Source organism: Oppia nitens, unplaced genomic scaffold (assembly GCF_028296485.1).
Source record: "Oppia nitens isolate AA-2021 unplaced genomic scaffold, nextdenovo-longstitch-racon4-pilon3 scaffold10_pilon_pilon_pilon, whole genome shotgun sequence".
In the NCBI taxonomy this organism is placed as follows: Eukaryota; Metazoa; Arthropoda; class Arachnida; order Sarcoptiformes; family Oppiidae; genus Oppia; species Oppia nitens.
Genome location: NW_026533189.1, coordinates 1950995 through 2239352, shown reverse-complemented (window position 1 = coordinate 2239352; position 288358 = coordinate 1950995). Strand labels below are relative to the sequence as shown.

The 288358-nt window shown below is 25.0% G+C and overlaps 27 protein-coding genes across 29 annotated transcripts; 20 read left to right on the top strand and 7 right to left on the bottom strand.

Annotated features, from left to right (window-relative positions):
* Nucleotides 1–2259: 2259 nt before the first annotated feature.
* Nucleotides 2260–3240, bottom strand: LOC128962578 (ORM1-like protein 3). Its single transcript, XM_054309329.1, has 3 exons — nt 2776–3240; nt 2533–2684; nt 2260–2425 (listed from the first exon to the last, which is right to left on the bottom strand). Exons 1-3 carry the CDS (start codon nt 3097–3099, stop codon nt 2290–2292), a joined length of 612 nt encoding a protein of 203 aa, XP_054165304.1. The 5' UTR covers nt 3100–3240; the 3' UTR covers nt 2260–2289.
* A 983-nt stretch (nt 3241–4223) lies between these two features.
* On the top strand, nt 4224–19863 carry LOC128960542 (E3 ubiquitin-protein ligase MYCBP2-like). 2 transcript variants are annotated; one of them, XM_054306769.1, is made up of 13 exons: nt 4224–5071; nt 5125–5266; nt 5344–8511; nt 8588–8689; nt 8754–9926; nt 10020–10687; nt 10736–10888; nt 10955–13326; nt 13393–17263; nt 17345–17524; nt 17601–18452; nt 18514–18642; nt 18709–19863. In XM_054306769.1, the coding sequence occupies exons 1-13, from the start codon at nt 4622–4624 to the stop codon at nt 19861–19863; spliced, it is 14415 nt and encodes a 4804-aa protein (XP_054162744.1). In that variant the 5' UTR covers nt 4224–4621. The 2 variants fall into 2 exon arrangements, with proteins under 2 accessions (XP_054162744.1, XP_054162667.1); XM_054306692.1 differs by having other exon boundaries at nt 10955–17263.
* Nucleotides 19864–24211: 4348 nt separating this feature from the next.
* LOC128965459 (protein DBF4 homolog A-like) lies at nt 24212–25772 on the bottom strand. The gene is made up of 4 exons (XM_054312166.1): nt 25508–25772; nt 24802–25415; nt 24715–24724; nt 24212–24526 (listed from the first exon to the last, which is right to left on the bottom strand). The coding sequence occupies exons 1-4, from the start codon at nt 25601–25603 to the stop codon at nt 24212–24214; spliced, it is 1035 nt and encodes a 344-aa protein (XP_054168141.1). The 5' UTR covers nt 25604–25772.
* A 172-nt stretch (nt 25773–25944) lies between these two features.
* On the top strand, nt 25945–45057 carry LOC128959971 (putative polypeptide N-acetylgalactosaminyltransferase 9). The gene is made up of 11 exons (XM_054306057.1): nt 25945–26779; nt 26879–26965; nt 27337–27455; nt 33571–33737; nt 35719–36100; nt 36678–36795; nt 40652–40732; nt 41090–41194; nt 41663–41791; nt 42715–42831; nt 44403–45057. The coding sequence occupies exons 1-11, from the start codon at nt 26402–26404 to the stop codon at nt 44709–44711; spliced, it is 1992 nt and encodes a 663-aa protein (XP_054162032.1). The 5' UTR covers nt 25945–26401; the 3' UTR covers nt 44712–45057.
* Nucleotides 45058–52328: 7271 nt separating this feature from the next.
* Nucleotides 52329–57262, bottom strand: LOC128965853 (protein cramped-like). The gene is made up of 8 exons (XM_054312634.1): nt 56980–57262; nt 56341–56726; nt 56079–56248; nt 55862–56015; nt 55618–55738; nt 55442–55527; nt 52581–55369; nt 52329–52494 (listed from the first exon to the last, which is right to left on the bottom strand). Exons 1-8 carry the CDS (start codon nt 57030–57032, stop codon nt 52384–52386), a joined length of 3870 nt encoding a protein of 1289 aa, XP_054168609.1. The 5' UTR covers nt 57033–57262; the 3' UTR covers nt 52329–52383.
* A 4136-nt stretch (nt 57263–61398) lies between these two features.
* On the bottom strand, nt 61399–71780 carry LOC128965443 (D(2) dopamine receptor-like). Its single transcript, XM_054312143.1, has 3 exons — nt 71335–71780; nt 63097–63212; nt 61399–62318 (listed from the first exon to the last, which is right to left on the bottom strand). Exons 1-3 carry the CDS (start codon nt 71778–71780, stop codon nt 61399–61401), a joined length of 1482 nt encoding a protein of 493 aa, XP_054168118.1.
* Nucleotides 71781–74866: 3086 nt separating this feature from the next.
* On the bottom strand, nt 74867–76245 carry LOC128953722 (F-box only protein 8-like). Its single transcript, XM_054299279.1, has 3 exons — nt 75844–76245; nt 75518–75774; nt 74867–75451 (listed from the first exon to the last, which is right to left on the bottom strand). Exons 1-3 carry the CDS (start codon nt 76067–76069, stop codon nt 74948–74950), a joined length of 987 nt encoding a protein of 328 aa, XP_054155254.1. The 5' UTR covers nt 76070–76245; the 3' UTR covers nt 74867–74947.
* A 746-nt stretch (nt 76246–76991) lies between these two features.
* On the top strand, nt 76992–79654 carry LOC128966100 (conserved oligomeric Golgi complex subunit 6-like). The gene is made up of 8 exons (XM_054312948.1): nt 76992–77192; nt 77350–77565; nt 77645–77703; nt 77762–77953; nt 78020–78456; nt 78518–79242; nt 79304–79383; nt 79456–79654. The coding sequence occupies exons 1-8, from the start codon at nt 77118–77120 to the stop codon at nt 79601–79603; spliced, it is 1932 nt and encodes a 643-aa protein (XP_054168923.1). The 5' UTR covers nt 76992–77117; the 3' UTR covers nt 79604–79654.
* Nucleotides 79655–82296: 2642 nt separating this feature from the next.
* On the top strand, nt 82297–83482 carry LOC128961016 (uncharacterized). The gene is made up of 3 exons (XM_054307254.1): nt 82297–82334; nt 82516–83112; nt 83185–83482. Exons 1-2 carry the CDS (start codon nt 82301–82303, stop codon nt 83109–83111), a joined length of 630 nt encoding a protein of 209 aa, XP_054163229.1. The 5' UTR covers nt 82297–82300; the 3' UTR covers nt 83112; nt 83185–83482.
* On the top strand, nt 83239–84733 carry LOC128965432 (E3 ubiquitin-protein ligase MYCBP2-like). Its single transcript, XM_054312132.1, has 4 exons — nt 83239–83243; nt 83362–84464; nt 84541–84642; nt 84723–84733. The coding sequence occupies exons 1-4, from the start codon at nt 83239–83241 to the stop codon at nt 84731–84733; spliced, it is 1221 nt and encodes a 406-aa protein (XP_054168107.1).
* Nucleotides 84578–87637, top strand: LOC128960701 (E3 ubiquitin-protein ligase MYCBP2-like). Of its 2 annotated transcripts, XR_008484605.1 has the most exons (7): nt 84578–84642; nt 84707–85013; nt 85107–85774; nt 85823–85975; nt 86042–87271; nt 87335–87396; nt 87479–87637. XR_008484605.1 is itself a non-coding variant. In XM_054306867.1 (6 exons), exons 2-6 carry the CDS (start codon nt 84755–84757, stop codon nt 87341–87343), a joined length of 2319 nt encoding a protein of 772 aa, XP_054162842.1. In that variant the 5' UTR covers nt 84578–84642; nt 84707–84754; the 3' UTR covers nt 87344–87637. The 2 variants fall into 2 exon arrangements, 1 of the variants encoding a protein (XP_054162842.1); XM_054306867.1 differs by having other exon boundaries at nt 87335–87637.
* Nucleotides 87638–89173: 1536 nt separating this feature from the next.
* Nucleotides 89174–91750, top strand: LOC128965421 (uncharacterized). The gene is made up of 3 exons (XM_054312120.1): nt 89174–89626; nt 89685–89831; nt 91032–91750. The coding sequence occupies exons 1-3, from the start codon at nt 89467–89469 to the stop codon at nt 91748–91750; spliced, it is 1026 nt and encodes a 341-aa protein (XP_054168095.1). The 5' UTR covers nt 89174–89466.
* Nucleotides 91751–92186: 436 nt separating this feature from the next.
* Nucleotides 92187–94228, top strand: LOC128961116 (E3 ubiquitin-protein ligase MYCBP2-like). Its single transcript, XM_054307357.1, has 5 exons — nt 92187–92712; nt 92777–92905; nt 92972–93225; nt 93290–94010; nt 94101–94228. Exons 1-3 carry the CDS (start codon nt 92462–92464, stop codon nt 93003–93005), a joined length of 414 nt encoding a protein of 137 aa, XP_054163332.1. The 5' UTR covers nt 92187–92461; the 3' UTR covers nt 93006–93225; nt 93290–94010; nt 94101–94228.
* A 3915-nt stretch (nt 94229–98143) lies between these two features.
* Nucleotides 98144–101385, bottom strand: LOC128965412 (E3 ubiquitin-protein ligase MYCBP2-like). Its single transcript, XM_054312108.1, has 6 exons — nt 101362–101385; nt 101150–101306; nt 100090–101085; nt 99329–99996; nt 99128–99280; nt 98144–99061 (listed from the first exon to the last, which is right to left on the bottom strand). Exons 1-6 carry the CDS (start codon nt 101383–101385, stop codon nt 98144–98146), a joined length of 2916 nt encoding a protein of 971 aa, XP_054168083.1.
* A 2465-nt stretch (nt 101386–103850) lies between these two features.
* LOC128960835 (E3 ubiquitin-protein ligase MYCBP2-like) lies at nt 103851–106848 on the top strand. Its single transcript, XM_054307012.1, has 6 exons — nt 103851–104279; nt 104356–104457; nt 104522–105694; nt 105788–106455; nt 106504–106656; nt 106723–106848. Exons 3-6 carry the CDS (start codon nt 104563–104565, stop codon nt 106834–106836), a joined length of 2067 nt encoding a protein of 688 aa, XP_054162987.1. The 5' UTR covers nt 103851–104279; nt 104356–104457; nt 104522–104562; the 3' UTR covers nt 106837–106848.
* On the top strand, nt 106848–108076 carry LOC128960924 (E3 ubiquitin-protein ligase MYCBP2-like). The gene is made up of 2 exons (XM_054307133.1): nt 106848–107951; nt 108015–108076. The coding sequence occupies exons 1-2, from the start codon at nt 107196–107198 to the stop codon at nt 108021–108023; spliced, it is 765 nt and encodes a 254-aa protein (XP_054163108.1). The 5' UTR covers nt 106848–107195; the 3' UTR covers nt 108024–108076.
* Nucleotides 108077–108879: 803 nt separating this feature from the next.
* Nucleotides 108880–110301, top strand: LOC128965401 (E3 ubiquitin-protein ligase MYCBP2-like). Its single transcript, XM_054312097.1, has 3 exons — nt 108880–109875; nt 109957–110136; nt 110224–110301. The coding sequence occupies exons 1-3, from the start codon at nt 109129–109131 to the stop codon at nt 110299–110301; spliced, it is 1005 nt and encodes a 334-aa protein (XP_054168072.1). The 5' UTR covers nt 108880–109128.
* Nucleotides 110240–110836, top strand: LOC128954021 (E3 ubiquitin-protein ligase MYCBP2-like). The gene is given in 2 exon segments (XM_054299620.1): nt 110240–110475; nt 110478–110836. Coding segments are annotated over 2 exon segments (462 nt in total). The 5' UTR covers nt 110240–110372.
* A 1088-nt stretch (nt 110837–111924) lies between these two features.
* On the top strand, nt 111925–114190 carry LOC128965394 (uncharacterized). Its single transcript, XM_054312085.1, has 3 exons — nt 111925–112075; nt 112134–112280; nt 113472–114190. The coding sequence occupies exons 1-3, from the start codon at nt 111925–111927 to the stop codon at nt 114188–114190; spliced, it is 1017 nt and encodes a 338-aa protein (XP_054168060.1).
* Nucleotides 114191–114297: 107 nt separating this feature from the next.
* Nucleotides 114298–116617, top strand: LOC128965447 (E3 ubiquitin-protein ligase MYCBP2-like). Its single transcript, XM_054312184.1, has 5 exons — nt 114298–115157; nt 115222–115350; nt 115417–115670; nt 115735–116401; nt 116491–116617. The coding sequence occupies exons 1-3, from the start codon at nt 114445–114447 to the stop codon at nt 115448–115450; spliced, it is 876 nt and encodes a 291-aa protein (XP_054168159.1). The 5' UTR covers nt 114298–114444; the 3' UTR covers nt 115451–115670; nt 115735–116401; nt 116491–116617.
* Nucleotides 116618–117261: 644 nt separating this feature from the next.
* Nucleotides 117262–142271, top strand: LOC128965384 (guanylate cyclase soluble subunit beta-1-like). Its single transcript, XM_054312073.1, has 6 exons — nt 117262–117306; nt 118074–118136; nt 119133–119206; nt 138891–138994; nt 140751–142171; nt 142248–142271. The coding sequence occupies exons 1-6, from the start codon at nt 117262–117264 to the stop codon at nt 142269–142271; spliced, it is 1731 nt and encodes a 576-aa protein (XP_054168048.1).
* A 15681-nt stretch (nt 142272–157952) lies between these two features.
* LOC128965376 (guanylate cyclase soluble subunit alpha-1-like) lies at nt 157953–182903 on the bottom strand. The gene is made up of 11 exons (XM_054312061.1): nt 182607–182903; nt 169405–169475; nt 168038–168189; nt 167317–167946; nt 164901–165070; nt 162309–162451; nt 159382–159724; nt 159109–159258; nt 158813–158874; nt 158493–158585; nt 157953–158138 (listed from the first exon to the last, which is right to left on the bottom strand). The coding sequence occupies exons 1-11, from the start codon at nt 182901–182903 to the stop codon at nt 157955–157957; spliced, it is 2295 nt and encodes a 764-aa protein (XP_054168036.1). The 3' UTR covers nt 157953–157954.
* Nucleotides 182904–208252: 25349 nt separating this feature from the next.
* On the top strand, nt 208253–217315 carry LOC128965366 (guanylate cyclase soluble subunit beta-1-like). The gene is made up of 9 exons (XM_054312048.1): nt 208253–208319; nt 208412–208512; nt 209195–209469; nt 210511–210765; nt 213784–213992; nt 214545–214811; nt 215868–216105; nt 216787–216927; nt 217025–217315. Exons 2-9 carry the CDS (start codon nt 208431–208433, stop codon nt 217313–217315), a joined length of 1758 nt encoding a protein of 585 aa, XP_054168023.1. The 5' UTR covers nt 208253–208319; nt 208412–208430.
* An 8689-nt stretch (nt 217316–226004) lies between these two features.
* LOC128966246 (aspartate dehydrogenase domain-containing protein-like) lies at nt 226005–241474 on the top strand. The gene is made up of 9 exons (XM_054313098.1): nt 226005–226112; nt 226559–226619; nt 227025–227260; nt 227487–227592; nt 227895–227938; nt 228131–228236; nt 228665–228785; nt 229654–229814; nt 241400–241474. Exons 2-9 carry the CDS (start codon nt 226574–226576, stop codon nt 241438–241440), a joined length of 861 nt encoding a protein of 286 aa, XP_054169073.1. The 5' UTR covers nt 226005–226112; nt 226559–226573; the 3' UTR covers nt 241441–241474.
* Nucleotides 241475–242710: 1236 nt separating this feature from the next.
* LOC128965358 (uncharacterized) lies at nt 242711–252611 on the top strand. The gene is made up of 4 exons (XM_054312036.1): nt 242711–242762; nt 251372–251582; nt 252319–252359; nt 252442–252611. Exons 1-4 carry the CDS (start codon nt 242711–242713, stop codon nt 252537–252539), a joined length of 402 nt encoding a protein of 133 aa, XP_054168011.1. The 3' UTR covers nt 252540–252611.
* A 3490-nt stretch (nt 252612–256101) lies between these two features.
* LOC128965346 (uncharacterized) lies at nt 256102–260137 on the top strand. The gene is made up of 6 exons (XM_054312025.1): nt 256102–256205; nt 256694–256733; nt 257226–257614; nt 258007–258217; nt 258843–259243; nt 259678–260137. Exons 1-6 carry the CDS (start codon nt 256102–256104, stop codon nt 260129–260131), a joined length of 1599 nt encoding a protein of 532 aa, XP_054168000.1. The 3' UTR covers nt 260132–260137.
* Nucleotides 260138–261107: 970 nt separating this feature from the next.
* LOC128953456 (microtubule-associated protein Jupiter-like) lies at nt 261108–272226 on the top strand. The gene is made up of 2 exons (XM_054298974.1): nt 261108–261244; nt 271257–272226. Exons 1-2 carry the CDS (start codon nt 261186–261188, stop codon nt 271828–271830), a joined length of 633 nt encoding a protein of 210 aa, XP_054154949.1. The 5' UTR covers nt 261108–261185; the 3' UTR covers nt 271831–272226.
* The last annotated feature ends 16132 nt before the right edge of the window (nt 272227–288358 follow it).

The following is a 288358-nucleotide window of genomic DNA, read 5'->3' as shown; positions in this document are numbered from 1 at the left end:
TGTCATAAAAGTAAATAATTTATAATAGAAATATAATATATTGGTTTTAATTTAATTTCTAAAATGATAGATAAAAGTGATGATAATTATCAAAGTCAGTGCTGTAAAATGAAACTCTACTGAAACAGAAACCAAAAACTGATTTGATATCCAATACAAAAAAAATTGTAAACATTTTTGTTGATTTTGATTTATCGGATATAGGATTTAATACAAAATCAGTTAATACATTTAAGTCATATCAACTGATCTCAAGTTCTAAGCATTACTTGCCTTTAAATTTACTATCAATGTCAAGTCTGTTGTTTTCAGATATTAATCTCAGATTTAGGAATTTATGGCAAACCAAATACCAATCAAACAGACACTAAAGTTTTGACAACTAATAAGAAAACAACACAATTTTCAAGTGATTTTTCGGAGACATTTTTTCTGATCTTATTGCCAAAGAAAATGCTTACCAAAAATCAAATGATTCGACAATTGATTTCAACAATTTATCAAAAGAAATGGCATTAGACGACGAGTTATTTAACGATAATATTTAAACTAACTATAAATTTGATTGATTTGAAATCGCTTAGAGAAAATATAACTAATAAGTAGTTAAATCCGATAAAATTAAATATTAAAATTTATGTATTAAAATTAAAAAAAGTGCTAAGAAAAATTAATTCATTTAATTATATAATATTACATTTAATTAATTAATATGAAATTTTTTGTTTAAATTTAATTTCATTGTTCAACAAAAATACAACAATAAAATACGATTAATATATCATTTAATTATTTTATTTGAGTACTCTTAAGTTATATAATAATTAGTTTATTAACTATCAATTAAAATCATATTTGATTCTATTGTAATATAGATACTATTTTTCTAACTAACTAACAGTATAGTTATATAGTTATATAGTTAAAAAATGTACCATAATATTTAGTACGTACTAAACATTTTAGTACGTACTAAATATTTCAGTACGTACTAAATATTTCAGTACGTACTAAAGTATACTCTATTTTAAGAGACATTTTAGTACGTACTAAAATGTTTAGTACGTACTAAATATTATACTGCATTAGCCATTCATATACAACATTACGATTTATTTTTGACTACACTAATGCCACCTGGATAAGGCACATGGGAGCATCTATTCTAATGATAATAAATTTTTTATTTAAAACTTACAATAATTGATGACAGATTGTCATTGAAAACTGTCTACAATTATTGCAAGTTTAAAATTTATTAGTTTTATTATAATAAGGGTTCGGGCAATTTGTCTCCCTTGTTTTATTTTCCAACAAAAATTCCATATTTTCCACACATTACTGGACTTAATTGTCCAGTAAAGTGTGGAAAATATGGATTTTTTTAGAGATTTTATTAGTGAACTTGCCTTCATTGGAAATCTCTAATTATAATATATTTAGATTATTAGAATTTTCCTAGATAAAAATAGACAAGATCATATTTCAAAATTGTTAATCCTACAAAAACAAAAAAAAMTAAAAATGAATCCTGATTATTGTTAATACAATAAAATTGTCATAAATCAATGATTATAATCAATTTTATTTCTAAAAAATTAATAAAAATATTTCTACCTTACAATGTAAACAATTATAATATGATTTTTTTGTTGTCGAAAACTTTAAATTTAGTACAGCATATAATTCACTAGAAAATGATATATAAATACAATATATATAAATATATTATACAACATAAATTATACTGTACTACAGGTATAACAAACATTTAAAAAAATTGCAATAATTGCATGATTAAATATTGCAATTTTATGTTTAAAAATGACATATAAAAACTGTGTTTAATTAGTGTTAAATTAAGCATATTGTACTATATTTATATTATTTAATTTATATCATATTTGTTGTGTTAGCATATATATATATATATATACAGGTATATATAGTAATCGGATATAATATGAATCATAATTTATGATACAGTAATAAATAATAATTAGAAATTATTTTATTATAATTAAAAAATAACATTTTATTGCCGGTAGTAATAATAATATAAAATTTACATCAAATATATACTAATAATAATAATAATAAATGAAACAATTTACAAAATATTATTTATATATATAAATAAATATATATATATATATAATATATTTAGTTAACAAATTATTTGGATACCATTGGATTAAAAATGGGACAACAAAATTAACCCATAATTTCCGGGCACATCCTAAAAAAACATATACACCCACACACACACACACACACATTCACTCACTCTTAGTATTTATTGATACCGAAGAGTCGGACGCCATGAAAATGCGGTAATTTTGGCACCAAAACCAACACCAATGCGGCAAAATTGACCACAAAATGTATTGAATCGTATTTCGTATAAAACGATGTCAGAAAAAACCTGTCAATCAAAATAAAATACAGACATTTCAGTAATAATATTAAAATATTTAATATTTAAGATATAAACAAAAGTATGGTTTTTATAGGTATAGGCGCCACACATACAATATTATGGGAACAATGGTCAAGAATTTGCGGGTCTGTGTAAACTGTATGCCGTCGTCAATCTGTTCCCAGTGAGTGAGCTTTCGTTGTCGTCCCTGATCACCACTTTCCCAGGGCGTACCCTTTATTACGTGAAGCAATACAAACATCACCTAACAATAGGRGGSGAAGAAACGGGAGGACAAACCAGAGAGATATTAGATTATTTGATTGTTTTAATTAAAAAAAAAAATTATAATTTACCAAATTGTGTAAAACATTGGTCAATGTCCAGACCATTGCTACCGTAATGAACGGATAGGACAGTAGTATGAGATGAAGGGCCAGTACGGCCACCACATAGGACAGCCACATACCGCGCGAGTTGAGCCACGAAGCGTTCGGATTAAGTTCGGCCGGTGTCCCGCCGAGCATTATCAATGCGGCCATCATTGCCATTACCGGCGATGGTTTTGTCGACCGCACCGATAAGCTGTCCTTATTATTATGGCCGCCGGAATCGGTTGTTGTTTGCGACATATTATGCGGACAATAGTTGTTGGTCACAATAGGCAACTGATTGTTCATTTAAATAACAGCACCGATAGGTATACACAGAGAGAGAGAGAGAGAGAAAAACTATAATATATTTGTTAAACAAATTACTTGCGATTATTATTACTACTAAACAGTGTCTRCTTTTTATATATACATTATATATATTGTTGTTTACATTTAACACTCAATACAGTAATGCAATACAAAACATATTTACAAAACGAGTCGTTCATAAATAACATTTAAATCAATATTTTTAAAATGAAAAAAAAGTTTTAACTACTTTTTAAGTACAAAATAAATTGTAWAAATAAAAATCAGATTTTTAAACTTTTCAATCGTTTAATTTTTGTTATATAAAAATATATATTTACTTCAAAATAATTTAATTTAATTTATTTGTTTATTACATGATATAAAACACTGATATAAAAAATTTGCTATTAATTTAGGAGCTAAATTGATTATAAATTTGATGATACAATAAATTTRTAATCAGTCTATAATCTACCGGGGTATAAATTATTAGATATAATAATTAAAAAAATTTAATTTTTAAAATAAACTATTGCTTGTGTGAATAGTATGGTTAAAGCTAATGGGATCACGACTTTACAATAATTACAATAATTATTATTATTATTAAAACACCTTGGTTACATTTTAGTTTTGTGTTTAGTTTTAGTTTCTTTTGTGTGTACTTAATAATATTGATAAACTTGTAAACACACAAATTTAATAGTTTTGATTACTGTATTTTATCTAATAATTATTTTACAAATTTTTCATATTTTGATTACTCAAACTATTAACTAATATTACTATATATTTTCATATTTTTCATATTACTCTAATTTTTATAGTTTTATTTTTTTTAAATATCTTTAAAATTGTTAAATTAATACTATTTACAACAAAAATATAATTAAATAATTATAGTTATAAATAATAGTTACAATATTATATGATAATTATATTAATAAATATATTTTAATTTTTTTAAAGTTTAAATTTTTTTTATTACTTCTTAATGAGTAATAACTTATACGTGTTATAAAAGTCATTGACTGGCAATACATTATATAACACATTACATAACAGATACTACAGTAATAATTATACACACATTGTATGAATATATCACTAATACATATAATAGATAGCAGTGATGATGATATCACGTGATATATCATTGAATACATTCAATGTTTACATTGATTGAAGAATCACTACAAACAACACAAGCAATCGATACACCGATAAAGTGATTGCATTGTTATTATTGCTGTTGTCTTCAGCACCTGTTTGTGGTGATCATCACTGACACCAACACACACACACCCAGAGTGTTCACTGACAAAGACATCAAATCATTTATTATTATTATTTAATTAGTAAATTAGTTGACAACAAATCAGTTGACAAACAAAAAATATGAGTACAAATCACTAATGAATTTCATCACCGATTGATTTGCATCTCTTGAGAAAATCATTTGGTAGAGACCATCGGTGGTCAACATTTATGGTGGTGTCTATAGACGCCAAACAAAATGTTGGACATCGATTTTTACGAGTTGTTTCGACCGACGGCCACAGGCGATGCCGGTCAATTGGYAGCAACCGGCGGCAATGGCAAGAAATCRCCCGAAAAAACGGCCAAAGGACCGAAAGGTAAACACCAGAAGAAACAGTCGATGTCAGAGATACGCGATATGGCGTCCGGTATATTGAGAAAAATGCTCGACAAGAAGTGTTGGCCGCCGACTGTGTCCCCATTGCTTACCGATTTGCCGCTYAAATGCAMTGAGTCGCCCATCATCGACATCAAGACAAGCGCCTCCGAGTTTGCWGTATTTGCTGCCATTCGTCAGGAAGTGATTCGCAAACAACTGAAACACTCGGCACTTGTCTATAGTTCAACCATTGGCCGCAATTTAGGAACTGATAATGATAGCGAAGAGGATGTCAATGATAACAAACAAAAGGATGTTTTAATGAAGGTTTGGTTTAAGAAAATTGTCGGACAAATTGTGATTAAATGATTAATTTATAGGTACCTAAAGTAGTAACATTGGGTCTTAGTGTGGCCTTCGAGTTGATCCGTGAGTCGAGACAATGTTTGCCAACTTTATGTATTCGCGCTCTTCAGGCTCTACTCAATGCACTTCAAGGACAACAACCTGAAGCACTGAAAAGTATGAAATGACAAATCAATTTACTTTTTAAACTATACTTTAAATTACAAATTACCGGTAATTTTATTTTTTCTCAGACGAACCGTCAGATGTGATAAATCCATTGTTTGATCTATTATTGGATTTGTCGTCAATTGAAACTACATATCACGATACTACCGGTACAACAGCTTCGTCATCAACATCTGTGTCCAATAATCAGACATTTGTTGAGCTTCGGTCGTACGCCTGTTCGGCGTTACTTAGTTTAGTTACGGCCAGAGGTGACACCGATAAGACTTTGAAAGCTATTACAGCTTTGCTAACGACTCCACATTTAGGCGGCGATAGCGATATCATCGAAACGCCAAATATATTGATATCACTTCAACGTTCAGTGCATTGTGTTTTGTTAGGCAAAACCAGACTTCCYGATTGGCTGAGTCACGGATTCAGTGCTAACTCTTTGTGCGACACATTTAATGTAGGAATTCCTCAGCAAACGAGTAAACATTTTAAAGAGTCATCGCTTGCTTTTGATGGCAAATATCTGTATTTATATAGTGGTAATCAAATACATAAAGTAGGTTCGGGTTATTGCGGTACAGTTAAGGGTCAACTGGTTCACAGCAATAGTATTGGARCSCATAAAAGTCAAAGTGGACTAATCGGTTGGATTGGATATATTGGTAACAGTCTATACATGCAGACTAACAACTGGACAAATAACGAACTGATCCGTTTGGATAAGAATACTCTGAAAGAATTAGGAAAAGTAGCACTCGGTGTATCACAATTAGGTCCCAGTGCTTGTGCTTCTGATAGTGAAAGTCTTATTTTAATAACGGCAACAAAAGATGATTGTTTTGCCATTAGAACTCTTAAACCATCGCTTGACATGACATCTAATCTGATGAATATCACTCAAGAGATAACTATAAAGTTGTCGCATAAGTGTCTGAGTACTTGTGGTGGCATTGGTTCTGCTATTTTTGATCAACCGGTAGTTGCAAATGAACCACAAGTTAATCAACAAATGTTGAGACCTATTGAAAGTATTGATTGCGAAGATATTGTTCAGATTTGTTGCGGAAAAGATTTTTCACTGATTCGCACGCTTTCGGGTAAAGTGTTTTTCATGGGTAAAGCTCAGAGTTTAGGTATTAAACAAAGTGCCGCAACTTTCGGTAAATGGACAGAATTGCCGATTAGTAAGTCGCCGAAGATTTCACATATCAGTGTCGGTCACGAAGGCTCACATGCACTGTTGGTCTCTGATGACGGATCAGTTTATTTCGTTGGTTTAGCCAAACGTGGAGAAGATGGAGAACAGACTAAAAGTCGTCGTCAACCGAAAGCGGGAAAACCAAAGAAAATATTGAAAATGGAAGGAAAGTCTATAGATTATAGTGCCTGTAATCACGGGTCGAGTGCTATGGTCACCAAAAATGGGGAATTATATCTGTTTGGCAAAGATGCACATTATGTGGACAGAAATACAGGTTTAGTGACACCATTGAAGAATGTGTTTATATCACAGGTTGCCATTGGAAAGGCACATATTCTGGCCCTTTCAACAAAAGGAACGGTCTATACGTTCGGAATATCCAATAAGGGTCAGTGCGGTCTCGATTTGATGCAAACGTCATCGACAAATAAGGAAGTCCTGTGTGAAGACGTTGACGAACGAATCAATGATCAACAAATCGATGTCACAGAAGATATAACAGAACCGTTGTGTGCGTTAGGACAACACCGATGGAGATATGATCAGTGCATGATTTGTACGCTTTGTGGTGAATGTACCGGTTATGGGACGGCATGTATAGCCAGTGGAAAGAGTGAACGTAATCCGGGAATGTCATGTGGTTGCGGTGCCGGTGACGCCGGTTGTATAGACTGTGGCTGTTGTCGCGCGTGTGAAGCCGTATCCCGTGAATCATTCGGTGCCAATGAGAATAACGAGTCGCCGCTAATGCCGTTAAATGAGATGGCATTCAATGCGGCACATCTTAACTATGAATTACAACCGCTTAGAGATGAGGTTCAGAAATTTGCGGCCGCTTTTGCTATGATTGATCCGGGAATTAACGAAGCAATGCCCGGGGCTTATATGCCGGCCAATGAACCGGTTTATGATGAGCCACACTTGAATCGGGCAGCTTTCAGGGCTGCTATCAATCCACGAAGTGAACGACGAAAAATAGCCATCGATGTACTCGGAAGACGGTTTCGTCATACAGTCAAAGTCTTCAAGAAAGGTGTACCGGTTGGCGGTCGAGGACAGGAAGTAATGGGCGAACAATCAGAAGCTCCGCATTTGGATGTAATTGATAAGCATGTGTCAAATATTATTAGTTTGGATATGAGTGACGCCGGCAGCGATGGCGAGGCTTCAAAACTGACACAATTGCCGCCAACTAAGCTAAACCTACCGAATCGGGTCATTCAAATAGCTTGTGGTTTACATCATTCAGTGCTATTGACTTCATCGGGTGATGTGTTAACATTTGGTAGCAACCAATACGGCCAACTCGGACACAACGATTTTATTATTAGAGAAGTGCCCACAAAAATATTTATCAAATCAAATATCATACAAATAGCCGCCGGAAGCAATCATACCGTTTTGTTAAGCTCTACGGGACAGGTATACACATTTGGCAACAATCAAAAGGGACAGTTGGGACGCAATCCGTCCAATGAATACGGATGGAATGCTATGCCGGGTACTATACCCAACATTGGCCAACAATTTGGTCGCAGAGCGACATATATAACAGCTTCTGGTGATCACACGTTTATCAAATACGATGAATCTCTTATAAATCCATTATCATTGTCATCGTCTCGAGTCATAGCCAACAGGCGTTGTATTGCAATCATTCCGTCGAGCGCTGAGATGATGGCCTCGACTAAAGATAACAGATATGAACGTCAATTCAATTCACTAGTCATTAATCGATTGGACGGCACGTGTAAAACCTTTAGTTCATCGGATCAGTTGGAATTGTTTAACTTTTCCGCCGTTTGTTTAGACAACTATTACGATGTCCTTTGGACCTATGATTCCAAGAATCATTCGTTCAATAGATATAATCTAATCTATTCTGAAACAAAAATACCGAACCAATCGCAGTCAATGACAGCCATTTTATTACCCGAATTAGCACTTCCACAGAAGGCGTCAACACTTATCGATAGGAGTACCGCTGCTCTCAACCTATTATGCACTTTGGATACATTGACGACAGCACATCAATTGGGTAATCATTTTTGTTTTGTTTATCATAATTTTGGTGTAATATTTTAATTATATTATTTCGATCGCATCCCTAAAAGGTTGTACCATTGAAGAGGTGGATCAAAGTAAGAACAAAGTTTGCAAACCGTTAACTAAAGATGACTATTCATCAGTTTGTCGTTTTGAGAGTCACGGAGGAGGTAAGCATTGTATTAATAATATCTAATTATTTTAATATTGATTTGTATTTTACTGTTTAAAAAGGTTGGGGTTTTTCTAGTCATTCGATAGAAGCGATTAGATTTATGGCCGACACAGACATATTGTTAGGAGGGTTTGGTTTGTTTGGTGGTCGCGGCGAATATACGGCAAAATTAAAACTGTTTGATATCGGACCGGATGGCGGGGAACAAGAGGGTGACGGAGAGATATTAACCGAAACCGATGAGATATCATTCGAGTGCGCCGCCAGACAAAAGTATCCGATACTATTTGAAGAGCCGCTACCACTTCAAGCAAATAAATGGTATGTCGCGTGGGCTCGCATTTCTGGTCCAAGTAGTGATTGTGGATCAAGTGGTCAGTCAGTAGTGAATACAGAAGATCAGGTTGTCTTCTATTTCAAGAGCTCTAAAAAGTCTAACAATGGAACCGATGTAAATGCGGGACAAATACCACAACTGCTCTATAAAGTGATGTCAACAGGAATTGAATCGTCGAGTCGTTTCTCAAACCGCAATGAAACCAACGACTTATACGAAGAATCCATTTGTATAGTTAGTAAAGATTTTTCATTAACCGTTAAAACGGAATGCTTTCAATCGCTTCTGAAACTATTGCGATGGAGTTGGAAGTCATTTAAATCAATTGTTTGTGATATGAGTCGCACCGGTAGTACGGAATATAGCGATTCAATGGGTGATAATGTGATACAATTGAAGCACTTGACGTACATTTGTTGTTCGGCACTTCATTTGCTTAATGTCTATATTAACGAAATCTATCCAAACCGTCACAATCCGGGCAAAAGTATTACCCAAATGAACGACTGGTTACGACTGGCCGAATGCATATACGAAGTGAGGACACAGTTGAAGCACATACTGTCGTCACCACCCGAACCACCGCCACGTAATCATTCGTTTACCGGTGAAGTGAATGCTTTTGTATCGCAAATTATGGACGAAAGTCACGAAACATTCCTCTCGTGTTACCATTCCTTCTATCCGAACGGTTCGCTCAGATGGCGAGCGCTTTGCGATCTTTTGCTTAACGACGACAATAGGTTATCGCAAAAGTTTTGTTCCTATTTATTGTCTGCAATGTTAGCCGCTTTGTGTCGACCGTGTGTTCGCTTAACCCAAACGTTTCCCATTATGAATGGTTTGGATGTCTATAATCTTCAGAGTCCTTCTGAACTTCAGAGTCCTATTTCTGGTAATTTATTTTAATTATATTTTTTGTCTAAATTAATATTATACGATAATTACTGATTAACCGATAAATACTTAAATATATATTTAAATTTAGATTTAGGCATAAGTTATGAGAATTCTGTATTAAACGAAAAAATTCAGGAAAAGACTGACGAAGAAGGGTGTCATTCGGGAACTGAGTGTTCATTTCGTGATATTTTCAATAATTTGCTTAAAATAATCGGTCAACCGATTAGGTATAGTCTACAACAAGAGAGCAATACATTGGACATGGATTTAGAATCAGAAATAGAGTCCGACAACAGTTATACACAATTAGTCGAGAATTCGTGTAATCTTATCATAACAATTATGTCTGAATTGGTGGCTCAGGTGACTGGAATCGGGTTTGACTCACACGTGATGAGTGGCCAACAATTACATTTAACTCCGTCCAGATTTTCGCGTATTTCACAGAACAGGACGTGGAATACAGGCAATGGATCTCCCGATGCTATTTGTTTTTCAGTAGACAGAGCAGGCATTTCTATTGCTGGTATTACAGTTTATGGAGGTATTGGTAATGAATGGCACTATGAACTGGAATTACTTGATTATAATGGAGTTGCCGTTCACGACGATAAGTCATTATCACGCGATGGACAGTCACACTCATGGCGTACCATAGAGTTAGTGAAAGGCACCTATAGTTTTGAAGATAAATCCAGTGATGTCTGTGAAATGAAATTCGACAGATCAGTATTGATTGCACCAAATGTTAAGGTTTGTAGATATCATAATAAAATAGGTTATTAAAAGTCTCATTCATAGTATGCCATACGTCTCAAAAATCACGGCCCGCGCACTAACAACGGTGACGCCGGACTCACACATATCAGAGGAGTCGACGGAACAACCTTTACGTTCAGTGACTGTTCGCTAAGTTTTAACGGAACTAATCATACGAGAGGACAAATACCACAGGTTTTTATAGCTTAAGACTAATTTATACGATTGAGTTATTAATTTTTAAATATATTTTATATACAGATTCTATACTATAGTACCCCTCAGTCTAGTAAAAGTGATTCAAAACATTTTGTTATTAATGAAGAAATTCCCCGCAAAAATGCCATCGCTATCACCGAAAGTGTTATCTCATTAACTGTAGATCTGTTACTTCAGGCCCAGGAGTGTCCATCAGTTGATCTCATTTGGAAGATCTCTTCATCGCTTTTGATTAAAAAGTTGTTGCCATCACTTCTCAACTATTTATCTCCAGTTGTTTCAACTGACACCAAGAGTGCAATACAAATATTATCAACAATCAGACAATTAGTGCCATTAGTTGTGTTTCTAAACAAATCTAACGACTTCTGTGCAATCAATCAATCATCTCCTTTACCGCCATCGAGTCCACCGATAACAACATCCAGACATTATGTGACTGTAGAGAGTGATCATCCGTATAAATCAGCGACTGTTTGCAATTATTTGGTTAAGTTTGCGCCGACAGTAAAGTGGATGTGCATAGAATTTGACAGCCGATGCGCGACCGCTCAACCGGAAGATATACTTCAGATGTATATTCCTGAATATCGACTGACAAAGTGTTGGGAGTCATCAAAAACTACAAAATATTACGATAATAACAAAAGCTTATGGCCTGTGCTTAAAAAGTTTTCAGGAAAGTCTAGTAATTGGCCGACAAATTCAGTGGTAATTCCAGGCAATGAAATGATATTTTCATTGGAAACGGCATCCGATTACGTGAAAGAAGATAAAAGTCTTTACTATGGATTTAGAGCTCAAGTGATTGGTTACGAAAATCCGTTAACTGAAGGCTTATATTTAGGTCTACAGTATTTGGAACAGGAGTTGACTTATTTGTCCGGTATTTGTATTAAAACACTTTTGAAGAAAAATCTCATTTTCCCACAAAATCCGATTGAATCGGAAGTCAAATACGAATCAATTCTACAGACATTTGAAGCGCATTCAAGTTTGTTAAGCAAAGGTTTAGCACTTTCACGAACTATGACCGCCACCGAAGCTATCGATGATGTCATACCTGTCGCTAATGAACATCCGTTTCTCAAAGATTTTATTTGTTTAACTCCCGGTACGTCCGGCGCCCGACTCGCCAAATGGTTTCAAAGCGAATCGTTTGTTGATCCAAATCAATGTGAAGTGCACTGTAGTTGTGGTACAGATCAGGAACTGCAATGCGGTTGGCCTACTGTTATCACTGTCATCACTCGTGACCAATACGGACATATAGTTAGTGTACCGAATCTTAAGGTTGAAGTTAGCGCTCAGCCGTTTAAGAATAACTCGGAAACGGAATCCAATACGGAATCGACAACCGATTTGTCTAATGGACCACCCGTTCAATCAGTGAATTATAGTATTACAGTTAAAGATAAGGTGTTTTATCACGCAATAACAATGATGAGACAATTTGAAAACTACTCGTTCGAAGAGCTCCGATATGTGACACCTGTTAAGCGACCCATAATTGAGACAATGCTTGTCCGAAGCAATAACGATGGCACTTATACAGCCAATTGGTCGCCCGCTTCGAGCGGTTGGTATCAATTGAAGATTACAGTGGACGGCGTCAATGTGAATACAACCCAATCGGTACACGTCGGCAAACCGCCGAAAGGTGCAACACTGCCACAAACCGATCAATTGTCAGACAAATTGAACAAAAAGTTTATGCCGTCGCGAACCCGAAAGTTCGTTGTCCGCAATAGTTCCGGATTACGTGTTCGATCGTTGCCGTCACTACAGGCCGAACAGATCGGATTAATTGAAGTCAATGGTATCATAACAATCAATGATGAACTACATAATGATGACGGTGTTTGGGTTCGGCTTAGTAGCGAAAGTGTTCAAAAGTATTGCAATACATCTACTGCTGACCATAACATAGAAGGCTGGTCATTGCAATACAATCAACATTTGGCCAAAACATTATTGGTRCCCATCGGCGAACCCAAACCTATTGTTGYCAACGGTGGCAGTAGTTTAAGTGATATACAAAATACTCGAAAATTATCTATCGATTTGATTTCAAAAAAGAGGAAAAAGAAGTCTCGAGAGGCGACAAATAAGCGAATTGATTATCCGGGATATTATCATGTCGTCAAATGCGGTGTCTCCGGTCATAACATTAGGAGTTCTCCTTACTTGCGGGCGCCGCCTATTGGTATGGTTGTATTGGGCAATGTTGTGGGAGTCATAGCTCATACGTGCAACTCATCGGGAACTTGGCTCAGACTTGACGAGGAAAGTCTGAGACGATTTTGTTTTAATACCGACGGTGAGGGCTGGACATTGGCGCGCACTGTCAATGACGTGACTTATTTGCAACACGAATCCGAAGTGATGCACATAACCGATGAGGAAGACTATGAGTACAAAGGCTATCATTATTTAGGCCATAAATCTACTGATACTAATGTCAAATCTATTACAAGTAGTTATCAACCGCCTCCGCCATATGTAAGTCCTTCCAATGAGGACCGATCTTCACCAACAAATGCCTGCTCACTATCACAGTCACAACATATTGATAAATCATTGTCATCACTGAAAGACCAAACAAGTATTAGTCAATCGTTGGCCACTGAGTCTGAAGTAGAATCAATTCCAGTGGACTCTTCAATAAATTCGCCATCAATTTTATCCAACACCGTATCCGATGGTATGGAATCTTATATTGAAAGTATGAAAACGTCAATTTCGAGTGGCATTAGTTCGACCGGTACTCGAGTGGCAGCCATTCAGAAAAAATTTCTAACAGACTCGCAGTCTTCGACAACAGTTAGTCCAAAAAGAGTTGCATCCGAGAGTCCAATTCGCGAACCGCCGCCTGAATTGCAAGGAATCAATGTTAAAGAGTTGGTTCGCGCCATCAGTTGCGACAAAAGTCCTACACCTCCGTCGAGTCCTTTACGTCGGACGCCTATTAGCTCAAGAAGTTCATCGCCTAACGTATCAGTTAGAGCTAACAGACGACATACGACAACTGCCGTTCTAACTAAAAGCGGTGAATCAAACCTTCAAACATATCCAATAGATATCCGAGAAAAGTCTTGCGCACAGAAAGCCACTCAAACGAGTCCTCCACCCAATGAGGGACTCCTAATTCCACCGCATTTTCTTCAATTCAAAATAAACGATGAAATTCATGTGTCGCACAACAAACAAACAAATAATCCAATGAAAGATCAGTCATTACCCACAACGTCGACAAAATCGACGAATCCGTTCAAGAATTCGATTAATTCTCGTGAATTGAAACTGAAGAAAGAGAAAATACATTTGAATGGTATTGGTTTAGATGATCAACAACATCATCATCATCAACAACAACAACAACAACAAAACTACCAACAAAATGGACACCAATCGACGGCAAAAGAGGCCATTTCTAATAGTGTGGCCGAATGTCTGCGATCGGTATTCGCTGCCTTCATATGGCACGAGGGTATACTTCACGACACTCTGGCCGCTGCTTCGTATCTGAAATTTAATCCGGAAGTTACCAAAGAAACAGTGAAATCAATGGAAAACAACATATCTTTTGATAGTCCCATAAGATTGCGATCACACAACAGATCCGATAGTAAAGGCGGTGTCAGTCGTGAACAGAAGGCTCGGTTCAGACATTCTGTAGAGGTTTCACAGTTGAGTGCTTTGCAATACAATGAATGTTATCTTAATGCTAACATTGAGAGCAATAAAAACAAAATTATTTCTGAAACTGATTTATCTCAACAAGAAGTAAACGATAGTTACGAATCAAATATCAGTTGCGAACAGTTGATGACCCAATCGGAAGAGTCGGCCAATGATAAGCCTATGATTCCCGAAACGCTCGTAAATTTGCTTAAGTTATGGGATATTGTATCGAAAGGATGTCTAAATGTCATATCAAAGCCACCATCAACTATGACTCCATCAAACCCGACGGCACCGACAACTCCAGTACAGATGTTTAACAGAATTCAAAACAATCAAAGAGTTGTTCAATTAGTTTCCGATGAAATTAGTAAATCACGAAACAAAACGCGACAACAATATAATGATTTCATTGCAAACTTTGCGCCAAAAGGCTATCCTATGGTACGATTCATGGGAGCCGTTGCACAACAAGGAAACCTATTTGGAGAGGCGGCTGCTATGATGGCTAATGGAGGACCAAATTTTGATGGACACGACCAGAATCATACATCAATGTGTGAGTTATGCGGCAAAAGTTACTCATATCCAGTGACACATCATATGAGAAAATCTCATCCGGGATGTGGAGAACACGCCGGAGGTAAGGGATATAACAGTTCCGGATCTTATTGTGGCGGTTGGGCCGGTCATTGTGGCGATGGAGGTATCGGTAGTTCCAATTGGTATCTGATTTGCGATAAATGTCGCGAAAAATACGTATCGCAAAAGCGTCATCACAACAGTAAAGCAGAGCAGTCGTCAAAATCGAGTAAACTTTTAGCCGCAGAACTGAAAGAACTTCCCTTAAGCTCTCCATCCAAAGCCAATATATCTTCGCCGACAATACATATAGAAAGTCATCAAATAATGAGAGAAAACTCAATGTTTTTGTTGCGAATGTCTGCTAATAACGATGTCAGCCCAATGACCAATGTATTGATGGCTAATCGCAAAAGACAATCACTCGAGTTTGGTGTCCAAAGTTCAGGCTTTCAATGTTTAGAAAATTTAGGTATTCATCACTCGATATACGATCAAAGACTGGCCGAAGAACATCTATCGGAAGACGATATTATTGCCATTCAATCGGGAAGAGAGTCTAATCTGATTGCAAACAGCGATCTTTTGACTGCTAATGAGGACTTACAAGAGATGACATCAAAAGGCGAAAACAAGTCAACAGCAAACAACTCCAGACATAACTTTTGTCGATCAGTTTCTGTTGGTATACATGACTGGAATCAGGAAAAGGCTGTCTCGTCAACGGCTTCTCCCCGTAAACGTGCCGTCAGTAATGAGAACTCCTGTACAACATTTCTTTGTCAGCCGTCGGCGAATCTGATAAATTTAGTTCATTTGTGTTTTACTGACAATCAATCGTCTACTTTGGACACCAACTCAATTGATGCCAATGTTATGGCAGTATTGAGTCGACCGATAATGGCATTCATATTACAAACTCACGATTTAAATGGACTGATGATTGCTATGAGAAGTGCACTCCGCAAGTCTTCGTGTCGGACATTAGGTCTTCAGGCACTCAATTGGTTGCTAAGAAATGTGAGCCAACCGGTGGCCATACATGACTTGATGTGGTTTTTCATTGATGCGTTGACAACGAATGATACGATACATAAAGTGCAGAACAAAGAGGAGACCGAAGAAAATATAGCCAACGGTGACGCTGTTGGAGACAATGCTATCAATGCGGCCAACAATAGAATATCTGTTGAGAAACGTAACGAATCTGAAGTGAGTCAACACAAGAGTCAAACAGATGTCTGTCACCACCCGTTGGCTGATCTCACGATTGCTGGCGAAGCGACTCAAGTGCTGAGACAGTCTTTTCATTCATTTCTTAGTACAGTTTCTGAGTTAATGCCACTTTTGCCGATGGGATCACCACTTCAGCAAATAGCAGTTCGCTGTTTTTGTCTTCAATTCAATGGTGAAGACCATTCATTTCTACACCAGTGTCACGTATTTTCTAATATCAGTAAAATTTTCGGTCGAAATGATGAGGAACAGAGTCCGACTATTTTGGATGAATCGCATCAATCAATGTTTATACATCCGGCTCTTGAATCATATCAGGATTTGACGTCTCAGATGGAGATCAAGGCTTCATCCCGTCAGGCAATGATTGCCAGTTTGAATGATAACTCAACCGAAACATTCTGGGAGTCGGGAGATGAGGACAGGAATAAAGCAAAAGTCATAACAATTATTAATAATAACGACTTAATGGATGTGGCGATCAAATCGATTTATATACACATTGACAACGTTAGGGATTTGGGGGCAAAGATATCTCAGGTGTCATTCAAATCGGGCGATTCCAATGCATCCGAACCACAGATGATTAAACTCAAAGTGACAGAAGTGGACAATCGGTTTGCCGGTTGGCTGTATTGTGTTATACCATACATGGAATCGCGTTTAAAATGTATTCGCATTGAACTCAAAGGACCCGACAATACATTGCGTTTGAGACAAATCAAGATTCTCGGCGCGAGTGTCGACATATCGCAAGAGAGACTCAAACCACCGATAAGTTATATTCAGATACAACAAACCAATTGCGAGGCGGAAACACTTAAAGTGTTTCGTTTGCTTACATCTCAGGTAATTATTTCATCGAATGATAATTTAGATAATTACCGGAATATATGATTTACCGTACTTTAAAAATATTGATAATTTCAGGTTTTCGGTAAACTCATCACTGGTGAGGCAGATTCGGACAGCGCTAAGAATGAATCTAATATTGGTTCGGGAGAACAGATCGCCGAAAATGGAATCAATGGTGCGGCTAATGATTTACGGGAGCATATGGTCGGCATATTATTTAGTCAATCGGGAAAATTAACTCATCTCCAGAAACAGGTATATATATAAGTCTATTAATATACAATATATTAAGATATCTTACATTAATTGATTTTTTTCATTGTTTCTATAGGTGTGCGCACACATAGTTCAGGCCATTCGTGTGGAAGCTATCCGACAGCGCGAGGAATGGGAGACACTTCTCTGTTCAAAATCAATGTCGGTGTCAATTGGCGGCGAAATCCCATCCGATGCCTATTGTTTTGAAATGCTGTCAATGGTGTTGGCATTGAGCGGATCCACAGTCGGTCGCCAATACTTAGCGATTCAAAATGATTTACTTCTCGATCTCTTCTGTCTTCTTCATACTGCTTCCGCTCGAGTCCAGCGACAAGTCATAGCACTATTGCGTCGAGTTTTGCCTGAAATAAAACCAACAGATTTTGGCAAAATGTTTGGCGTTTCATCGCTTCCTCCGAGAGATATCATTATATCCAATGATAAAAACGATTTTGATATTCATTCCGTAGGAATTCTAGACGTATTCTTGGCCTGTATTGCAAAGGCTCTAACCGTTCAGACAAAGTTTAAGGGATCAGTTGGCGGAGCAAACAGTAAAAGTGTTACAACCATAACGTTGGCCACTGCTATACATCCACGCGATCTATTAGGTGATCGCTGGTGGCTTAGAGGCTGTCTGTCTCGCAAACTATCGGAATGTATTATAACACTACTTAAAGACATGAGTGGCGGCAAACTGTCTGAAGCGTGGGCTGTCGTCACAAAGTCGGCCATCGCTCAGAATATACTCAATTTGACACTAATTAATGAACGCTTAAGAGCACCGACAGAATGTATAAAAACTCCTACTCTATGGTTAGCATTGGCCTCACTTTGTGTGTTAGATGAAGAACAAGCGGAACGACTGTCTTCTAGTCATTGGGTGACCACTGGAGACCAGGAGAATGGGAACCAACAATCAAGAGTATGTTTTTAAGAGTTTGATTACTGAGTTATATATAATCTCTTATTTGTTAATTCAATAGCCATTCTGTGACAATCACGACGACGGCGAAACTGCGGCTATTATTTTGTGTAACTCTTGCGGTAATTTGTGCGCCGAATGTGATCGATATCTACATCTTCACAGCAAAACTCGTTGCCATCAAAGACAGGTATAAAATATATGACATAATAATACAAACAAATTGTTTTAATATCTTTAATCAACAAATACTTAGATATTCAAAGAGGAAGAGGAGGCCATTCGTGTAGATCTTCATGAAGGTTGTGGTCGAACCAAACTGTTTTGGGCGATGGCTTTGGCCGACTCTAAGACACTTAAAGCAATGGTTGAGTTTAAAGGAGACTCAAGTCGCACGAAATCTTTGTCGACGTTGAGTAACGAGAAATCAATGTCAACACCAATCACAGGTGTTTGTCGTTTTTGTGGAACCACTAGTAATACTGGACTTCTGGCCATTGGAAATGTTTGCGGCGAAGCCGAGTGTCAAGAATATGCTAAGAATGCGTGCTCTAAGATGTTATCGTGTGGTCATCAGTGCGGAGGTGTTGCTAATGAAGTTAAATGTTTGCCGTGTCTTCAGGGTTGCGGCGCTCGACTAAAACAAGACGGCGACGATATGTGTATGATATGCTTTTGTGAGGCCCTTTCGTGCGCTCCGGCCATTCAACTAAACTGTGGACACCTGTTCCACTCGCACTGTACTAAAGCCGTACTCGAGAACGGTTGGTCGGGTCCACGAATCATATTTTCCTTTTCGTTGTGTCCGATCTGTAAGAGCCCTATAGATCACCCGTCACTGGAAGACCTGTTGGCACCGATTCGTGTTCTGTACGACGACGTGCGTCGCAAAGCACTGATGCGTCTCGAGTACGAAGGTCTGCACCGATGCGAAGCCATTACCGTAAGCGGTGGTCGTTTCTATAAAGACGCGGCCAGTTATGCGATGGAACGATACGCGTACTACGTGTGCCACAAGTGCAAGAAGGCCTACTACGGTGGCGAAGCCCGATGTGATGCCGAACTGGGCGTCGGCGACAACTACGACCCGACAGAGCTGGTGTGCGGCGGCTGTTCAGACGTATCGCGCGCACAGATGTGTCCCAAACACGGAACCGATTTCCTGGAGTATAAGTGTCGCTATTGTTGTTCTGTTGCCGTATTCTTCTGTTTCGGAACCACACACTTCTGCAATCAATGTCACGACGACTTTCAAAAGCTAACAAATTTGCGTGAATTTCCCAAATGTCCGGCCGGTCCCAGAGGTAAACAACTGGAAGGCGACGAGTGTCCGCTTCATGTGAAACATCCGCCAACGGGTGAGGAGTTTGCACTCGGATGTGGTGTCTGTAGGAATGCCCATACGTTTTGAAAAAGTTTATTTCAAATTAAATTCATTATACAATTTCTATTTAAAAAAAACAATTTAAGTCAACTTTTTCATATTGTTTTTTATTTGTTTAGTATCATATATTATATAAAATATTGTACATTATTTGTATAATTAACTGCTAAGTATATACCTGTATATATAAAATAAACTAATTGATAACCTATTATTATTTTTATCCAATTGTTACCTAATTCACTAATTAATTATTAATTAATTTTAATGATAATTAGACAAATATTATTAGTCGTAAATATTTAATGATTTAACTATAGGTATCCACTGGTTGTATAACTAAACATTATATATGATATATGTTTGTACAGTGTATTTATTATTAAAATTTTTATTAAAAATTTAAAAAACAATTACCGTATATGAAATAATAGTAGATATAAATAAATTGTAATTATAAAAAAATAAACCAATAAATAAATATCATTTTTTTAAATTAGCTAAAATTTATATAAAATATTAAATTAAAAGATGAATTAAAAGAGATTTATTTAATATATCAACAAATGTATGAATCGGTTAACAATAGTAACAACTGTTTTGTCGATTCAAACCAATTGATGACATATTAATATAAATTAATTGCAAATAAATCTAACTAAATGTTGTATTGATGTATAATTATTGAACGGTCCCTAACTTTTTAATGCATTACGTAATCAACTTTTGTTTTGATTTGTATTTTGAAAACAATTTAAACAACAAATCAATTGATTCKACAATTGGTTTACAACTAAATCAACAAAAAGTTAATTACATTTCAATAATACAATCATTTTATATCATTATTAGTGACAACACATGTATTTTGTATGAAAAACATGTATTATTTGTTTTCAATTAAAACAACAAWCAATTTGATGTTTGATATGACTTATTGTGAGACCAATTRAGTGATAATAGTATCRTATATTTGGACACAAAATCAATTGACAATCTTTTAACTCAAAACACAGGGCGGAAGTTCGGTATATGGGGGKTACCCGAGCGATGCGAGGGAAGCATTTATAGATACCTTGGGTTATAAGGATTATATATATATACATGTCAATGGCCGGAGGTGAAGGGTCAAGAAGCTGGAGAGGTCATTACATATATATGACATATATATATATATATAGTAATATACACTACATTTTTGTAGTGTTTCTTTATAAATAGGTTTAGGTTGCGAGGCCTACACCAGGTTAGGTAAAAGGGGTATTACCCGAGCGTAGAGAGGGGGTATACCCAGGATTAATGTATACCCAGGATATACATATTATCAGGGTTTTAAATGTGGCAGGAATAAACAATAGATGCAAATTTTGCCAAATATAAACCCTTTATAAAACATTGTTTTTTTGCGGTCAAACATATAAAAGTTGTAAAATAAAAAGATAGGAACTAGGGTCCTGCATATGATATAGGCATCAAACTTGTCTACCAAACATATAAAAGATGTGAAGAATAAAAAGTTTAAAACAATGGTTTAATTTAAAAAAATTTAAGTTCCAAATAACAATTTTTAATGTAAAAATTGAATAAAATTAATTGAATAAAAAATTTAAAAAAAAAAATAAAAATTATATTTTTTAGTTCTTTAACAAAAAAAATAAAACATTTTTATTTGGCCATTGATATTTGGTGTAGTGAAAATAAAAAGATAGAAACCACTTATAAAAATTCCCAACTAAGGGATTCACAAAAAAATAACTTTTTATTAAACCCATAGTTCTCGAGATAATTACCCCCCTTTTTTAATTCCGCCCCCCAAATTCCGAACCCCCGCCAGAAATATTTAAACATTACTGGTATATGAATTTTAGATGTATATATTAGTAATAAAATTTTATATATGTATATAATAGTTTGATATTTTAAAACCCATACTCTAAACCCCCCAATTCCGCCCCCCAAATTCAGAACCCCCGCATGTGATAAGCATATATTAGTATTTTATATTTGTTGACTAAAAAATAGTTTTATCAAACATTTGAAATTTATTGTTAAAACTTTTAATAATTATTCATTAGAAATATTGTTATTTTAGTAGATTTTATTGAAGTTTAATAATTATTTAAAATTTATTTTTAATTTCAATGTTTTTATTTAATCGATTTAAATTGATTACAAGAAACAACTCATTGGAATAAATCTATGAATATATCAGTTAATAAATATAAATTGAATAAATTTAAAAATAATTATTATATCGATGTTATTAATGTTAAAATTGATGACGAATTTAAAAATTTGCCTAAAATAGATTTAATTTAATTTTAGTATAATTATTATTATTATAAAATTATTATTATAAAATTATTATTTGTTTTATTAATTTTATTTTAGTAACGTTGACATCACATGTCTATACCATTCTTAATGATCATAAGCCCAAAGTAATGAGTGATATCAGTCCTAATGAGGCACAAGTAGATGAATTCGTCCACATATTAGTATATCATTTGATGCAATCGCATGGATTCAATCAAAAGTTTAATATTATACCGAAACCTACTCTTGAGTGGAATTCCATGAATAAGAAAAAACGAAATATTACTTACAATGAGAAAAATCGTGGATTCATTACAAGACCCGATAGAGTAGTGGCAGAAATTGGAGAAAATACTAACAGAATCTTCATGACTGTTAAAGTCAAGAAAGTTGACAACAAATTTCTGATCGAAACATTAGACGAAAAAACATTTCGTAAATCAAAACATTTAGAAGAATTGCAACAAATCGATAGCTGTGATCATAATTGCCAACTATTTACCAATAATATGGCCCAATGTTTAGCACAATTAGTTTGGTTAGCAGACTATAACACCACTCACGGCACTAATTGTGGACACATTTATGCACTATTTGTKAGAAATAATTTTTATCATTTTTTTGCCGCYAATATTACTGACACTTATATACATCGATTGCGTTCAAAACAGTTGACACCAACTGATACACTAATCATTAAACATATCAATGATGGCATCGGTCTAAACATTGACAACAAAAACGATTTTCATTTGATATTAAAGATTTTGTTTTCAATAATGAATTCCGAAAGTCTTCGAAATAGACAATAATTTCTCATATTTTTTTCATCGCAAAAATCGCATTAATTGTTGATTTTATAATTAATTTATTATTTATAAAAGTAATTCGTGTCTTAAATATATSCATATCTWAAAACTTTTAGTTAAAATTTGATACATTTATTGCTCGACCACTGGAACTATCACTAACACAGACATCACATATGATTGATTTAAACGCAAAGTGAGTGAAAATTTTTTAATTATATTTTTAAAATTCAAATTTTGTTTAATTATTTTTTGTTTGATTTTATAGAGACTTAGTTTGGAAGCGATCTCTTGAAGCGATTTGTTTAATATATCAACAAATGTATGAATCGGTTAACAATAGTAACAACTGTTTTGTCGATTCAAACCAATTGAATGGAATCAATGATTAACGRCATCAATGGTCGGCATATTATTTARTTATAWTATTACCAAAAAAAAATCAGTTTATTATTTTATTTTATAAAAAGTTAAACTTTATTTTTGTTTGGTTTTTATAAAAACTTAGATTTTTAGGAATCTATCGAAATATTTATCATATTTTTTAGTTTTACTATTGATTGACTTAATTTTCTACTCATCTGTATTAATGCCCATACGTTTGTATTTTTTAAATTTAATTATTAATAAATAGAAGAATTCTTTATTTGTAAAGAAAAACAATTTTCAAATAAACTATTTTTAAAGTAAACATTTTTTTTTTTAAAAATGATAATTACACTGTATAAAAAACAATTGTTTTTATTTGTTTACTATATTTATATATACATAAAAGTATTGTACATTATTTGTAAAATTAACTATTAACTACTAAAAGTATATATCATACAAATGTATAGATCAAATTGATAACCTATTATTATTATTATTATTGACCAATTGGTTACCTAATTCACTAATCAATCATTATAACTGTTGCTATTTATATAATAAAAAAAATTTGATGATAATTAGACACATAAATATTATTATTGTATTTTCATGATTAGTGAAATAGGTATACCCAGTGGTTGTATAAAGTTTATACTACAGTATAAACTGTTGTTATATATGTGTGTATGTGTACTGTATTATACAGTCTGTATATTAATTCAATTAAAAGACAATTAGATATCAATATAATAATAATAGTATTAGATATAAATAAATTGTAATTATCAAAAACAAACAAACAATCCAATAAATAAATTACATTTTTTTTATAATTAAATACATAAAAATAAACTAAAATTTATTATTTTTAAAAAATGTTAAATTAAAAGATCATGAATACGAAGGAAATGAGACTTATGTTTGGAGCCCTGGAGCTGAATGGTCGACATATTCGGTGTTGACTGAAACGGACTGCACGGCAGCTCCTCATCGTCGCTACTGTGCTGGCGGTCATTGACATCATTATTATCATCACTGGCATCGCTGTCCTGGCCGTCAAACTGTAAACATTTGCCAGACCCGGAGGTAGTGCTGCTGTCGACAAACGGCGGCAACGATTGTATAACGCCTTTAAGCTCTTTATAGTTGTCCTCATTTATGGTAAACGATTCGTGCAATTCTGACTTCAAGTGCTATTAAATAAGGGACAAGTGTTTGGATACAAACAAACAAACAATTAATTATTTAATTTTTAAAAATCAATTTTATATGTTATTGTCTTTGAATGACACAAACCTCATACAAATCATCATAATCTGTGGCACAGATCTCGCAAAAGGCTGGCGTCCGACGCTTTTTAATCAATTTGCTCTTTAAATACTGCGTCCCGTCTTTTGGAGTATTATTATTGATATTATTATTAATTGTTTCATTAAAATTATAATTAAAATTATTAACTTTTACATTATTATTATTATTATTATTATAACTACTAGTAATACTATGACCGRCAATATTAGTATTATTATTATTAATCCGTTTGACGGCTGCGAGTCCTTCGAGCGATTCTTTTGGTTCATCATTTGTCGTCTCTTTTTGTACTTTTTTCTTCACAAATGGACACAAACTATCATTCAATTCGTAGTTAATGTTCGGCCAATCGGCAAACTCCTTATAGACTGGTCGGTGCTGTAGCCGATTGTCTTCGACTTTAATGTGCGGTCCTTTCAGCCGTTTTACGTGTGCCGTAGAGACGTCTGAATCGGCGATCACTTGTGGACTGACATGTTGTTTGCAAAACTCGAGTACTTCCAGTGCTTTCAGTATCTTTTTGTTCCAAAGACGACCTCTTTCGAGTACATCGGTTGGTAGCGCCGGCTGTTTCATCTCATTGGTCCTCAATTTAGACAATAGTAACGATCCGCGCGAATTTTTATTAAGATTTATCGGCGACTGGACAGCCGTCGGCTCGCGTGACACCTCTCGATGGTGTGACTTATCGGTGACTTTTGGTGGCCATAGAGCTTCGGGTCGCGTTGTAATTATGTAATGGACTCGTTGGTGAAGAAAATCGCTTATCGCCTAAAAAAACAAAACAAAAACTATTAACACAACTGACAAACAAATAATTAGCGACAGAGCCGTAGCCGTTGGTTTGGCCACTAAATACATACGCCGCCCAACTGAGTGATCAATTGGTCCAATTGTTTGGCCAATTGCGGCGAATTTTCTGTGTCCAAGTAAAATCGCTTCCCTTGAAACCCGGCCATTGTTTTCGGCACCGTTTGATTATTCGCTTGTTGTGCGCGCCGTTATCTCTCAACTTACAAATGTATAATGTATTGGACTGTTTGACTGAGACTGGTGTTGGCGCGCATACGCATACACTGTGTGTATAATATTTTACACACAAACACATACCTACTGTCCAAAACTACTACTACTGTCCCGCATGTGTGTGTGTATGTATATRTGTGTATATATGTGTGTGTGTGTGTGTGTGTGTGTGTGTGTGTGTGTGTGTGTGTGTGTGTGTATGTATGTATGTGTGTGTGTGTGTGTGTGTRTGTGTGTGTGTGTTATGCGCATCCCAATCCTATGCCACATAACAAACACAACACACAATCCAACAACACTTGCCTTACAGTGTAATCACAACTACTGTACTCTAATGTGTTGATAGTGTGGACTGTCTGTAGTGTTGAAGGCATTGAAACAAACTTTGGGAGAGAAGTGCCAACAAAACCAAACACAACATACAGTCAGTCATACAGTGTGTATAGCATTGAATGTATTGAATATCTAATAAAAAACTTTTCGGTCATCACTTGTTTGTTGTGTTGTTATTGTTGTTGTAGTTGTAGTTATAGTTGATTATTGTTGTTGTTGTCCTCCAACTAACCCAAAACCAAACACACAATGACTGTCCCATCAATACGTATATTATTATTATTATTATTATTATTATAGTGATTGTCATCAATAGATAATTATAATAAAACCTCATTCAGTGTCTCTGTGTGTTTGTCTGTCCCAAACAACTCTCAACCCAACCAACTGATCCAAACATGTTTTTTCCAAGACGTCGCGGACTATACATTAGGATAATATTGTTGATACCGTTTACGTGGCTATTGATAACATTAATATTTTCATTGAACCAACGCATACCTTCATCAAAGTCGGCACCCGATAGTAGTGGTGGCAGTGGTGCTGGTGGTGGAGGACAACCAGCACACGCACAACCATTGGTAGCCAATGATCAACAACAACAACCACAACTACCTGTCCGATTGGACAGTGGTGTAGATAATAGCAATATTAACAGTAATGATAATAATAATAATGTAAATAATGATAAAAATAGTATTAATAATATTGAAAGTAATGTAAATATGAATAAAAGGCCAAAAATGAATAAAAAGTCTCAATTAGTGAGAGAAAAGGTATTTCCCATACATTTTAATAAACGATTTTTTTTATGAACACGTCATTTGATTTTTAATATTTTATTGTTTTGTTTCTCTGAATTGATAATCAATTAGAAAGAAGAGATGGAAAGAGAAGCTGTGATACCGGCGCCCAAAGACTCGTCCAGTTTTGGCGAAATGGGTAAACCAGTGCTGTTGACGGTAAGCACCAGTAATCTCTCTTTTGTATTGACTGTCCCTTTAAATGTAGATATCGATAGAGAGAGAGAGAGAGAGAGAGAGAAATACAACTTTGTTGTCAAAAACTTTTGTTTTATGTGTTGTTTTGTTTTTTTTTCGTTTAATTTTTTTGTTTGTTATTTTTTTTTTGTTTTGTTGTTTCRTTTCATTTGTTATCTAATTTGGTTTGAATGTTGTTTAACGTCTCTAAATTGGACGCAAATTTGATTGAAAATTTTTATTTATTTCACACAAACTTTTATTGTCACCCAAAAAGCATTGATTATCTCGATATATAACTTATATAACCCAAACATATATATATATATTTAATGGTATAATTGAATGTACAGAACGTATCGCAAGAAATCCAGCGAAAGATAGACAAAGGATGGGAAAGCAATGCATTCAATCAATACATCAGTGATTTGATATCAATTGATCGCAAATTGCCTGACGTTAGAGATCCACAGTATGTATATAACTGTTTTCACTCATTTACTCTATATATATATACCAATATAAACCATAACTGCACAGAGATTTATATAAACTATGTTTTTGGATAACTTTAATAGTATTTATTGGTTTTATGGCTAACAAACCGTTAAATTGAATATCCATTTAATATAGTTTTTTTGTTTGTGTGTTCACATTTTCACTGTACACTAACACACATACAACCATTACATAACAATTTTGTTGTTATATTAGTTTACTATACTATTTTTAGGGATATATGTTGATCATATTTGATGTTTTATCGCATTTAGTTAAACTCACAATCCTTAATAGTCTAACCGTTAGTTTCCATTAAACAGACAGTAAAAAGACATCAAAAAAAGTTTATTTTTATGCCAAACATTGTATGTGTATGTAATGTATTAAACTTTTTCATTAGTATTTTTGTTTCTTTCTCTTTTTATTTTCATTATTATTATTATTTCTCAGTCTTTGTCGATAGCCTTTAGGCTTCTCATTATTTTCTACTTATATGTATTAGAATATATATACTGTTGTATATATATATATGGTTTCAACGCACGGATATATCACAGACTACACATATATAACTGTATATTATATAACACACGCTATAAAAGAGTTATCAAAACATTTGCTAAAATATTATTTTCCATTAAAATAATTGCATTTTTATGTCTTTGTCTTTGCCCTATAGGTTATGAAAATTGTATTATTTTTGTTTTGTTGTTAAAGAGAAAATTTTTATTAACAATAATTATTATTTGTTTTAATGCACATTTGCTTTTAGTGAGAGAGAGAAAAATTTACTGATAACTTGTGCGTAAAATTAATTTTAATATTTTTAAATATTTAATATTATTTAAACAAATATTTAGTTTCACTATTTTATCCCATCTCTCACTCTCTTTCTCTCTCTCTCTCTCTCTCTCTCTCTCTCTCTCTCTCTCTCTCTCTCTCTCTCTCTCTATTGTTATTGTTTTTATTAATTGCATTTTATACTGTATAATATAATATAGTTATAATAATATTAATTTTATATTCTCATTGTAAAATTTATAATGCAATAATAATAATAATGCTTATCTAAGCTAACATTGCTATAAGCGACACAAATAAATACAATTTTCAATGAAATGACTTATTATTTAAAACTATAAATAAAACGTGATTCTCAAGGAATGCGTATAAAATWATTGAATAAATTTTATGTTTGCATTGAATTTTACAACAATTGCTTTAATGTTTACAATACAATAATGATATTACAGTACATATATAATAATTTACTGTATATTATTAAATATATTGTATGTAATATAAATAAGTTTATAGTTAGTTATATGATATAGCTAAGCGTGTTTAATAGACCTGGATCAATTACATGCAAATGTATTGGGCGTTTTCCGATTGGATTTTTTATTATTATCAAAATATCTAATATAATTTATTATTATACTAATAATAAAAATAAATGAATATATTGTACATATATTTAATACATCAACATTAGTGAGGAACTCATATAATAAATGGATTTACAGAATATCATTGAAGTATAGGTATAGACCGATAATGAACACGAATATTAGTGTAAATGTTTTTTTACGAAATATTGGATTTTTTATAGTTTTACTTTAAATATTTATATAAATTTTATTATATTATCAATAATATTGTGAAAAATAAAATTGTATAGGATTTTGCTTTATGGATCACGTATTATATATATTACACAAGTGTACACATTTATCTCAATAAATGTATTACCATTGCATTGCACACAAATACAAAAAAAATGTGATATATTTTTAAAAAGTCCATGAATTGGCTTCAATWTGATTAGATGTCCAAATCTTATCTTATTTCGGACTAACCGAACCAAACCGTTTTTAGGAAAATAATACTTTATTTTTTTWAAAAATTAAACTAATTATTTAAATTACATTATTATTGTAATTATATTATTTTGAACAAAAGCAAATATGTTTTTTATAAAATTTTTTGTTTAAACTWCTATTAAATAATTAACTTTAATTATTTATATATATAGTTTAATAAAAATTAAAGTACGAATCTAACTAAACCTAAAGCAGAGTTTTTGAGCAAATATTGTTTAGCCATTAAATTTGATTATTATATTTTGATTTTTAGTCTTAATAAAGTTTAATTAAGTAGTCTTCTACTATAATATACATTTTATATTTATATAAAATAAATTTTCTTATATAAATAAAAATTTGTTTGTTGTCACTCACATTTGTTTAGTATAGTTGACAAACAATTTATATGTATTTATATTATCAACAAAATTTATATATATATATATACCGGTATACAAATATATCATACATTTGAATGATGAACTGTGTATTTTTAAAAATAGATTATATTTACAAAATAATAATAATAGACTAATGCATCCCATTTATTACACGGCTTTTAAGTCCAGGCAATGCCTCAAAATTTTTTTTGTTGATGTTTACTAACTCTTGTGACTATTGAATTCACTTAGCATTCAGTGACCGATGGATTTGTAGTGAAATCATAAGTTAACTCCAAATATATGTGTATATAATATATAAATATAAAAAATAAGGTTTCAAATGTACAATACTATATATATATATATACCCATTCTGTATATAATTTATACCCGGCTATTGGCGGGCAATCAATCATAAGACTACCGAAAAAGTATATAAAAAGATATAGATATTTTTGAGACAAAAAAATGAATATAAAAATATATATATATATATATCACTCAATAACTCAAATTTTTTAAGATTTCGGTGACTTTTTGTTGTTGCTCTCATTGTATTGTGTTTTCTCTCTATCACACACTCGATGGTGTTATGTAAGGCATATCCCGAACCCAACACAACAACAACACAAATCGATAAGTAATCAATTTTCAGTTAGTTTTATGTCATTTTATTATTGTGTGTGCAATATATATATATATATTGAAAAATTTTATTTTATATATATATATATATATATGATATAAAATTTTTACAACCATATTAAGTGCTAATATTCTTAGCATTTATTATTGATTTGACTCTGTTCACTGATGTTTATTATGATATGATATTTGTTTTATTTGATTTTTTTATATATATTTATTTTATTGTATTGTGTAATTTATATTTAATTAACTTTTAAAATTAACTTTTTTGTTTGATTTTTTTATTTGATATTCAATCCGTGTCATAATCTAATAAAAAATTTATATATAGTATATTGTATTATTGCATGATATGATGTTATGATCAGTCGATTATGACTATACTTTACTTTTTTTTAGTAGAAATGATAGATATATTTTTAATATTATATATATATATTGTATTTATTTTGTGATTTTCACACAAATACTTTGAAGACACGATTTGATTTTTCATAGACTGTGTTTCATATGTTATTTTGTGTGCGATTTATCCATTGCTAAGATTTTTATTTATCAACAATTTTCTTTAGCTCACATAAACTTATTTTCTACATTACTTTTTTCAACGAGTTATATATATATATATATTTTCAGTACTTTTTTTWWAAAAAAAACTATTTTTATTTTCCATTGAACTGAAGCCTATCTATCGTTGATTTTTGAGTGAGAAATTTTCATCCAAAATCAGTGTAGAAATTATTTTCACTGTTGACTAGATTTTCACTTTGATTTTATTTTTGATTTTATTTTTTGTATTATATATATATACTATATTTTCTTTTATTCTCAACTTTTATTACGTTAGATCTCGTGTTTCCCTAAATGAAATAAAGTGTTATCAATTAGATTTGGTCATCAATTTATCTCTGACTGTGTTTTTTATTATTATTTTTAGTTGAATTACTATTTCTTGAGATTTTCAAATGATAGAGAATTTCATTTTTAATATATATATTGTATTTTTTTAGTTGAAAATAATTTGATCCACAAAACAAAATTTTTTGATGAAAAATTATCAGTTTRTTTGCTTTGAAATCTAATATAGTTTGCATACCATATTTGTTATAAATTATTTATCAAAAAATTTATATATAATATATATATACAACAACAACAACAGCTACTAACGCAAGGAATATATTTTATTATTAGAAAAATATTCTGTTAATAAAAGGCATGTTATGATAGATATTGAGTTGAAAATTAATGATTGGCTTAAAAATGCTATTCATATCCATATAAATATATGTATGTACTATATGTTCAGTATATATAATATTGAATAAATATATATATATATATATATATATATATATATATATATATATATATAATAAATGAATATCTGTTTTTTATAGTTTTYAACAAAACGTTATGCAATTTTATTGTTAAAGCAATCAAACTACTCAAGATTTATGACTATATATATATATATAATTTTTTTAAAAAAATTTCTATATTTTATTCATGCATACTATTTAACTATTGATATGATAAAAATTTACTGGTCTTTAGTATCACTTTTTATAGTATTTCTTGAGTGTGTGTGTGTGTTGTCTCTTATGAATACACGATATATGTTTGAGTTATAAAACTACTCAATACATATGACAAAGATTTTTATTGGCAAATGACAATTGTTTTACTATTTTAATGTTWTATATATATATATTGTATATCTATATCTATATATTTATATAAAAAAATTACTATTGAGATCAATAATGCGCTCGTTATTATTAAGTTAACTGAAAATAAATTACATAATAAAATGTCACACAAATAGTCGACATATAAATAACATTATGACAAAAATTTTGTCATTTAGTAAGAGAGAGAGTTTAACAATTGTATAGAGATTACACACAATTACTATAGATTTGAATAACTAAAAGAGGGTACACTACTATTAAAAATAGTGAATAACTTATATTTTGAGTGTAGAGTACTATACTATTTCTATTCATCCCTTTTTATCATCAAATGTCATGAAGAAAAATGCCATATATTTGTTACGAACAGCCCTTTCATTATGAAATATTTTTTTGCCTCCCATTCCTCCCTCYTCTGTGTCTCTAACATTGGTATTCGTACTCAAAAAAAACTTTATTCTTGTTGTTAACATTTTTGTCTGTTTCTAACAGAGAGAATATTATAGAGAATAATACAGAATATTATTATATTTAGAGAAATACAGAATATGTCACAAGAATTGAATAAAAATTATAGCGATCTGTCATTGTTGTCGACGCTATTATATATCATTTTAATTCAAACTTTATTTTTTGTGGTTTAAGTTTAGACACACACACACACAAACTTGTGGGTTAAACTATATATGTAATCAAAAATTATAATAGATATGAGAARTGTATATATATATTTTTAAAAGGCTATAGATATCTAATACAGAATAATATCTAACTTTGTGTTGTTTAGGTTCTGAAAAAAATCTTAAAATAATCTATTTTTAAAGTTTTTAAAAAATAGTAGAAAAGTTATTAAATTGAATTAGAAATTTTATTTAATAAAGTAATAAATTTCTATTTATATAATTATTTAGAAATACGAATTTTGTAAATAATATTTATWTATATATWWATATATTTTAATTATAGGCATTAAATTTTTATTACATTGTAACTTTGTATTGTGATTTATTTATTAAATTAAATGTTCATTGAATTGATATAAATTTAATTATTAAAACTAGAAACTTATGTGGCTTCTTAAGCATTTACTTGACCTTAAATTTAGTAAAATAGTTTACAAAAATAAATAGTAAAATATTTAACAAAATTTATTTTTAGTTATTTATCATAAAATATTAATTGATTTTAATTAATTAATTAGCAGTTTTTTAATGTAATAAAATTAATAATAATAATTTGTATGATGTAGTGAATACTGAATCAATAGGAATAATAGTTATTTGGATTTAGATATCTATTATACTACATATACATTACATGCACACAATATTACCAAATTACATGAATATTATAGCTGTTAGTTATAAATTTATTGGTTACAAACAACTTGAATATATAATTGCCAATACTATTGATATATACAGTACAGGTATATATATATATATATATTTATAATTGATGTCAACAATGTTTTATCTATCTATTAATCAATATAGATGTAAGAAAATTGATTACTTACCTAAATTGCCGGACACGTCGGTCATCATATGCTTTCACAACGAGGCCTGGAGTGTATTGTTACGGACTGTTCACAGTGTGTTCAACCGATCGCCAAAACATTTAATTAAAGAAATCATTTTAGTCGATGACTTCTCCGATCAACGTAAGTCTAATAACATATATATATTGATATAACTATTTCTCTCTACTGTATCCATGGTATGCCATATATCTATATATTTAATGTATATATATCATGCCATACACAATGCATTGTAGATAACAATAGATCGGGTAGTCTTCCTATTCATTCACTAGTCTTTTATATCCATCCACACACACACACACACACACACACACACACTGCTATATACAGTGTATATGCCGATACCATACAATGTATCACTCATTGCTTATTTACTACTGAAGTACTACTAGTCTTTAGTTATACAATTAATTTATTCACTCAAATATAGTCTAATTACAGAAAAAGTATTTAAAAAATATATAGCTATGTTGATAGATTTAAATATAAAATTTAGATACAGTACTGTATAGCTTAATATAAAAATTAGTTGCAATCAGCAGTCAGAGTAAACATTTAAAATGGATAATTAAATTTTTGACATACATCTATTCAATTATTTACTATATTTTATATGTATATACTGTATATATACATACTATATATATATATATACATGAACCAATATATCAGTATATACTATAGTTTGATATACAATGTATTAGACCATATACAGTATATACTGTAGATATAAAAATAAAATATATTGATATCACAAACACACACACAATACTCATATATTTTATATGCCAAAAACATACATAATTTTTGCCTACAAGTCCTCCTGGAATGTATGTTTATTTTATGTTATATAGAATATAAAAGTACTTAAATGGATGTGAATAAAAACTACTGATGTTTGCATTTTCAACACAAAACATTCCTAACTTTCCATTTGCTGTTTCCTGACTCCCGGTTCTCATCCCAACTATGCAATTGTAAACGAGTAGACAATTCATTAATTAATTGTTACGAGTTTTTTAAGCATATATTGACATTAGTTGTAGAATATTCTTGTTGTTAGTGTTATCACAGAATTTATTGTCAGAAAACATGCATTAAATGCAAACTTTAATTACATAAAACATGTCATTAGTTATTGCGTGTAAGAGGAGTACTACTTCAACGCTAATGTAATGACTTTTTTTCAGTAATAATTTGCTAAATATTTTTCTACGATATGTTTTTCGCTAATTATTTCTACATTAAAAACATTTTATCTCACTTTTTATGATTTGTCTGATTTTGTGTTTTTTAAACATGTAATACAAAAAGCTTGTAGTCTTTAATATATATATATATATTTCTTATTATCCATAAGGAAGGCTCAGTCCTACAATACATACATATATATAGTGAAAAAAGTTTGATTGATTAATAAAACAGTAACTGTAGTTTTTTCTCTTTATCATACATAATATCCACCAGTTTTTCATTTATATACTACAAGTGCTTTATATTAATAGCCTTTTCCTCTAATATCTCAATATAATACCACACTCTTAGAATATATATTATATTAACTGTTTAAATGCCCTTATTTTATGGTGACTTACCTGAATGTCTATCTCTTAACTGTCCCTTTACTTTTGGTGATGGATTGTATATGTAATGTGCGTATGTCTTACCAGTGCATCAACTGATGTATTACTACTACTATTACTACAGTTACTAAAGGTTTTAGTCCCTCTAAATCCCACTCAAACTATCTTTTCAATTAATTGTCCAAAACTTTTTGGGATTGTTTTTGTTTATCTATTTATAACTACTATATAATATATTTACTACTAATTAATTATTTTCCTGCACTTGTGCTAAACCAGTGATTGTGTCACTCATACGCTTCAACAATGATATTACGAAATAAGTGGAAAACTTTGATTAGATTTTATATATATTTCCCTTTTATTTTTCTTGTATTGCATTCATATAATTAATTTTAGGGAAAATTTTGTTTGTAAAGAAAGAAAGAAAAAAAAGTTCATAAAAATTCAATTAAGTCTTACGGAAAAATAAAGTTTAATGTAATTTTGTTTTTATTTTTTATTCAAATTGATAGCTCATTTAGCACAACAATTAGAGGATTATATGACAAAACTGGGAAAAGTAAAGATAGTTCGCGCCAAACGACGAGAGGGCCTAATCAGGGCCCGACTATTGGGTGCTTCAGCGGCTACCGGTCAGGTACTTACATATCTGGACTCGCATTGCGAATGCACTGAGGGATGGCTCGAACCGTTACTTAATAGGATAGCTATAAATCCGACAACCGTTGTCTGTCCAGTGATTGATGTGATCAACGACAAGACATTTGAGTATCACTACAGAGGTGAGGCCACTGCCGTCAATGTCGGCGGTTTTGATTGGAATCTCCAATTCAATTGGCATTCAGTACCCGAACGGGAAAAGAAAAGAAGGAAATACCCGACCGATCCCGTCTGGTATGCAAAAACACAATATTGTCTTTAAGCATATTGTTTTGTTTTGTTTTTACTTTACAAAGTAGTTATACTCACTATAACCCTAAAGCCGGTAAAAACTATTTTTTTTGCATAACTATGCCGTCAAAAAGCGTGAATATTTTATATCCATATATGCGGAGAGAAAAATGCATTTTCTCTCTCATCTAAAATGCATTTTCCATACTATAAAAAACACAATTGATTGGCACACACATCAAAAAATATGGCACAAGACTTATTTGCAATTATAATATTTATATATTATTATAGAAAAATATATATATAAATGTTGTTTTGTGTTGAATTAATTTTAGCTGTTATTCTCCGGTGAAATCCTTTTAGTATATTTAATACATAGAGATAAATCCCCTGTAGTTTTATAGATATTATTATACTGAAAAAAATTGTCTTTATATATCATATATATATATATATATAACTTATATACCACTCTTTATTGTAAAAAACTATTCATACATATAAATTAGATATAAATTTATATATATTTATATATTTATTTATTTTTCATCTTTTTTCTGTATGTTTGGTCGGTTAGGTCGCCAACAATGGCCGGCGGTTTGTTTTCCATAGATAAGGCCTTCTTCGAGAAGTTAGGCACTTATGATAATGGCTTTGACATATGGGGCGGTGAGAACCTGGAGCTATCGTTTAAGGTTAGATCATATATATTGATATATACTCTCTCTCTTTTATATCTCTCACAGACAAATGGTTTTTGTCCGTATATCTTATATATAAAAAAGTCTATATATTAAGCACATGGGGTGTCTCGGAGTTATGGGTATTATCACACTTATAAATCACTATAAGTTGTGGTTAAGCGATACATTGTGTGTGTTTATATATATACTGTATATATTGTACATTTTATATCAAATATATTATATACTATATTGAATATACAGTACTGTATACTACATATTATATACATTGTGGTATTGGTGGCAAAAAAGGTGGCAAAAATGACATTAAAATCATATATAATTTCTTTATAACTGACACTTATATCGGTTGGTGTGATCTTTCAATTAATTTTGTTATGAGATTAAGTCTTTATGAGATATTAATCCTATTATTAAAACCCCTATTTTAATGGTTTATATAAATCATTGTTTAAAGATATATATATTTATATAGAGAAATCTGAAATTATTTTTATGTCTTTTGCAGTATTTTATTTTCATTACTATTTTTACGAATATTATTATGACTTTTGTTGTAATAATAATAATAAGAATATATTAGCAAAATATTATGATTATTATATTCATTTAATGGTATTAATAAAATTATTATTATTATTATTATTATTATTATTATTATTATTATTATTATTATTATTATAATAGTATTATTATTATTTTTACTATATATTCTAACACTTTTCTAGATTTAATTACATTTTTTGCTGACACTACTTACTTACAGCCCATAAAATATGCAAATTTAAATGCAATCAATATTTTTGGTGCATTGTATAGTAATATTGCATAATTTATAATAAAATTATGAACATATATATAATATTTAATACCATATTGTACTGTTTAACACAAATTAGTTTTTCATGTTTTATTTGATTTATTGACGATTGACAATTGTAGCGATAAAATTGATATACAATTGATTAATAATAAATTTAATATTTTGTTTTATGAGACATTTTATTACTGATTTTATTTGTGTCATTGTAATACAGTTTTTTTCTGTACACATAAATATGTTGACAGTTTTATTATATTAATAACAGTGGATATTTATCTCATTTTTAATAATTTATGCTAAAATATTACTTTATATATATATATACGGTATATATATTATATGCGAAAATATTTTACGTTTATTGTTGTCGACGACTTTTATATTGTTTTTAGACTATAGTTAGTAGTTATGGTTTTAAGCACATAAATTCAGCATTTTTTCTCGCTTTGCTAGAAATAATAGCTTAACATTTATAGTTTTTATACTATTATTTTCAATGTTTTCTTTTTTGAATTTTTTTTCTTAAAAAATCAAATTTTTTTTTGTATATTATACTATAAAATGCTTTTATTTTTGTTTTAAAAGGAGAAAAATAGTGTGAAATTTATTTTTCTCGCATAATATATTCAAATTAGCTGTGAATTCAATATATGATCGATGATTGCATTGTGTGTTTGAGAGCACAAAAGTTTTCTCTCATTTTCTCTCTCTTTAAAAATATATCCTAATGTTTGTCATAAATAAAAATACTGTACTTTAATGTTCTAATGTTTCAGTGATATATCAATTCAGTGATTCTCTAATGCATTATATTATATAATATCATATAATATATATATATATATATATATATATATAAGGAATCAAAAAATTTCTTTTGTAACAAAAGTCAAGTCATTTACCATATGTTTTGTGTTTTATTATTATTATTATGAGATGTCAACTGTTTTATCATTTATTGTATATATATATATTGATATTTTTATGAGACTATTATTTTTATTTTATGTTATAATTAAATTTACTAATTGTGTTTGATTAAAATAAAGTTTTGCAATATAATTATTATTATTAGTTTTATTATAACTTATTATGTGACTTTTACATTGTTTGAAAAAACATAAAAATATCTAAAAATTATATAATTATATGTCATTTTGTAATATTATTATTTATAATAATAATAATAATAACACATTAATTGATAACTTTAATGCATCATTGAGTTGACACATAAAAAGAGATTAATTAGTTTTCTAATGCTATTTAAAGTTTGTACTAATATTAAATCAATCTTTTTTTTATAAATATTACATATTATTATTATTTTATATTTTTTTAACATTTTATTTGTTTTGCTAAAAGATGTTGTTATATATATTAAGATAGTAATTATGATTTATTTTTGTTATAAAAACTAATTATATATACATTTTTATGGAGTTGAACATCAAATTAGTTTTTTTTTTTTAATAATTACATGTAATTATAGTTTTTTATAATAGATTATTTTTGTTGTAGTTTTTTTTGTTGAAAAAAATATATTTACATTTTATTAATTTTTGTTTTTTCATAAATATAATTGAAAAAATATTTTTTAGAGCAAAAAATGAAATTTTGTTTTTTTAAAAAAGACTATTTTTTAATATTATATAGTCTACTGTAAATAAAGACTATTATAGAGGCTATTTAAAACATTAAAAATTATTACATTTTACAATATTAAAATTTAGTTTATTGCTTTGAAAGTTTAAATATATTTACCCCTATCACTAGAGAGGCATACATTAATTTTTTATAACTAAATTTTTTACATTTTTATGTTTTATCCACTCGTCTGCCATATATATATATATATATATATATATATATATATATATATATATATATATATATATATATATATATATATAATATAGAGCGCAAACATTAAAAAAAAAAATTTAAAAATTGCAAAAACCATATTAAGTTAATTGAATTAAATTCAATGTATATTTGGTAAGCTATTATATTGGTACTGTACTGTATATGCTTATATGCAGTATATATTGATTAAAAATTAAAAAWTTTTATTTTTTTTGTCAAGAGTTTTATATTTAAAAAAAATTAAAATTCATTTATAATATATTAAAAAACATATTTTTATTCGTACACTATGTTTATCTTAGTATCAAATGTATTAATAATATTATATTTTTATTGTTGACTTTGTTAAACATATTTTATTGATTTCTTTATTTTTTTATCTATAGTTTTAAATATTGTTTAAGTAATCTCCAGTTTTTTTCATACTTTCATCTCATTTCTAATTTATTATTCAAAGCTTTTCTCTATCACTTAATTCTCTCTCTCTCTCTCTCTCTCTYTCTTTCTTTCTYTCTCTCTCTCTCTCACCCACTCATTCATTCACTCACTCTTTCACTCACTAATTTACTCACTCACTCATTCATTTTCCCTTTTTATATGTATATAAGGGTTTAAATACTAAACACCAGTATTTTTACACACAATATTTTTTTGGGTAAATTCATTATTCATTAGCTATGCATTACTTTTTATGAAAGTGATGAACATTTTTTGTTTTGAAGCTATGGTTTCTCACTGAAACCCAGCATAAAGTGTAACAACACTTATACTAAAACTACTAATCAATGCATTTAATCTTTAAGCTAATGTCTCTGTCCTTTTCTCTCTATTGTTTTATACAAAAGCGTATACTTATATAACAACAACAATAATAATGAATGACTTGTTTTATCGTTTGATTATAATTAGCGATAATATTCATTGTCGCTAACGATTCACTTTACCATTATTTCAATGATGAGAGTGTATTAGCCATTTTCGATACCAATATAGACATCGTTATCTTTTGATGAGCTCCATGTGCTTTATATATATCCACAAAAAAATCATTTTATTAGACCTAACTTTACTAAAATGACTATTTATTATAATGACATTTAATATTTGATGATCTCTATGAAGTGATCTAATCTGATATATATTACTATTATTGTCTAGACCTGGATGTGTGGCGGAACTCTAGAGATAGTTCCCTGTTCTCATGTGGGCCATGTCTTCCGGTCCCGATCTCCATACAAGGTATGTCCACTATTACAGAGATTTTTTCGCAAAATTTAATTCAATTTTCCAATCGTTTGATTGCTTTCATCTCTCTCTCTCTCTCTCTCTCTCTCTCTCTCTCTATCTATCTMTCTMTCTCTCTCTCTCTCTTTCACTTTCTCTCTACTATTTGTGTGCTAATGGTTTATCACATTTAAGTTAAATATTTCTATATATGACAGTGAATATTAAACAGATGTTTCAATTGTCACACAAATGAATAGTTTACTATTATTTTATAGTGTTTGTATGTTTGTGTCTGTCTATCCTCTTATAAAAGTAAAATAACAATAATAATTATAATTATAAAATTTGATGTCTGTTTGTGTATTCCAGTGGCGATCCGGAGTTAATGTACTGAAACGTAACTCAATTCGTTTGGCAGAAGTTTGGTTAGACGACTACAAAAAGTATTACTACCAACGCATCGGTGACGACCTCGTGAGTTGCACTCGACTTATGTTTTGACATTTTATGACTTTCCAAAAAAATAACACAACTACAGTATAGTATATATATATATATTATGTGCGTGCGGTATGTGTGTGTGTGTGTGTGTGTGAATGTATGTGTATTAGCTTTAGGAATCGATATATGTTTTAACATTTAAATTGCACGCACAGAATATTCTGTATACCATATAATACATGGGATTTCAATTAACGAGAATTAGATTTTTTTCGTTTGTTATTTCAATGCATCGGTAGCTTAAAATAYAGTATATTACAAACAAATGATTTTAACAATAATAGTAATTATTTAATTTATTTTGTGGTTTAATTGTTTCGGTAATTAATAATTATATAATTTAGTCTTTTTTTAAATAATTAACATTATATTCAATAGTTGACTGTCACACAATATTAATTATTTTAAATCTAATTTAATTTTGTCTTTAACTAATTATAGGGTGATTTTGGTGATGTTAGTTCACGCAAGGAGTTACGCAAACAGTTGAGCTGTAAATCGTTTGACTGGTATATCAAGACTGTATATCCCGAACTGTTTGTTCCCGGAGAGGCTGTTGCATCGGGAGAGGTATGTCTTAGCAAATACTTAACACTTGTAGTTATAGATAGATATATAGATATATACAGTACAGATGTATATCATTTGCTGATACTGTATGTGTGTATAATACACAATATAATAAACTATATATGCATTTGTTGTTTTGGGTTATATAATATCAATTCATGTCACGTATGGCCAAATTCATACACACATATTATTTATATCATCAGACAATAACTTATTTAATTGTATTGATATAACTTAACACATAGTGTCTATAATATTATTGCTGTATATTTTCTCTTTCTGTATGTTATATATAAATATATACAATATATTTACGATATGATTATTGATTTCTTATATATATTTCCTTTTTTTCTGTCTATGCATTGAATTCCATTATATTTCTCTTATATATATATATATATATTTCATACATATATTTTGGCAAAAATTTCTTTCTCTCTATAGATTAACAGTAAGGCTCTCCATATCTAATGTATAGCTTCTGGTCTTTATTTAAGCTCTTATATAGACGACAGTCATATCCATCATTAATATACTTGAGATACCATTATATCTATAAGTTTATAGATTCAATATATATATACCAGTATATATATATTTATTTATGACTAATATATTATTGTTATTTTCTTTATTTAATTTACGTTATGTAACATATCTTGTTTTATGATATCGCTTTCCTTTCATATATTAGTTTTGCTAAGATATCTCAATATATATATATATATATATGTGGCATATACTCTATAAGCTATTATTAGTGTATCTAAACTAATATAAAGTAATAGACAATAGTTGAAATATTATTATTGGTATCATTATTATTGTTATGATGACGGCAGCAGTAGACTAATGTCTAATATATATATATTTTCTGGTAAACCATTTATATCTTTTTTATTTTCATATAATATCAGATCCGAAACCTCGGCGGCGATTCGCCCTCCAAGATGTGTGTCGACAGTCCGGCACGAAAAAGTGAATTTCATAAACCTATTGGTCTCTATCCGTGCCATAATCAGGGAGGAAATCAGGTAAGGCCTACAAACAATTTTATTTAAATTATATACATATTTTATGTTATTTGTTCAATTTTATGAGTTATTTTTTTTGCAAAAAATATCATTAAAAACATCGGAAAACAGATTTCGCAAATGTTTTTATAATTGTTTTTTAGTTTTTCTAAAATATATATGTTTTGTGTGCTGTTTTAGCTGATGTATGGATTTTTTTAGTTATATTTTAGATCATATTTCTTGATATATTACCGACAAATGTTTGCTTATCTCACTTATTCTCTCTCTCACTCTCTCTCACATACACACACACACTCACTCACTCAGTCACTCACATATAAATTCACTTTTTTAATGTTTTGTTTGTTTTATCATAAATTTATGTCTCATTTTATTATTATTATTTTAAATGTGATCTAAAATATTTTTTTTGTTATATTTTACAACATAAATGCTAATGAACTCATCGCTATAATCTCCACACTATTACCTCAATTGCCTTTTATTAAAACGAGTTTATTGTTGACAATTATATTTAGTATACACTAAATAAGTTGTACTTTTTTTTAGTACTCATTTGCCAGTTTTGCTAGTAATTTATATAATGACATAATTAAATAACATAAATATAATAATTTTTATTTATATTTACATTTGCATTTAATATATTTAAATTATAGCTTATAAATAGAAAATTATTTATATATGTTTCATATTATGTTTTATTTTATTATTATCATTTTTATGAATTTTTGTTATAGATTTTAATGGCAATGTTTTGCGCTTCAAAAATATTTTTTATTATATTTAATATATTATACTGTATATAAATATAAATATATATATATACTATATATATATATATATATTTGTTTTATATTTATTTGTAAAACAATGAAAAAAATCAAACGTAAGATTACAGTTAGCTATCTATCTATCATTTTTTTGATTTACTGTTGCGGCAAATATTTTTCAGACAATTTACTTTACAACACAAAAATTTTTAAGATATTATTTGTTATGATTTAATATTATTATTATTACTATTATTTGAGAAAAAATTACATTTCAAAACATTATGATAAATCTAACGTATTGTCTAATTTAATATTTTATTTGAGTTTGCTTTTTAAAAATAAGTTATTTATAAAACATCTAATCTAATAATCTTAAAACTTTATGCAATTATTCAAAATTATATTATAAACATTAAAAATAATATTAAATTATAATTTATAAAATTTATTTTTGCGCATATATTATAAAATTATTATTTATTTTAATCCAAATGATATATTATTCAGATTGTTAATTATATAAATTTTCATATTATTTATATATATTTTTTTGAAAACTTGATTAATGCAAATTATTATTTAAATATAGACTATATTGTGTTCATTTAAACAATTATATAACTTAATTATTTTATTTGCTAATAGTGTATAAATATATATATGTGAATCCGTTTTAATTAGTTTATAATTTTAATATTAAATTTAAATATTGTTTTATTTTAACTAATTATAATATTTAATATCAACTAATTAAATGTTTTATTTTTTACTAATTTTTTATTTTCAATACAGTATTGGCTTTTCAGTAAAGAAGGAGAGATTAGACGAGACGAGGCGTGTCTCGACTTTGCCGGCAAAGATGTTATACTATATCCATGCCATGGATCCAAAGGCAATCAGCACTGGATCTATAATAATGATTTGCATCAAATAAAACATGTGGTCAGCGGAAAGTGTCTGCAAATGTCTAACAATAGAGAAAAGCTACTCATGAAGGAGTGTTCACAACAGGAGTCGAACCAGAAGTGGAAGTTCTCGACCTATGATCCGTCCAAAGCTGCCAAAGATGGTGAAGACGATGACAACAATAACTTGAAATAATCATAATTTTGAAAGAAACACGTCTTTAACATACATTTTCTTTAGTGATTTTTTATTATTATTTAATTAATTGATTTTTTTATTTGTTTAAAAAAACTCCTATTTTATGAAATATATGTTATATAGTGTTGTTTGCAATTTTAATGTTTGTGTGAAGACATCGGAAAAATTTGTTTATTGTTATCCATTCAGACACACAAATACTGAATATCCGACAAAACAAACATCTATTCATCAAAAAAATTTTGTTACTGTATTTGCTTAGTAAACGAAAAATTATCATAACATCTAAGGTTTTTTTTATCTACACGAATGACTTTATTATTATTATTAACATTATATTTATTATTATTTTAAATCAAATTTTTATTTGTTTTTGAAGTCTATTCACTAAAGTTTTTTAATGCTAAAAGGTCTATACAAACATACAAATAGTTTATATGTATAGACATCTTTGTTAATGTTGTTTTAGGGAAAACAAACACTTAAATAATTGTATAATTTACTAAACAAAACAGTATTATTAGTATAATTGATCGCAAAAACTATGGGCCAAAAGATATTGATCGGTCAAAAAAACTCTTTCAAATAAGTGCCACTAAATGTTGTTTATTATTATTATTTGTATTTAATTTTTATTAATTAGTTTAATTAACTAATTTTTTCACTATTAGTATTATTAGTATTTTTAAACTACATTTAAATATTATTTTTACAGTATTTAAAAAGACAGCCATCATTTATTATAGCTATAAAAATAAGTTGAATGTTTTTTTTTGTTGTTTGATAACATCATCAACCATTTGTCAGTACTATTTTCCAGTATTTTATTTTAATTAAATTTGTTTTTTTGTTTGTTTGTTGAGTGACATTCATATTAAAGTGATAGACATATTTAAAAAAAGAGTTTTATATGTTTTGCAAACCATATTATCGATTTAGTTAGTTATACTGTATATATATATATATATTGACCTATCAGTACTAACTTATATGTTTATCATTAATTAGACAATTATTGGGCGTCTATTTAACCACGATATGTGCCTTTTTTTATTTAAAAAAACAATATATATATATATATATATATATTTTTAAATATAAATTACAATTTAAGTGACCTTTGATTTGGTTTTATGAATCACAATGTTTTTTTTTTTGTTTGTTTATTTGTGAATTGTCAAACATTTTCATTAACTAATTAATTTAATAATACGTATTTCTGTAATAATAAATTAAAAAATGAATTATTAGTCGATTTTATGAAATATATTTTTATATTAGAAAACATCGAATTTATTATTGTTTTTTTTAATTAACAATAATAGTTTTTAAAAAAACATATAATTATTAATATTTCAATTTACCTAAACATACAATTTTCCTATTTTTCTATTATATAATATTATATAATATTATTTATTATATTTATTTATAAATTAATTATTTGTTTAATATATAAGATTATTACAAATTTTTTAAAGATGTTTTTTATTTGATTTTTTAAAAATAATCACATTATAGGGTATAATTTAAATATAATATAATTGAAATTTAAACTAATTTGTTGCAATACATTTAATTATATGTGATTTTTGTATCTATTTTATTGAATTCATTGAGCTTTCATTTAATTATATAAAATATCTGTTTTAAAAAGCTATAAAACAATTGTTAAACAATTTTATTTATTATATTTTTGGTAAAATTTTTATAACAATAAAAAAGTGTAATAAAAGTGTATAAATAAAAGTATTTTAAAAAGTAATTTTTATTGATTAATTTAAAAGCATATTTAAATATTAATTTTTAGATTATTATTTATTATATTTTGTTTAATACGATATAAAAATTTTTAAATTAATATTAAATATATTATTTTCAACATTAAAATAATTACTATTTATTTTAAACAAACGTATTCTGCAAAAAATGGTCTGAATTTGTTTAAATAAATTATAATAAAAATTTTATATATATGTCGTAAGTCTTAACATAAGCTGATTATACAAATAAAATTTGGTCAAAATATGTTGTTATTATTATTACTATAAATATTTGTTCAATCAATAAGTTTTAGTATTATAAACATTTCTATATATATATATAAAATATTCTGTATATTTATTTTGAGTGGATTTATATATATTTTTTGAATTATTGAATCGTAATGTCATAATATTTAGATGGCTTATATCATATGATGCCTAAAATTTTTTATTTATATTATATTATTGAAAATGTGAGCCCAGAGTCCAATTTATAGCTCGACACACACACACACACACACACATACATACAGTCACTCACTCACTCACTGTGCATACATTTAGCGCAAACACCAATACTTTAATACTAGAATTAGTTTTCATAACTTTAACAAAAAATATATAACATTTTTTTATACAGAATAAGACATCTTTTTGAATAAATCTTTTATATAAAATCCGATTTTATATAACTATTATTATAAATGATTGGCGTTTTCATTGAATATGTTTTGACTTTTTTTCAGACGATTTTTAATGTGTAAAATTTCATAAATTATAAAAGATTTACATTTTTATTTATAAGCATAGATTAAAATTATATGATTTTTACAATATTTTACAAACAAATTAATTTTTAATGTTATTTTTTATATAATTCAAATATATAGTCGTATATATATATATAGTTTATACGATATAGTATATATAATATATATACCTATATTTAGTATATTTAGAAAAAATACTATTTTAAGATTAAATCTAATTTTAAGCATTTTCATAGTAATTATAAATATAAAAAATTATTTGTATAATAATAAATTTAATAGCAATTTTACTAATCGAAAATAAAATATTAACCTATGTTTAAATTAATTTTAAGAATTAATTATTTTTTAATAAATAATAATAATAATAATTTCTATTCTTTAATATAAATTATGAAATTGTATTTAAGGGTTGTACCTATATTTTGATCAATAAATTATTATATCCAAAAAAAATGACAATAACGCTATAAATAATTAATATATAATGTATAATTATTAAAATCACAGTTTAGCTATATATATCACAGCTCTGGGATATAGAAATCATGGATGAGCTGTATTTTAAACATTATAAAAAAATATATTGAAATATTTGTTTGAAAATTTTATTAAACTAAAAAACACATTAAATCTTTTTTTTAATTCTACAATTGTTTTTTTAACAATAGATTTATGAAAGTTTAATTATATTATAATTTAATTTTCAAAATGTTTTCAATTTATTTATAATTATGTAATAACTGAGAAACATTATATTTTAATTTTATATTATATACTAATATACTGTATATACATATAATGAATTTTTAGGAATAAAATATTGTAATTTGTTTAATAATATAAATGCCAACTATTAAATAATATTGTTATGACGACAATTGAATCGAAATTGCAATAAACAAAATACATTTCATTGATATAATATAAATATAACCATTTATTAAATCATAAACTAAAATATTCTAGCAAACTAATAGTTATATTGTTTCTATACTATTATTATTATTATTTTATTTTGTTACATCAAATATACAGTATTAATAAATTAATTAAATTGATTGGATCGTTAAAAAAGCATTTTTGTCAATGTCATTTTTGCTATTTTTTTGAATTAATATCTACACAAATGAGTTTTATATATATATAAATAATGCTTTTTTGTAATAATGAATAATTTAATATTGAAAATTAAATGTAGTATTCATTCAAATAAAAATTGACAATGAGTTGTACTGTATTGTATTATATTGTACAGTACTATCAATAGATATTGTATTTGTATGTTAATTATGTGTATTGTTATATTTTCTAAAAATTAATTTAATTTATTATATACTAAATTTTTATGTGTCTAAAATCTTAATTAAAAATACTAACTTTATGCACATTTTTTTTAGTTTATTTTATTTTTGATCAATTTATAAATTATTTAAGAAAACAACACTATTATTGTTTAATAAATTCAATCATATATTAATAAATAAAATTATTTATTATAACATATTATTAATATTTTATAATAAATATATTAGTTGATATAATATATAAGTAAGTCTAATCTTAAGGTACAGTATATTTAAGACTATATTAAATATACTTATTTTACAGATTAATATTGAATAATATTAATAATAGATAATAATAACTAATGTATTTACAGTACTGTTTTTCATTTATTAAACAGTATATATACAGTATATAAGGTATAATATACACTATTTATTCTTAAATTAATAAAAGATTAACTGAATGAATAATAAACTAAACATGGTAATTTTATTTAATTTTTAATAATAATTATTAAATATAACATATAATGATATTAATAGACATGTTATAGCACCGGTATGTTTCAGTCTTGACATTCACATTTGAAATGTAAAAATCCGATGCATTTACCCGATTTGTAGCCGTCTTTTCTACAGTGATCGTCACATATGGGAGTTATCGGACACCAATGGAAAGCAGATATCATATCTAGTGTTATATTATTTATAAAAATTAATATAAATCAAAGTTAATTTGTGTCATATTATACAATATTAATAGTTCATAATAAAATCTATTATATATATATATAGCAAACCTGTATTCATAACTATCGCCACTAATATCAAATTGAATGTAAATAAAAATTTCAATAATATATTTTGCATATTCACGATATTATGTATGTTTCAAAATAGACTAACAAAAATATAGATATTATTTTGGGTAATCTATCGACAATTAGATTATTACAACTTATAACTAACTATTATTTTTTTAACAATCATACACCAAATTTATACTTTTTTTAAATTATAAGCGCCAACTGATTGCACTTTTTACGTTAACAGTTGAAGAAAACAATTATCATAATATAATTAATCATTAGAAAGCATTTTAATAAATACAAAAATATTACTATTAGTTAATAACTTATAAAAAATGTTACTTATAATTCAATAACAATAAAAAATAATTATTAAATTAAAAAATCATAAAGTCTTCATAGAAAATGTTTTTTGTTTGTTTATATCTTAAAGTGATATTATTTCTAACTTATACTTAATTTTCAAACATTATACTTCAAAAATAAGTATGTTATTTATTTATATCTAATAGTTTTAATAAATACAATATTATTGTAACAAATAAAAAAAATTATATAACTTCTATATTGAAAAGTATAGTTATTGTAATTATTCATAAAAATAGCATTTTTTGTATAAGTATTGTATTGTATATTTTACATATACATTATATAAGTGTAATACAATATATCTAATTTATTATAAAGTATTGAATATTTAAGATTTCGAAATAAAAGTCGACACTAATATACAGTATATATAAAATAATTAATAATTTATAAGACATTGCATTACAATAAGTTTGCGACACATGTATAGTATTTTGCTTGAAAACTCTAACATATTGTACATAAAAAAACATATTTTTATATTAATAATTTAGTTAAGGAATAATCCACAAAAAAATAACTAAAATCATTATTTGAAATATAAAGGATATGGATAGGGATGGCATCGACACCATTGTTGATTACTGGCAATACATTTTCCCGATCTTTTTGCCATTTGTTTGCACCGCTGGTTGCATAGGGCGTGACGGGGACAGCCATAATTGGCACATATATAGTCTATAATTATCAAATATTAATAATTAAACAATTTAGTTTATCAATTATTTAATCAATTAATTAAACAAACCTGTTTGCAGAATCAATACAAATGATATTAAACTAAATAAAAATAATATTTTCATTAAATTTTTATACATTTTTGTTTGAAACAGAAATATTATTATCAGCAAATAATTATCAATATTAATTAATATACAGTAGTAAAACAATAAATATTGAACTTTAAAAATAATATTAATATATATTTTAATAAAAAAATATTACTAGAAATTTAATATATTTTATTTAAAACAAAATACTAATAATTTAATTTTAGTAAAAATTCATTAAAATTTATAGTTTTATTAATAAATTAGACATAAATTATTTAATAATCCTTTATTAATATATTATCTAATTACCATAGTTAATATCAATATTGATAACTTTATTATTGTAAAAATCTATCTAAAATATCTTTCCTAACTTAACATAATAATCAATAAGTTATAGAGATATGAAAAAATCAAATTAATCAATAATAATAATTATTAAAAAAAATCGTTAATTAGATATATGAATATAATCTAATAAATATTTTTATAATTCGAAATTATTCTATGAAAATATTAATACCAGTATAACTAAAATTAAAACAGTTTTAATATACAAATGTTATTATTAATAATATAATTTCGATTTTTTTTATTTAACATACAATAACTATAGCTTTAAAAATTGCAATTTATTTTATTTCATTAATTTTTTTTAATAAAGTAAGCGTTTATATAAGTTTTTTATGTGCTATTTTATTTAATAATTTCATGTATAATTTTATATAGCAAATAAAGTTTAATCTTTATTTATTCTATAATTTAATGTATTTATATATTAGATTACTATTTTAATTAAACTAAGCTATTGTTATTATAATTAATTTTAATTTAAAATAGTATACTTTAATTATACATAATAATTAAAATATTATTACTATTATTACTAATTAATTATACTGTGTATATATAGAAGAAACAAACGCTATGAAATAATATCAATTACAACATAGAATAAATTTGATTATCATTTAAATTTTGTGTGAAAAAACAATTAATAAAACTGTTTTAAATTTACTTTTTATTAATCAAACCTACATTTCTCTAAATATTATCATTCAGACTAAACGCAACGAGAAATGTATTTTTTTATTATATTATTTCTTATATTTGTTTTTATATATAGTATAATATTTTTTGTTGTTTCAAAAAGAAAAATAAGAAAAAACAATTATTTTATATAAAGTATTTTTACAAAAGTAATACAGAATTATTAATATATCAATTGTAAAGTTTTTAATTAAAAAATTTTATTCAATAAAAAAGATTAAATAATGTTTGTTCAAATAATTTTGACTGGCTAATAATTAACATTCTAATTGCCGTAGGCAATGATTTTATTTAGATAAATTCTATAGATAAATTACCATGTTTATATTAAAAATAAACTTTTCATAATTTATAATAAAAACTACAAAAAAACATATACTGAAAATAGATTTTATTGCAAAATATAAATACACATAATTAGCAGCGGCTTATAATAAGTATAATAATCATCAAATTAATATTTTAATAGTTATATAATTTTAATATACTGTATATATATATATATATGAACAGTGCGAGAAATAAATAATCTATAAATACAAATAAACATCTATTATTAATTAATAAACTATATTAACAATTGTTTCGTTAAATATTACAAATAAAAATCTCAATTAATTGTTAACATAAATTTATGTTGCGACTCAAAAAAACTATATACACATACTATATATATATAGTAATATATTAATGTATATATATATATATAAATGTAGATATATTTTATATAATCCTTATTTACAATTAAATAAATAAAATTATTCATAAATCAATACAATGAGCTCAAAATATTTTTTTAAGGCTATGAATAGTTAAATGGATTATCATATTGTATATTATGAATTAAGTAGACTTGGAGTTACTGTCGCCTATATGTGCGGCCAAATCGGCAAACTTTGCAATCATGTCTACGCTATTGTCGGTCACCAAACAACTCATACCAGAAATAGATACCTATTTTATATACAAAAAAAATAAAACAATTTTATTAAAATTATAGCAAATAAAAAACTGTAATAAAAAAATCATTAGTCAATTACATCATTAGTTAGTGAACTATTGTCTCTGATGGTCATTGTTTTGACGGGAGATTCACAAGTGTTGAGTAATGTTCCCAAAGATAGTTCATTGCTGTCACCATTGAGCCAATGAGTGTCGACTACCGGTGATGTATTGAGTTTGTTTCGTTCGATGGGAGGACTGGCCAATGATGACGACGATGACACAGATGTGGCCAGTGTTGGATCAGTCATATTTGTGCATGACTTATGAATACTATTGTTATGATTTGATTGGTGGTCAATAGCGGCTACTATGTCATCGGTAGTCAGTGTTAATCTCTCGAACGGTCTCTTATCAATGGTATAGCCATCGGTAAAACTGGAACACGAATTGTTGCTAAATGGAGGTTCAGGTAATGAGATTTCCAGTAATGAACTAATGGTTGGCGCCGTCGATATTAACGGTAATTTTTCTGACGATTCATCACTTGAACTGATAGTTTGATTTTCATTTTTTATCGATTTGTTTAATACTTGGCTGACATCTGATCCCAACGAAATCGTTGGTAAGTCTAAATTGTTTACATGATTTGTTTTGCCGGACGAAAGGGTAATACTTTTGTGGTCAACAATTGAAAATGAGTTTGCATTAAGTGTTTGTTGTCCTAAATTAGATGCTGTCGTATTGTTTGTGGACGAAGAGCTTATTATAGGCACAGACACCGATTGGATGACATCGAGATTAATGAGAGGTATATTACTATTGTTACTAATGTTGTTGTTGTGGTTGGAATCGTCTAACGGAGACTTTTGCGGTAAGAAAACATTATATGTGTCGACAGTCACTGGATTCCGAGCTTCCAATGACTGTCGTAATGTCGAACTTGTGGTCAGAGATGTTACTCCTATTACGGGCAATGATTGCGATGATGACTGAGATGTAACAGCAGAGCTCAATGCGTTTAATGTCAATGAATGCGATGGCAAGACATAGATCGGTTGATTTTGCGTAACAGTGGCAGTAGTTGTCGCTATTGTCATTGCCGATGAACTACCGCGCGGTAGTAAAGGCTTTATCTGTCCGTTAAACACTGGTTTAGAAAGTGCCCGCCGATGGCGTCGCGTGTATTTATGAGACTGCAATTGTTTGAGCGCTTCCTGTATGGATGCGTCGCAAACGTTACGTCCTTTTGTTTTATTGACCGCTTTGGGTGCAGGAGTGGTAGGCATTGGAAAATTGTTGTCCTGAAGAATCGATACAATTTTACTGTCGTTTAGATTTGTTAATGAATTTTGTTGTTTATTGTTAGCCTCATTACTGTTGCTGTTATCGTTGAAAATGGTATTTTGTATCACATTTGACAATATCTGTGATGAATTATCGGCCGGTTTTAAAACCAATGGCGCGGATGATAGCAATGCAGGCAACAGTTGTGTCGGTTTAATACGCTTTTTCTTCTGTGTCTGAGAAGTTGAACCGTTTGACGGACGCTTCAGACGACTGAGCGATACATTGGCCGCCAGTAATAATTTGTACAACAAATCTGTTGTTGTATTTGACTTATTTGATGATTCAGTTTTGTTTGAATCAACATTTGTTTTAATGTCATCACTGGACGTAACAATAGAGTCTTCATTTGTTGTCGTGTTGGCAGTAGTAGTGTCTTCACCGGGATGTGCTATATCACAATTTACGGATACAATCGATTCCCAACAATATTCTAAATGAATAGTTTTAGGACATCGAAAAAGTAGATAAAGTTCGCCTATAGTCATGGCACCGGTTTCGCTGACTGACCAGCCTTTTCGGGCTCTATCAGCACTCAATAGAGACATTTGATTCTCAATTGTTGTCTCTGTTGTTACCGAAGCTTTCTTTAGATTATCGTTACAACCATCTGTCTCTTCATTCTCATCATTTTCATCGTTATCTTCACCGTAACCACTACTCAGCCATTGAGCAAGTGTTGCATTAGCCGGTGGTTCCGGTAAACAGAGAACATTGGCCTCAGGCGACGGAAAATCTCTATCTTCTTCCTCTTTGTTTTGATCGTCATCCTCTTTGTCGTCGTCTTCATCAATGGCATGAATCTCATCGCTTATTGCATTCATTTTCTCTAACATTCGAAGCAATGTAAGAGATCGTTCCGCTTCAGCAATCGGCTCGTCTTCATCAGACTTGACCTCACTGTCGGTAGACTTTATTGTTGGCGACACTGTTTGTGCGCTTTTACTATTGTCGACACAACTTTTATCTTCGCTCTTCTTGTCTTCGCTCATCTTATCATCCGTTTTATCGTCACTTTTGTCTTCATTATTATTATCTCTTTGTTGATCTCCAGTCTGTTCACAATTTGGTGACTTTAGCTCTCTATTACTGTCTTTCGTTTTGTTCGAAGATTTGGATCTCTTTGACTTTGTATTCATCTCATGATTGTATAATGTTTTCAAATATGCGGTTAAACTTAAGTCCATTTGAGAGTTAAAGTATGATTTACTAAGTGATACACTATTCAAGTGATGACTTGAATGGGGCCTCACTCTGAGCGCCCACTTCTCTACTACGGGTAAATTCTGGTCAAGTGGTGTCCCGCAAATGGTTCGACACTCCGAGTCTTTAATACGGGATTGACTCCATCGTCGTTCGAGATAATCAACTAAAGTATACAAACGCTTTTGTAAAGACATTTTCGTTCTGACTCTTGGATTCTGCGATAATGAATGAACTCTAAGCCACGATTCGTTGTCCACCGGATGTAATTCAATGGTCACTTCTTTTGGTAGACTCGATAGGCTCGGACTGTCATTTGTTTTCGTGTTATTTGCAACTAAATTAATAAATATAATATATATAAATATAATTTAATTATTACATTATAGGTAATCAACGCTTAATTTACCATTTATTTTGTGAATCTTCTTCAATGCGTTACAAATGGGAGTCTTAACGCGTAAGTTCTTTCCCTTTACTTTGAATGTTGTGTGACTTTAATGTTAATAAAAAAACCAATCAATTATTAAAAATATTAGCCATAAATAACACAAAACATTGAATTAAAGAAAAAACAAATTTTACCCAAAGTTAACCAATTGTTGCAAATTGAGAGTCAGTTTATTATCATATTTTGTGCCAAATTTTTTCCATATCTCGCCATAATTGATGAGTCCATAAATTTCTTGAATGTTTTTGTCTACCACTGGAAAAATGGATAACAAAAAGATTTTTGTTTAAATATATAATAAATTCTTATAACTTTCGCTCTTTAGTAGAGACAATAAGTGTCACAAATAATAATAACAAAAACAACATTTATTCAGACCTTCGTTTGTTAGCAACGAGTTGGCGATCTTATGCCACATCCGATAGTAATAATGTCGGACCTGTTCATAGTTCTTGATCTGATCCGTTGGTATACCTTTTTTCTCGCATCTCTGAGCCATATATGACTGTATTCTTGGAAAATCTTTTCCGTGCTTTATATATATATATAAATCAATTAATTATTATAAATTATAGCTGAAAAATCTAATGATTACTTCAGCGATGGCTTCGAAGAACCATTTGGTGTCATCATTGGTCCACATCTGCAACTTTCGGCCGCCTTTCGAACCTTTCGTGTGATTTGCGTTGTCCTCCGATTTCTTGACAACCGATCGGTCATTAGACTCACAATTGTTTACCGAGTTTTGTGTCATATGTTGTTTGGCTGATTCGTTAAAAAAACAAACAATAAAATTAATAACATTATCGCATAAAACTTATGTGATTTGAGACTATAAGACTCGTTCAATTGGTTACCGATTTTCTTTGTTGAACTGTTAGGACTGGTTGTTGTCGACGACAACTCCATTGATCGTTGAATTGGTTTTGATATACGATTAGACTTTCGCCGCGATAACGACTGAGAGATGTTTTCATCCAAATTAGGTGATAACGAAAGTCCATTAGTATATAAACTGTTGACAACCGTCGATCCACTTCGCGGTGTTGTTCCCACATTTTTCGGCATCAACTCTGCAGCACTGGTCATGGGCTCTGTTTCGGCAATAATATCACCGACGGTTGTGTTGTTACTATCAATTGGTTTCAGTTTCAAAGCAATCGTAATGTTGTTATTATCGCCTTTTGTTGTTTCAATGTCTCGTCCGTGACTGCCATCGACAACATCGCCGTCACTGTCCGTACTATCGAAATAGACAGTAAAAAAACATTGTTATTATTAACAAAGTGCTGGTCATTACCGATAAATAGGTGGACACAAGTTTTTATTTTAATTTTGGTTATCATTAGACGAGTCAGAGAAAAGTTAATGCGAAAAATGGCGTCAAAATAAAAACATATTTATAACATAAACCAAATAAAATAAAACCAAACAAAAAAGTTTTTCTCTTAGCACAAGACATCGGATCCGATGTCCTGTATGTATAGCATACATACCCGCCGTTGACTGTCCACTGGCCAACACTTTCCGATCGTTTCCTTTTTGGCATTTTATTTGCCAATAATTGTTGTAAACATTGTCCATAAATTTCATGTAATCATTGCATACATTCATTCATTCACTCAATGTTTTCATATAATATAATATTTTTCGCTTTCAATACACTCTCTGTTCAGTCAAAACACAACAACAGTTTGTGTTTGTATTTTCTGTAGTGTTTGACTGATACAAGTGTTCAGTATTTTTTGGACAGAAAATACTCGATAGAGAGTCGAGATATACACTGACTATAAATATATATATTATATATATTTAGTAGTAAACAGTCAGTCAATTAGTTTTTCGATAGTCAGCTACAAGAGAGAGCTATCAGAGGTATACTATACTGTGTAGTAGTGTTGGCACTCAAAAAACTTTCAACAAAAAAAAAAGACTAAAATATAATATTATTTTTTTGGTTGTGGCTATAATTTACTAAATAACTGGTTTTTTCTCTACACTAAAAACATAATCTAATTTCGTATCGTAAAAATATTGATATCATTAACTTTAAACTTTAATAACTTTTTTATTTTTTAACTTAAATAAACAAATTTGATATCAAATAATAGAGTAATAAATCACAATTAAATTGATATACTAGATGGTCAAAACAATGGTTTAAATAACAAAATATATCAAGGTAAAGTTATAGGTGTTAATAATTTAGGTACAAAAATTATTTTCGTGTTTTTAAAACGCGCGTGATTTCAGACACATTGTTGGGACCAATTGATTCCAATGCATTGTTATTAATTTGAATACACGTAAATAAACAGTAAATGCAGTGATTATCATAAAAATGGTTAAAATACAAGAATTTTCAGATGCAATTCGCCAACAAATGTATGATATGAGAGTCAGCACCGGAAAGTCATACGCAAAAATAGCGGAACTGTTTACAACAACTGATAATACTGTCCGATCAATTGTAAAGAAAGTCGAAAAGTACGGGACAGTTAGAAATCTCGCAAGAAGTGGTCGAAAAAGATGTACCAGTGCTAAACAGGACAGGATATTGAGTCGAATTGTGGCAAAAAATAAGAAGTTGACCACCGATGAGATTAAGGAAGAGTTGGCCGCCAGAAACATTTTGTGTCACAGAAACACTATTAGACACCGGATTCAAGAAATGGGTTATTACAGTGGTATTGCGCGAAGACGTCCAATGATAAGCCTAACAAATCAGAGAAAACGATTAGACTTTGCACGAAAGTACATCCGGATGCCTATGTCATACTGGAGGAAGGTCTTGTGGTCAGATGAGTCAAAATTTGAGATTATTAGTACTAAACGTCGCCAACGAGTGTTTAAAAAGAGAGGCGAAAGCATTAATCCTGATAATATATGTCCAACTGTGAAGCACTCGAAATCAGTTATGGTATGGGGGTGTATGACAGGCCAGGGAGTTGGCCATTTGGTCGAAATTCCATCAACTATGGACCGCTACATTTACGTTAACGATATTTTGACCCCACATTTGCTTCAGAGTGCCAGAGATCTACAAATAAGCGATGATTTTTTATTTCAAGCGGACAACGACCCAAAGCACACATCAAAATTGGCAAAGAAATGGTTGTCTGACAATCAAATTGAGACACTTGAGTGGCCGCCACAGAGCCCTGACCTCAATATTATTGAACATCTATGGGATGAATTGGACAGACGTGTGCCAAAGAGCGAAAGAAAAAGTTTTTCTGCGTTTAAAGAGTCGTTATTTAATGTCTGGAAAAATATACCTGAAGAAGTCACAGAAAAGCTGATCCAAAGTGTTCCAAGAAGATTGCAGGCTGTGATTGATGCCAACGGAGGCAATACTCGATATTAATATTGTTTTTACTAAATTAATAGCTTTATTTTGTTAATAATATTTAAAGTTTTGATTTCACGAAAATACTTTTTGTACATAACTTTTTTTACCATTTCTTACTTCTTATGCTTTTTTATAGATAATATGATAATTAATGCAATTTTATTTATTGACTTATAAACTTTGAAAAGTGTTCTTTCATTTGATATCAAATTTGTTTATTTAAGTTAAAAAATAAAAAAGTTATTAAAGTTCAAAGTTAATGATATCAATATTTTTGCGATACGAAATTAAATTATGTTTGTAGTGTAAATAAATCATTATATAAAGTAGATATACTGTATAGAAAATTTTGTGGGTTGTTTGGTTTGTCCACCAAAATAAAAAAGGTTTGGTTAATAACACTAACATTAGTTACATAAATATAGTATCGATATGTAAAAAAAAAATATTTTGCATCTAGATCATTTTCTGATATATTATTATTATTAACCAAATTGAATGTTTTTCTAGTAAAGAAATTAGATATTTTTATGATAATAATAATAAATTTAGTAAAAATATAATTATATTTCTAATTTTATTATATTATATTTAGCCAGGGCAAATTAACAGAATCTATAATATTATTCATATAATTCAGATTATTAACTCTACTAAATTGATAATTATAACTATTAAAGTAAAAAATAGCTATTAAAAATATTTTAATGTTAAAAGAAACAAATTAAAATATAGTAAAATATTATTTTTATTTTTAAAAGTATATTGTGAATCTGTAATAAATTAATAATATAAACAATGGCTAAATTTTAATAATTTACATTTATTTTATCTATTGTTATTTGTTTAAATTTATTTAATAAAAAGTTGAATAATTTTATAAAGTATCATAAAGAAAATATAGCGTTAATAATAATAATAATAATTTTATAATAGTAGTAATTGTTGTGTAAATAAAAATATATTATTTGTGATAATTGCAAATAAATATTGACTAGATTAAAATTTTATTCACATTTATTACTACAATTATTTAGCATTATGTATGCGTTAATATATATACACTATTTTTTAATTTATTAATAAATATATAAATAGTTATTTAAATTTAATTTTAAAATATATAAAAATAACGTACAATACACAATGGATAAACAGTGATTTATTTAATACCATAAAATAACCAAAAAAAAATAATAATAACTTATTTTTGTGTCTTATTAGTAAAAGTGTATTTTCATCAACGATCATCAAATACAACATTATTATGATTACTACTACTAATAATAAAGATAACTGTTATAATAGCCAAAAATTTTTGTACATTAATTTTTATTCATTTAAATAATAACTACGAGTTTTATCAATGTTTGGTATTTAGATATAAACACCACATCATATGTTGTTTAGAGAGAGAGAGAGAGAGAGAGAGAGAGAGAGAGAGAGAGAGAGAGAGAGAGAGAGAGAGAGAGAGAGAGAGAGAGAAAGAAAGAGAGGTATTAGTGATGATATTATTAAAACGTTAATCATATATACAGTACTTAACATTAAAAAGAGTGAGAGTTGGCGACCAAATGACAAGAATTAATACTTAATTTTATTATCATTTTTAATATACTTTTTCTCTGCTCTCTCGATAACAACAAAATGTACTCAAACTACTAAACTTTATTAAAGGATAAAAATTTTTATGACTCTCTCTCTCTCTCTCTCTCTCTCTCTCTCTCTCTCACTCACTCACTCACTCACTCACTCACTCACTCACTCACTCACTCACTCACTCACTCACTCACTCACTCACTCACTCACTCACTCACTCACTCACTCACTTACTTACTTACTAATTAATAAATATATCTATATATTTATTTATATATACAAATTTTTGTGTTGTCATTTTGTCGCTAGAAACGAGATTATCATTAAAATTGATAATAAATTTAATAAATATATATATACAGTATGTATCTCATCTTACTATATGTACTAACTGCCTAAACTAAGTGAAATATTTTGATATTATTAAAAGTAAATAAACAGGGCAAATAAAAACATGAAAAAACACAGTTATAATCATTTTTTATATTGTACATGTAATATTGTTTTTTATATAATATATGTCTAATATATCATATAAATTATTAAATATTATATAGATATAAATTATAGATCACATAATATTATAAAATTAAATCAATAATAAGATTACAATATTTGTGAAACATTGAACTGTTATAAATACAATGTATATAAATAAATGTTTGTAATATTCTGTATTATCAATAAAATAAATAATTCTTTTGACAAATATATTCTTTAAAAAAATAAATAACAATTTTTATGGTCCAATGAATTTTTATCTGTGATTTTTCTTTTTTTTTCTCTCTCTCTCTTCTTCATAAATTATATAATCCTATACTCCATAGTTACAGTTTATTATCTCATACATTAATATTAATATTTAATAGTTGTGACCAATCGATATAAACTATAACTATAGTACAATTTCATATTTCATAAAAGTTATAGATATTTATATAAATATAATCTTTTATTTTATTTTTCATTTAATATTAGTCTCGACAATCTGTGGCGACGACTGTCTAATACTCTTGCGGTGAGCACTGGCCGGACTGGCAGACCGTAGTGTTGATAACGTTCCCGATCGTTGACTAGTCATTGTAGACGTGCGGACAACCGGACGCCTAAAGCAATAACGATTGACCGCTAACTTCATTTCCTTCATGCGATACGTGTAGATGAATGGATCGACAATAGCCTTCAATATGACCAAACTGTTGGTTATAAACGAGAAAATGATCCGTAATTTCATGTTGACCTGTAGTATAGGGAACGGACAGCCATTAACGCAGGTCAGCGCAAAATACATGACCGCAGGTATCCAACAAAGCAGATATGTGCCCAATATTAGTAGTGTTGTGGTCAACGCTTTGGTGTTGTTGTGCACCTGTTGTTTGGGCCGAAAACAATACTTTGTACTATTAATTGTGGCATTGCTTCTGATGCTTAAATGTAGACTCTTTCGATGATTGCCATTAGGTGTGTCCTTCTCTATAGCAATGGCAGTAATATTGTCATATATATGTCCGCCATGAGAGTGGCCACCATTTAGTAGGCCAGCGTTAGCTGCATTGTCAGCTGTTTCTGTGGTACCACCTGTGTTGCCATTAGTACATAATGTGCACAACTTTAAGCTGGCAATCATCGGCTTCTTCTTACCGATGATTAGCGGAGGACTGGAACTACTTTCCCGGCTCTGAGTCGATATAACGCTAGTATTTCTATTAAAGCTGCGAACGCTTCCGGTGACACTTCTTTGTTGTTGATGGCTCTTAATTATGGTAAATATGCGGACGTAGAGGAACAGCATTATCAGTAGTGGCACACAAAATGAGATTACGATTATCATACGGTACTGTCGGGTGAGGACAAAGTGAAGATTACATTCGGCACTGAGAAAACCTAAATATTTTACAACAAAAAATAAGTCAAATAAAATATAATTAATTGTTTATTGATTTAAAAGGCTTAAACTTAAAAACATATTAAGTATAAATAAATAAAATAATATACGGAATATAATACAGTATTATAATTGTGTCAATTTTTAATAATTACTTTATAAAATAGTTTTAAAATAGGAAAAAACTAACTATCTTGTTAATTTTAACAAAAAATAACTTTCATCTAATAAAAAAAAGTTTTTAAAAAAATAAAATATAATATATCAAAATAAAATATTCTTAATTATATGCAATATAACTACAGTAAAATAAATAAATATACAATTTTGTTATTAATAATGTATGAATAATACTTTCAAATTGTTTATATATAAAAAAATTGCATTTTATTTTTATAACTTATATGTACTAAATCTATATTTAATAAAGTTTTTCAAAAATAATTTCTAATATTACGGTTAGGCAAATACGAAACCTATAAATATTATATGTTTATTATTGATAAAAATATATAAATATATAATTTTGTATGTAGATGTTTATTTAGGTAAAAATTTTCTGACTATTTATTTGTTTTACATATTTTTAAACCACTAATTAAATTAACAGTTTTTCTTTCAAAAACATTTTTAAAAGTTATTATTATTATTATTACATCACTGAAGTTCCTCTATAATTAAATGCCTCAAATAAGCTAACAAACTTTTATGTGTTATTGAATATTGAATATAAAATTATATAATAATAATAATAATAAACATTATTATAGGCCATACCTTGACATGGAATCGATGTAAAATAGATGCCAAACATGAGAGCCGGTAGTGTCCAACATATAATTGACATTAAATGTATGCTACGGGTTCGGTGCTGGGAGCAAAATATGACTGCCCTATTTGGAGTGCAAAACAAAATGATAACTTAATAATTATTTTATTTGTTTTCTTAGTGTAAGTGAAAATATTATTTAAAAATTAACAAATTAGATTTTTAAACAATATTATATTATAAACATATTACATTCAAATCAAAACAAAATTCAACATTAATAATAAATGTTAATTAATTTTAAATATTAAATTTTAATTATAATTATATGACTTACATACAAAAAATATCATAATATATTTATAAATAAAGAAACTCACAATATTAAAATATAAGCACAAAATCATTTACATCCAAACAAAAAATTAATACATTTTATACGATTATTATACGATTGTTACATTATATAATAAATAGTATAAAAGCAATCGTATAATAAAATGTATTAATTTTTTGTTTGTTTGTAAATGATTTTGTGCTTATATTAAATAAAAATATAATTTAAAAGTTATATACCGTATAATATATTGATAAATAATTTACAAATATCTATATGAATACATCAACAACTACTGTACATTACAACTCGAGTTTAATCTTATAGTAATAAGATTTTTTTGTTACATAAAATAATAATTTATTTTATTATTTAATTATTGACTTTTGAGTCAAAAGTTTTGACTATTGAGATATGAAACAAAAGATTTAAAAATTTATAAATATATCTGAAAATTGAATTAATAGGCTTTTAAAAGCTTAAGACATGGAGTTAAGTTTAAAGTTAATGTAAATCGCATTAATAAAGTAAAATATTTTTTATTATTGTATTAAAACACCAGAATATATAAGAGATGAGTCAAATAATAATATTAATTATTTAGAAAATTATTTTTAATTTATATATTTTATGTGTTTATAGATTCTATATATTTTAACATTATATTCAAAACAAAATTTGTAATTCTTATGACAAGTAGATGAATAAAGATTATTATTATTATTATATTGTAATCAAAGTATATTTATTTGAGTGATAAATATAATTTTATGTTAGCATTGATTATAATTTTATCATATAGTTTGCGGCATACAGTTTAATGCCGTTCATATAATGATTATATACAATACTCAAATATAATCAATTAAATATTTATTATTTTTTCATCTAAAAATAAATGAATATCTTATGATTATGATTATGAATGTCTTATAATATATAAAAAAAAACATAAGTTTATATTTTTCTCAATTTTTTTTATCAAATAATAAAATATTTACAGTACATTAGTTTTTGTTATTATTATTATCTAACAAAAAAAATGTTTGATAATTTAGATATTAATGTACTTGTCATAATCTATAGATTGATTTATACAATATTATATTATTATAATAAAATATTATCAATACTCTAATATATTTGACATATAAATTGTTGCAAATATGTTTAAAATAAATTTATCATTTTTTTATAAATATCATTTTTAGTATATTTATTAAAATTATTAAACTTTTTTATATAATTGACTGTTTAAATTAATATTAATAAACTTATATTTTAAATTCTAATATTAAATTTGAAAAACTGATTGATATTTAAATTGAATTTATAACAGAAATTTAATAGTATTAATGAGTTTTGTAGTCATTATATAAATTATCTTTAATACTAATACTAATAAAATCTTAACACAATTAATTTAACCATACAAGGAATATAAATTTATATTTTACACAAAAAAAAGATTTTTTTAGATTTAAATAATAAAATAAAATTTAATTAATATTTTGTTACATTTGCATATATCATATGATAGTTAACAAATTTAATTGAAAATATTGCTTAAATGTAAGTTTTTCTAATATAAAATTAGAAAATACTAAATAAATAAATAAATAGTTAATATTATGTTTAATAAAATTGTAGAACTTGTAGGTGGATAGTAAACTATTGAGTAAATTAATTTTACATTATTTAATTAACCTATACAAAATTATATAAATATTTTAATTATAAACTATATAGTAATATATAATTAACAGTTAAATAAATATTTTTATCAAATATTTATTATCTGTAGTTATTAAATGTCACTTTATTTATCAGTTTATTTATTAATAAGAAAAACAGTTTTACTAAAGTATTCTGATTTTTATTACAATAAATTATAACCTTTTGGTTTTAAATAAAAAAAATGTTAAGAATAAAAAGTTAAGAAACTTATTGCTAGATATAGCCTAAAGAAAAATAGAAAAAATAGTCTAATTTTAAAAATAATAATAATTAACATATTAATAAGTAAAACTTTAAAATACTTTAAATTTGATTAAAACAAAATATATTTTTTTTACTTATTATTAATAAACATTTCAAATAAACTTCAAATAAATCCGAACTATTATATTAGAAAAAACTAAAATCTATTAAAGTATTGTCGAGAAATGGATAACAATATTTTTGTATGAAAACATTAATATACATTACTATAGTTTAGTAATAAGTATTTTGATTACAAAAATTTTTAATTAAATTAATAATTGGAGAACTAATTGTTTGGATTACATAATAGATATATTAATATATACACAGTACTATATATATATATATATATATAATTAATAAAATTTATATTACGTTTATATTATTTATATATCTATATTGTTAATGATAATTATTGCAGGAATGCAATTAAATAAATATAAGTATTTTGATTTGAAAAGTTATTTATACAATAATTAAAAATCAAGAGCATAATAAAATAGAAAATTTTATATTAATTAAAAATTAATTTTTTAATTTTATCTCAAAATATCTTAAAATTAACAAAAAATTATTTAAATTTCATAAAAATGTAACATTTTTTTTTTATAACAAACAACTTTAGAATACTATTAAAATCTCATAATAATTTTAAACCATCACTTTGCTAAACACCTACACATATAAATGTCAACATTTTATAAATTTTATAATTTATATTTCAAAATTGCTTGTACTAATGTATACATCAACACAAAAATAATTTTAAAAATAACAACAACATTTTTTCGAGTAATTAATCTTAAAATTGATAATATATTTATACAAATATATCGAATTTGTTCTCTAAAACTAATAATTTACTTTATATATACAGTATATATTTAAAGGTAAGTTAAAAATAATATATTAATAAAATTATAATATTAGTAATAATACATATTATATAATGTATATATTAGAAAATGCACTCTAGGCTACAGTTCCCTCTCATTCAGTATTTACGGAATATAAAAATTAGTACTTTTTTAGTAAAAAAATATATAAAACTATGAATTGAACAATCGATAGATTTTTATAGTGATAATAGTTATTATTATTTTTACAAACCAGTATTACTATTATTTTTATAATTTAATTAAATTTTGCAAAATATGCTAATTTTAAAAGATATTATCCCTTGTATAACTTTGTCTAGCAATACAATATTGTAATTTATTTAATAAATAAATTTTTATTTTCAAGAATAATTATTTTATGTTTACATATATATATATATATTAACATTAAAGATTTTGTTATACTTTTTGACATTAAAGTTATTGTTTAAATGTATCGTTGATTTACATGATTTACATGAAGAGTGGACACAAATTTTCAAGATATGTGAAAATCCAAGAATTTTTAAACCAAAAACAAGAAATTTAATTTTCGATAAAATTTATTTATTATTCAATTTATTTATTTAATTTACTCCCTATTTTTATAAGAAATAAAACTAATTATAATTGTTTTGTACAAAAATGTATAGAATTTTAAAATGTATTTTAATTCGTGTATTTCATTAATCCGTTATAATTAATAATAATAATATTATTATAAATTTAAATAAAATAATAATAATAATAATAATAATAATAATAATAATATTTTTATTATTATATCAAATTATTAAAAAGCAATTAATATTTCTAATATTAATATCAAACAAATAAAACAGTTTTATTTAAATTAAAAATTTTTCTTAATATTAATTTAATTAGTAAAATACTATTTGTTTAGAAATTATATGTTACTATGTTTTGGCAAAAAAAATTCTCTGAATACTATTTATACAAATTGCTTATTAATGAAATATTTAAACAGTTTCTAAATTTTGTTATACAAATACTGGTAAATCAATCGACAAAAATGAATTGAATCTACATTTAAACAAATCAATCGTTCAGTTTTCTTGCAATTTCATCATTTTTTTCTCTCTCTTTCTTTATCTTCAAAATTGAATCATTTTATTCATAATAAGAAAATCAAAAATAAATTTCGATATCTTTTCTCATTAAAACATTAATGTATTGAAATAACTTTTATAACTAAAAGTTTACCTAAAAATACTCTCAAACAATATCTCTCTTTTATATACTGGTAAATATTTTATAAAAATCTATGTATAGCAACAAATGTCTATATAAATCAATCTTTGTTTGCATTACATGCCATTCACATAACAAAAATAACACACAAACATATACTGTAGATATAAATATATATATATAATTATAATTAATACAGTATATTGAAGAAAAGTATACATTAATACTAAAATATAATATTACGTAAATTACTAATACTATATTGATCATAAAGGTAATAAATCACCATGATAACACACATAAATGCTAGCATATATATATATATGGCACTATATATAATTTATACAGTATAATGTATTACACTAATATTACACTAACACCAAAATACGTCAATTTATTTTGTTTTGTTTTAATTCAATGGTACAAAACATTTGGCAACAAAATTTACTTATCCTATTAAATGGAAATACTTACCAATTGATTGACAATTTAATTATATTAATAGTATAGTTTATTTTGCTATTTATATTGAAACTGTATTTGATTAACAAAGTTTTTTATATTTAGTATTATATAATTAGTGTGAATTTCAAACTAGAAAATTTTCATATTTGATATGTATAGTTAGTTTATTGATTTTATTTTTGTTGGTCGTCTCTCTTTCTCTCTCAGTTAATTAGTTGTAAAACTATTTAAATTACAAATTATGTGTTTTAATTATAGTATTTAGCATTTAATTGTCAGAGCTGATAGACATGCTTACATATAAATTATAAAGTTATTTGATAAGCCAAACACACACACACACACACACACACACACACACACACAATGTAAGTGCCAATAATGAGCTCAAATGCATATCATGTTTCACACATATAAGTGCATTAGTACTTAAAGATGTAACTAATACTATAACACTATATATTAAATAGAGCTTAGTTTGCATCTCATTTACACTTAATTGAATTGAATTGAATCGGTCTTAATGTTAATACTGTATATACAGTAATAAATATACATTAAAATCAATATTTATTAATTTTTACAACAATATATATACAATATAAAGTATATATTATAGTCATCATATTTATTTAGATAACAATTGGTGTGTAATTTCATTACCAAATCAGTGATGCATTTATCTCATGACACCGGAAAATATTAACGATTTATCGACAAAACAATTATAGAAAATAATTTAATTTTATAGATAAGTTTTATCCTAAAATTATATTGTAGTTATATATTTGATATATTCTGTATATATATATATATATATATATATATATATATTATGACTTTATACTCCTACATAATAGCTACAAACTCGTTAAATTAGTTAATGTTATGACAACATATAAAAAAAGTTTAAATAAAAAATATATAAATATACAATATATGTTTTATATATAGAATATTCTGTGTTTTATACTTACAAGTTAAATATAATATAGTTTTATCTAAACATAAATGACCTTTTAGTTAATTTTATTATACATTATTTTGCTTAAAGTTATAAAAATAATATTATTGAATATAATCCCTTATATAATATGTGGTTTTATTGACAAACATTATAACATAATTTTTTAAATATTTAAATAATAAATAAATGTTTAAACTTATTTGTCAGTAATAATATGAAATATATAATGTAATATATATATTAAGTAAATATGACTAAATATTATATATATATATATAACTTATATAAAAAATAAATATTAAAAAACTTGTTAAACAATTTTTTCTTTAGTAAAACGCCTCGAAATATTTATTATTGAAAAATATATGAAATATTAAACCTTACAATTTATTTTACTATAAATAGACATCAATTTTCAGAAAATAAAATTACAGAAAAAGTTTCGACTATTAGTTTCGTAAGGTTTTTATGATTTAGGTTTTATTATTAAAAAAAATTATAAGTTCTTTAACTGAAATTTTATAATAGCAATTGTTAGCTAATCATTATAAGTAAATTTTGAAATTTTATATTAATATTTTTAAATATATGATTTGTTAAATAATATAATAAATTGAGTATGTATTAGTTAAAATTAATGATTTTATATTATAATAATGTATTAACAAATAAATTGTTTGCCAAATCTCTCAAATAATAATAATCATTCAAAAAAAGCAAACCAAACTTTAAGCATAAATTTTAAACATCGTAAATAGACAAATGTTAATAATAAGGTAATAATTATTGTGTATATTAAATATAATAAAGAATATTCTATAGAATATTTATTTTTTAATTATGTGTCATATTGTAATTAAATAGATAAACTAAATGGTTGGAAAAGTTGCTAACAACAAGTAAAAATAAATGTAATTAATGTCAAAAATACAATAATGTCTACAATAATAATAATAATAATAACATTAACGGCCAACAAAACTAATTAATAATTAAAATAAATTACACAATCTGTCCATTATATTAGTAATATCTTCCTTACAAACAATTGTCATTAAAAATTTTAAATAAATAAATAACTACTGTTATTATTATAAATATCATATAAAATAATTATATAAACAATAAAATAATTGTATTAATATTTTTCTTGTTTGAAAATAATTTTTCATTGATTTCTTTCTTGATTCAGTAATTTCAATACAGTATTATAATTATAAATCTATAATAATAATAACATTATTATTGAATCTGCAAATTATTTTTCAATGCCATCAATGCATGATGTCTGCCCCCTCCCTCCTAAATATCTAATTTAAACAAATTTTTGTCTAACAATTTTATATTGTGTTGAATGAAGTTTCTTCAAAACTATACAAAAAAGTGACGATATTTTCAATACTAATGGATTATTAAAAATAAACACTAATTTTGAATTTACATTTCGAGGGACTTTCTAAGCGATTCAATTGAGATTTATTTATTCAAACAAAATTTTCAACTGTTATTATAATTTTAATATATATATAATACTATTCATTCATCAAAATTGAATGTATATTTTTATTTTATATAAATATTTAATATATCATCATATTAATTATTAATAATATATCCTACATTTATGTTATCAATGAAAATTATTTAAATAATATATAACTATAAAAAACTTAATCATTTTTAATAATTTCTTTCTAATCTATAATAAATAATAAATAATTAGTATAAATAATACATCAATTAAACAAGTATTTGTTAATATAATTATAAAAATGTATTTATTTTGTTTTATTAAGCATTTATATATAAAAATAAATATAATTATATTTAATGAAAATCAGAAACATTTGACGGTAATATAGCAATTATAACAAATAACACATTGCTATCATAATTGACAACAAACAAATCATATATCACTAATATATAGATAATATTGTTAACAATTACCTATATAATATAGTTATGTTTAAAAATAAAAATTTATATATTAATAAAATCTATTTAAAAAACTATTTTATGACTGTCAAAATGATATTTTTTTCATTCAAATAAATTATAAATAAAATTACTATACTGTATATATATACATATATTCAGGATATTGAGTATTAATTATGGTGACATTTATCATAAATATAAATTTTTAATGTCAATATCAATCAACAATAACAAAAACAAAACATAATATATATTTTAGCAAAAATCTAATCATCGAATTATATATATAACAAAAAACAAATGTTTTTTGAGATTTATTCGGATTTTATTGTAAATTATAATGTAATAGATAAGCCTGAAAACATAAATGTCTTAACAAATGATAAAAAACAATACATTTATATATGATTTATAAGTCACAAACACACATACATTATGTTATATAAATACTTTGTATGCATACCTATAATGCAATGGTTTGACAATACCCTTGTAGTGAACCAACGCCAGTGAAAGCAAATGCATTGCCGATGAAATTAATGAAGACAAACGAAATATTTCAATAATCAATAGCGAGCACTTGGAGGCACCCATATCTATCTCAAACACTACCGGCAAATATGAATTGACTACCAGACCGGTGGCAATGAATATAGAGGCCAGACTGTCGGTAGTGGCCAAGTTGAGCGACAAAACCAATATCGGCGATTTGTTAACAGTTTTGGTGTGACCAACAATGACCAGTACGGCATTCAATACGACACTTACCACACAACCGATGATAAGTATTGGCACAAAATATTTATAATAAGTTTTCTGTGATTCAATGCCATCCGTATTGATTTGTGAAAAATATGTAACTATTGTTTCATTTGAACAATAGTCCAGGTTTTCCATTATCCGTCTCATTGTTGGATAATTTAATGATAAAATTCAATAATATTTAACGTTTATTAAGACTAATGTTTGAATAATAAAATCATTTATATATATTAAATATATATATATATTATATAATATAAATTATATTTTCTATAGAAGAATATTCTGTAATAAATATTAAACAATAGAAAATGAATATAATGTTTGAGAAAATACAATAAAATCAATATATCTATAAAAATATAATGAATAATACTTACATATTGTGTAATTGATTTCAAGTGCAAATATTTTGGTCAAAACATATTAAACAATGAATACCACTTGACTATTGTGTGGTAAAAGTGATTATAAGTGTAATAAATGTGATAACATTAAACAATATATTTATATTAATTATTTTCTATAATCCAGTCGACAAACAAATGTATATTACTGTAAATATATAATTATAAATGTAATTTTGGTGTCACTACAGTATATGTGTGTAAATTTATAAATACAAGACTATTGACATAAAAATTTTTAGTTTTTATTTATGTCTTTATGGAAAAACACGAAAAAAGTTTAGTCAAAACATTTGAAGAAATAAAGACATTGAAAAATATATTTTTTGATGATGTTATTAACACTTAACAAAAATGTTTTTATAGTAGTTTTTGGAGCCAACAGTTAATGCAAGGGTTAATATAACCCATAAAAACCAGTGTTGTTTGGGTTGAGTTGAAAAAGCGTCAAATAATTGAATAAATTGTTTAATATTATTTGCATTTGTTTATTGTTTTGTCACAAAATTTTCTACATATAATTCTGTGTCAATAATTCCTATGTTTGTGTTGTCTCTGCAGAGAAAACACCAGAAATTTATATTATATGTTATAAACAGTTATATAAACTAATAAACTAATTGTAAAAATAAGTCTCTCTCTCTCTCTCTCTCTCTCTCACACACACACACACACATACACACACACTGACTGACTATAGTGGTAAAAACATTAAACATACCAACTAAACAATGTATTGTAAATATTACAAGCACTTTAAAAATTTGTTTAATGATAATCGACAGTATAAACCGTTGTTGTTTGCAAAAATTAAATAACATTAAATTAATAGTATATTATTATTATTATTATTTACAAATAAATATTTTCAAATGTCAGATTCATATAAATAAATTATATTTATATTTAAAAAAATGTATTACTACAACAAAAATCTTTATATGTCTATTCAGAAAAAAATTATGTGTTAATAAATTTATTACATTCTGATATGTAGATAAAATAATATTAATTTTTAGGATTATTATTATCACTGATGATAGAAACAATTTGAAATAAAAAAAACTGTTTCACTTAATTTTTGTTGTCGTTGATAAACTACAGTATAAACTACTACTTTAAAAAAAATATATTTCATACAATTTAATGTATAGAAATTATTGTATAAAATGTGATATAATACGGTTGGATATGTATGTAATGAGAGGCTAAAAGTAAAAAGAGACAGTTTTTAGTTGACTAAACTTATCAGATTCACACCACACTGTTATGTATAGTACAGTAAGTCATAACAGTTATAACAGTATGTATTAATACAATTTATCTACCGGAGCAATCGCACAGTTAGGTGACACTCAATCCACAACACAAAAATTATTTTCTTCCATAAGCTTCTTATAAATTATATACACAGTTACTGTATGTGATATGATATAAAACTTATTAGTATTATTCTCAATAATTAAATTATCAATTTAGATGACATAACTAATTTGTATGTAGTTTTATATCTATTATATTACCTTTTATACAGTTAATTATTTACTAATACAGTAATTAATTATATTGTATATACATTATATAAAAGTTTTTTTGTTTTGTTTTTTTTGTTTTAATTTATCAGTTTTTTTATCTTGGTAAATAATGCAAAATTTTAGCTAATTGGCACGTGTTTCAAATTTATTTATCATTTATATAACAACATGTATGTAATAGATGTAACTGTTAATCATTAGCATAATTTAGACAATTAATTAACAAATAGACAAAATAATTAAACAAAATGTATCAAATTTTTAATTTTAGACAATCATGCAACTGTTAACCAATTTTTACTGTACGTAAATTGAATTTATAATGTAATTTAATATATCATATAAATTTAGTTTTTTATTAACAAAATTGTAATTAATATCATTAACTATTTTTTCCAGTTATTTATGTGATTATTTGCTTTTTTTAATTGTTTTATTATTTTTCTATTTATGTGCAAATGGTTAAAATGTTTAGATTTTTATTATAACCCTATTTTTCTAAATCTGTGTAGAAAGTGATTTACTACATACAAAAAATAATAATAATCTATCAAAATTAAATAAAAAAGATTATTAAAATTTTAAATTTCAATTTTACATATAAATAATATTAATATAAAATTTATATATATATATAGTTTTAAAAAAAAATTATTATAAATTAAATTTTTATTAACTAGCGTAATGAATTTTGAAATACAAAACTATTCAATATAAATTTATCTATAATATATTACCTATTATTTATATTATTTTAATCTTTAGCACAACTTTAATATTGGAAATAATTTAATAGATAATTTTATTAAGTACTGTATATTGATATATCATTTATTTATTAATTAATATTATTTCCCAAATTTTTTTCACTAACATTTTATTATTATTATTCAAAATAAATTGCAAAATATATTACAATAAAAATTATTTAAAATATATGTACAATTCAAATAACAATGAAATTAATTTACTGATAAAATGCAATTTTTATAAACAATTACAACATATATAATGCTAATAATAACAATTTATTATAATATTTTTTTAATTTTATAATTTTAATGATATTACAAATGATATTTTTTAATTGCGATATTTTAAATGCTTGACTAGAAAATATATTACACATTAGCTTTAATTTGATATATAAATACATATATATATATATATATTGTAAACAATAAATTTCTTGGATACTTAAATAATTTATATTAATCTATATGTAGTATATATATTAAATTTGATTCATGAAATACCTAAATGTAGTGATCATTAAATTGTTACTTAACAACAAACAAAGTAAAAAAACAATTGCCTTTTAATAATTAAAAAAAAAATCAATGCCTAACCAAACAAAAACAAAAAAAAATCTTCAATTGTTGGCATTGATAGCGATGTGACCTTTCAAATAAATATCATCGTAGAGATGGCCATATAGTTCGTCATCGACCCGATGAATGGCGTTTCGGACATTCCTAATGAACTCTCGTTTAGACATTTTATTTTTGATGTGTGGACTCGACAGGTCTACCGACAACATGATCAGTGAAAAACACAAAACATAGATAGTGTCGGCGCTGAGTCCCAGTTCGGGATTGCATTGGGAGAAGCGGTGCGAAAATTTGTCGACCAATAGATGCAAATAGTGGTCACGTTTGTTGGGCGCTTGCAATACGGTGAAGAAACGGCGCAACGCAATCGGTAAGAACTGGTTCTCGAAGTTCTCCAAATTGACCAAATAATCCAATATGTCTGGTCTCGAGTTGAGAAACAGTCGTACCTGTCGTTTGTCCAATGGTTTGGCCGCGTGAATGAATTGCGCGATCTCTGCCGTGTTGTTGTCCACCAATCCGTGACGATTGAAATACTCGATTCCCTACATCATTGGTAATAAAAATCTATTAAATCTATTAGTCAATTGGTTTTCATGATTTAATCATACAGTTTGTGAGTCGGCATTGAATGTGATGGAGCCTTCGTCTAACTGTAGATACAGCCGACGGTAGGAAAAGTTATCTGCTTTTGGCTTAAAATAGATGGAGGCGTAACCCCATTGTGAACAGGACAACGAATGCCACAGAACTTCATCGGTGGCCAACTCGGTCCAGACACAGGCGGCCAAACATAGATCGGTAGCGTTCAGGTTCTTCAGTACAGTTAGACTCAACTCTGGCGGCCATTCGGACAGATCAGGTATAGCTATGTCGAGATAGTCATGAAATTTAAAAAAAAGTTTTCGCAAAATATTATTAAGTGATTCACTTTTACCATTAGTTTCACTGTCGTCTTGGCGTCGTTTACGGCGATTATCATCACTGCTATAATTGTCATCATTGTTGTCGTTGCAGTTGTCGATGATATCATTCATGCGGTGATTATAGTTGCTGTTATAGTTGACATAATTATAGTCACCGTAAAGCAATTGTTGGGCCATTAGTCGCAATATTTGTCCCATTGTTTCCGTCAACAACGGCGGCCAACCGATAGACAACATTGACAATAATAACAGCCGACACCACCAACAAAATGGTCACTCAATGATTTCGTGTCCAGTGTTTCATTGTAGCCGTCGATCAGTTAGTCAGTCAATTGAATGAATGATACAAACAATTGATCGACAATTTAAAAGCCAATACACTTGTGCTGTGTTTACAATGACTGTAATAACAAATTATTGAGAAAAAAATTAAGTAGACTTCCATCGCATGTTATAACTGTTAATGCTATGGATAGGCGTGTCTTTCAAATAATATTTTAAAGTATATAATGAATTGTAATATAGAAATCTATGTATTTGTTTAATGCAATTTATATATATTAATATTAGTCATTGGCTCATTGCGTTTATTTATAGTTAACTAAACATAAATTATGTCTAAATGTAATTAAAAATTTATAAAATAAAAGTTATAATAGAAAAATAATTATAAAATTGACATTGATAATTAATATAAATTTGATCGTTATTTATATTATATTTATTTATATCTAATACAACATCATCATTAAGTTTATTATTATTTTTATTATTATTAACAAGTGTGTATTAAAAATTTTAATTTAAAATAACTATTAGTTAGATACAGTATAGTAAATAATTGTAATATAATTTAATGTTAAATATAATGTTAATAATAAATAAATTTATAATTAATGCTACCAACTATCTTAAAAATATATACAACTGTTATTATTTAGTCTAAATTGAAAATTAAATTAAATCAAGTGTTGAATATTTTAAAATAATTAACCAAAAATATGAGTTTTTTTTTTGTTAGTAACAAAATAAATAATAATTTTAAAATTATAATAAAAACAGTAAAATCATAGTTACGTTATTAATGTCTATTTGATTGCAATGTTATTATATTTTTAATATTAAAGCCCACAAAAACATCTGACAAATCATTGCTTTTAACAAAAAAAAAACTGAAATAAGTTTTACTTAAAAATAAAATTAAAAAATCCTTTTTTTAGTCAACAATTAGTGGCCACTCTCTGACCACTGATAGTGAAACATAACAGAAGTTGTTGTCAACACAATGGCCACAAACACAGAGTTGTCGCACGTGTTGACCAACAAAGTCAACAAAATTGTTAACACAGACATCGATGAGGTATTCATTATATTTTAGTTATCATATAATCAATGACCAGACAAACGGATTATAATGGATGTAACAGTTTTCTTATGAGTGACCAACCAATTGATATGTTTATCACCCGATTATTGACCAAATAAATTGATTGATTGATTTAATTGACTTATTGTAGGACACATTGTTGGCCATGAAAAGTGTGTCACATCTGTTCAAAGACAATACACTTCATAATCGGCGAAATTTGCGGACAAATATTGAGAAGCAAAGTCTTAAGATTAACGAAGAGTTTGTTAATTGTTTTGGTTCAGTAAGGGATCAGTTGAACGATTTGTTTAGAGATGTTCAACGAATGAACGATAATTGTCATCAAATGATACAACAAATTGAGGTATTATTTTGTGATCATTTGATATAAATTTGTGATTACTTTATATAAAGTTTTTAATATATAGTTTTATATGTTTTAGACCACAAAAAGCCAAACATCGCATCTCTTGAAACAAACGGATCAATTAAGAGATGAAGTGTTGGTATTAATTAAGAAAATTATTATAATATTTTCATTATTTATTAATTTATTTCAGAAAACAAATTGAGATCAAAGAAGTGGTCGCCAAACGATTTATTGAAACTTTTCAGTTGACACCCGAAGAGTTAATGATAATTAGCAACAGTAATGAAGATATTGACGACAAGTTTTTTGACATCATTGCCAAAGTGAGACAAATTCACGAAAAGGCAAAACATTTGCTTACAAATAGTCAACAAATGACTGGGTTTGTCATCAAATGATTTACTCAAACTTTTTAATAATTACCGGTAATTATCTCTTCGATTATTAGCATTGAAATAATGGACTCAATGGCTCTGCACGAAGAGGGGGCCAATGAGCGTCTCTATCGGTGGACATTAAATATATTGCGAACAATCAGTTCCGATGTTATTGAAGTTCATCCGCAACTGTTCCGAGCCATGGCCTGTCTTCAGGAGAGAGAAATACTATTTAAATATTGTTTAGATGAATACGTAACGGTAAGGCGTTCAGCTATTGTCCGAAATTTTATTGAAGCTCTGACTCGAGGTCGACCTAATAGTAACTTACCGGCCATTGAAAGTCATTCACACGATATCGTGCGATACGTGAGCGATATGTTTGCATATTTGCATCAAACGATTGCTAACGAAAAAGAAATGATCGATACGTTATTGAAGTTATGCAAAAATGAAATGATGTCCACTACGACATCGGTTACCAACTCTATTGCGTCTATAACTGAAGGTATGGCAAAAAAATATATTTAAAAATGTACTAATAATTTAATCGGACTTTTATTTTAAAGGTTTGTGTCGACCACTGAAAGTGAGAGTTGAGCAGAGCTTAATTTCGGACCCGAAAGGTATGGTCAAAATGGGTCCATCGGTTTACTATCGCATCAAAAACATGATTGGCTTTTATTTGCATACATTAACTCAAAATCATTTGCTGACTCCCGACTCACCATTTATTTATGCGCTTAAAGAGATGCTTACACTGAGCGACAAAATCTTTTACAATAGTCTTAACTATTGTTTGTCTCGAATCGGCAGAACGTCGACCAATGAAGTGGAAGTACCGGCCAGTGATCTGAAGCCCACCGAATCAGTGACCCAAATGGTTACCGTAATCGATGATGTGTTGCACTGTCAGAGCTCTTGTCTTTCATCAGACAGTGAGCGACAAAAAGAAGTGGAGGACATCTTATCGACAGTTATCGAACCATTAACTCATTCGTGTATTATCTCTGCTTCAAAACTAACGCCTATAGAAATGGCTGTCTTTTTGTTTAACTGTTTGTCAGCCATTAATCAAACCATTTCTGGCTATCGATTTACTGATCGTTTTCAAGACAAACTCCGGCTGCAAACGGATGGTCACATCGAGACACTGATTAACGAACAGATATCACATGTTATCTCGTATTTAGGTTTGGGTTCACTTCATAACGCTATTCAACTTAAAGATGAAATAACTCTTCCATTATCTCAAGTATCGGGTTGTGACTCATTGGCCATCAAGTCTGCAATGGTTTGAGTATTCAATAAATTATTATCTTTTGTTTAAATCTAATATATCTAAAAACTTTTAGTTAAAATTTGATACATTTATTGCTCGACCACTGGAACTATCACTAACACAGACATCACATATGATTGATTTAAACGCAAAGTGAGTGAAATTTTTTAAATTATATTTTTAAAATTCAAATTTTATATAATTATTTTTTGTTTGATTTTATAGAGACTTAGTTTGGAAGCGATCTCTTGAAGCGATTTGTTTAATATATCAACAAATGTATGAATCGGTTAACAATAGTAACAACTGTTATGTCGATCCAAACCAATTGATGACATATAGTGCACAACAAATCAAAATGTTATTATTATAAGCTTTTATATGTATTTTAGTAAATATTTTTTAAACTATAAATGTTATAAATAATTTTTTTTATAATTTAATAATAAATTATTATTACCGGTAATAATATTTATATTATTCTATTGTTCTGATGTGTAACTTATTAAACGGTCCCTAACTTTCCATTGCATTACGTAATCTACTTTTGTTTTGATTTGTATTTTGAAAACAATTTAAACAATAAATCAATTGATTCGACAATTGGTTTACAACTAAATCAACAAAAAGTTAATTACATTTCAATAATACAATCATTTTATATAACTATTAGTGACAACACATATGTTTTGTATAAAAAGTATATATTATTTGTTTTGTATTTAAATAATAAATGATTTGATGTTTGATATGACTTATTGTGAGACCAATTGAGTGATAATAGTATCGTATATTTGGACACAAAATCAATTGACAATCAATTGACACAAAACATAGTTTAGTGTATAATATAATAATAAATAATAATATAATGAATACAATGTTTGCATCACTGAAACCATTGTTAACTACGGGTCAGTCATTGTATGTGAGGACAGGTAGTAGTGGTCGGTGTTTGCATTGGTTGAGACATACTCTGGACATTAATAAGTTTAGGGATGACTTCAATAAATATAAATCAGGTATACATTAATTGATATATTGATTGCATTACTAATGTATTTATTATTAATAGGTTTTAACGATGACTTTGATTTTAATTTATTGAATACTCGTTATTTCACTTCAGAGACATTCAAGTTATTTAATATATTTTGGACTAACTGTTCACTGAATGATATTAAGCTATTGGAAACCAATAATAAAATTTGTAAACTAAAGGGTAAATAATGATAACAAATATATATATATATATTATTTATTATAAGTAACTAAAAGTATAAAATATTTTCATTAGTTTGTATGTTTTTATTATGAAATTTTATTTAATAATATATGTTATTGTAGTGACATTTTTATATCTAAATTTACAATAGTTGTTGTTTTTTATTATTTTAAATATTATTATTATTATTATTATTATTATTATTATTATTATTATTATTAATTAATTGTAACAATCATTTGCAATGACAAGACCACTATTAATATTATTTCGACAATTGGCTCATTCATCACTTCAAAAGGCGATTTGTTATATCACCAAAAAGCAAGTCCAGAGTCTATACAATGTTACCTTCAGTCCCATCAAATTGGAAGAGATATTTCCTTCATTTAAATCAATTGGTTAGTAATAATAATAATAATAATAATAATAATAATAATAATAATAATAATAATAATAATAATAATATAATAATTATAATAATAATAATAATAATAATAATAATAATAATTATAATAATTATAATAATTATAATAATTATAATAATTATAATAATTATAATAATTATAATAATTATAATAATTATAATAATTATAATAATAATAATAATAATAATAATAATAATAATAATAATAATAATAATTATAATAATTATAATAATAATAATAATAATAATAATAATAATAATAATAATAATAATAATAATTATAATAATAATTATAATAATAATTATAATAATAATTATAATAATAATAATAATAATAATAATAATAATAATAATATTATAATTATAATTATAATTATAATTATAATTATAATTATAATAATAATAATTATAATAATAATAATAATAATAATAATAAAATGCTTTTAAAAACTTTATATACTTTTTTTAAAAGCAGTTTTTCTTCAATTGATTATTTTAAACGCTTTTGGCGGTCAAACCTATGATTGCCAAAGAGCTGAGCGATTGTGTGGAGTCAATGAATTGCATTATATATTTGAAGGTTTGGTTGGGTCTCACAAGTCATGAGTATTAGTATTGTGTGTATATATATATATTGAGACAATTTTTATATTGTTGAATGAACTACTAGTACAGCACCGATACCACAACATCGGTGGTGTGGAGAACCCCGAGAGGAGTAGTAGGCATTTGCGCACCAGTTTATACATACCTAACCATAAAATGCCATTAGTTTTGAAAGTGGATTATGTTTTTAAGGGTTTGTTTTTCATTCACAAAATCATTGCTTTAACACAACACTGACATTCAATATACTGACGGCATTTTAGTGCGAAAATAATGTTATAATTTATTAAATAAAACAAATTTAATAATAATGTAAATTTGCTTATATATATAAACTTATATATATATATATATATACCTTATATAATTTAAGTTGATAAATACAGTATATAGTTATGCAAATATAAAATTAAAATATATTTAGTATTTTTAAAAATGAAATTATTTTTTATTAGTATTATTACAGTAATTGTAAATTCATTATAAAAAAAATATGTAAACTATTTTATTAATAAAATAATATTATAGTATAAATCATATTATATAAAATTTATAATCAATTTATTTAATAAGTACAGGTAAAACAAATTTAAAAATAGTGTTTTTTAAAAGTTTTATAAAATTGTTTAAAAAAATACTTTTAAAATATTTAAAATAAATGTTTACTAAATAAATAATACAATAGTTTATTAAATAATAAGAGAAAGTCTATATATAAATATAATAACAACATTGAAATCAATAGTTAGATTTGAATAATGGCTTTAACTGAGTCCCAGAAATATTAAACAAATTATTGAAAATATCACGAAATGAACACTCAGTTCCCGAATGACACCCTTCTTCGTCAGTCTTTTTCTGATTTTTTTCGTTTAATACATAATTCTTATAACTTATGCCTAAATCTAAATTTAAATATATATTTAAGTATAAATCGATTAATCAGTAATTAAAATATTAATTTAGACAAAAAAAATTATTTGTAATAAATTACTAAAATATTTAATGTATTATATTTTATATATAGATGTAAAGACAAACAATACGTTCAATAAGGAGACAAGTTTGGAGATGTCTTTGGCTAATAACGAGACAATTCTTGATAAACTTAATTTCGTATTTTTAAATGATTTCTTAAGATATCACAACTTAAGATCTAAAAACATCAATGTCTCGTATACGACAATTCACTGGCCTATTGCAGATACTTTAAGATTAGCACATGAAAAGCGTGGTCTTGAATGCAAACCAGATATGGTTATTATGCATAATAAACATATCATTGCCCCGATTGAGATCAAATACTACGACAACTATGAGGACATCGATATTAATAAACATAAGGGTCAGTTATATTGTGAAATGTTGTGGTCAGCTAAGCACAACAAACTGATCCAAAGCCACATCAACACAATGTATGGCATTTTAGTGGCCAACCAATTGTTTCACTTTTTTTGGGCCGAATTTACCGATAAATACGTGAAAGATGTGGAAAAAGAAAAATGTAATGAAATAGTTGTCTATGAAATCAATGATTGTATTCCTTTTGATTTTCGAAAAGAAGAAGACAGAGAAATAATTGAACAAATGTTTGTTTCAATTATTAATAATTATATACAATAAGGTAATTATAAATTAATTATAATATTTTGTTTAATAACTAATTAACTGTTTATAATAATAATAATAATATTAGTTCACAAAAGAGGAAGAGAGCCATTCGTATATATTTTAGTTAAACCGCTTAAAGATGAGGTTCAGAAATTTGTGGCCGCTTTTGCTATGATTGATCCGGGAATTAACGAAGCAATGCCCGGGGCTTATATGCCGGCCAATGAACCGGTTTATGATGAGCCACACTTGAATCGGGCAGCTTTCAGGCTGCTATCAATCCACGAAGTGAACGACGAAAAATAGCCATCGATGTACTCGGAAGACGGTTTCGTCATACAGTCAAAGTCTTCAAGAAAGGTGTACCGGTTGGCGGTCGAGGACAGGAAGTAATGGGCGAACAATCAGAAGCTCCGCATTTGGATGTCATTGATAAACACGTGTCGAATATTATTAGTTTGGATATGAGTGACGCCGGCAGCGATGGCGAGGCTTCAAAACTGACACAATTGCCGCCAACTAAGCTAAACCTACCGAATCGGGTCATTCAAATAGCTTGTGGTTTACATCATTCAGTGCTATTGACTTCATCGGGTGATGTGTTAACATTTGGTAGCAACCAATACGGCCAACTCGGACACAACGATTTTATTATTAGAGAAGTGCCCACAAAAATATTTATCAAATCAAATATCATACAAATAGCCGCCGGAAGCAATCATACCGTTTTGTTAAGCTCTACGGGACAGGTATACACATTTGGCAACAATCAAAAGGGACAGTTGGGACGCAATCCGTCCAATGAATACGGATGGAATGCTATGCCGGGTACTATACCCAACATTGGCCAACAATTTGGTCGCAGAGCGACATACATAACGGCTTCTGGTGATCACACGTTTATCAAATACGATGAATCTCTTATAAATCCATTATCATTGTCATCGTCTCGAGTCATAGCCAACAGGCGTTGTATTGCAATCATTCCGTCGAGCGCTGAGATGATGGCCTCGACTAAAGATAACAGATATGAACGTCAGTTCAATTCACTAGTCATTAACCGATTGGACGGCACGTGTAAAACCTTTAGTTCATCGGATCAGTTGGAATTGTTTAACTTTTCCGCCGTTTGTTTAGACAACTATTACGATGTCCTTTGGACCTATGATTCCAAGAATCATTCGTTCAATAGATATAATCTAATCTATTCTGAAACAAAAATACCGAACCAATCGCAGTCAATGACAGCCATTTTATTACCCGAATTAGCACTTCCACAGAAGGCGTCCACACTTATCGATAGGAGTACCGCTGCTCTCAACCTATTATGCACTTTGGATACATTGACGACTGCACATCAATTGGGTAATCATTTTTGTTATGTTTATCATAATTATGGTGTAATTTTTTAATTATATTATTTCAATCGCATCCCTAAAAGGTTGTACCATTGAAGAGGTGGATCAAAGTAAGAACAAAGTTTGCAAACCGTTAACTAAAGACGACTATTCATCAGTTTGTCGTTTTGAGAGCCACGGAGGAGGTAAGCATTATATTAATAATATTTAATTATTTTAATATTCATTTGTATTTTACTTTTTAAAAAGGTTGGGGTTTTTCTAGTCATTCGATAGAATGCTTTTGTATCGCAAATTATGGACGAAAGTCACGAAACATTCCTCTCGTGTTACCATTCCTTCTATCCGAACGGTTCGCTCAGATGGCGAGCGCTTTGCGATCTTTTGCTTAACGACGACAATAGGTTATCGCAAAAGTTTTGTTCCTATTTATTGTCTGCAATGTTAGCCGCTTTGTGTCGACCGTGTGTTCGCTTAACCCAAACGTTTCCCATTATGAATGGTTTGGATGTCTATAATCTTCAGAGTCCTTCTGAACTTCAGAGTCCTATTTCTGGTAATTTATTTTAATTATATTTTTTGTCTAAATTAATATTATACGATAATTACTGATTAACCGATAAATACTTAAATATATATTTAAATTTAGATTTAGGCATAAGTTATGAGAATTCTGTATTAAACGAAAAAATTCAGGAAAAGACTGACGAAGAAGGGTGTCATTCGGGAACTGAGTGTTCATTTCGTGATATTTTCAATAATTTGCTTAAAATAATCGGTCAACCGATTAGGTATAGTCTACAACAAGAGAGCAATACATTGGACATGGATTTAGAATCAGAAATAGAGTCCGACAACAGTTATACACAATTAGTCGAGAATTCGTGTAATCTTATCATAACAATTATGTCTGAATTGGTGGCTCAGGTGACTGGAATCGGGTTTGACTCACACGTGATGAGTGGCCAACAATTACATTTAACTCCGTCCAGATTTTCGCGTATTTCACAGAACAGGACGTGGAATACAGGCAATGGATCTCCCGATGCTATTTGTTTTTCAGTAGACAGAGCAGGCATTTCTATTGCTGGTATTACAGTTTATGGAGGTATTGGTAATGAATGGCACTATGAACTGGAATTACTTGATTATAATGGAGTTGCCGTTCACGACGATAAGTCATTATCACGCGATGGACAGTCACACTCATGGCGTACCATAGAGTTAGTGAAAGGCACCTATAGTTTTGAAGATAAATCCAGTGATGTCTGTGAAATGAAATTCGACAGATCAGTATTGATTGCACCAAATGTTAAGGTTTGTAGATATCATAATAAAATAGGTTATTAAAAATCTCTTCCATAGTATGCCATACGTCTCAAAAATCACGGCCCGCGCACTAACAACGGTGACGCCGGACTCACACATATCAGAGGAGCCGACGGAACAACCTTTACGTTCAGTGACTGTTCGCTAAGTTTTAACGGAACTAATCATACGAGAGGACAAATACCACAGGTTTTTATAACTTAAGACTAAGTTAGACGATTGAGTTATTAATTTTTAAAAATATTTTATATACAGATTCTATACTATAGTACCCCTCAGTCTAGTAAAAGTGATTCAAAACATTTTGTTATTAATAAAGAAATTCCCCGCAAAAATGCCATCGCTATCACCGAAAGTGTTATCTCATTAACTGTAGATCTGTTACTTCAGGCCCAGGAGTGTCCATCCGTTGATCTCATTTGGAAGATCTCTTCATCGCTTTTGATTAAAAAGTTGTTGCCATCACTTCTCAACTATTTATCTCCAGTTGTTTCAACTGACACCAAGAGTGCAATACAAATATTATCAACAATCAGACAATTAGTGCCATTAGTTGTGTTTCTAAACAAATCTAACGACTTCTGTGCAATCAATCAATCATCTCCTTTACCGCCATCGAGTCCACCGATAACAACATCCAGACATTATGTGACTGTAGAGAGTGATCATCCGTATAAATCAGCGACTGTTTGCAATTATTTGGTTAAGTTTGCGCCGACAGTAAAGTGGATGTGCATAGAATTTGACAGCCGATGCGCGACCGCTCAACCGGAAGATATACTTCAGATGTATATTCCTGAATATCGACTGACAAAGTGTTGGGAGTCATCAAAAACTACAAAATATTACGATAACAACAAAAGCTTATGGCCTGTGCTTAAAAAGTTTTCAGGAAAGTCTAGTAATTGGCCGACAAATTCAGTGGTAATTCCAGGCAATGAAATGATATTTTCATTGGAAACGGCATCCGATTACGTGAAAGAAGATAAAAGTCTTTACTATGGATTTAGAGCTCAAGTGATTGGTTACGAAAATCCGTTAACTGAAGGCTTATATTTAGGTCTACAGTATTTGGAACAGGAGTTGACTTATTTGTCCGGTATTTGTATTAAAACACTTTTGAAGAAAAATCTCATTTTCCCACAAAATCCGATTGAATCGGAAGTCAAATACGAATCAATTCTACAGACATTTGAAGCGCATTCAAGTTTGTTAAGCAAAGGTTTAGCACTTTCACGAACTATGACCGCCACTGAAGCTATCGATGATGTCATACCTGTCGCTAATGAACATCCGTTTCTCAAAGATTTTATTTGTTTAACTCCCGGTACGTCCGGCGCCAGACTCGCTAAATGGTTTCAAAGCGAATCGTTTGTTGATCCAAATCAATGTGAAGTGCACTGTAGTTGTGGTACAGATCAGGAACTGCAATGCGGTTGGCCTACTGTTATCACTGTCATCACTCGTGACCAATACGGACATATAGTTAGTGTACCGAATCTTAAGGTTGAAGTGTTTGTTATTATTTATTTATTATATATTTATTAGATATTATGACTGGAATCAGGAAAAGGCTGTCTCGTCAACGGCCTATTCACGTGAATAACTCAGTAATAAGTAGTGTTTTATAACATTTTTTGTCATTTATTTCGTCAAATCTAATAAATTTAGTTCATTTGCTGTCTTTTACAGACAATTATTCGTCTATTTTGATCATCAAATCATTCAGAATTTCTATTAACAAATCGATTCAAGTGTTTTAAATCAACCATTGCTTAAGTTTTGTTTTTTTTTTATAGTCAAAGCCATCGTCCAAACCATTAATTATTATTATTATTATAAATTATGAATTGCCTCTTCCTCTTTAATGAACTATTGTATTATTTATTTGTTATAAATTTGTTTAAATTTTTATTTTAATATTTATCATTATTTTTATTTTAAATATTTTATATGCAATTTTATAAAACTATTTTTAAATCAATTTTACTTATCAAACAAATACATCTATATATTATACGATCTTTTATTTCAGTATTATTTTTATAATCAATTTACATTAAATAAAAGATAATTTGAATTAATTTTTATATTTTAAAAAAATTCTTATATTATCTATTATTAGTTTAATTTTACTCAATTATGCCTTAGATCTTAAAACTTTTAGATAAAATTTGATACATTTATTGCCCGACCACTTGAACTATCACTAACACAGACATCACATATGATTGATTTAAACGCAAAGTGAGTGAAAATTTTTTAATTATATTTTTAAAATTCAAATTTTGTTAAATTATATTTTGTTTGATTTTATACTTTTTGTTTAATACAGTATATCAACAAATGTATGAATCGGTTAACAATAGTAACAATTGTTATGTCGATCCAAACCAATTGATACGATACATAAAGTGCAGAACAAAGAGGAGACCGAAGAAAATATAGCCAACGGTGACGCTGTTGGAGACAATGCTATCAATGCGGCCAACAATAGAATATCTGTTGAGAAACGTAACGAATCAGAAGTGAGTCAACACAAGAGTCAAACAGATGTCTGTCACCACCCGTTGGCTGATCTCACGATTGCTGGCGAAGCGACTCAAGTGCTGAGACAGGCTTTTCATTCATTTCTTAGTACAGTTTCTGAGTTAATGCCACTTTTGCCGATGGGATCACCACTTCAGCAAATAGCAGTTCGCTGTTTTTGTCTTCAATTCAATGGTGAAGACCATTCATTTCTACACCAGTGTCACGTGTTTTCTAATATCAGTAAAATAAACTAATTGATAACCTATTATTATTTTTATCCAATTGGTTACCTAATTCACTAATTAATTATTAATTCATTTTAATAATAATTAGACACATATATAATCGTAAATATTTAATGATTAACTATAGGTATCCACAGGTTGTATAATTAAACATTATATATGATATGTGTTTGTACAGTGTATTTATTATTAAAACTTTTATTAAAAATTTAAAAAACAATTACCATATATGAAATAATAGCAGATATAAATAAATTGTAATTATCAAAAAATAAACCAATAAATAAATATCATTTTTTTAAATTAGCTAAAATTTATATAAAATATTAAATTAAAAGATGAATTAAAAGCGATTTATTTAATATATCAACAAATGTATAAACCGGTTAACAATAGTAACAACTTTTTTGACGATTCAAACCAATTGATGACATATTAATATAAATTAATTGCAAATAAATCTAAATTTATTACTTTTATGTGTTTTTACTATTTATTCATTTATATAACTAATTGTATTGTTCTGATGTGTAACTTATTGAACGGTCCCTAACTTTCCTTGCATTACGTAATCTACTTTTGTTTTGATTTGTATTTTGAAAACAATTTAAACAACAAATCAATTGATTCGACAATTGGTTTACAACTAAATCAATAAAAAGTTAATTACATTTCAATAATACAATCATTTTATATCATTATTAGTGACAACACATATGTTTTGTATGAAAAACATGTATTATTTGTTTTCAATTAAAACAACAATCAATTTGATGTTTGATTTGACTTATTGTGAGACCAATTGAGTGATAATAGTATCGTATATTTGGACACAAAATCAATTGACAATCTTTTAACTTAAAACACAGTTTAGTATATAATATAATAATAAATAATAATATAATGAATACAATGTTTGCATCACTGAAACCATTGCTAACAACGGGTCAGTCATTGTATGTGAGGACAGGTAGTAGTGGTCGGTGTTTGCATTGGTTGGCACACACTCTGGATATCAATAGATTTAAGGATGACTTTAATGATTATAAATACGAGGAAACGGGTATATAATCATTGAATATATTGATTGTAATACTAATGTATTTATTACTAACCAATAGGTCTTAACTATGACTTTGACTTTAATTTATTGAATACCCGTTACGTAACTCAACAGACAATTCAAGCAATGAAAGTGAAGACAAGTGATTGTCCACTGAATGAGTGGAAACTGTTTAGACATTACTTACAAATGAATGCAACGATAGGTAGATATCATATCATTTAAATTATTTCATATATTAAATGTTTAATATCTAGTATTGAATACATTGAATAAATGGAAATATTTGAATTTGAATTAATATTAAGTATTAGTAATTAACTTATAATAAAAATACATAAATAGTTTAGATATTATAATTGATAACTATTTTTTTTTTGACAAATATTTTTATTAAACATAAATATCAAAATAATTAATATTATAAAATGTATAAATTAAAAGTAAATTACTTTTGTTATTATTTTGATATTTAAGTGACTTATTTTTACAACTTTTTATTAGAAATTTTTAAAATATGTTTGTCTTTAAATTGTTTAAAACAATGTCTCGTAATCTAAGCCATTGGTCTCCATTAATGAACAAATCTGTTTGCAAATACAAATTATCTGATATTAAGACATATAACCAAATTAGTGTCTCTAATGTTAAAGTCAACACACATTTTAAACAAATGACAGATAAAGGTTAGGTTAATAATAATATTATTATATAAATCAATTGTTGTGATAAAATTGATATACAATTGATTAATAATAAATTTAATATTTTGTTTTATGAGACATTTTATTACTGATTTTATTTGTGTAATTGTAATACAGTTTTTTTCTGTACACATAAATATGTTGACAGTTTTATTATATTAATAACAGTAGATATTTATCTCATTTTTAATAATTTATGCTAAAATATTGATTTTATGTTTGTTTTAAAAGGAGAAAAATAGTGTGAAATTTATTTTTCTCGCATAATATATTCAAATTAGCTGTGAATTCAATATATGATCGATGATTGCATTGTGTGTTTGAGAGCACAAAAGTTTTCTCTCATTTTCTCTCTCTTTAAAAATATATCCTAATGTTTGTCATAAATAAAAATACTGTACTTTAATGTTCTAATGTTTCAGTGATATATCAATTCAGTGATTCTCTAATGCATTATATTATATAATATCATATAATATAATATATATATATATATATATATATAAGGAATCAAAAAATTTCTTTTGTAACAAAAGTCAAGTCATTTACCATATGTTTTGTGTTTTATTATTATTATTATGAGATGTCAACTGTTTTATCATTTATTGTATATATATATTGATATTTTTATGAGACTATTATTTTTATTTTATGTTATAATTAATTTTCTAATTATTTGATTGAAATGCTAACATAATTAGGTTCATTGAGTGACGACTTTTTGGATACTTTAAGAGATAATAGTCCAAAAAGAATGGGTCCTCAAGATTATAGCGAAGGAGATATCGAACGATTCGTTGAATATTTAATATATTTTTCAATGAAAAACAATGGTTTTAATAAATTGTTTCATATAAGCAATCAATTAAAACTTAATTGGGATTCTGTTAACAAAAAGAAAAGAAAAAATATTTTTGAAAACAAAACAAAAGGTTTTATTGCAGTTCCCGACAAAGTTCTCTCAAACGGCGGACGACTTTTCCTTACGGTTGAAGTCAAGAAAATTACCGAACAATTCTTAATTGAAAATATGGATGAAAAGAATTACCGATTTATGAAGGAATTGGGAGAAAAAAAAGAGAAACACAGAGATGATTACAACTCACAAATTATTACTAATAATTTTGCCCAAACATTAGCACAAATGGTTTGGTTAGCGGATTACAACCTAACAAACAAAAAGACATCTCAAGATATATACGGCTTATTAGTCAGAAATACTTATTACCATTTCTTTGCCACCAATATATCCAATGATTATATTTTTAAATTGCGATCCAAACAACTGACACCAAACGATACGCTAAATGTAATGCATATATCAGACGGTATTGGACTCAACAGTGAAGACGAAGAAGACTTTGCGGTAATTTTAAAAATACTTTTTATGATTATGGACTCAGAAAGTCTACGAATTTAATAATAATAATAATAATAATTGATATAATTATTATATTAATTATAATAATAAATAATAATAATAATCGACACTTCATTTGCTTAATGTCTATATTAACGAAATCTATCCAAACCGTCACAATCCGGGCAAAAGTATTACCCAATTAAACAATTGGTTACAACATTTCTTTGTCGGCATATCTGATAAATTTAGTTCATTTGTGTTTTACTGACAATCAATCGTCTACTTTGGACATCAACTCAATTGATGTCAATGTTATGGCAGTATTGAGTCGACCGATAATGGCATTCATATTACAAACTCATGATTTAAATGGACTGATGATTGCTATGAGAAGTGCACTCCGCAAGACTTCGTGTCGGACATTAGGTCTTCAGGCACTCAATTGGTTGCTGAGAAATGTGAGCCAACCGGTGGCCATACATGACTTGATGTGGTTTTTCATTGACAACGAATGATACGATATATAAAGTGCAGAACAAAGAGGAGACCGAAGAAAATATAGCCAACGGTGACGCTGTTGGAGACAATGCTATCAATGCGGCCAACAATAGAATATCTGTTGAGAAACGTAACGAATCAGAAGTGAGTCAACACAAGAGTCAAACAGATGTCTGTCACCACCCGTTGGCTGATCTCACGATTGCTGGCGAAGCGACTCAAGTGCTGAGACAGGCTTTTCATTCATTTCTTAGTACAGTTTCTGAGTTAATGCCACTTTTGCCGATGGGATCACCACTTCAGCAAATAGCAGTTCGCTGTTTTTGTCTTCAATTCAATGGTGAAGACCATTCATTTCTACACCAGTGTCACGTATTTTCTAATATCAGTAAAATTTTCGGTCGAAATGATGAGGAACAGAGTCCGACTATTTTGGATGAATCGCATCAATCAATGTTTATACATCCGGCTCTTGAATCATATCAGGATTTGACGTCTCAGATGGAAATCACTCATCACTGGTGAAGAGTTTGATTACTCTTATATTTATAGTTATATATAATCTCTTATTTGTTAATTCAATAGCCATTCTGTGACAATCACGACGACGGCGAAACTGCGGCTATTATTTTGTGTAACTCTTGCGGTAATTTGTGCGCCGAATGTGATCGATATCTACATCTTCACAGCAAAACTCGTTGCCATCAAAGACAGGTATAAAATATATGACATAATAATACAAACAAATTGTTTTAATATCTTTAATCAACAAATACTTAGATATTCAAAGAGGAAGAGGAGGCCATTCGTGTAGATCTTCATGAAGGTTGTGGTCGAACCAAACTGTTTTGGGCGATGGCTTTGGCCGACTCTAAGACACTTAAAGCAATGGCAAATTTTCAATTATATTATTTCGATCGCATCCCTAAAAGGTTGTATCATTGAAGAGGTGGATCAAAGTAAGAACAAAGTTTGCAAACCGTAAACTAAAGATGACTATTCATCAGTTTGTCGTTTTGAGAGCCACGGAGGAGGTAAGCATTGTATTAATAATATTTAATTATTTTAATATTGATTTGTATTTTACTGTTTAAAAAGGTTGGGGTTTTTCTAGTCATTCGATAGAAGCGATTAGATTTATGGCCGACACAGACATATTGTTGGGAGGGTTTGGTTTGTTTGGTGGTCGCGGAGAATATACGGCAAAATTAAAACTGTTTGATATCGGACCGGATGGCGGGGAACAAGAGGGCGACGGAGAGATATTAACCGAAACCGATGAGATATCATTCGAGTGCGCCGCCAGACAAAAGTATCCGATACTGATTGAAGAGCCGCTACCACTTCAAGCAAATAAATGGTATGTCGCGTGAGTTCGCATTTCTGGTTCGAGACTTGATTGTTGATCAAGTGGTCAGTCAGTAGTGAATACAGAAGATCAGGTTGTCTTCTATTTCAAGAGCTCTAAAAAGTCTAACAATGGAACCGATGTAAATGCGGGACAAATACCACAACTGCACTATAAAGTGAAGTGAAGTGAATGCTTTTGTATCGCAAATTATGGACGAAAGTCACGAAACATTCCTCTCGTGTTACCATTCCTTCTATACGAACGGTTCGCTCAGATGGCGAGCGCTTTGCGATCTTTTGCTTAACGACGACAATAGGTTATCGCAAAAGTTTTGTTCCTATTTATTGTCTGCAATGTTAGCCGCTTTGTGTCGACCGTGTGTTCGCTTAATCCAAACGTTTCCCATTATGAATGGTTTGGATGTCTATAATCTTCAGAATCCTTCTGAACTTCAGAGTCCTATTTCTGGTAATTTATTACAAATAGTTTTTTTTTGTCTAAATTAATATTTGAATTACTGATTAATCGATTTATACTTAAATATATATTTAAATTTAGATTTAGGCATAAGTTATAAGAATTATGTATTAAACGAAAAAATTCAGAAAAAGACTGACGAAGAAGGGTGTCATTCGGGAACTGAGTGTTCATTTCGTGATATTTTCAATAATTTGTTTAATATTTCTGGGACTCAGTTAAAGCCATTATTCAAATCTAACTATTGATTTCAATGTTGTTATTATATTTATATATAGACTTTCTCTTATTATTTAATGAACTATTGTTTTATTTATTTGGTAAAAATTTATTTTAAATATTTTAAAAGTATTTTTTTAAACAATTTTATAAAACTTTTAAAAAACACTATTTTTTAAATTTGTTTTACCAGTACTTATTAAATAAATTCATTATAAATTTTATATAATATGATTTATACTATAGTATTATTTTATTAATAAAATAGTTTACTTATTTTTTTATAATGAATTTACAATTACGGTAATAATACTAATAAAAAATAATTTCATTTTTAAAAATACTACTAAATATATTTTAATTTTATATTTGCATAACTATATACTGTATTTATCAACTTAAATTATATAAGGTATATATATATATATATATAAGTTTATATATATAAGCAAATTTACATTATTATTAAATTTGTTTTATTTAATAAATTATAACATTATTTTCGCACTAAAATGCCGTCAGTATATTGAATGTCAGTGTTGTGTTAAAGCAATGATTTTGTGAATGAAAAACAAACCCTTAAAAACATAATCCACTTTCAAAACTAATGGCATTTTATGGTTAGGTATGTATAAACTGGTGCGCAAATGCCTACTACTCCTCTCGGGGTTCTCCACACCACCGATGTTGTGGTATCGGTGCTGTACTAGTAGTTCATTCAACAATATAAAAATTGTCTCAATATATATATATACACACAATACTAATACTCATGACTTGTGAGACCCAACCAAACCTTCAAATATATAATGCAATTCATTGACTCCACACAATCGCTCAGCTCTTTGGCAATCATAGGTTTGACCGCCAAAAGCGTTTAAAATAATCAATTGAAGAAAAACTGCTTTTAAAAAAAGTATATAAAGTTTTTTCCGTAAATATTTGTTATATAACTTCCAAAAAAACTATATTATTTAAAAATATTGTTATACATATCAGACAAAAATATATACAAGAATTTAAAAAAACATTGTTATTGTGTTGTAGTTGTTGTTAAACTTACACAACTATTTCAGACATCAATTACCGATTCACTCAACAACAACAACAACGACAACAACAACAAAAAATCATTGATCACTACGATTGGTATAACAACCAAACAATTCATACAATACTAGTATGTCTTTCTCTATGTGTTTACTTCACTCTTATTCTGTTCACAAGAATATTGTTGTAATAGTTATTTAAAGGAATATTCTTATGATAATAGAAGAGAGAGAGAGAAAAAAAACTATTGGACGAAGAAATACAATAAATAAGAAAAAGTGAAGAAGTAGTAGAAGAAGAAGTGGAAGAAGAGAACTATTGAACCAAAAGATTCAGTGATAGGAGTAGTGAATAGCAGAGAGAAGTTGTGTTTTTTAAAAAACGGTATGTTTTTATCGATAGATCAAAAACTACGACCAAATTATAAGAGGCCTACACTTTGCTGTCGTTGAGGACTCTTATGAAGTATAAAAAACATCACACGATATACACAATACATAAACTGTAAGACACGTCGATATCAAATACTGTTTACTACTATCAGTAATATTACCGGTTAAGTGCTAAGCAAACCAAATGCCAAAAAAATCATTGAATTTGATTACTGTTTGAATCCTAATTCCACAACAAATAGTTTATTTTCATGTGATTTCAGTGACTTCAAGTGATTCAAGTGACAGAAATTGAGATAAAAAACATAGTTTTTATGAATGTTTTTGAACTGTTTATAGCGTTTTATGAGTTTTGTTGTGACTATAAATTTCTTGCAGAGAAATAAAGGATAATAATATAATAGTAGAACTCATTATAAGACAAAAGTTATGTTTATTATGACATTATGACCACTGGAACTATCACTAACACAGACATCACATATGATTGATTTAAACGCAAAGTGAGTGAAAATTTTTTAATTATATTTTTAAAATTCAAATTTTGTTTAATTATTTTTTTGTTTGATTTTATAGAGACTTAGTTTGGAAGCGATCTCTTGAAGCGATTTGTTTAATATATCAACAAATGTATGAATCGGTTAACAATAGTAACAACTGTTTTGTCGATCCAAACCAATTGATGACATATAGTCCACAACAAATCAAAATGTTATTATTATAAGCTTTTATATGTATTTTAGTAAATATTTTTTAAACGATAAATGTTTTATTAATTTAATAATAAATTATTATTAATAATATTTATATAATTCTATTGTTATGATGTGTAACTTATTGAACGGTCCCTAACTTTCCAATGCATTGCGTAATCAACTTTTGTTTTGATTTGTATTTTGAAAACAATTTAAACAACAAATCAATTGATTCGACAATTGGTTTACAATTAAATCAATAAAAAGTTAATTACATTTCAATAATACAATCATTTTATATCATTATTAGTGACAACACATATGTTTTGTATGAAAAACATGTATTATTTGTTTTCAATTAAAACAACAATCAATTTGATGTTTGATTTGACTTATTGTGAGACCAATTGAGTGATAATAGTATCGTATATTTGGACACAAAATCAATTGACAATCTTTTAACTTAAAACACAGTTTAGTATATAATATAATAATAAATAATATAATGAATACAATGTTTGCATCACTGAAACCATTGCTAACAACGGGTCAGTCATTGTATGTGAGGACAGGTAGTAGCGGTCGGTGTATACATTGGTTGGCACACACTCTGGATATTAATAAGTTTAGGGATGACTTCAATGACTATAAATATGAGAGACCGGGTATACAATCATTGAATATATTGATTGTAATACTAATGTATTTATTTCTAACCAATAGGTCGTAACTATGACTTTGACTTTAATTTATTGAATATCCGTTACTTTACTTCAGAGACATTCAAGTTATTCAATATCTTATGGACTGACTGTACACTCAATTATACAAAACTACTGGAAACCAATCATACAATTAGTCAACTAAAAGGTATTGTGAATTACATTATCTATAAAATAAATATTTTGAATTATTATACAGTAAAGATGTCAAATTGCGGAAAATTTTTTATAATAACATTCATTTATTATATACACTATGAAAAACTTATAAGTACATGTTTTAAAAAATAAAAAATAATGAAAAATTAAAAAATAAACATAAATAAGTACATTAAATAATTATAATAAAAATTAACACAATTATCTCACTTATTATCACTATTACTGTTATTTTTATTATTAGTGTTATTTAATACTTTTTATTAAATTTTTCTCCAAACATTTCAATTTTATTATTTAAACTAATTTTATATTCAATGAGTTGTTGAATGACTGATTAAATGTTTAAAATAACAACAGTTTATTTAAAAGTCTAAATTTATAGTGATATATTATTTTTAAAAATCTTTATCGATAACATTGAAATAATAATTAATGTCAAAAATATTTATTTTTTATTAATTTATAATATTTTTTCATTGTTTGTAAAACATTATTTTCAATGTATGCATATTTTCTAACTAATCTGTTATTGTTTAATTTAGCACTTATATGTTAACTCTCCTCAAATTGACAACTCTATTATACAGTAAATGTCATATTGACTAAAATTTCATTTAAATACAAGTTATAATAGTTTAGTAGTGTTTTATTTTTTATTTAAATATTTATAAACTTTTAATTATTAACTATTATTATTATTGTTATTATTATTATTGTTGTTGTTATTCATCAAAATGTTGAGATCGTTTTCTTTGATTATTCGGCGCTTATCTCACTCATCAATTCAAAAATCCATTTCAAAAGTAGACAAAAGTGAAGTGGAAATCTATTATAAAGTTATTTTCAGAGACACAATATTGAGGAATGTTTTTCCCTCATTACCATCAATTGGTAAGTAATTCAATCGGATTTTGTGGGAAAATGAGATTTTTMTTCAAAAGTGTTTTAATACAAATACCGGACAAATAAGTCAACTCCTGTTCCAAATACTGTAGACCTAAATATAAGCCTTCAGTTAACGGATTTTCGTAACCAATCACTTGAGCTCTAAATCCATAGTAAAGACTTTTATCTTCTTTCACGTAATCGGATGCCGTTTCCAATGAAAATATCATTTCATTGCCTGGAATTACCACTGAATTTGTCGGCCAATTACTAGACTTTCCTGAAAACTTTTTAAGCACAGGCCATAAGCTTTTGTTGTTATCGTAATATTTTGTAGTTTTTGATGACTCCCAACACTTTGTCAGTCGATATTCAGGAATATACATCTGAAGTATATCTTCCGGTTGAGCGGTCGCGCATCGGCTGTCAAATTCTATGCACATCCACTTTACTGTCGGCGCAAACTTAACCAAATAATTGCAAACAGTCGCTGATTTATACGGATGATCACTCTCTACAGTCACATAATGTCTGGATGTTGTTATCGGTGGACTCGATGGCGGTAAAGGAGATGATTGATTGATTGCACAGAAGTCGTTAGATTTGTTTAGAAACACAACTAATGGCACTAATTGTCTGATTGTTGATAATATTTGTATTGCACTCTTGGTGTCAGTTGAAACAACTGGAGATAAATAGTTGAGAAGTGATGGCAACAACTTTTTAATCAAAAGCGATGAAGAGATCTTCCAAATGAGATCAACGGATGGACACTCCTGGGCCTGAAGTAACAGATCTACAGTTAATGAGATAACACTTTCGGTGATAGCGATGGCATTTTTGCGGGGAATTTCTTCATTAATAACAAAATGTTTTGAATCACTTTTACTAGACTGAGGGGTACTATAGTATAGAATCTGTATATAAAATATTTTTAAAAATTAATAACTCAATCGTCTAACTTAGTCTTAAGTTATAAAAACCTGTGGTATTTGTCCTCTCGTATGATTAGTTCCGTTAAAACTTAGCGAACAGTCACTGAACGTAAAGGTTGTTCCGTCGGCTCCTCTGATATGTGTGAGTCCGGCGTCACCGTTGTTAGTGCGCGGGCCGTGATTTTTGAGACGTATGGCATACTATGGAAGAGATTTTTAATAACCTATTTTATTATGATATCTACAAACCTTAACATTTGGTGCAATCAATACTGATCTGTCGAATTTCATTTCACAGACATCACTGGATTTATCTTCAAAACTATAGGTGCCTTTCACTAACTCTATGGTACGCCATGAGTGTGACTGTCCATCGCGTGATAATGACTTATCGTCGTGAACGGCAACTCCATTATAATCAAGTAATTCCAGTTCATAGTGCCATTCATTACCAATACCTCCATAAACTGTAATACCAGCAATAGAAATGCCTGCTCTGTCTACTGAAAAACAAATAGCATCGGGAGATCCATTGCCTGTATTCCACGTCCTGTTCTGTGAAATACGCGAAAATCTGGACGGAGTTAAATGTAATTGTTGGCCACTCATCACGTGTGAGTCAAACCCGATTCCAGTCACCTGAGCCACCAATTCAGACATAATTGTTATGATAAGATTACACGAATTCTCGACTAATTGTGTATAACTGTTGTCGGACTCTATTTCTGATTCTAAATCCATGTCCAATGTATTGCTCTCTTGTTGTAGACTATACCTAATCGGTTGACCGATTATTTTAAGCAAATTATTGAAAATATCACGAAATGAACACTCAGTTCCCGAATGACACCCTTCTTCGTCAGTCTTTTCCTGAATTTTTTCGTTTAATACAGAATTCTCATAACTTATGCCTAAATCTAAATTTAAATATATATTTAAGTATTTATCGGTTAATCAGTAATTATCGTATAATATTAATTTAGACAAAAAATATAATTAAAATAAATTACCAGAAATAGGACTCTGAAGTTCAGAAGGACTCTGAAGATTATAGACATCCAAACCATTCATAATGGGAAACGTTTGGGTTAAGCGAACACACGGTCGACACAAAGCGGCTAACATTGCAGACAATAAATAGGAACAAAACTTTTGCGATAACCTATTGTCGTCGTTAAGCAAAAGATCGCAAAGCGCTCGCCATCTGAGCGAACCGTTCGGATAGAAGGAATGGTAACACGAGAGGAATGTTTCGTGACTTTCGTCCATAATTTGCGATACAAAAGCATTCACTTCACCGGTAAACGAATGATTACGTGGCGGTGGTTCGGGTGGTGACGACAGTATGTGCTTCAACTGTGTCCTCACTTCGTATATGCATTCGGCCAGTCGTAACCAGTCGTTCATTTGGGTAATACTTTTGCCCGGATTGTGACGGTTTGGATAGATTTCGTTAATATAGACATTAAGCAAATGAAGTGCCGAACAACAAATGTACGTCAAGTGCTTCAATTGTATCACATTATCACCCATTGAATCGCTGTATTCCGTACTACCGGTGCGACTCATATCACAAACAATTGATTTAAATGACTTCCAACTCCATCGCAATAGTTTCAGAAGCGATTGAAAGCATTCCGTTTTAACGGTTAATGAAAAATCTTTACTAACTATACAAATGGACTCTTCGTATAAGTCGTTGGTTTCATTGCGATTTGAGAAACGACTCGAAGATTCAATTCCAGTTGACATCACTTTATAGAGCAGTTGTGGTATTTGTCCCGCATTTACATCGGTTCCATTGTTAGACTTTTTAGAGCTCTTGAAATAGAAGACAACCTGATCTTCTGTATTCACTACTGACTGACCACTTGATCCGATATCAAACAGTTTTAATTTTGCCGTATATTCTCCGCGACCACCAAACAAACCAAACCCTCCCAACAATATGTCTGTGTCGGCCATAAATCTAATCGCTTCTATCGAATGACTAGAAAAACCCCAACCTTTTTAAAAAGTAAAATACAAATGAATATTAAAATAATTAAATATTATTAATATAATGCTTACCTCCTCCGTGGCTCTCAAAACGACAAACTGATGAATAGTCGTCTTTAGTTAACGGTTTGCAAACTTTGTTCTTACTTTGATCCACCTCTTCAATGGTACATCCTTTTAGGGATGCGATTGAAATAATATAATAGTTCGTCCAATAGTTTTGTCTTTTCTATTATCATAAGAATATTCCTTTAAATAACTATTACAACAATATTCTTGTGAACAAAATAAGAGTGAAGTAAACACATAGAGAAAGACATACTAGTATTGTATGAATTGTTTGGTTGTTATACCAATCGTAGTGATCAATGATTTTTTGTTTTTGTTGTCGTTGTTGTTGTTGTTGAGTGAATCGGTAATTGATGTTTGAAATAGTTGTGTAAGTTTAACAACAACTACAACAACACAATAACAATTTTTTTTTTAAATTCTTGTATATATTTTTGTCTGACTTTGTCTGATTTTGTCTGACTAACAAATTTTTAAATAATATAGTAATCTTGAAATATTTATTATTATAGTATTTTTAATTATATTTTATTTAATTTAGGATCTTTAAAATTAAGAAATTTGATAAATGATGAAATTTCAACTGAAATGGATGATTGTGATAATGAGAATGATTATGATCGACTCATTTTCACATATCTCCGGCATTTCATCAAAGATCACAATTTGAAAGCAAATAATGTCACATTTAAATCGCAATCTTCGCTGTTTTGGCCAATTGGTGATACAATGAGAGAAACAAATGAAAGAAAAGGGTTGTTACTTAAACCCGATTATATACTAAAACATAATCAGGACATTATTTTGCCGATTGAGATCAAATACAATGACAACAAAATTATTGATATCAATCAATACAAAGGACAGCTCTTCTGCCAAATGCTTTGGTCGGCCAAACATAACAAAACTCAATGCACTAACTCTATTGACGACATGTTTGCCGTATTAATTGTCAATAAAATGTTTTATTTTTTTACGGCTAAATTCACTAATAAATATATTAAAGGCGTTGAAAAAGAAGATTGCGACCAAATAATTGTAAAACAAATTAATTGTTGTAAACCCTTTAACTTTCAAAATCAAGAGGAAAGGCATACCATTGAGCAAATCCTTTTGGCAATTATTCATAAAAACATATAATTAGGTATTTATTATTTGATTTAATGCAATTAATTAATAAATCTTTTAATTTTATAATTTTATAATTACAGTTAATTCGGAGGAAGAGATGTTTCACTTTAATAATAATTTCAATCGACTTTAAAATTACTAAAACTATGGCAAATATATGTACAAATCGGTTGGATTGGATATATTGGTAACAGTCTATACATGCAGACTAACAACTGGACTAATAACGAACTGATCCGTTTGGATAAGAATACTCTGAAAGAATTAGGAAAAGTAGCACTCGGTGTATCACAATTAGGTCCCAGTGCTTGTGCTTCTGATAGTGAAAGTCTTATTTTAATAACGGCAACAAAAGACGATTGTTTTGCCATTAGAACTCTTAAACCATCGCTTGACATGACATCTAATCTGATGAATATCACTCAAGAGATAACTATAAAGTTGTCGCATAAGTGTCTGAGTACTTGTGGTGGCATTGGTTCGGCTATTTTTGATCAGCCGGTAGTTGCAAATGAACCACAAGTTAATCAACAAATGTTGAGACCTATTGAAAGTATTGATTGCGAAGATATTGTTCAGATTTGTTGCGGAAAAGATTTTTCACTGATTCGCACGCTTTCGGGTAAAGTGTTTTTCATGGGAAAAGCTCAGAGTTTAGGTATCAAACAAAGTGCCGCAACTTTCGGTAAATGGACAGAATTGCCGATTAGTAAGTCGCCGAAGATTTCACATATCAGTGTCGGTCACGAAGGCTCACATGCACTGTTGGTCTCTGATGACGGATCAGTTTATTTCGTTGGTTTAGCCAAACGTGGAGAAGATGGAGAACAGACTAAAAGTTGTCGTCAACCGAAAGCGGGAAAACCAAAGAAAATATTGAAAATGGAAGGAAAGTCTATAGATTATAGTGCCTGTAATCACGGGTCGAGTGCTATGGTCACCAAAAATGGGGAATTGTATCTGTTTGGCAAAGATGCACATTATGTGGACAGAAATACAGGTTTAGTGACACCATTGAAGAATGTGTTTATATCACAGGTTGCCATTGGAAAGGCACATATTCTGGCCCTTTCAACAAAAGGAACGGTCTATACGTTCGGTATATCCAATAAGGGTCAGTGCGGTCTCGATTTGATGCAAACGTCCTCAACAAATAAGGAAGTCCTGTGTGAAGACGTTGACGAACGAATCAATGATCAACAAATTGATGTCACAGAAGATATAACAGAACCGTTGTGTGCATTAGGACAACACCGATGGAGATATGATCAGTGCATGATTTGTACTCTTTGTGGCGAATGTACCGGTTATGGGACGGCATGTATAGCCAGTGGAAAGAGTGAACGCAATCCGGGAATGTCGTGTGGTTGCGGTGCGGGTGACGCCGGTTGTATAGACTGTGGCTGTTGTCGAGCGTGTGAAGCCGTATCCCGTGAATCATTCGGTGCCAATGAGAATAACGAGTCGCCACTAATGCCGTTAAATGAGATGGCATTCAATGCGGCACATCTTAACTATGAATTACAACCGCTTAGAGATGAGGTCAGAAATTTGCGGCCGCTTTTGCTATGATTGATCCGGGAATTAACGAAGCAATGCCCGGGGCTTATATGCCGGCCAATGAACCGGTTTATGATGAGCCACACTTGAATCGGGCAGCTTTCAGAGCTGCTATCAATCCACGAAGTGAACGACGAAAAATAGCCATCGATGTACTCGGAAGACGGTTTCGTCATACAGTCAAAGTCTTCAAGAAAGGTGTACCGGTTGGCGGTCGAGGACAGGAAGTAATGGGCGAACAATCAGAAGCTCCGCATTTGGATGTCATTGATAAACACGTGTCGAATATTATTAGTTTGGATATGAGTGACGCCGGTAGCGATTGCGATTTTATTACCCGAATTAGCACTTCCACAGAAGGCGTCCACACTTATCGATAGGAGTACCGCTGCTCTCAACCTATTATGCACTTTGGATACATTGACGACTGCACATCAATTGGGTAATCATTTTTGTTTTGTTTATCATAATTATGGTGTAATTTTTTAATTATATTATTTCAATCGCATCCCTAAAAGGATGTACCATTGAAGAGGTGGATCAAAGTAAGAACAAAGTTTGCAAACCGTTAACTAAAGACGACTATTCATCAGTTTGTCGTTTTGAGAGCCACGGAGGAGGTAAGCATTGTATTAATAATATCTAATTATTTTAATATTGATTTGTATTTTACTGTTTAAAAAGGTTGGGGTTTTTCTAGTCATTCGATAGAAGCGATTAGATTTATGGCCGACACAGACATATTGTTGGGAGGGTTTGGTTTGTTTGGTGGTCGCGGAGAATATACGGCAAAATTAAAACTGTTTGATATCGGACCGGATGGCGGGGAACAAGAGGGCGACGGAGAGATATTAACCGAAACCGATGAGATATCATTCGAATGCGCCGCCAGACAAAAGTATCCGATACTGTTTGAAGAGCCGCTACCACTTCAAGCAAATAAATGGTATGTCGCGTGGGCTCGCATTTCTGGTCCCAGTAGTGATTGTGGATCAAGTGGTCAGTCAGTAGTGAATACAGAAGATCAGGTTGTCTTCTATTTCAAGAGCTCTAAAAAGTCTAACAATGGAACCGATGTAAATGCGGGACAAATACCACAACTGCTCTATAAAGTGATGTCAACTGGAATTGAATCTTCGAGTCGTTTCTCAAATCGCAATGAAACCAACGACTTATACGAAGAGTCCATTTGTATAGTTAGTAAAGATTTTTCATTAACCGTTAAAACGGAATGCTTTCAATCGCTTCTGAAACTATTGCGATGGAGTTGGAAGTCATTTAAATCAATTGTTTGTGATATGAGTCGCACCGGTAGTACGGAATACAGCGATTCAATGGGTGATAATGTGATACAATTGAAGCACTTGACGTACATTTGTTGTTCGGCACTTCATTTGCTTAATGTCTATATTAACGAAATCTATCCAAACCGTCACAATCCGGGCAAAAGTATTACCCAAATGAACGACTGGTTACGACTGGCCGAATGCATATACGAAGTGAGGACACAGTTGAAGCACATACTGTCGTCACCACCCGAACCACCGCCACGTAATCATTCGTTTACCGGTGAAGTGAATGCTTTTGTATCGCAAATTATGGACGAAAGTCACGAAACATTCCTCTCGTGTTACCATTCCTTCTATCCGAACGGTTCGCTCAGATGGCGAGCGCTTTGCGATCTTTTGCTTAACGACGACAATAGGTTATCGCAAAAGTTTTGTTCCTATTTATTGTCTGCAATGTTAGCCGCTTTGTGTCGACCGTGTGTTCGCTTAACCCAAACGTTTCCCATTATGAATGGTTTGGATGTCTATAATCTTCAGAGTCCTTCTGAACTTCAGAGTCCTATTTCTGGTAATTTATTTTAATTATATTTTTTGTCTAAATTAATATTATACGATAATTACTGATTAACCGATAAATACTTAAATATATATTTAAATTTAGATTTAGGCATAAGTTATGAGAATTCTGTATTAAACGAAAAAATTCAGGAAAAGACTGACGAAGAAGGGTGTCATTCGGGAACTGAGTGTTCATTTCGTGATATTTTCAATAATTTGCTTAAAATAATCGGTCAACCGATTAGGTATAGTCTACAACAAGAGAGCAATACATTGGACATGGATTTAGAATCAGAAATAGAGTCCGACAACAGTTATACACAATTAGTCGAGAATTCGTGTAATCTTATCATAACAATTATGTCTGAATTGGTGGCTCAGGTGACTGGAATCGGGTTTGACTCACACGTGATGAGTGGCCAACAATTACATTTAACTCCGTCCAGATTTTCGCGTATTTCACAGAACAGGACGTGGAATACAGGCAATGGATCTCCCGATGCTATTTGTTTTTCAGTAGACAGAGCAGGCATTTCTATTGCTGGTATTACAGTTTATGGAGGTATTGGTAATGAATGGCACTATGAACTGGAATTACTTGATTATAATGGAGTTGCCGTTCACGACGATAAGTCATTATCACGCGATGGACAGTCACACTCATGGCGTACCATAGAGTTAGTGAAAGGCACCTATAGTTTTGAAGATAAATCCAGTGATGTCTGTGAAATGAAATTCGACAGATCAGTATTGATTGCACCAAATGTTAAGGTTTGTAGATATCATAATAAAATAGGTTATTAAAAGTCTCATTCATAGTATGCCATACGTCTCAAAAATCACGGCCCGCGCACTAACAACGGTGACGCCGGACTCACACATATCAGAGGAGCCGACGGAACAACCTTTACGTTCAGTGACTGTTCGCTAAGTTTTAACGGAACTAATCATACGAGAGGACAAATACCACAGGTTTTTATAACTTAAGACTAAATTAGACGATTGAGTAATTAATTTTTAAAAATATTTTATATACAGATTCTATACTATAGTACCCCTCAGTCTAGTAAAAGTGATTCAAAACATTTTGTTATTAATGAAGAAATTCCCGCAAAAATGCCATCGCTATCACCGAAAGTGTTATCTCATTAACTGTAGATCTGTTACTTCAGGCCCAGGAGTGTCCATCCGTTGATCTCATTTGGAAGATCTCTTCATCGCTTTTGATTAAAAAGTTGTTGCCATCACTTCTCAACTATTTATCTCCAGTTGTTTCAACTGACACCAAGAGTGCAATACAAATATTATCAACAATCAGACAATTAGTGCCATTAGTTGTGTTTCTAAACAAATCTAACGACTTCTGTGCAATCAATCAATCATCTCCTTTACCGCCATCGAGTCCACCGATAACAACATCAAGACATTATGTGACTGTAGAGAGTGATCATCCGTATAAGTCAGCGACTGTTTGCAATTATTTGGTTAAGTTTGCGCCGACAGTAAAGTGGATGTGCATAGAATTTGACAGCCGATGCGCGACCGCTCAACCGGAAGATATACTTCAGATGTATATTCCTGAATATCGACTGACAAAGTGTTGGGAGTCATCAAAAACTACAAAATATTACGATAATAACAAAAGCTTATGGCCTGTGCTTAAAAAGTTTTCAGGAAAGTCTAGTAATTGGCCGACAAATTCAGTGGTAATTCCAGGCAATGAAATGATATTTTCATTGGAAACGGCATCCGATTACGTGAAAGAAGATAAAAGTCTTTACTATGGATTTAGAGCTCAAGTGATTGGTTACGAAAATCCGTTAACTGAAGGCTTATATTTAGGTCTACAGTATTTGGAACAGGAGTTGACTTATTTGTCCGGTATTTGTATTAAAACACTTTTGAAGAAAAATCTCATTTTCCCACAAAATCCGATTGAATCGGAAGTCAAATACGAATCAATTCTACAGACATTTGAAGCGCATTCAAGTTTGTTAAGCAAAGGTTTAGCACTTTCACGAACTATGACCGCCACTGAAGCTATCGATGATGTCATACCTGTCGCTAATGAACATCCGTTTCTCAAAGATTTTATTTGTTTAACTCCCGGTACTTCCGGCGCCCGACTCGCCAAATGGTTTCAAAGCGAATCGTTTGTTGATCCAAATCAATGTGAAGTGCACTGTAGTTGTGGTACAGATCAGGAACTGCAATGCGGTTGGCCTACTGTTATCACTGTCATCACTCGTGACCAATACGGACATATAGTTAGTGTACCGAATCTTAAGGTTGAAGTGTTTTTTATTATTTATTTATTATATATTTATTAGATATTATGACTGGAATCAGGAAAAGGCTGTCTCGTCAACGGCCTATTCACGTGAATAACTCAGTAATAAGTAGTGTTTTATAAAAATTTTTTGTCATTTATTTCGTCAAATCTAATAAATTTAGTTTATTTGCTGTCTTTTACAGAAAATTATTCGTCTATTTTGAACATCAAATCATTCAGACATTTCTTTTAACAAATCGATTCAAGTGTTTTAAATCAACCATTGCTTAAATTTTATTGTTTTTTATAGTCAAAGCCATCGTCCAAACCATTAATTATTATTATTATTATTATAAATTATGAACTGTCTCTTCCTCTTTAATGAACTATTGTATTATTTATTTGTTATAAATTTGTTAAAATTTTTATTTTAATATTTATCATTACTTTTATTTTAAATATTTTATATGCAATTTTATAAAAGTATTTTTAAATCAATTTTACTTATCAAACAAATTGCTATATATTATACGATCTTTTATTACAGTATTATTTTTATAATCAATTTACATTAAATAAAAGATAATTTGATTTAATTTTTATATTTAAAAAAAATTCTTATATTATCTATTATTAGTTAAATTTTACTCAATTATGCCTTTATTTAAGATCTTAAAACTTTTAGATAAAATTTGATACATTTATTGCCCGACCACTGGAACTATCACTAACACAGACATCACATATGAATGATTTAAACGCAAAGTGAGTGAAATTTTTTTAATCATATTTTTAAAATTCAAATTTTGTTAATTTATTTTTTGTTTGATTTTATACTTTTTGTTTAATACAGTATATCGACAAATGTATGATTCGGTTAACAATAGTAACAACTGTTATGTCAATCCAAACCAATTGATACGATACATAAAGTGCAGAACAAAGAGGAGACCGAAGAAAATATAGCCAACGGTGACGCTGTTGGAGACAATGCTATCAATGCGGCCAACAATAGAATATCTGTTGAGAAACGTAACGAATCTGAAGTGAGTCAACACAAGAGTCAAACAGATGTCTGTCACCACCCGTTGGCTGATCTCACGATTGCTGGCGAAGCGACTCAAGTGCTGAGACAGGCTTTTCATTCATTTCTTAGTACAGTTTCTGAGTTAATGCCACTTTTGCCGATGGGATCACCACTTCAGCAAATAGCAGTTCGCTGTTTTTGTCTTCAATTCAATGGTGAAGACCATTCATTTCTACACCAGTGTCACGTATTTTCTAATATCAGTAAAATTTTTGGTCGAAATGATGAGGAACAGAGTCCGACAATTTTGGATGAATCGCATCAATCAATGTTTATACATCCGGCTCTTGAATCCTATCAGGATTTGACGTCTCAGATGGAGATCAAGGCTTCATCCCGTCAGGCAATGATTGCCAGTTTGAATGATAACTCAACCGAAACATTCTGGGAGTCGGGAGATGAGGACAGGAATAAAGCAAAAGTCATAACAATTATTAATAATAACGACTTAATGGATGTGGCGATCAAATCGATTTATATACACATTGACAACGTTAGGGATTTGGGGGCAAAGATATCTCAGGTGTCATTCAAATCGGGCGATTCCAATGCATCCGAACCACAGATGATTAAACTCAAAGTGACAGAAGTGGACAATCGGTTTGCCGGTTGGCTGTATTGTGTTATACCATACATGGAATCGCGTTTAAAATGTATTCGCATTGAACTCAAAGGACCCGACAATACATTGCGTTTGAGACAAATCAAGATTCTCGGCGCGAGTGTCGACATATCGCAAGAGAGACTCAAACCACCGATAAGTTATATTCAGATACAACAAACCAATTGCGAAACGGAAACACTTAAAGTGTTTCGTTTGCTTACATCTCAGGTAATTATTTCATCGAATGATAATTTAGATAATTACCGGAATATATGATTTACCGTACTTTAAAAATAATAATAATTACAGGTTTTCGGTAAACTCATCACTGGTGAGGCAGATTTGGACAGCGCTAAGAATGAATCTAATATTGGTTCGGGAGAACAGATCGCCGAAAATGGAATCAATGGTGCGGCTAATGATTTACGGGAGCATATGGTCGGCATATTATTTAGTCAATCGGGAAAATTAACTCATCTCCAGAAACAGGTATATTAATATGTTTATTAATATACAATTTATTAAGATATCTTACATTAATTGATTGACACCTGTTCCACTCGCACTGTACTAAAGCCGTACTCGAGAACCGTTGGTCGGGTCCACGAATCATATTTTCCTTTTCGTTGTGTCCGATCTGTAAGAGCCCTATAGATCACCCATCACTGGAAGACCTGTTGGCACCGATTCGTGTTCTGTATGACGACGTGCGCCGCAAAGCACTTATGCGTCTCGAGTACGAAGGTCTGCACCGATGCGAAGCCATTACCGTAAGCGGCGGTCGTTTCTATAAAGACGCGGCCAGTTATGCGATGGAACGGTACGCGTACTAGTGTGCCACAAGTGCAAGAAGGCCTACTACGGTGGCGAAGCCCGATGTGATGCCGAACTGGGCGTCGGCGACAACTACGATCCGACAGAGCTGGTATGCGGCGGCTGTTCAGACGTATCGCGCGCACAGATGTGTCCCAAACACGGAACCGATTTCTTGGAGTATAAGTGTCGCTATTGTTGTTCTGTTGCCGTATTCTTCTGTTTCGGAACCACACACTTCTGCAATCAATGTCCGGCCGGTCCCAGAGGTAAACAACTGGAAGGCGACGAGTGTCCTCTTCATGTGAAACATCCGCCAACGGGTGAGGAGTTTGCACTCGGATGTGGTGTCTATAGGAATGCCCATACGTTTTGAAAAAATTTATTTCAAATTAAATATATTATACAATTTCTATTTAAAAAAACAATTTAAGTCAACTTTTTCATATTGTTTTTTATTTGTTTAGTATATTATATTATATAAAATATTGTACATTATTTGTATAATTATCTAATAATTGCTAAGTATATACCTGTATATATAATAAACTAATTGATAACCTATTATTATTTTTATCCAATTGGTTACCTAATTCACTAATTAATTATTAATTAATTTTAATAATAATTAGACACATATATAGTCGTAAATATTTAATGATTAACTATAGGTATCCACAGGTTGTATAATTAAACATTATATATGATATATCTTTGTACAGTGTATTTATTATTAAAACTTTTATTAAAAATTTAAAAAACAATTACCATATATGAAATAATAGCAGATATAAATAAATTGTAATTATCAAAAAATAAACCAATAAATAAATATCATTTTTTTAAATTAGCTAAAATTTATATAAAATATTAAATTAAAAGATGAATTAAAAGCGATTTATTTAATATATCAACAAATGTATAAACCGGTTAACAATAGTAACAACTTTTTTGACGATTCAAACCAATTGATGACATATTAATATAAATTAATTGCAAATAAATCTAAATTTATTACTTTTATGTGTTTTTACTATTTATTCATTTATATAACTAATTGTATTGTTCTGATGTGTAACTTATTGAACGGTCCCTAACTTTCCAATGCATTGCGTAATCTACTTTTGTTTTGATTTGTATTTTGAAAACAATTTAAACAACAAATCAATTGATTCGACAATTGGTTTACAACTAAATCAATAAAAAGTTAATTACATTTCAATAATACAATCATTTTATATCATTATTAGTGACAACACATATGTTTTGTATGAAAAACATGTATTATTTGTTTTCAATTAAAACAACAATCAATTTGATGTTTGATTTGACTTATTGTGAGACCAATTGAGTGATAATAGTATCGTATATTTGGACACAAAATCAATTGACAATCTTTTAACTTAAAACACAGTTTAGTATATAATATAATAATAAATAATAAATAATAATATAATGAATACAATGTTTGCATCACTGAAACCATTGCTAACAACGGGTCAGTCATTGTATGTGAGGACAGGTAGTAGTGGTCGGTGTTTGCATTGGTTGGCACACACTCTGGATATCAATAGATTTAAGGATGACTTTAATGATTATAAATACGAGGAAACGGGTATATAATCATTGAATATATTGATTGTAATACTAATGTATTTATTACTAACCAATAGGTCTTAACTATGACTTTGACTTTAATTTATTGAATACCCGTTACGTAACTCAACAGACAATTCAAGCAATGAAAGTGAAGACAAGTGATTGTCCACTGAATGAGTGGAAACTGTTTAGACATTACTTACAAATGAATGCAACGATAGGTAGATATCATATCATTTAAATTATTTCATATATTAAATGTTTAATATCTAGTATTGAATACATTGAATAAATGGAAATATTTGAATTTGAATTAATATTAAGTATTAGTAATTAACTTATAATAAAAATACATAAATAGTTTAGATATTATAATTGATAACTAGTTTTTTTTGACAAATATTTTTATTAAACATAAATATCAAAATAATTAATATTATAAAATGTATAAATTAAAAGTAAATTACTTTTGTTATTATTTTGATATTTAAGTGACTTATTTTTACAACTTTTTATTAGAAATTTTTAAAATATGTTTGTCTTTAAATTGTTTAAAACAATGTCTCGTAATCTAAGCCATTGGTCTCCATTAATGAACAAATCTGTTTGCAAATACAAATTATCTGATATTAAGACATATAACCAAATTAGTGTCTCTAATGTTAAAGTCAACACACATTTTAAACAAATGACAGATAAAGGTTTGGTTAATAATATTATTATTATATAAATCAATTGTTGTGATAAAATTGATATACAATTGATTAATATATAAATTTAATATTTTGTTTTATGAGACATTTTATTACTGATTTTATTTGTGTCATTGTAATACAGTTTTTTTCTGTACACATAAATATTTGACAGTTTTATTATATTAATAACAGTAGATATTTATCTCATTTTTAATAATTTATGCTAAAATATTGATTTTATGTTTGTTTTAAAAGGAGAAAAATAGTGTGAAATTTATTTTTCTCGCATAATATATTCAAATTAGCTGTGAATTCAATATATGATCGATGATTGCATTGTGTGTTTGAGAGCACAAAAGTTTTCTCTCATTTTCTCTCTCTTTAAAAATATATCCTAATGTTTGTCATAAATAAAAATACTGTACTTTAATGTTCTAATGTTTCAGTGATATATCAATTCAGTGATTCTCTAATGCATTATATTATATAATATCATATAATATAATATATATATATATATAAGGAATCAAAAAATTTCTTTTGTAACAAAAGTCAAGTCATTTACCATATGTTTTGTGTTTTATTATTATTATTATGAGATGTCAACTGTTTTATCATTTATTGTATATATATATTGATATTTTTATGAGACTATTATTTTTATTTTATGTTATAATTAATTTTCTAATTATTTGATTGAAATGCTAACATAATTAGGTTCATTGAGTGACGACTTTTTGGATACTTTAAGAGATAATAGTCCAAAAAGAATGGGTCCTCAAGATTATAGCGAAGGAGATATCGAACGATTCGTTGAATATTTAATATATTTTTCAATGAAAAACAATGGTTTTAATAAATTGTTTCATATAAGCAATCAATTAAAACTTAATTGGGATTCTGTTAACAAAAAGAAAAGAAAAAATATTTTTGAAAACAAAACAAAAGGTTTTATTGCAGTTCCCGACAAAGTTCTCTCAAACGGCGGACGACTTTTCCTTACGGTTGAAGTCAAGAAAATTACCGAACAATTCTTAATTGAAAATATGGATGAAAAGAATTACCGATTTATGAAGGAATTGGGAGAAAAAAAAGAGAAACACAGAGATGAATACAACTCACAAATTATTACTAATAATTTTGCCCAAACATTAGCACAAATGGTTTGGTTAGCGGATTACAACCTAACAAACAAAAAGACATCTCAAGATATATACGGCTTATTAGTCAGAAATACTTATTACCATTTCTTTGCCACCAATATATCCAATGATTATATTTTTAAATTGCGATCCAAACAACTGACACCAAACGATACGCTAAATGTAATGCATATATCAGACGGTATTGGACTCAACAGTGAAGACGAAGAAGACTTTGCGGTAATTTTAAAAATACTTTTTATGATTATGGACTCAGAAAGTCTACGAATTTAATAATAATAATAATAATTAATATAATTAATATATTAATAATAATAATAAATAATAATAATAATCGACACTTCATTTGCTTAATGTCTATATTAACGAAATCTATCCAAACCGTCACAATCCGGGCAAAAGTATTACCCAATTAAACAATTGGTTACAACATTTCTTTGTCGGCATATCTGATAAATTTAGTTCATTTGTGTTTTACTGACAATCAATCGTCTACTTTGGACACCAACTCAATTGATGCCAATGTTATGGCAGTATTGAGTCGACCGATAATGGCATTCATATTACAAACTCACGATTTAAATGGACTGATGATTGCTATGAGAAGTGCACTCCGCAAGTCTTCGTGTCGGACATTAGGTCTTCAGGCACTCAATTGGTTGCTAAGAAATGTGAGCCAACCGGTGGCCATACATGACTTGATGTGGTTTTTCATTGATGCGTTGACAACGAATGATACGATACATAAAGTGCAGAACAAAGAGGAGACCGAAGAAAATATAGCCAACGGTGACGCTGTTGGAGACAATGCTATCAATGCGGCCAACAATAGAATATCTGTTGAGAAACGTAACGAATCAGAAGTGAGTCAACACAAGAGTCAAACAGATGTCTGTCACCACCCGTTGGCTGATCTCACGATTGCTGGCGAAGCGACTCAAGTGCTGAGACAGGCTTTTCATTCATTTCTTAGTACAGTTTCTGAGTTAATGCCACTTTTGCCGATGGGATCACCACTTCAGCAAATAGCAGTTCGCTGTTTTTGTCTTCAATTCAATGGTGAAGACCATTCATTTCTACACCAGTGTCACGTATTTTCTAATATCAGTAAAATTGTCGGTCGAAATGATGAGGAACAGAGTCCGACAATTTTGGATGAATCGCATCAATCAATGTTTATACATCCGGCTCTTGAATCCTATCAGGATTTGACGTCTCAGATGGAAATCACTCATCACTGGTGAAGAGTTTGATTACTCTTATATTTATAGTTATATATAATCTCTTATTTGTTAATTCAATAGCCATTCTGTGACAATCACGACGACGGCGAAACTGCGGCTATTATTTTGTGTAACTCTTGCGGTAATTTGTGCGCCGAATGTGATCGATATCTACATCTTCACAGCAAAACTCGTTGCCATCAAAGACAGGTATAAAATATATGACATAATAATACAAACAAATTGTTTTAATATCTTTAATCAACAAATACTTAGATATTTAAAGAGGAAGAGGAGGCCATTCGTGTAGATCTTCATGAAGGTTGTGGTCGAACCAAACTGTTTTGGGCGATGGCTTTGGCCGACTCTAAGACACTTAAAGCAATGGCAAATTTTCAATTATATTATTTCGATCGCATCCCTAAAAGGTTGTACCATTGAAGAGGTGGATCAAAGTAAGAACAAAGTTTGCAAACCGTTAACTAAAGACGACTATTCATCAGTTTGTCGTTTTGAGAGCCACGGAGGAGGTAAGCATTGTATTAATAATATCTAATTATTTTAATATTGATTTGTATTTTACTGTTTAAAAAGGTTGGGGTTTTTCTAGTCATTCGATAGAAGCGATTAGATTTATGGCCGACACAGACATATTGTTGGGAGGGTTTGGTTTGTTTGGTGGTCGCGGAGAATATACGGCAAAATTAAAACTGTTTGATATCGGACCGGATGGCGGGGAACAAGAGGGTGACGGAGAGATATTAACCGAAACCGATGAGATATCATTCGAGTGCGCCGCCAGACAAAAGTATCCGATACTGATTGAAGAGCCGCTACCACTTCAAGCAAATAAATGGTATGTCGCGTGAGTTCGCATTTCTGGTTCGAGACTTGATTGTTGATCAAGTGGTCAGTCAGTAGTGAATACAGAAGATCAGGTTGTCTTCTATTTCAAGAGCTCTAAAAAGTCTAACAATGGAACCGATGTAAATGCGGGTGTAAAATGCGGGCGATGTAAAAACATTCCTCTCGTGTTACCATTCCTTCTATCCGAACGGTTCGCTCAGATGGCGAGCGCTTTGCGATCTTTTGCTTAACGACGACAATAGGTTATCGCAAAAGTTTTGTTCCTATTTATTGTCTGCAATGTTAGCCGCTTTGTGTCGACCGTGTGTTCGCTTAACCCAAACGTTTCCCATTATGAATGGTTTGGATGTCTATAATCTTCAGAATCCTTCTGAACTTCAGAGTCCTATTTCTGGTAATTTATTACAAATAGTTTTTTTTGTCTAAATTAATATTTTAATTACTGATTAATCGATTTATACTTAAATATATATTTAAATTTAGATTTAGGCATAAGTTATAAGAATTATGTATTAAACGAAAAAAATCAGAAAAAGACTGACGAAGAAGGGTGTCATTCGGGAAATGAGTGTTCATTTCGTGATATTTTCAATAATTTGCTTAATATTTCTGGGACTCAGTTAAAGCCATTATTCAAATCTAACTATTGATTTCAATGTTGTTATTATATTTATATATAGACTTTCTCTTATTATTTAATAAACTATTGTATTATTTATTTGGTAAAAATTTATTTTAAATATTTTAAAAGTATTTTTTTAAACAATTTTATAAAACTTTTAAAAAACACTATTTTTTAAATTTGTTTTACCTGTACTTATTAAATAAATTCATTATAAATTTTATATAATATGATTTATACTATAATATTATTTTATTAATAAAATAGTTTACATATTTTTTTATAATGAATTTACAATTACTGTAATAATACTAATAAAAAATAATTTCATTTTTAAAAATACTACTAAATATATTTTAATTTTATATTTGCATAACTATATACTGTATTTATCAACTTAAATTATATAAGGTATATATATATATATATATAAGCAAATTTACATTATTATTAAATTTGATTTATTTAATAAATTATAACATTATTTTCGCACTAAAATGCCGTCAGTATATTGAATGTCAGTGTTGTGTTAAAGCAATGATTTTGTGAATGAAAAACAAACCCTTAAAAACATAATCCACTTTCAAAACTAATGGCATTTTATGGTTAGGTATGTATAAACTGGTGCGCAAATGCCTACTACTCCTCTCGGGGTTCTCCACACCACCGATGTTGTGGTATCGGTGCTGTACTAGTAGTTCATTCAACAATATAAAAATTGTCTCAATATATATATATACACACAATACTAATACTCATGACTTGTGAGACCCAACCAAACCTTCAAATATATAATGCAATTCATTGACTCCACACAATCGCTCAGCTCTTTGGCAATCATAAGTTTGACCGCCAAAAGCGTTTAAAATAATCAATTGAAGAAAAACTGCTTTTAAAAAAAGTATATAAAGTTTTTTCCGTAAATATTTGTTATATAACTTCCAAAAAAACTATATTATTTAAAAATATTGTTATACATATCAGACAAAAATATATACAAGAATTTTAAAAAAAACATTGTTATTGTGTTGTTGTAGTTGTTGTTAAACTTACACAACTATTTCAAACATCAATTACCGATTCACTCAACAACAACAACAACGACAACAACAACAAAAAATCATTGATCACTACGATTGGTATAACAACCAAACAATTCATACAATACTAGTATGTCTTTCTCTATGTGTTTACTTCACTCTTATTCTGTTCACAAGAATATTGTTGTAATAGTTATTTAAAGGAATATTCTTATGATAATAGAAGAGAGAGAGAAAAAAAACTATTGGACGAAGAAATACAATAAATAAGAAAAAGTGAAGAAGTTTGTAGAAGAAGAAGAAGTGGAAGAAGAGAACTATTGAACCAAAAGATTCAGTGATAGGAGTAGTGAATAGCAGAGAGAAGTTGTGTTTTTTAAAAAACGGTATGTTTTTATCGATAGATCAAAAACTACGACCAAATTATAAGAGGCCTACACTTTGCTGTCGTTGAGGACTCTTATGAAGTATAAAAAACATCACACGATATACACAATACATAAACTGTAAGACACGTCGATATCAAATACTGTTTACTACTATCAGTAATATTACCGGTTAAGTGCTAAGCAAACCAAATGCCAAAAAAAAATCATTGAATTTGATTACTGTTTGAATCCTAATTCCACAACAAATAGTTTCTTTTCATGTGATTTCAGTGACAAAAAAATATATCAACAATTATTTGTTTGAATAATTTGATTGTTATTTATATATTCAGTATATATTATATATGTGATGTAAAACTGATCTACATTTAAAAAAAATATTGTGTTTAAAACCTACAGAAATCAAATATAATAAGAAATTATATATATTATTATTCTCATGAATTTATCAAATAATTTATTGTTAAATTTTATATACTAATTAAAATACAATTTTTATAAACTTACTATATATATATATAAGCTTGCTACATTTATATCTATATATTAATAGATTAATAATAATTGTAATCTACCTTGATAGTATCTATTTTAGATACCTTAAATTCTTATCTAAACAATGGTAAGTATGAAACAATGTTTTATTTATTTTGTTACCATAAAAATCTATATATTTAATATTTTATTATTTTGTTGTTTTAATTATTATTAGTATTACCATTTGATGAAATTGTAATCCTATTTAATGTTATATCATATTATTTATGATATGTTTGCTATGATTATGTATGATATTATTAATATTATATTTTTGTCTATATTTTATTTGCCAACTTATTATATGCATATTATTGTCTATTATGATTACTCATTGCATTAGTATTTCTATTGTTTTTGTTGATTTTGTTAGTAGTAATGTTGATATAGTTTTATTGTATTTGATAAATATACTGTATATTAGTTATATATATATATATATATGTTTTCTATTAAATACAATTATTTGCTCGAAATAAGATTTAGTATTAATTAGATATATCTATATATTTATATTACAAAAACTGTCACTTCAAGTATGGTTTCATTCACTTGTGTCTCGAAGATCTGGTAATTAAATTGTTTGGCGACGAGACCTGGAAAGAGATTCTGTAAGTTATTATTATTATTGTTATTATTATTATTATTAGTTATTCATTTACTACAAGAATATTCTGTATAATATTATGCATAATAAATGTATTTTTTAACGTTAAAGTAATATTTAAATTGAAAAGTTTTTCAATTATTAAACAGTATATTGAAAACATTTCATTGATATTAATAGTCTTATATAGTTTTGACTATTTTTGTTTAGGAATATATACTATTTATAAATAATAATATATTATTGATATTATATATGAGATTTAAAAAATCTAAGGTTTCATTATTTATAATAAATCAAGAATTTTTATATCAAATATATGATATTAAAAATTTATGAATATGACTAAAAAAAACTAAATTAAATTCTATAAGTTATATATGTTATACTATATATATATAGTAAATATAATACTATTTTCTTGCAAATGTATGAAATAAGAGTTTTATTTTTTTGTAATAATATAAATTATATATAGATTATGTCAAATAAAGATATTTTTGTTATATTTATTAAATATATATATACTTTAATATAATATAGTGTTTCTTTTAAATATTTAACTTTTTTAAAGTCCAAATTTGATGTCAAATAAATAAGTAGTATTATTTGTATCAAAAAATAAACATTTTTTATATCGTTTTACACACATATTACAGTATATATATAATATATTATATATATGCACATTTTTATCTATAAATTTTAGTCAAAATTATTATACCAAAAAAATAATAATTATATTTGATTTTTGTTTGCATGTATTTGTTATCAATATTTTAAAATTTGATTCAAATTTATTTTATTTTTATGCAAAAAATTAGGTTTTTAGAGATTTATTTATAACAAATAACATAAATTATAAATATTTGAATTTATATATTTATTTATTAAGTCATGGAATTTTTTAAAAAGTAATTTGATATATGTTTTCCATTTATTTAATAAGATTTTCTCTTTTTAAAGCTAATAATGTTTGTTGACTAATATATCTAACTATATAATGTATCTTTCCTATGGGTAAACAACTAATGGTATAAAAAATAAAAATAATTTTTTTTTATTTTCAATTATTTGAGTGTTTTAAATAATCTATGCAAATATTGCATAACACACATGCACTTATTGAAACCCATTTATTTTATTTTATTTAACAAAAAAATATATATTAATATTATAAAAGATTTATTTCCATCTATTTATGCATTCATTCATACAGTTATTTTGATAAATACGAGTTTAATATTTCATGTTATTAAAAAAATGTTTAATATATTTATAAATATATAGTTATATCGTGTAAAATATATATAAAGTTATATAAAATTTCAACATTTTTCTGACACATATATAATTATTACATCTATTATTATCAATGCCTAATAGTAATTCAGTACATAATATAATGTTTATAACCATAAAATGCATTTCATATATATATATAGCTGATGACAAGGAAATGTTTTTAAGACATATAGTATAATAAATATAATATAATAATACTAATACTATTGGACACAAAAACACGAGAAAACGGGATGTGAGTGATGTGAACAAAATGATGGACAAAAAATAATATATTGTATAGAAATTGAGATAAAAAACATAGTTTTTATGAATGTTTTTGAACTGTTTATAGCGTTTTATGAGTTTTGTTGTGACTATAAATGTCTTGCAGAGAAAAAAAAGGATAATAATATAATAGTAGAACTCATTATAAGACAAAAGTTATGTTTATTATGACATTTAATTGAATTAATTAATTAACAAAACAGACTTTTATTTATTATCACTATTTATATGATATATATTTATGTAACATTGAATATGATTTATCTAAGTATGTTATATATAATGTAATAAAAAGAAAGATTAAATTATAAATATAAATAATAAACTTATGAATAAAATGTATTTAATTGTTTCTAATATTAGTAAACATTTTATTTGAAAATAAGTTAAAATGCATGAAAACATAAATAATAATATTGTTATTTTAATTCTAAGTAATATTTATTTTATTTATTAATAGGATATTTATTTTGATTTAACAGTTAATAAAATATTTTATACAATTTCTTTATAATATAAATTTATTTTTATAACATTAAAGTGTTATAATTTATAGTAATTTTGTGAATAATAACATTTAATTTTATAATTAATCATATTTTTAAAAAACTTGTTTATATATAAATTTAAAAACACAATAGATACACATAAAATATTAATTTTGTTATAATATATTTTATAAAAAATTAAAATTAGCAAAAAAAATTAGATAAAATAATATTTATTGTAATTATAAGTAATTTGAAACAATTAATATTAATTTATTAAATATATTGTCACTAAAAGTTTATATTAAAAGTTTGAAAGAAAATTTCATTGAATTATATACAATATATATGTAATTTATAATACTATTGTATTTTATAATTTATTTATTTATAAGCCTTTTTATAAACAGCTTTAGATTTTTTGGTGATTTAATTATACCTAAAATCTTTACTAAATTTTGATGTACTGTTTGTTATTTGTGATGCAAATTAAAAGTATTATATGTATAGTATATTGTACTGAATATAGTAATATAAATAGTACAGTAAATCTCTAATATAGAGGATTATGGATTACAAGTCTATTGTATTTGTGGCTTATATATTGATTATATGAAAACTATTTTCTGACGTTTTAGTTGATTTTGTAATTAAAAAATTTTTGTAATTAAAAGAAATGATTAATGAATAGAGATTTTTGTGTTTATACTTAAAATTATACAAATTTTTATAAACTTTTACATATATTATTGATATTTTTATATACAAACTTTCCTAAGGGCTTTAACTGTTTATTTTATACAATAAAAAAATACGTCATGTAGGAGCATAACGATTGTTGGCTCAGGGAGATCCTATATATATATATATATTTAATAAATTATTTAATTAAAATTTTTATACTATATTTTTAGCTAGTATATTTTGATTATAATAGATATAATATAGTTTTAAGATATTAAAATAATTTTGAATATATTAGTCTTTATTTAGTCAACATCCCTGAGCCTATATTATGTATTAATAGCTCATAAAAACTCTACTCTATTGGCTTAACATTTATTATAAAATTCATGTAAATCTAATAAATAAAAACAATGTTAAACTATTTTATCTATTTATAAAGTTATTTATAATGAAAATAGTTATTTAAGTTAAGATAAAGATTTTTTTTAGTAATATTAACTTAATATAAAGTATTAACGTAATAATATAAAAATGTTATCGTTATTATTATAAACACTTAATATAATTGTTATATTTATAATATATTATTCTAAATGTTAAAAAAATATTTATCAATATTAACGTTAATTTTTATAAATAATTTTTTTATCAACAATAATTAATTGTAAGCAACTTTAGTATAAAAAACTATACTAATAAAAAATAATTAATATTAAATATGGAAATATCAATAATGATTTAATTTGCACAATTAGTTTTACACTTAATTAATACAAAAAACAGTTTATTGTTTGAAAATTTAATGGAAACAAAATATTTATTCATTTATCTTTATTTTTGTGTCATTAACTAAATTACTTAATAATCATATCGTATTTATTAAATAAAAACTTTAATATAATAAAAGCGGCTAATTATTTATATTTATTTAATTATTTATTTAATGAGTCCAAAAATTATTCAAACAACTAATGATTAAATTAATGACTGTATGTAATAAACAGTTATTGTGATATGTTTAATGATATATATGTTTAAATAAACAAAAAAGCTTAAAATAATTAATTAATATCTTTATAAAATTTTGCGACACAATTATATAAATATATCGTTAACATACATATATATAAATTATATATACTGTATACAAAATAATATACTATAATTTATATATTGTTTATTTGTTTAGTGAGATAAACAGCTGTAATAAATAAAATAATCATTATCATTTGCTATCTTAGATAATTAATGTTTTAGTTTAATCGACCAAAATTTTCTGATATATATATAAATAATATAAGATATCTATTTAATATATATTAAATTATAGCATATATATATTAAATGAACAGTACTTATTAATATTATTATATATTATAACCTATATAATAGTCGATGTATTTGCAGTTACGAAAGTAATAGTATTTGTGATAATAAACACACAAAATAAATATTTGTGTTATGCTTTAAAATATTATTTTATACATAAAAAATATTACTATATCAAAAAAAAATATTTATATAAATTGGATGAAAATGTTTGTCATTATATTTTGTTGAAATATAAATACCAATTGACAAAATAATAGAAGAAATATTTGTTTGATAATAATATGTCAAAATGTCATATAATTTAATGCATTTTAATAAATAATGATTTAAACCATTTTAAACAAAGTAGAGTAATATATATATAAAAATTTATACAATAATTTTATATTAAATATTTAATATAATTACAGTATTAGCTCATATTTATCAATATAAAGTTAAAATAAATAGATGAATGATACAGTATTGTAAGTTTATAAAAATAAGCAAAAAATTATTTACTAATATTATAAAAAATAATAATTTTAGCACAATTATATTTTTAAAAATTATATTATATTTATGCTATGTTAAAAAATCATTATATATATATATATTACTTACAAATAATTACAATGCAATATAATTTATATAAAAAATCTTTTGAGACAATAAATAATTATTATAGTATATACTGTATATTTAATATTTAATATACTACAATATAAGATTCATTTGTATTATAAAAAATTTTAGTCAAAATATACAATAAAATATTTTTAGTCATTTTGATAATAAATTTGCGATTATCTTAATAAAATAAAAATGTTTAAAAACTCAAAGCAATTTTTAAAAATATTGTATAATTTTAAATATTAATAATAACAGTATTAATGTCTTCTAATCTTAATATAAATATTTTTACATTTTTGTAAAATTTAAAATTATTGCTTAAAATATTAATAATATTAATTTAAATTAAATTCATACAAATATATTAATATATCACATAATAATAATAATAAGATAATTCTTTCAAAACATTTTCTATTTTTTAAGCTAATTATTTTATGAATTAAATAAATAATACATAATATTTACATATAATTTATATACAGTATTACATTATACTTTATATAAATATACAACAATTTTTAAGTTTTATAACTTAAACGTAAAAATAGAAAGACATGCAAATAGATATATAAATAGATAGATAGAGAGATAGATAAGAAAATATGGGATTAAAGTGTATTTTATGTACAAAGAAATCTAATGTATAAAACACATTAAAATAACAAAATAATATGTGACACAAAATATAATGCAGTAATAATAATAATAATACTGTAGTTGCAAAAAGCATTTTTATACATAACTTAACATATAATATACAACATATATGACATTACATACAGTGCTTTTTATTGAATAAAATTTTATTTTTTTATATAATGTACAGTATTTTTTATACGACAACAAACTTACAGATATATGAGTAACAATTGATGTAATATTAAGTGTATTTGTTTGCTGTTCAATACTAAAATAACGTCAACTTTTTTGTTAGGCTAACTCCACACACACACACACACACACACACACACACACACACACACACACACACACACACACACACACACACACACACACACACACACACACACACACACACACACACACACACACACACACACACACACACACACACACACACACACACACACACACACACACACACACACACACACACACACACACACACACACACACACACACACACACACACACACACACACACACACACACACACACACACACACACACACACACACACACACACACACACACACACACACACACACACACACACACACACACACACACACACACACACACACACACACACACACACACACACACACACACACACACACACACACACACACACACACACACACACACACACACACACACACACACACACACACACACACACACACACACACACACACACACACACACACACACACACACACACACACACACACACACACACACACACACACACACACACACACACACACACACACACACACACACACACACACACACACACACACACACACACACACACACACACACACACACACACACACACACACACACACACACACACACACACACACACACACACACACACACACACACACACACACACACACACACACACACACACACACACACACACACACACACACACACACACACACACACACACACACACACACACACACACACACACACACACACACACACACACACACACACACACACACACACACACACACACACACACACACACACACACACACACACACACACACACACACACACACACACACACACACACACACACACACACACACACACACACACACACACAATACTAATGCTCTTTATATGTCTATTAAATTTATGTTTTTTCCTTCTTTTCACGAATTCCTGAAAGGAATACGTATATGCATTCTAAAAGTCTGTCCGTCTGTCTGTCTGTCCCACGAGGACATAGGTTCGAATCCAGGCTCCGCTACAAAATTTTTTTTGGTTTTTTTCTTTTTTAAGTTAAGGAGATCGTATGAGAATGCTTTTGAAGCATTCTCAACTTGTTTTTTTATTTTTTAAAATTTTTTTCCTTTTTAAGTTAAGGAATTCGTGTGGAAATGCTTTTAAAGCATTCTCAGCTGGTTATGTATGAACTCGTGTTTTATTATTCTGTAATGAATTTCATATTATTGCTTAAAAACAATAATATATTTTAGTATAATGTTATACATAATTGTAGTACATATTGTGCATTATATAGTCTGTACACTTGTTATGTTTCAACATGAGTTAGTTTTTAATTTATTATAACTCTCATTATACAAAATGTAATTTTTTATTTAATTGAATATTAATAATAGGCTTTATGGTTGTTATATTACATGTTTTACTAAATTATCGTATAATAGAAAACAAAGTTTTTTTTGCAGGAATAAAGAAACAATAGAATAGAGAAACAAAAAGAGTTAATTCCGGGATCGAACTCACGGTCCTATCGATTGCCGCTATAATGTTGTGATTAGCTATTATTTGAGCTAACAGTTAGATTAAATGCCAAAAAGACAAACTTAATGACATTATATTTGCCGATATTGTCTTAAACGAGTCGCTCACAAATTGAAACACTGGTGTCTATAGTATAGTAAATGCAGTTATCTGTGAAAAACTTATTTCATTTGGTGTGTCCTTTTAGTGTGTCGTTTATATATATATATTGATGTGACAAATATTGATTACACATTTATGAGTTTCAACATTTGGCACTGAAAATAATGTATTGAATACTATTGTTTATCAACTAAATTGCCTCAATTTTTATGTGATGAACTTTTTTTTCTATCTATGTGTGTATGTATGTCAAACACATACAATAAATACATATAAAATAAATATTGACCGCAAGCATCACAATGTTTTAGTCTACATTTATAATTAAAATGCTAATTACTTTGTATTTATTTTGTATTATACTTAACAATACGGTATATAACAATAGTATATTTTTATTTATGTTATCCCATTATATTTAAGGTGAGATTCATAAACAGCAAATACTTTATCCATGTTTTGCTTTGAATTATATGTAAATCTATATTTAGTGAACAGTAAATACAGTGTCTATAATAAGATATTTACAAAAAATATGAATAAAACATGAATGACTAATATATTGATAGATACTTAATAGTATAATAACTTAAAGAGTATATTATTTATCATAAATTTTTATTTTACGCATATATTAAAATATATTTTTTTATTGAATAAATATCATTTGACATAAATAATAAACAAGTTATATTTATATATGTTAACGGTACAAAATAGCATCCATGTGTTTTTATGTACTGTATTATATTTATATCTAATTTAATAAAAAAAATTGACATTAATTGAGCTCTTTCTCTCTCTCTCTCTCTCTCTCTCTCTCTTCTCTCTCTCTCTCTCTCTCTCTCTCTCTCTCTYTCTCTCTCTCTCTCTCTCTCTCTCTCTTTCTCAGACACACGTATACATATAAACTTGCTTAATAAAAATATAACATGAAAATATTAAATATATATAAATGTTTTGCTAACCTTTTAAAGATGACTACAATTTTATGGTATGATAAGCATATACTATAAATTCTATCAATATGTCAGCCAAACGTCAATTCATATAACGTTTGCCTCATTTGATGGTAAAGAGAGAGAGAGACTCAGAATATTCTGGCGATTTATTTATACGTTTGTATATACAATATATATATCTGAAAAAGATATAATATTTAGTTAATACTATTTTGTAATGTTATATCATATGATATATAATGTAATTTCGTTAATCACTTTTAGTTGTTGCCATTAATTTTTTTGTAAATTTATTATTATGAATAAATACTGGTGAATATTATTTTAAAAAATAAATTATATAGAATTCATATATATATATATATATGTCATAATTTTTTACTGACAAACTTTTCTAAATATGTAAGATATTAAATACAATGAATTTATCATTTTTAGTACAGATATTAATTTATGTCATTAGCTTTAAACTACATTAACAGCTCCTTTGAGATAAAGTGCTAGAAAATAAGCGACACATTATTGTATGGCCTAAAAGGCATTTACAGCTATTATGGCATTTCGTATGCACCTAAATATATGATCGTAAACTTAATATGGTTTATATATATATATATATTATATAAATATACAGAAAAATATTCTGGTATTACTATTATTGCAGTAACAATAACACTAGAAAAATATTATTTACAAATTTATGTATAAATTTATATTTATGTTGTATATAATATATATTATATGCATTTATGTCTGTATTGTGTCTGCTAATGGAAATAAAAGTAAAAGCATTTTCAGTCCGAAAATTACATATATGTTTGACTTTTCAAATGATAAGACATTATCTTTTTAAATTTTTTTAAAATTAAAAACATTTTAAAGTCTACAAGTTTTTCTAATATTTATATATTAAAAGTATTATTTATAACAACAACATGTGTGTGTGTTTTTTGACATTTACTATATGGTATGTACAGTATTTATGGCTAATATATATTGATAGATGATTTGAAACCAAATAAAACGATTCATATTAATTAAAGGGAGCAATAAATGTGAAATCAATTTGATTAATGAATGTTTGAATATATGGCGACAAAATGTGTTGTCGTTTAAAAAAAATAGAAATAAATAAATGATTTGTGTTTTTTTTTTGGTAGTCATCTATTTTGATTAGTTTGTTAACCACTTATTCATTAATAATATTTAACACATAAACTGTATACCGGTATATTACAGTAGATTTACATTACAATGTAATGCTGAAATTTTTTTAAGAAAGATTTTTCTGATATATATTTTTACAAAATACAGTTTTAGAGAAAAAAAATTATTTTAAAAACTTTGTTTTATAAATTATGCAAATTTAATTAACATTACTTTATACAAGTATAATTAGTTTAGCAAAATAATATTGATTTTTATTAATGTAAAATGATTTTTGATTACCTAAACACATTAATACATATGTTACAAAACATATTTTTTAAAACTATTAAATAAATTTTAAAATTTTGTTTTCTAAAAGTGTAATTATAGTATATTTTAGTTTTTTATTATAATTTATATTAGCATAATTTTGTAATATTGCTAATTTTGGTATAATTTAATAGCAATATTATGATTAAAATGTTAGAATAATATAATACATGATATTCTTAAAGTTTTAACATTAATTTTTAAATTTTAACATAAAATAAATATTAAATATTTAATCTTTAACAAGTTTTATATTACATATTTAAAAATTATACAAATTGATACTATTAATTTAATAATATATAAATATAACAAAATCTCACATTTACATAGATAAACTAAAAATATCGTTTTAAGTAAAAAAAATAAATATTATTAATTTAGTAAACTACTTTATATATATAAATCTATAATTGGCAAACATGGTGTAAATACAAATATTTATTTAATTATTTACAAAAATAAAATTATATAAATATAAAGATTTTATTTATTTTTGTTGATTATTTAGTTTCTGACGCAAAGTTATTTACAATTTAATGATCCATTTTTGCGATGAATTTATTTATCATTACAACAGAATATTTTAACACAAATAACATAATGATAAATATAAATATATATTATTTTGTATTTATTTGTTGACTGCAATAATGATAAATATTTTATATAAATGAGAGGAACATTGAAAATAATATTTGAATAGAGACATCACTTTTTTGTTTGTTTAGGTCTAACATAATAAATGATATAAATGTCTAAAACATGTTGTATTACTATAATATATATATAATAGACGTGAAAGTCTTAAACGATGTAAAGAAATCATTATAAATATAAAACACAACAAATAAAAAGTTATTTTTTTTGTTAAAATTTGTGTGCAAAATACTACAGTAGTAAAGCACATAATTATTTTATTTATTACATTTAGTTTATTTTTATATTTCATTGACAATACAAGTTTATTTTATTTTAAATAATTAATGTACTTTTAAATAAAGCTCAACTATTAATAATTAATAATTCAAATGTTTGATAAAAATAAAAACTTTTATATTATCCCAAAATTTGTACACAAGTTTAGAATAAATCTTGTATTAACTTAATATAATTATTATATATTAATAATACTATATTTTAGCATTAAATATTTATTATGCTCATAAATAAGTGTTAATGTAATATTAAATAATGTTAATCTAGTTAATTAATAATCTGTAAATATTTGCTAACAAATCTATTATTTAATATCATAGCATCAACCTTACAGTACAGTATTAACGAACATATTATAAAAACATGTTATTTATTAAAATTTTTAATTTATATGTTATTTAAATTTTTGTATTAATTTTATTTTTTTCAAAAGATTTATAAAAAATATTATTACAAAATATTATAATATTCTAGTATTATTCATGCCATATATAATATTAGTTTTGTATATAATGTACAATCAATATGTGATTTATGTATTTATCAATATTTTGTGTATGAGAATAAATAAATTTTTTAAATTAATTAATTAACTTAATATCAATATAAATTTATATATATAGATCAATGATAATTTATTATTTACAATATTACAGCATTTTTTATAAATTATTGCTATAATTATTAAAAATATTTTTATGGATTCTAATAGATATTAATTCTATTATGACTTAAATTACTTATTTGTATTAAACTTATTGTGTCTAAAAAATCTATAGAAAAGTCAAGTCTCATACAGTTATGTGACAAATATTGTTTGACAAACTGTCGACATAAACACATATAAAATAGTGTATTTAATTTAGTCAATAGTGGCATAAAGTAGTTGTGCCGTAAATACTAGTGTATGTGTCAACAATAAGTTAAGTTTATTAATATTATCTCTATATATAATCCTGTAGTACAAGAAAATTATATGATTAATCTAATAAAATCAGATTTATTGACAATAATTGACTTTAATAAATTATACATATATTAGTATATATTGTATAATATACACTATTAATAGCAATCAAATCATATAAAGCATATGATATTTACAATGGGCGGTCAAATTAAATTACTCAACTATAATAAAAATAAATTACCAATTTTATTATTATTATTATTATTATGTTTATAGTTTTTATAATGTAAATATAGTATCTTTTATTTTGAAAACATCAACCACCTACTGTTGATTATTGTATTTATTATAATATATTTTTAGTTAAATACAAGTACTTAAATTGCTAATTTGATATCCTATAGGCATAATATGGTCAGTGTTTTTCAATTTTAATAAAATTTAGTATATATATGGTATATTTAAAATATTACTACAATATTAACAACAATTTATTTATTTAACTAACATATACTGTACATGTACTTCAACATTGTTTTTCATATTCACAAATTTAATTTTTGACTTTTATTTTTAGAAAACAATGTTATATATATATATATAGAATATAGAAAATTTAATTTATATTAAATTATTTAAATAACACCGCTGTTGGAAATGATGCTAATTAGCTAAAATAATGCAATTAAATAACAACATTGAACAAAAAAAAATTATAATCTCATTTACAAATAGTGCACTAAATAATGTTCAACATTAATAAAAATTTAAACAAGTTAATTTACCATAAAATACTAAAATATTTTAATAGTTAACATATGCAAAATGCATTGTAAAAAATGTGTATGTGTATTAGTAATAATTTTTTTTGTAGATTATATATATATATCAGAGAAATAATGCACAAAATAGGTAATAACAATTTCTATATTTAATGACACTCAATTTATTATATTAAATTTTTCAAATAATTTAATTTAGCATTTTTTAAAAACACTTTTGAAATATATTACCGGGATATTGAAAGTTTATTATATGCTTATTATTTACATATTGCTATAGTTTTTACCCATAAGTATAATAATATAGAAGTACATAAATTAAATGAGATATCATCATTTTTTAATAATATTAAAAATATTTTTTTTGTGTAGATAGTATATATAGTTTTTAATATAATTTATGTATATTACTAAAATAATTTTTCGTGTTTAAATATTTAGAGTATTATATATATTACATTTATTATATTATTATAACTGTATTTAATATCAAAATGTTTAAATGTAAAATTTTGGTAATAATGTAAATTGTAATGTGTTTAAAAATTTAAAGAATATACTGCTATATCTGTAAAATTATTTTTATCAATGTTTTTAATAGTATTATGTTGACAATGGTTAAGGATTTGTTCAACATATATATATATCATAAATATAACACCGATCCACACATTTGTTATGTTTGGGTTATTTTACAATAAATAATAAACAATGTCTATATTCTTAATCCATCATAATTTGACACCACTTTTTTTTGTTGAAGTTATTCATTGAAAATAAAAAGTCTATTGTCATAGTTGGCCCAAATCTGTCAATAAGTACTATAGATATATAGTATGTATATATCTATAGTAAGTATGTAAGTGAGTAAGTAAGTGAAGATAGAGAGAGAGAGAGAGAGAGAGAGAGAGAGAGAGAGAGAGAGAGAGAGAGAGAGAGAGAGAGATGGATGGATGGATGGATGGATGGATGGATGGATAGATAGATAGATAGATAGATAGATAGATAGATAGATAGATAGATAGATAGATAGAGAGAGAGAGAGAGAGAGAGAGAGAGAGAGAGAGAGAGAGATCTTAAATATATTGAATGACAGCATTTGGTGTTTAAGTTATTTATTTAATCAACTGTTTAGAGCCAACTAATCGATATTATTGCACATTTAGATATATATAATACTATTTACAGTAGTATATCATATAGTTGAAAATGTCAAACAATAAACTTGTGTTACAAATTAATTAATATATTTTTTCATATATAACTTTACACACTTACGTTGTATTGTATATAATATTGATATACAGTCTATGTTTGACTTATTTTTATATTATGTAACGACAATTAATAAGTTAGTACAGTAGTATCCATACCATTACTGTATAAAAATGTATTACAGTTACTAACTGTAAGTCTAACAATATTGTGGACAATTTAAAGAGTTGTTTGGATATATTGACTATTTATATAATACAAGTGACATATAATGAAAGCCATAATTGAAAACCAGTCGACATTTTTGCGTGACATTAGTGTGTATATGTGTGTACAGAATATTCTTTATATATATAATATATTAAAGACACGATTTTTATATATTTAAGTATAATATATATAAGAATATATATATAAAATAAAAGTAAGATTCTATAAGACATTGAAATTGAATGACAAATAATGACTGAGAACTAAATTTTACGGTTCGTCTCATAAAAATTTTGTGCACCGGGTATATAGCCCTAGTGTACAGTAGAGGTATATGTTTTTTGTATGCCTTACCTAACGATCCATAAATGTTTTATGTTTTTGTGTGTGTGTCAGAGCCTATACACATTATATTAATAGCATATCGTATATAAATATATTATATGTGTGGTAATGAGTTGCATAACACATATCTATGCAAACACACACACATAATATGTCACTATCTATAATATATATATATACTGGTATAGTGTTAAAATAAATTAAATTATACAATATGATTGTACACATTTTTACATCACTATTTTTACAAATAAATTTATTAAATAGCAATTTATCACCTAGGAAAAATTATTTAGATGTTTAATAACTTTATTTAGTTTTTACTATTTTATAATATATATTTATATATGAATAGTAGTTTTATTCTACACAAAAATATATTATATATAATTAATTTTTATAACTATAGACTAGAGTAATTAATTGTTAAGTTATTATGCTTTTAATTAATAACAAATTATTTTAAATATTCTAATAAATTAAAATAGTGTAACAAAATATTTTTAATCATTAATATGAAATATTAACGTAAATTTTAATATGAAATATGTTATTAATATATAAAAATGTATTAAATCAAACATAAGATTAACATTTTAAACTGTTTACTAAAACAATTTTTAAAAATATATTCAAATACTTAAAAAAAAAATTTTTGAAAAAAGATTGAAAACTAAATACTGTGCAATATATCTATTAAATAAATATATTCAAGTAAAACATTATTTAAATAAACATATTATTTGAAAATCAAATGCTCACTCAACACATAAATACCACAAAACAATATGTCTAAACATAAAATAAAAAGCTAAATATATATAAGATTTTCTTTTTAGTTTAAAAAAAACAAAAATACAATTACTTTGAATACAAAATATATTCACATTTTATTTTTTTAGCAATCGTTTGCTAACATTTCAAGCAAAATAACATTTTCTGTTTTCATTACATTATTTAGTTTATATATACTGTACTGTACTGTAAATACAATATAAATTTGTATATAAATTAAATCAATGAAAATGGTATTGTTGTCTATGTATGTTATGCTGAAAAGAGAAAAGAGTTATACAAAACAAAATTCAAACATAAAACTAAAAACTTGGAATAAAATGATAAAACATGAAATCTCAAAGAAAATTAAATTTTACTAAAATTTTTTATTATTTATTTATTTATTTATTTAACTGACAACTTGTGAATGAACTGTTAGGATATTCAATGTCATGTATAATCTATTTGTTTTGTATAATATAATACATACACACATATATATAAGTGAAAAAAATTAAAATAAGTATTGTCTTATGTATTGAGAGTATATTGTGTGTTACAGAATTCATTTAGTAAATGTAAAATGTATATAAATTATAAGTTATTTTTATTAAATTTAAATATTTTGCATTAGATTTTTATATGTAATTCAAACAAACGTGAAAAAAATTTGACATTTCAGAAACACATACATATATATATAAATGAATGTGAAGTAAATTTTTAAGAATATATATACTATATATATATATATATATATATATTTGCTTTTTATGTAAATTTTTATGCGTATCTAATACAAGACATTTTCATCGCCGGAGTTCACATTCATTATTTACAGTACACGAAGTTTATATTTTTATATAAATATATTTAAAAATAAATAAAATTATTTTCAAGTAATTCATTTAAAATACAAGAATATTCTGTTTTAAGAATTTTGTAGAAAACATAGAAATTTAAGTTTTCAATTAATATATTCAGTATATACCGGTATATATATAGATTAAATTGATTAATTTTTTTACAGCTACTAAATCAATGCTTTTATTGCTAGTTATAAATAAGCAATATATAATTAATTAAATAAGATATATATATATATATACTATATATAAAATATCTACTGCAATATGACTTAATATTAGACAAATTAGGCAAAACTCAAGCAAAACATAAAATGAAAGTTAGTGGATATATACTGTATAACCCTATTATTATTATTATTAATAACTTTTTTCTTATTTATGGTCGACGTTATGTATTATATTGTAGTTTTCACACAAACATTGAAGAAAAAAAAATAAAGAAAACCATAAATAAAATAAAAATTCCGATAATTTCGATGCCTTTACTTTTTTCTTCAAACTAAACCTACCGATGCTTAAGCTTATTGGTTCTCACTTTCGATAATATAAAGCAAAAGGTCAGTCAATAACTATATTATTGACTGTTTTTGCGGCTTAAAGTGTATGTTTGTGTGTGTGTGTGTGCTATGTGTTTGTGTTAACTATAAGAAAGGCATAGATTTTAGGAAAAGTGAGAAAAAGGCAAAAATAAGATAACTTTCAATATATATATATATATTTATATTATAACTTACAGTATATACAGCACAATATAAGTACTCGGAAGTGGTTTTAATTTTTTGACCATTTCTTATGGGATTAAAATATATATATTATATATAAATATATAAATTTCTTTTGGTATAAATTTATAAATTGAGTTTAGTATTATGTATTATAAAATCAATAAAGCATTGATTTTTTGAACCAAATAATGCCATAACTATAAATATCTTCTCCATTGGAAAACTTTTATATTTTAGTTTCTTAATTTTCCTGACAAAAAATACAGTATTCATAGGAAGTATATATAACTTCCCATTCACTTACCATTTAATGATATAAAGCTCTCTCTCTCTTTCTTTCTTTCTTTCTTTCTCTATAGCTTTAAAGTCATTTATAATTTTATTACTCACAAAAAAATACTACTAATCATAATATGTATAATATTTATCACTATTACAAATTTATATATATTTCATTGCTTTTATACAAATCTATATAACAATATATAATAACAAAGAGTGTAATCCAAGATTCAAAACAATATTATACAGGCATTACTCTATATTATTATATGTGAAAAGATTATATATATTTTTTATTATTATTTTATCACTCAGTGGAAATAATAAGATTAATCAATAGAAATAGCTAAAATTACTAAAACAATATATAAATATAACAAAAATATAATATTATAACAGCAATATTTTTTATAGTGATTTATTTGTTGGCCACAATTCAATTATAACTTTTCCATATTATTTTTGTTTTGTTTTTTTTATTTCTCCACTCATTGTATTATTTTTTATATATATCTCATCATTTTGTGTGTCACTTAATCACAATCACAACATTGTTTGTGTTTTAGCCAACAGTTAAGTCATCTATTATCCTAAATATATATATAAATTTGTGCGTTACTAATGATATTAATCACTATACTTAGATTAAGAAAAAAAATCACACAATTTATATATACCGTATACAATATACTCAAATAATAAAATAAAATAAATATAACATATATTGAATATTTCAAAACTACTACTACTAGTAGTAAAAGTAGTAGTAGTAGTTGTTGTGTTGAATTTGAGATTTTTTTCCGATTACATTGTGTCCTCAGTGTTTGATTTTAAGAGATTTGGCTTTTATTCATTGATTGATTGATTGTTAAACATTGTGAATGTGTGTTATACTGTATATATATAAACAAATTTATATATAAAAAGATATAATGAATTACTCTTTACTGTACTAAATATAAACATATATAATAATACAAGTAAACACTAACTAACATAAAACTTATCTCTTAAACTAAAATGCTTTTAATTGACTTAAGTCTCTCTCTCTCTCTCTCTCTCTCTCTCTCTCTCTTCTCATCCTTTTACTAACTTATAAATCTATATATTGTTAGTCAAATGTAAAGTATTAGCTATTAGTGTATATATCAATAGATAGGAATATAACAAATTTATATATATTGCACACTTATATATTTATATTATAGTATATATATATATCCAAATCATTGAATTTGGGAAACTCATAGAAAATCTCTTAACAATTAGAAACACTGCACTTATAATCACTGCTATTTAATTCATGAGTTTTTGACTTTATTTTTGTTTAATTGGAAGTAAAAACAAACAAAAAATAGTTGATTGTATTATAGTATATCATTGAATAAAAAAAATTAATCTAATTTAATTAATTATAGAAAATAAAACATAACTTCAAATATATCACGTTTAGTGAAACAATGTTTTCAAAAAAAAATAGCAAAAGTAAAGTATTCAATGCTTTTCCGTTAAATGATTAAATAAAAAACAAAAAAATATATTTCTATTTCTATTTCGGCAATTATTTTCCGGTTATTGGATTATAATTTCTTAAATTGTATTAAAAAATTATAATTATTTTTGATTACAATATTATCACTAAAACAAAATTGAAAATTATATGACATAATCATTGATAGATACATCAATTGATTGTTCAAAATACTGGAAAAAAAACTTTTGTGTCAAACGCTAAATGTTTAAAATTAAAGTTCACAACAATAAGAGAAAAAAAGTTATAATAATAATAGACTTTCAAAGCAATTATTTTTAGATTCAAACCATTGGCTTAATGAGTGTCTCAATGACTGTAATTGTGTCGACTCTCTGATCATTTCAAACTCTTTGATAATACTATTGTTTTGGTTTATACTGAATCTCTCTCTCTCTCTCTCTCTCTCTCTCTCTCTCTCCCTAAACTCACTTAATCACTCAGATATTTTTGGTCATTTAATAGGTTTGCCGTTACCTTAGCATTAAAATTTAGATACATTACAGTACAATAATGTTATTATTAAGAGACATATATGTATGTAAAAGTTTGATATTAACTAAATAAACAGAAACAATTTGATAAAAAATAAGAAATAATAGATACAAAAAAAAGATACAAAAAATTGTGAATTATATAAATTAGTTTCTTTAGTATATATATTGTATACTGTATATACTGTATATAGAAAATGTTATAAATTTTATTGCTAAACTTTTTTTTGAATTTCTTAGTGTAAAAGTAGAGTACTGTTAATGAGGTGAGTATTCAAAATAAAAAAATTATAGCATTTATTTTAAGCAATGAAGTTCACTGATTGAATGGATCGTCCGTTTGATAAAATCTTAAACAAAATGAATATTGATTTTTGTTGTGTATGTAGTACTATGTACTCAATGTTTTGTGAGGGCTGTTATGTTATGTATAGAGTTTTGGATTGAATGAGTAATTGGATCTCAAAATCAATGGATTTTCTGTTTAGAGAGAGAGAGAGAGAGAGAGAGAGAGAGAGAGAGAGAGAGAGAGAGAGAGAGATATGAACTCACAAATTGTATGGGAAAATAGCGTTTATGTGTATTGGAAATACTAATGCATCGATCATATGGTTTAAAAATATTTTATTGCACAATAAAATTAAAATATATTAACATGGTAATTTGACAAATAGTTTTATTGATTGCATACACTACTGTAAATTTAATACAAAATATAAACTAAAAATCCATAAATCCATATAAGATATAAATATAATAGTATAAATATTTTATATTAAATTTAAGATTTTATTAATTAAAGAAAATTACTGTATATAAAAAATCGATAAATATATATAATTTTTGTTGAAATGTAAATAAAATTATTATTATTATTATTATTATTGATTAAAATAGGAGTCGTAGTGATGTTAAGCTGAGGGGCGCCTCGTTTTTAATGCACAAAGTATACGACGATGAGGTCACCATCAAACTGGTCACCACTACCAGTGAAGTCGTTGGTAATTAATATTTACATTTTTTTTAATTTGAATATTAATTATTATAAAATTATAATAAAAAAATAATATAATAAATGTTTTATACTGTAATTATTTATCTGAAAAAAATATATTGAGAAATATAATTTGGTTGACCATTAAATTGTAAAATTTATTATATTTGGATTCATAAATAAATACGACAACAATTTAGTTATTTATAGCATCATTTGCCATTACCTTCAAACCCTATGTGTATAAAAATATAGATACAATACAATATTATTTTATGGTATCACAAAATTTTTATGATAGTTAAACATATATATATAACATATATATATGTATAATATATAGTAGATTTATACATTGTATATAAAGAGACAGATAGAGAGATAAATAGAAAGATTTATGATATAAAATATTTGTTTTGATTCATTTCCTATTTATCACTAAAAATTTCATATTTAATGTCACATTTGATTAATATTATGAGAGTACTCTAGTTTACTAAACATTGCTATTCTGTATATACAGTACACACTACACACACACACACACATCAAACATCATATAACATAAATGAATAATTTTAATTTAATGTTAAGACTACTATATATTATAAGGATAAAGCAAACAGTATATCAAACATCAAATATACATTACATTACTTAACGGACACACACTTATATAAATAGTTTTTTTACATACATTTGCGTAAAAACACATTTATTAATAAATAATTTTATGGCTTATTCTTAAAAATAAGATGAATGGCAAACATAAAATCGACTATAAGTTGAATATCATTAAGAGACATGTATTTTTATATGTGTGTGTTATGTGGGGGGAGGGGTAGATATACTCAACGAGATATAACAAACAAAACAAAAAAAAGACATACCAATGCCATTGAATAGAGCTTAATATTATATATTATTTAATTTAAGCCTATAAATATATATTTATATATATATACAAACATTGCATAACATTTCTCATTTATTACTTACAAAGTAAAGAAAAACATGTCTATGTTTTTATACAATTATAATATACATAATTTATATACTGTCTAATGATGCTTATTATATATATATATATATATATATATATATATATATATATATATATATATATATATATATATATATATGTTATTGACTTAATATACAAAAACACTTTATGTAATAAACTAAAAATATTTTAAAAATACTTAAGGTTATTATTTGTCCCATAAGACCATATAAACGACGCATAATTTTTTATATGTTGTCATATATATTGAAATTTTTTGTTAGCAAAATATTAAATTTAAATTGCATTTAATGCATACATAAAAATATTTATGAGAATATTAATTTATTAAAGAAAATGAAAAAATATTTATCAAAAACATTTGAAATTTTATAATATAAGTACAGTAAATAAATAGTATTTTATTTAAACTTAGAATTTTATACAAAAAAAAAATATATTTAATTTATAAATTTATCATGCATATTTTTATCTGTCATTACAGTATATGAAATAATTATTTTTTAAATACAATAAATACAGTACTGTATGTATAAATACTAGAATTTATAAAATACATAAATTAAATAAATTATTTAAATAGTTTCAAAGTAATTAATTATGAAAAAAAACTGTATCTAACATAATAAATAAAATATACTATAAATTTTATATAGTGTCAAACAGTTATTTACAATATTTTAAATTTGATTTTAATCTATAAATATATTGTATTATTGACTGTATTGGGAACCGATAGGTTTGGATGTGGAGACATGTTTGGAGGCATTTGGCGGTCATTTTCTCAAATACTGTCAGAAGAACGGCTACGACAAAATCTTGCGGGTTTTGGGCAGCAATTTGTACGACTTTCTGACCAATTTAGACAATCTTCACGACCATCTTAGCTCTATATACCCGGGTATGCGGGCGCCGTCGTTTCGGGTCACCAACATTGGTGACGGTTCAATGCATCTGCACTACTATAGCGATCGTAAAGGACTGAGCGCTATCGTCAGAGGTCTGGTTGTTATTGTTAGCAAAGAGTTTTTCGATACCGAAGTCCTGGTCCGTACTCTTGAAGAGTGCGACGACGGACACGTCATACTGGAAGTGGTCCTCAAAGATAGCGATAGCCAAGAGAACGGTCCGTCCATTGTTAAGTTGACGCCTTACCAAACGGACCAACAGTTGAGTGCAACGCCCAGTGATCTATTGTTTAGCTCCCATACCATTTGCGAGGCCTTTCCGTTTCATTTGATGTTTCGGCGCGACTTTCGTATCATACAAATCGGTAATTCATTGAAAAAGTTGACACATTATCTTTGGTCGGCCGACAACAATAGGAAGGCACCGAAGTTTAGCGATTTGTTTTTTATTAGTCGCCCTCATATTGACTGTACATTTGAGTCAATACTAAACTATTGTAATCAAGTGTTTGTCGTGAAGAGCACCGACCTATTTATGGCCGCAAAGAACAAAAATCTTAAGAAATCAATAGACAAAAAGCCATCCGAAGAGGAACAAGGATCGGAAACATTGCAATTGCGTCTCAAGGGACAGATGGTACCGGTGCCCGAATCCAATGCCATACTGTTTCTGTGTTCGCCGCGTGTGAACGGTTTGGATGAAATGAAACGCTTGGGTCTCTACATGACTGACATACCGGTTCACGACCGCACTCGTGATCTAATACTGATGTCGCATCAGAGGCGCGGGGAACGGGAATTAGTGGAAAAGCTCGATGAGGCCACCAATCATATCCGTATTTTGGACGCTAAAGTCAGAGATGAGAACAAACGTACCGAAGAGATACTACACAACATATTTCCGGCCAAAATCGCCCGATTGTTGTGTCAGAACATCCGAGTGGAGTCCGAAAGCTTCGAACCGGTCAGCTGTTTGTTCTCTGATATCGTCGGCTTTACGGCAATGTGTGGCCACAAGAGTGTCGAACCCATGGATGTGGTGCGACTGCTCAACAAATTGTATATACAGTTTGACCACTTGACCACTGTCTATGGCGTCTATAAAGTGGAGACCATTGGCGACGCCTATGTAGTGGTCGGAGGACTGCCCGAAATGGTTGTCGATCACGCAGATCGGGTCATACATATGGGACTGGCTATGATCAATGTTACTCAAACTGTGTCGTCACCCGTCGATGGAAAGCCTATTCAGGTAACAGTTTTATTCATACAAATTGTAATTTATTATTCAGTTTACAACAACTATTAATATTATATTAATTAAATAGTATTTCTACGAAATTACAGCTTAAGCTTTAAATTAATTAATTAAATATTAAATCCTATTTTCATTATATAGTTAAAAATTTTAAATATTAAGATTTATGATAAATATAATATACAACACTATAAAATATTGTATAAAATTATATAAAATAACTCAAAATATATACCTTAATTTTATAATTTATTATACTTAAAGTTGTTATTAATTATTTAGATTTTTAGAAAATTTATTTTCTAAAACTATGTTATACAGTATATACAGTACTTGTTATACTATAGTAATATTTTAAACAATTTTTATAAATCACTCAAAAACAATATTTCATAATTAATCTGAATTTTTCATTGTGTTGTTAATTTATAATGTCAACATAAGTTATTTCTAAAAAAAATATAAATAATAGATATTAGTATTAATTTATACTGTAATACAGTAAATAAGTGGATCTTAAATTTGATTTTTATAATTTTCTTTTCTAAAAATAAATATAAATTAATGAAATTTTGTTTTAAAAATTGAAATTTTATTTTGTCAACAAACTAAATAACCCAAATAAAAAAATAGGAAAATAAATTTTTAATTAAACTTAAAGTAATAAATCTTTTCTCTTCCGGTAAAATATGGTTGTCATCGACTAAAAGACAAAAATTTCAATAATTTTCTCATCAATTTGAGTGTTTATTCAGCTATTTATCATTAAATATATAGCTCTTTATGTTAGCTTTTGATATAAAAAAAAATAAAGTTGAGATTTTAATAAAACATGGGATCAATTTTCCTAAATCCTCCAGAGATATTAAACTTATTTAAATATCACATTATATTACTCATATATAAATACTGTATACTTTAGATCCTATTGAGATAATTTTTTGATATTCAATATTGTTATTGTTATACAATTTTTGTTGTTATTGACTTTCAAAATTTTTTTTATTGAAAAGCAAATTTCAAATTAGATTTTAGTTGAATAAATCTATATACTAACAAATATTTTTATAAATCAAATCAAAATAACAATAAAAATTTTTTTTTATTGTATTACTTTCTGTTTTAAATTAAAATTTTAGATTTAAAAATATTTATTAATGTACTGTACGGTATAATTATCATTTACAACATAATTATAAATTTACTCAACTGCTATTTAATTAAAAATAATCTCATAAAAATGCTAATAAAAATAAAATTATAATTTTATATCTAAATATCTATACATTAATTTGATAGTACAGTATATTAATAGGCTATAAATGAGTTAAATTTGTATTATAATTATATATGTGGTATATTTTAATAAATTAGATTCAATTTATAAGATTAATAATGTACATTAAATATACACTATATGTTTCACATACACATTAAATGAATGACATTTTCTAATATTAAAATATATATATTAAGCAAAAAAAATATAATTTATTTTGTTTTCTAATATACATTATATAAGTTTTACATCTCTTTTTTAGAAAAAAAACTAATGGATTTAATTTGATTTATGATTTTAAATATTATACTCATAAAAATTATTGAATGCAATCACAATAATAAACTAATATGAAATAATCATATTAATAATCATGATAGTAATAATATTATTTGAAAAAATAATAGTATTTTTGAATATTAATATATCAAAGTATAAAATATTGTACATTAATCTATAATAGCAGTATATAATATTTAAAATTATTTTTATATAAATTGTTTTCATTTAGAAAAAATAATACTAAATTTTACTTCTCTCTCTCTCTCTCTCTCTCTCTCTCTCTCTCTCTCTCTCTTTCTATCTGTCTGTCTGTCTATCTTTCTATCTTTTTTCTCTTATACTTGTCGACCGATTCATAGGTGTCTCTCTTTTCTCTCTCTCTCTATATATATATACTGTATATTATTATGATTACTACTACTACTGTATTAACTTTTTCGCTAAATAAACGTTTTAATTATCGCTAAACAAGCGGTCAATTATTCACCGTTAATGCCGGACCTATTGGCCGACATTTAGTGGCGCAGTCGACTCAGATAACCTACGCAACCGCTAATCACTTATCGTATCTATCGTTACAATGCCGGTCGCCTACAACACCCGAAGTCGAGGTCGCAATCCTCGCACACCGACGACACGTGTTCGCAATCGTCGCCAGATTACAGTTCCGCAGAGCACCGATCACACGGGCGATTGGATCGATCAATCGGACACTGAGACTGTTATCGAACAGTTCTCTCAGATGTCAACCGCCGATCAGATCCAACCGTCGCAATCACGAGTTCAGCAGAGATTACGCAATACCGGAAGTAATCGTAATTCAAACGAAACGGGCCGACAACAGGCATCAGCTATGATACGGTATGATTACGGTAACGACAACAACGCTATACCACACGTATATCAGCCGACGGGTCGTATTGTCGGCCTGGTATGCGACAAATATAGCGGTCCCGACGCAAACATAACGATAGAGGAGTGGCTCCGCATGTTTTCGCTCCTTACCATCGATGCCGACAGCGATAGAGAGAGACTCAAAGCTCTCGCCAGACATCTCTCGGGTGAAGCCTTGTCCTGGATGGCCGAAGAAGTGGAACCCAATTGGCAAACAATGACGTGGGATCGCTGCCGCACTCTAATGATCACTCGATTCAGCCGCCAGTCAACTAACCCGTTGATTGAGGCCACCCGCCGCACACTAAACAAGAATGAGACCGTAACTACGTATTACAACGATATGCGTCGCCTTATACAACAGGCCGGTCTTAAGGACGCCAACGCCGTCGCAATGCTAACTAACGGTATGCCCGATAGCTATCGGCAGCTATTAGGCGCTTCGAGACTCAAGACACCCGCCGATTGGTTTGAGGTCGCTTTGGGTATCGAATCGTCGAAGTCGAGACGCTATGGACAGCCGTCAAATGCACGAGAAAACGTAGTCACCGGTGCCGATGATAAACGCAAAAATAATCGTAAGAAAATCGGACCGAAAGATGATCGCACCGATACTCCGCCCAATAAGCCAACCGATACTGTTTGGCCGCAGGGAAACGGGAGTTCCACTGGCACTCGAAATGCCCGCTTAGACAGAACCGCACCGGTTCCGATAATCAATCGGGAAATCAAAGCCGAAACAACGATTCATCATCAGCTGATGTCAACACCGCTATGGTTAAAGAATACGACTATTTCGATGTAAAGGTAAACGGTATACACTTTAAGGCGTTTCTTGACTCAGGTAGTACGGTATCGATCGTTTCTGGACATCTTGCGCGAAAACTAGGTCTACGTCCCGATCCGTCAAAAGCCATCGCTATTAAACAGTTGGTCGGAACAGTATATACGATAGGAAGCGCTCACATATCCGTAACTATCGCCAATAAATCGAAATATCTTACGCTACACGTGGTAGACGACAGCAATCACGAAGCCCTCATCGGACAGGATGCCAGGCGTTTGTTTGGACTGATGCCGAAAGCCGGACCTTCAACTGTCACCGATTACTCGTGTAATGCTATAATAGTCACGACAAATACCGTATTAGACGTTCAATCCGAAGTCTCCGGGATTATCAACCGATATGACGTCTTCTGTCGTGATGACAAAGATATCGGACGCATCCGCAATACTAAACACGAAATTCGTTTGAAACCCGGTTCTGCTCCAGTTCACAGCCGATTTTACCGATTGGCACCGAAAAGAGAAGCTATTATGCGTGAGCACATCAACGGTTTACTTGAAAAAGGACTCGTACGCCGTTCCAGATCCTCGTATAGTTCGGCTATGTTTTTAGTACCAAAAAAAGACGGCACGTTCCGTCCTGTGGTCGACTATCGTGCCTTAAACGCTATAACAATCGGTGAAAGAGAGCCGTTGCCCTTAATACAGGATATTATCGACCGAATGGCCGGTGCAACCGTATTCACAACGCTAGACGTCGCGTGGAGCTATTGGCACCTGGAGTTGTCACCGGATTCCGCCGAGAAGACAGCGTTTATTACAAGTTTCGGTTTATTCGAATTTACGGTATTACCGTTTGGTCTTAAAAACGCCGCCAGCGTTTGTCAACAAGAGTTGAGACGCGTTTTGTACGAATTTATCGGTAATGGAGTCGAGACATACCTCGACGACATCGTTATCTATAGCAAGACACGTGAAGAACACGCCATCACTTTAGACCGCGTATTACAACGTCTTCAGGCCGAAGGTCTACGTTTACGACGTGAAAAATGCCGATTTTTCGTCGAATCAATCGAATACTTAGGACACGAAATTTCCGCCGGAGCTGTGCGGCCATCACAGTCTAAAGTAAAGGCTATCAAAGAGTTTCCGACGCCAACCAACGTTAAGGCAGTCCAAGGATTCGTCGGACTCGCTAACTATTACCGGAACTTTATACCGAAATTCTCCGAAATTGCTCGCCCGTTGACTCAACTCAGTCGTAAAGACATACCGTTTGTCTGGGATTTACCGCAAAAAGAAGCGTTTGAATCGTTAAAACACGCTCTCTGTTCGTCACCGGTTCTCGCAATATACGATCCGAACCGTCAAATCGTTTTACAGACCGATGCCAGCGCTAAAGGCTTGGCCGGAATTCTGATGCAACCGGACGCCGACAATAAGCTACATGTAATCGCCTATTGGTCGTCAAAGACAAGCGATACTGAATCGAAATACTCCGCATCAGCTCTTGAATGCCTCGCTGTTGTCAAAGCTATCGCTCATTTCCGCCAATACTTAGAGTCCGAACACTTCGAAGTGTGGTCAGACTGTTCGGCGTTGCGGTGGTTGCTAGAGATCAAGAACCCGTCGTCGATGTTATACCGATGGAGTGTATCGCTTGGCGCCTATGATTTCACCGTTAAATATCGCCCAGGCGTCACAAATCAAGCCGCAGACGCATTGTCCCGTTATCCGCACTGTAATGTCGTTGATGTCGATCACTTCGTTACCCGTCAGTCAGAGATAGCCGTTTACGATATTCGTAAACTCAAGTACCGCAATGGACTCGCTATCGTCCGCTATAAAGGCCTCGATAAGCTCGTGGTTCCGTCCTCTTTAATTCCCGTAGTTATACGAGAAGCTCATGACGGCCAGAATCACCCTGGTCTCGAAAAAACCGTCCGTATAATTGCAGCCCGCTATTGGTGGCCAAACCGTGATAAAGACGTTTCTGTTTACGTTAAGTCATGTCACGTGTGTCAGTGCGTCAAACCGCAAAGTGAACCAACTCTCGGAACATGCCGTCCTATTGAGACACCGTCACAACCTAACGATGTCTGGGCTATCGACACCATCGTCATAGGACGTGCCGCCGACAATACAGCCGCAAAATACGTAATCACAGTCGTCGATCATCATTCGCGATTCGTTTGGACGAATGCCGTCAAGAGGAACACCACGGAAGCCGTGATCAACGTCTTGTCCCGACTATTCGATAGTGTAGGCAAACCGAAAGCGATACTATCGGATAACGGAAAGAATTACACGTCTAATCGCTATAAATCGTATTTGGAGTCGAAAGGTGTTCGACCACTACTAACCGCTCCCTATCACCCGCAGGCTAACGGTTTGTGCGAAAGAGCCAACGGTGCCATCGCTCAGAACATCCGTTTAGTGTTAAACGATAAGCCGCGCCTTCGTTGGTCTTCAGCTTTAAGTGAAGCAACGGCCGCCATCAACAATCAACCGCATTCGGTAACTGGTTTCCCGCCACGGTATTTACAGTTCGGCTTTGTTCCCGATTATGTGGACACACCCGACTGTACCGTTGAGGAGGCCAGACGACTATCGACCGAACGATCACGAAGTGTTCAGACGTCTAATAAGCGTAAACACGATGGTAAACATCGGGAGTCAGCGTTTGAAGTCGGAGATTACGTCAAATACCGGATACCCGACAATCACCCGATTCGCGACAAATTCACGAATAGTTTCATCGCCCCTTGCGTTATACTGGAGAAGAAAGGCGTTGAAACGTATGTTATCGCGCATCTGGACGTCAACACCGGCGAAGAGATCCGCAAAATCACGTCTCACGCGTCGCTGATCCGCAAATACTATCGCAGAGCCGATACCATCTTCTCAGACGAAAATACGATAGAAAACACCGAAGAAATTGCTGAAAAACCGAAAGAATCCATTAATTCATCGAATAATTACGTTAACATCGCTTACACCGCTTGTACGTCGTTAGTAAACATCGATAATATCGAAAAAATTGAAAATTCGGTTGAAATCGGTAGTCAAACACGAAAGTTAGCGACAAATCGCTTCCCGGTATCGAAATTACCGATTACGTCCTTTACGGACGACTCCCGAAGTCAAACGGTTGATATCAGCGAAAGTCCGGTCAAAATAGGCAAAGAAATGACGAAAATAGCAAAAGTCGTAAAAACGTCACGCATTTTGTGTGTGACCCCCGGTTACTACAAGCGAACGTCATTTAATACCGAATCATACCGTAAGTGTAACGCCATTACGACGACAACAACAACAACACAACTGCCGATTATGTCGTTCTTGGAGTCGTTTTCACGCGTGAAAGGGATGTCCATTCGGGACCGAATTGTGACCAGAGCGCCGTCCGTCACCCGATATGTGCCGCCGCGTCAAATCTACGCCGTGTACGGCTGTGTTTCGGGCGATTTTTGTTATGTCGAGCGCGCCGGCAATCGAGATCCGCCCCTTTCGGCTCCCGAGGAGTGGCCGAAGATCGTCGTTCGTTTCGTTTTTACGTTGAGTTCGGTTGCGGCGGCCGAAGAGGTCATCGACCGATTCGAAAAAGCGGAGCTGCCCTTCGTCTTTGCCGAGATTCGGTCAAACGAGGCCTTTGTGTGGCTATTAAAGCCCGAAGATTCGGCCGTTTGGATGGCGACCGGTTTAGATGGCGTCCGCAGCGTCGAGACGGCCTATTATCGCTGGCCAGACGCCTGAAATATCGGGGAAATGTCGACCGATTCATAGGTGTCTCTCTTTTCTCTCTCTCTCTATATATATATACTGTATATTATTATGATTACTACTACTACTGTATTAACTTTTTCGCTAAATAAACGTTTTAATTATCGCTAAACAAGCGGTCAATTATTCACCGTTAATGCCGGACCTATTGGCCGACATACTAAAAGCCATTCATATTATATTCAAAATATATACAAAATACACTATATACTAGAATACTATATATATATATATATATATAACTTTTATTGTAAAAAATTTACTACTATTTTTGGGTCTTGTATTAAAAGCGCTAAAAACACTCAACGTTTTTCTCATACAATAGTATTGATCGACAATTGAAGCAAAAATAAAAATAAAGTAGTGTTTTGTAAATAGAAATTTTTTCTTTGAAAATTTCTAAATAATTTTAACTAAATTTGTATTTATTGAATTCTAAAAATTATTATTTGTATTTCAGTTTTGCAATTATTTAAATCGATTTTAATTAAAATTTTTGGTTTTTAAAAGATAATTAACAATGCCTAATTATTATTATTCTAAAAATGGCAGTTTTAATTCAAATTACATTATTAAATAATTACTTAAAATGTTACAATTTGCTGTTTTACTAATTAGAAAAACGTTTAAAAATATAAACAAAAATCATTGCATTATAATATATTATTAAAGATTTAACTAGATATTTTTTTGTTTTGAAAAATTTCTCATGGGAAATTTCTAAAAAATTATTTTTGTTGTAAACATTCTAAATAAGAAAATTAGAAAATAAGATATAGTGAATACACTATATATATATAAAATATATATTATTTTAAGAGTTTAAAAATTTATTTTGGTATAGGATTTAATGTATTATAATGTTAGTAATAGAGAAAAATTGGTTTATTTTATTTTATTGAATTTAACATATATATATTTTTTGTTTTGTTAATCAAATTCTTTATATAGCTATTATTGGATTATTAAACATTGATTTTATTTTATTTTAAAAATATATATACTGTATATACTGTATATAGTTAAATGTATGCTTAAGTTTTCCAGTAACTATACGTTTTAATTTAAAAATTTATTTCTACATAATTTAAATAATAGAAAAAATTGATGCATTTTAAGATAATAGCCAATTAATGGTTATTTCTTAGTAGTTAATGAAGACAGTTATTGATTTCTCCAGCACTTGGATCCAAGTGCTATATACAAATTGCATATACACTGCATGTGTGTCTAAAATGATAAGCTTCGAAAAAATAGTACAGTAAATATAATAGAAAAACCGTATCTTATTATTACTGTATTATTATAATAATAATAGGGAATTGTAATTAAGTTTTTGTTTTGTAGTATCCGTTTTCCAGTAGAAATCAATACCACAACTATTGTTTTGTATGTGTTTGTGATGTGCTGTGAATACTTAAAAAAATAAAGAGATGACTGTTTTTATTTATTTTATGATACAATAATGATTGTGATTATTAATATCATTAATATCATTGCATTTTATTATAATAATGTGTCAAAAAATTTATTTAATTGTATGGACTGTCGGTTGAACTGTAAATCTAATCTATTGACTGTCTATTTAATGTGTGATAATTAAAAAAATGATGGGATCAGTCATTGTAAAAAAATTAAGTTTTTTCTATTAGCTTAATATAAAGCTAATAGATATACGGTTAAAACCCTTGATATAAAGTCATTACATGGCATTTAATTAAAATATTATTACATTAAGTTTAAGATGAGTACTGTTTAAGAGTTTCAGATGTATGTATGTATGTGTGTGTGTGTGTGTGTGTGTGTGTGTGTGTGTGTGTGTGTGTGTGTGTGTGTGTGTGTGTGTGTGAATAAATATATGTCAATATACTGTACATTATGTATAATTTAATATTTTAATATATCGTATATAAATAATAATTTTTTAAACATAATTTTTATTAATGTAAATGATATAAGCAATTTAATATTACATAAAATCTATATTACGATATAGGTTATAAATAACTAAATAAATACTAAGAATTCATTAAGTTAATTGAAATTAATAGTTATAGTGAAAATAATTAGTTATTTATTGATTATTAAATATTTATAAAAAAAAATCCTTTAAATCTAAAACAAAATAAAAGTATTTTGTCTAAATGTATTTATCTAACTAAATGTCAAACAATACATTTATTTCAATTTTTATATTTAAAAAAATAATAGATATATCAAAAATTTATCTTTTAAATAAAATCCTTTTATTGAATTGTTTTTATTTATTTGAAATTACTTTATAAATTCTAAGGAATATATTTTTTTTGGTAAAACTTTTTCTCAGTAAACAAGTTATAAAATTTTATATATTCAGTGTTTTTTGTTGTTGATAAATATAGTTTAAATTTTTTTTATTATTATTTCAATATATATATATATATAGATGAGAATCGGTATACATTCAGGTTCTTGTATGGCCGGAATTGTGGGTAAGTGTAAACAATTATCTCCTTATCATCAAAATATATATATATATTTCATATAAGTGTTGTTACAATTTTTCTAATAATATCCTATTTATATATAATATCAAAATAAAACTAATCTCTTTCTCTCTCTCTCTTTCTCTCAAATATTGTTATCACTAAAACCAGGTCTACAAATGCCGAGGTATGTATCAAAATGCAGTCAACTGTATGCACACAATATGTCACTTAAAATATATATTTTTGTATACATACAGTATCAATACGCAAAATATATTTTAATATATTATATAACTTATAACCAAAATAAAATTCAATATTATTTTATTTTTATATATCAGTACAGCAAAAATAAATACAGAATTTGATTCTTCAGTATATTTTATATCAAATATTTATTTATTGCACCCAAAAAATAAATAAAAATAAAATAAATTGTTGCTTTAAAAATGTGATTTATTTAACTTATTTTTTATATATTGGTATATATATATATATATATACAGTACATTATATTTGCCAATAAGTTTTTAGAATATATATTAAAATTATTTCTATCTGTCTATTGTTATACACATATTATTTGCTTTGTTTTTTTTAAAGGTATTGTTTGTTTGGAAACACTGTTACGTTAGCCAACAAAATGGAGAGCAATAGCCAACCGGGTCGGGTGCACATCAGTGAAGAGACTAAAAAGTATGGATTTATATATATATATATATTATTTGTTGACTTTGGTTTTTTGGTCAGACAATTAATATCTACCGAAATGTCAGATATTTAGGTTTTTTTGTTGTTGTTATGTTCAACAAATACATTAGACATTGAAATTTGTTTTTTTTATAGCTCCAGTTGTGTTTCCTATGACTGCATTTACAAATAGATAGCTATTTTTTGTGACATGAATTTAACTGACATTAAATGACTATTCATATCACACACTGACACACACATTGCCTATCATATCAATACAACTATGGCTATCCATTGCACTCTACATACTATTTATTCAATGATATCTTTAATAGTTTTACACTACTTTGCTATTATTATTATTATTATACTTTAATTTTGTTATATTATCAAAGAGCAATGAAAAAACATAGTGAGATATAGAAATAAAATTTTTGCTAATGTTTTGAACAATTTTGATATTTACTTTAGTTTTGCGACAAATAAAAATAAGTTACAATTTGCTTTGATGTTTTTGGTGAAATAAATAGTTACTTTAAAGTAATATAAAATCTGAAAAAACAAACTATTAGTGAGAAAAAAAATTAAGTTAATACCAGACAACAACATTAGATATATATACAGTATCTTTCAATTAGTTATAACTTAAGTTTTTGGATAACTTTTTTATTAATGGTATATAATATTTATTGTTTAAATATCCAAGAAATATATATATAAAATATTTTTATATTAAGTTTTATATTTATTATTAATATTTATTATTTTACTAAATAATATTTATATATCTATTTCATAATCAGTAAATTGATATTTTATTTGAAGGCAAATATTATTTTCTTAGAACATAAAAAACATGAGTTTTATAATAGATTTTTTTTTATAATATAAAATTGATAATATATTATATAATATTTTTGACAATCAGCTCTCGTTTATGGAGACTAAGCATATAATTTGTGTGAAACCCAATGTATTGATATTTTTCTCTATATTATTATTATTATTATTATATAAATATAATGCTATTCTTAATAACTTTAGTAGTTTTATCCATATCTATATGGATATAAGCTTAGTTATATATCGCATATACCCCCGTAATGGCTCTCCATATAAGCACATATATGGTTATCTGTATTCAAGAGCTTAAGTTGTTTTATATGTTTCGGGAAACTCAAGTCACAAACAAACACAAAAACAACAAAAAATTATATATTGTTTTTTTGTTTGTTTGTTTCGATTGCATAGAGTAAAGCCAAAGTCATAAAAATATCGGAACTATTTTTGTGTGTAAAAGTCTATAAATCTTTTGGAAGATTTTCGATACCAAACATAAAAGTGTAAGAAATATATAAATAAATAAATATATATATATATAATACAGAATATTCCATAAGAATAGTAATTTCCAAACGATTTATAAATAAATATCATAAAATAAATTCATATTTTTGTTGTTGGCTTTCTATGCTCTAAAACCCTTATTTTACCGTTTATTACTTTACCAATTTATATGCTGGTTATTATGAAAAGCCATAAGCAATAGAAAGAAAGAAAGAAAGAGAGAGAGAGAGAGAGAGAGAGAGAGACTCATAAAAATATTTGTGCAACAAAAATATTATATATATAAAACTTCTAGTAAAATGTACACATAATACAAATTATTATTATATATACTATACAAAAAAAAACTATTAGAAAAAAATAAAAAAAAATTCACTGAATCAAAATAATAATAGAAATTTTTTTTTATATATTATTATAGAATACACTATTAAATTATATAGTATTTTATATACTGTAGGATGTAATATAATTTTTATTTTTTATAGTAATAGATAAAAAAAGTAAAAATCAAATTTCATAACTAACCGAAACAAATGTCTTATATATATATATATATTGACTGTCCTCCAGGTATTTGACAAAAAGTAACTATACTTTTACGCCTATTCAACAAAACGTATTCCCATTTCCTACATATTTGGTTACGAAAGCCGTCGACAGCTATCGTATGGAAGAGACAGCCGTACTGTCGGTGGAGACCAATCTGAGTACTGCCGGCGGACACTTCATATCGCCGTCGTGTTCACCCGTCCACACCCAGCCTCATGTCAACAACAACACCAACACCCGTGACGAGCCACAGATCGGTGCCATACCAATGTCGGTACCGGTAAAAGTGCAATCAATAACTGTAGCCGACAACAAACTAATTAAGTTTAGACAGTATACCAACAATTATGTCATAAATACCTGTCCCTTTGGCAAGATTGTTGACGAACATCATCAAAGGGATACACCACCGGTTGTCAAAGTCAGTAGTCCGACACTAAAACATACCATTACTCTCGAGTCAGACAATGATAACGACACAAATCAAACAGTAGATGACAAAAGAAAAACAATAACAAACAAAACAACACCAAAAAATCGTCTGAAAAAGACAGCAAAAGTTTGTACTGAAAGTCCAGTTCTCGATAACAATGGACGAGACTATAGTTTGTCGAAAAGTGCAGACATTGACAGCAAAGAAAACAGAGTCCGGAAACGACGGTTCCGGTTATTGTGTTTTGGTTGCACTAATCGTAGACATAATAATAATAATAATAATAGTAGTATTGATGACAAATCGGAAATGTCGCCTAAAATCTATCCAAAAAATCATTGCCAGAAATTGCATAATCATGTAAACAGTTGTTGTGATGACCAACAGTTGACCACTAAGTATGTCAATGATAACCTGATGGCCACTACATCACAGACCAACCAACAACACCTCCCATCCCAACAGTCAATGGATAGACGGACAACAAAAAGGAGACAACGATTCCGATGCTTACCATTCATATGAAGAGAAAAATATTTATGTTATATGTTATTATATTTTATAATTTATTAAATAAATTATATTACTATAACTAATATTAAACTGACACAAAAATGTATCAATAAAATAGAGAGATAATACATTAATATTGATATATATTTGATATAATATATAAACGGTTAATGTTATAAGTTATCAAAAAAAATACCGGAGAAATAATTTTCAATTATTTCGTTATTGAATCAATAAATATTTTTAAAAATGTTATATTAATAATATAAGTAAACATAGTATAAATATCAATAAAAAAAAGTTGAAAATTGTTTAATGTAATGAAAAAGTTTAAGAAATTAATTTAAAAATTTTTAATTTTTTGTGTTTATAGCACATACACTACATACTAAATATTCAAAATAATTTTCTACTTAAAAATAAATATTTTGTTGTTCAACAAACACTATTAAATGTTGTTTTTATTTTATAAGTAAAAATTTTAAAAAGAGTAAGTCATTTGTAAAAAAATTTGTAAATTTAGTCAAAATAAAGCAAATAAAAAACTAACACCTTTTATTATGATTAAATATTTTTATACTCATAAATTATACAAAACATTTTACTTGTATTAATGGGGAACTGAATTTTATTTAACATAAAAAAAGAAAAATGTTTCTTATTATTAATATATTTATCTTATATAAAGTATATACATATATATATAACACTACTGTACAGTAGATACAGTATATGCAAAATTAATGTTTAGTTTTTTTTTGGTGGGTGCTATACTATGTGCTGATATGATATATTGTTCATTACAATATGTATCTATAAATATATATATATATTAACATAATTTAATCATTTACACATAAACACACAAAACTTATATAAAAAATTATATAAACATCTTTAATATATACATGCATTTGAATTTATAAATGTTGGAAATATGTTAGTATGAAAACACAAAAAAAATATTTATTACTTGGAATGGAAATAAAAAATACATTTATTTTTATATAAAAAAAGACAAACAAAACAATTATTTCAATCATTACTTATTGTCATCAATAATGATATGGAAAATAAAATGATTGATGAGTTTCCGTCCGATTGGGAATAAATTCCCTCCATTTGCCTAATTGTTCCCATTGATGGAATGTTGTCTTAATATTATTGTATTATATTATTATTAAACACAACTTTTATTTTATATATAAATAATATCTAACACACAATAATATGGATTATTAGTTAGTTTTGTTTTAACATATATCTAGATTATTTTAATCTAATTAATAGTAATAATAATAAGTTATGTAAATATATAATTTATCATTTTATATAATCTCCATAAAATCTAGTTATGATATGTGTGTGTCTTATCAGTTATAAATTAAATGTAGAAAATTTTGAAATTTTTGTTGTTGTGGTTTATAAAATAATAATTTACAAAAATATTGCGATCAATATATAAATTGATATATATTTTCAATATCAAAATCTTTAGAGACTTTTAGATATTGCTTAAAAAATAACTAGTTTTTAAAAAAAAATAAGTTTTGATGAAAATAGATTACAAAATCGTTGGGGGACTAGTGTTGTGAAAAAATATATAAAAATAACTTCATTTAAAAACAACAGTTTTTTTGGGATAACTTATAAGTAACCAAAAAATATCGTTAAAAGTTATTCAACTATATATATTTTTTTTAAATTATAAACAGTTTTTTAATAAAAAATTTAATAAAGTACAGTATATAAATTAGTGATTAAAAATAAGTGGTATCATAATAACTTTGTGATACATAACTAATTTAATACTGTAGATATCTAATAATAATTTTTCAAAAAAATTATATTAAACAATAAGTAAGATAGACTCATAAGTACTCATTTAATATGTATTAGTTTATTTGTACAGTATTATAATATAATTTTATTAAGTTTAATAAAAGTACAGTTTAATAAAAAATAAATATATAATTTTATGAATAAAATATTTTAATACTCAAAATTTCCAGTAGATAGCAATAATAATAAATAATATTATTGTAATAATAAATTATTGTAATATCAATGAAAATTTATAGAAAAATAATATTAATAATTAACTTATAGTCAATATATCAATATAATTAATTAAAATTATTTATTTTTATTGACTAGTTTATTATTAAAAATTTATTATATGATTTTATTTGTCACACTTTAGGAATTGGGTTTTAATCTCAGTATTTAGTTATGACAATATTATTAAAATTTTAATTATTATATCTAACAAACATAAAAGCAATTATTTTTTGAAAAAAAATTAAATAAAATATTTTTTATTATTTGCAAATTTATACAATTTTAAATAACATTAATTAATTTTATTTTTATAAATATTTGTTTATTATTTAATCACATTTTTTCAATAACTTAACTAATTGTTAAATATTGTGCGACACATTTGGCTATTGTTATTATAAATATGACAATTATAACAAATTATTAATGTTAGAAAAAATTAGCAACATGAAATGAGTTTTGTTGTTTGTTATTACAATAATTACAATTTATAATTAGTAATTAATTACATTGACATTATTATTATTATTACACTATAAAATATTATACAGTACATTGAAAAAAACAAACAATTTATTGCATTTACATTTTATATACTAAAAAAAAGAAAAAATTATTTTAAATATTAATTAATTTTTTCAACAAAAAATTATAATCAAATCAAAAGTCTAATAAAAGTCTGGCAATTATGAGGTGTGAAAGTCTTGCAATGCTTTAGTGATGTGCGTCGCCAGCGGTAAGTCCTCTCTGAGAAACGGGTGTTTATAGTCGTCCAGAAAAAAACTGATTCTTTCCATATGTGACGGCCAGTCATTCGGCATACATGACGGGTCTCTCTCACTAAAACAGAAACCCTTGTCTTTAAGTAATCTACAAAATAAAATGATAATAGAAAATAAATTTCTCATTAAAAAAATTAAAATTATTATTATAAAATAAATTCAGCTAGTTCAAATCATTATATTGAATAATTTTAATTAAATATAAACTTTAAAACAAATTATGACTCCATCTAGTGGTTGGATATGTTATGATAAATTAACATGATGAAATATATTAATATTTTACAATAAAATCATAATAATTACAGTTTATTATAAATTAGTGACTAAATATTGTAATTAAAAATATATATATATATTATTTATAATATAATATTAATAATTAGACTGAAAATTTAATTATTAGTATTATTATTATAGTTTTTTTTTAAAAATTTGTTACCTATAAGTGGTTGGACTTAAATTGATTCGCATGGGTTCACTGCACGACTCAAATTTGTTGGCCAGAGTTACGTTTGAACCAAACAGACAGTATCTGACAGTAGAGGACAGGTATACACAAAAAAAAGTTGTTATTTTTTAAATATAAGACAAACATAATTTTTATGACATTTTTCAATTAATTAATCATTTTATTATTTATTTATTTATTTCTAAGTAAACAAGTAATAATAATTAATTTATCAAAAATCGATAAGTAATTTATTTTATTTCAAGCAAATAAAAATTCATTCATCATTATATTAATAAATAAATGTGTACCTGGGCATTTTTAGGCCAACAATACCGGCCAAACAGCTGCCACTGTGTAGTCCTATTCTCATCTATTAATAAATACAAAACAACAACAAAATTTACCGGTAAATAAATAATTAAGTATTTTATCAGTAAATTTCTTTATTTTTTTAAAAAAATAAAAAATTTACAACAATTTTATTGAACAAACTCTATGATAAATGAAGTTTTCATAACAATAAAGATATCCGTAGTTTTTTTGTGGCAATTTATCATTAAATTGTACAAACAGTTTATTAGACATCAGTTGTGGGCACCATTACCTGAACAGTTTTGACGTCCAGTCCCTGTGGCCTAAAATTTTTGATTGCTTCCATCATTTTCAGGGCCATAAATGCTGCTCTTATGGCGTGAAACGAACTTTCCTGATGCAGACCTGAGGCCACACAATAGGCGTCACCAATGGTCTCAGTCTATGTCCAACAAAAAAAAACAATAAAAAGTTATTTATTTAAATCATTTGTTTTTAATAGAAAAACAAACTGAAAAAAACATGAAAACTATTTATATATATATATATTTATTTTCAAAGATACCTTATAGACATCGATTTCACCGCAAAATGCGTCAAACTGTGTATACAATGCGTTCAACATATTGATGATCGACATCGCAGTGGCCGTCGAGCAGATGGCCGTAAAGCCTACGATATCGCTGAACAACATAGTCATGTGATCAGATTGTTGAGCTTTAACCGGTTGGCCTAACCATAGCTTTTTGGCCACATTTGCCGGAAATATTAGATTCAATAGATCGACATTTTTCTTGCGCTCGCTTTCGACGGCTTGGTTGGCCTTTTGTATGGTATTCTTCAGATACTCCATCCGTCTCTTAAGGCTTTCCTGAGCCCGAGACTGCTCTTCAATCAGTATTAGATCACTACATATGGATATGGATTATGGATAACCATAATTGATAAACAAAATTATATTTATATTATGTATTAATTTTATACTTCAGTTTTCAATTGATGATATATTTTTAGATATTAGGTTTTCGTGTAATTTTATTAAAATATATATATAAATATAATAAAAATAATAATATATAGTTGTGTCAAACATACAATATTTAGTTTTGTTTTCTAGTAATATAATATAATAAAACTATTTTTTAAAATGTTTATCAGAATAATTTATGAAAAGTGAATTTAAATATTGAATAATGTTATTTTTCTAGAAAAAATGAATAAATATATATATATACATATAAATGTATAATAAATATATTGTATGAAATAGTTTTATTTTAATAATTATAATAATCTATTTAATAAACATATTTTTTAAAAATGTTTATCAATTTGTTATACAATTATAATAATATAATAATAATAGTATAATAATAATTGTTACACAAATTTAATCTTTAAACAAAATTACACTATTATTTATTATTCTGATTTATAATTTATGAATATAAAAATACATGTCCTAAAAATAGCAAACATAACTATATATATATAATATCATATAATACAGGTATATATTGTACCGTATTATATACTGTATGTAAATATGTATATATAGTATATACTGTACATTATAATTATAGTTCACACCTATTCAACCAAATAAAAACCGATAAACAAATATCTAAAAATACCGATTCAAACAACCCATTAGATAAAAATAAAACAGTGACAAACAAAATGACTAACAAAACAATGATTTTGTTTAAGAGAGCTAATCATCAATTTTGATGAATCAATCAATAGTTTCTTTTCAATTCTTGTTTTATTTGATATATTATTATATAATATATTTATTTTCAATACAACAATATATACCGGGTATTATACAGTGGTACAGTACGGTAATACTGTGCTTATATTTTATACATAAAAAAATAAAAAATAAAAAAAATCTTTTTTTACATTATTTTCTATTTCACTTTTATTTTTATTTTTTTCTCTCTCATTATTATTGTTTTCTTTACGACTGTTTTTTTTTGTAGATATATTTTCTTCAATTGATATTATCCTGTATTTTGAAGAATCAATTTATCTAATGGTCTTCACTTGTAAAACGTTGTCTCCTATTTTCATTGTGAATCTCTCTTTACTTTATAGTAAGTGATATTCAACTCTATTATATAGATCGTAGACTTTTTTTTATATCAATATATAAATTTTATTTACTATTTCCTTATCTTATCTACCTTTCCTGTGTATATTATGTGACTGACTGACTGTCTAAATGTATATTTATAAATGATTGTCCCCCTCTCCAGATGAAAAAATTTATGCTTTTTATTTGTGTTATTTATTTGTCAAATAATAATAATAATAACATGACATTTCAAATGTACTTTAATTTGACTAATGAATAACACTATTGTTAATAACAAATAAAATAAAAAAGTTTATTATAAATGTTTGCTATTATTGAAACTTCTTTATAGTAGTTATTATTGTGAATTCAAAGTGCATACACACCTTAATGAAACTTATATTTAACGATTGAATTATAATAATAAAATATATTGTATATATATATAAATTAATAATAATAACAATAATAATAATAAATTAATTACCATTTATTAGTCTTACACTAAAAATGTTATGCCAATCAAATTATTATATTATTATTTTTTATATAATATGTTACTATTTTATATATATATATATATATATATATATATATATATAGATTAAAAGACAATTTCCTTGAAGGCAATTGTTTTTTATTGTCCGCTTTTTATTGTTTAACATCATATGCCGAGTATTGTTAAAAAACCACACGTATATTATTGCTATTATTGTATTTCATTAAATCAATACAATATCTACAATAATATTTAATACATTATATAGAGTTGGCAAAAAAGAGAAATTTCTAAAATAATATAGAAATTTCTGGAAAGTTGTCTATGGGATTCCCATATCAATTTTTGTCTTGAAACAATTAATTATAACTATGAATATTAATTAAATTTTATTATAAATATTTTAATTAATATTAAAATAAATAATAATTCATTTAATTACATTAAACTAATAATATAAATCAATTATAAATAAAATTTGACAAAAACTATAATTATAATCAAATAATTATATTAATTTTATAAATATGAATCCCATAAATATAGTAGTGTGTTGTATATTATGTATTATTAGTAGAGTATTACAATAGATATATAATATGATTATAGATATGAGGATCACATAATATAAAGATAAAATAAAATTTCTATAGAAATTTATTCCTGAGAAATTTTCTTAGGGAATTTTATTAGAAATTTTCTATTTGCCATCTCTTACAGCATATCGTACAATATATTTATATTTTATTTAATTTATTTTACTATATATATAACATTGCTTCACATAAATTATACACAGTATCACATTAAACAAGAATATTCTTAAATAAATAATTTTTATTACATTTGTAGCAATACTTTTTTTTGTTATTTTTGTTAATATTATTATTATATTATTAAAGATTATGCCTACCGGGTAGCGTCATGTATAGGTATATCCGAGATGTATAGTCCACGGCTTGTCATACCCTGGAGGCCCTTAACGATAGGTGCGCCCAAAAATAACAAACAATTTGATTCAATGCAGTGAATCATTTGGCCCTTTAATTCCATTCCCTGTCAATAAAGATAGAGAGAGAAAAAAACTAAATATAAAATATAAATAAATATACTCTAGTATTAAATGTTAGGCAAATAAGTGGTAATCTATTTTAGTGTACACTAAAAGTGTAAATAGCAATTGCTATATGTTTTTTAGGTACTTTATATTTCAACACAACAGAGAAAGAGAGAGAGAGAGAGAGAGAGAGAGAGAGAGAGCCCTACTTAACCAATCAAACCTTTAATACTTGTGTTGTTCATGTATTTGATGTAATAGCAAATATATGTCTATTAAATTTATATATATATACATATATATACCAATTTCTATAATTCTACAAACGATTAGATTTATTGACAAATTTCTACACCTATTTTTGGATTCACAATTTTGTCAGCTATAGCTTAAAACATATTTATCGCCATCAATTTGTAGGCAACTTATATTAGTCTATATATACATTTATATTGATCTTCAATATGAAAATATTATTTTTTCATTATTTCGCCCCAAAAGCCATTTTTATTAATTTTGTTATACCGTAGATATAAGGCACCGATAGTTAAGTCTAATGGCATTATATGGCAGAGTGTGAGTAGCTGTCCAAACATTTTTTTGTTGGTAACACAAAAGCAATTTAAGTGAGGAAAGCATTGGATAGACTGTATAAATAAATCTCAGATTTATTTACTAACTTTATGTAAGGGTTTATGATTTCATCGTTCAATATCATTGTCTTAAATCTTTTAAGGATTTTCTGTTTGTTAATAATATGTTCATAAAACTATAGATTAATTACATTTATGTATATTATTATTATTATTATCTGAAATATACAATAAATGATTATTTTTATATTAAGTTCTTGACTTTATTAACAATTTTTTAGAGCATTTATTGCCCGGCAATATGTTTGCCATAACTAATAAATATATGATATGAATAATATTTATGATAATCATATTTTTTAGTGTCGTTGAATATGCAATGAATTTCAATTTTTCAAAAACGTAAAATAAAATAGTTAACTATTATTTCACTATATTTGATAAATATATATATTTATCTAATAATCAATAACAGTTTGTGTTTGATAGACAATTAATATTTTAAGTAATCAAATTATAATCAAAAATTATTTATTTTATAAATCGTATATTTTAAAAATGCAATTATATTAGACTCATTAAATTAAATATTAGTTTTATTTTAAAAGATTTTTAATATAAATAATTGAAAATACATAATTTAAAATAAATATTTAATAAGAGAGAGAGAGAGAGAGAGAGAGAGAGAGAGAGAGAGAGAGAGAGAGAGAGAGAGAGAGTAATTAACTTTGACGTGAACCTCATATTTTTAATTATAAATTTCAGAGGCTATAATCTCATTAAAAGTATAAATCATTAAATATATATATATATATCATTTATATATATATATATAACATTATTATAATAACTAAATGAATTAATTATAAACGATAGCAATTTTGGCATAAATTTATTAAAATTGATATTTTTAAGTCATCAACAAAATAATATACAATAAGTTTAATGTATTATAAACAAAATGCTACTGAATTTATTAATCAAGTGTTAATGAACGTAATTTAATTAGCTATTAAAATTTTTTCATAATTTCACAAATTTTTCAACAACAACAACAAAAATCTGTTAAATTTTATTATTTTATTATTATTTAATATTTAAAAAACAAGTTTGTAATAGTAGAACATATTTAAATTTAAAAAAAAATAAAATATAAATTAATTAAAAAAAATTGTAACTATTTATCGATAATATAATTAGTTAGTTACGTCTATCTATTTGACAATAATAAACATAATACTAATTTTAAGCCTTAAAATCATGCAATTGAATAGACTTATATTACTGTATATAATATACAATACTAATATAATTGAATTGCACTTCAATTAATGTGACGAAATTGTCGACCAAAAACTTTTGGTTATCACTTGAAAGTACAGATTTATGGCATTAATAATATATATAAATGAAAACTAAATTTAATCATCAATTCACTAGAAAAGTAGTCTTAAATTATATATATAGAAATGTTTGAAACCTATTCATTGGCGAAGATATTTAGGTTATAATTATTGTTAATACTTAAAGAAAATGGGATTAACTATTGAGTGGCATTTCAAGACATAGTTGTACAACAATGCTATAACTTATTATAAGTATAATTATGTTAGGATAATATAAAAGAAATAAAAGATGTGTTTATATAAATCAATATATTATAATTAATTGTTATTTGTTTACATATTTCTAGAAAAATAATTAAATAAAAATGTTATAATCTAATTAATACATTGATCACAAAAAAATAAATCTTTAATTTCAATTCAATAGAATATATAACTTTATATACTATAGAAAAAATAACATTAAAAAAACTAATTTTTTATTTTTAGAAATCGTATGACACAATTACCTCTAATTTATGGTCCGATAGATTACGGTATAATTGTAGACAAAACACAAGATTTGTTGTGTAAATAATTGACCGATAATTGAAATCGACGGACGGCTGAGTTATCCTAAAATAGTCGGACATATGAGCGCCGATTACTTTGCTGTGATCGACAAACATTCTCATTAGTCCTGTAAAGAAAATAATAATAATAAATATTTTCAAATATGATATATATATATATTATTTTATTTCAGCACTGTATATATTGTACTGTATATATACAATAAACAATATTTTATTTATATTGATTTAAAATAATATAAAGAAATAAATAAAATAGTTTTTGTTAAATATAAATACTGTAAGTATAATACAAATACAGTTTAAATAATATGTCAGTCAAAAATATTAAGTTTTTAAAAATAAAATAACAAATAACAAAAAATCCAATTTAAATAAAAATTTATACTATTTCTTAAATTTGAGACAAAATTGTTTAGAAAGATTTTTTATTATAAATTAAAAAAAAATAAATGCATACTAATTAGTTAGTATTATTCTAAAATTTGTTTCATAAATTACAGAATAATTATAAACAAATAATATTGAATATTTTAAATAATTAAATTCAGTAATAAAAAATATTCTTATTTATAATTCTATTAATTAATTGAGAATAATTTTTCGATATTATTTAATTATTGTATCATATACAATATACAATAATATACAATATTATAATTAATAAATAATATATAAACAAAAAAATATTATTTCAATAACAATCATGAAATTCAATCTAAACCTTGAATGAAATATAATATTTTTTAATATTCTACAAAAAAATATATGATATATGAAATTTTACCTAACTTTTAGATATAAATAATAATAATACGTCAATATATCTAATTAATATTGGCTATATAAATAAAAATTCTAATAAAACCAAAATAATCTTAATAAATAGCTATGGAAATAATGTATTATAAACTTAAGAAAATAAATGTATAGGTTTTATATAATCTGTGGCTTATATGCTAAATATAATAAATCAAACTATTGAAAATAATTTATAAAATATAAATTTACTGGAAGTTTTAAACTCATATTTACAAAAAAATAATAATCAATTTATATAATACACATAAGTATACATTCACATTAGATTTTTTAAAAAATATATATGAAAAATACAGATAATTTTGTTATTGTTGTATTAAACTAATAATATATTAAATATTTAGTAATATAAATATTGAAATCCAATAAAGTTGACAATTAAATATAAACTCTAACTTTACTCTACAATAGAAAATAAAACAAATTTGAATTTATAAATAGTGTTTAATATATTCAACAACAATGATGAGTAGAGACTCTTTTTATTTTTTAATATTGTAGTTAACACATAAAAAAATCAATACAAACCTATTTAAATCTCATATATATATACATACACTATGTATATCTATTATGCATTAATATTATATATACTGTATATAATAAAAGTTAAAGAGGGCTCTTAAAATTATATTTTTATTATATAATAACATTGACAACATGATTGTGAAAAGAGTTTAAACTCATTTAATTTAAGAGTCAGTAATAAAATATGAGAAAAAATCATATTTAATATATAAAATCAAAAAGAAAAAAATGTTTTATAAAAAAAAATTTTACATAAAAATCTCATTAAAAATTTTTCTAAAAAACACAATCTAATATAATATAATTTTTGTAAATATTAAAATCAAATAAAAATACTATATGTATAAACCAACAAAAAAAATTAAATAAACAGTACTTTATACAGTTGAAAGTTATCTGTTTTGTAATAATATACTTATTTTTATAAATATAAACTACATTACTAATAATATTACTGATTTTTATAATTTTATAACAACTAGTACAGTGAATTAGATGATTGTACAAATAATAGTCAGATATTTAATTTATTTTATATTAAATTTTTACATTAAAAATTACATACAGTATATAATTAATATGAGATAAACATATATAAATTTCCTTTAATGTATAGTCATATGTTATACTATATAACTTGTAATATGTAAAAATATTTCTAAACATAACATTAGTTTAACTTATATTAATATTTTTAATATTATTCTGTATATACAATTTATATGATACATAGTGCACACACATTGCACATATAATACAATAACAGTAACTATAATGATATATACTGTAAAATATACTATACTATCTATTATATAATAAAACTTTATCACTACTTGTTATGTGATATATCGTACAATGCGTGCCTATACTGTATGTATTTTTAATACTAAAAAGCAAATTATAAGGTATTTTTATAGTAAATGTAATAACCATAAGTAACACACACACACACACACACACACACATGCATGCATTGATGCAAACTTTGAATATGCATACATACCTGAGCCAATTTGTACAAATTGAAGACTTGTATCGCATATGAAATGAAAGGGAAAGGCTGTGGCAAATGTGTGGACTGACATGAATAGCGAACGAGTATTACTGGACAATGAGTTCTTGTATTGACAATAATGATAATTATGTTTATACAGTCCACTACCACTACCATTACTACCGGCACCGTTGTTGTTGTTGTTGACATGATTGGTGCCTCCGGTGTTGTTGTCGATGATATGAACGACAAACACATACTGTCCATTAGTGGTACGTTGGCTGACAGTGGTTGTCAAGTGAAACATATGTTCGGCAAAACTATGAAACAGTCCGCACATGGCGTACGACACGAATGTCGACACCGGCTGTCTGGTTGAATATGTGACAGTCAACTGTGTTTCATTGGTATTGACGGCCACCCGAATCGGTACTGTTGACTGTTCGACACCGGCCGACCAGAAAGTATTGGGTGAATCACAGTATGCTTTGCTGGTACAGTCGTGTATGCTCTCAATATTGACCATAAAGTCGACAAGTGTTCCGCCCAGAAATCGTAGGGCTTTCCCATTGTCATCGAGACACTGTCGGGCATAACGTTGGCCACATTCGTTGGCCAAATCTTTCCAATCGGAAATACCTAAAAAAAATTAATTAAGACAATCAATCAATGAATGAATGAAAAATAAAATTATTCATATATTTATTAAAACAAACAAATTTATTAATACCTAATTTTTTGGCAAATTTTTTGCACAAATCTTCCAACTCCTCAAACGATGAGTTGTTATGTTTGGATACAAAATCTAATGTATAATCTAATCGATGATCTCCTCTGTTGACTAACTTTAAGTACCGATGGATATCAAAACCCGAGGATTGACTGTTTAAATATTTTTTTAAAAAAATTTGTTATAAAAATCAACACTACATATGCAGTAAAGTTAATAAAATGTTAACATAAAAATTATTATTATTAATTGTTTCATTAGATATTTTTTTTGGTTAAAATTTAATAATTTTATTTGCATTGAAATAATAGTGATGAATAATAAATTAATTTATTTCGATTAGTAAATTATACAACCATGATTATCTAATGTATAATAAACTTAAACTAGTATAAAAAAAACCATTAATATATTATAAATTATATAGAAAAAATAAAAATACACATAAAAAATGTATGCAATTCAAATCACGTTTAGTCATTAAATAATATATGCATTTATTTATTATAGTATTGTTAAAAAACCTCATAATTATTTGGACTATTCAACGGTTGATAATATAATACTATTTTAATGATGCTATTAATTTTCTATGCTTTCCATTAAAATATATACAATTTTCAAAAGCATATAATATATAATATTATATATATATAGCAATGAAATATTAGTCCAAAAACTAAATGAAACCATAGTATTAAATAATATGAATTGATTGTATTTTGTGCCGGTATTTACTGTACTGTATATCACATTAAAGTCTATTGGCTTATAATCAGCAAACATTGATATATTAGCTAATATAAAATACTGTAATAAAGTTTGTTTTATGTTGTGGGTAAATTAGTGCCACAAAATAAATAGTTTGTTAATCCAATATAATAATTAGATAACAAATTTTAATTTTTTTATATCAGATTATTTAAACTTATCAAGTTAGCATAACTATTTTTGTTTGTTTGTTTTGATATATACACAGTATTCAAATCTAAAGTTTAATCATTAATTTTAAATTACATCATAATATATTAACACATTTTTAAAAATAGTTATTAATTATTTTTATTATAATACGTATCTACTACATATATAGACTTTAATGAAAATTAAATAAATAAATAAAATTAAGTAAAATAAATTCTTTATTTTATTTATTTTTATAATTTATCATAAGTTTTAAAAATTGATATTTATAAAAATATAATATATAAGGTATATAAGAATTTAGATAGTAATAAATTTATATTTAGTTAATTAATAGTTTTATAATTTTTTGATGTCATATATTTTATAATATTAACTAATTAATTATAAATAACTATAATATTATAGTTAAATAGTATAATTAAATAATTATAATGTCTTACATGGTTTCAGTCCATAGGCGGCTATTTCTCCTTTCGATGTTATCTTTTAAAACATTGATTAAGTCGTGAGCCTATAAAATATGTAAATAATTAGATTTAATTACAAATAAAATCAATATATGTCATAATTGTTTGGGTAATTATTAGCACACTTATCAATCAAATAATTGATAGATATATTATATGCAGTACAGCAGAAAATCATTCAAAATTAATTCATAGACGCGATTACAACTTTAATTAGATTTGTGATATTATGTAAATTTATTTTTTAACATAAATGACATTTATTATATCAACGATAATTAAACTAACAATATCACTGTTTAACTTATAGTAAGTTTTCTATTAGGTATTACATAAAGTAGTTTCAAAAAATACAATTTGATTAAAATAAAATTTGTTAATTTTTTTTGCTAGCTTGCTAAATTGATAGTTAAAAACTAAATTTATTATTAACATAAAATAATCTATTTTTAGACATTATTTAAAAAATATATTTATTAAATATATATCATATTTAGATTTATGTTTTGAATTAATATTTGATTATAAAATAACGATAATATTTTATAACTATACAATACTAATTCATACAATACTTACAAATAAAAAAATGTATTTTACGATAATTAAATATTTTTAATAATTATATTTACAATATTAAATTAATAACTAGTTTGTCATAAATATAATACTAATATCGAAGTAAAGTTACAAATAAGCAAAATTATGAGTGCATTCAATCTTTTTTTAATACCATTGTCTATTAAATATTTATTATTAGTAAATTTATTATTATTTAAAGATATATCACATATTATATATACAAATTCAATTTACAATACAATGTGCTTTATTTATAATGATTAACATATTGATTAAAAATAAGTTATATATATACAGTATATGTTTAATAGTTTAGTATTTTTATGATATTAATATAATTTATATACTGTATATGTTATTTACTTTTGTTTTTGTTTTAATAAAATATAAAATAGATATTTTTAACGAGAAATTTGTTTATGAACACTTTAACTAATGCATTATTATAATTATTATAAAATAAAATTTTAAATAGATTACATATTGAATAAATTTGTTTAATTTTGCTAGATAAGTCAATTACTAGACCTTTATTAAATATATAAAATAAATTATGAAATATTAATTAATTTTTTAAATAACAAATTTTAATAAACTACTTTAGAATAGTTAATTATAAAAATTATCTTTCATTAACATTTATAATTTAAAAATTATATTTGTAGTACATATTATTTTTATTTGAGTAGTTTAAAATAAAAGTTAGATAAAATGAATTATATTACTTAATAATTTGTTTAATAAATATTTTAAAATTGATTCAAATAAAGCAGTGTTGTTGTAATACATTAAAAATAAAATAACATAGATTAGTATTTTATTATTTAAAATATGAAACAATATTGAATTTTTATATATCATAAATAAGTAGCAATTATTACAAAATCAATATATCATATAATAAAAAAATCAATTATTTTCTTTCATATTATAATTGAAATCAGTGCAATAATTAAAATCCTAGTAATAATACTGTAAATATATTGTTAATATTATTGTATATTACAACATATTATTAATTTACTTAGTGGTAACAAAATTTATTTTTACAATATTTCAAACAAATGAGATTTTTTCCTATATATATTAATAATGTTGATTAGCAAACACATACACATAAAAACATAAGAAAAAACAAACAAATAAACAAAAAAGCCTTAATTTTATTTTACTCTCATTCAAGTAAATCTCTCTCTCTCTCTCTCTCTCTCTCTCTCTCTCTCTCTCTCTCTCTCTCTTCATTGTTATAGAAATGATTAATGAGTTGTTTAGATTGTTAGCAGCACTTGACTGTTGCTGGCAATGCCAACAACACATACTTACACACATACGGGTGCTCTAAATCCTTGTGTCGAAAGCTAAGACATTGTAGTTAACAAAAAAAAGCTAAGAAATAGAAAAACAACAACAAAAAAGGCACTGAAAAAAATCAATATAAGACAACAAGGTTTGCAATAAAAATCTAACATATAATACAAATAGCGAAACAACAACAACAAGATATACGGTTGAAATAAATTGAATCCTAAACTAACAAAATAACAAATTGTTGCATATGTTGTAAAAAATGTTTGGTTAGAATTATATATAAATAGATATTTACAGTATATATATATATATATAGCGTATTATAATTATATATATTTGCTTATACTAAGCAAAACTACTGGCCATTTGGTATCAGTGAACTCATGCATTCATTTAGATAATACTTGAAAAATATCTGCAAAACATTTATTGAATAACTATTTTCAATATCCTATGAATTGAAATAAAAACTCATTTATTCAGAGATGACTTCAAGCGGGTAACACACAGGAAAAAAAACTTTAAAACTATAAGACATATCATATAATTTATATATAGTGTATATACCGGTATAATATTGACATTTAGATAAAACTTCAATTTTCTGTACTAAACTATAATTTTACGGTAGAAAACATATATACAGTGAGAGATATCTAGAAAGTATATATATTTTTATATCTATTACTTTACAAAAACAGTGAATATTTGACTTTTCAAAATAAAAAGACTAAGAAATGGATAAAAAAAGTTTATTCATATATCTGTTTGTTTGAGTTAACAGACAAAACTTTTTTAAAAAAAAACTTTTGCCAGTATTTGTGTTGAGTTAATATAWAGACAAACGACTTAATATATATAATATATATATAACTTAGTATATATAAACAGTACATTTTATTATATACACAGTATATATTGTATTTTGATGAAAATTTTAAATATATGATTAATAAAATAGTTTRYTCACAATTTTTGTGTTTRATTTTTAAAAAATATCTGATAAAAGATTTGTATCATTTAAYCAAAYAGATATCTMTATAATTGATAAGGATTTCTGGTTCAATTGATTAATAAGTATATTKATMTAAATATATARAATATATTAAGTCGTTTGTCTATATATTAAATATTTTTAGATATATTTMAGATAACAACTAACTTTCAACACAATATTTTTGTGCAAAATTTCAATAAAATTTTAAAATGTGTTTATTAAAAATATATATATATACTGCAGTTTATTATAATCTATGTTATAAAATAAAAAAAAAACTTTTTTTATATTGAAATTGTTTTGTTCAAAAAAAACTTGGTATAATTTATATCAAGTATTTAAGGGATTTCTATAGAAAATTGCTGTTATATAAARTACACTAACTGTGATATATATCATGTTTTGGCTAAAAAAATATATAAAACAACAACAAAAATATAAATCAAAACTTTTCAATGGATACGCTTAGGTGTTTGCGGAAAATGTTAAATATTATCTTTCATTTTATTTTATTTTTGTATATTTTTTTTTTTATTTTTGTAAAAATAGACATAAGATACACAACTAGTGTTTTATCAAACGTTAAGGTATAATATAAATAAAGATAAGTGGTGTTGAGGTCATTAATAAGTGGTCAATAGAGAGAAATCAATACAAATATAAAAAACACAAAATACAATATAATATACTGTATATAAATATTATATAATATAAATAAAACAAAACTACATGTACTTTGTATATACATGTATTTCAGCAAATATTATTGCATTTAATAAATGAGAGAACAGTTATGTAATCACACCAGTAGTTTAAGTTCCAATCAATGTGTGTATATATACAGTATGTATGTATGTGTGTGTGTGTGTGTGTGTGTGTGTGTGTGTGTGTCTGCATTTACTAACACCAATAGGGACGGGTCTAAACAAATAATGCTTAATCTTTTAGCTTATTTTTTTGTCATTACTCTGTCTACTGAGTTAATGAGTGATTCACACAATTAATTTGTGAAAATCAATGTTTATTTAATCATTAAATAACTTTTCTATTTTTTTCGATTACAACTTTTAGCTTTCATTTATCATCGATGATAATAATAATAAAAATATTTCTAATAATACTGTAGTAATAATAGTAAAGTATGTCAGTAGTGATGGTATGTCGATATCGACAAACAAAAAATTAATGTAATATTAATAACCATTTTACTAACTACTCCTAAATAAGTGCAGATAGAGAGAGGGGAGGCAAAGCCGCACAATACTTATAGAAAATCAATAGATGAACTAATAAATAGAGTACCAGTGCCTGGAAACAACTAGTCATCCCTTAAATAATAGACATCCCATCGACTAATTTAATTCACACACACAAACCAAACGCCACTATTTATGTGATTAACTCAATATAATATTATGTCAATAGTAATAGTAGTAGTAATAATAATAATACTTTTGTATTAATTTAAGTATGGTCAGTTTAATATTTTCTGAAAAACATTTATATATATATACAGTATTTAATTGTATTTTAATAATAAATATAATGATTTAGGAAACTATATGGCAATAATAATACTACTAATAATAAGTTTTGCATAAAAATATATATATTAAAATAAAGATTATTATTTTAGTATAAACAATACTTTACTGTTAAAGTTAGAAAAATATGATAAAACTTTATTATACATTATTAATATAATGATTCATTATATTGAATAAAAATTCTTAACAAACAAATATTGCTATAAAGAGTCCTATAAATACAATATAAATTATTAATGTAATGTAAGTTAAATTGTAGTCAAAATTTACATCAAACTATTTATTAAGTTTAGTCATTATTAATGTAAATAATAATAATTTTAAAAAAGTATCATGCTATTTTTATAGTTAGGTATAGAATTTTTGCAAAAAATTTTTTTTAATTTAAATTTTAGTCAAAAATAATAATGATAATTATATTTCAAATTTTATAAATTAAAACAATAGTTATTGTCATAAGATTAAAAATATTTATCTTTTATTTAGACTGATAAAATATTATACTAACAATGAAATTATAATTTTGTTTATATACTGTATATATACTGTATATATATATATATACATAGTGTACTTGGCATATAATATTGTGTATTAAATAATAAAAATATATATCATATTTGCATATATAATACTGTATGTACAATATAGCGTACATTATATTGTTATATTTATAACACCTATTTTGGTATTCAACTTAATATTCACATTTATATTAAATATTGTATTTTGTATTAAATTTCATAAGCTTTTAAAGATTCTAATGTAAATATTATATATATATATATAGGTTAGGCAAAAGGGRGTAATGGGTTTATWTAAAGGGGTAATTTTAASTAATRATATTTTATTATGTTTTAGTATGTTTTTATAACTTATATGAATTTAATTATTGAATAAAAATAAGTAAAATAGTTAAAATCACATTAAAATYAAACTAAAAGTAACTATTTTAACTAAAAWGTGCAACTAAAAAATAACTATTTGAAAAAATAACAGTAATTTTTATTATAATTAAAATAATTAAAGTTAGTAAAACAACATATATATTGTTTTTATTAACAATTTTTAAATTTTAAAATGCAGAATTATTTTATTAATTTKATGATAWTTGAATATATAGATATTTTCCTGGAAATTTCCTCCTATTTATATGAGAATCTATACCCCACCTTATACCTCCTAAAATSCAAAACATTGCTTAATCATGATATATATATATATATATATATACTATATATAGCGGTAGTTGTTTTGTTTGTTTATGAATTGCATTACATATATTTATGAAAAAAATATTTTTGTGTATTATATATAATAACAGATAATATTTTTTCTATTCTAAAATTTTACTATAAGAGCTTTCAGAGAAATATGCATAAAATAAATAATATTAAAAGAGTGAATAGTTTTTAAGTAAATATTATCAAATAATCTAATGTATTCATATATATTAATATATAAAATATATAKGTATATATATATAATTTGTTAATAATATTTCATTGAAAAAATAATATATTATTTGTTTTATGCTATAAATATCATAACAATATATTAATATCTGTTTATTTGTATTTTTTTGGTAAATGATATTTGAATTACTAGTATTATTATTAATATTGACAATTTATAAAATCTTATAATATATATATATATTTATAGTATAAGCATTTGACATAAATTATGGTTTTATATGGTACGCACTTATATTTAAATTGATAAATATTTTTATTATATAATATATTATTTATATATATTATATATAAGCAACAAAATATTGAATCGAAAGAATATATTCTATATATAATATTTTGGTTATCAAATGTCCGCTTCCTATATAAAACATATTTATTATATTACAAAATAGATTTCAATTGGATTTTTATGTCTGCATATGATTTATTGTATTGATTTTTTTAGACTCATTAATTTTTATATCATAAGTCTACATTCACGTCATAATTTAGTATTGTTTATAWATATATATATATATATATATATATATTTAATATAATAGTTGTGTTTATAGTTATATTTAACTTTCTAAAAAAAGACAGATAAATATGTCAAAAAATACTAGAATAAAATTATCATACAAAATAAATTTATTATTTAATATAATTTATTGTTTAACTATATTATTCAATAGACAAAAAGGACATTGTATTAATATTTATAATATTATTAATTAAAATATTTTTAGTTTGACATATATGTTATAACTAAATAATAAAAAATCGATAATTTTATTTACATATTTTTTGATAAATATAAGTATGTTTAAACTTGATTTTYTAAATTYTCTATTGCTATTATTAGTAAATAAAAATATAATATTATAATAAATATATTAAAAAAACAYTTTTTYMATTAAATTTKAGTATTTGATAGAAAATATTTTTTATTAAATATAAAGTATATGAATAAAAAATAATGTTATTTATAAAAACTAAAATTTATATTTTTAAATTATAAAATTATAAATATTTAAAAAATWTATTTAATWTAATATATTGATTATACCAGTATTAGATAAACATTTCTAAATAATAAAAATTTTAAAACATTCAAATTGAGGTTATTATTATATTTATAAATTATTTTAAAAATAAATATATAATAATTTAACAGTTATTACAACTACAAMAACAAAATAATWATTATTCTGTATAATACTGTAACGTAAATATTGGATAAACTATTACCGTATTATTATTAGTTATTATTATTATCGAAAKCATCTCTATCATGGTAGATATTTTTTTATTTATAATAATTAAAGTAAATAATTTAGATAATAATAAACATTTATTGGCAAAAAATATAATGACTGTTTTTATGACTATACTCCAGCAACTATAGGTCATATCAATGGATAGTAACTATAGATAGTTTGCCGTTTGCATGACTGTTTGTATTGTTGTAATATCTATGTTTAGTATTGCGATAAATAATCACCATTATTATTACTGTGTGTTAAAGTATATATTATACATATAATAATGTTTGAAACTTATACTAGCACTTCATCAATATAGTAATCGTTAAAATTAATGGTATGCCATATATTTATATATATATATATATATATTATATGTACCAATACTATGATAATATTATATTATATATATAAACAGTATAATAGMGTCGGTAAAAATTATTTGTGAGAGGACTACATTAAATTGTGTCCAAATTTATGTTACTTTACAAACTACACAAAAACTAAATCTATTAAATTAATTATTTATACAAAAGACTATCTCTTTCTATCAAAAACACTATATATATATATACTTTCATTTTTTTCTCACTCACTCACTCACTCATTTGTACCCATAATAAACTAGCCATTGATWATAAATATCAAACTAAAACATAASTTTTAATACWTATAATAAATATAATTATTATTRTTTGTTTAAAAATTAAKATGCATTATATCAACTTTACTAATCACATATAATCTAAATGAAATAATTAAAAAACAAAATATTTTTKTTTATATTTAATTTATATCATAATTATAATATACAGTTAAAGTATTATATTATATAATTAGTTACTCTATTATTACTGATTATAATTTTGATTGTAATTAAAAGAAAGAGTACAGAAATCCCTATTATTTTTATCACTTCTTTATTCTCATTCAATAAATATAATATAAAGCATTTCTCTTGGCTTATACTTTAGTAATTTATATATAGATATATCAAGTACTGCATCCCTTCCCATACTATCCATTGCCTCCCTATTGCCTACTATTATGCCATTACTGTCCAGTTATTAGGTTCACCAGAGAGCCGACATTTGTAGAGACAATTAATTTGTTTATTTGTTTTTATTAAACATCAATACAGTAGTGCCCACACAATRCAYATCAATGGTCTCTCACTGTTAAATAATTTTTGATGATAGACACCATACATACATTGTATAGTGTACTCTAAATAACACATATAATTAATTTCATAAATAAATATCTTTATCAATGCCAACACACACACAGTCTGTCTGACACTGACTGTCATCACAATTATGTTTATGATTTTGAAGTTAATTAAATATATGATTAAATTAAAAAATAAGTTTTGCGGTTATATTGTTTTGTGTTAAGAGAATAGAAATGTTGACTTAAATTTCATTAATATCACAAATGTAAAGCTAAACATTAAGTTTTATATTTCAAAATGACTAATCATTTATTATATGCCGATATATTGTATATACAGCTTTAATATAYGATATAACACACATAATTTAACAATTATTAGCGCTTATAAGTTATACGTAGAGTATAATACTATATATATATATATATATATATATATATGCAGTATATACCCTAAAGGTACTGTCACTTGAAAATTGGGCTCAATTTGTAAAGATATTGATTATATAAAATTTTATGCAAATATATTGAGTTACACTGATTTGGTGTAATTTGGGCTACAGTTTGTTAATTCAGTAATAAAATATAAATTTATATTATATAGAATACAATAGTTGTTGTACTTTTTTCCTATGATTATCTAAATTATAATTATGTATATTATTGAAAATGCTTCAAATGTGTTGCATGTATTCAATAAATTATTTGTATTATATTTAAGCTAATGTGTGATATATTATTCTATAGATAAATATGACAATAGTTTAAATTTAATTAAAATTATTTTTAAGTAAAATATCATYTTTATTAATACATAAAATTTTARGCACTTATTTACTTTAATGAAAATTTAAAATTAGACATACTGTTGCTTTTTAATAATTTATTTAGAAATAACAATCTAATATAAAAAATAATTATTATTACTATTAATATTAAAACATAAATTGTTATTTAATAAAAATGTTTGCTAAAATAATTAAACTTATTTAAAAATTTATTTCTAATTTTATAAATTATATTATATTATGTTCAAATAAAATTATATTTTATTTACTAAAACCAATTTTTACATTTATTGTATTTTAGTTATATAGTACATTTTATTTATTTCAAGTTTAATTAATATTAAACAACTTATAAATATCTTTTATAATAATAAATGTTATATTTTACATGTATTCATCTGTATTTATGTAAGTTTTAAAAAATAATTAAATTTATTTTATTTGTATCAACTCAATAGTTAAGTTTGTTAAATATGTGACAGTTATGTAGGAAACGCCTGTTATGTTTCAAATGAACAAAACATTGATTACAATTAATATGATTAATATTAAACAATTTATAATAATAATAATAATAATAAAAATAATAACAATCTTTATATTGTTTATATATTAATATATAAATATATATTGTTTATATTTTAGATAAAAATTGTATAAAATAAACTGTATAAAAATATACAAATAAAATACATGTCCTTATAAAAATTGATTTTATTAGTGGAAAATATTATTTTATATGCATTATATAAATTGATATAAACATTTTACTATAAATATTATATGCAAATACATATGTTATTTTGTATGTATTTTAATAATAATATGACAGACGAAATAAAACTAAATTTAATCCTTAGATTCAAAAAAGGCATTTTTATCGTATAAATTGTCATTAAATACTATTAATAAAATAAATATAGTATTTATTTATTCATTCAATATATTATTTATAAAGACTAACATTTGCTAAACTGTTTAATAATGCATAATATTAGTAGTTTAATGTCTTATATAATATATAAAYAGTATATTAAAATATGGACATATTTAAATACTTATACTAAAWATATATTTATATTATTGATATTAATTGATATAAACATTTTGTATATGTAGTTCAAAGTTATAACAAATAAAAGTTATTAATTGACATATTATAAATAATCAAATTGTAATATTAAAATTTATCTAGATGATATATTTAATATTTATCATTTATAATTTGACATATGTATATATTTTATTAGGCGTTTACTCAAAAAAATAAATAGTAAATATTTTATAATAAAAACATTTCAATCTATAGATATAGAAATATTATATAAATTATGTATAAAGTTTTATTATGCACATAATCATAAATGTTGGGATAATTTTATTATAAATAAAACTACTATAATATATATAAAAAACATTTTATATAGCTATTTATTATTTTTATTATTAATATTATATTTATTGAAATATAATATTGTGTAACAAATAAAGTATATMAAATAAGTTATTTTAAATTTCAAAATAATATTCAAAATATTTTTTTATACTGTTTCACATTTAATAGAYTACATTATATATATATATATATATATATATATATATATATATATGATTTACAAAAACCATAAATCAGCAATCTATTAGATAACACACATATACTGAGAGAGARAGAGAGAGAGAGAGAGAGGGAGAGAGAGATGTTATGTTTTATGCCGTTATATAYTGTAAAATATATAATATTTAACTTATTWAATATATATATAACATTATATACATCTATTATATACCGGTAATATTTGACATTAGGGTTGAAAACACATMAAATTATTAGAAATATTAAATGTTTTATAAATTTGTTTTTTAAGACGATTATATTTGAAAGATAGAAAACTAGAATTTTATAAATAATGAAATTTTTCTATTWAATAATAAATATTTTTTATGTAATATAATAGTTGTCAACAACAAATAAGAAAAATTTTTAGAAATATATATTTTATATAAAATATTTTAGTTAATATAATATATGATAAATAAATACTACAAACAAACAAATAAACTATTTTTAGATAAACAATAATATTACAAATGTAAAAAAATTCATTAATAAAATAAATGTATCAACTATTAGTGTACATGAAAWACATTATCTATTTGGCACATTTSAAAAAAGTTTCAAATTGATTTATGATATAAAATCACACACACATTGGCTTTTAGGCTCTCATTTAGCAATATTACAGTCATTACGATACCAATTATATTGCACTAAATATAATTATAGGCAATATATATATAATATTCTTATATATACAATAYTATYATAATATACTTACATACTATATATAATAAAAAAATATATTTTATAGTTATTACATAGTAGTAGACAATATAAATATATTACCTGTATATACAATATATATTTGTGAATTTAATGAATTTTTTTCTCTCTCTCTATAAATTCGTGCCGTGAGTTCACAATTGTTTAATTCATTTGCTTTAAAGTTATGAAACATGTATTAACAATAGAAACACTATTASAAAAATATTTGAGCAAATTTTTGTWATGTGCAATATATTATATATAAAAAATATTTATTACTCAGYAATTTATTAATTATGTTTAACTGTCATTAAATCCCATAGTTTGATGTAAATTCATAATAAATGATACAAATTTTTAGTTATTATATACAAATAATAATAATATTTTCTAAATCATTTTCGTTGAGCATTTAAGAGATAAATTTTTATAATATTTCAGTATTTATAGCATTTATATACAGTATGTCAATATATAGTATATATAAACTATAAAMAATATATGTGTGACTTATAAAAAATATGTAATAATAAAAACAAACATCCGATTCACATACCAATGATTGACTATTTTGAGTTAATTTTCAAAATACASAGTTAAAATGGTTATTAACATAAAATATTTTTAATAAAATAAAATATTACAATATATTTTTATCTGATTTAAAATAAACAAACACTTWGTTAGTTAGTTATCATCAGGATTTGTGACAGATGTTTGGTATAACATAATTTTACTGTATCTATAAATTTTTATACAATACTATACTATCATATAAAGTAAATGTAGTGTATGTTTCAAGTGAAACAAAAATACCGGAAAATTATCTAAAAGTTAGTGTATTATTGAGTGTGCTGTGTATGTCGAGCACATAGATATATATAGTCTAACATTATTGCCTTAAAGCCAATGATTTAAACAAAAAAAAATTGTAGTGATTTTAAACAACATTTTTGTGATGAGTCAACGCTTTTAGAGTCAACTTTGCTTTTGAATAATGAKTTTTTACTTTTAACTAATAAAGTAAAAGCTTTATAGTTTTTTTAGTCAATTAGTTAATATTAATGCTAGAGTTTGTCAGGTATTATATATAGGTATGGTCTCTCATGGTATTAGTAATAAAAATAATAATAATAATAAAACACACGTATACAGTACAGTATAGATATTTATACATAGATTCAATAATAATAGTTAATAATGATACAGTTATAATAATAATAATAATAATACAGTTTGTATTATATACAGTATATATATATATGAAACATAAGATAACAAATCAATAGTAAATCAGAAGAATTAATATAACAAAAATTATATGAAGATTATTATTATCATTATTGATAAAAACAGTATATTTTCTGTGAGATTAATTGTGTATACATTGTATACAATAAATAGATAGAAAATTTATATATACAGCACAGTATAAGATAGAAAGTTTTGGTTGTGTGACAAATAAAAAGATAACAAAATAAATAATCAAATAATATATAAAACATATAAAATAARCCGTAATCACAAACACAGCAACAGTCACATCAACATAACAATCAATGGGTTAACACATAAAATATTTGTTGTGTGACAGATATGTGACCACAAATCTAATATATTATATTATATTCTAAATCATATAATAGAAATCATAGGAATATTCTGGTTTTTSTACTGAATGTGCTTTTYATATACAGTATATAAATATAAATATAAAATATAGTTGTTTTCRTACCTTTGGGTATAGTAGTCGTGTCAATGCAAGACTCAGTTGTCTTAAATCCAGTTTTTCKATTTCCGGTGTTTCCGGTCTCTCAAACATTAACAACTCTGTTGGTGTGGTTATCTGTGGTGAGCTGGCATTCGATGATCGCCCGGAGCTACTGTTACCGTCAMCCGATGTTGATAGTACTGTTGGTGGCGGTGCCCGTAAATACCAATTACTGGCGCACGGAATCAATACTTTTGACATTTTCCGTGGCGTACGGGGACTGGCATTAGGTGTAGCAATAACTGTCGTATTAGTCGACATAATTTGGTTTTTAGTTTTATCAATACACGAATTACTAGTTATATCCATAATAATAATAAATGTTWTTATTATTATTATTATTGGTTGTTATAATTTTGTTGGTGACATTGAATAACTTAAMTTTGTATATTTAGTAATAGTATAACTGGTCAACAAAAAAAACACAATTTTAATTGATGATTAATTTGCTTACATGTWAAGAAAGTWATTTATTAAATTAATTTGTTATMATTAAAATTGTATTTAAAAAACTTCATTTATTATTAAATTTTAATGTCAAAAAACTTRTGTCTGAGAAATTAATAATAATTGTRAGAAAATATTAATTAGAAAATTTTCCGTCAATTTTTATATAAATATAATTAGTATTTCCTTTACATTGAATTTATKATTATTATTATTATTATTATACACAACACATACCATAYCATCTACTATACAATCTTCCGATAATTGTTATGCAAATAAAGACATCTTTTCATATATTAATATAAATTAAATATTAATATTAATTAAATAAATATTATTAATATCTAATATATATATATACACAAATTTCGTGGAAACTTAATACAAAATGTTGTACTGATTATAACAGATATATCTTATAATTATTTTTTATAATTATATTATGCATTGAATAAAAAAMTAGTTTAATTAGTATTATATAATATGTAAACATATATGGTTGAATATAATTTTAGAAAAATACTTAAGTTAAATCATTATAATATTATATAACAACTGTAATTATTAGTCTAATGGGAAATGGACTCAATTTTGTAAATACCAATGTTGAACTATTTATAGTAAAATTAGATGCATAATAATGTACATAAAACTTATGTTTTAGTATTTTTTTTGGTTTTATCATTAAGTGTATTGATTTTTAAAATTTTACTAACAATGAAAAGGTTAAATTTAATTAATAGTTTAAATTGTTAGACACATACATACTGTATAAAACAACAAACATATAAAAGTCAACAACAATTTGGATATAATTTCTATTTTATTAATAAAAAAATAAAATTTAAGTTATATTAAATTTAAGAATAATTTATATAAATTTATATGTTTTGACATTTATAAATTTATTGGTTACATAGATATAAATTTAAACTAAAATAAAATGCAACTAAAATAGAGAATATTCTTTATTGACTAAAAAACTTCTAAATATCAATATATAGAAATATACAACAAATTTAATATAAAATTTGTTATATATATAACACAAATCAAATCAACTAACTTATCATATTTGACATTTGAAAAAAACTATATTGAAAAATCAAAATCAGTTACATAATATATTTACCTGAATAGCAAATATTATAAATTAGAGATAGTATTTTTTTTGGTAGTGTCGACACCTATTTATATTACCAATTCTATCAATCTTGTTGTAATACTGTGTGAATGTATAGTAAGGATCAGTATATGTCAGTCAATGTCAGCAACAAAATAGTCAATGAATTGCCATAACTTATGGGCAAAACAACTGTGAATTTCAATATGCGATTCTGTGTACTGTATGAGTGGGAAACACATATATAAATATACACATACACGCCGTCTACTATACTAACACTATGTCTGTAAACTCCTAGTGCTATACAATATATATCTATATATAACTATAAACCAACAGTCCTTATATATATATACAGYATATACAGAATATATGGTATATTTATTGCATTGGTATTCCACACAATTGTTTAGCACATGGAGTCTGTGCTCTATTGCCTTTCCATTCACTCCATTGACTATTTATTTGCTGTTAGCCAATGATCTTGCATTCACATTGTTATCTGGGTTATTATATACAGTATATATTTTATTTAACTTATATTTAAGAGATTAATATATTCATATACAATATATATATATACTTACTGTATATAAAAGATTATATTTATTTAGTATAATGTTAGACATAAATATATACAATACATAGTCATATTAAAAAACAAGTGTTTTGTTTATTATTTTTCTTTCATTTCATAGAAATAACTATTTGATGTTACAGTATATTATATAGAATATTATATATATATTATAATTATCTTTCATATGTATTAAATAAAATAATATAATCTAAACCGAGATATATTACAACACAATTTTAGTGATTAACTTTTTTTTTGGTTGTACTGTTTGATTATCCACCAGTGTTTTAATTGCTAGTATTTTACTGTATAAACTAATTGCTTTTATCTCTCTCTCTCTCTCTCTCTCTCTCTCTCTCTCTCTCTCTCTCTCTCTCTCTCTCTCTCTCTCTATGCCACTCACTCTCTCAACATTAGTAATTCAGGTAAAGGTTTTTATCTCACAATTTAAATGATTGTTTCAAAGGAATTGTAACGCATTTTGTAATATACTATCATTAAAGACAAGTTAAATACAAWATTTACTAAAAAGAGTCAGAATATTCTGATTTTACATATATATTCTGAGTGTATATTTGTTTGTGTGTTAAGAATAATAATAATAATAAAACACACATTCAATGAAAAGCTATTATTATATATGATATTTTCATTTTTGTTTTCTAACACATTTTTCGTTGTTTTAGTTACTAATTTTATGTACATTTTTCTTATTTAATTAATTAAAACAAACTTTTGGATAAATAACAAAACGAAAACAATACAATAATACTAATTGTTGAACAACTTTAATAATATAGTTACTTAAAAATATTATTGTTACCCAACACTAATTATGTCGTAATATCTTTACTTCAATTTAAAAAATAACTATAAATGAAATTAAAAATAAAAAATAATTTATTTTCGAAAATATATAAAATAAATATATTTAAAAAAAATAATTTATTCTACAATTTGTTTTTTAAATAACAAATAAATGACTAAAAAATATTTTTATTTATATGTTTTTCTCTAAAATACTAACATTTATTATAGCTTAACATCTTATTTTTACAAAAACAACAAAAAATATGTTATATATTTTATATTTAAAAATAATGGCCATTATTACCGCTATTTTTAGTGATAACAAAATTATTGCTTTTTAGTCGTTATGTTAGATATCATATATATATATACGTATATATATTATATACAAATTTTTAAAAAATAACTATATATTTAATGTTTGCTATTTATATGTACAGCAAAAATAAATTGCCATATGTTTCATTTGTTTTATTATAGGTTATGTTATTTCAAGGAAACAAAATTATATGAGATATTAAACTTAAAACTAAATGAAATATAACAAATGTATTTTACTTGAAGGCTTAAATTTATCGATAAAAACAATAATATTGAAAAATTTTAAAAACAAACGTATGTCTATTATGAAAACAGCTAAAATATTTATATTAATTATTAAAGTGTATGTCATTATAAACTTGATATCATTTATTTAATAAAATATTTATTTTATGTCTATTTATTATTATCTTTAATACATCTAATATTTGTTTTGTATTTCTATTAAATTTTTAAAATTCATAATACTAATTTAGATTTATAAAATAAATAAATCACGTAATTAATAAAAATAAATAGTTTATTAACATTTAATGGGCTCTCAATGTTTACATTATATAATACTAAACAATTATAATTTATTAGTAATTTTGATATATGTGTTATGGATTTTAGCAATTGGTAATTGTTATAAAATATTGTGTAACATATACTAAATAATTAATAATATTTGACTAACAATTCAAAATCTTTACATTMCTTTTCATTTTTATTAATAATTGCAAAATATTAGTGAAAATACAATATAAAAAAATATAATATTACTTATTTAAGTCAATTAAATATCCATTATGTATTGTTTAATAAATTTCAATTTAGTAATATATATAAAAATAAATTTTTAATATATATATATTAAATAAATACACTCAACAACTATTTGTATATAAAATTACATTTTAATTAGTTTTATTGTCTTTTAAAACGATATAATACTAATGACTGTTTCTATATTAATCTTTCTGTGTATTTATACAATAATTTGCTTCATTAATGAGATAAAAATGATTGTTTATGTGATTTATATAATAATWCTATTCTATATATTAATTACATTCAATTAAATATATCTTCAATTTGTAAAGAAATAATAGTATAATAAATACATTTAATATATWATAATATACATATAATATTAATGATAAYAAATTGTTATGATTAACAATTATTTTAGTCATTTTAATAGTAATAATTACTAACAAAATATTTTTTATAATATTATAATAATAATAAAATATTTTTATTTATAAATCAATAATTAATTTGTATACATTTTAATGTAAAGTATTATAAATAAATATTTATTTAATACTTATTATATTTTTTGTTATCATTCAATAATCTAATTTTACATATATATAATATTTTTTTAAAAATATTTTTACAATATTAAAATCTATTATTATATTTTAAAATATATAAATCTAATTAAATAAATTTGATTTTTTATACTCAATAATATTAAACATATTATTTATTCATAAAAATTACATAAAACTTTCAATTTCTGTAAATGACATTTAAATCTGAATATTTTAGATAAGAAAATATAGTATACTTTAATATGTCATAAAAATTATTGAAGTTTAAGAAAAAATTATTGATCTGTAAAAAAATTTTGTGTCACACAACGTYTAATGTATCGAAATACTGTATTTTATATATTAATAWATATAGCAACAAAATAAAAATTTTTAAATGATAATTATAATCTATAAAATACCAATAAGATAAATTACTATGCTTAAATTATCTAAACTTGTAAATCTTTTTTTTAGATATCCAAAATAAAATTGCTATAATAAATCACACCACAAATTGCTTTTCTACACATAACCAACCAATGTTACTATAAAATTAATATTAAATAAAAAAAATAAAAACAATTGTGCGGTTAATACTGTATACTATTTAAAGGTATAATGAAAAAAATAAATATAAGATACTATTAGTTATTAGAGTAGACRGTATACTGTATGTGATGTGTGACTTGTTTAACCAATTTATTTATTAACTATTGTATTATCTCTTTATATATCATATATAAAGTATATACTTCTCAGCAAAAAATAAATAAATAAACTATTTTGTCAAACACTGTACTAATTGTATCAATATATCTAATGTTTATTTTATTTTATATTTAGTAAGATTATCAATGTTAACAATTTTATTAAATATATATTTAACATAYTCAGTTGATACTTATATTATTAAAAAATAAAATCATGTTTTGTATAATATGTATTGTAATTTGATTATTATAGTATACATAATGTGTAAATAAATTATAATATATTGTAATTCTAGTTTGATTTTTACCAAAAACAATATCTTTGTTATTATACTGTAGTTTCAAGTTGTCGACAATTATTGTAATCATTATAAGTATACTATACTGTATATTATATTAATATATTATAATAAAGTACTTAATGTATATAATATGTATTTACAGTACATTAGATTAATATTGTTGTAAGACATATATATAGTGAGCCAATTATATAATGAAAGAAAGTTTAAATACAATAGAGAAATGATAAAGATTTTATATTTTTTCATTCAAAAAATTGTTATATATTTTTTTATAATGATTTGCTACCTATATTTTGTAGACTACAATTATATATTTGATTTTTTAAAAAAATGAATGTATGTTTTCTACTAAAACATATTTATAATTATAAAGATAATAAAATTGTCTTATCCAATTAAAAATTTTAAATAAAATTAAATTGCATCTAAACAAATTGATATTGCTAATTTTATAATTAATCATAATAAATATGCTATATATATATATTTAATTAAAATTAAATAAAATAAATTATAAATGTTTTATTTTTATTAAATACATCAAGATAATCAAAATATATTTATTAATATAATTATTGAAAACATGATTTTATAATTTGTTAATAAACAGTAGTGTATGTGTGTTTGAAGTTGATTATGTTATTTTCATTAATTTGATTTATTTCATAATATTATATATATATATTATATTATATCGGTATATATATATATATATATATATATATATATAGTATATATCAAAACCATGTAAACGCAATATTTAGGTAGAAATCGTGTCAAGTATTGCTCGATATTACATATCCATAATAATCATTAATCAATTTGATGTGATATTATATTACACAAACACACACACAATTGGGTCAATAACCCTTGTCAACTACAATACATAACAACAATAACAAAATTAAAATCAAACAAATAATATTCATGAAACATATGACAAATAGTAAAGTTTTCAGATATTTTATTTATAAAATTTTTAAAACAAAATATTTAGAAAAAGAAATACATAAAAAGTAAAACTAATTGTTTKTTAAATAAATCAATTAATTTAAAGATTATTTAAATCAATTGTAAAATTTATTTAGTTTTTTTTATTGTTGTTGTTGTTGAATGAATTTGCTAATTGTTTTTTTGTTGATTATCTAATTTCTTTCTCATATATATAATATATATATATATATATATCTGAGTCTATCTCTGTTTGCATTCAATTAATTAATTGAAATTCTCGCTTTTTTTTGTTGTCGAAAAAAACTTAATCTAAAAATTGCTAATTAAAAACTAGTTAATTAAAATATTATTGTTAGCATTTATATTAGTTTTTAATTAACCAATTTATTAATACGAGTCATATTTTATTTGGCATTGTTTTTCTTTAATATAGTTAGTTTATTTCAAAATACACAATAAATTTATTATACAATAAATCAGATAAAATTATTAATATAGATTAGAAAATAATTATTGAATTAATTACATTATGTAAAATAAAAAAGCTGTAAATTAAAAAATGGAAAAAACAATTACTTTCACTAACAAACTAAAAACATAATAATTTTTTAACTTGTATATCTTATTTAATTAAATTGTAACATTTAATTAAATATAACATTTATTTAATAATATTAATTATATATAATAAATTTTTAATAAACTATTGTTTATGTTATCACATAAAATAAATTTCCGCTTAAAATACTATTCATTAATTAAATTAAAAAAATAAAGTTTATTATTAATAACGATAACAATATGTAGATATTTTGTATGTTTTTATTAACTAAAAATTTTAGTCTAAACTATATTCATGATAATAGCAGATATTAAAAAAATACTTAACTCAGCAAAAAATTATATAAATTTTAATAATTGATTACTAGAAGCTGTACATTAACTTTCACTAAAATATAACGCTTATTAGTATTAATAATAATAAAAAATTTACATATTAATACATTTTTGTGTTATTTAATTTACATTTTTTATAKTTTTGTTTTCATTATAATCAATAGAATCAAAGTCAATAAAGTTTTTGAACTAAATAAAAGTTTTTTTTTTTTATAATATCAATGAAATATAAGGTTTATATAAGGGATGAATCACATATTACGTTCGCACTTGTGGGGAGGGGGGTCGCCCAAAGCAAACTTTTGCAAACGAGGAGGAGGGGAGGGGTAGAGATCTTAATAATGTTCGCATTTAGATATTTTTTAGTGATGGAAGGGGGGGTTTAGCGGTTAGGGACATGTGAACGTAATTTTTAAAATGACTTCATGCTAACATAAGGGGGTCTAGATTTCTTAAAAASTGCGAACGTAATATGTGAACAGTCACCTAAWGGTATATTATACAGACTAAACTTTATACATGAATATAATTTATATGATATGATATAAAGTAAAGCAATGTTATTAATTTTCACTGACATTTAATCCATTAATCCTATAGTAAGGTATAGTCAATGAACATAATGCCTCAAAAAGGATTAGTTATTATTATTATTATTATTAAATACAATACACTGTAAATGTGGTGTTGTTTTTATAATATTAACATTTCACTCTATTTGTATTATTGTAATAAAAATTAAAACAATTTGTTGTCTACAAAACTTTTAATTAAATGGAAAAAAATAATATTTTAATATAAAAAGTTTAATAATATAGAAATTTTAATTTAATATTAAATATAAATTTTCTATTTTTCAAAAATATATATTAGTTTTATAATAATATATTTTATTTTTAGACAAAAATATATATACGTAGTTTGTATAACACATAAATTTTATTGATTTATCATCATATTGTATAAATAAAACTATATATATATATATATATATATATTATATATAAAATAAATATACTGATAGATTTTTTAAGATATTTTTATAACATAAATTTAATAAAACGACAATTTTTCCTAAATAATATTTGCTAAAACCATATGTTATATATTGTTTGTTGTTGTTATAAAAGACAAACAATGCATACAATATACAACTATACAAAATATATTAATAATTGAAATCAATAATATATATATAGTATATTATATATATACAAAGTTATTGACAATACATTTTTCTAGACTTATGAATATTTGAGACAAATATTATATATATATATATAATTTTGCTATTACTATAAATAAAAAAATAGTAAATAATAATCTTTAAATAATTAATAACTATAATTGAAAGCATTTTTATCAATATATTTATATTATCAAATAATTCACATGTGAAAACCCAGGAATTTAATTTTATGACAAATAATAATAATAATAATACAAATAATAGAAATAATAGACAAGAATATTATGTGTATTAAAAAAATTATTAACGACTGATATCATTGAATGAGTGATAACATTAAAGTATAAAAATATAATAATATAATATATAGAAAAACAAGTGAATAACTAACGCTTAATAAAATATTATAGGAAATCAAGTGTAAAAAATATTTGTTGTAATTTCAGTGTTTTGTGTCTGTGTTTGTCTTAATTTTATATATAAATTTTTATCTAAATATATATTAAAACAGAAAAAAATTAGTCTTTTAATAATAATAAAATGCTTAGACAACAACAAAACGACAAAAATAACAACAAAGTACACATTGAGCTTAAATAATAGATATTTTATTGATTTAATATGTCTTTTTAATAACAAAAATATGATACAGTATATACTGTAAATATCAATATATACTGTATATATATATATATATATATATATATATATATATATATATATATATATATATATATATATATAGTCCTATATATAAATTTATACTAAATTAACTTTTWGAAATATACGAAATATAATGATAAATTGCATTTTTTTAAATTCAGAAATGATATATAATGTATTTTAAACATTAGRYATATTTATATTATAATATTTATAAGATATAGAAAATTATTATAAAATTCTTAAATAGTACTTATATGTGAATAAATTATTGTGTAAATAAATTACATTTAAATACTGTATTATTATTATTATTATTATTATTATTATTCAATAGGGCATAGAATTGACTGAATTGTATTTTATTTATAAGTAAGTACTTAATACATATGAACACTAAATTTTAACTACCGGTGCCGTCACATAGTTGCGACAATTTATGTTTACTGAATTATTTTAAACGTTTAACTTACTATATAAACAGAATATATATATATATATATATATATTGAAATTGTTGCCAACAATTTGTCAGGCAAATGGCAACACATTTAGCATTCAAATAAAAGTTTTATTGAGAGATATATATACTGTATATATATATATATATTCTCTGAATTACTAAATATCTAACAATAAATACTTATTTTGTAAGTTAACAATAAAATAGAAGAGAGAAACTGTTAACCAACGGTGAAAAATAGACAAAAAAATATTTAAATTTATTTTTGTTTCWGACAAAAGTCTAATACAAAATTTGGCAAAAGAAATACAATATTGAAAAAAGTTTATATTATATCTACTATTTTGTTATATGTTAAAAGTTTTTGACAAAAAAAATAAGTCAATACACACAATAATAATAATAATAATACAATACTATTAAATATATTCGACAACAAAAACAATAAAACGATTTTTTTCTCTATTTATTGATTTTCTATACAAATAGTTTTTGAAATAAATCACAATTTTTGCTAGTTTTCTGCATTTGAAATATTTATAACATTTAAYAAAAAAATCATTTGTAGTAGTATTTATACAAAATTATATATATATATATATATATATATATATTTTAATAGAAAGTAATGATTTATAGAATAAGTTAAATATGGCAAAAATATTTTAGACATAAATTTATTGGAAAAAATTATAGTTTAATTACAAAAATGTACGGAAATAAAAATTAAAGAGGAAATTGAAAAAAATTGTTTAATATTTCAAAAAATCAAAATCAAATAAAATGCTAAAATTTTTAGTATATTTACAATCAAAAAAAAAGTTGTATGATAAATGAAATGAACAATAAGTTATTTTTATATTAAATACACAATATAAATGTTTGAATTAAATATATATACWGTAGAAATATAATATCTAGTAAAATATCAAAAATTTATATTTGAATATTAAATTTATTTTTAAAATTTACCCTTCAATTGTCATCAATTGGATTGTAATGTAAAATCTGTTCATACTTTTTTCATATAAGTGAAAATATTAAATTTTTTTCCTATGAATTCCTATAACTTATAAGTTAAAAGACAAAATTTAATAAAAATCATATCATTTATTGTGATTTTCAATAATATAAAATATAATGATATATATTAATAGAAATATTTTTCATATTATATAATATATCAAATATATTATAATATATATATATACTATATATTAAATATGATCAAACATTGTGCACTACAACAAATTTTAATGAATATTAATGTATARACTTATGATAAATTGATAAAATATAAAACATTAATACTTTTATTAATTCAATAACTCTTTAATAAATCAAATTTTATTAATTATATATATTAAAAATTTTGTTGACATTTTATTAAATATGCTCAAAATTATCATACATATGACATATTGTAATTATTTAAWTWCAAATATAGTTTATTTAATTAGTAATATACAAAATATACATGGTAAAATATATGTTTATATCAGAAAATATGCAAATATATCTAAYATATTAACTAAATTTAAAATATTATTATAATTAAGTTTTTCTTTYTAATAATATTTTGTGCGATAAAAAATATGGTTGTCTATCATTATTGTGTGCATCAATTTTTTTCAAAWATAATATATATTGKATAACAATTTTTAGTACAGTATAAATTATACTCTATAATATAAGTAGAGTAATTTTATAGTTATACATACATTGYCTATATATGATTAGCATTACAACAACAAAAATAAGTATGAGAGCCAATAGATAGTATAGATTGTTAAGAGAGAGAGAGAGAGAGAGAGAGAGAGAGAGAGAGAGAGAGAGAGAGAGAGAGAGAGAGAGAGAGAGARAGAGAGAGARAGAGAGAGAGAATGATTTTCGTATTTTATATCATAAATATAACATTTTTGATGTTTTTATTGATTTTATTTTTAGTGAACATAATATAACAAATATKATGTGAAAGTTTAGTGAAAAGAGTTTTCTYTCGTTGTTGTTATTATTAAATGTTAACTTAAATTTTTAAAAGACATCATTGAATCATCAAAATTTTAAAGATTAAAATTCACGTTTTAATCGATACAATARTACTTTAARTTYAAATAAGGACTGAAATATTTTTTTCAATTTTAAAATATACAGWACTTTAGATATAACTATGTTTATCGATARCAAACTTGTCATTATAAATATTTTTCTCAACACAACAACAAAAATATGTTGTTGACGTTTACTATTTTTATATATTTGACACAATAAAAATGTTTTGACAATTATTTGTTAACTGAGAAAATGTTTTTGACCGCTAACTGACCCGTAGATGATTGCTGTGTGTGTGTATGTGTTGGGTCATAGTAGGTCTCAGGGATGGGTAGATTTATTTTTATTTTGGTTTTTTTTACAMARTTTTATTATTATTTTTCTCTCAAATTTTATGGTCAGTCTATTTATCAGCAATAGATCTTTGGATAGTTATATAACTTTGTAAAGTTAAACCTCCCCTCTCCTACCACTCCCTAACTTTCAGGTATACCTATTGTTGACTAATGAGCTGTTTGTGTGAACTTTTCACACAACATGTGTTTGTTTGGCCTAAAGTTTTCTTTTGAAAAAAACAGTTTAACACATATTTTGTTGTTTGTTTACAATTTTYTATATACTATACTGTATRCATTATATATATATATATATGACATAACAATTTAAATATCAATATATTTTTTAGTTTTCATTGATATAGACAAACAAAYAAAAAAATGCTACTAATGTTAAATCTAAAATAATTATTTTAAWGTAAATAATATTATMTTTTTATGCATATTTTATAATTTTRAATATAAAATAGTATAATAATATTTGTCATTAATTAGTTATTTATTCTATTATATATTATTTATTATAATTCCAYTAATAATTAATATTATTTATATAATTGGTTTCTTTATAAATAAAACATAAATTGTATTTAATTTAAATAACAAACATTTAATAAAATTTAGAATTATGCAAAATACTATATAATACATTAATATGTAAATTTMTATTWTAAATTAACATTATAAAGGTATATATATATTAATTATTTCAAAGATTTCAAGCAATAATACATAMAKTATATAATAATTGTTTTAAATATCTATTTAAAAAAAATTATGCCAATATTATAATATTTATATTTTTGTAGTATYAAAACAAAAAACAKTAAAGTACAKTATTAYTATAAATTAWACATTATTTAAATRTCATTTTATAAAATAAAATATATATTGCAATTTTCCAATTAGTTTATAAGTTTTGTTTAATTTTCCAATTTTACTAATAAATATAATGAATCATAATTTTTGTTAATAAATAMTATTTAAGAAATTTGTAATAAAAACGTGWATTATTTTTAAATAATAAACAGATAAAACTTTTATCATATATTTGCACTAAATATTGTATAGAAATYACTTTTTATAATTAAACTACGATATACTATAAGAAAAACATTGATTCATTGATTATTAATTAATCAAATACTGTAAACGTGTTGTTATTATTATTACTGTAATAYAGTATTAATATAAAAGCAGTCATATCTGGCACCAGGATTAGGCTAATCCCTAACAAAAATTTCATACATTTTGTGATACACTGTGTTTTATATATCTTTTTATCGGTGACTTTCTAATCACTTAGTAGTCTCATAGTCTCTGTCTGTCCATTGAAATGATAGAAAGAGTAGTAGTAATTGATTTTGATGTCATGTATATATAAATTTATAGTATTGTATATATATCTATATAAATGCTTATCACGTATTTAGTCAATAAAATATTGAAACTGTGATCAAACAACAACAATACCATTAAATACAATCTAAGTTAATGATGTCCAATGACTATAAGTATGAGTACCAGCATATACTGGCCAAACGGGTCAACCGGTTGGGTCAAACMGAATATCTGGTCACTTGGAAAGGGTATGACCCGCGAGAGGCCACTTGGGAACCGGTGGATAGTTTTGCCAATAAGGATGAGTTYGACAATTTTGACAGTCATCTGAACCATTTGTTTGACGACCACACCATCAGACTCGACAAGTTGTTCATCAGTGAARATGAGACAACAAAAGTGRTCAGAAAAAGAGGTCGACCCGCAAAACGTAWAGCAGATAACTGTGAATCCAATGACGWMTATTGGCTGAAGAATTTGAAAACCGCCAAAAACAAGACATCAAAAGTCAACAATTGGYCAAAAACAGTGACCACTTTGGCAGTGATCGAGACGTCCGAATTGCCGCCGCAAGTCATGAATCGGCAGTCAATATTGTCCAAAAGTATTGGCRTTTCGGGAGCGGCTAAACGTAAACSAGGAAAATATGTAATCAATTGATTTCAACATTTTTTTGTCARTTTTTWAAAAATTTCAATTAATACTATTATATYATTTGTATTTAGTATAACTGTATTTAATTTAATTRGCTATACTTTAATTCATAACAATCATTGTTTTTTTTAAATAATAATTTTACAGTATTACTGTAGTTTTTTTTGACAATTTTTTAAATAAGTGATAACTACTGTATGTATAAACTGTGATGTTTTATATTTGTAAATATTCAGYGATAATAGTGATTTATTAAATAGATATTTTTAAAATCAATTAATTTTTTTATATTGTTTTGTGGAAACTATTTTATTTTTACATCAAATGGTCATCAGATTTACATAATGATATAAATGCCTTATAGACATATACTTTACCGCATATATATATATGWTATGATTGTAAGTCTAAATATTAAATCTACTGTAATTTCAATAAATACTATTTATAGTACAGTATATGCTGTAGACTATCAGTGKCTGTCATATCCATAATCGCTAACGACATCCCATGTGTTGCTGGCGTCAGCTCTTTGGCCACACATAACTGTCCAAACAATTTTGGTCTTATATATCAATATTATATAAATGTTATTTGATATGTAAATAAAATATTATGCATAATTTATCTCTTTTTCGACTATCAATGCAATTGATTTAAATAATATATTATACTAAAAATTGGTATTTCATATCCATAAGCTGTTTTCGGTTGGCATACAAAATAGCATTTGATTTTTAATAACAAATATCAAAAACAGAGTTAGATTTATTAAATTTAATAATAATGATAATAATTGTTATTTTCTCTATTATTTCCTATTAAAATCATGTACTATATAATATGCTACAATACTGTACTTTAACTATAAAATTTTATATTAATTTAATAAATTTTATTATTTATATCCCTATGTTCTAAAAAGATGACATATTTTTAGTTAAATTAAAAAATTATATAAAAATAAGTTTAGTGTTGACAATATTATTAAATAATCACATAAATTAGTTTGTTAGTTATAGTTTATATATTAATATTACTAATAATTTAATAAAAACATCAACCTGTATGCTATTTAAAATATTTAGGATAGTTTTCTAAGTTAAACTTTTTAATTAATTTAGAAATTTTATTTAACTATAGTTTAGTACTATTTGATGACATATTAATATTTTTATATAAGTTGTCATCTTTTATCTATATTAAGAGTTATAATTGATTATTAAAATTTTTATGTGAAGTATTAATATATTTATAAAATATAATTTTTTTTATATAATAAAGTAATAGAATAAATTAAATTTTTTTTATGAAAATTTTATATTTAGCAAAAAAAATATAAAATCACGAGTAATCACTAATATTGTATAAATTAACAGTATATTTAAAACAATTATAGCTAATTATTAAATCCGTTAATATTTAAAATAAAAATTATATATTGAAAAAAAATCATTAAGTATCATATTAATTGAACAATTTTTGCTGATAATAATAGCTTATATCACAGATATTAAATAAGCGTTTTTATTTTTTAAAAATGATTTTTAATGTTTAAAAAAAAGTTTTGTTTGCTAAATAAAAAAAGTTAATATCCTCTAGTGATAAGATAATTACAAAAAATATAAGTTCAATAAAAGTGTGTGGGATTTCCAATATTGTGATAATAATAATTTTTTATTTATAAAATATTTATTAATTTTTTTAAAGAAAAAAATAATGTGAATCATTATTGTAATTACTACTAAATATGCTCTAAATATGGCAAGTTTTCATTAAGATTTTATACGTTTATTAGCGATTAATATATCATAAAATAAAACCAAATACTTATTTAAAAAAAACAAATTATGAATCAATTCATATATTGTATAAATATATAAAATATATTTATTTGAAAACATTTTTTTTCAGAATACATGATTATTGTTTGTAAAAATGTGTGTATTTATTATTTATGATACATAAATTCAAGAAATAATAATAATAATAATAACTAATGTTAGGTTTATTTAATAATCTACTTTTCAAAATAAAAACTAATATTAGAAGATATAAGTTATATAATAATAACCTCATAAACTATGGTATTATCACACATTCTGTATTATTTTTGTATATCATTTGCAAATTAGATGCCAACGAGCAAAGAAAAAAAATACATATAAATAAATAAATCCGCAAAAAATAAATATTTTATTACATTATCCGACTTTATAAGGAGTGTGTGAGATATGAAATAAATAAATTATATATATATATAGTCAGAGATATTTAGAGTATATAAAGCAATAAAAATATTTTTCTTATTATTATTAGTATTATTATTATTATCATTATTTACTGAAAATAAAATACACAAAATGGTATTTACATCAAATAATTTTATTTATTAAATATAATATTACATAAAGTTTGTTTTAAAAAAATAATTATATATTTTTAAATTTTATATTTATGTTATCCAGTCTTATATAATAAATACTATGCGATAAACACAAAAATAATAATATTAGTTAAAAAATTAAAGCATATCTTATCTAATATTAAAATTTTATATAAATTTATTATATTAACTTATATAAAGAGTAATAAAATTTGTTTAATGATATTTATAAAATGTCGTTTAACTTAAAATATTTATGTAAATATAAGTATAACTTTAATATAGAACACAAATAAATGTACTTTTTATCTAAAAATATATATAAAATAAATATTATGATACATAAAAAATGTAATATATTTTTTAAAAATTTCAATAAATTTATGTTATGTAATCATATGTAAATAGAAAATAAAATAAATTAATTTACAGTAAAATTATTGTTATATACTGGCATATTATTGTTATAATAAAATATTACATTAATTTAAACAAAATAATGGGTTATTTGTCTTTATAACTTATAAAAACATAAATTATAGCAATCATTAAAATACATTTTATAACTTTTTGTTTAAATAAATAATAGACCAATAATACATTAGATACAGTAAATTTATAAACATAAAATAAAATTGTTTACGTTTTAGTTTACAATCATTTTAATGATTACAATATTTTTTTCACTACCAGTCAGAATACTTTAAATATCATAATTATTAAAAAAAAAGTTTTTTATACAATAAAGATAAATACATACAAAAAATACTAATAATAAAGAAAATTCTATAATATATCATAAAACTGTTGTTCATCATTATTTTTTTAACATAACATTTTTTTTATTAATATAATTAATATATCTATAAATAAATATAAGAAAATTATTTTTTTGTTAGTTCAAATATCATACTGTTGTACAATTATTGTGTCACTATTTACAGATATATCATTTTATTGACACAATACACACACACTTATGTATTTTTATAGTCATAAATTAATGACAGTTTGAATAATAGTAATATAATATTAACAATATATATATATATATATATAAAAATAATTATATATAAGTAAATATTTCTTTATTATATATATATTAGAAAAATTACAACTTTTGTTCTCATAAAATATATTAGTTATTTATATAATACTATACTATTATATTAATGTTAATATTTTGTTGTTGTTGGTTAGATATTACTTATGTGATATAATTTATAATAACAGAGATATTCAATGAATTATATACACTATTATAAAGAATACTAAACAAAATGAAGATTATAAAGATTATTTATTTATTATTATAAATATTTATTAATTTTTATCTAACATAACATTGGGTAATTTAGATAATATTTTCACTATTTTATTATATATATATATAAAGTACAGTACATTATGTTACTCTAAAACAGTACAGTGTTTTCTATAAAATCTATGATAAATTATTAATATGTGTTACATAAAAATTAAATTTTAATTTTATAAAATATTTAAATTTAAAAAAAAATCTTTTCGGCAACAAAATCTGTGTAAAATTCAAATAAATTCAATAATATATATCAAAGTATATAAAACTATATTAATATCATATAATCTCATCCTCAGTGACCTTATTATAGCATACAGTATAGAGTATCCAATATTTATTTTCTGTTTCTTATAAATGTTATTAAACTTTAAAATGTATTAAATTTTTAATTTGTTTTGAAAATTATTTACACTAATGTGTGGGTTTGATATATATTTACACAATATATTTACTGTATATATTCGATATATTTAGATAGAGATTATATACAGTATATATATATATATCTCATAATATAATATATAAATATTTTTTATCTGTAGGCATTGAGTGTGGGTGACAATGACAGTGTGTATTTGTGATCACCGGTAACTACATTAATACATTGGTGTCTATCATAAGTGTTAAACATATGTTTACATTGATCTTTTCTAAAAATATAATAAAATACAATAATATATATATAATGGTTAAGTATTGACTATGTTATCTAAAACTAATATATTATATGAATTAATAATTAAGTGTAGAATATATACAATATTATTATACTATTAATATTTCAAATAATCTGATTTACAAAAAAAAATTAAAGTTTGAAATGTTTATGAAAATTAAATTTACAATTTTTTTGTTAACATAAATCCCATTTACTAAAACATACTATTAATATATTTAGTTATTTATTAATAACTTAATGCAAATTAATAATAATATTTTATATATAGTTTTAAATAAAAAATATATTCAATTTAAATTAGATTTTTTGATATTTAAATTTTAATTAAGTACATAAATATCCAGTACAAAAACATTTAAATATTTTAAATATTTTTATAAATATCATTGTTACAAATAAATTAGTAATATATAATATCTTTAATATATATATATATATATATATATTAATAAACATGAATATTAAAGAGATATAACTAGTTTTTATTATAAAATATTTTTAATTAACATATGAAAAATATATTAAACAATTGACAATAATATATTTTTTGTAACATTTATGTTTTTTATCTTATTTTGTATATTTAATATAATATTTAAATTTTTTATTGATTAGATTTATAAAGTATGCTACATTAAAAATTATAATATAATGTTTTAATTTATAAAAAATAATAATATTTTACTTTATTATTATGGTTTATTATTAATATAATAAAATGTAATATCAATGTAATATAAACATAAAATATTTAAATTTATTTTAGATAATGCAAAATATCATATGTAAATTTATAATAATTTAACATAATTTTACATATATATTGTAAATTTTATTTCATGTTGTTTTATAATTTTTAAAAAAATATATAATACATAATAAGTAAAATAACATAATGCATGTTAATAAACATAACAACACAGTATTAAATGTGTTTTGTTTTGATTTGTATATACATTAAAGTATATGAAAAAAATAAAATAATAATAATAATAAAATGAAAACAATTTTTAATATGTCATACATGCATATACCAGTGTATCATCATTTTTAAATATAAATTTTATTAACATTTTTATTATAAAATCACAGCATATGTGTTGTAATTTATACTTATTATAAAATTAGTTTTCATCGTTTCTTATTTTTGTATAAATTATAAATAATTTTTAAAAATTTCTTTTAAACAACATATTTATAATTTACTAAACATTTTTTTATTTTAAATCATATTTATTGTGTTTTAAATAATAATAGTAATAATAAATTTGGCCACAGATTTGTTGATCAATTTCAGCAATGATATCATCACTACTGTTATTAGCTTTGGATACGACTTCCCTCCCCACCAATGCATTTGTGTATGCATTTCAATGGTGTGTTTACTTTAGTGCGCTATCATTCAGTAGATCTGCATTTAGAGGATCGTTAGCTAAAAAGGAGTTTTGTTAGCCATTAGTGAGTGTTTCGCTATATATAAGGGAGAAGGAAGTGGAGAGAGAGGGAGAGAGAGATAGACTTAATGAAGACGACAGATCTGACAGATCCCTGACCTCAACATTAATGCACTAAAAATGCTAGTTGTCTTAAATAATAGTATACTATAACATTAATTAGATGATCCAAACAATATATATATATATATATATCCAATAACTTTAATGACCGGTAATCTACATTAGGACCATAGCTAATGGTTCTGCTATTGAATAACTAAATAAAACAAATAATATCAGATATATCTGGAAAAATAAAAATTAGATATATTATTAAGTTATGATATTTAGTTTAGGAAAATTATCGACAAATTGTTTTCAATTAAATATTTTAGTGTTAAACTCTTTTTTTATACATTTTATTATTATTATTATTATTATCTATGTTTTTTTCTTAATGTACTGCAAATAATTGTAATAAATAATTATAATGTTGCATAAGTTTAAGGAGTGTTCAAAATAATATATTCTATGTTTAGGGATATAAGTAATGATTAGCTAATTATCATTTTATTGATCATCATTTACTATTATCCTAACATAACTGTCCCGATGAGTTGAGATTTAGGGTACTTGAGCTTACAATTAGGTTTACAGTACAGTTATTTACAGTTATGTACAGTTGATATTTTAATATATATATATAATTAAAACAAACAAAAAACAATAGTCTATTTATTGAAATATATTACTGAATACTTAATTTATCAATCAATTAATAATTTTTGGTTTTGTTTAATGTTTTGTCAAATCAATCAAATAAAATAAAGGTTTATGAAACAAAAAATAATTATTAATTGCAAAAATTATTTATATATTTTTTTTATTAAATCTTTTCATTAATCATTAGATTTCATCAATCAGTTAATTGTATGAATGTATATATTTAAAACAAATTATATATATATCAATAAAATAAATACTTATCTTTAAATTGTATTTTTTACTAAATTATATTCACAAAAAAATCATTTGTATGATATAAATGCGGAATTATTTTTAAATAGTTTTTGTTATTGAAAAAATGCAATTAAATTAATAATGATATTATTATTATTTTTTGACAAACAAAATACTAACAAAATAACTATAAGATAAATAGTATAAATAATAGAATTTAATTAAATGATAGAAATATCTTTAAATTTTTTGCATAAAAAAATCTATTTTTAAAACGTCGTATAAATAGAAATAAAATACTATATTAACTTAAATCAAAATAGTATTTAATTGGCAATTTTTATTTATATATATATTGATATTTTATTAAATTAGTTGTCAATCAAAATGATATAATTTATTTGGATTTGCGACACTTATCACATTTTAAAAATTTATTTTTTTTTATAGCTTTAAGACAAAATTTAGTTTAAATAAAATAATCTTTTAATAATCTATTCTAAAATATCAAATAAATAAAATAAATGATAAACCATATTAAATATTTATTTTAAAATTAGTATTGTCTTATAATATATGACGTATACATATTTTCCGATCATTTATAAGGTTTTATAACTATTGATAATTTGATATATATATAAATTAAACAATTATATTCACATTAACTTTTTAAATGCATGCAAATCAAACATTTAATATAAATAATCAGACACTGAATGAAAACTAAAAAAATTGTAAATAATTAATTAAATTTTAATTACATTTAATTATAATATTTTTTGTTTATTTACTGGTAGTTTATTATAATTAACATAGAGTTTTAATTAAAATAATTAATATTTAAATATCATAACAAAATATAAAACAACTAACCTTTTAGGAGGCAATTATGTATTTTTTTTAAAAAACTTTGCCAACAATTTAGTTCAAGTTTATTGCTTATTGTTTTGAAATAATATTTTATCTAAAATACTATTATTAGAAAAAAATTATATTCAATACTAAAAAATGTTAGTAATTTAATAATAAACTTTTGTATTATTTTTTTGTATAGTTTATTAAATACCTGGTAAAATATTTTATATCATTAGTAATTGTTATTTTTCAGACAAAACAAAACAAAACAAAATATATTAAATATATATAATATAATAAAATTTATATAAGCAATCAAAAAAAGAGTCAACAAAAAAATGGGTTAATTTTTCAAGAGTAGAGACAAACCTTAAAATATTTGTTATTATTATTATTATTATTAATTCAAAAATAACTACATTTATGTGCAACTCTTTTATATTATATATATAAAACAATTAATGAATTACTCATAAATTTAAGTTTATTGCTGCCATTATTATTATTATTATTATTATTGTTACTACTATTATTTGCTACTATTAAAATTTTATTATTTATTATTATTATGATTGCATAAAACTTAGATACAATTAAAATTGTGTATAATAAAAACTTATATCTTATTTTTCTAAATTAAAATAAAAAATAAAAAACAAATTGCTTTTTATAATCAAATCTATCAACAAAGCTATTCGATTTTTAATCATTATTTTCTGATTTTTTATGTTATGTTAAAAAAAATTTTAAGTGCTAAATTTTACACTTTAAAATGGGTTATTATTATTATTATTATTATTATTATTATTATACAGTATGTTTTCAGTGTTGTATAGTGTAATTATCGTTTTTTATCTTAAAATTTTAAATTAAATCATTAAAAAGATTATCTCCTAATATTGCTAAATTTATAAATTAAGTAATGATATTTTTATATTAATTGATGTAATATTTTAAATTAAATTAATTTTTTTTGTTAATATCATAACTTATACTATATATTTTATATTGTTTGTCATTTTATATTTAAATTTTTTTTAAAAATGAGTACAATATAAATAGTGTTGGCAAAAAAGAGAAATTTATAAAATAATAGAGAAATTTCTAGAAAGTTTCTAAAAGAAATTTCTATCTATGGGATCCCCATGGTTAATTTTGTTTTCTCTATATTTTTTATCTTGTAACATTGTTTTTAAAAGTAATAATTAATTATTATTATTAATATTTTAATTACTAATTAAAGTAAAAAATATATTTATTTAATCATATTAAACTATAATATAATAAAATGATCAAGAAAATTAAAAAAACTGATTATTATTAAATAATTATAATTATTTATATAGGAATCATAATTGTATAATAAAATATTACATTATATAGTATAATATTATATGTACAGTATTATGTATCATTAATATATTTATAATATTATAATAGCTAGAGATATGGGGATCCCATAGTATAACAATAAAGTTAAATTTCTATAGAAATTTATTCCTGAGAAACTTTCTAGAAACTTTCTCAGGGAAATTTATTAGAAACTTTCTATTTGCCCATCTCTAAATATAAAACATAATTAAAATGTCCGTAAATTAATGTTTATAATATATATATATATTTCTAAATGTACATAATATTAATTTCATTTAATAACATTAAAAATAGTAAATAGATTATATAATATATTACACATATATCATAAATTTCCTAATCAATTTAAATCTTATTTTTATTATCAATAAACATGATTTTTTGGGATAATTAATATATTTCATACTATTAATTTTAAATTTATAAAAAAACATATATACAGTTTATATAGTATATATACTTTATATATATAGGAAAACTAATGACTATTCACTAGTTGATTATACCGATAAAAATTATAATAAATTAATATAATAAACTATTTCTGAAAAAATAATATTGTATACGATATTTAAATGACCAAAATAATATTAATAGTGAATATGTCATGCATTTTCATATCAATTATACAAAAAACAATTTATTATTATTATTTTTTCAACTAAGATAATGTGTCGATAGATAAAAAAAATTTTAATGAGTATATTTAGTTCAATATTAATAAGAGTAAATATTTACTATATTTACTTAAACCTAAATGCATTACACAAACAAAAAAATCATTAGCAAAACTGTTTAAATGTTTCCATTTATTTATTTATTTATTTTTTGCAAAATTAGCAATTGTGTGGTTACAGTAATAATAATTAAATAAATTATTCAAAAGTAAGCGACATTTGGCAATAATAATTTGTTTTTGAATTTATTATTAATATTGAATTCAGTATTTTAAAAAAAAATTATTTTATTGATTAGAATTTTTTTTCTTTATTGAAAAATATTTTTCACATTTTAAAAATTATATTAATTGTTTGACACTTTATGTTAACGATTAGATAGATATCAGGAAACGGCATTACTTCAAACAAGTTTGTCAATAAATCTTTATTTTTTAAATTTTATTTTTAAAAAATATTATTTAACTTAATTAGCTAGTTAAAATTATTATTCAGTTATACATATACAAATATTCTATTTATTTCCTATTAAAAATATTTGTTAAATATTAATTTTTGTTATTGATTTTTGCAGTTATATTTAATTTTTAAAACAGATAAATCATATAAATTATTTTATTTTAATTTTATACTAAACAATTTTAATTTATATTATTTATATGTCAATCTGATATTTTGGTAAACCAAATAGCATATGCAATAAATAGTAGCCAATAATACAATTTATTTTTATTATTTAATATTAATATATTTAAATAGTAAAATTATATTTTTAGTTTTATAAAGTAATATGTTTTAGCAAGCAAGTTTGAAACATTACTTATATACAGTATATACTGTATGACATGTACATATACTATATTATATATAATTTATATTGTTATTTATTATAAAATATTTATTATTTAAATCAAGTATGATAATTACAGATTAGTTCTAAAATTAATCAATAAACTATTTTAAATATTTTCAATTTTAAATAAATCTCAAATAGTATTATATAATATTAATCAAACTAAAACAAATTTAGCTATTGATTCATTTATATATACTGTATATTGTATATACTGTATCTAAAGAGCACGGGGATGTGTCAAAGTGTACATCACCAAAGAGCTGATACTTAGACATACATAAGCAAAACGCATGTCTATTACAAACCTAAACCAATCCATGACTATTATATTGTAGAATATATATACACATAGAATATTCTGCACTAATATATATATACAGAATTTTGGCTCAATTTGGTTCACCATTTAAATTGTAACTGTTTTTGGTTTCAACTGTTTCTATATAACAATATATAACCGACAAATCATTTGATTGCTAAATGATAGCTAACTAATTGCCATCACATCATTCAACGTAAAACATTAACTTAAAAAATATTTACTATAAATAATAATATTATTTATTATTATTTATGTTGTGTTTATATTTGATGTGATATATTAGATATACATATGTCTTATCTTTTAATATAATGTTAGTGTAATTAAAAAGATTTACAAGAAATAAAAACAAAAATAATTGAAAACATTATATTTAGCACTATTTAAACTGTATTATATATTAACCAAAATTAACTTTTAATTTTGTCAACCATACAGTAATAATAATAATAATGGTATGTTTTTTGAATATAAATTAATTATTTTATTTTAGTATTAAATTTTCTTTATAATAACGTTTTAATAAATGATATATTTATAATATTTTATATTATATATTGAATATTACTATTATTAGTACGGTTTTGTTAATCACGCGTTAGAGTTGTTGGTCATCAGGAACTTTGGCGACAAAATATGGGAACAAATCAAGTATTGATTGATAATAATCATAATTATTATAAATAACGATTTAAATAATAACTAATTAATGATAAATTAATTATATATTTGAAAATTAATAGGAAAGAGGCTGAGGTAGAAATGGAGGGCTCATTCCTGGTTAGGCTTATATATGACGATGAGATTACCTATAATTTGGTCGAAGCCGCTGAACGTGTCTTAAGTATAATATAATATGATATATAGTATAATATAATACAATTGTTTTGTGTAAATTAAATATATATATATATTATTTATTTATTTATATACACAGTATTTATTATACAAAAATACATAATGTGAAAAATATTCAGAAAATAAATTTATTATTATTATTCACTTATTATTGTTTTGCAAAAATAAATGTCAGATAAAAACTACAAAATCAAACAAATTTTTTTTTTCTTTTAAAAAACTTGTCCAAAAAAAAGTTGCAGGCATTCAAAACAATAGGTATTCAATATTTAAAGTGCATATCTATTATAATGTCTCACGATTTTGGATATGGTTTTCAATTTTATTGCAATTTATTTCATTTACTAAACATAAAAAAATAATATTTATATGAAAGCATACATAATATACTTTAGATATTCATAAATAATAATAACAACAACAAAAAATATTGAGTAAAATTACTTCATATTATAATTTTTCGGTTATATATTAAAATTGATTTCACAATACAAAAGCTATTTATAAAACTAATAATAATATGAATAGGGATTTATATAGAAATATATATATATATATATTGTTTTGTAATATATTAGCATAATGTTAATCTAAATATATATATATATAACTAATTTGTTTTTTTTGTTTGTTTGTTAACTGCCTGTCCATTACATTATAACTTACAGAAATACCGGCCAATGAGATACTGGAGCTGTTTGGCGGTATGTTCTTTGACTTTTGCCAGGAATCGGGTTACGAGAGCATACTCCAGGTGCTGGGCGCCACTCCGCGCGATTTCCTTCAAAACTTGGACGCACTGCACGACCACTTGGCCACCATTTATCCGGGAATGCGGGCGCCGTCTTTCCGATGTACGGAAGATCCGGCCACTGGTCATCTTATATTACACTATTACTCGGAACGGGAAGGACTCGAACCCATTGTCATCGGTATAGTCAAGGCTAGTAGTTGTGTGTTTATAAACAATTAATTTAATACACATTTAGGTAGTTATGCCCAACTTTGATTCCGGTGGCCTGTTTTTGTAATGCATTATTTGTATTTGATTTGTTTGAATTTATTTATTTTTTTAAATATAATTTATTTATTATAAAAATAAAATGAAATGTATAATGTTATAGTAATAATAATAATAATAATAATAATAAATTTATTATTTATATTTTAGTATTATTTTTATGACTTTTTTTTATATAAAGTCAGTAAATTATCATTTGACAAAAATATAATTAAAAACAATTGCTTTATAAATAAAAATATTCAAAATTATCTTAAACCGATTAGATTTTATACATTTATTAGAAATTTGATTATAAACTTTATAATAATAATAATAATAATAAATGATATAATTTATTGTATACAAGTATACAGTATATGGTGAACACTATGAACACATAAAAATTGTATTAAAATTTAAAAGAAAATTAAGAAAAATAACATATTTATGTATAAATTTTAACAAAAAAAAACAAAGAAACTATACATTTGAGAATAAAACAAACCAAATATAATTTTGAAAAAATAATTTTATTATCATAAATAGTGTGTACACTTGAACTTCACATTATTATAATAAGCATTTTTCTATAATAATTAAGTGTTTATTTTCAGACACCATATAGTTTTATATATGACTTTATTATTATTATCATAATATATAAGTTTTTTTTAGAAAAAATAAAAACATAATTATTATAAAACATTTTATTTATATTTATTTTTTTGTTATTTAAAAAAAACTAATTTTAAATATATATAGATAAAGTACAGTACATAGAAAATTCACAGTCGCTATAGTAGTTTTATTAACCAGAGAAAAATTAATCTCCCGGTGCTTCAAACAAATTAATAGCAACAATAACAACTAGAGTTTATTACATGTATTATTTTAATATTGTTTTATTTATTTATTTATTTTTTTTTTGATTAAACATTTTATTATAATTATTATTTTTAAATAATTAAATGTTTATTTTAGGCGGTGGCCAACAAACTACACGGAACCGATGTGGACGTCACGGTAATTAAGACCAAAGATGACGGGTGCGACCATGTTCAGTTTCAGATTATACAAAAAGCTAAAACTGGTCAAACAGCCGACAAGACACCCGTCATCGATGGCCAGAAAGCTGTCGACTCGTTGCTGTCGGCAGAGAACCGGATCAGTCCGTTGACGTTCTGTAAGGCGTTTCCGTTTCATTTGGTTTTTGACAAAAATCTGGTCGTCAGACAGGTATTACTTTTAGTACAGTATTACTATTATTATTATTATTACTACTACTACTACTCATACATAGCTAAACACTATATATTTATTTAGATTTTTTTTTCTCTCTCTCTCTCTCTCTCTCTCTCTCTATAAGTACAATAATTATCGTCCAAATTTGACATAAATGTAATTTAATAATTTTTTAAAGTGTTTTTTAAATGAAAAAATAACTAATTTTGGTTAATAGTTAACATCTATAGAAATTATTTTTAGATAAAAAAAATTATTTTTAAAAAAATGTTTATTTAATCAAAAAAAAATCATTTTATTAAAAAATATTGATATCATATTTGCTGATTAAATATTACATCCAAAAATAAAAAATCAAAAACAAAAAAATTGTCACCCATTTTTCCAATAGTGAACTAAATATTTTTTGTCACTATCTATTCAACAACAACATCAATAATGAATTAAATTTAATAAAATAAAAATTAGATCAAAGTTTATATATATATATATTTATTTATTTTATTTTACGATTTTTTTCACTCTATGTTAGTTAAGTTTTGTTAGTTGACAGCACTTTGCACGCAATGTCACTCAATGCGTCTATAAATTTGTCAATATTTTTATTTTATTTATTTTTATTTATTTTTTTAAAAAATAAATATAGTAATCTCTTTAGAAAAATTAATTAATCAATATGTGTCTAACAAAATAATACTAAATAATAATAATCAAAAACAAAATATTTATATAAAAAAAAAATGAAACCTAATTTCAAATACTTAGACACAGCTAATTGAATATTCAATATATTAAATATTTATAAATATATTTAGATATTTAATTTGTTTAAAAATAAATTTTGATTGCGTTCCTCATTTTTAGCATATTTTGTTGTTATTATTTGTCATCCTATATACAGTATATCAAAACAAATTTTATTCAATATTTGCTGATTTAATTAAATATAAATTACAATCAGTGTTTTTTTATTTATTATAATAAAATGTTTTTTATTCAAACCCCTGAAATAAAAAAACAATAAAAATTGCCTAACATTTATGTCACGATAGCATTTTTCCGGATGTAATTTTTCAAATCATTTTATTATTTATAATTAAAACAACAACAATAATAAAATTTAGAAATATTAATAATAAAAAACTAATAATAATAATAAAATTTAAACTCTCTTTTAATATTATGATTAACAAAACAGTAACACAATTACAACAACAACAACAAAAATAATTGTAATATTTTAGTTAGAAAAAAGTTTTTTTTACGGAAAAAAGTATCAATTTTTTTAAATAGTAAATAACTTTGTTTTACGTAAATCATTAATAAAGATTATTTTTGTTCATTAAAAATATACATTTTTTGCAACAACAAAAAAATTTCTTACAATAATAATATACTGAAAAATGTGTTTTTATAATAAGCTTTAAGTGAAACAATAAATATATATATATATTTATATCATATAATATATATATTTTTTTAAAAAATAATTTAAAGTTCATTAGTTATTTTGAATAAGATTTCTTATTTTATTTTTTGGCTATTGTTTTGGATTAAAAATGAAAATTAGAATTAAAAAAATGTGTTTTTTTCAGAAAAATATCTTTATTTTTCTTCATTAATAATATTATTGTTATTAATATTAAAATTCATTTATAACATGATTTATATTAACTTAATACTAGAGCTAAGCTCTCGGTTTAAATTTATCAAAAAATAGATGGCTATCACAATATCTCCCTCTCCTTTGTGTTATTTAAATAATGTTATATATTATTATTATTTTTTTAGTTTATTTACTGTTTGTTTAGTTAGATATTATGTTTGCAAAAAAAAACTTTTGAAGTTTATTTTTTTCGGTGAAAACTCACGAAATATTTGCTTTAGTCATACAAGTGTTGGTAAAACAATATTTATATATATAAATAACAGACAAACTATAATAAAATGTAATCACAATCGTAATAATAATACAATTTAATAGTTGCTATTTTTAAAATATAGAAATTAAAACAAATTTTGTTTTGGTATTATAAGAGATTGAAAAACTGCATTTTATTTAAGTTATAAAAATAATTTTAAAATTTTTAATTTTAATGTTTTTATCATTATAATATATGTATTTGTTTTTTCAGATAATGATTAATAAATGCTAATTAAATGTTTGATTTTTAAAAACATTTATACATATATAATTTTTTAGAAATATACTAATATATAGTATTTTTTAATAAAAAGTAAATAACAAATACACATTAATTATTTTAATTGAAGGTATCGTTAAATATCTTGAATTTTAATTTACATAATCAACAAGAAATGTTAATCTTTAATCTCAATGTTTGCATTGATAATACATTGTAATCAAACACATGTAATATTATACTATAGTAAACATAATATAGTTTAAATAATTTGTTACATTAAAGATATTTAATATATAATGAAATAAAATTATCTATTTTCCTTATTTTTTATTAATTGTTCAAGTATTTAATTAGTTGATTAAATTGTAGATATATATTAATATATATATATGTATGTTTTTATCATAATATTTGATTATATCTTTAAACTAAAACATAATAATTATAAAATTATATGAAAATTAGCATTTCACGAAAGCAACATTAATATTTAATAATAATTTATAATATTAATTTTTGAAGGCTATTTCAATTAAAATATTATTTTACATTGATTTTAATATAAATAATAAGACTAATAATGCTATATTTTTTAATTATTTGTTAACTAAATAAATTTATGATTAATTGATTTAAATGTTTTGACATTTTATAGATATATGAAATATTAATTCAATGAACTTACAATCATTAACATTATAATAATAATTAATAATTACAATTATTAAAACTATTAAAACTATTACCAGTAAATAGTTCACTTAACTTTATAATAACAAACAAATAAAAACTATTACAACAAACAAACAAACAAAGAAAAAAAAACAATATTTTAATTTATTTATTCATTGATTTATTACAATAGGCAGGTATATCAGTGGCCCGTGTATTGCCGGCACTAACTCAGGCCAACTGTTTGGTCACCGATGTCCTGGAAATGATTCGGCCGCACATGGAGTTCACATTCAATAGCATACTGTCCCATATAAACACTGTATTCGTGTTGCGGACAAAATCGGTAAACGCATCGCTAGACAACAGTAACTACAATGAACTGTCTAAAGAGCACACCAGGTATGGCACCGGTAGATGACTAGACTGTGTGTAAATTAACTGATGAAACCATTTATTAAATACAGTAATCATATAATATTATAGTAAATATGAAAATAAATGATAAAACATGCGACAAAGAAAAATAATATAAATTAAAGGTTTAATAATTAAACTAATGTTTGTTTGTTTAAAAAAAAACTTAAAGTTAAAAAATTCAAAAAGTAATTCAGATATAATTAATTATTATTTAATGACATTTTAATTTTAAATTAATTTATTAATGAAGTTTGTTTTTATTTTGTTTTACATTCATATCTAAAAATATAATCTAAATTTGTTTAACAAATTTATATCTAATAAATGTTATTAAATTTCCTTAAATGGTCTACTAATTAGTATGAATCAAAATTTTCGTAAATAAAACTATTAATTAACTTTTAATAGATATCTATATAAAAGATAAATATTTGCATATTTAATGACTTTTTTTTCTTGAAAACACAAAAACTTTAATCTGATTTAAATTTAATATCAATTTATCTTATTTTGTATTTTTATGTCAATTAATAGGATGAGACTGAAGGGTCAGATGATATACGTGTCAGAGACGGATGTCGTACTTTTCCTGTGCTCTCCCAGTGTTCTCAATTTGGATGACCTTAACCGTCGAGGACTATACCTATCGGACATACCATTGCACGACGCGACCCGCGATCTGGTCCTACTGTCCGAACAGTTTGAGGCCGAATACAAATTGACCAAAAATTTGGAAATATTGACCGATAAATTGCAACACACCTATCGGGAACTGGAGGACGAAAAAAAGAAAACCGATAGGTGGGTGTCCAGACAGCACTATATATATATAAATATAGTAAAAAACAATTGTTTATGAAATTATCAATCAATTTACTAATCAATTATGTAAACATTTAGCCATCAGTTTTATAAATCTCTTTATTTTTTGGTAGACTATTGTTATGCAAACATTTAAAAAACTCAATGGTTTTTTTGTGCCGATATTAGGTTAAGATAATATGTAAACCATTTTTATATCATATATTTATATACCGTATATGAGTTGCTAATCCCCGTAAAGGCTATGATTTACACGTCCTATCTATCAGTTATTTGTGTTTGTATTATCTATTAACTCACAATTTATTATTTTTGCATTTTTATTATATATATATAATAATATTCTGTATACATATTATATTATGATAGTTAATAGTTTAAACGTATAAAATTATGATTATTACGATTATTATTTAAATTAAATACATGAATACCACTGATTGTAATCAATGGGTGTCTTTTAAATATAAAAAGTGATGTCTTGGAAAACTAGTTCACTAAAATACTATAGTTTTTTTAAAAAATTGTTGTTAACTTCACTACAATATATTTATATATATAAAAAAAGTTTTTTATTATCAGTGGAAAGCCATCATAAATAGGGTGGGGATCGGGATTCAGGTACTGTATGTACTGTATATTTATTGATGTATTGTTATGTATGTCTTATAGACTATCTGAATTGATTTGATGTGTTATTAAGTTTATTATTATTATTATTTGTTATTTTGCTAAAAAATATTTTTATTATGCTATCACATTTTAGAAGAAAATTATGTAAATAATAATAAAAATAAACATTAAATAAAATTGTATTATTGATAATTTTTTTTTAAATAATCGCATAACAATCAAACTTATAATCTATACATTAAAACAATAAAATTGTTGTCTAACATACAATACAATCATTATTTTTTAACTATAAATATTTCAATTGGTTTAACAAATTAGTTTTACTATACAATCATTTTGGATATCTTTTTTTTAAAAAAAATATTAATATACTTTATTTTTATTTTGTCATTTATCCAGATTATTGTACTCAGTTTTGCCGCCATCGGTGGCCAATGAGCTCCGGCATCAGCGCCCAGTGGCGGCCAAGAAGTGCGAGTGCGTTACACTACTGTTCAGCGGTATTGTCGGCTTTGGACAGTATTGTGCAAAAAACTCGGACTCCAAGGGAGCCATGAAAATAGTTAACTTATTGAACAGTTTGTACACCACTTTTGATGTGCTAACGGATCCCAAGAAAAATCCAAACGTCTATAAAGTATACGATAAATAATATACTAGTATTTAAATGTGTTTTTTACAACACATACACACACTTACATACATACATATACATACCAACACAACAACAACAAAAATAATCTAATGATTGTTTCATGGGATGGGAGACACCAATACCAGTACCACTACCCGCACCACCAAATGATAGATAGGGTCATTACCGGCACAGACAGACATCCCACAGACAGACATTAGGCTATAAAAACACAACAACAACAACACAACACCATTATCATCAACAACAACATCAGCAATAATAATACAATAATAATAATAATAAACCTAAAAAAAGTTTTATATTAAGTTAAAACACACACACAAGTCATCTAAAAAATAACATATATATTGATATTGTTTTTTCATGAATGATATAATTGCTTTAAAATGAGTTTAAAATCATTTAGCATTTTGTTGTATAGTAGTACTACACCTATCATAACGATTAACATTGAACTTTATATTGCATACAAAATAACATTAATATGTAATCTAATATAACATTATTATATGGCTTTTATTTAGCAAAAAAAAAGTCTAATATACAGTACATACCATAAAAAATCTAAGTTAAATATAAATTACAATATTTAGATAAATCTAAACATTTTATTTTAGTTTTAAAAAAATACTGACATTAACCTCACCCTTTACATAATAGGTTGAAACAATTGGCGATAAATATATGGCAGTGTCTGGCCTACCGGAGCCGTGTGAATGTCACGCACGATGTATAGCCCGTCTGGCGTTAGATATAATGGATTTGTCAAAGAAAGTCAAGACTGAAGATATGAACGAAATTGTAAATTAATTTATTTTAATTTTTGAAACGTTAATCAATAATACATTCATTGACTTATTTATAATGTCTATCATTTTTTAAAAAAATAAACAAATAGGAAATAACAATTGGCATTCACTCGGGCGAAGTGGTCACCGGTGTTATCGGCAAACGTATGCCCCGATACTGTCTGTTTGGTAATACAGTTAACGTAACCTCTCGTACGGAGACTACGGGCGAAAAGGGACGGATCAACGTGTCGGAGGACGCCTACAGTTGTTTGATGGAGAAGCAAAACTATGACCCGGAGTTTCACTTTGATTATAGAGGACCGGTTCAGATGAAGGGCAGACCCGAACCCATGAAAGTATTTTTTCTATCAAGAGTTCCCATCGAGAGTCGGGTTTAATAAATAATAATAATTTTAATTTTAATAATTATACTAATAATAATAATAATGTTTTTTTCATGAAAAAAATTTATTTATTTGATATGATATATATGTATATGTAATTAAAAATTCCAAAAAATAATAGTTATTTTTTGTTAATTTTTTTTTGCACAAATCACTTGTTTTCATGACTTAATTAACAAAATATGTTAAATAAAAAAATCATGTAATGTATTGTATACTAAATATAACTTAAATATACTGTATATATATATATAATATATATGAAATATCGTATGAAATATATCTTATGGTATATATCGTGCAATGTTATCACTCATTAGTTGTGCGTTTAGTGTCTATACAACAACAACAAAAAAGTTTTTAATAAATTATATAATTAAAATTTCAACACTTGTATTATATTATACTATAGGAAATGTGTGATAATTTTTTTGTAAAATACATTTTAGTTGTAGTAGTAGTTGTTGTTGTTTTTATGTATTTTTTTAGTTGTCAAAAATTATACATTCAATGACTGATACATTGAGAATATATACAATTAATTGGAGATCAATCATCAAAATATCCAATCATACAATCATCAATATTTTGTAAAAGAAAAAAAATTTTTTAAATTTGAATATTATTAATATTATTATTTTTCTTATTTAATAATAAATTACTTTTATTTTATTTTTTGAATGAATGAATGAATAGCGTATCGGATGTAACACTAGTTTTTTAAACCATAAATTTTTATGTATTGTAAATCAATGACACTTATTAAAGTATATATATATATATACTATATTTACATGTATACGCTATGTTGTTTAACAATTCAAATGATGTCAATTATATCTATTCAACAATAATCTATAATAATAATAATAATAATAATAATAATAATAGTAATAATAATGATCAGCACTTCCTATTATAAAATTGTTTTTCAAAAAAAAGGATTTATAAAAATATAATAAATATAGTATATATATAAATATATAAAATAACATAAATATATCTTACAATAACAGCTAAACAAGTTATTATTATAAACATCAATAGATATAAAAATATATTTTATATTATAGTAATTGTGTTTAAATTTTAAAAATACAGAATATTTGTAAACTTTAAAAAATAAAATAAAAAATGCAGTACTAATTTATAAATATATTATTAGAAACAAAATTTGTTGTTTTTCGTTTCAAACAAATTATTAATAGATTATTTATAAATATATATATTTTTAGTATTATAAATTTCTCAAATATTGGTTTTTATTTTATAACTAATGTGTAAATCATTGACTATAATGTGAGAGAAATTTTTGTTAATTGATTCAAATCGTTATAATTTAAGTCACACAAAAAACACATTCAAATAAAATATATAGTTTGTTTTTAATATATATATATATACAATATATACAATATATTAATAGTATAAATATACAATAAATATATAAATAATATATATTCATGACTGCATCAAAAATAATTATATTGAAATTAATTATAAATAGAAGAAATACATAAATATACAGTAAATATATTTTAAGCGGTATTTTCTCACAAATAATTATTTTTATAGCTATTCATAAATATGATAGTCATGTATTTTTTTAAAAAAATAATAATAATATTATTATTTTTAAACATATATTAATATCACATACAGTTTATATATAATGAGATTACCAGTTATGTTGTGTCTGAGTGTGTGTTGTGTTTAGCCTTCAAAAGTGGAAATCACGAAAAAATGTTATTATTTTCCAACAATTTTAAAAAATATTACTCATATTTAGGTTTTGCATTTGTTATATTTTTAAAGCCTCAAAATAATAATTTTTTTTAACTCTTTTTATAATACTGTATACACTATATTTATATATAATATATATATTTTAAAAACCACTGTGTATTACATTTTAAGATTTTTCGTTACAGCTGTACGTCTATAGCATATTATTTATGATAAATGATTTACAAATATTTTAATTTGCTATTAAATACATAATAATATTTAACATTTTCTCAGTTAAACCAAAAATATGTTTTCTAACCATACAATTTATATTTAGTATATACTGTATATATTTATATGGTTTGTCATGAAATAAGTTTTTTTCAATATAAATAAACCAAAAAAATAACTGCTTTTCAAGACATTGATAATCAGGTATAATAAGAGGTAAATAATATAATTATTTACATCACAACAAATTATGTTTAGATTAAATTAAATGATAATATTCATTTGACGATTTAAGTAAAAAAAATATTTAAAAAAAACAATTTTTAAGTTTTTGGAAATTTATTTAAATTATATACTTCTATTAATTTATTATATAGAAAAAATATTAAAGTTTTTATTATTATTATTAACAACAAAAACAAAAATTATATCACATTATATGATTTAAAAGTAAACACATTGAAAAAAATTATCTAATTTTAAAGCTATTATTTTTTGAATTTATTTTTACGTTATTTTTAATATCGTTAAATAATCTAAAAAATTGTATGATATTTGAATATTAACTATAAATTTACTTATTATTATTATTATTATAATATACATAAATATTATAAACTATTTATTAAACTATATAATTCTAAAAAATATTAAAGGGTTGAATAATTATATTATTATACAATATAACTCTAATTTTTTTTAACAAATTTATTATTATTATTTATTTTAATATTGTTTGACTATTATGAAAGACATACATTGAACTATTAACTTTGGGTATAATAAATTATGTGTTGAAATATTTTCATTAAAACTAAACAAATAATAGTTAATAAAATAGAAATAATATATGATTTTAATTATAATAGCAATAATAATAACGATATTTTTATCATTAATATTTTAATAATAGTATAATTAATAAAAAAGATATATTTAAGTGAAGGTCAACTTTTATTAATTATTATTAAAATAAATAAAAATAATATTATGAAAAATAAAAAGACTTAAAGTAGTATTTGTAATAAAATATTTAAATAATTATTTATATAATATTGAGACCATTAGATTGCATAAATTGCTAAATTTATATATAAATCTCAATTATCTATTGATATTCTATGTAAATCATTAAGAGATTTTATTATTATTTTTATTTCTATGTAATAATAAAATATAAAATATAAATTTATTTTAAATGATTCAGTTAATAAAAGTTACATTAATGCAAAATATAAATATTAAATTGAAGTTTAATTTTTTTAATATTGATTTTTTTTAAATATAAATACATAGAGAAAACTATTTATAAAATTAAATTTATAGATACAATTTGTATATTAATCTTTGCATATTAATAATATTAAGTATTATATTTGACAAAAACAAAAAGTAAAAATAAATTGTAAATAATTATATTTTAATCTTTTCTATTAATAAATTAGGTTACAATTAATATTAAAAATAAGTAAAATTAATTATTTTCATAAAATATTGTAAACTATTATATCATGAGAAATGAGTAGTTTTTATTGAATTTTGAATATATATATATATTTAATTAATTATAAATATATAGAAAAAAAATTAAACTAAATATTAAATGTTGTTTATAATACTATATAAATTGTTTATAAAAATAGTAGATTAATTTAATTTATTACAAACAGTACAATAAATTCATCGTTGTGTGCAATAATACGGTAATAATCTTATAGAGATTTTCAAATAAAAAATATTTATAAATTATTTATATGAGAATTTATTTTTTATTTTTTTACAAAAAAAGTACTATCATTGTACACAAATAAATTTTGTAGTATTTATATAATAAGATAAATATACGTCAACTAACAACAACAACAAAAAATCCATTAAAATAAAATATATTTTCGGTGTTAATAAAATAAATTAAAAAATATATTCAATGTATAGTATTATAAGGTATATACAGTATATTAAACACAATATAACATTAATTTTGCAATTACAAAATTATAGTTTTATATTTTATATTTTCATTGCCAATGTTAATAGTTTATATATAAATTGTTATTTTAAATATGACATAATATACATTTATAGCTAAATATAATATAATGTTATCAACAAATAAATTTGAAGTTCATGTAGTATTTATATATATAAAGTACAGTATGTTATACTAATATATGTTTAAATTTATATTTATAACACATTTAGAGTAATTTTGAAAATACTTTAAAACTCATAAAATTGATATTAAAACAATAAAAATTATTTTTTATTATTACACTAATAGCTATAAATTAGACATAAATAGAAGTCTAGATAGAAATAGTGGTATATTTATATAAAATTTATGTATTAACTGATAATAATAAATAATATATATATTATAATACATCTAATATTACAGGTTTACACCATTGAGAACACACACACATAACTATATATCTAAAACAATTTTGTCGGTCTAAATGATTAAATGGTTATTATAATCCAAATTAATAGCAAATACATGTTTTGGATAGTGATATCAAATTTAATCAACAAAGTTAATATAATTTTCTTTTTAAAAAAATATAATCTAAATGTGTTTTTAAAAAATATTATATGTGTATTATTGGTAGTACAGCTTTATTTAAATTATTTATATTATTATTATTATTATACGTTTATTTATAGTTAATTTATAAAATCAATGGCCTGACAGTTGTGTGCCCTTCAAAATAATATTTATTATATAGTTATATAATTATTACTATACACACATAAGAAACTAACTGATAAAATATGTGTAAAAACAAGATTTTTTTTAATGCCAGCTGTAATTACTGCACAATATATATATAACATGTTTAATCATTTACTTTTACGTGAGTTTTTGAAAAAATTGTTTGCAATTAATAGAGAATTATATACAAGTTATACAACACATAAATAAATATACAATATATATATATATATATATCTACACACAGTTTGTATGATATTATATATATATATCTATATAATGTAACATTAAATTTCCGATTAACAGTAAAAACGATACTCAAAAATTTAATGGTTGAACTAATTTTATGAGTTGTTTAGATGAGTTTTTATTAATTATTATAAATTTATATAAATAACAAAAAAAAGTATTACAAATATAGTAATGAGAGCAATGGTATTATCGGATTAAAATAAGTTCAAAGGTGTGGTGTAGGATATCTACTATAATATTAATGATTACTTATAAAAACATGTAAAATATCATATATTTATATATATATCTAAGTATATATATACTGTTTTATATAATGTATGTAACTTAAACATAAAAATATATTTATATATAACGTTAAGTAAAATGTATTTTATACTGTAATTTCAATTTTTTATATACAGTATATATTTTGTGTGTATTCTGAAAAATAACTACAAATACATAGAGATTTGTAAATTATATTATCTGAGAAATGAGAAAATAAATAAAATTAAGTTAATTAAAGTGGAAAATATTTGTGCATTTTTTTATTTGTTTGTTTGTTTTTTTTTTGAATGTCAAAACCCTACTAAATATAGCTATAATAAAATGTAAAAAATAATAATAATAAGTCTAATATATATTTATGTGATACAGTAGTATAAAAAAAATATTAAAGATTAAATAACATAGAAAAACATAAACAGCAACATGTAAAATGTCACACACAATAACAAAATAAAAATTTTAAATAAATTGTTATCACATGGAAACTACTAAAAATATTTATTTATTTTTTATTTGTTTATAACATTAATCAAGGTTAATTGTTGATAACTATACAGATATATTTAAATTAAATTAAATTATTTCTAAATTAATTTATTGGTCAATCCATATAAATATCTAATATAAATGTAATATATCTTTTATAAGCATATTTATTTAAATAATTAATTTAAAGTAAAAACAAATTATGTCAAATATTTAATTAATTTTTGTTTTTTATAAATTATTGAAAATCAATTAAATAATTATTATAATAACTAGCATTGTATTAAATATTGCAATAATATATTATAATTTAATATTAATACTGGTAAATATAAATTATAAAAATACTTTCAAAATATTATTATTTATAAAATATATTTTATTAAGATCTAATAGTAGTAGAAATAATAATAATATTTAGGTCAACATTTTAATTATATACAATATAATATGTGTGTTTGTGTTTATATAAGTTATATATAAATTATATATCAATTTTTAATATATGATAATATAGTATGAAATATAGTTAAGTAAATGATAACTGTGTTTATAAATATATTTTCCGATTCGTTATAATTTGTATTAAAAACAAATTTTTTAAAAATATTTTTCAAATACATATTTTTCAGATCTATTTTCTCAATGATTAATGAATTGCATATAAATAAAAATATAATTATAAAAAATATTTCAAATTTAATAGAATATATTAAATATCAGTTATTAATAAACGTTAATCTAATTTCTAATTTATTTAATTATCTTTTTATATCGTTTCAAAAAATTAGATTAATATAGTATTTGATATATTGTATTTTTTTAGCATTTGATATGTAAATGGTAAACCAATACTTAAAATAGCTTACATAGAAAAAATAATGAGAAAAATAAAAATATCAATAATTTAATTAAAATGTTTTAAGGCAACGATATAACTATTATTATAATTTAGATATCATTTTTAATAAATATAGTTTACACATTACATACTTATACAGTATACATACACACATAAATGACTATATTTATTAAACTGTATATAATATACATTAATGTTTGGTGAAACAAATTTGTTATTTTAATAGTAAACCTAAATGTAAACTATTTAATATTAWTAATATATATATTCACCAGCAAATAAAAAATAAAGTGTAGGCATTTAATAAAACATTTTTGAGTTGAAATAACTTAATAATAACAGTATACCAAATATATAAAAAATTTAATCATCTAATACATGTACAAATCTCATTTACAATTATAAAAAACCGCAAAATAAACTCTAAAATACTTGTATAGTAATCACATTTAAAATATATATCTATTTATGTTTAACCAGTAATATATAAATGTACATAAATTCCTATATAGTTTTTAGCAATTTTAATGATGTGCAAATAGAAATTTCTACTAAATTTCTCAAGAAAATTTTCTATAAATATTTTACTTTATTATTATACTATGGGATCCCCATATCTTTAGATACTATTATACTATTTAATATATTAATGAGACAATACATATATATATATATATATATATATATATATATATATATATATATATATATGGGATTTGTTTTAGTATAATTACAGTTTTGTAAAATTTTATTAATCATTTAATTATATTTTTAGTTTAATATAATAAAAAAAGATTAACTTTTTAYTTTAATTATTAATTAAAATACTAAAAATAATAATATTTAACTATTACTTGTAATCAAAATGTACTGTATTGTTACAAGATAACTATGATAATATCGATAGAGAACAAAATTAACATAGACAGAAATTTCTTTTAGAAACTTTCTAGAAATTACTCAATTATTTTAGAAATTTTTCTTTTTTGCCAACACTATTAGCAACACAAACATTTTATATATTATAATATATATCATTCATGATTAGTGTATTTCCCACTTTAAAAAAAGTTAAGTTTATGTTAAGTAGAGTTTTTTTGGTGAACTTATAAATTAACATTTAATTTAATTTCAAGTTTTATTTCATCGTTTCATTTAATTATTTCAAGTATTTCGTGACAATTTAAATGCTATTTTGCAAATTAACAGTCAATAATACAAATACTGTACAATCAATCGGTTCATATGATTTGTATYCAATTTTGGGACCATTTTCTTTAAGACCCATTTATTATTAATATTATTAATAATAATACTCAAAGAGGTTGTCACATCAAATCAAATATCAAACATTTTATAAGTTATATGCAAATAATTAATACAATTTTAAAAACATTTTTAACTATTAATAATATGCAAATAATTAAATCATTTATTTAAAAAAAAAATTATACTGTAAATTATTTTTTAAATATTAAAGTATAATAGTTTAAATCAAAATATTGAGCATTGACATAAAATAACTAATAGTTTGTTGTCAATTTAAATTAAATAAATTTTAATTTTATTTAAATAGTTGAAATTAACAACATCTGCCATAAGAAATAAATAGTTTTTACTATAAATATTAGACATTTGATAATATCAATAGATAAACCAAAAATAAAAATAAATATTTACTCAATTTTATAGCCCAAAAAAGAGATGGCAATGAATTTTTTTTATAATTTTCTGCTATCAATAAATTTAGTTTTGTTTGTGTCGATAAAACAAATTTATCGTTGATAAGTTTAATTAAAATTAACTGTTTTTTGCATCAGGCGATAAAGCATTTATATACAGTACCAATATATTGTRGGGACGGYATAATATATTTWATATAYATAWATWTATATACATATATATTAAATAGGATTCCCTTAAAATGTTGACTGATTTTGTTTTGTTAAGGGGTGCACTTGACACTAACTTAACATTTTATAATAATAATAATAATAATAATTATTATTATTATTATTAAAAACAATTTATATTTTTGTTGTTGACTTTTTTTTGTTAATGTTATTGTTGTTTATACACTTAAATATATATATATACAGTGTATATATATATATTTAATTTATATAATAATTAAAATTTTATCGTTGATTAAGCATTTTTCAACTTCACTTGACTTCATATATTAATATTATTTTTTAACAGTAAATTATAAATTGTGTGTTTATTTGTTAATGATTTGAGTGCCTGTAATTATTATTTTATTTGTTTTATTTTATGAATTAATAATATAATTTGATTTATTTTTTCTCTATACATACAAACACACACTTATATATATATACTTTTTATATACACGTATTTATATATACGCTATACTATTTTATATTAAATTTTATGTTGTTATTGTTTTTTTGATGTTATTTTTGTTTGTTTGTATCATTATCATTAAATTGTATAATAATAATAATAATAAATATAACCCTCAAGTAGCATATAATTAATAATAATGCAGTCTAATAATAAATATATATATATAACAAAGTGTTTATATGCTGTTTATAGTGTTTACCCGCTTATAAATAATCGCCAATATAAATATTTAAAAAAATATATTAAATATTGTTTTATTAATATTTTGTTATATTTTTTTTAWAAAAAACATATTATTAATATATTGTATTTATATTTATAGCAATTTACAGCAATTATGAGTGAACTGAAAACTGTAGGTATAGTAGGTTTTGGTCGTTTAGGTGAGTATTTTAAAAGATTGTTAACTTTATATATTATATATTAAATAGAGGTATTATATGATGGGATCGGGAGATAAAGTTAAAAAAATTGGGTTTTAAATATATTAATAACACTATTTTAGGGATTATTTTTTAGTCATTATGTAACTTAAATACTCATAAAAATGTATAATATTTTTTGAAAATAAGTTAAGACTTTGCAATAATAATAATAAAAAATATTTTTTATTTATTGTCTTCTTTAATGAAAATTAATGAATTCAAAACATTCAAAAGATACTAAAACTTATTATTATTATTGTTTATTATTATTATAATTATTATTATCGTTTATTTATTATTTAGTATTTTATTTTTTGAATTAATTTTAAATAAATTTCACACTGTTTTTTCCATAATAAAAAGGTCAATATCTGGTAAATGAGTTACTGACTAACGGTGCCAAATGGGGACTTAAATTAGGATTTGTATGGAACCGGACCGCCAGTCAGCAACTGTACGACAGTTGTGGTGATAGTAATCTAGTGTTGGAAGAGTTGTCACAATTTGATAGATATGCTGTCGATTTGATTGTCGAAGTGTCGCATCCAGTGGTGATCCAAGAGTTTGGCACCAAATTTGTTAATCATTGCGATCTTATGGTTAGATATCAAATATACTGTATAGCTATTAAATATTAAAAAATAATAYATTTAATATTACATTCATTAAAATAGATGATAATATTGTTATATATATATTATGGGAGAAAGAAAAAAACAAACAAATGATATGATAATTTAATTGATATGTTTTCTTATCTAATATTATTAATACTGTATATCTATTGGCATATCTCTTACTGATTTGCAATAATCTTTTAATCAGATCGGATCTCCTTCTTGTTTAGCGGACAAACATCTGGAGGAAAGCCTTTTGTTGGCATCCAATAAATCTAACCGCACTGTATTCATACCCAGCGGTGCTCTATGGGGTAATGGATAATAAATTGCTTATTAAATATATGGAAATAAACTTATATACAGAGTATAGTAGTAGTCTTCTTATATGGTTGTCATAAAAAATTTATTTTTTACGACTTTTTTCATATTTATTATAATAATACTAATAATAATAATATATAACAACTCAATTATATTTGGCCCAAAGAAAATGCTGTAAATACTAATTATATATATATTTTTTATATTAATATTTGATGGCTTTATAAAAATTTCATATATAAATACTGTATATATGTATATATATATATATATTTAAATGTATTTTTCTCAGGCGGTAATGATATACGAAAGATGTCCACCAGAAACACATTAAAAGTAATTATATATTTTATTAATTTTTGTTGTATATTCGTATAATACAATGTATAGTGTATACCATAATATGTATATATTATAAAATTTATTAATAAATAAATACATTATAAGTTTAGAAAATCATTAATATTAATGATTTTTGATGTTTTTTCTTTGAAAAATTTAATAATAATAATAATAATTTTTTAAAAGGGATTATCCATAACAATGCACTTTCATCCGGATAGCCTCAAACTGGATGGGGAGCTCAAGAGCCTAAACGATTCAATATTAGACAAACCGATTACACTTTATAAAGGTTTTTCTCGATAGTAATAGTAATAATAATATTATCAAATAATTTTTTTATCTAAACATTAGTAACTATAAGTTTTTTCTCCCTCAATATAATTATTTTTTGCTTTAAAGGCATTTTATTAGCCATTAAACGGCTTCATTAGGAAAACCTCTACATATCTACCTCTCACTAACAATTAATATACACATTAGAGTAAAATATATTTTTGTAGTTAAAATAATTTTATCGGCAAAAGGATTTTATTTTATTTTATATTTTTTTTGAAAAAAGAAATAGTCATAAAGTTTGCCGCAAATTATATTAGAAATTTAATAAATTTTATTTTACTATTTTCTTGTTGTTGTTGTTTCAGTTACTGTATGTATGTATTTCTGATATGGCATACCATACATTACTTACATTATAAATAAATATATATATATTTTTAGGACCAGTTAGACAGGTATGCAGTTTAGCGCCCAATAATGTCAATACTATGGCTGCAGCAGCTATTGCTGGCTATACGCTTGGATTTGACGGCACTGTCGGTTGCCTTATAGCTGACCCAAAGTAAGTGAATAAGTCGTATAAATAATAATAGTAATAATAATACTTATAATTGTTTGACAAATAAAAACCAATTTGTTTATCAAACACTTATACTCACATTTAGGCAAACAATATATATTAATATATACTGTACTGTGTTTTGATTATATTTTACAGTAGTATTATATAAGCATTTATGGCTATAGTTATAAAATAAGTAACAATATCTCAATATAATAGGAAATTCCTAGTTTTTATTTCAAATTCATATTAARTTAACTGRGAAATATTGTTATCATTTAAAATCTACTAAAATTTTAATAACTAATTATCATAATTACAGTATTTGTTTTTTAAATTTATTTAAAATATTATAATAATCAAGCAATTTATTTAAAAAACTTCAATATAAAATATTTTAATTAGATATAAATATTAGTATGAAAATAAAATAATTAGTTAAATTAGTCTTGTTTTATGACTTTCCTGTATTTTTGTGTCTAACATTTTTTCTATATATTCTCAACAATTTAGAAATATTAGTTTTAAACCTATTTTAGTGAGTTTCTGATTATAAGTGTTAGTTTATTTAGCTATACATTTAATACTATGATATAATAGTGTATATTATTAACACTAAAATATACAGTATTATTATTATTAAGATCTATATTTAAACTGTATTTCAGTACAATTAAGAAAATATTTACTTTTCTAAAAAAAATTATATATTTTTTATTTTTATATTTATTATCATTGAAATGTATTAACTGGTCATTTGAATCGATGCCAAACCATCAAACTTGAAATTTTCAAACAATCAAAACAACAACAATAATATAATAATAATAATAATCACAAAACTATTTGCTGTACACAAAAAAAATAGTTTAAAAGATTATCATAAAATTGAGATCGAAGTGACGGGACCTTCAAATGTGGCCAACAATTGCCGGTTCAGTGTTAGCACAACCCGATTAAGTCCATCAATGGGTAACAGTGCCGTCACATCAATGGCAACGTTTGCATCGTTTCTCAGCAGTCTATTAAGTATATACAGTATATTAATAGCATATTATAATTAATAGTTTATATTTATATATTAATATAAATTATAATATAATTTTTCAAATAATATAWTTATAATATTTGTTGTTATTATTATAATATATAAAATTATAACAATTATATCATGAGATTCTCAATGTTATTGACGACACGAAAATAATTTAACAAAATTTTGCTAACCGTTACTAATGCTATAATTGTTGTCATAAATGTAATGTTTTAATAATAATATAATAATAACAACATATTATTAGTAACAAATTAAAAATAATATATTATTTTATTAATAATAGTAATACTTGTATTATTATTATTATGTTGTCAAAATTATTTTTGTACTCTATTTTTTATTTTWAAAAAAATTGTTTTATATTATTTAACAAAATTTTACAAATTAGTTTTGCAAACCTTATTGAGACATACAATACAACAACAAAAATAGTTCATTATTGTTGTGGCAGAAAATTATAGCTTTTAAATCATATTAGTGTCTAATTTATTAATAAATACATACTCTAATGATAGTCTAATTGAATATTTGTTACAATTTGTTGTTGTTATTATTGTTATAAACAAAATGTTTAAAAAAAACAATTTTGTTATTTTTGTGATTACAGTATTATTTTTTGTTATATATATCACTCTAACTAAACTTTAAATCTACTGTATTTAAAAAAATACAAATTTGTTTGCGTTTTTTTAAAGTTTGAAAAAATGTAACTCAAATTTTTTTCATGAATTATTTAAGCATTTATTTTTATTTCAAATGTCATATAATACATAAACACACTTATAATATAGAGAATAATCATCAAAAAAAATATATATTATATATATAAACCAGTTAAGAATGCTAGAAAGCATTATCAGAAAAAAAACTTGACGGTATAAAATATTATGTTCGCAAATTAATTGTCATTTATAAAAAATAAACCACATTTATATAAAATTTTAATTTTATTTTAAACATCAAATATTAAATACAAAAGTATATTTAAAAAAGGATATAATAAATGTTATATATAGATTTATGATTTACAATACATCGTAAATATCTTGATTTGGTTCAACACATTTTGTGCAAACAAAATTGCTTTGTGTTGTGTTATTATCCTGCTGACAATTTTGATGAAATCTTTCACCACATTGTGTACAGCGAATCATATTATTATTAAATGTTTTCGAACACAAACAATGTAGAGTTGGTATTGTTATGTATTTGGATTTTGCTTCGGTATTTCGAGTAATTGGCAATGAAATTTGTCCAGATTCATACCATCTTTGTAATCTTTGACGCAAATTGAAACTATTTTCAGTTAGTCTTATTGAACTTGGATTAATACCAGAAATATTTAATGCCATATTCATTAAAGCATAAACACCACAATCATTAGAATTTGGCTGTTTTGTTACTCGCCAAAATTGATATTTTAATTGAGGTGTTATGTCGAGTTGTCTTATATGTGCACTTGCGACGCGTACAATTAATTCGCTAACAGTTAATGTGTTAACCGAATCATAAACATTACATGTAATTGTTGTTGATGATGTATATTGAACATTGATGTAAATCCAATGGTTACCAGTGTTAACAATATGGTGTAATTCTTGTCCAATATTAGTGAAATAATACTTAGGTTTTAAATATGGATAATTTTGTTGAAAACGATAAGAAGTTTGAAAATTAAGTAAGTTATTATTATTAGCTTAATTGTTAAAAATTACAGATATTCCATTTGTAATTAGAGAATCGTTTAGCCATCCATTGTTTTCTGATCCATCAAGTAATCGTAAATCACTTGTTATAAGATCTTCATGTAGATAATTATTGTATGTCTTTGAAAGCCAAATATTTGAAATTTGATGATCTTGTAATTGCGTGTACTTTTCTATATCTTCTTGTGATAACTTTTTAGCAGATACTTTTGAATCTTTCACTTTCAAATAATCTTGAATTGTTTCTTGAGATAGTTTTGTAATTGTAACTGAAGACTCTTTAATGTCATCTAAAAGAATTTCTGACATTGTTTCAGAAATTTTTCTTTGTTTTGCTAATGGCTTTATCAAATCATTTTCTTGTTTAGTTGATGAGTCACTTGATTGAGAACTTATGTCAGTTATAGATACGTCAATGCAAACATCAATCCAAAATGGTATATGATATCTACCATAAAAGTCATATTGATAAATTTTATCATTCCAATTATTTGTAAAAATATAATCAATTTGACTTCGATAATTAGTTGTAAAGACATTTTCTGGTATTAATGATCTCAAATTAAATGTTTTCATAGTTAAATTAAGTAATGTCTGTCCGTTTTTCGAACAGTAATCTATATTGAAATCGCCACATAGTATTATATGAACAAAATTAGATGTCTTATTTTCAATGTTGTTTAGTAAACTTTTAAGTGTATCAAATGGAAGACGAGATGATAAATAAAGTCCAACAACTGCAATATTATTAAATTTGACACAAGAGATTTCATAATGCCAATTAGATTTATCATTGCTATCAATTAATGAGCATATAGCTGATATGTTGTTAGAGTTTTTAGCATATATTGCAACGCCTCCAATTGCAATTGTAGAATTTTCAGAGTAAACATGACTTATTGCTGACATTTGTCCAATATTAGGTAATAAGTTGTATTGACATTTTGACCGTGTCTCCACTAAAATTAACAAATCAGATGCCAATATGTTGTCATCATATTGTAAATCTAAAATGTTTTTTCTGATTGACTGAACATTTAAATAAGTAATTGCATAATCTTTTCGTATTGAGCATTCTAAAGGTTTAATTATCATTTGAAGTCTTGCTTCTGATTGTAATCTTTGTATTTCATTGAAAATTTCCATATCACTTTGTCTTGGCTTTAGATTTTCAATTAATTTAAAATCTCCATCCAGGTATAATCCATTAATTGATGTAACTCGAGAACATGCTGTATAAATTAACTCTCGAGGTAAATGTTTTGTTAAATTAACAATAACTTGTTCAAATGTTGATCCTTGACTTTTATGTATTGTCATGGCTTCACAACACACAAGTGGAAATTGTAAACGTGTTACGTGAACATTAAGAAAGCCACCCATTTGGAAATCTTTTTTTATTGGTTCTAATGGTGTCCAATTGTTTGGAATAAAATTTTGTTTAATATATTCCATGTACTTTCGGCGAATTTCTAATCCAGAATTTTTAGGAAATTGTAACCATATTGTATTGATATTTGATGTATATTTGTCTTTATCAATTCTCATTAATGTCCCAAAAGCACCATTAAATAAACCATCTGAGACATCAACATTACATGTAATCATGTATTTTAATCCTATTTTGAAACTTATATTGTTCATTAAGCCATTTGTATCCTGATATGTCAATTTTTCAATTTTGTCAATAATTTTTTGTCTCTCATTTATATCCCGATATCCTCTTATGTCATCAATAGCTTTATTACAAAGTAATTCACCCACTTTATCTTCGATAGCTTTTGTATTATGCAATGCAACTTCATTATTAGTATAATATAGACAAACTGATTTATTTTTGAAAGAATCGTCCACATTAAATCGAGATTTAAGTAATTTAATGTCATTTTCAATTAATGCAGCTTTTGCAAGTCTATTCAAACAATCAACAAAATAAATGTCATTTTTTTGTCTCATCACTATTGATAATTCATATGATTTGAATTTTCTCCATAAATAAGGACCGATTATAGCGTTATATCCATCTTTTGATTCTTTAAATGGCCATCCACCACCAACTGGTTTTGCTTGATGAAGATCTCCAATTAATAGTATGGAAATTCCACCGAATGGCAAAGTATTTTGAAATATTTCTTTTAGTCTTTTGTCGATCCAGTTAAATATTTTATTACTGCAAAGACTTATTTCGTCTATAACTAATAGTTTTAAATCTTTTAATTTACAGCGCATTGTATTTGAAGTATCGGCAGACAATTTATTCAAATTTCCACCAGATATTTGCTGATGTGGAAAAGCTAATGCTGCATGTAATGTTATTCCATCAACATTCCATGCTGCTTTTCCCGTGTATGCAGTTATCAATATTTTGATTGAATCCAAATCTGTTCCTTGTATTGTGTTTATAAAGCGAATTATTGACTGATAAATGCATTTAAGCACATGACTTTTACCAACACCAGCAGATCCCATTAATATTATATTAAATGGCGTTTTGCCTGTTTTAAATCGATGTAGAATATCCATTGTAATGTTGCGTTGCTCAATATTTAATGATCTCATCATTTTTCTATACTCATCTTCATCTATTATTTTTGGAACAGTGATTTTATCAATATAAGATTTGGATGTGCTTTCTTTTGATTCGTCTGTTTCATCAAAAATATTAGCAATAGGTGATCTAATATTTAAAATTTCATGATCTTTTGAAATTTCATCATTAGAATTTTCATTTATATCGTTTGCATCGTTTTCTTTATCATTAGCATTAATGGCGTTGAATAATTCAGTTTCTAATAATTGTGGATCAAATAGTTTCAAATTTGCTTTAATTGTATCGATATTAGATTCATATAAATCTTTGCATTTGTCATCTTTAAGATCTTTTTCTTCATCAATCCAAGGAAAAAACAACATTACCATTGAACGATAATAATTATTCGAATCATTTTCTTTATTATATTTTTTGTAGCGAATGATTTTCATTTTTTGTCTTTTTTTCATAAATCCCATATTATTTTGAAGAATTATAATGTTTGGTAATGAAGTTTTTATATCGCTTTCATCGTTAGTTTCTTCATCGTCGAAGTAAAAGTCAATTTTATTTGATTCGAGTAATTTAGAAGATATTGATTTGCAATAATTATATGACGCAGCAAATTCAGCTAAACACAAATTATTAACTATATCAATTATCACTGGTCTCGCCATATAATGATCTAAAAGACCCTTAATTGATATATCTTTTGAGTCACCTGGCAGTTCTTCTAAATCTTTACGGGATTTCAACATTTGAAATCTTTCATTTGGTGGGCCATTATTTATAAACATTGTTACTCTTGACATTCGAGAAATATCCATACTTAAAGCGTGATATACCGCTTCTTGAGCTGATATTTCTGTTCCATTAACTAAAGTGTTGGCTAAATGTCGTACTTGTTCTTGAATTGTTTTATTACCTTTCTTTGCTTCTTCTGATGCTTGCTTTAATAACAACGACATCCCACGCATAGATTTACTTATATAGGCACATAAATATTTAACACAAGCATATGGATGTAGACAATATTGTATATCTATATTAGCCCTCCATAATTTAAGCCAAATTTGATTATATGCGTTGATATTGACTGCATTAGGTAAACGTTTTAAAAATATTTCTTCGCGTTTGATTGAAGATCTGATGGCATCAATGTAATCGGTATATGACAATTTGGTCATTTTAAGAAAATCGTCAAAAGACATATAGTTAATTATATTTTTGTTTTCTTTTTCATCAAATGATTGTATTAATTTTTGAATAGAACTACAGTTGTCTTTATGTTTTTTTTGGTCTTTATCTAAAACATTTTCATCCAATGGTTTTAATATTTTTGTTTCATCCATTGGCGGCATAGGAAATCGATAACGACACGTGTTCTTTACTTTAAGACAATTATCTTTATGTCGATGTATTTGCACCGTATTAATGAGATTTGTTGTATCCTCATCAACGCATTGTGTATCTTCTTCATCATCCGTTTCGTAATAAGCTGTTGTAGATGTTGATGTGATTTCATCAATAAAATTAATAACATCATCATTGCTTTTATCATTATTTTTGTCATATTTTGGTGCATCAGATAGCCAAAGAAGACCGTGTATATGCGGCGAACCTCTATGTTGAAATTCAACTCTATAATAACTTTCGATAACACGTTTATTTCCAAATGCTACTCCAGGTTTTATAATTAGATTGAAAAAATTTCGATATCTGTGTTCAAAATATCTGCTTGACGTCACAGGATCACGTCTTATTAATGATAACTTTTCGTCTCTTTGAAGATTATTTGCTTCTTCTAATGTTATTGACATATTATTTAAAACTTTACTTAAAATTACAAGTAGTTCATCCCAAGATGATTCGGCTGCGGATAAAGTGAAAAATAAAGTTGGCAATCCAAGTTGCCTTATCATTGCTATGGTTTCGTCACGCTTTTGTTCCCAATAAGAAGGACTTGTCCTAAGTTTGGACATGCTTTTAAATGCCTTGTCTGATGCAATAGCTTTATTAACTTTTGTGCTGTCCAACGCATCATTAACTGACCATTCCGCTTGTCCTTTTATTTTTCTTTTAAAAATATTTGTAGCACTTATAGCCTCATTCCATTGCTTTCGTTTAAATGTAAAAAAAAGATAAGGAATATTTTCAGCACAACGGCGATCATGTCTTCTTAATTCTGATTTTGCGTAATCTGCTACTGAAAATTTCATAGTTTTAGTAATTAACGGACGCTCTTGGCCAGCAAAAAGCTTAGGAAAAGCCAACGATGCAGCATTAATGTCAATCAAAATATTTAAAGGCTTTTTTCCTTCTCCAGGAGCATATGCTACTCCAACTTGTGGATCATCACTATCCAAAAGTGTATCTAAACATCCAACAATATCATCGTCATCATTAATAATATTATTAGTTAGTTTATCTTCTTCTGATTCATTTATTTGAGAAAACTCTTTGGGAAATCGTTTATACCAGTCATGTTTTAGTTTAACACCAGCATTTATATAGGCACTTTGTTTAATTAAAAAATTAAGTGCTTGCTTTAATTCGTGTGGTCTAACAGTTTTATACAAGTCTTTGTTATCCAATCGAGGTGGATCATTAATACGTCTTTTTAATTGTACTCTTATAATATGCAATTCATCGTCAATTCTTGGTAATAATGGAAGCATTGCATTTGGATCTACTGGAACGTTAACTACATTTCCTTTCATTTTATACTGTCCACCTTTTGGTAAATGTAATATTGTTTCAAATATTATTCTTGCGGACACCATTCTTTCTTCTAAATCATTGAGACTATTAAGACATTCTGGTATTTCTGGAAACATCAGTCCATGAGATAAAGATAATCGAGGAATTTTAGACTTTAATATATCTTGATAACATGTATTGCAAAAATGACAATTTTCTTTTAAATTAAAGAAATCGATTTGTGCTTTCTCATTGTCATTCAATTTTGTGAAGTTAACTATGTTGAAAGAACGAATTTGTGTGATAAACCATAAACATCCACAACACGAACAGATTTCAGTAGGACCTAATAGCTTTGCATCTTCAAATTTCTTAAAATTAGAATTATTTTGATTTTTTACTTTAACTAGTTTTTTGACTTCTTTTTCAAGATCACGTGTCTTTTTATTTTGAAGTCGTTTATCAGCTTTTCTATGTTTGTCGGCTACTTTTTCACGATCACGAAATTCTTTATCTTTGAAACGTTTTTCAGCTTTTCTATGTTTCTCGGCTTCTTTTTCACGATCACGTGATTCTTTATCTTTGAGACGTTTATCAGCTTTTCTTTGTTTGTCGGCTTCTTTTTCACGATCACGTGATTCTTTATCTTTAAGTCTTTTATCAGCTATTCTCTGTCTATCAGCAGATTTTTTTCGCTTTTTCGAATCTAAGTAATCTTCGTTTTCATAATCAGACATGATTTTGAATCTACTAAAATATTTATTTGTAATTAACTTTAAATATTTTAATATAAAATAAATATATTATGTATAAGAAAAAGTCAAAATAACTATAGATAATATTAAATGTTAATATTAATATTGACGCAACAATAAATAGAGACGCAATATTAATGTAGACGCAATATTAATGTAAACCCACTATAAATTAGTGACGCAATATTATTATTTGCGCAATAATTAATAAACAAATAAATAAAACAAATAGCAGATAATAATTATTTTAAATATAATATTAATTATTAACACTAATAATAAAATAAGCTTTTTTATTATACAAAATTATTAGATAAATAAGACTTACATGTTTTCTCTTTGACGGCTCAACTCGAACTGAGACTTGAAATAATAATTTCACTTTATTTATAATATTTATTGTTGATGCAATATTAAACAATAATCCAATATTAATGTTGACGCAATATTAATGTTGACACTATTATCAGTTTAATGAAATAACAAATAATAGTAATTTTTAATAATTATTTTAAATATAATATTAATTATTAAGTGTAATAATAAAATAAGTAAGACTTACATGTTGTCTCTTTGACGGCTCAACTCGAAATGAGACTTGAAATAATAATTTCACTTTATTTATAATAATATTGAATGTTGATGCAATATTAAACAATGATCCAATATTAATGTAGACGCAATATTAATGTAGACGCAATATTAATGTTGACGCAATATTAATGTTGACGCAATATTAATGTTGACGCAATATTAATGTTGACGCAATTATTAGTTTAATGAAATAAATAAAATTAATTTTTAATAATTATTTTAAATATAATATTAATTATTAAGTGTAATAATAAAATAAGCAAGACTTACATGTTGTCTCTTTGACGGCTCAACTCGAAATGAGACTTGAAATAATAATTTCACTTTATTTATAATAATATTGAATGTTGATGCAATATTAAACAATGATCCAATATTAATGTAGACGCAATATTAATGTTGACGCAATATTAATGTTGACGCAATTATTAGTTTAATGAAATAAATAAAATTAATTTTTAATAATTATTTTAAATATAATATTAATTATTAACTGTAATATTAAAATAAGTAAGACTTACATGTTGTCTCTTTGACGGCTCAACTCGAAATGAGACTTGAAATAATAATTTCACTTTATTTATAATAATATTGAATGTTGATTCAATATTATACAATGATCCAATATTAATGTAGACGCAATATTAATGTTGACGCAATATTAATGTTGATGCAATATTAATGTTGACGCAATATTAATGTTGACACATCAGTTTAATGAAATAACAGATAAAAGTAATTTTTAATAATTATTTTAAATATAATATTAATTATTAACTGTAATATTAAAATAAGTAAGACTTACATGTTGTCTCTTTGACGGCTCAACTCGAAATGAGACTTGAAATAATAATTTCACTTTATTTATAATAATATTGAATGTTGATTCAATATTATACAATGATCCAATATTAATGTAGACGCAATATTAATGTTGACGCAATATTAATGTTGACGCAATATTAATGTTGACGCAATATTAATGTTGACACTATTATCAGTTTAATGAAATAACAAATAATAGTAATTTTTAATAATTATTTTAAATATAATATTAATTATTAAGTGTAATAATAAAATAAGTAAGACTTACATGTTGTCTCTTTGACGGCTCAACTCGAAATGAGACTTGAAATAATAATTTCTCTTTATTTATAATATTAAATGTTGACGCAATATTAAATGTTGACGCAATATTAACTGTTGACACAATATTAAATGTTGACACAATATTAAATGTTGACGCAATATTAAATGTTGACACAATATTAAATGTTGACACAATATTAAATGTTGACGCAATATTAAATGTTGACGCAATATTAAATAATGACGCAATATTAAATAATGACGCAATATTAAATGTTGACGCAATATTAAATGTTGACGCAATATTAAATGTGGACGCAATATTAAATAGTGACGCAATAATAATGTTGCTTCAATATTAAATAATGACGCAATATTAAATAGTGACGCAATATTAAATATTGACGCAATATTAAATAGTTACGAATAATAATGTTGACTCAATATTAAATAGTGATGCAATATTAAATGTAACGCAATATTAAATGTTGATGCAATATTAAATAGTGACGCAATAATGTTGATTCAATATTAAATAATGACGCAATATTAAATAGTGACGCAATATTAAATGTTGATGCAATATTAAATAATGACGCAATATTAAATAGTGATGCAATATTCAATAATGACGCAATATTAAATAGTGACGCAATATTAAATGTTGACGCAATATTAAATAGTGACGCATTAATAATGTTAACTCAATATTAAATAATGACGCAATATTTATTAGTGACGCAATATTAAATGTTGACGCAATAATAATGTTGACACAATATTAAATAATGACGCAATATTAATGTTGACGTAGTTATTAAAATAACAAACAGAAAATAAAAATAAATTTTATTAAATAATTATAAATATAATTTAAATATATAATTTAATTATTAATTTACTTACATGTTGTCTATTCGATGGCTCTACTAGAACTGAGACGTTAAATAATATTTTCACTTTATTTATATTTATTAAATATTGATGCAATATTAATGTTGACTCAATATTAATGTTGACGCAATATTTTTATACAATATGCTCAGTTTATTATATAAGTCAATATTTGTATCTAAAACAGTAAAAATAAAGGTGATTTCATGAAAATATTTCTCAAATCCGCCATTTTTTCTGTTCCCGAAGAGATATCAAAATTTTAATGCATATTTCTTATGCTTGTTTTTGATGCTTTATACAAATATATACCTAAAAAAAATTTCTTAAAAATTTCTTAATTTTGGCCGCCATTTTTTTATGTTCCCGAAGAGATATCAAAATTTTGATGCAACTTTTCAATACATTATTAGTAGTCCTCTAACCGAATCTGAAATCAGAATTTCAAAATTCGCAAAAAAAATGCTACAGACAGACAGACTCAAAAAGCCATTATAGATTTCAGTAAACAAAACTTTTCAAGTTTTTTTTGATAATATTACTATTACTACCACTTTAGTTATACTATTAAGTTGCCCTCAATAGTGTTGAGGTGAACCACAAAAAATAGACCTAAAAATACTTGTTTGCTAAGCAAACATATTTTTTTTAGAGAGAGAGAGAGAGAGAGAGAGAGAGATACTCTATATATAAAATATATTTATATATATCTTATATATAAAAGAAAATTATTTTGTTTTAATTAATTTTTTTACCTAAGCTTTGATTTCTATTGTAATAACAAATGTTTCGTGTCTATTGAAAAAATAATAATTTTATATTTTGAAAAAAATTAAGCACATACTGTAAATATGTATATTTAAATCTATAATTAATATATAAACACTTTTATAATATTTATATTTTACTTATGTTCTGTATATTTAATAATATACTAATATAAAAAAATTTATTTCAAATCACATATATTATATTTTGAAAATCTAAATGTATTTTTAATTATATGAATTATATGATTYAGTTTCTATACAATTATTTATTTTCTATAATTAAAATAATTTTAAATTAAATGCATAAAAAAATTCCATATTAAATAATAACAATAATCATAATCATAATACTATTGTATTAATGATATTATTTCTTTGCTTAATGTAAACTATAGTATAATATATAACTTTTAAATAACTTTATTTATAAAAAATAATAATAATAAAAGTTTTTATTTAAATAAGAAATTGCAATAAAAAACAAACTAATTTTCAATTCTTTTCATTTCAATTCATTAGATGCCAACAAACATATGGGAAAGGGATTTCAACTTTGCTAACAATATATATATATATATATATATATATTCAATGAAAAGCAATAATAATTATAATTATAATAAAAAAATARATTTTCAAACAAAATATAATTATAATCACATTTATATCTATAATAAATTATTGTTTTTTTTAAAGACAAAAATAAAAATACAATCAGTGAACTTATGAATTTAATTTACCAATAAATTACAAATTTATTTTTTATTTGTTTTCATATTTAATATAATATAATATATAATATAATTCAGTTTAGTTATTGTATTTATTTAATGTTTATGTGTAGGAGAGAGAGAGAGAGAGAGAGAGAGAGAGAGAAGAGAGATCCCTAACAAACCAAACACACTATAATATATTATTATTATTCAATTCAATAGTTATATATTAAATAAGATTTGTTAAGTTTCAAGAAAAAAAACATTTTTATCAAATAAAAAACATTTTCCTCTATAACCATAATTATTAAATAATAATAATAAATCTCTAATTTATTTATATTACTAATTTTGTTGGGTATCATCAACAGCAACAACAACAAAATAAGACCAATTAATATACAAAAGGCAATGGGATAATGAGTTAATAAATTATTTAACAAAATTTATGATACAAACAAACATATATATATATATATATACAGTATATATATACTTTATATACAATATTATACACAACTATATTGTTTGAAATTAAATTGGTCGATGAAAATAGTGCCCATCATTTATCACTGTGTCTTATTGACCATTTATATAATATATCAAATATTTGTTTCTACAATATATTATACTTTATAAAAATATATACAATTTTTTAATACTGTATTATGTTTTAAAAAAAATATATTATTTTAGTTCATCATCATTAACAACAACAACAACAACAACAACAAAATTTAACCAAAAAAACAACAACAATAATAACAGCAAAAATTTGTTATCTCATTAACGACTCTCAATGAAACAGATAGATCAACACAATAACTGGTTAGTCAACGGGTTTGCCATATCATATATGTATGCATATAAATATGCAGCACATCCAACACACATTTACAGACATACAGACATATCACATCCCTATCCCAATACCCAAAGAGATTGATAATATCATACATAGAAATTAAAAAGTTATTCATCTTTTGGTTGATAAATATTTTTGTTATTTTTTGAAATATTTTTAATGAAAAATCTTTTTATATACTGTATATATATATAGTATATTACACACACACACACACACACACACACACACACACAAAATATCTACACATTTATGTTTTTTGTCGGCTCTCCTATCCTATCAATTTTGATGCTTAAATCTAACTGTAATTTAGTATAAAACAAATGATTAGATGTTATTTTATTGTTTTTCAATTGTGTATAAGAGTGCACTCAAATGCGCTAATTGTTAACTTTTAAAAAATATTTTTATAAAACTAAAACAAGTCTTAGGACTTAAATAATTAGCTTTTGAATAATTTTTTAGTTTTCATTTAAAAAAAAGTTATTTGTGTTTTGTTTCAATTTTAATCTAAGTTTACATTTTTTTGTTTATTGGCGCAAATAATAGTCACCTTATTATCAAAAGGCGTTTTAATTGCTTAAATATAATTTTATTATTTAGCAGTTATTTTGTTGTTATTTTCATTTTGTTAGCTAATCAAATACCTCATCTAATATAATATATATCATATTATATATATATATATTTAATCTGTATATACAATATATAGAGGTTTTAGGCAAATATTTTTTGCTGTGTTAGCGCTAATGTCCTTATCTTTTGAGAAAATCTTATATCTAAACGATTCACTTATAATATAACTAATGTCTTAATTATATTAGCCGTTAATAAGCATGCATTTCAAGCTATTTGACGCTCAAATTATCTAATCTTTTACATAAAATAATAATGTATTATTAGATTTTTGCTTATATACAGTATATAAATCTAATAAAATATACATTGAGATAAAAAAAATTGATCCATGTCAATTTAATGAATGCATATTTTGAATTGGTTTAAATAAATTGATGTTCAAAAAATATAATATATTAATTTTTTTTACTGTAAAACAAAAGTTAATCTAAATTGACAATTGACATGACTTGACAACAATCAACCGGTAATAATAATAATATGATAATAATATTATTATTACTTAAAAAGTTTTTCTCTCACAGATTTGTAGACAAATATTATATATTGCTTTACAAGTTAATTATCACAACAACAACTGTACAAAACAAAAAAACAAAATAATAAAATATTAATTATATTTTCATTTAAAATTCATTATTTATTGTTACGCTAATAGATAATAACTATAATACTAATAATAATATTTTGGTGTAATTTCTCAATAGTTTCCGCAATAAATATATCATTATAATTAAATATACTGTACACGAAAAAAATTTGTTGTTATACATGAGTGTTAATAAACTGGTTGCCAATTTGTTTAAACAATTTGTTTAATATTATATGTGATTTTTGTTGTTAACTGACAAATGTCAAGTTTAAGCGTGAATTTAGACACTTTGTTGTTGTTGTAGTTGTCTTAATGTTAATTAGTTTTTCTCTCTCAGTATAAAACATAGACAGAAAATAGCATTTGAAAAAATAATAATTTTGCATAAATACATAATGCATAATATCTAAAAATCGTTTGGATGTATGCATATATATATATAAATATATATATGCAGACATGTACAGTATATGATAAATTTAAATGTAAATGCTTTATATAGATATATTTAGTATAATTTAAATAATAAGTAAATTTATAATATTTCTTTGAACACAAAAAAAATATTTCTAAATAAAAATATCTTATATAATTTGCAATTAATATTTTGTTGGGGTATTTGATGTATGTTTGTTGTTGTTGTTGTTGTTGTTGTTGTTGTTGATGTTGTTGATGTTAAACTCAAGTTTTTATATGAAATAACATGTTTTAATAAAACACGAAAGTCGTCAACACATAAGCGGCACTAAAAGTGCTAAATGTATGGTTCAGTTAAGTATAAGTTGTATAAGTTATATAATATAATATTTAAGACTAAATTTTTTTTGTAATCAAACTTTTTTTTAATATTAATAAAATTAATTTTTTTCACATATTTATTATCATATGGATATTATGATTATGTTATAAATCTTAACTTATATTTTCTCTGGACTTAAAAAATTTAATAACTATTATTATTATTAGTAGTAGTAGTATTAATGTATTAGTTAAATGACATTGAAATCCTCAAGCAATATACCCGAGCGGTGAACTAAAATATTACATAAAAAGTGTATTATTTATAATTAAAAAAAACTACAAGTATTTTCTAATAAATATTGACATTTATGCTAATATGTTTCATTATGTTATGAAATTTATCACAAATAAAATATTAATTATTAAATTATATGACAAAAAAAATTAAAAAACTTCAGGTTTATCTTGAAGACACATTTTATCATTAAAAAAATAATAAGTATGTATACAGTATTATTTTATACTAAACTACAATACAACAACAGCAAAAATTACAGAAAATACTGTATAAAATATTAAAAAATACAATTTAAAATAATTACAATATATATATTATAAAATATTTTTAAAAAACTGTTATATAAATTCAACAAAAAATGTAAATAATATTCAGTGATTAACATATAGACATGAATTCAACAACATTGTGTTAACTGCTTTGCTAAAAATGTTTGAAATAGTTTTTTTTTAATAAATAATAAATAATACGGTATTTGTAAAATAGTACTTAAATTTGTCTATAATGTCAAAGTTAAATATAGGATAGATATATATGAGATAATTTATATATACCGTGTTTGAAAATAGCAAAATAATTTTTTTCAATTTATAGTTCAAACAAAATAAAATGAGTTTAATGGCAAAATTTACTCAAATTAATAATTTTAAAAAATAATAATAACTAATATTTTGTGTTTGATATATTGGTTTGCCAGTTCAATCCATTGCCATATTATTATAATTATTATAACAATTACACATTCACTAAAAATAAATAAATGATGAATTGCTAAGAAATTGAATGGAAACGAAAAATTAACTTTAATTTTCTACGTTTTTAACATTTGATGTTTTTTCCCATTTGGATATTACTGTATTACTACAAACCACTTGGTATTATTTGTAACCGAAAAAAATAAATGGCTAATTAGTGTCAAAATGTAAGCTAAAATATTATTTTAAAATTTATAAAAATTGAATGTCAAGAGAAAAATGATTAATCGGATGAATTTATTATAAAAGAAATGTGTTTTTTTATCATTTTTTTCTCTCTCTGTGTTTATTAATAGATAAAACATAAATAGTTGTAATATTAATAATATTTAGTTACTTATAGTTTTGTAAAGTTAATTGGTTTGTGTTTGATATTTGTTATGTAGAATAATAATAATAATATAAAAGAGAAAAATTGAGATATTATTTCAATTTCATTGTATTGTCTAATGTGTTGCCAATAAATTGAGGTTTTCTCTATTGTTCAAATAATTACACTATTTATTTTCAAATATTAAAAAAAGTTATTTTATTTCATATTCAACTTTTTTTTAATAAAAATATTTAAAATTAAAAAAAAAGTGCACTAAATTTTTTTTATGCTATAGAATTAATACAAATATCTAGATTTAAATATTTGTCATATTTGAATAAAATTACAGTACATAAATAATTATTAATAATAATAATATAGTATTTTTTTATTTATCCATATAAACAGTACGTATATAATCTATATATACAGTATGTATATATTTATAATAACATATTTAGATATTATAATATTATTAATGCAAATGAATTATATATTTAAATAATATTAGAAAAACCCAATAATTTTAAATAACCATTGATTGACAAATATTCAAATTTAACATTAGTTTGAATGTGTGTATATGTGTTGTCTGTTTGATGGGCGATAATTGAATGTAATTATGTAATTCAAAACTGTATGCAATATATCCCATATATGCAAATTGAAATGTCTTATATATATATATATATATATATACAGTACATAAGTGTCTCTTTTATTCATAACTAACAATTTAATCCCTACAAAACGTATTACATATAATTGTTAATAATATAATAAAAAGCGTCAAATCATATAAATATATATTTATACGTTGATCTCAATGCATTAATTTAAATAAAATAACTTTATTAAAAGTTGTTAAATTTGCTTTACTAGTAAAATTTAAATGTTGTTATTTAATATTATATGGAAAAAGCTAATTAATATTAATATAAATCTATAATTTTAGAAATTTCATTATCAAATATTTACATATTTTTATATTTATATACAGTATATATTTAGAAAAATTATTATAAATTTAAATAACAAATAATAATAATATTTTCATAAAAATATAATTGAGTAATAAAATTCAAAAGCATAGCATAGCAATTACCAACAGATTAAAATTAAGGTCTTTATTTAAATATATGTATTTATATAATATTTATAATTATTTATTTATTTATTTATATGTATGTATGTATGTATGTATGTATGTATKTATGTATGTATGTATGTATGTATGTATGTATGTATGTATGTATGTATGTATGTATGTATGTATGTATGTATGTATGTATGTATGTATGTATGTATGTATGTATGTATGTATGTATGTATGTATGTATGTATGTATGTATGTATGTATGTATGTATGTATGTATGTATGTATGTATGTATGTATGTATGTATGTATGTATGTATGTATGTATGTATGTATGTATGTATGTATGTATGTATGTATGTATGTATGTATGTATGTATGTATGTATGTATGTATGTATGTATGTATGTATGTATGTATGTATGTATGTATGTATGTATGTATGTATGTATGTATGTATGTATGTATGTATGTATGTATGTATGTATGTATGTATGTATGTATATGTGTGTGTGTGTGTGTGTGCACATAGAAATTACAATATAGATTAGTATCTGAGTTTATAAATATAAAAATATATGATATATTTCTAATTTTTTGCAATTCCTTATATAAATATCATAATATATATATATTTATATTTTTAAAATCATTAGCAACTTTTACCCCTTTTAGCATTATTTGTGAATATATTATAATTATCGAGTTTAAATTCAAAGAGAAAATTTATGCAATTATATTATTTATATAAATTATTAACAAATTAAAAAATCACGACAATAAACAAATAAAAATTTATAAATAAATTTGTGTGAATGCTATTTGATGGGTTATTAATATAAATATTTAAAATACAGGGCATATACTGTATACTGTATATAATCATAATACGTACTAATAATTTAAATAATTTTCAAATAAACTCAATTGATATAATAAATAAATAAATTTGTTGTTGTTTTATATGTATTTCTAAATAAAGAAAAACTTATTTTATTTTTCATAGTTTTAAAAATAAGTAAAAAATTGTAAATTATTTTATATAAATTAAATTTTAAGTTTAATTTTTTATTTTATAGGTTATTAATATAAAGCTAATGGTTTATATTTTAAATATTATATATTGATACAAATAAATCGTTAGTTTGTATTTATAAACTAAGTGTCCGGTTATTACTATACATGAAAAAAGTAGAAATTAATAATATATTCTTACTTAAGGATTAAAATACTTATTTAAAACAAAGTTTTTGTTTTAAAACTGCAGAATAACACTAAATTGTATGAAAATAAAATAAATCTTAAATTAAGCTCTTTATATAACATCTGATATATATTTATATATAATAAATACATTTATGTATAAAAAGTTATGTCAAAAAATACTGTGAGAAAAAGTGTACTTAAAAAATGCTTGGTTGTTTTACAAACAAACAAACAAAAAGCATAAAAATAGTTTAAAAAATAAATAAAAGTTAGTGTAATTAAAATTTTAGTTAATTTTGTGTGTGTTTTATATATAAATTTATTTGAAATAAGATTTTTTTGTGATAATACCTAATTAAATATATAAATTTTTAATTAGTACTAACAAACAAACTTTTAGTTATTTTTTGTTTTGTTTATTATTTTTTAAAATAGCAATTAGATGTTAATTAAATAGTAATATTTTTTGTTCACTTATTTATTGTTTTATATTAAACTAATAATTTAAGATTAAATTGAATTTTAACAATTTTTCATTTATTTTCTTTTATATATAAGTTTAATTGAAATTTTTATTTATACTTATGCTTCCCGTTTGTGCCATTATTGAAATAGTTAAAGAGAAAAATACGCTTAAATAAAATCATTTTAAATATATGTTTTTAAATAAAGGGTATAAATTTGTATTAACTTTTATAATATATTACATAATCAATTAAAATTAAAGCACCGTTAGATTTTTTTTGGGAACAAGGATGGGATGATGATAGGGTGGAAACCGTGTTTTGGCTATTTATTTGTATTAATAGTTTGTTTTAATATATTTATAAACATATACCTTAGATTTATCTTAAATATTACATATAATTTTAACAATAAATTATTTCTAAAAAAAAATTCTTAATATAATACTGTGTACATAATAAAGGAAAATAAAAAAATAATAATTTTATTAAATCAAAGCACAGTGTATTTAAAATACAAACTTTATTTAATTAATATGTGTGCAAGTTTTTTTTATTTTGAAAAATTTATTATATAATAAAATTTTATTTTTATTATTTATTAATATGAATGTATATTAAATTAATTAAAATAAAAAGTTAAGATTATAAGTTAAGTAAATGCATTGAAGAAATTTTTTTATCCTAAAGACAACTGATTTTTCTATAGATAAGCAGTACATACCTAACAACAAACTTACTGAAGTTATATAAATATATGTATACAGTATTATATGACATACCTGAACACATATTACATACTTGTGCTTTTCAACTATACTTACAGTATATACAATAATATATATATATATAAAGTAAAGAAAAAATCGCATAAAAAATAAATTTTATGAATTGAATTAAAATACTATAACAAACATTTAATATAAATTATTATAAATTAATGCATGCAGTTTTTTTAGATAATTTTAACGATAAAATTGTGTTAATAAAGGCAATTGTTTAATATATATTTTTATATATTTATATACAATATTTATTAATATTAACGAAAATACAATTAAACAAAATACACTGTTTTGTGGTTAAATATTTAACACTTAATTAAAATTATGGCAAACATTTTGCTGCAGTTTGTTAACATTATTAAACAATAAAAAAAACCTAAACTAAAATCACGTTAAACTTATAACACCAATAAATTAATAATAACATTATTATTATTATTATTATACAAATAACTCTGCAGGGTATTTATAATATACTACAATATTTTTTACATTACATACAACCAGTAAAAGCATTGTGTTTGACTAATAGCTTTTAAAATTTTTTGTTTCAATTTTTTAATTGTTTTTAAATATTTGGGGTACAGTTTGTTGAATGTATTATATATTAAAGTAGATTTTTTTAGAAAATAATAATTTTACAAAATTCTTTCATATAATACTTAAATCCTAAATCTTAGTTTTATTTTATTTCATACTTATGTATTGCATTGATTTGTAGTGCATGTATGTATATGTGTATGTATGTGTTTAATTGAATTGTACTTAATAGAAATAAGTCGATAAAATTACTAAATTTTAGCTATAATAACAATATATATTTGATATAATATATTAAATATCTTTAGCTTCTTTTTTTTAAAAATCATAAAAAATGTTATCTCACTGATTCATAATTTTTTTTCTCAAAGAAAAGTTAAGTCAATGATAAAAAAATATATAAAAATTATTGTTTAAATAAATTTATATATATATAAATTCTTATAAGTTTAAAATTAAAAAACATACTGTAATTACAACACTATAACATTTTAAATTGATTATTGTTTGTATTATTTTTGTTTTAAAATTTGTTCCAAAATAACTACTATTGTATAGCATTTACTGTACGATAAAATGCTTTATAAAAATCACTACATATTTAAAATACTAAATGTTTTTCTTATAGTTATTGTTTGGTATGCCATCAAAAAAATGATATCAATCAATTATTATATTGAAATATTTACGAATGTATTGATAAATAATAAATTATTTTTTTAATGCTATAAATTGTTTTAAGAAAACAAATAAAAAATATAACTTTAGACACAATAACAACAATAATCATAATAACAATCATAACAATAACAATATTAACAATAATATAGTTTTTCTAATTCACGTGTGTATCTGAATTTGAATTCATTTATAGATCAATAATAAATAATATATTTATATATTTAAATATTACTATATTTAAGACCTCAACCCTATTGAAAGCATACATAGTGTACTAAAAATTATTATAACTTTATTGTAATTATAGTTAACACAGATTTTTATTGCTATTTTGCATATCAATCTAAACAGTAAATTTAATTAATATTTTGTGCCATTAAATAATAGCTAGTATTGTGAAAATTAATGACATAAAAACATTGGATTCATTATTATTATTATATATATAACTAAATATATTGATAAAAGTGTTTTTAACGAAGTTATGATTAATTATTGTTTTATTAGAAATTCATTTGTTTTCAAGACATTTGTTATTATTTCATCGATAATTACTTTCATTGCAAAAGGTATTCAATTGTTTTATTTATTTATTTTTTCAAAAGAAAAAATAATAAGAAAAATTCTTTATAATTAATCAAACTTTTAATTAGTAAAAACAACTTTCATAAACACCCAAAATATATGAATGTTGTTATCAATGTTTTATTTAATATATTTATATATTATATAGTGTATATAAATTATGATTAATAATTATAGTTTTGTATAATATATACAATTTATATATTTATATTTATTAGACGTATTGACTAATGATAGACCAGAAGTGGGCATTTGTTTGACTATCGATGAAAACCTAACCAAATATTACAGCAATTGTTTTGTTGGCAATAATACAGCATTTCTAAGATTATATTGTTGTCGGGATGAGGATTATGATAGACATAAGCTTAATAGTGATACATATAGAGAGTACTGTTGCGATATCGACACGTTTGCCGGACAACACAGGTTTGTTAATACAGTAACTAATGGATTATATATTGTGATTGATTTTCAGGTTATTGAATAATTTAAAAAAAAATAATTTGACATCGCTTTTGAATAATTTTTATATTTATTTTTAATAATTAAGTGCTGAAAAAATTAGGTCCAAATTATAAACAAAATAATCAATTATGCAGTTTGTTAGCAGATTTTGCTTTATATATTTATTTATTTATTTATTAAGAAATAGTTTTATTAATTTTATTTTCTGAAAAATTTATCATAACTTGTGTGTGAGAGAGAGAGAGACAGAAAGAGAGAGAAAAATATATTATCAAATCGATAACGTTTTTATATATAATTAATTTTATTTTAATTTCCATAAAATCGTGTCTATATTTATAAATTTCATTTACACCAATAATCAAAAACTATATCTGACTTTAATATTTTTCACATAAAAAATTATGTTAATTGAGATTTCCTTGAAAAATACAAATATAAAAACTAATTGAAAAATATTAAAAACACATAAAATGATGCTTTACTATAAAAAGTAATTAAGTTTATACATTCAAATGAGAGATACATTTAGTATATACAGTATTATATTTTATAATATAAAAATAAAATAAATCTTTATAATATTCATATATAACTTATACTGTATTTGTATATAAAAAAACGTTTTATGTCATATATTAAATACAACAAAAAAAATATTTAACAGTATAATAATATTATATATTTTTAATAACAGGACACGACTTCATTTAATCCTAATAATGGTTTGCGTGTCAGGTGTGCTATTATTTGTCATATTTTTAATCAATACAAACATTATTATTATTATTTGCTCATTAATGGCTAACGGATCCAATAGCCGGAATCGGACACAAACCGCTCGGACGACAGTTAAAAATAACAAATTGGACACAAAGACAACGGATCGAGAGATCAGTCATAAGACACAGGGCTTAGGTGTTACAGTTGGCGGCACTGGTGTTGGTGTTGGTATACACAACAACAACAGGACAGGTATATCATCAGGAAACGGGGCCAACAATAAAAAAATAATCAACATTAATAGCAATAGTAATAATAATAATAATAATAACAATAATAATAGCAATGTGAATAATAATAATAATAATAATAATGACAATAACAAAAACAAAAAATTAAAGCACTAATAAAAGTTTTTTTTTGTAGTTAAAGTTATAATGAGTTTCGGCCCACGAAACTTGTTTATATTTATTATTATATTTATTATTATTATTATACCGTATATATATATATATATATTATTAATAAATTAGACATTTCATTTTCACAAAATAATACCCACGTTAAATGTCATAAATAAACAACAACAAAAAACTAAACAAACAAAATTATAATCTATATACAGTATACTGAGTATACAGTGTATATACTATATATATTTATTCAATTTAATCTTTATCACCGGTTGGTTATTAATTTAAATTACCAAATGTTTTGTTGACTTTTTATTTTATTATTTGTTTCAAGTTTGTTTTTGCCATTAAATTTACTAATCTCTTTGTGTCTAAATATAAAAATTAAATAAAATTATAATTACTTTTTGTTTATTAGTAAATAAAATTCATAATACATTAGAAGTATAGGTAGTTTAGTATTATATATTCGATATAAAATTTGCAGTAATAGTGAGTTTTCTCTGAAAAAATTAAATCATTTTTATTTTATTTTTATTTTTGAGTTATTTTTGTATTAATTTTATTTGTTTGTTATTGTTTGTGAATAAATATTAAGTTGCTTTCAAAAATCAACTACCTTTTTATGGCACACATTATTATACATAGAAAAAAGTATTAAATAATAAATAATAAAATCCATAGTTAAACATTTATTTTATAATTGTATATTTATATATAAATTTATATATATATTATATATAGTTATTAATATTAATATTATTTTTTATATTCAATTTATTTATTTAATTGCTGCTGATCTCATTTCACATATAGACATATTTAATATCTAATCTGACTCTATAATTAAAAACTATTTATAAAAACATTTAGATTCATTACATAATTATTTTTAATGGTTAATATCGAACATATAAAACAAATATATAAATATAATAATATAAATATTAATCAAGAAAAATCTGGAAAAAGACAATAATGAAAATTACTATTGATTAGCAATTAATCAGAAAAAATTCATAATAACAGCGAAAACAACAACAATAAAAAAAACTTATTAATTCAATTGATTATAATCACGATTATAACATCAATGGGAGAGAAATTTGTTTAAATATTAATGAGATTCAACTTTTATATTATATTACAGTACAATAAGTTATGTGTATTGTTGTATAAATGGATTATAATTATCTGAAAGTATATAAACTCATATTTATTACATTAATCTCTCTTACATTTATAATACGTATACAATATTTTATATATAATATAAGTACACATTGTATATATTATATATGCTATTTATTTGTATATATTAGATCAAAGGCTAGTTAGTAAATAAGAAATTAAGTCATACAAAATACATTATATCATATATACAGTACAATATATGTTGTATAATAATGATTTACAAAAATAAAAAGTAATTGATTATTATATTATAATATACATAAATGTATTTGAATTTTGAGGTTAATCCAATGGTGTTTTAATAAATACAACAAAAATCAAACAAAAAAATAATTTCAAAACACAAATATTATATAAATGTTTTGTTGTAATCATATTTTAGTTTTATAAATACAAATATAAATGATTTGGCAATTTATTTTTATGTAATTATATTGTTTTGAATTGCAATTAAATTAAGTTAAATAAATTATAGAAGTACCATTATTAATATATTTTTATCAGAAAATAAAAAAATATCATTTTATTTATATATAAATGTTTGAGAATTATAATCATATTTATATGAAAACATCAATTTTTAAATAAATAATATTATAATTAATTATAACAAATAGTTTCCGGTAACAAAACAACAATTTAGTTATCAGACACAACACACACACTAAAGTAAAAAACTAAAAAACGTCTAATTAAACTATAAAGATAAATGAGACACACAATCAAATAGCTATAATTTATGCAATTAATTTTCTATACAGTTAATAATTATAATGGTAATTGATTATAATCTTATAAATAATATTTAAATTTATTCTCAAATATATATATATAAAACAATATTATTATTAAAACAAGAAAATATTATCATATATTTTGAATTGACTGCAAGATTGACACAATTTTTATTCTTCGAAAAAAAATTATTAAAAATAAAATTATGAGTAAATCAAAACTGACGGAAATCACTGATAATACTGTAATCGATAGGACAGGCGATTGACATCCAATGTGTGAGATATAAAACATTTCATTGAAAATAAAACAAAACAACAACAAAAAAAAGTTTTCACTTTTCATTTGAAATTTTGAAATAATAATTTTAATTTTATTGTTGAATTTATGGAAATAACAAAATTTAAATTCAACAACAAAATAAATTAAAATTCATAAAAAATAATGCTAATTAACGAATAAATTTTCTCAGAAATGTAAAACAATTTAATGATTTTTTTCAATCTTCTCTACAAATTGTCAACTAACGAAAAAAAACATTAACAACAAAAAAAACTAATTAATCAAAAAAATAAGAATTAAAAAAAATAAATTAAAATAATAATAAACTGTAAATGTTAATTTACAATTATGCAAAATTAAAAAAATATTTCAATAGTAATAATATCATTGAAGCGCATATTTTGCAATATCCTCTTCAATGTTAATGACATTTTTTTAAAAAATAAAAAAAACTAATTTAATATATACAGGTATAGTGACTATAGTCATTGAATTAGTTAAACAAAAATAAATTAACAATATGGTATATAAACTTATTATTATTATTATTATTATTTGTTATCATGTAGATTTCCTATAGGAACTAAATTATAATAATAAAAAAAATTATAAAGGTTAAATGTTCACACATAACCCTTTTGCTAAGTTTAATAACTTTTATTATTATTATTATTTGTTTAAAAAAAATAATTGCTATAACCCGATAATTGTGATTATAATAAATGCAATAAATAGATACTAATTGTATATATATTTTTTAAATACTGTAATAATATGTACATTATTTAAAAATATATCACTTTTCAATGACAGTACAGTCCCCCCCCTTTTACAGTCAATACAACATTATTGTAATAGAGAGACAAAAACATGTGATTAAAGCATGTCTTCAATGGACGTAAACATTGTGTTTGTGTTTATGTATTGAATAGTAAACTGTTTTGACAATCAAAACATTGTAAAACATAATTCAAATCATTTGTACTTTTTTTTAAATAAATTTAAATCTCATTTTGTTTTATTGTTTTGTGAATATAAGTGTTTTTTTTTGTTAATATAAATATTTAAATTAAGTTTCTTTTAGCTTAAAATTTTCTAAATCTATTTTTTTTTTTTATAAAAAACAACACAAAATGATTGTAAAAACCGTAAAAATTTTGCGAAACAATTGGAAAAAATCAGTATTTTTCAGTTGTGTTTCATTGTATGGCATTAACTATGGATATAATAAACTAATGTAAATATAATATACATTAAATTTTACATATTATAAAGTTTTTATTTGATTTTTAAAAAATTATTTGTTTTATTATTTAATTAATTATTTATTTTGTTTTTGTTGTTTTTATATATATATATGTTGTAATTAATAATTTTAATTATATATATTTATATTTAATATCATATATCAGTATTTATAGGATAATATTAAATTGTTTATAATATAAACTTTATATCCAGTATTAAATAAATCAGGATTAAAAATAATTGTAACAAAAAAAATATATAATTTAACTCTTTTTTTAAAAAAATAAACATTGGGTTAAACTAAACAACAAAACAAAACTAACGTTAAATTAATTTTTATTAGAAAAACACAACAAAATTATTTATTTATTAATTTATTTGTTGTTTTTTGGGAAAACAATTTGAAAGTAATTGAAAATTATTTTTCATTTGTTTTATTTTATTTATTTGTTTTTTGTTTAATATTTGTTTCAATAGGGAGAACAACAAAATGAGGACCTATTGTGAGGAGGCGTCGGTAAGTGTGTGTCCCCCATATCATTGAGATTAAGTTATATTTATAGTATATACCTGTATATAAATTTATATAAAATATAATATTTACTTTAGTTATTATATTTTAAATAAACACCCGTTTTTTGTTAATTTTTTATTTTGTTATATATTTAGCCATCAAATTTAATATACAGTATATATACTGTATTTATATATTATATCACATTTATGATTATATATATATTATTATCATATATATAACGCCTACACTTGTAATTAAAGTTTGTTAAACTGAATAACTAAACTTGTTTTTTGTCTTAAACTTTTGTTTTAATATACATTCAGTTCATTATATATCATATTTATAAATATACCGTATATGATATATATATATATTGATTACATTGACCCATGTTATTAGATAATACAAAATTTGAATTTAAATAAATTATATTATGTTTTAAATTTTAAGGTTTTTAAAAAATAATTACTTTTTTTAAAAAAAATAAAACAGCGTTTCGGTAGTCATTATATAAGACCCGATGTTAAGTGCCGACACATTACGGTAATACTGAACCCAGTGGCCAACGGTCGCAAAAGTAAGGCACTGTACGACAAATACTGTGCACCGCTTCTCTATTTGGCCGGTATTCGGGTCTCGCTAGTGGTCACCGAAGCCGAGGGACAGACAAAAGATCTGATGGAGATTATGAACAACACAGACGGCATATTGATTGCCGGCGGCAACGGCACAGTACACGAGGCAGTGACGGGTCTATTGAGACGTGAGGACTATCTGACGGCTATTCACCGATTTCCGATCGGTATACTACCGGTTGGCCGACGCAATACAATTGCCATGAAATTGAATAAGTTTTACGAAAGACGTCTCAATCATTACGAGTAAGACTTTTGACACAATTATTAAAATTATAGTTTTAAAAAAATAAATTTAGATTATATTTATAATATATTTATGTATTTGAAAAAAGTTGTTTTACTATTTATTTGTATTTATTATATAACTATAGTTATATAATAAATATAAGTAAGTTTTTATTGCATATTGTGTGTCAGCAATAAAACAGTTTACTGCAAGTGTGTGTATAGATTATATTGTATATATAAAAAAACAAAAAAAAATATATATATAATAGTTTTAATGCGATTATTATTATAGAGTTATTGTTATATTTTTAATGTTGTATATAAAATTGCATTAAAATGGTTAACCCTTATTATTATTATTATAACTGTATTATTAATATTATATATAAATTATATATTAAAAAAAGGGTTTTAGCTGAGTCTACAATGAGTGCCATCCGTGAAGTGTTGGCACCGATTGATGTGATGAAAATCGAGGGCACCATTGGTAGGCCTGTTTACGCCATTGATGAGCTTAATTGCGGCAAAATAAGAGATACCGTTACTGTAGTCGACAAGTATTGGTATTTTGGCAGTAAATTGAAACCTTATTTTGCATTTTTTGTTAACTCGTTTAAAGTAAGTTTCAGTTTTTTTTGTTGCTCCTCTTTTTTTTCGGCTCATATTTTTCACGAAAAAAATATCATATATTATTAAATATATTTTAGATATTTTTTGTTGTTTTGTTTATCCAGTTTTTAGTTATTTTAATTTTTTTTAATAAGTTTTTGTTTATACAGCATACTAATATTGCATATTTTATATTTATCTATATATTAATATATGTTTATGCATTATATTTAATATTATATATATATATATATATATAATCAGCTTAATATGTAAGAAATGAGTTTCATTTTATATTTTGACGTTAATTATAAATTAAAAGTAATTAATAATTTTTGGGCAAAATTATAATTATGTAATTTTTGGGTTTTGTTTTTTTTTGTTTGATAGTGTTTTGTAAATTATGTATATAATATGTAGATAGAAATTTCAATACACTATAACTATAGCAGAAATTATCTTTAAAAAAATTATAATAACAACAACAACAATCATTTAAGTGAAAGGTTATGAAAATTATTACAAAACAAAAAAAAATATTTATCTATAAAAACTAATTAATTAATTATTAAAGGAAAGTCATATGAAAATTATTTATTTGAATAGTTATTTTTTACTAAATTTCTATATATAGACATTATCACCGGTGGACGACCTGACGGTGTCGTATAGCGAGCCGTGCAATGGGTGCTCCAAATGTTACGAACGGTTTGAACAGTCGACTATCGGTTCTGGTGTCGGCAATCAGTCACGCGATAGTACGACCCGCTGGTGGCATATATTTATGTCACGAAAGTCTACGACATCAGGCAATGACAGCAACAACAACAACAACGGTAGCAATCAATTGGTGGCAAATCAATCAAATCGTCGGCACATTGATTACCGTCATGTGATTAACGACAAGTGTCAAAACTGGTCAACAATGAGTGATAGAAGCGCTGCCAACGTTTTAGTGGTGAATACTAATGAATGCAAATTAAGGCTAATTATTTATTGCCAGCCCTTAACACAAAATCAATTCATTAGCCACGGGTGCGTTCAGTCAAATATGCCATTCTCTTATATAATGTTATATGTGTTTTATATATATATATATATATATATATTGATAGCTACCTTACCTTAACTTTACTATGTATTTATTTTGTTTAGCTATTTAAGACTATAAATTATTTTAGTTTCTCTCTCTCTCTCTCTCTCTCTCTCTCTCTCTCTCTCTCTCTCTCATCCTTTTAGTCTCAAATAAACTTAAAAACCTTTTATCTATTATATAATAAAAGGTTGTTTTGAATATAAAAAGCCTTTTATTATAATTATTTGGCCATAAATTATACGATTCTCTCTCTTCTTTTATATTGTTTTTATTTTTTTAGCAATTTTTTGTTTGTATCTATCATTTTATTTATATATATATATATATTTATTTATTGTTTATTTATTGTTTTGACTTTAATTTTTTATTATAGCGTAAAGTTATTTAATAGTGAGCCGTTGCCCGATAGCGATGACGAAAATTCTGGCGTTAAAGTGATTGAAGCCATGGATATTAATATTGATTTAACCAATGATAACAATAATATTAATATTAGTAGTATCGGTGCTCAAAGTGGTGCAGATAATGATGGCGATAGTGTCGTCGCTGATGTTACTGTCGGTACAGAAGCTATTGATGCCGATAATGACGGTGACGACGATCGACAGTCAGATAATAATATGATTGTCAATAATGAGGAGATTCTGTCTGTTGCGCCAAACAACTCGTGGCTTAGTATCGATACGGAAAGTTATGAGAGACAGTCGCTTAAGATTACATTAATGCCTAAAGTGGTTAATATGTATAGTTGTAGTACACCATCAACACCGGCACCATTAGCAACAACAACAGCAACATCATCATCATCTCTGGTTCGGCCAGTTTGAGGAACGCATACCTGTTCTCTTATTCCTATGTTTTTATAAAACTTATATATATATTATATAATATATTATTATTAATAATAATAAAGAAAAAGTTTGGAAAAATGTTAGTTAATTTTTTTTTGGACTTATATGTAATATTTTTTTTTTGAAAAACTTGTTTCCTCTCTCTCCCGGTGTCTCTCTCTTTCAAACACATACTACACTCTAGTGTGTTGGCAAACTTGGGTACCAAAAAATCGACGATTGCTTCCAAACACACACACATTTCTAGGCAGACATTTAAAACCTGTCTGACAGTGTCTGCCCTTCCCACTAGACTCTGGCAGTTACCTAACCCGCAGGCGCCGATTCCCTATATAAAACCCGACAACACATTCACAACAGCATAACAACAACAGGACACAGACATCATATACACACATACATACATCCAACCAACCAATACTACTACTGTTATTATTATTATACATTACTATTATATGTTGAACTTTTTTTAAAGAGAGAGAGAGAGAGAAATATATATATATTTATATTGTGTTTGTGGATAGAGAGTGGTGTTTATGAAAATCAAAGCTCTTATATAACTATATACTGAAACTGTAAGAAACCAATGGAATTGTTATATAAGTTTTAAAAAGTCAATTGAAAGCCCATCAGTAAAGAGAAAAATTGTTTTTCTCAGAAAATATTTTTTCATTCAGTGAATAACTTAAACGAGAAAAAAGTCTAAAAAAGTTTTTATATATATATATATATATATATTTTACGAAAAACCTAACTTCTAATTGTGTGTTATTGTTGTCTATTCCCAGAAAAACAACAGTCATTTATTTTGAAAGCAAAAAAAAAATAATATTAAGTGATTGTGATTTCCTAAAAGAAAAAAATAAATATTAATTTCAACATTTTCTGGCAATTCAAATAATAATAATAATTATTATTATAATAATCTTAAACTGTTTGTTTGGATAAAATAAATTTTATTGCTGGACATATTTTTTACGTTGTTGTTTGATATCGACAAATAATAATAATATATATAACCCATATAAAAATGCCGTCAGTATATGATTTTCGACATGTTGAACTCGACAAAGTAGGCAGGGGCAAAAGGTATGGCCATTATTTTTTTTGTTATTTTTTTAAAAAAAAGATATATATATATATATCATATACTGAATATAAATCACACACAATATGGTGCGCTCAGGTACTTTGTGTAACTCAGGTACCTTTGTGTGTGTCTAAGCCATACATACTAACATAACACTAAAATAACACTAACATACAGTACATACACACCTATTTTTAAAAGTAAAATTTAATATTTTGTGACTTTAATTGCGATTATAATTATGTTGTTGTTGTTGTAATGTATAATAAATCTTTATCTCACATGTAATTACACGACATATATATACTGTATATATGTATTAACACACAAATATCTTTAAATACATTTGTTTGTTAAATTTTTTAATGTGTGTGTGTGTCTAAACAATTTAACATTAATTTGCATTTACTTTTGTTTAATTGAGATAAATTAAGGTTTTAATTTTTGTTGTCTCTTATGTTAGTTTTTACTATTGTGACTGTCGTTTTCATTTTTTCCCTTTAAACCAATAGTAAAAATTTAGTTTAATTGTTGTCATTAAATAAATAAATATAAATATATATATTTCTTTTTTGTTAATTTGCTTACAACTTTGTACAAACTTTTAGTTTGTATACCAATTAGCTCTCTCTCTCTTTCTCTCTCTCTCTCTCTCTCTCTCTCTCTCTCTCTCTCTCTCTCTCTCTCTCATACATTGTTAATAATGTGTTTAATACTTTAACTAAAAGTTTAATTAAGTTTTTCGCCTAAAGTTCGTTTTTTTCATACAATAGCATAGGTTTTCATAGTATTTAATAATACAGTAAATTAGAGTCAAATTAATGCTATACTGGAGTACAGTACTGTATATAATGTACTTTACTTAATACTGTGTATGTATTAGAGGGAAAGTTAGCAAACTATTAAATATTTAATTAATTGTTTAGATAAGAGATAGGAGAAAGAGAGAGACAAATCAAACAAAATGAAAATTCAATGTATGATAATATAATCGCCAAATTTAAAGCACTCAACAATTTTTTTATTTGTTATTTTAATTTTAATTGCTTTCCCATTGAAATAATAATACGATATTATGTAAAACAACACATACACAGACACATTGTAAATAAAAACTTATCATACATTGGGATCATAGCATGTCATTGATATTTGTATTTATAATTTGTTGACAATATTGTCGTACATATTATATTACAATTTACATTTGTGTAATCATTATTTTTACAGTCAAATATTTCAAATAAAATAAAACTAAAAAATTGTTTTGTCTCCTCTCCATCCAAATCACACCAACAAATGATTTCCTCTGCAAAATAAAAGGGACACAAAAAAACTTTTTATTTTTTTTATTTTGCTGTTGTTTTCAATTTTAGCTGTTGTTGTTGTTATGTTATCCAACAATAGTAACACCACATAGTAATGGTGAGCACATATACATACAGTAAATTCAGTACATACCATACATACAGGTTCACTGGTAGTCAGTCATCAATGATTGTAATGATAATCATGTGTTGTTAGCTCTCTATCTGTTGTGTTGTAATTTAAATTACTATTCAAATACTCTCTGGTTTTTTCTGATGGTATAGTAGTAGCCATTCAATAGGCAAAATCCAGTCACTATGTATACATACATAATGTATATATATATATATATATATGCTTTTTATGATATAAGCAAAAACAGTCCACTTATTTCGCAATCCATTTCCCCGAAATACTAGTCTAAAGAGGGTCTCATCCATTTGTATTGAATGGTCTCTTATTTCTGGAGCTAATCACAGCCCATACCAATATCCATACTATAAGTCTAATTGTGTAATAATAGGCTTAACATTTTGTTCAATCAATGGATAAAATCTCTCAACAAAATAAATGCCTTATTATAAGTGATTTCTATATAAATATATATATATATTATAATATTATATTAAGTATTTTCTCTGTGCCATTGATTTCCGTTTTGCCACTGATTTTTCATAAACCATATCTCTGGGCGACACACAAACGGTTGAACACTGAATTTCATACTACCGTATATTAAGTCAAATATTATATATATATATGTATTTATTTATAGTTAGTTAGCCAGGGATTCAATATTTTATATATAATATGAATACCAGAGCTTAATATATGCTGTAATTCGCGTAAATTAATTATATTTTGCTTTTGCGTTCAAAGACCTCTCTCTCTCTCTCTCTCTCTCTCTCTCTCTCTCTCTCTCTCTCTCTCTTTGCTTTCAACTATTTTATGCATATTTGGTATAAATTATACAATAAAATGAGAATATATTTTTATATACAAATATATAATATTCAGTTGTCGTGTTGTTTATATGTAGTGTTGACTCATCACTCGTCAGTCAATTCATCAGAAATTTTTACTAATAAAAAAAGTGTATTTCATTTATTTATTTATTTTATACGTTTATTATTTATTTATTTAAATTTTGTTGGTGTGCTTTTCAATAACTTTTTTCCGATGCATTCAATCGTTGAGCTAATTCATTGAATAAAAAAATAAATAAATGAAAAAAGCTTTCATCACTTTTTTTGTTACCATTGAGAGAGAAAGTGAACGGAATGATCACTTTATTTAACCGAATTTAATATAAAATGAAAATATATATATATTATATGCAAAAATGAAATGAAATTTTATATGATATAGCATTCAATACAATACAATAGTTATGAACGAAAAATATAAAATACGATTTTTTCTCTCAATTTTATCTTTGCTTTCTATTATATATATATGACCTGAAAACTGATGCCTCAGACAAAACAACAAAATTTTTATAAAAGCTATTTTATTACACAAATTATATTTATTTTTTTTATATACATTTTTATCTCAACTTTCACTATTCACATCTTTCTGATGAAAATTTTTACAATATTTTAGTCATTCATTTACTACACTTTAATATTACTACTATTACTACTAGTAGTAGTCATATGTATGGATGCAATGACTCATTTTTAGATGAGTTTTTATTATATTTATGAGACAGTAGTTTTGGGAGAGGTTGGAGTCCAATCCCAATCAGATCATCTGATCCCAGATCTCTCTTTATCTTTCACTCTCTCTCTCTCTCTCTCTTTCTCTCTCTCACCCACTCTCATACACTCACTCACACACTTTTACTCTCAGTCATTACTCACTCAGTCACCATATCGATGGCCATCCAAGAGGATGATTGGACTACTCCTCAACCATAAGAGTATAATAGTTAAGCTATTGAACAGATACTGTAATATTTTATATATTAATACAATGTATACATTGAATAAAAACTATTGCGAATGTACTGTATATACAATACAGTATAATAATATTTTTGCTATCATTTTATTGCCATTAGGTTTGTGTTGTGTTTTGGTTATGTTTGGCTGTTATAGTAATAGAAAATATTTTTTTTTTGGTGAGTAAGTGAGTGACTGATAGACGACGACGACTGGGATATCGATTTATATTTTCATAGGAAACAAAACATATATTTAATATCTAAACTGATAGGCTATACATATATAGAGTCAGTCAGACAGTCTGATCGACCAAACCCTATACACCCTATCGTTATAATGTAAATATTAATGACACCACTTTTCAGTTGTTGTTGTTGTTGTTATACATATATAATATAATATATACATTCATAGCATATTCATTGCTTATTTCAATTGAAATTAATTTGATTGTCTATCCTCTCCTATCGCTCACTAATGGGTAACAGTGCCCGGTTATCTACTTGGTGTGCCCCATAACATAATATAATATAATTTATATATATTTTATTTGTTTATTGGCCAGAAAATTGTCTGAAATGGTCTGCTGGCACTCAAACTAATTGTCATAATATGACAATTGATGATACAGTACGATATATCCACCCTTACAGCACCAGTAATATTGATTATTTTGAACTGGGAGTGCACTTGGGTCTAGACATACACACACTTTGGTGATGCAATTGTCCTATCGATTGCCCTTTTAAACGCTAAAAACGCTAAAAACAACAAAAATTATTATCATTATTATTGATGACGATATTATAGATACACTAATTTTATTTTATTTTTATTTAAAAAAACCAATTTATTGCTCATCATTAACAACACTAAAGAGGAAGAGAGAGAAAGAGAGATGTCATTAAGTTTTTGGAAAATACATTAAAAATTTGTTTTAATATATTTAATGTAATTTTTGTTGCTTTTTTGATGTATCTATTTATTATAAATATATATTAAAACTATATGCATATATATATATGAGTCAATCCATTTGTTCAACCAATGAATTTGCTATTCATCACAATTGCCATATAATAACACAAAAAACTCCATTATGTTTATGTTATGCGTGTAATGCATTTTTAGTTACTCTACCACTACTGTCTATCTGTCTATCCATCCATCAATCCCCTCCCTCCCTAAAGACCCTTTCCTTTCTCTATATACTGTACAGTCCATACCATACCATTCCATGCCATACCAATCAGTTTCTATTGTTTTATATACAATATATATATATATATGTATAATAAAATAGTCTGTTGTTTTAAGCGATGAATCAATAGTTAATTTTTGCTGAATCGCTATGAGTCTCTCATTTTCATTAGTACAGTATATACCCAAACATTATTATTATATAGTATTTTTGCTTTTAATGCCAATAATATAATTTCTAAACCAATGACTCTAAAATTGGTCTCTCAATCAGGAAATGAAGCCATTATCTGATGGCAAGGGCTGAGAGAGAGAGAGAGAGAGAGAGAGAGAGAGAGAGAGAGAGAAGAGACTCTTCTCTATCACCAAAAATATATATAAACACTCTTAATAATGATATATCTGTCTATTATATAAAACACACACAAAAAACGGTATTTACCAGCCCTTTATACAACACGACAGCCCTCAATATATTACTCAAATTAAACTGTAAAATACAAAAAGTTTTTTATTTGATATTATATATATTTTTTTCGTTGTTAACATATAAAAGACGTTTATTGTCTATAAATTTATATATAAATTTATACGAAGACATTACCCGACAAATGATCTCAATATTTCATTATTTGTTTTGTTTTTTTGTTCAACAATTACTTTGAGGAAAATGTATTTTTTTCATACATATTGTGCGCGCAATTTATAACATAATACAGTATATAATGTATATCTATTTATATATCATAATATACAGTATATCTATTAATTTTCAGTCTTTTTTCAAACTATAAACCATATAATCGTAAAATACAATTATTTTTAACGTCTTTTTTGCGTTACATTAGTTAATGAATATCTCAATACAAGTCATTCAGGTCTATATAAAATTGCCATTTAATATGAAATTTTATTACTATTTTTTTTGGTGGTAATTCGTGTAATATTCTATGCAATAGAGTTATACGCAAATGATATTTTATTTTATTATATTTTATATTATATTTTATTTTATTTTATATACATAAATATACTGTATATATATATATATATATATATAATATACATCAGTATTTGCCTTTTGGTGAACACATATAAATGTTTCGGTACACACATTATTTGGCAATTTATTTATACATTTTAAGAGATACATAGATACCACACATGATATAACATGAATCTCTTTTTACTAACGTTTGAAAATTGCATACATAAACAAAATCAAAAGAGACACATACATAGCCAACACACACACACACACACACACACACACACACACACACACACACACACACACACACACACACACACACACACACATACATACAAAATGTTACTTTTTATTATATTTTTTAAACATAAAATTTATGTATGCATTTTCTAGTATAAATTTATATATATATATATAATATAATATAGTATATATAACTTTTATAATTTTTTTGTTAGTTTTTTAGCTTTCACGCACAAAGCAAAAAAATATACTGTATATACATATAAACATTATTACATAACATTTATCTATGTATATGTATGTATGTGTGATCTTTTGTATATACGCTTTAATGTTATTTATTGTTGCCATTATTTTTCATTATTACATAAGAGTATATGTAAAGTATGTATAAATGTGTATATATTTATTATTAGTTTTTTGTCTATACAATTTAAATAATATTTTTATTTTAATTTTTGTTTTGTTTTGTTTTTTCTATTATTGTTTTTCATTTTTGTTTCAGTGTTTTATTAACTATTCACTCACTATATACTAGAAAGTACTTAAAAAATAAAGTGTCTGTACTCAGCAAAAAAAACAACAACAGTAGGAACTGTATGTTAGGAAACTCATACAACTCGAGAAATAAAAATAAAAACAGAGAAAAATTCACAAAATAACATATATTACATATTATTACATAACATAAAATTAAAATTGTCTCCTATTTTATTGTTATTATTGTTATTAATATCATTTAAAGGTCTATCTGTCAACTATGGAAATACTTAAAAATATATAATATAATACATATTTATATATATATTTGTATAAAAATTGTTAGCATTAGGGAAAATATACTGACATTAGGAATCTATATACAGTATATAATGTCATAATGTAATGTATTTTATACAATATAAATATACAATACATTATGACATTATTAATAATGACATTTTTGAAAAACCATTAAAATAATGAATTAAAAATATTATTATTATTATTATTATTAATACAAGAAAAAACTACCAACAATAACAAAGACAAAAAACAGTGAAAATAATATAATTTATATGTAAGGTATACACTGTTATTAAAACAATTAACTTTCTATAACTATCTACACAAACATATTGTTAATGTTTTAGTTTTTTCCTTAGAGGTAATATAAATTTATTTTATATACACACAAACAGATAATTTATATGCAAATATATTATCAATTTGTATTACTCCAGTATATTATATATTTAATAATTACTACTTTGGCTGCGAATTAATTGTGAAAAAAAATGATAAACGAGTGCCAAAGGGTAGCACTTTTGGCTTCAATTCATGTCTACCCCTCTATTACCCCCTCCAACCCCTGTCTTGTGTTATAAGCTATAAACACAATGGTGTGTCAAAACAAAAGACAGGCCAACAAAATATATAGACATTTAATGATTGTTGAGATCTTTTTTTCTTATTTTATTTTCCTTTAATTATTTATTATTTACTATTATTTCTCTCTTTCTTTCACTCACTCTGGTATGGCATTTGAAACTTTTTTTTTGAAAATTTTCATATTATATAAGCCATACATTCATTCAAATGATATATACATAGACTTAATGATAGAGATTTCAGGAGTCAATTCAACAATTTTTTTCACTCAAAAGTCAAAAGAAAGAGTGAAATTTTACTTAAAGGCATACATTATTGAGTGTTGTTGTTGTTGTTATGCAATCTCTCTCTCACTTTGATAGTGTCTATACTATTAGTGAATAATAGAGGAAAACCACTCATCCAGGAGTCGTGTCAACAATTTGGCAGATAATTGTTATATATTATACCCAAAGAGATATGACTTCAAGAAATACACAATTTATGAGTTGTATATATACTGTACAGTATCTAAAGTATTACATACTATAGTATTACCAGTTCATTGTATACATAATCCAGTTGAGAGTTAGTTAATGAAAGATAGATATATTATGATATAAATAATATAATAATATAAAATAAAAACAATGTATAACTTATACTGTATTAAATACTCTGTTGTTTGATGTTATATATATTTATAATGTATGTGCATATATTTAGTTAATAGTTTACTGTATATACAATATATATATAAATTTTATTATTTATCAAATTACTGATAAAGCAGGTGAATTTATATATCACTTTTCCCAATAGCAATATAATAGCGTTGTAATATTTATTATTTAAATAATAATAATAATAATAATAATAATAATAATAATAATAATAATAATAATAATAATAGTACAGTATATGTTTTTTTATCATTTATTTTTGTTTAAAATAATAACATTATCTTTAATATATCGAAAGAGTAGCTAATTTTGGGACTGAAATTTCATGATTACCTGAAAAAAAGATAGCTTTCAATAGATAATGAAAACTGTGAGTGACTTTTATTCGCACGAAATCTAATTTTTGTAGTGAATATTATATAACAAACTTTTTTTTATTGTTGTTTTATTTTGGATATTAATTATAGGGAGAAACACACACACGTATCAAATAAATAAAACACATTATTTAATAAAAGCAAGAAAATAAAATAAAAACATTTTCCATGTATTTGTATGTTAATATTTTACGTGAAAATAATGGATAATAATTGTATTTATTATTGTTATTAGTATTAATTTTTTTTGTGAACAAATTATACGACTTATACGACATTAAATTATTGTATATTTATATATATATATATTTATATGTAAACTTCTGCCTCTCTCACGATATTTAACATTCAATTTTCAATTGAAAAACAGTTATATAATAGAGATGCTTATCATTAGGTCGGATCTCTCTCTCTCTTCCTTTACTCAATGAGTGTGCGGAACGTGTTATGTATGACTCGGTGCTTATGAATCAAATGTCTTTCCCCTCCACTCTCTCTCTCTCTCTCTCTCTCTCTCTCTCTCTCTCTCTCTCTCTCTCTCTTCCTCTTCTATCAGAGAGTGAGGATAATTGTTTGGCTTTCATTCACACTAAATATATTTCAACTAACTTTTTTGATAATAGTATGACTCTGAATGACTAAACCCCACAAAAGTTTTCCCAATACTGTCGTTGCCTTTATTTTTGTGTGGATTATTCAATTGACTCATTCAGTCGGCAATACCCACACATATACCACCCGAAACACCACACATAGAGACAACCGAATCTCTTCAGTGATATATGCAATATATATACGGTATATATATATATAATATTAATCAGAAAGAAAGTTAAGCAAACTTTTTATTTTTATTTTGGGGCACAAACTAAACTATATATCAAATAATGGCATAACATTTTGATTGTATTGTATTGGGAATCCATGTCTTTTCTCTTTTATATATATTTTTGACTAAAAAAGTCGTGCGAAAAGTAATTGACGGGAAAACTAAACACACATTTGAATTGTATTATCAATACACTACTATTACTACTCATACAGGATATTGAAGTCGCCTTTTAAAGTGATTTACATTAACTAACTTTTACTCTGATATTACTTTCACTAAAATTCTAGCTATTTCTATGTGTGTGTATATATACACTATATAATATATACATATAGTATATAGTATATAGTATATATAAACAGTGACTTATTTTGTAATATATTGTTGTTTTTACTGTACTGTAGTTTATATATATATATATTGTATGTGAATGTGTTGTCGGTGTTGGTGGTAATGGTGTGAATAAAATTGGAATTGTTGTATATATTAGTGTATAAAATGTTTGGGTATGAGTGGGCAGTTGTCGATGTGTTGGTCCGTATATATATACACACACTTTGAGGGGCTATTGCTGTACTTGAAAAGTACTTCAGAGCCCAACTATATTATGGTATATATAACCCAAACATCCCGATAATAATGTGATTCATGTTTGTATATATTCTGATAAAATTTGATGCAAATATTTGCAGAAACACAACGTCTCTCTCTCTCTCTCTCTCTCTCTCACACACACACACACACACACACACACACTCACCCTCTCAATCAATAACATGTTTATCCCAATAACCATATGTAGGGTAAAGACCAGTTCACTAGTAAATTTATTTCATATATTAAAAAAAACATTGCACTAAATATTTCTTAATTATGTGTTTAATCTGTAATTTTCAAGTTTACAGTTAATTATAATAATAATTTTTTTTGTTGATAAAAACTACACAACAATTTATTAACAAAACACGAATTGATTTTTTTTAAATGTTATAAATAAATAATAAATATAATAATAGATTTTAATATATATATAATTTATATTAAATGTGTTTTTAATTGATATAATCACTAATAATAGGGTAATAACTGGTTCGGGAAGCAATTCGAGCACTATATTCAACCCTTCAAGCAATGGTTCGGAGGGATCGGACTTGAACTCCATAAGCGATTCGGGATCGATATCATCGTTGCCGTCGACACCGGTCAACGGCATGAATGGCTTGAATGGATCTAATGGTAACTTTTTTAGCGACAACATGTCCGAGTGCTCGGCCACACCGCCATCGAGTGCCTCATCGAGCCGTAGGGGCAGTCGTCAGGAGGACACCAAAAATCGTTTGTTTGGCGAAGCAGGTGTTGAGTCGCCCCGTCGTCGTGTTGTCGACCGCATGAAGTCCAACATATTTAGCGAAACTCCGGCCACTAATGGATCGGCCGCTTTGGTCCGTTCGGCTTCTGTCAAAAAGTACGACCACGTCATCCGTCGCAATCCAATCACTGGCGAAGTCTATGACGAAGCGAAACCAGCGAACGGTCACAATGGTGTCAACGGCAGAATTAATGGCGTCAACGGCAACGGTTCCACATCATTGCCGGCCACACCCGTGAAGGTCCGTCAGCCACCCGGCGGCAAATGTTCCGGCATTTTCTAAGATGCCGTCCACTCCTAACAACCAACACCACCACAGCACCTACTAATACTATCGCTATAATTAGGGTCAACCCTAAAGGGTCTAACCTTTTTTCTACAAAAAAATATATAATTATTATTACAGTTTAGATACTGACCAAACATTTTTATTATTATTAAATCATCCGATTTATTAATGGATTGATTACACACACATTTAGTTGGGTGTGTAGGTGTGAGTGTGTAATGTGTGTCTAAATGTGTGAGTGAGTGTGTGTGTGTGTAATGGCTTATTCAAAGTTATTTTCAAACTAAAAACTAATAATAATAATAACTTTTTTGCTTATATTTTGCTTACGATCATAGTATTTGATACAAATGTAATTGATGATATTTTAAAAAAAAAGTTTTTTGATGATAATGCTAATTTTACAATTTTTTACATATATGCTCTTTTATATGATTTTATATATATGATTGATAACATTTTTTATTGTATTAATGCTTAATATTTGATAAATTTGATATATAAATATATTACACAATTATAATTACTAAAAAACTAGTATAAAAATAATATAATTATTATACATACACAAACACATAATATTATTATTTAATTTATAAAATACATAAATTTTATATGTTTTTAACTCTAGTATTAGAATATAATAATATTTATTATTATCTACTATTACTATTGATATAATAACAATTATTTTCTCCTAAATTTTATTAAAAAAAACAATTGTGTAAAAAATCGCTTTTTAAACATTATTTTACACAATGATGTTTTTCCTGTAATTTAATTTACATTATATAAATTTTTAATAATAATTATTATTATTATAAATATAATATATATAAATATATATATATAGAATTATTAACCAGACACAATTGTTTGATTTTGTAACTTTATTATATAATTTGTCTATAAAAAAATATATAAATGTTTTTAAAATATAGATATACTATATGTAGTTTTTTTGTAATAGAAAAATCAACTATATCTTGATCATTATTACTATTATAATTTTTACTTTATATTATTATTATTATTAATCAGAAGTTATTGTATACAAATCTTTTATTATTATTATTATATATTATTATATTTAAAAACGTAAAGTTTTTTAGTTATCCTAATTATATATATATAAAAAACTCATGTAATCTTTTTACAATTTTTTTCAAATAAATTATAAAATTAAAAAAACCATTGCTTAATACATTTATTATACATAATAATAATAATAATAATTTTCTTAATTATAACTTATGAAATTCAATGAGCTTTTCGTCGAAATTTTAATAATAATAATAATAAAATTGATTTATATTGCAAACAAAGTTCAATAATGTGTGTTAAAGTCAATGATCCAATAATATAAAAAAGTGCACACATTTTAAAAATTATTTGGTTTTGGAGGACAGTTATTAATGAGTTGGACGCCCATATATTTTGAGAGGTTAGCTCCTGAAAATATGGTAAGTCATTTATTGTCAAATTTATAGTCGAAAAATACTTTTGCCAAACATTGCATTTACAGATAAACATAATATTATAACGTTATATAATACTGTATAGAAATACTGTATGATTCACACATACGACGAGGACTTGGATATATAAAAATAGAGTCAAACTATAAACTGTATATTAGACTAAAGCCCTGCAAACCTTGTAATCCCAATCCCCCACCAAAAACTTTGTGGCACTTAAATTGTTTGCCAAATATAAAACCAAATATTATATCTAATGGTAAACCAGAATCTCTCCTACAGTTTGCTCCTCTCAAACAAAACTCATGGATGTTATGACTTATGAGTTAATGTTATCATCAAAAATGATGATCAAAGTGCCAAAACTGATGAGACATTTATTTATTTTTATTATATATTTAACACAATTTTTTCTTACTCTCATTTTTTTCTGGTTGACTGCCAATTATATTTTCATTCATATTTTAGTTTTGCTATATTTATGCAAAAATTAAAAATTAATCCAAGATTTTTGTCAGTCTGTTATAATTAGGTTTATATTGCTCTTTATCTCTCTCTCTCTCTCTCTCTCTCTCTCTCTCTCTCTCTCTCTCTCTCTCTCTCTCTCTCTCTCTCTCTCTCTCTCTTACTCACTCACTCACTCATTCAAACCCTAATATCTAATTTAGTCAGTGATCTGATATTAACTTTTAAACCCTATATCTCTCTCTTTCAGTCTCTTCATTAGCATTGAACGACTCGTGTGTTGTTTGCGTGTAAAATGTTATTCACTTCAATCACACAATAAAAGTTGTGATTCACAGCAATATTATTGTATTATATATAATATATTTTGTTTAATGTCGTTGTCGTCGTTGTAGTCGATGTCAGGGAGTTGTCGACAGTGTCTAACCCATCAAATAAAACAAAAAAACAATATTATAAAATGAATCAAATGTTTGTTCATTAAAATCTAAAATATATAAATATAAGTATTTTTCCAGAATTTATGAACTTTTTATTTTAGACACATTTTATTGTAATTATTTATTTTAATGTCTTCTGAATACAAAAAAAAAGAAGAAATTTTATTATACAAAGTATATAATAAAATAATAATAAAATTAATTCAATAATAAAAAACATTTCCTATAAAAATACATAATTTTTAATTTGGAAAAATAAGACATCCCTTTTATTCATCCCTTATTTTTTTGTGTGTAAATGCCTTTAATATAATTAACTCTTATTATTATTTTTGTTTCTCTATACAAGAAAAAATGTTAATAAAAATTTAACTGAAAAAAACAAAATATATATATATATATATAATATAAGATACATATACACTGTATAGACAGTGATAAAAATAACACCACACACATACAGTACATACACATTTAAATATACACATAAATTATTATCAAACATTAGGGCAAAACTAATTTATGATAGATTGTGAATAAAATAGACAGACATATGATGTTTATGTATTGTGGGGCTAAACCCCAAATGCTGGTGGTGTGTCTCTCRGATACAGCCCAGGTATGGATATATTTATCTGTTTAATGTATATACATATGACAGGTAGATACAGGCGCTCAGAGAATAACATCAATAAATGGTATACATATAATTTCTAGGTGTAGTTCCCCTTATATAATATTTGGTCTCTCACTTATATCAATGATGTGTAGTATTTGTTTGATGGTTGTATGTAAACGACATTTTTAACTATTTATATTTACATTTATAACTATCTTTATTTTTTTTTGCTTACTTTTTGTTGTGTTGTTATATTTGATACATATTCTCAAAGAATTGTACACAAAAATGAATGAAGAAATTCCTACTTTATTTCAAGCCATTGACGCCCACCATCTTATGGATTGCTCTCTCTCTCTCTCTCTCTCTCTCTCTCTCTCTCTCTCTCTCTTTATGATTAGACTATAAATATGTTTCAAGTTATGTGTTATGTAATATTGAAGAGAGAGAGAGAGAGAGAGAGAGAGAGAGAGAGAGAGAGAGAGAGCACTGGCAGCCAAAACCAAATCATTTAGGGGTTGATGATCTTAATTTGGGTACTCCTATGCCTATCCAGTTGTCTTTCATAGTGCCATTCCCTTCCCTTTACCTCATAGTTATGAATTGTGTGCTCATAATAATAGCTTAACATATAGTTTCTCTCTCTCTCTCTCTCTCTCTCTCTCTCTCTCTCTCTCTCTCTCTCTCTCTCTCTCTCAATGCCTAAATTGGTTTCAATAAATTGCTAGAAATGAAGTTCTTCTTAGATTACATCCCTTTCCCTTTTTCTTGTGTTCAAACAATTTATTTCTTCAAATACAACAAACTTTCTTTTTCTAAAACAGTATTTTATTTTGCATAGAGTTATCTAATTAATGTTTTTTAACACATTTATTCTTATATATTATATATATATTTCTATGCAAACAAGTGATGTACAGTAAATACAGTAATAATAATAATACTGTAAAAATTAGGGGACAATAAAATACATTGTTATCACTAAAATGGAAAGTAAACACCAATTTGTAAATACATAATATTTGCTAAACTTTTTTGTCAAAGGGTTGAATTGTGTATTTTTCTTGTACTATAAATATTGTTTAATAAGAGAGAGAGAGAGAGAGAGAGAGAGAGAGAGAGAGAGAGAGAGAGAGAGAGAGAGAGAGAGTAAACAAAATGTTTGCTCATTTGTAATGTTTGTTATTTCAGACAATGTTTGTGTGAATAATATTTTAATAATAAATTATTTTAGTTATTTACATATAAAATTAGGCTTAAATTTTTAGTTTAAAAACTATTGTAATTGTTGTTGATTTTTAATTTATAAATACCAGAAATAATCAAAATTATTATTTAATTTAAATGTTATTTAATTAATTTCTAACCAACAATAAAATGTGTAAAACAAACAGTAAAAATCCATAAAAATTGACAAAAAAAATTTGGTATTTAGAGATATATTGGTAAATAACTAATAAATAGGGTTTGTTTTAAACTATGTTTTCTATAAACACAAAAAAACGACAACTGATTTGTTTAATTATTGTACAACAAGTGATAACCTCTTTGAAAATTTTTCTAACATTTCTCTAAATACAATACCCGATCCTAATTTGGTTCAAACATGTGTACACTACTGTATGTGTGTGTGTGTGTGTGTGTGTGCTTAACAATCATTAGCACAAAGATACCACTATTATCACTACTACTACTACTACTACTACTACTACTATTACTATTACTACTACTGGTATCGATCTACCTGTACTACCGATCCTCTTTCGGCATACAATCACATATGGGTTGTAAAACTAATATAAAAAAAGTTGTGTCCTAACTGTTTATGAAATGAGTTTTTTAAGATATATATATATATAATATAAGCCCTTATTTTTCACCCCTCTCTTAGAGAACCTTTTAGGTGAACACCGCTTACTGTGAGCCCAACCGGTCGTTAATCAATCAAATTGTTGAATAATTTTTCGGTTCACACAAAAACTAAAAAGGATTTCTTATTTCTTATATTTAATATATATATATAGATATTTTATTATAGATTATATATATATATACTATTTTCAGTTCACCGAAATATAAAAAATAACATTTTTGTGGCAATAAAAACATTATTTATAAATTTATATCTATCTGTCTATAAGTGTTTTGTCAGTCAACATAATTATTGATTTGAAAATCCGTTTATAATTTAAATCAATATATAATTATTACTTTTTTCTTATTTCTCTCTCTCTCTCTCTCTCTCTCTCTTCTTTCTTTTTTTTCTTTCAATCCTTCATAACATTATACAGTAGTTGTCATTCAATATTTTGTGAACACTTTTATGGTTTGAAGATATAACTAAAATTAAAAAATCTTATATAGATTTTTATTATTATTATTATTTTATTGCACAAGTAGTAATATGATTGTTATTTAAACCAGTACTTCCATTAACACTACTACTACTACTACTACTACTACTATTACTACTACTACTACTACTTATATTACAACTACTAACTAATCCCGAGTTAACCCAGAATTATCATTGATTTATATAAATGTAATACATTTTTATTATTATCTGTTCAATACAATTCAAAAGTGTTTATTTTGAATCTTTTTTATTTTATTTTTTTAATTTTCTTATATCGTTAAACATAATATATTTTTTTATAAATGTGTTATATTTTTGTTTATTTGAAAAATGTTAATTCAAGAAACCTTGTGTAGAGATTTGCAAAAAATATAATAATTATAATAAGAAATCGTGAAAATAAAAGCTTATTTCCCCAAAAACCTACTCAAAAAACTATTGATTGTATGTATAGTTAGTAAAATGTATGTTACTATTAATATAACTAAAAAATGTATGTTAAAAATAATTTCTGATTATTATTATTATTATTATTGCTTTATTATCAATACATATGCACAATAACCAGCCAAACAATTGTTGACAACAACAGCACATCAAACATAATGCAACAGTAATAACAATAATCAATATAACAATAAATATATAAAATATATAATATAATGTATTTTATAAAAAAAATTGTGTTTTGATCTACTTTTTTGCCACCAAATTGAATACACCATTGAATAGACAATTGAATAGATTAGGAGAGAGAAACAAGTGCTGTGTTTTTTGTTAAATACATATAACATCATATTTTTCAGATCATATATAATATATATATATTGTATATACAGTATATAAAATAAAATATATATAAATTTTATCTCAATGGTCTGGTATTATTGTGTATAAATGAGGCGTAACCTCACCATTGTTTGTTTCACTAGTGAATCTACACCACACCATACTATACCATATATACCCTACTATACCATGAATACCCCCCTCATAATACACAAGGTTTATATACTGTGTGTATTTGTATGATATATAAAGTATACAGTATATACTATTTACTGATTTTTACAATCAAATTATGTGTTTTATATGAAAATTTCTCTGTAAACACACGTATTGTCAAATAAATGAATGAATGTATGGGAGCTACCATTGAAACGACAAATTATGTGTAGTTTTTCCCACTACTCATATATTTCTAGTGTAATTCATAGGACACAAAAAAACTTTTTCTTCAACAATGTATTTATCTCTCGTAAACGATATAACACTACAATAGGACAAACTGATAGATAGACAGTCAGACTACTATTTTTTGGACATACAATACACAGTGTATCGTATATTATAGACAATGTATTGCACATACAAACACATACAAACATGCACTGTATGGTGTCTACATTGTATTGTGAATGGCATACTGTATACATAATTGACAATATAATTACTTAACAACAACTTATAAATACAAACAATATTCATTTATATTACTTATATTTACAGTAAAAATCATCTAAAAAACTTTGGGAATGAAAGAGAAAGAGAGAGAGAAAGAAAGAAAGAAAGAGAGAGAGAGAAAGAGAGAGAGAGAGAGAGAGAGCAATAAAATTTCAAGTGTGCTGTTAGTGTGATATATGGTTTACATGAAAGACAACTTAAATTTCTATTTAATTTAACTTATCTGTTGTTTCAGCCAAAATAAAACCCTTACCAGAGCTGTGTAATGGCAAACAACATAAGACAACACAAGTAAAAACACATTTAATTGATAGCCATTAGTGACATAAAAAAGGCAGTGACAAACATTATGGCACTTCTTGTATATGTAAAGCAAACCATTTGGATGAACAACAAAAACAATTATCCAATAATGTGACTCATTGTCCAACATTTAATGACTACACTATGTGCGACCCCACCTCCCAGTCTCTCTCTCTCTCCCCCAAGGGATGCAATCGTAGCACAAAATGACCGTTTGGTTTAATGGTATGTACTGTACCCGAGATGTCGAAGACATTTTAAATAATATATTTGTGATTTCATATTGATTTGGGAATACCAGTTGTCGTCGTCGGCTTAGTAATAGTTAGAATATATACTGTAATTATGATAGAGATCCTGAACCGTCGGGTTTCGGGTCGACAAACCAAATATGAGATCAAACATATTGGCGACGGAAATGAATGAATGTCTCGAAACCGATCGGCGCCTAACTTATGATTGCATATCATATACTACTAGATATATAACTTATATATAATATAAGTCTTCATTCTTCATGAAATTGATCGCAAATTTTGATAACAGAAATGACTTATAATATATTTTTTTTGTGTTTGGTTTAAGGATTTTTTGTTTGCTTAAAAATTCATGTCTTTATATGAGTTCATATCTGCAATAATCATAATATGCTATCATCTAATGAGATGTCATTTTTCAAGTCTATGAGCCATATCTGACTGCGAACTGATATCATAAGCAATGTCTATAAATAGTGTTTAGACATTCAAAATGTTATACAATCTCATAAAACTTATGCTACCCTTACAACAATATATATATATGTATATAAATTTATATATAACTTATAACATTGTAAACATTTACACAGAAACTTTTTGTGTGTATATAATTTTATTTAATAGTTTATATAACGTTATAATAGATTTCCGAGTAGTTTAACAATCAATGTTTGACTTAAATAGAAAAACTTTTCGTTTCGCAATAAATTTTATTATTAAAACAAAATTTTTGCCGACAAAAGTGAAATATATAAATTTTTATAGATTAAATATAAATACATTGCAATCAATATGTTAATAATAAATTTTCTGTTTTTAATAATAATAATAATATTAAAATATGTGTTTTTTTTCTACTAAACAACAAAATCACTTAATCACTAATGGTGGGGTAATAATAATAATAATAATAATAATAATACATGGGGTACTACTGGCACACACACACACATGTTGTACACATAATATCAATATACAAGTGCATGATATGCATTATAAAATCTAAATAAACTGTTTGGAGGGCATAGTATTTTTTATTGTTGTTGTTGTTGTTGCTGGTAGTGGTGGTGTTGGTGGTATAGTTGGTTAGTTGTAGGGGTTATACCCCCAGCAATATATTCATTATGTTAGTATTTTCTAATTCATTTTGTTTATATAATCAAATATATAGCCGCTTAACAAATGACTTGAGAGAGCACTCGACGTTTACAGAGATTGCATCTGTGGTTCTGGGGTGAGTGTTATCATAAGGAATACACTTAGGTTTACGTTTGCGATTTCCTTAAGTTAAGTATAGAGTAACGTTACTACAAAATATTTTGCTTTACGCAAACGTAACTCTTTTTTGTAGTGATAATAATACAGTGTTTTATTAAATTTATAAGTATAAATATTTTAAACTATAAAATAAACATTACTATCAATGTTAAAGTATAGCTAAAGTTGGGTTAAAGCTATCCTAACTTTACACCTAACTCTAGCACTAACTTGTTTTCTTAACATACTTTTCACCTAAAAACCAGTTTTGTATACTTAAGTCCTCTCCTAACTTACCCGTAAACCTAACTTGCTAAAATGTTTAATAACACAGGATTTCACTTAAGTGAGGAGTTAAGTGCACGCAAGTTACGAATCTTAGTTGATAACACGCCGCCCTGGTCTTTCTCTCTCTCTCTCTCTCTCTCTCTCTCTCATAACTATCTATATGCCTGTCTATCCGTGGCCTCCCTGTCCTCATAACTTAAGCTCTTATGGCCTCTCACTCTCTTTCTCTTATTGATTTTAATCACATTAACACCAATACATATATAAATATATAAACTGTATCTACCAGTGCTTGTATATGCCGATAGCCATCGGAAGTTTGGCATATGATCCGATTGTTTAGACAATATTCCTATATATCTATCAATACATATAACTGTCACATAGTTTTATTGTTCATAAATTAGTGACAAACAAAACAAAAATCGCGACCCAATCGATGGGTCATCTGGTATATGACAGGTTCAACAACAACTACAACAGCAACAAACAAATAGCAATAACAACAATATGATGGCATAACTGACTATGACTTGAAACTCATCTCAAACATACCGTTTCTCTCATAAAAATATTTTTCGCTTCACTAAAGATCATATACTGTATAAGCTTATTGTTGTGTAAGAATTTCCTATTATTATTAGACTCACAATAAAAAGGCATTTAAGTTATTACTATTTTATTATTATCATTATTATTATTATCTCAGCATTTTTTATTATTTTGAAATATTATTATTATTATAATAATCATAATAGTTTATTTTTATTGTTACTTTTATGAATTAAAGATTGTATTCAAATCTTTAATTTACTCCTCATTTAAATGTACTGTATTTATATGTACTGTATATATATATATACTGTATGTTATAATAAACTATAGACCTCTAAATCATTTTCTTCATACAAAACATAATTTTCACTCATTTAATACTATATAATATTAAAATATTATATAAAACATATTCTTATATATATATATTCTGTAAGTATATATAATACACACTTAATATTAATAGATATTATTTAATTCACTCGCCTGTCATTTGAATGTGACTTTTTTCTAATGTGTGTTTCATATGTATAGCATATTTTCTGTATGTTATGTTATGTTATTATTGTTGCGATTATTATTACCAGAGAAGATGATTATTATTGAAGAGTCAAAACAGGAAACCAATTATTATTATCGTTATTATTATTATTATTATAAAAATCTGAGAGAGAGTTATAGTTAAATAAATGGCTTTTGGCATTAAATTTCACTCTCTCTCTCTCTCTCTCTCTCTCTCTCTCTCTCTCTCTCTCTCTCTCTCTCTCTCTCTCTTTCTCTCTCTTTCTCTATTAGGTTACACTTCGGTGATTTGCTTAAAACCCGAACCCTTGCTTCATATACTTTCATATACAGTATATACTGATATAATAATATAACCTACAAGTGCTGAGAAGGCTGTTCTCTCCCTTTCTCTCAATTTCAGCATATGTTTCAACTAAGAAATTGCTGCGATAATCATATTTTTATGACAAATACTACCAGTGTTTTTGATGCTCATTAACGTTGTATATAATGTCAAAATGTGTTATTGTCTGACAGAGTCTATAAACTTTTTATATATTATATACCTTATAACTGGATATATAAATAGTCTGAAACAGTACTGAAACAGTATATACAGTACAGACACAATAYAGTATATATATGAGACAATAACACATCATTATCGGACCCAATCTATTACTATTTTCATAGCAAACTCTATGATATAGTGAATGGGTTTATGTCCTCATAGACTAAACCCCTTAACAACTACTACAACAAAACAACAATAGTCGTTATAATCGTAGCACTGGTATAGTATTGATATGTCGACACACAATGGGTTTGTGAATGTGATAATAATTACTGGCAATAGATGAGAGAAAAGTGCTATTAGTTTTTATATATATTTATTTGAAGATAAAAAGATAGGAATCACGCTTTTATAGGCAAACTCCATGAGCCGAAAGTCACGGCTACTAATTGTTTAGTTAGTTAGGAATCCCTTTCTCTTAACAAAAAAAAGGCAAATCATTTGGCATCAAATGTAAAGATCTAATTGACGGCAAGTTTTTTATTATATCTATTTCAATGTTAAAACACTTTTCAACTTAATTTTTTTTCTCTCTCTCTCTGTTGTATATATGTGTGAATGTTTTGTGCAATTTTGTGCTGTAATTTAATTTTTATGTAACACTAAAAGCCATTAACAACATAACAAATTTTTTTGAAAAAGGGAAAAACAGACAACAGACCAGACACTAATGATTAGGACGAAGAGGGGAATGGTATGCCATATATATATGAAATTTTTTTTCTGTATATAATTCACATAAGGCGCCTATCACTAGCACTTTAGAAGGACTAGTAGTTTATGTCTAATAAGTGATAAATGGTAAACCTATTAATTTCCAAATTGATTTATATATATATATATATATACCTCACACTTAAATTATATGTTGTGTATGTATTTCACATTCATTTATGATAACAACTTATGAAATTATGACACTTTATGTTAGAAAATATCATTTTTTATTTAAATGCTAACAATGTTTGACATCTCATTGCAAAGTTATTGGGATTTATTTATTTTTTTGTATTTTTCCTTTATTTTCTTTATTGTTAAAACAACAATTAGCATCAATGGTTAGCTCTACAAATAATAATACAGGTCTTTTTTTAATACAGACACACACATACCGGGTCTCTCGACAGGTTTTTAATTGATGCCATTTTAAATATGTATTTATGTATTGTTTCTTTTGTTGTCATACCTGTCCCCTCTCTCCATGTGTTGTCACTTATAATAATGAGAATAACTTTCTCTCTCTCTCTCTCTCTCTCTCTCTCTCTTAATTTTTTATATAGCAATTATTTATATGTCAGTCCTTTTCAAACAAACAAACTAAAAAAATTATATGACATTTCTGTGTTCACAACTCATTAATTATAATCCCAAACACAATATATTTAATATATAATAAAACATATATTTATATAATATAAAAACTTAAGGCTCATAAATATCAGAAAAAATGAAAGTCAAAATAAAAATAAATTATTATTTATTTTGAAGTATACTAAATGTATATACATATGTTGTTTATATTATATATATTATATATATATGATATAATAAAAATAAGATAAAAGTCAAAACACTTGAACTTTGAGGTTAAGAAAAGAATAAACAGAAAAAATTATGAAATACAGGGATAGTATGGATGGCATCCCTTTCCCGGTCATTAAATACTAGAAAATATTTATAATATATTGTTTTGTTTGTCGCCTCACTCTCTCTCACACATATCTACTAACTGAGTCTCTCTCTCTCTCTCTCTCTCTCTCTCTCTCTCTCTCTCTCTCTCTCTCTCTCTCTCTCTCTCTCTCTCTCTCTCTCTCTCTCTCTCTCTCTTAAAACTCAAGTGATTAATAGTTTTAGTGTATTATCTGACCATTAGTTAAGTCAATTAATGCTAGAAAACTTATTGCAAAATCCTAGTGTCATAAACCTTATATAGATATGACAGATGAGCACCGGTATTACTACTATACTTACTGGTTTCTATACTGTATTTATAGATCTAAAATTTTATGACTAACAATTAATATAACCCAGTACATTAGTTATATAGTATGTTAGCTATATTTGTATTTATATTGTATATACAACTATATATAGTAGTATTATTATTCAATTTTCTAAATATAACAAAACTTTTTGTATAATAATTATTATTATGAATAAAATTTAATTTCAATTAATATAAATTCAATTTATTTTGATGTATACATTAATAATCAGAATACAATGTATACTATATATTGACAAATAATAATAATAATACTAATTTTTATAAAACATAATTATTACTTTTATTAAAACAATGTTAAATTGAAATCCCACTCAAACCGCAAATAAATAACAATAAATACACATCAAAGTATAAATTTAATTACAAATTTGTTGCTCTCAACTACAGTATATACTGTATATACAGTATATATTTATATAAAATAAATATAACTTTAATTTTATTATTTTTTGATGATTATATTTAGTTATTATATAACACACTAAGCGTATAAAATAAAATAAAAACAACAGTTATTTCTATATTTGAATGAAATTTAATAGTTATTTATATATAATTTATACATAAATTTATATATAAGAGTTAGCTGAGGTTAAAAAACATTTTTGCTTCAAATACATTATTCAATACATATAACAATAATAATAATAATATAAAATAATAGCAACAACAACAACAATACATAAGCCATGTAAGTCATTATATGAGATGATATTTTTATTCAATGAATTGTTTTATAATAATATATGTAAATAATATACAACAGAGAGTAAAGGTATGGTTTGTATAATCTGTTTTTAATTTATGGATTACAAGATATGAATTCCCAGCAAAAGTGTATTATTATTTTTATTAGACATATGATTATGCAATAGAAATGCGGAACAAGTTTTTACATATATATATCTTTATATTAATATACTGTACATACATACATAGTTTACATTAATTTTTGTATATATATATATATATATATATATTATATTAATACATTATTATATTTATATAAGAAATATACAGTACTATTGATGTTTATATCTGGTATTTCATTTAATATATTTTGGATTACGTTTTCTATTTATATATATATCAATCATAAGAAGAAAAATTAAATATATCAAACATTTTCATCTGTAACTTATTTAATAATAATACTAATATTTCGTTCACAACTTTAATTACTATTTGAATATTTAGTTTCACTGAACAGACACAGACATACTGTACATACATGTCATAAACGATTACCGAAAAATTGATTTTGTCATCAAAACCTAATTATAACAAACAGTTTGACAATTGTGATAGTGATTAGCCGTGTAATGATTACAACCTCACAAATACCTTATTATTATATAACAAGACATAAAAATATGTGTAAAGTTTATTATCTGTAGAAGTATTTCATAAATAATAACTAAAGGAAAAAAACAAATTGAATTTCTATTCCCGCATTTCAAACACATACACACATAGATTGAATTCAACCCCAACTGTAACTACTTATTCTCCGGTTATCCCCTAAAGGTTAGCCCTTAAGGTTTGCCCATTAAAAATGTGTGATAGACTAATAATAAAGTGTTTTTTATGGTGTGAAATATTGTTATATACAATAAACATAACTGTTAAAATGTATATATACTGTACTATATTCTATATACAATATATATATATACTGTATTAAAGTTGAATATCTCGGAAAATATTTTTATATTGATTTTTTGTGTTTTATATTCAATATATTTATATATTAGTTTGTATATAAATTTATGTGTACAGTATATTCAGTATATAAATTATATACAAAAAAAACTCATAGTTAAGGAGTAAAAAAATATATATATTTATATAAATGCTTTTCAAACACTACTATGAGTTGATGTGTGAGAGACAAGTGTTTGAGAGAAGTTTCGGCTTAAAAATTCAATGCTTAAAGTAAATTGAAATTTATGTTATGCTATGAATGGTATATACAGTATGTGTGTGTGTTTTATGTTATTATAAAAAAAACTTATTTAAAGTTTTGTATAATGTATTAAATGTGTGAGTATGCGATGATTATCATTATTGTTATCATTATTATTATTAAACATGTTTTCTCATAGCACTTGACATTACTATGAGAGAGACATTTTTCAGTTAGTGTATCATAAGTATGATATTAAGAAAAAATATAACATTAAATGATATTATTGTACATAACGTTATATTATATTTTAAAGTATATCTCATTGACTTTTTTAAACTAAATTCTTACCATTTGTAAAGTAATATATATATATTATCATAAAATAAAAATATATATATAAATAAAATGATTTTAATTGATTGTTAAAACAAAAATATATTATTTATTGTTATAGTAAAATAAATTCCATTAAAATAAGTTTAAATATTTTATATGCTTTCAAATTAATTTACATTTTGTTTTTGATTATTATTATTAGTATTTTGGGTGGAATTTAATTCAATCATTTAATTATTCAAAGGTATATAAATAATTTTAATATATATATTTATATATTTATACTGAAAATCTAATAATAAATATTACGAATATTTTGAAATACAAAACGTATAGAAAAATTTTTAATATAATAAATAAAATATGCTTATATATAACACAATATATAATTTATATATTATAAATTTAGTACTATATTTAAAATTATAATCTATAAATATTTTATAATTATAGCTAAAAATGCAATCGTAAATCAATACTATTTTAATATTCAACATATTACTGTATAAACAAAATTTATGTTTCTCAAAATAATGGTTTCGTATTATCAAATAATTGATTTATTGCAAAAAATATTTGGTTTCTTATAGCTTTAATATGAAATAAAACTTATTGATAAAATTAAAAATAAAATAAAATTGTAATAAATATTTTATGTCGTCGTCTATACTATTAGATGAGATCATTTAAATTATATTTACACTTAATTTTATTATTTATTATTTATACTTGAAATTATAATATAAATATTTTATTATTTTCTATTTTAATGATTATAAGTATAAAAAATAAATTCAGTTTATATATATATCGTATATATGATTAATACGTCTGGTTTTATTTATTAGACAAAATTGTTTTCAACACAAAGTTTATATATTACATGAATTTGTAGACATGAATTTAACAAAAATTTAATTAAAAAATTTTTAAGGGTAACAACATTATTAAGCTGATTGTTATCAAACCATTGCAGACAGTATATGTAATATTACAGTATATACGGTATATAAATAGCTGTATGTACAGTATGTAAGTTAAAGTATTATATAAATTTATATGGTTTAGATTATTAAAAAAATGTTTGATATAACTTTATAATAATAATAATTTTCAGATTAAATAAATCGATATTTACAAAGCAATTGTTAATTTTTTTTGTTTTACTTCCTTATTAATAAATCCCAATGTAATCACACACTAATCGCATATAAGTTATTATATTTTATGTGTGTATGCGCTGGCATTACATGGTCTCTCTCTTTCTCTCTCTCTCTCTCTCTCTCTCTCTCTCTCTCTCTCTCTTAATATATTACAGTTTAAGTTTTGACAAAAAGGTATATAAATTATGTTATATTATACACAAGATAATATAATTTATATAATAACTTATAAAATTTGGTACTCATGTGTGTATAATGCGCTTCATTGTTGCTAATATTTTAATAATAACAACTGACTAATTAAATGTATGCTTTAATATGTTTTATATAATACAGGTATTATACATGTAGTATATAATATTGAAATCTCTTTTTTTGCATCGAGTGTTTTGTGTATATTAGAAAAAAGTTTCAATATTAATAAAGATTAATTTATAGAAAATTATTATAAGCGAAAAAAATAAATTTATTTTCTATCCAACTATCTATCCATCCATCCCTGACTTTTCAATATATATGATAGCATATTAATATTGCAAT

Coding starts and splice junctions, on each gene's coding strand:
- LOC128965447 (XM_054312184.1), top strand. CDS start 114,445: ATGGCAGTATTGAGTCGACCGATAATGGCATTCATATTACAAACTCAC. Junction 115,158..115,221: donor ATGGAAATCACTCATCACTG/GTGAAGAGTTTG, acceptor TTAATTCAATAG/CCATTCTGTGACAATCACGA. Junction 115,351..115,416: donor CTCGTTGCCATCAAAGACAG/GTATAAAATATA, acceptor ACAAATACTTAG/ATATTTAAAGAGGAAGAGGA.
- LOC128965384 (XM_054312073.1), top strand. CDS start 117,262: ATGCCTACTACTCCTCTCGGGGTTCTCCACACCACCGATGTTGTG. Junction 117,307..118,073: donor TCCACACCACCGATGTTGTG/GTATCGGTGCTG, acceptor TTTTATCGATAG/ATCAAAAACTACGACCAAAT. Junction 138,995..140,750: donor CACTACCAGTGAAGTCGTTG/GTAATTAATATT, acceptor GGGAACCGATAG/GTTTGGATGTGGAGACATGT.
- LOC128961116 (XM_054307357.1), top strand. CDS start 92,462: ATGCCACTTTTGCCGATGGGATCACCACTTCAGCAAATAGCAGTTCGC. Junction 92,713..92,776: donor ATGGAAATCACTCATCACTG/GTGAAGAGTTTG, acceptor TTAATTCAATAG/CCATTCTGTGACAATCACGA. Junction 92,906..92,971: donor CTCGTTGCCATCAAAGACAG/GTATAAAATATA, acceptor ACAAATACTTAG/ATATTCAAAGAGGAAGAGGA.
- LOC128965346 (XM_054312025.1), top strand. CDS start 256,102: ATGATTGTAAAAACCGTAAAAATTTTGCGAAACAATTGGAAAAAATCA. Junction 256,206..256,693: donor TATGGATATAATAAACTAAT/GTAAATATAATA, acceptor TTGTTTCAATAG/GGAGAACAACAAAATGAGGA. Junction 256,734..257,225: donor CCTATTGTGAGGAGGCGTCG/GTAAGTGTGTGT, acceptor AAAATAAAACAG/CGTTTCGGTAGTCATTATAT.
- LOC128965401 (XM_054312097.1), top strand. CDS start 109,129: ATGCCACTTTTGCCGATGGGATCACCACTTCAGCAAATAGCAGTTCGC. Junction 109,876..109,956: donor TTCGTTTGCTTACATCTCAG/GTAATTATTTCA, acceptor TAATAATTACAG/GTTTTCGGTAAACTCATCAC. Junction 110,137..110,223: donor TAACTCATCTCCAGAAACAG/GTATATTAATAT, acceptor ACTGTACTAAAG/CCGTACTCGAGAACCGTTGG.
- LOC128960835 (XM_054307012.1), top strand. CDS start 104,563: ATGGCCGACACAGACATATTGTTGGGAGGGTTTGGTTTGTTTGGTGGT. Junction 106,456..106,503: donor TGATTGCACCAAATGTTAAG/GTTTGTAGATAT, acceptor TCTCATTCATAG/TATGCCATACGTCTCAAAAA. Junction 106,657..106,722: donor CGAGAGGACAAATACCACAG/GTTTTTATAACT, acceptor TTTTATATACAG/ATTCTATACTATAGTACCCC.
- LOC128965358 (XM_054312036.1), top strand. CDS start 242,711: ATGTTTTTTGTCGGCTCTCCTATCCTATCAATTTTGATGCTTAAATCT. Junction 242,763..251,371: donor TTTGATGCTTAAATCTAACT/GTAATTTAGTAT, acceptor TATATTTATTAG/ACGTATTGACTAATGATAGA. Junction 252,360..252,441: donor AATAATGGTTTGCGTGTCAG/GTGTGCTATTAT, acceptor CGGATCCAATAG/CCGGAATCGGACACAAACCG.
- LOC128965443 (XM_054312143.1), bottom strand. CDS start 71,780: ATGAGACGGATAATGGAAAACCTGGACTATTGTTCAAATGAAACAATA. Junction 63,213..71,334: donor GTCAAACCATTGCATTATAG/GTATGCATACAA, acceptor CACTCCAAATAG/GGCAGTCATATTTTGCTCCC. Junction 62,319..63,096: donor TACATCGATTCCATGTCAAG/GTATGGCCTATA, acceptor TAAAATATTTAG/GTTTTCTCAGTGCCGAATGT.
- LOC128965394 (XM_054312085.1), top strand. CDS start 111,925: ATGTTTGCATCACTGAAACCATTGCTAACAACGGGTCAGTCATTGTAT. Junction 112,076..112,133: donor TTATAAATACGAGGAAACGG/GTATATAATCAT, acceptor ACTAACCAATAG/GTCTTAACTATGACTTTGAC. Junction 112,281..113,471: donor ACAAATGAATGCAACGATAG/GTAGATATCATA, acceptor TAACATAATTAG/GTTCATTGAGTGACGACTTT.
- LOC128965853 (XM_054312634.1), bottom strand. CDS start 57,032: ATGCCAAAAAGGAAACGATCGGAAAGTGTTGGCCAGTGGACAGTCAAC. Junction 56,016..56,078: donor TCTTCGAAGCCATCGCTGAA/GTAATCATTAGA, acceptor ATATATATAAAG/CACGGAAAAGATTTTCCAAG. Junction 52,495..52,580: donor ATAGTTCACTAACTAATGAT/GTAATTGACTAA, acceptor TATATAAAATAG/GTATCTATTTCTGGTATGAG.
- LOC128959971 (XM_054306057.1), top strand. CDS start 26,402: ATGTTTTTTCCAAGACGTCGCGGACTATACATTAGGATAATATTGTTG. Junction 27,456..33,570: donor CCTGACGTTAGAGATCCACA/GTATGTATATAA, acceptor TAATCAATATAG/ATGTAAGAAAATTGATTACT. Junction 33,738..35,718: donor CGATGACTTCTCCGATCAAC/GTAAGTCTAATA, acceptor TCAAATTGATAG/CTCATTTAGCACAACAATTA.
- LOC128966246 (XM_054313098.1), top strand. CDS start 226,574: ATGAGTGAACTGAAAACTGTAGGTATAGTAGGTTTTGGTCGTTTAG. Junction 226,620..227,024: donor AGTAGGTTTTGGTCGTTTAG/GTGAGTATTTTA, acceptor CATAATAAAAAG/GTCAATATCTGGTAAATGAG. Junction 228,237..228,664: donor ACCGATTACACTTTATAAAG/GTTTTTCTCGAT, acceptor ATATATTTTTAG/GACCAGTTAGACAGGTATGC.
- LOC128962578 (XM_054309329.1), bottom strand. CDS start 3,099: ATGAACAATCAGTTGCCTATTGTGACCAACAACTATTGTCCGCATAAT. Junction 2,426..2,532: donor ACCATTGTTCCCATAATATT/GTATGTGTGGCG, acceptor TTTGATTGACAG/GTTTTTTCTGACATCGTTTT.
- LOC128960701 (XM_054306867.1), top strand. CDS start 84,755: ATGGACGAAAGTCACGAAACATTCCTCTCGTGTTACCATTCCTTCTAT. Junction 85,775..85,822: donor TGATTGCACCAAATGTTAAG/GTTTGTAGATAT, acceptor TCTCTTCCATAG/TATGCCATACGTCTCAAAAA. Junction 85,976..86,041: donor CGAGAGGACAAATACCACAG/GTTTTTATAACT, acceptor TTTTATATACAG/ATTCTATACTATAGTACCCC.
- LOC128961016 (XM_054307254.1), top strand. CDS start 82,301: ATGAACACTCAGTTCCCGAATGACACCCTTCTTC. Junction 82,335..82,515: donor CCCGAATGACACCCTTCTTC/GTCAGTCTTTTT, acceptor TTTTATATATAG/ATGTAAAGACAAACAATACG.
- LOC128953722 (XM_054299279.1), bottom strand. CDS start 76,069: ATGTTGTCTATCGGTTGGCCGCCGTTGTTGACGGAAACAATGGGACAA. Junction 75,775..75,843: donor AGACGACAGTGAAACTAATG/GTAAAAGTGAAT, acceptor ATCTCGACATAG/CTATACCTGATCTGTCCGAA. Junction 75,452..75,517: donor TCAATGCCGACTCACAAACT/GTATGATTAAAT, acceptor CCAATGATGTAG/GGAATCGAGTATTTCAATCG.
- LOC128965421 (XM_054312120.1), top strand. CDS start 89,467: ATGAATACAATGTTTGCATCACTGAAACCATTGCTAACAACGGGTCAG. Junction 89,627..89,684: donor TTATAAATACGAGGAAACGG/GTATATAATCAT, acceptor ACTAACCAATAG/GTCTTAACTATGACTTTGAC. Junction 89,832..91,031: donor ACAAATGAATGCAACGATAG/GTAGATATCATA, acceptor TAACATAATTAG/GTTCATTGAGTGACGACTTT.
- LOC128960924 (XM_054307133.1), top strand. CDS start 107,196: ATGTGCATAGAATTTGACAGCCGATGCGCGACCGCTCAACCGGAAGAT.
- LOC128966100 (XM_054312948.1), top strand. CDS start 77,118: ATGGCCACAAACACAGAGTTGTCGCACGTGTTGACCAACAAAGTCAAC. Junction 77,566..77,644: donor AAATGATACAACAAATTGAG/GTATTATTTTGT, acceptor TATATGTTTTAG/ACCACAAAAAGCCAAACATC. Junction 77,704..77,761: donor GATCAATTAAGAGATGAAGT/GTTGGTATTAAT, acceptor AATTTATTTCAG/AAAACAAATTGAGATCAAAG.
- LOC128965432 (XM_054312132.1), top strand. Junction 84,465..84,540: donor GACGACTGCACATCAATTGG/GTAATCATTTTT, acceptor CATCCCTAAAAG/GTTGTACCATTGAAGAGGTG.
- LOC128965366 (XM_054312048.1), top strand. CDS start 208,431: ATGGAGGGCTCATTCCTGGTTAGGCTTATATATGACGATGAGATTACC. Junction 210,766..213,783: donor AAAATCTGGTCGTCAGACAG/GTATTACTTTTA, acceptor TTATTACAATAG/GCAGGTATATCAGTGGCCCG. Junction 216,928..217,024: donor CTGAAGATATGAACGAAATT/GTAAATTAATTT, acceptor ATAAACAAATAG/GAAATAACAATTGGCATTCA.
- LOC128953456 (XM_054298974.1), top strand. CDS start 261,186: ATGCCGTCAGTATATGATTTTCGACATGTTGAACTCGACAAAGTAGGC. Junction 261,245..271,256: donor AAAGTAGGCAGGGGCAAAAG/GTATGGCCATTA, acceptor CACTAATAATAG/GGTAATAACTGGTTCGGGAA.